Below are 288,358 nucleotides of genomic sequence, written 5' to 3' on the forward strand. Positions count from 1 at the left end.
GTGTTTAATCAACAATTTAGTTGATTGGCAGACACATTTAAAGCGTGATAACCATCGTTTCACCTGAAAATTGAATGCCAAATCCAGACTTTCAAACAGTCATTTCTTATTAGTACAGCTTGCACTTAGCATCTGTTTTCACCTTTTGTACATAGAACATCGCCTGTTTCTTGGAAGATATTTCCACTATTCGAACAAGTGACTTTAGAAAAGTCATGACTACTGGTAATAAGATTGGAACACTCATATAGAAAAGAACATTCAGAGCAGACCAAATAAATTGTGCTGCTGTTTATTCTTTACATTTTGCTCCTTCCATATTCCCCTCAGCTCAACCTTTCAGCATATATTTCTCTTCCTTTTTATCCCATGACTCACTGAGTTTCCCTTTGAAAGCACCTCAGATATTTGCCTCATTTCCTGGATTGTAATAATATTAATCTTTATTAGTGGCACAAGTCAGCTTACGTGAAAATGAAATGAAATGAAATGAAAATCGCTTACTGACACAAGTAGATATCAAATGAATTACTGTGAAAAGCCCCCAGTCTCCACATTCCGGCGCCTGTTCGGGAAGGCTGGTATGGGACTTGAACCGTGCTGCTGGCCTGCCTTGGTCTGCTTTAAAAGCCAGCTCTTTAGCCCTGTGCTAAACCAGCCCCTAACACTGCAGTGAAGTTACTGTGAAAATCCCTTAGTTGCCACACTCAGGCGCCAGTTCAGGTATACTGAAGGAGGATTCAGAATGTCTAGCTTAGCTAAAAAGCAGGTCTTTTGCAACTTGTAGGTGGAAACCGGAACACCGGGAGGAAGCCCACGCAGACACGGGGAGAACGTGCAGACTCAGCAATGATCCAAGCTGGGAATCAAACCCGGGTCCCTGGTGTTGAAGCTGCAGTGCTAACCACTGTGTTACTGTGCCGCCATAGTGAGTTCCATCTTCCAACAACTCTCTGAGTAAAGATTTTTCGCCTTCTTTCCCTATTGATTTAGTGTTAACTATTTTGGATTTACGGTCTATGCTTTTGTATTCCCCCACACTTACTCCAACTCATTCATGTTTTTTATTGGGTTTATCGTCTTTCCAGCCTTTTCTGTTCTTAATTCAGATTCCTAGAGCCTGCAATATTTTATTTTTATTTTTAAGGTATTTCTGAAGTGATTAAAAGTTGTACAAGGCGGGTGGGGGAGGGGGGGGGGATCATAAAGCTTTAAAAACTGTGTTCCTGGTTCTTTTCTTATTTTGAGGAATAATTTAATGATGCATGGCCATAACATTATTGATTTTTTTTGTTGCAAAGTGGAGCGTTAAACTTGTGATGATGATTCATGGTGTGCAATCTTGAAAATACTGATGAGTCCAAAAAAGTGATAATCACTTCAGTGACGCTATTCTGGAAATGAATCAATGTTTCAGCTGTACAAAATTTCCCCAGGTGCTCAGTGTTCTTTAAATCAATTGGGCTGTTAACTATTTTCTGTCATCAATTTTGGATGATATGATCATTCTGCATTCTGTTCTGATACCAACTATTCCTAGGCTCCGCTGGGTTTCTCAGGCTTAACTTTTAAAAATGCATTCATAACAATATCAATGGCCCCAACATTTCCAGGACACAGAGGAGAGAGCAGGGGCCAGGATATGCAGTAGCCAATCAGCAAACCCAGAAATGTGGGTCACATGAAAGTCCCTGCCAAATTAATGACAAAATCACATTTGATTTATTTTCCCCTGTTTACTGGGACAGCTGTTAGGCAGGAAGGCTTAACTTAATGGAAGGCAGAAGTCAGGCTGAGCAATGGCAGTGGATCTTGGAGCAAAAGAAGGGAAGGAAAGTTCTGGCAGGGAGAGAGTTGAAGAGATTATGGATCAGAAGGAGAGTTCAAGAGGTCATGGATCAGAGGAAGAGTTGAAGAGGTCATGGATCAGGAGACTGGAAGAGGTTGTGGATCAGAGGGAGAGTTGAAGAGGTCATGGATCAGAAGGAGAGTTGAAAAGGTTAAGGATCAGAGAGAGAGAGTTGAAGAGGTCATGGCCCAGAGGGAGAGTTGAAGAGGTGATGGATCAAAAGGAGAGTCGAAGAGGTCATGGATCAGAGAGATTTGAAGAGGTTATGGATCAGAGGGAGAGTTGAAAAGGTCATGGCCCAGGGGGAGAGTTGAAGAGGGCATGGATCAGAAGGAGAGCTCAAGAAGTCCTGGATCAGAGGGAGGGTTCAAGAAGTCATGGATCGGAGGGAGAGTTGAAGAGATCATGGATCAGAAGGAGAGTTGAAGAGGTCATGGATCAGAGAGAGAGTTGAATAATTCATTGGTCAGGAGGAGAGTTGAAGAGGTCATGGATCAGAGACAGAGTTGAAGAGGTCATGGATTAGAGAGAATGTTGAATAATTCATGGGTCAGAAGGAAAGTTAAAGAGGTAATGGATAAGTGACAGAGTTGAAGAGGTCTCGGATCAGAAGGAGAGTTGAAGAGGTCATGGATCAGAAAGAGAGTTGAAGAATTCATTGATCAGAAGAAGAGTTGAATAGGTTATGGATCAGAGAGAGATTTGAAGAGGTCATGGATCAGATGGAGAGTTGAAGAGGTCATGGATCAGAAGGAGATTTGGGAAGGTCCTGGATCAGAGGGAAAGTTGAAGTGTTCATGGATGAGAGAGGGATCATGGATTGGAGGGTTCAGTTTAGACAAGGGATAGTGTGGAGAAGTCTGATGTGTCAAGTTATTTGAGAGGTAGAAGAGAAGCAGGCTTGCTCTTCCTGACGAAGAAACAGTCCTGGAAAGGCAATTATAATCTTATAATCTTCATTATTGTCACAAGTGGGCTCACATTAACGCTGCAATGAAGTTACTGTGAAAATCTCTGAGTCGCCACACTCGGGCGCCTGTTCGGGTACACAGAGGGAGAAATCAGAATGTCTAATTCACCTAACAAGCACATCCTTCGGGGCTTGTGGGAGGAAACCGGAGCACCCGAAGGAAACTCACACAGACACAGGGAGAACATGCAGACTCCGCACAGATGGTGGCCCAATCCGGGAATCGAACCTGGGATCCTGGAGCTGTGAGGCAACAGTGCTGACTACTGTGCCACTGTGCTGAATTAGTGACTCGATCCAACCTTCCTCACCACCCTTCAGCTTTCAGGTTTCTGAGCATAGGCTGCCAAGTGCCGAGGCGGACTAAAAGAGGAATTTAAAAAAATCAACCCTCCAATTCTCACATCTCACCTGCCTCAACACCAACACTCTCCCATGCACCATCTATTCCAACCTATGTCATCTCATGGTCCCCACTCACCCCTCATGGGCCCTCATACTCCCATGCCAACCCATGCCTCCCCACCCATTGTCTCTCAAACCTTCTATAGCTCTATTCAGCCACGGAACCCTCCCATCCACTGTGCCACCCACATCCCCATGGCCATTTATAGTCCCATGCCAACTTTTCCATGACAATCCATTCTCCCAGCCAGCGCGATTTGACCTGACCTCCTCCATGTCAACTCCCAGTATCCTTTGAACTCATAAGGCCAAAATATTGAAGGTCTAATCATGTTTGTGCTTGTTTCAAGCTGGAATCTGCACCAGCTATTTCCCCACTTCAATTGAAACAGTGCCAGCATGAATTGGGGCAGTAAGCAATGGTCCCTCGAAGATGTGTGGTGTGCCGCAAACTAAAAGTCTTCATGAAGGCATGGTACCAATCAAGCCCTTTAGGTTAGGCTAAGCCACATACAAAACCTTAAAGGTCTCGGACACTTAAACAAATCATCAATGTTATTTTGTAAAAGCAGCAAATTTTTCAATTGCCTTATAAAACCTCTTCCTTAACCAGCCATCATGATCAAATATTAATTACTTGACCAGTCATTCATTTGCCATTTATGGTACTTCACGATGTGTCAAGCGACTGCAGCACTTAACCACATGAATGTACTTTCGAATTAAACCATGGGCTGGAAAGCACTTCAGGGCACTTCACCCTGTCAAACATTCTGAGGGATGTCATCGTGCTCATACCCACATGTTTTTTTGTTTTTTTTTTAATTTTAGAGTACCCAATTATTTTTTCCAATTAAGGGGCAATTTAATGTGGCCAATCCAACTAACCTGCACATCTTTGGGTTGTGGGGGCGAAACCCACGCAGACACAGGGAGAATGTGCAAACTCCACACGGACAGTGACCCAGGGCCGGGATTCGAACCCAGGTCCTCAGCGCTACATGTAAGTTTTTGGGGCCTTTTCCTCATTAATGAGAGTTTTGCCTCACCCTGAATTCAAAACACTCAGATGAATGTCCATGTCTGTGTTCTAAAAATCAAAAGTTCTTTTGGTCAGATGAATAATTTTATATATATGTTACAACTCTCTTCATTGAGGCCCTGCTCTGGGAAGAATCCTCATTTTCATTTCTGGCAGGTACAATCTCAGCCATGACTGTGCAGGGAATGTTTCCTTCACCCAAACAGCAATGTCAAACTTTGTATGGGTTAAGGCACCTGAATATGTATTCTGTGGGGAATTGATCTTTATTCAGTTCCACAATCTATTTGATGATCTCAAAATAGTACCGATCAATGTGAACACTTTTTGGAATCTATCTCGCTTAATGTACCAATCTTAAGCTTACTAATCATTCTTCCAGATCCCATCAACTCTGGCTTTCATTGATTACCTGCCTGCATTCAGACATCACCAAAGTTTATATTACCGGAGGTCCAATTTTCCTTATCATTTGTAAATAATGTTAACAGCAGGTAACTGAATACGAATGTTTGTTATTGTTATTTAGTGAATGTAAATTCCTGAAGTCAAATGATAGTGTTATGGGCCAGGGTTTAGAGAACCCCAAAAGTGTATCATGGAGTTCACCTGACCCACAACTTTAATAGATTGTGGTATGGGGAGGACATAGTCCGCTCTACAGGTGAGGTACAGCAGAAATGGAAAAGTTTTTTTAAAGCAAAACAATTCTATGAACTCAAGTTAACCTTTTTAAAACATACAGTGAACATCTTAGCAACCATTAATTCAAATACAACCCCCAAAAAATACAACACTAAGTAATCCTTAAGCTGTCCTTTTAACATCCGTAAGACTTAAAAAAAGAACTTTTAACAGAAGCACATCAGGTTAAAGTCACTACTGAGAGCAGTTATTAGTTTTAAATCACCAAAGGATCAATTTACAGTTTTTAGATTACAGAGAGAGAGGCTAGTACACCTTCTGGCTGTGACTGCAGCTCTGAAAACGAAACTAAAACACACCCTGCAGCAAACAGCCTAAAACAAAAGTAAAAAGCTGACAGACAGCCCAACTCCACCCACTCACTGACATCACTGCAGTAAAAAACACCCATTTCTTAAAGGTAATCTCACTACAGATATTTATATGCATACCCATTTATAAACATTCATTTCTTAAAGATACTCTCACATGACACCCCCCCCAAAAAAACCCCCACCAACTTCAAGATAGTTTCATTTTTCGCCTTTTCACCATACTTTGAGAAATGAAAAATGAAATGAAAATCGCTTATTGTCACAAGTAGGCTTCAAATGAAGTTACTGTGAAAAGCCCCAAGTCACCACATTCCGGCGCCTGTTCGGGAAGGCTGGTACGGGAAATGCACACAGTAAATATACTTTTTGTTGAAAAAAACAACACACGCAAATATGTATAATAATATAGTCCTTTTTTTTTCCTTTTTCCTCCAACTGGAATCCTTCTCAATTGACAGTCTCTTTGAACAAGAAGATCTCTATACGATCCATCCATTTCTCTATGCCTCGGCATTTCACTTTAAAGTCAGATACTTTAGCTCAATCTGATCACAGAGTCCCTTGTAATTCTCCAACACAGGAGCATTGGTTATCACAACTTTCAGGCAGTCAAATGCCTGTTGAAAGTCTGCTGTCCACTGAAATGTTTGCTGTTTCTTCAGCAAGTCCATTAGTGGACCAGCCACTCTACAAAAATATTTCACAAATATTCGACCAAATCCACTCATGCCGAGCAATCGCATTATTTCTGTTCATCTTGAGGGTACCGGAAACTCCTCAATAACTGTTGGTTTGACATCCTGTGTTACCATTCGACCCTGTCCGATTGTACGGCCAAGGAAAGTGACTTGGGCTTTTCCAAATTCACTTTTGGCTAGGTTTATCACCAAACCCGCCTCCTGAAGTTGATCGAATAACTCCATCAGATGTTTTAAATGTTCTTTCCATGTCTGGCTAAAAATTACCAGATTGTCGAAAAACCGCACAATTGGGTAATCTTGAAATAACTTTGTTAGTTAACTGGTGAAATATGGCTGGGTTGTTTTTCATGCCAAATGGCATAATTTTGAATTGGTATATACCATCTGGAGTCACAAAAGCTGAAATCTCCTTTGCCCTTTCGGGTAAAGGTATCTGCCAGTGACCTTTCAGTAAATCCAGTTTGGTAATAGAAGCTGATTGTCTCACTTTCCAAATGCAATCCTCCAAATGTGAGATAGGATAAGTGTTCGTTCTTGTAACTGCATTAACCTTTCTATAGTCCACACATAACCGTTGGGTACCATCTGGTTAAGGTACCATCACTATGGGTGAGCTCCATTGGCTGAAACCCACTTCAATTATGCTATTTTTAAGCACACTCTCAATCTCTTTGTTGACCTGTGCCAATTTTAAAGGGTTAAGTCTATATGGATGTTGTTTGATTGGAGCAGCACTTCCCACATCTACATCATGTATAGCCATTTTAGTACTTCCCAATTTATCTCTACAAACTTGAAAATGTGATATCAATAACTCTTTCAGATCAGTTTGTTTTTCCTCTGGAAGGTAACTCAACAATTTATCCCAATTTTTAAGAACCTACTTGATTTCCAATTTAATTTGAGGTATTTCAAATTCATAGTCATCTGGATTTGGTTCGGCACTTTGAGTTAGAATCATTAAAACATCCTCCTTTCTCCCTCCTTCCCTTTCAAAGTACCTTTTAAGCATATTCACATGACACAATCGGTGAGTCTTCCTTCTATCTGGTCTTTTTACCACATAATTTACCTCACTTAATTACCTTTCAATCTGATAAGGTCCACAAAATCTAGCTTTTAAAGGCTCACCTCCCACTGGTAACAATACTAAAACTTTATCTCCACTGGCAAAACTACGAACTTTGGTTTTTTGTCCGCGACCCGTTTCATCACATTTTGTGCAACTTTTAAATGTTGTCTAGCCAATTCACCTGCTCTATTTAATCGTTCCCTAAAATTTGACATGTAATCCAATAATGTAAGTTCCGATTTCTCACTCACCAATCTTTCCTTAATCGATATAAGTGGTCCTCTCACCTCATGACCAAATATTAGTTCAAAAAAACTGAATTTGGTTGACTCAGGCTACTAGACTAGAAGGGCTTGAGGTTCATAAGGAGGAGGTGTTAGCGATTCTGGAAAGTGTGAAAGTAGATAAGTCCCCTGGGCCGGATGCAATTTATCCTAGGATTCTCTGGGAAGCTAGGGAGGAGATTGCTGAGCCTTTGGCTTTGATCTTTAAATATTCTTTGTCTTCAGGAATAGTGCCAGAAGACTGGAGGATAGCAAATGTTGTCCCCTTGTTCAAGAAGGGGAGTAGAGATAACCCCGGTAACTATAGACCAGTGAGCCTTACTTCTGTTGTGGGAAAAGTCTTGGAAAGGTTTATAAGAGATAGGATGTATAATCAACTGGAAAGGAATAATTTGATTAGAGATAGTCAACATGGTTTTGTGAAGGGTAGGTTGTGCCTCACAAACCTCATTGAGTTCTTCGAGAAGGTGACCAAACAGGTGGATGAGGGTAAAGCAGTTGATGTGGTATATATGGATTTCAGTAAAGCGTTTGATAAGGTTCCAAACGGTTGGCTATTGCAGAAAATACAGAGGCATGGGATTCAGGGTGATTTTGCAGTTTGAATCAGAAATTGGCTAGCTGATAGAAGTCAAAGGGTGGTGGTTGATGGGAAATGTTCTGACTGGTGTCCAGTTACTAGTGGTGTACCACAAGGATCTGTTTTGGGGCCGCTGCTGTTTGTCATTTTCACAAATGACCTGCAGGAGGGCGTAGAAGGATGGGTGAGTAAATTTGCAGATGACACTAATGTTGGTGGAGTTGTGGACAGTGCAGAAGGATGTTACAAGTTACAGATGGACATGGATAAGCTGCAGAGCTGGGCTGACAGATGGTAAATGGAGTTTAATGCAGAAAGTGTGAGGTGATTCATTTTGGAAGACAGAGTACTGGGCTAATGGTAAGTTTCTTGGTAGTGTGGACGAGCAGAGAGATCTCGGTGTCCATGTCCATAGATCCCTGAAAGTTGTCACCCAGGTTGAGAGGGTTGTTAAGAAGGCGTACGGTGTGTTAGCTTTTATTGGTAGAGGAATTGAGTTTCGGCGCCATGAGGTCATGTTGCAGTTGTACATAACTCTGGTGCGGCCGCATTTGGAGTATTGCGTGCAGTTCTGGTCGCCACATTATAGGAAGGATGTGGAAGCATTGGAAAGGGTACAGAGGAGATTTACAAGGATGTTGCCTGGAATGGAGGGAAGATCATATGAAGAAAGGCTGAAGGACTTGAGGCTGTTTTTGTTAGAGAGAAGAAGGTTAAGAGGTGACTTAATTGAGGCATACAAGATGATCAGAGGATTAGATAGGGTGGACATTGAGAGCCTTTATCCTCGGATGGTGATATCATAGATATGATATATATATATGATATATGATGTCCAGCACGAGGTGACATAACTTTAAATTGAGGGGAGATAGATATAGGACAGATGTCAGAGGTAGGTTCTTTACTCAGAGAGTAGTAAGGGCGTGGAATGCCCTGCCTGCAACAGTAGTGGACTCGCCAACACTAAACGCATTCAAATGGTCATTGGATAGGCATATGGACGATAAGGGAATAGTGGAGATGGACTTTAGAGCGGTTTCACAGGACGGAGCAACATCGAGGGCCGAAGGGCCTGTACTGTGCTGTAATATTCTATGTTCTCTGTTCTATGTTCATTAGGTGCATCCCTAATTGCAAACAGTATGAATGGAATTCCTTTATCCGAATCCTCTGGATAATTTAGACAATAAGCCCTCAACATTGTCTTTAATGTCTGATGCCACCTTTCTAACGCTCCCTGCGATTATGGATGGTATGCAGTTGATTTAAATTGTTTTAATCCGAAGCTATCCATAACTTCTTTGAATTACCTTGAGGTAAAATTTGATCCTTGATCCGATTGTATTTTTGTGGGTAGTCCATATCTAGTAAAGTATTTAAGTAATTCCTCCACAATCTTTTTAACTGTAATATTACGTACTTGAATGACCTCTGGAAACCTAGTAGACATATCCATTATAGTCAAAATATATTGATTCCCACTTTTTGTTTAAGAAAGTGGTCCTACGCAATAATAACTAGGACCCTTGTAAAAGGTTCCTCAAATGCTGGAATGGGTATTAACGGTGCTGGTTTTATCACTGCTTGAGGTTTCCCTATCACTTGACATGTGTGACATGATTGACAAAATTTAACTACATCTTTATGTAGTCTAGGCCCATAAAAATGTTTTTGGATTTTAGCTTGAGTTTTTCTTACTCCCAAATGATTTCCCACTGGTACCTCATGTGCAACTCGCAACACCTCCTTTCTATACCCTACTGGCAATACTACTTCATGAACTTCTGCCCACTTTTCATCCACCTGCATATGTAAAGTTCTCCATTTTCTCATCAAGAAATTACTTTTATGGTAATAACACTCTGGTATACACTCAGATTCCTCTTCCGTGTATGCTTTCTGATACATCCGTTTTATTTCTACATCTTTCTGTTGTAAGTCTGCCAATTTTCCTGAACTAAAAATATCCGCCTCATCCTCCACCTGTTCTTGTTCTTTTTCAACCACCTGATCAAAATCGTTTCTGATAATTGCACTTCAACTTCATCTTCACTCTTTGATTTCTCCTCTTGTCTTAACCTGTGACTTTGCGACCTTGTTACTACACAATCCGCAAAAAATCCCAGGATATTCGTCCTTCAATACTTCAGTTGTCTGATTTTCCACTGGTTTATCAACCACAGTAGGCATCACTCCCACCTGCAATCCAGTTATATCATTACCCAAGATAAAGTGTATTCCTGGACAAGATAGTTTCTCTATTACTCCTACTATCACTTCACCACTCTTCACTGGACTTTCCAACCTTACTTTATATAGCCTCCTTATTTGTTGAGTATAAGATGATCAGTCCAGCACTACATCTATAGAGTGGAGTCTCCTCATTTATGTGCAGCATTGTTTGTGTTTCTCCACAAGTGCTGAAGGAATTTGTACAGAAGCCCCAGATGTGGAGTTTGGCCCTGGCCTGTCCTGAACCTGTTTAACAAGGACCACTCTTACCATGATAGTTCAAAGGCTGTCATTCAAGGAATTTGTCAGTGACTTCCTGTGTATTCCTTTCCTTCATCCAAAGTATGTTTGGACGGGGTCCTGGGGGGGGCAATCGGACCCCGGGGAGTGCCCCCATGGTGGCAGGCCCGTGATCGGGGCCCAATCGGCCGGCGGCCAGTGCCGTGGGGGCACTCTTTTTCTTCCGCCGCCGCCTTGGCCTCCATGGCAGAGGCGGAAGAGAACCTCCCTACCGTGCATGTGCCGGTGGTGTCATTAGTGGCCACTAACGCACCGGCGCATGCGCGAACCAGCGAATGCCTTTCGGCCAGCCCCGACGCTGGGTGGCGGGCGTCAAAGGCCGTTGGCGCCGGTTTTTCCGCCAGTCGGCATGGCGCCAACCACTCCGGCGCGGGCCTAGCCCCCAAAGATGCGGAGAATTCCGCACCTTTGGGGAGGCCCGACGCCGGAGTGGTTGGCGCCACTCCGCTACACCGGGACCCCCCCACCCCGCCGATTAGGGAAGAATCCCGGCCCTTGCTCAGGACTGCTTCTGCATATGGGGCGCTAAATGTAAGTACATGGGTTGAACGATTCCTCATGAATGATAAATGAGGTGCAGCATGGATGATTTCAATCAGCTAGCAGAATTTCATCCGTTGGTCGATATGTACCAGAGTGATGTTGCCATGACTGGAAGCCAGGAAATGGAGTTGAGCGAGGAATTCCAGTTATGGTGTACACTTTTGTATTCTATTGAGTATCAACAAGATGTCTGTGTGATAATCTTTGCCAAACTGGTGCACAATACACTGGTGTGGAGTGGAATAGGGCAAGTGCTGAGGTCTACCATGTTGTGGCAGCAGCACCTCATGTAGATCCAGCAAGTTTGGTTGGTGGGATGTTTCTGGTTTTAACCTTTGCCGCTGTTTTCTTCAAGTGTTCCTGGGTAGGACAGAATCATTTCTAGCTTCACTGTTGGGTTGGGATAATGTATTAGTCTCTGGCCATCCATGTAAATATGCAATTCAGTTCATGGCATTGACATTGTGGAGGAGGAATATACTGGATATGGTTTTAGAGGGATTTAACATGTGACGCTTTGTGCTGCACCCATCCGTCAACATTGTAACATTTTGGTTAAGGGTCTGTTCCAAAGAGCAAAAGGATGGTGCTTGGTTTTATGAAGTCACGGCAAGTCCACACTGAGTTGTACCAAAGAAATGTTGGTTTATTTGTAATGCACAGCTTCCGGTACTTCCCAACCGGGTCTAACGATCAGTGCCAACCTGGCCAAGCTTATAGACAATATAGATTGAGTTTCCCCACCCCCATAACGAGGGAGCTTGTACTCCTCATGGGACACAGGGAAGGCAATCATTCTCACTGCCTAAGTCCCATGTGGCGGGTTATGACATCCCTCCTCCACTTCACCCCTAAGTCCAAAGGAACCCGCGATGGCAGTGGACGAGGAGGAGGAGGATGCGTCATGTATTGGAGGGGTTTGGTCTGGTGGTGTATATCGCGAAGGAGAATGCCGTTTCCTACAGGAACGCCACGGCAGATGGTCGGCTGGAGACAGTGGCACTGTGGAATCCACTGTGTCATGTCGGAATCCGAAGAGACAATGTCCTGCATGTCGGCGTCGCGACATCCCTGTGGTTGTCCAGTACCTGGTCTGGACGATCCAGGACAGGTCGCACATAAGGAACATTACGACGGAGTGGTCTTCGTGACCAAAGGTGAACCAGGTGCCATTTCATCAGTTGCCGGGAACTTGAACCTGGCAGCAGACAGGTCCCATCTGATGGATGACAGTGCCCGAGAGCCAGTGAGAACCATCAGTGAAGTTGCGGACGAATACCACATCATTAGGTGTGAATTGCTGGGATGGTGAACATTGAACAAGCAACACCCTTGCAGCTCCTATGGCGCATCTTTACAACAATATCGGGATACAGCAAGCCAAGGTGTTACAAAGACATCAGCTGGGGCAACCCTAGTCACCGTATGAGACCCAATAGGAGAATAGGAAGCGAGGCAGCCTTGTATCCATTGAACCCCAAGTCTGCTTTCGGAACCCCCGTTTAAACGTCTGCATGGCTCTCTCTGCCAAACCGTTTGATGGCGGGTGGTACAGAGCAGTTTGCACATGTCAGAGCCCTTTGGCCTTCAGGATCACCGAGAACTCCTCACTTGTCAAAGAAGCGCATGGAAACACTTGGAATGGATATCTATTAAAAGATCAAACATCGAGCACAGGAATGGACCATCAAAGTTAGCATGCACTCAAGCCCAAGGGCAATCCGGCCACTCCCAGGGGTGAATGGGTGTGGCCAAAGGAGCTTTAGCTGCTCCTGACTGACAGAACATTGCTGAACCATCTTCTCGATGTCGGTATCCAGACCTGACCACCAGACATAGCTCCACGCCAACATCTTCATTTTGGACACCCCTCAGTGCCGAGTGTGAAGGTTTTTCAAGACAAGTTCTTGGCCCTTCACAGGGATAACAATTCCCGTGCCCCACAGTGGAACACCATCTTCCACACTCAATTCAGGCAACTTCAAGGTCAAGGCCCGTAACTCACTCGCTTCTATGCTGGCCACCGTAGACCACTAGAAGCCGCAACTTGAAAGAATGGGTTTCATCTGTGTCCAGTTGCAGACACGCAATGCGGGACTGGAAGGAGTCAATGAAATTCAATGTAGAAACCACTTTATCTGACTGGCGAGGGTCAACAGTTCAGCGAGTCAGCATGCACAATTCGGGTGCCTGCCGATGTTCGAATGTGTGCTCATAAGCAGCCAGCAATAGGGCCCAGCATTGGACTCATGCAGAGGCAATGGGCAGGGTCGCATTGTCCTCACTGAAATGACCTAAAAAGGGCTTATGGTCAGTAATGACGAAGAAATGGTGGCTGTAGACTTATTGAAGAAACTTTTTCACCCCGAGACCACTGCCAGACCCTCCTCAATCCGAGCATATTAGCATTTGGCTGCATTAGTGTAGAGAGGCAAAGGCAATTGGTCGCTCCCGACCATCCACCATCCAATGGGTCAGGACAGCCCCAATTCCATGAGGTGACGTGTCACATGTGATAATCAAAGGTTTCGTTGGATCATAGTGGGTTAGGTACAATCGTCTTTTGACATGCAGAAAAGCCACTTCCTGCGCAGCACTCCTCACCCAGACCTCTAGTGTTCATTAAGGAGCAGATGCACAGGAGCCAGTATGGCCGCAAGGTTCAGGACAAATTTCCCATAGTAATGAATCAATCCCCAAAACAATGGATGTTCCACTGTATCCTTTGGAGTGGGGACCATCTGGATGGCCCACACTTTCTCAACAACTGTGTGTAAGCCGTCCTAGTCCACCCAATACCCTAAATAGGCCACCTCCTTCGCGTGGAACACACACATCGCATGGCACAGGCAGGTGCTATTAGAACATAGAACATAGAACAGTACAGCACAGAACAGGCCCTTCGGCCCTCAATGTTGAGCCATGATCACCCTACTCAAACCCACGTATCCACCCTGTGAAGCATTTATGCTAACCACCATGCTACCCTGCTGCCCATTCTGCTATATTCTGAGAAGCACTGCAACACTGCCTCAAGGTTCTCCAAATATTCCTGGTCGGTAGACCCGTAACCAGTATGCCATTCAAATATACTTTGATGCGCAGTAAGCTGTGCAGGATATTCACCTTGACTCACATGCCGGATACCCCAAAAGGCAACCGGGTGTACCCATTCAACATAAAGCACTACCGGGAGTACTTGTCACGTTCAAGCTGTAGATACGCATTACTCATATCTAGCTTCATGAATGAACATCCACCAGCCAACTTAGCATATAGATCCTCGGTGCGGGGGATAAGGTAGAGATCCAGCCTGGAAACAATCATAATATCATAGAATTTACAGAGCAGAAGGAGACCATTCGGCCCATCGAGTCTGCACAGGCTCTTGGAAAGAGCACCCTACCCACGCCCATACCCCCACCCTATCCCCATAACCCAGTAACCCCACCCAACACTAAGGGCAATTTTGGACACTAAGGGCAATTTAGCATGGCCAATCCACCTAACCTGCACATCTTTGGACTGTGGGAGGAAACCGGAGCACCCGGAGGAAACCCACGCACACACAGGGAGAACGTGTAGACTCCGCACCGACAGTGACCCAAGCCGGGAATCGAACCTGGGACCCTGGAGCTGTGAAGCAATTGTGCTAACCACAATGCTACCGTGCTGCCAATATTGACTGTAGGTTTATAATCTCCGCACAAATGGACCATTCTGTCCGGTTTCATGACAGGGATCACAGGTGCCGCATAATCTGTGAAGCGTAAGGCCGAATAATGCCAAAGCTCCCTAACCTGTCGGGTTTGGTCTCCACCTTCTCCACCAAGGCACAGGGAATCTGGCACCCCAGAGGTTGTGCGGTCTGAAACCGGATCAACCTGGAAATTGGCCACGGCCCCAAACCGGGATGGATGACTTCAGGGTTCTTGCTGAGTTCCTCACACAGGTCACTGGACCCCACTTGGAGATTGTGCTGCCAGTCCAAGTGCAAATGGTGTAATCAATCATAGCCCAACTGGATAGTGCTGTTTCCTTGAACACTGATGCGAGGGAGGCGAGCCGACTGGCACCCATAAACCACCGGAGTCAATGCCGTCCAACAATACTCAGCTGCTCCCCTGTATACGTGGCCAACTGAGCCACTGTAACCGCCAGGGTTTTGGTGTACATGCGCTTTATGCACTCAAAGGTACTTGTGCCACTATAGAAACTGTCGCCCCAGTATCCAACTTCATGTTTAATAAATGGCCGTACACCTGCACTGGAGTGTGAATGCGAGCCACAGGGGCACCACCACAGAATACAATGGCATCACGGCCTCTTTGTCTGCCTCATCCAGATTAAAAGCCTGGTCCCGAGGCAGATACCTACCCCTGCCCCTGCTGGGGTGCCAGGACTGCTGAGGCCCTCACTGCCTGGACCAGCATGTCATGCATGGACCTGAATCACCCTCAGCAGAGTTTGGGGATGATTCACGCCATGACGGCCGGGCCCCCGCGACCATAGTGTGGTGATATAACCACTGTAGTTATGTGTACTTGCAGTAGGGGGATGTATGCCTGTACATGTAATACAGGTTCCTCCGGTAAGCCCCTGCCGGCTAGCTCCGCCCACAGGGAGCTTGTGTATAAATATGCGTGTGAGTCACTCAGACCTTAGTCTACAGTTGCAGATGGAGGAATAGCATCGCACAGCAATAAAGTCTCTATTGTACTAGTCTCTCGTCTTTGAGTATAATTGTTAGCGCTACACATAGGCTGGAATCTCTTCGGCGGTCAGGCTGGGTGAGGGGAGCTACCTAGGAGAGACCATGCCCTGTAATTCCTGTACCCCACGCTCTGCTCTCTCACAGGATAAGCAGTGTTGCAATGCTTGCAGATTCAGGGAGGGCTTGGCCAAGAGCTTTCTTTGGCTCTCCAAGTTGTTGATGCCGCAGAACAGACGATCGTGCAGCATCGCAGATAAAGCAATTCCATACTCACAGAATTCGGCAATTGTTCTTAGCCAGAGCACAAACTCGGTGACCGACTCACCTAATGATCTTTCCAACATGTTGAATTGATACCGCTGAATGATAACTGATGGCATTGGGTTGAAATGCAGACCCACAAGCGTCATGAGCTGGTTGAAGGAATGGGCGTCGAGTGCCACCAGGCACGTAAGACACCGGATTACCCTGAATTATCCACCACAAGAGGACGTCAAGATCATCGTCGAGCGATCATTCACTGTGATGTAATTCGGACAAAAGAAATAGGGTATCTATTCCATGTATTGATTCCAGTCCTTGACTCTGGCATCAAATGCATCCAACTGCCCAAAGAGAAATATGGCAAAAGAAACAGGTTCTAAACTGGATCCACTGAGTCAGGGAGGTGGTTCGACCGACAGTGCTTGCACGCATGGGTTTGGATCCCATTCTCGTCACCAGTGTTATGAATTCACTGAGGGTCCACACCGATTTGTATTGCAGAAACATAGGTTTATTTATAAGGCTGTAATGCATAGCTCCCGGTAGTTCCCAATTGGCTCTAACGGGTCGGTAACGAACTGGTCGACCTTACACACAACATAGATTGAATTTCCCTGGTGCCTTGATGAGGGAGCTTGTACTCATCAAGGAACACCGGGAAGACAATCATTCCCATCCAGTACGTTCCAAGGGTTATGGCACTTGGGTGGCACAACAGATGTCACTAGCATAGATGTACTTGCATGGATATGGTTGTTGACAGGCGATTTTAAAAGATGTTGAACAGGGATAGGAGCTAGCGCTGAGCCAAGTGGTAGTTTGGTGACCTGTATTCTCCATACATTTCTCCCTAGCCCAAAATGAACTCTGAATTGTCTGTTGCAAAGGAGGGTTTCAACAACTGTCCCAACCCAGTTAGACACACTCCGGGCAGCTTTAGGAGCGGGCCAGTATGCCATCCTTTGACATTGGCAACTGTGAGTTCCAGTGGCACTATACCTGTCTTCATGTTCTTTTTGGAAGTGAGGGATTGTGAGTGAGGGAGGGGATTGTGAGTGAGGGAGGGGATTATGAGTGAGGGAGGGATTGTGAGTGAGGGAGGGGATTGTGAGTGAGGGGATTGTGAGTGAGGGAGGGGATTGTGAGTGAGGGAAGGGATTGTGAGTGAGGGAGGGGATTGTGGGTGAGGGAGGGGACTGTGAGTGAGGGAGGGGATTGTGAGTGAGTGAGGGGATTGTAAGTGAGGGAGGGGATTGTGAGGGAGGGATTGTGAGTGAGGGAAGGGATTGTGAGTGAGGGAGGGGATTGTGAGTGAGGGATTGTGAGTGAGGGAGGGGATTTTGAGTGAGGGATTGTGAGTGAGGGAGAGGATTGTGAGTGAGGGAGGGGATTGTGAGTGAGGGAGTGATTGTGAGTGAGGGATTGTGAGTGAGGGAGGGGATTGTGAGGGAGGGAGGGGATTGTGAGTGAGGGAGGGGATTGTGAGTGAGGGAGGGGTTTGTGAGTGAGGGAGGGGATTGTGAGGGAGGGAGGGGATTGTGAGTGAGGGAGGGGATTGTGAGTGAGGGAGGGGATTGCGAGTGAGGGAGGGATTGTGAGTGAGGGAGGGGATTGTGAGTGAGGGGATTGTGAGTGAGGGAGGGGATTGTGAGTGAGGGAAGGGATTGTGAGTGAGGGAGGGGATTGTGAGTGAGGGAGGGGACTGTGAGTGAGGGAGGGGATTGTGAGTGAGGGAGGGGATTGTGAGTGAGGGAGGGGATTGTGAGTGAGGGATTGTGAGTGAGGGAAGGGATTGTGAGTGAGGGAGGGGATTGTGAGTGAGGGATTGTGAGTGAGGGAGGGGATTGTGAGTGAGGGAGGGGATTGTGAGTGAGGGATTGTGAGTGAGGGAGAGGATTGTGAGTGAGGGAGGGGATTGTGAGTGAGGGAGGGATTGTGAGTGAGGGATTGTGAGTGAGGGAGGGGATTGTGAGGGAGGGAGGGGATTGTGAGTGAGGGAGGGGATTGTGAGTGAGGGAGGGGATTGTGAGTGAGTGAGGGGATTGTGAGTGAGGGAGGGGATTGTGAGTGAGGGAGGGATTGTGAGTGAGGGAGGGGATTGTGAGTGAGGGATTGTGAGTGAGGGATTGTGAGTGACGGAGGGGATTGTGAGTGAGGGAGGGGATTGTGAGTGAGGGAGGGGATTGTGAGTGAGGGGATTGTGAGTGAGGGGATTGTGAGTGAGGGAGGGGATTGTGAGTGAGGGAAGGGATTGTGAGTGAGGGAGGGGATTGTGAGTGAGGGAGGGGACTGTGAGTGAGGGAAGGGATTGTGAGTGAGGGAGGGGATTGTGAGTGAGGGAGGGGACTGTGAGTGAGGGAGGGGATTGTGAGTGAGGGAGAGGATTGTGAGTGAGGGAGGGGATTGTGAGTGAGGGAGGGATTGTGAGTGAGGGATTGTGAGTGAGGGAGCGGATTGTGAGGGAGAGAGGGGATTGTGAGTGAGGGAGGGGATTGTGAGTGAGGGAGGGGATTGTGAGTGAGGGAGGGGATTGTGAGGGAGGGAGGGGATTGTGAGTGAGGGAGGGGATTGTGAGTGAGGGAGGGGATTGCGAGTGAGAGAGGGATTGTGAGTGAGGGAGGGGATTGTGAGTGAGGGGATTGTGAGTGAGGGAGGGGATTGTGAGTGAGGGAAGGGATTGTGAGTGAGGGAGGGGATTGTGAGTGAGGGAGGGGACTGTGAGTGAGGGAGGGGATTGTGAGTGAGGGAGGAGATTGTGAGTGAGGGAGGGGGTTGTGAGTGAGGGATTGTGAGTGAGGGAAGGGATTGTGAGTGAGGGAGGGGATTGTGAGTGAGGGATTGTGAGTGAGGGAGGGGATTGTGAGTGAGGGAGGGGTTTGTGAGTGAGGGATTGTGAGTGAGGGAGAGGATTGTGAGTGAGGGAGGGGATTGTGAGTGAGGGATTGTGAGTGAGGGAGGGGATTGTGAAGGAGGGAGGGGATTGTGAGTGAGGGAGGGGATTGTGAGTGAGGGAGGGGATTGTGAGTGAGTGAGGGGATTGTGAGTGAGGGAGGAGATTGTGAGTGAGGGAGGGATTGTGAGTGAGGGAGGGGATTGTAAGTGAGGGATTGAGTGAGGGATTGTGAGTGAGGGGATTGTGAGTGAGGGAGGGGATTGTGAGTGAGGGAAGGGATTGTGAGTGAGGGAGGGGATTGTGAGTGAGGGAGGGGACTGTGAGTGAGGGAAGGGATTGTGAGTGAGGGAGGGGATTGTGAGTGAGGGGATTGTGAGTGAGGGGATTGTGAGTGAGGGAGGGGATTGTGAGTGAGGGAAGGGATTGTGAGTGAGGGAGGGGATTGTGAGTGAGGGAGGGGACTGTGAGTGAGGGAAGGGATTGTGAGTGAGGGAGGGGATTGTGAGTGAGGGAGGGGACTGTGAGTGAGGGAGGGGATTGTGAGTGAGGGAGGGGATTGTGAGTGAGGGAGGGGATTGTGAGTGAGCGATTGTGAGTGAGGGAAGGGATTGTGAGTGAGGGAGGGGATTGTGAGTGAGGGATTGTGAGTGAGGGAGGGGATTGTGAGTGAGGGATTGTGAGTGAGGGAGAGGATTGTGAGTGAGGGAGGGAATTGTGAGTGAGGGAGGGATTGTGAGTGAGGGATTGTGAGTGAGGGAGGGGATTGTGAGTGAGGGAGGGGATTGTGAGTGAGTGAGGGGATTGTGAGTGAGGGAGGGGATTGTGAGTGAGGGAGGGGATTGTGAGTGAGGGAGGGGATTGTGAGTGAGGGAGGGATTGTGAGTGAGGGAGGGGATTGTGAGTGAGGGGATTGTGAGTGAGGGAGGGGATTGTGAGTGAGGGAAGGGATTGTGAGTGAGGGAGGCGATTGTGAGTGAGGGAGGGGACTGTGAGTGAGGGAGGGGATTGTGAGTGAGGGAGGGGATTGTGAGTGAGGGAGGGGATTGTGAGTGAGGAATTGTGAGTGAGGGAAGGGATTGTGAGTGAGTGAGGGGATTGTGAGTGAGGGAGGGGATTGTGAGTGAGGGAAGGGATTGTGAGTGAGGGAGGGGATTGTGGGTGAGGGAGGGGACTGTGAGTGAGGGAGGGGATTGTGAGTGAGTGAGGGGATTGTGAGTGAGGGAGGGGATTGTGAGGGAGGGATTGTGAGTGAGGGAAGGGATTGTGAGTGAGGGAGGGGATTGTGAGTGAGGGATTGTGAGTGAGGGAGGGGATTGTGAGTGAGGGAGGGGATTTTGAGTGAGTGATTGTGAGTGAGACAGAGGATTGTGAGTGAGGGAGGGGATTGTGAGTGAGGGAGTGATTGTGAGTGAGGGATTGTGAGTGAGGGAGGGGATTGTGAGGGAGGGAGGGGATTGTGAGTGAGGGAGGGGATTGTGAGTGAGGGAGGTGTTTGTGAGTGAGGGAGGGGATTGTGAGGGAGGGAGGGGATTGTGAGTGAGGGAGGGGATTGTGAGTGAGGGAGGGGATTGCGAGTGAGGGAGGGATTGTGAGTGAGGGAGGGGATTGTGAGTGAGGGGATTGTGAGTGAGGGAGGGGATTGTGAGTGAGGGAAGGGATTGTGAGTGAGGGAGGGGATTGTGAGTGAGGGAGGGGACTGTGAGTGAGGGAGGGGATTGTGAGTGAGGGAGGGGATTGTGAGTGAGGGAGGGGATTGTGAGTGAGGGATTGTGAGTGAGGGAGAGGATTGTGAGTGAGGGAGGGGATTGTGAGTGAGGGATTGTGAGTGAGGGAGGGGATTGTGAGTGAGGGAGGGGATTGTGAGTGAGGGATTGTGAGTGAGGGAGAGGATTGTGAGTGAGGGAGGGGATTGTGAGTGAGGGAGGGATTGTGAGTGAGGGATTGTGAGTGAGGGAGGGGATTGTGAGGGAGGGAGGGGATTGTGAGTGAGGGAGGGGATTGTGAGTGAGGGAGGGGATTGTGAGTGAGTGAGGGGATTGTGAGTGAGGGAGGGGATTGTGAGTGAGGGAGGGATTGTGAGTGAGGGAGGGGATTGTGAGTGAGGGATTGTGAGTGAGGGATTGTGAGTGACGGAGGGGATTGTGAGTGAGGGAGGGGATTGTGAGTGAGGGAGGGGATTGTGAGTGAGGGGATTGTGAGTGAGGGGATTGTGAGTGAGGGAGGGGATTGTGAGTGAGGGAAGGGATTGTGAGTGAGGGAGGGGATTGTGAGTGAGGGAGGGGACTGTGAGTGAAGGAAAGGGATTGTGAGTGAGGGAGGGGATTGTGAGTGAGGGAGGGGACTGTGAGTGTGGGAGGGGATTGTGAGTGAGGGAGAGGATTGTGAGTGAGGGAGGGGATTGTGAGTGATGGAGGGATTGTGAGTGAGGGATTGTGAGTGAGGGAGGGGATTGTGAGTGAGGGAGGGGATTGTGAGTGAGGGAGGGGATTGTGAGGGAGGGAGGGGATTGTGAGTGAGGGAGGGGATTGTGAGTGAGGGAGGGGATTGCGAGTGAGGGAGGGATTGTGAGTGAGGGAGGGGATTGTGAGTGAGGGGATTGTGAGTGAGGGAGGGGATTGTGAGTGAGGGAAGGGATTGTGAGTGAGGGAGGGGATTGTGTGTGAGGGAGGGGACTGTGAGTGAGGGAGGGGATTGTGAGTGAGGAAGGGGATTGTGAGTGAGGGAGGGGATTGTGAGTGAGGGATTGTGAGTAAGGGAATGGATTGTGAGTGAGGGAGGGGATTGTGAGTGAGGGATTGTGAGTGAGGGAGGGGATTGTGAGTGAGGGATTGTGAGTGAGGGAGAGGATTGTGAGTGAGGGAGGGGATTGTGAGTGAGGGAGGGATTGTGAGTGAGGGATTGTGAGTGAGGGAGGGGATTGTGAAGGAGGGAGGGGATTGTGAGTGAGGGAGGGGATTGTGAGTGAGGGATTGTGAGTGAGGGAGAGGATTGTGAGTGAGGGAGGGGATTGTGAGTGAGGGAGGGATTGTGAGTGAGGGATTGTGAGTGAGGGAGGGGATTGTGAAGGAGGGAGGGGATTGTGAGTGAGGGAGGGGATTGTGAGTGAGGGAGGGGATTGTGAGTGAGTGAGGGGATTGTGCGTGAGGGAGGAGATTGTGAGTGAGGGAGGGATTGTGAGTGAGGGAGGGGATTGTGAGTGAGGGATTGTGAGTGAGGGATTGTGAGTGAGGGGATTATGAGTGAGGGAGGGGATTGTGAGTGAGGGAAGGGATTGTGAGTGAGGGAGGGGATTGTGAGTGAGGAAGGGGACTGTGAGTGAGGGAAGGGATTGTGAGTGAGGGAGGGGATTGTGAGTGAGGGGATTGTGAGTGAGGGATTGTGAGTGAGGGAGGGGATTGTGAGTGAGGGAAGGGATTGTGAGTGAGGGAGGGGATTGTGAGTGAGGGAGGGGACTGTGAGTGAGGGAAGGGATTGTGAGTGAGGGAGGGGATTGTGAGTGAGGGAGGGGACTGTGAGTGAGGAGGGGATTGTGAGTGAGGGAGGGGATTGTGAGTGAGGGAGGGGATTGTGAGTGAGCGATTGTGAGTGAGGGAAGGGATTGTGAGTGAGGGAGGTGATTGTGAGTGAGGGATTGTGAGTGAGGGAGGGGATTGTGAGTGAGGGATTGTGAGTGAGGGAGAGGATTGTGAGTGAGGGAGGGGATTGTGAGTGAGGGAGGGATTGTGAGTGAGGGATTGTGAGTGAGGGAGGGGATTGTGAGTGAGGGAGGGGATTGTGAGTGAGTGAGGGGATTGTGCGTGAGGGAGGAGATTGTGAGTGAGGGAGGGATTGTGAGTGAGGGAGGGGATGTGAGTGAGGGATTGTGAGTGAGGGATTGTGAGTGAGGGGATTATGAGTGAGGGAGGGGATTGTGAGTGAGGGAAGGGATTGTGAGTGAGGGAGGGGATTGTGAGTGAGGAAGGGGACTGTGAGTGAGGGAAGGGATTGTGAGTGAGGGAGGGGATTGTGAGTGAGGGGATTGTGAGTGAGGGGATTGTGAGTGAGGGAGGGGATTGTGAGTGAGGGAAGGGATTGTGAGTGAGGGAGGGGATTGTGAGTGAGGGAGGGGACTGTGAGTGAGGGAAGGGATTGTGAGTGAGGGAGGGGATTGTGAGTGAGGGAGGGGGACTGTGAGTGAGGGAGGGGATTGTGAGTGAGGGAGGGGATTGTGAGTGAGGGAGGGGATTGTGAGTGAGCGATTGTGAGTGAGGGAAGGGATTGTGAGTGAGGGAGGTGATTGTGAGTGAGGGATTGTGAGTGAGGGAGGGGATTGTGAGTGAGGGATTGTGAGTGAGGGAGAGGATTGTGAGTGAGGGAGGGGATTGTGAGTGAGGGAGGGATTGTGAGTGAGGGATTGTGAGTGAGGGAGGGGATTGTTAGTGAGGGAGGGGATTGTGAGTGAGTGAGGGGATCGTGAATGAGGGAGGGGATTGTGAGTGAGGGAGGGGATTGTGAGTGAGGGAGGGGATTGTGAGTGAGGGAGGGATTGTGAGTGAGGGAGGGGATTGTGAGTGAGGGGATTGTGAGTGAGGGAGGGGATTGTGAGTGAGGGAAGGGATTGTGAGTGAGGGAGGGGATTGTGAGTGAGGGAGGGGACTGTGAGTGAGGGAGGGGATTGTGAGTGAGGGAGGGGATTGTGAGTAAGGGAGGGGATTGTGAGTGAGGAATTGTGAGTGAGGGAAGGGATTGTGAGTGAGGGAGGGGATTGTGAGTGAGGGATTGTGAGTGAGGGAGGGGATTGTGAGTGAGGGAGGGGATAGTGAGTGAGGGATTGTGAGTGAGGGAGAGGATTGTGAGTGAGGGAGGGGATTGTGAGTGAGGGAGGGATTGTGAGTGAGGGATTGTGAGTGAGGGAGGCGATTGTGAGGGAGGGAGGGGATTGTGAGTGAGGGAGGGGATTGTGAGTGAGGGAGGGGATTGTGAGTGAGTGAGGGGATTGTGAGTGAGGGAGGGGATTGTGAGTGAGGGAGGGATTGTGAGGGAGGGAGGGGATTTTGAGTGAGGGAGGGGATTTTGAGTGAGGAAGGGGATTGTGAGTGAGGGAGGGGATTGTGAGGGAGGGAGGGGATTGTGAGTAAGGGAGGGGTTTGTGAGTGAGGGAGGGGATTGTGAGTGAGGGAGGGGATTGTGAGTGAGGGAGGGGATTGTGAGTGAGGGGATTGTGAGTGAGGGAGGGGATTGTGAGTGAGGGAAGGGATTGTGAGTGAGGGAGGGATTGTGAGTGAGAGAGGGGACTGTGAGTGAGGGAGGGGATTGTGAGTGAGGGAGGGGATTGTGAGTGAGGGAGGGGTTTGTGAGTGTGGGATTGTGAGTGAGGGAAGGGATTGTGAGTGAGGGAGGGGATTGTGAGTGAGGGATTGTGAGTGAGGGAGGGGATTGTGGGTGAGGGAGGAGATTGTGAGTGAGGGATTGTGAGTGAGGGAGAGGATTGTCAGTGAGGGAGGGGATTGTGAGTGAGGGAGGGATTGTGAGTGAGGGATTGTGAGTGAGGGAGGGGATTGTGAGGGAGGGAGGGGATTGTGAGTGAGGGAGGGGATTGTGAGTGAGGGAGGGGATTGTGAGTGAGTGAGGGGATTGTGAGTGAGGGAGGGGATTGTGAGTGAGGGAGGGATTGTGAGTGAGGGAGGGGATTGTGAGTGAGGGAGGGGATTGTGAGTGAGGGGATTGTGAGTGAGGGAGGGGATTGTGAGTGAGGGAAGGGATTGTGAGTGAGGGAGGGGATTGTGAGTGAGGGAGGGGACTGTGAGTGATGGAGGGGATTGTGAGTGAGGGTGGGGATTGTGAGTGAGGGAGGGGATTGTGAGTGAGGGATTGTGAGTGAGGGAAGGGATTGTGAGTGAGGGAGGGGATTGTGAGTGAGGGATTGTGAGTGAGGGAGGGGATTGTGGGTGAGGGAGGAGATTGTGAGTGAGGGATTGTGAGTGAGGGAGAGGATTGTGAGTGAGGGAGGGGATTGTGAGTGAGGGAGGGATTGTGAGTGAGGGATTGTGAGTGAGGGAGGGGATTGTGAGGGAGGGAGGGGATTGTGAGTGAGGGAGGGGATTGTGAGTGAGGGAGGGGATTGTGAGTGAGTGAGGGGATTGTGAGTGAGGGAGGGGATTGTGAGTGAGGGAGGGATTGTGAGTGAGGGATTGTGAGTGAGGGAGGGGATTGTGAGGGAGGGAGGGGATTGTGAGTGAGGGAGGGGATTGTGAGTGAGGGAGGGGATTGTGAGTGAGTGAGGGGATTGTGAGTGAGGGAGGGGATTGTGAGTGAGGGAGGGATTGTGAGTGAGGGAGGGGATTGTGAGTGAGGGAGGGGATTGTGAGTGAGGGGATTGTGAGTGAGGGAGGGGATTGTGAGTGAGGGAAGGGATTGTGAGTGAGGGAGGGGATTGTGAGTGAGGGAGGGGACTGTGAGTGATGGAGGGGATTGTGAGTGAGGGTGGGGATTGTGAGTGAGGGAGGGGATTGTGAGTGAGGGATTGTGAGTGAGGGAAGGGATTGTGAGTGAGGGAGGGGATTGTGAATGAGGGATTGTGAGTGAGGGAGGGGATTGTGGGTGAGGGAGGAGATTGTGAGTGAGTGATTGTGAGTGAGGGAGAGGATTGTGAGTGAGGGAGGGGATTGTGAGTGAGGGAGGGATTGTGAGTGAGGGATTGTGAGTGAGGGAGGGGATTGTGAGGGAGGGAGGGGATTGTGAGTGAGGGAGGGGATTGTGAGTGAGGGAGGGGATTGTGAGTGAGGGAGGGGATTGTGAGTGAGGGAGGGGATTGTGAGTGAGGGAGGGATTGTGAGTGAGGGAGGGGATTGTGTGAGGGATTGTGAGTGAGGGATTGTGAGTGACGGAGGGGATTGTGAGTGAGGGAGGGGATTGTGGGTGAGGGAGGGGATTGTGAGTGAGGGAGGGTATTGTGAGTGAGGGGATTGTGAGTGAGGGGATTGTGAGTGAGGGGATTGTGAGTGAGGGAGGGGATTGTGAGTGAGGGAAGGGATTGTGAGTGAGGGAGGGGATTGTGAGTGAGGGAGGGGACTGTGAGTGAGGGAGGGGATTGTGAGTGAGGGAGGGGATTGTGAGTGAGGGAGGGGATTGTGAGTGAGGGATTGTGAGTGAGGGAAGGGATTGTGAGTGAGGGAGGGGATTGTGAGTGAGTGATTGTGAGTGAGGGAGGGGATTGTGAGTGAGGGATTGTGAGTGAGGGAGAGGATTGTGAGTGAGGGAGGGGATTGTGAGTGAGGGAGGGATTGTGAGTGAGGGATTGTGAGTGAGGGAGGGGATTGTGAGTGAGGGAGGGGATGGTGAGTGAGGGAGGGGATTGTGAGTGAGGGAGGGGATTGTGAGTGAGGGAGGGGATTGTGAGTGAGGGAGGGGATTGTGAGTGAGGGAGGGATTGTGAGTGAGGGAGGGGATTGTGAGTGAGGGGATTGTGAGTGAGGGAGGGGATTGTGAGTGAGGGAAGGGATTGTGAGTGAGGGAGGGGATTGTGAGTGAGGGAGGGGACTGTGAGTGAGGGAGGGGATTGTGAGTGAGGGAGGGGATTGTGAGTGAGGGAGGGGATTGTGAGTGAGGGATTGTGAGTGAGGGAAGGGATTGTGAGTGAGGGAGGGGATTGTGAGTGAGGGATTGTGAGTGAGGGAGGGGATTGTGAGTGAGGGAGGGGATTGTGGGTGAGGGAGGAGATTGTGAGTGAGTGATTGTGAGTGAGGGAGAGGATTGTGAGTGAGGGAGGGGATTGTGAGTGAGGGAGGGATTGTGAGTGAGGGATTGTGAGTGAGGGAGGGGATTGTGAGGGAGGGAGGGGATTGTGAGTGAGGGAGGGGATTGTGAGTGAGGGAGGGGATTGTGAGTGAGTGAGGGGATTGTGAGTGAGGGAGGGGATTGTGAGTGAGGGAGGGATTGTGAGTGAGGGAGGGGATTGTGTGAGGGATTGTGAGTGAGGGATTGTGAGTGACGGAGGGGATTGTGAGTGAGGGAGGGGATTGTGGGTGAGGGAGGGGATTGTGAGTGAGGGAGGGTATTGTGAGTGAGGGGATTGTGAGTGAGGGGATTGTGAGTGAGGGGATTGTGAGTGAGGGAGGGGATTGTGAGTGAGGGAAGGGATTGTGAGTGAGGGAGGGGATTGTGAGTGAGGGAGGGGACTGTGAGTGAGGGAGGGGATTGTGAGTGAGGGAGGGGATTGTGAGTGAGGGAGGGGATTGTGAGTGAGGGATTGTGAGTGAGGGAAGGGATTGTGAGTGAGGGAGGGGATTGTGAGTGAGGGATTGTGAGTGAGGGAGGGGATTGTGAGTGAGGGATTGTGAGTGAGGGAGAGGATTGTGAGTGAGGGAGGGGATTGTGAGTGAGGGAGGGATTGTGAGTGAGGGATTGTGAGTGAGGGAGGGGATTGTGAGTGAGGGAGGGGATGGTGAGTGAGGGAGGGGATTGTGAGTGAGGGAGGGGATTGTGAGTGAGGGAGGGGATTGTGAGTGAGGGAGGGGATTGTGAGTGAGGGAGGGATTGTGAGTGAGGGAGGGGATTGTGAGTGAGGGGATTGTGAGTGAGGGAGGGGATTGTGAGTGAGGGAAGGGATTGTGAGTGAGGGAGGGGATTGTGAGTGAGGGAGGGGACTGTGAGTGAGGGAGGGGATTGTGAGTGAGGGAGGGGATTGTGAGTGAGGGAGGGGATTGTGAGTGAGGGATTGTGAGTGAGGGAAGGGATTGTGAGTGAGGGAGGGGATTGTGAGTGAGGGATTGTGAGTGAGGGAGGGGATTGTGAGTGAGGGAGGGGATTTTGAGTGAGGGATTGTGAGTGAGGGAGAGGATTGTGAGTGAGGGAGGGGATTGTGAGTGAGGGAGGGATTGTGAGTGAGGGATTGTGAGTGAGGGAGGGGATTGTGAGGGAGGGAGGGGATTGTGAGTGAGGGAGGGGATTGTGAGTGAGTGAGGGGATTGTGAGTGAGGGAGGGGATTGTGAGTGAGGGAGGGATTGTGAGGGAGGGAGGGGATTTTGAGTGAGGGAGGGGATTTTGAGTGAGGGAGGGGATTGTGAGTGAGGGAGGGGATTGTGAGGGAGGGAGGGGATTGTGAGTAAGGGAGGGGTTTGTGAGTGAGGGAGGGGATTGTGAGAGAGGGAGGGGATTGTGAGTGAGGGAGGGGATTGTGAGTGAGGGGATTGTGAGTGAGGGAGGGGATTGTGAGTGAGGGAAGGGATTGTGAGTGAGGGAGGGGATTGTGAGTGAGAGAGGGGACTGTGAGTGAGGGAGGGGATTGTGAGTGAGGGAGGGGATTGTGAGTGAGGGAGGGGTTTGTGAGTGTGGGATTGTGAGTGAGGGAAGGGATTGTGAGTGAGGGAGGGGATTGTGAGTGAGGGATTGTGAGTGAGGGAGGGGATTGTGGGTGAGGGAGGAGATTGTGAGTGAGGGATTGTGAGTGAGGGAGAGGATTGTGAGTGAGGGAGGGGATTGTGAGTGAGGGAGGGATTGTGAGTGAGGGATTGTGAGTGAGGGAGGGGATTGTGAGGGAGGGAGGGGATTGTGAGTGAGGGAGGGGATTGTGAGTGAGGGAGGGGATTGTGAGTGAGTGAGGGGATTGTGAGTGAGGGAGGGGATTGTGAGTGAGGGAGGGATTGTGAGTGAGAGAGGGGATTGTGAGTGAGGGAGGGGATTGTGAGTGAGGGGATTGTGAGTGAGGGAGGGGATTGTGAGTGAGGGAAGGGATTGTGAGTGAGGGAGGGGATTGTGAGTGAGGGAGGGGACTGTGAGTGATGGAGGGGATTGTGAGTGAGGGTGGGGATTGTGAGTGAGGGAGGGGATTGTGAGTGAGGGATTGTGAGTGAGGGAAGGGATTGTGAGTGAGGGAGGGGATTGTGAGTGAGGGATTGTGAGTGAGGGAGGGGATTGTGGGTGAGGGAGGAGATTGTGAGTGAGGGATTGTGAGTGAGGGAGAGGATTGTGAGTGAGGGAGGGGATTGTGAGTGAGGGAGGGATTGTGAGTGAGGGATTGTGAGTGAGGGAGGGGATTGTGAGGGAGGGAGGGGATTGTGAGTGAGGGAGGGGATTGTGAGTGAGGGAGGGGATTGTGAGTGAGTGAGGGGATTGTGAGTGAGGGAGGGGATTGTGAGTGAGGGAGGGATTGTGAGTGAGGGAGGGGATTGTGAGTGAGGGATTGTGAGTGAGGGATTGTGAGTGACGGAGGGGATTGTGAGTGAGGGAGGGGATTGTGGGTGAGGGAGGGGATTGTGAGTGAGGGAGGGTATTGTGAGTGAGGGGATTGTGAGTGAGGGGATTGTGAGTGAGGGGATTGTGAGTGAGGGAGGGGATTGTGAGTGAGGGTTGGGATTGTGAGTGAGGGAGGGGATTGTGAGTGAGGGAGGGGACTGTGAGTGAGGGAGGGGATTGTGAGTGAGGGAGGGGATTGTGAGTGAGGGAGGGGATTGTGAGTGAGGATTGTGAGTGAGGGAAGGGATTGTGAGTGAGGGAGGGGATTGTGAGTGAGTGATTGTGAGTGAGGGAGGGGATTGTGAGTGAGGGATTGTGAGTGAGGGAGAGGATGTGAGTGAGGGAGGGGATTGTGAGTGAGGGAGGGATTGTGAGTGAGGGATTGTGAGTGAGGGAGGGGATTGTGAGTGAGGGAGGGGATGGTGAGTGAGGGAGGGGATTGTGAGTGAGGGAGGGAATTGTGAGTGAGGGAGGGGATTGTGAGTGAGGGAGGGGATTGTGAGTGAGGGAGGGATTGTGAGTGAGGGAGGGGATTGTGAGTGAGGGGATTGTGAGTGAGGGAGGGGATTGTGAGTGAGGGAAGGGATTGTGAGTGAGGGAGGGGATTGTGAGTGAGGGAGGGGACTGTGAGTGAGGGAGGGGATTGTGAGTGAGGGAGGGGATTGTGAGTGAGGGAGGGGATTGTGAGTGAGGGATTGTGAGTGAGGGAAGGGATTGTGAGTGAGGGAGGGGATTGTGAGTGAGGGATTGTGAGTGAGGGAGGGGATTGTGAGTGAGGGAGGGGATTTTGAGTGAGGGATTGTGAGTGAGGGAGAGGATTGTGAGTGAGGGAGGGGATTGTGAGTGAGGGAGGGATTGTGAGTGAGGGATTGTGAGTGAGGGAGGGGATTGTGAGGGAGGGAGGGGATTGTGAGTGAGGGAGGGGATTGTGAGTGAGGGAGGGGATTGTGAGTGAGTGAGGGGATTGTGAGTGAGGGAGGGGATTGTGAGTGAGGGAGGGATTGTGAGTGAGGGAGGGATTGTGAGTGAGGGATTGTGAGTGAGGGAGGGGATTGTGAGGGAGGGAGGGGATTGTGAGTGAGGGAGGGGATTGTGAGTGACGGAGGGGATTGTGAGTGAGGGAGGGGATTGTGAGTGAGGGAGGGATTGTGAGTGAGGGAGGGGATTGTGAGTGAGGGATTGTGAGTGAGGGATTGTGAGTGAGGGATTGTGAGTGAGGGATTGTGAGTGACGGAGGGGATTGTGAGTGAGGGAGGGGATTGTGAGTGAGGGAGGGGATTGTGAGTGAGGGAGGGGATTGTGAGTGAGGGGATTGTGAGTGAGGGGATTGTGAGTGAGGGGATTGTGAGTGAGGGGAGGGATTGTGAGTGAGGGAGGGGATTGTGAGTGAGGGAGGGGATTGTGAGTGAGGGAGGGGATTGTGAGTGAGGGAGGGGATTGTGAGTGAGGGAGGGGATTGTGAGGGAGGGAGGGGATTGTGAGTGAGGGAGGGGATTGTGAGTGAGGGAGGGGATTGTGAGTGAGGGAGGGATTGTGAGTGAGGGAGGGGATTGTGAGTGAGGGGATTGTGAGTGAGGGAGGGGATTGTGAGTGAGGGAAGGGATTGTGAGTGAGGGAGGGGATTGTGAGTGAGGGAGGGGACTGTGAGTGAGGGAGGGGATTGTGAGTGAGGGAGGGGATTGTGAGTGAGGGAGGGGATTGTGAGTGAGGGAGGGGACTGTGAGTGAGGGAGGGGATTGTGAGTGAGGGAGGGGATTGTGAGTGAGGGAGGGGATTGTGAGTGAAGGATTGTGAGTGAGGGAAGGGATTGTGAGTGAGGGAGGGGATTGTGAGTGAGGGATTGTGAGTGAGGGAGGGGATTGTGAGTGAGGGAGGGGATTGTGAGTGAGGGATGTGAGTGAGGGAGAGGATTGTGAGTGAGGGAGGGGATTGTGAGTGAGGGAGGGATTGTGAGTGAGGGATTGTGAGTGAGGGAGGGGATTGTGAGGGAGGGAGGGGATTGTGAGTGAGGGAGGGGATTGTAAGTGAGGGAGGGGATTATGAGTGAGTGAGGGGATAGTGAGTGAGGGAGGGGATCGTGAGTGAGGGAGGGATTGTGAGTGAGGGAGGGGATTGTGAGTGAGGGATTGTGAGTGAGGGATTGTGAGTGAGGGATTGTGAGTGAGGGAGGGGATTGTGAGTGAGGGAGGGGATGTGAGTGAGGGAGGGGATTGTGAGTGAGGGGATTGTGAGTGAGGGGATTGTGAGTGAGGGGAGGGATTGTGAGTGAGGGAGGGGATTGTGAGTGAGGGAGGGGATTGTGAGTGAGGGAGGGGATTGTGAGTGAGGGAGGGGATTGTGAGGGAGGGAGGGGATTGTGAGTGAGGGAGGGGGTTGTGAGTGAGGGAGGGGATTGTGAGTGAGGGAGGGATTGTGAGTGAGGGAGGGGATTGTGAGTGAGGGGATTGTGAGTGAGGGAGGGGATTGTGAGTGAGGGAAGGGATTGTGAGTGAGGGAGGGGATTGTGAGTGAGGGAGGGGACTGTGAGTGAGGGAGGGGATTGTGAGTGAGGGAGGGGATTGTGAGTGAGGGAGGGGATTGTGAGTGAGGGAGGGGACTGTGAGTGAGGGAGGGGATTGTGAGTGAGGGAGGGGATTGTGAGTGAGGGAGGGGATTGTGAGTGAAGGATTGTGAGTGAGGGAAGGGATTGTGAGTGAGGGAGGGATTGTGAGTGAGGGAGGGGATTGTGAGTGAGGGATTGTGAGTGAGGGATTGTGAGTGACGGAGGGGATTGTGAGTGAGGGAGGGGATGTGGGTGAGGGAGGGGATTGTGAGTGAGGGAGGGTATTGTTAGTGAGGGGATTGTGAGTGAGGGGATTGTGAGTGAGGGGATTGTGAGTGAGGGAGGGGATTGTGAGTGAGGGAAGGGATTGTGAGTGAGGGAGGGGATTGTGAGTGAGGGAGGGGACTGTGAGTGAGGGAGGGGATTGTGAGTGAGGGAGGGGATTGTGAGTGAGGGAGGGGATTGTGAGTGAGGGATTGTGAGTGAGGGAAGGGATTGTGAGTGAGGGAGGGGATTGTGAGTGAGGGATTGTGAGTGAGGGAGGGGATTGTGAGTGAGGGATTGTGAGTGAGGGAGAGGATTGTGAGTGAGGGAGGGGATTGTGAGTGAGGGAGGGATTGTGAGTGAGGGATTGTGAGTGAGGGAGGGGATTGTGAGTGAGGGAGGGGATGGTGAGTGAGGGAGGGGATTGTGAGTGAGGGAGGGGATTGTGAGTGAGGGAGGGGATTGTGAGTGAGGGAGGGGATTGTGAGTGAGGGAGGGATTGTGAGTGAGGGAGGGGATTGTGAGTGAGGGGATTGTGAGTGAGGGAGGGGATTGTGAGTGAGGGAAGGGATTGTGAGTGAGGGAGGGGATTGTGAGTGAGGGAGGGGACTGTGAGTGAGGGCGGGTGATTGTGAGTGAGGGAGGGGATTGTGAGTGAGGGAGGGGATTGTGAGTGAGGGATTGTGAGTGAGGGAAGGGATTGTGAGTGAGGGAGGGGATTGTGAGTGAGGGATTGTGAGTGAGGGAGGGGATTGTGAGTGAGGGAGGGGATTTTGAGTGAGGGATTGTGAGTGAGGGAGAGGATTGTGAGTGAGGGAGGGGATTGTGAGTGAGGGAGGGATTGTGAGTGAGGGATTGTGAGTGAGGGAGGGGATTGTGAGGGAGGGAGGGGATTGTGAGTGAGGGAGGGGATTGTGAGTGAGGGAGGGGATTGTGAGTGAGTGAGGGGATTGTGAGTGAGGGAGGGGATTGTGAGTTGGGAGGGATTGTGAGTGAGGGAGGGATTGTGAGTGAGGGATTGTGAGTGAGGGAGGGGATTGTGAGGGAGGGAGGGGATTGTGAGTGAGGGAGGGGATTGTGAGTGAGGGAGGGGATTGTGAGTGAGGGAGGGGATTGTGAGTGAGGGAGGGATTGTGAGTGAGGGAGGGGATTGTGAGTGAGGGATTGTGAGTGAGGGATTGTGAGTGAGGGATTGTGAGTGAGGGATTGTGAGTGACGGAGGGGATTGTGAGTGAGGGAGGGGATTGTGAGTGAGGGAGGGGATTGTGAGTGAGGGAGGGGATTGTGAGTGAGGGGATTGTGAGTGAGGGGATTGTGAGTGAGGGGATTGTGAGTGAGGGGAGGGATTGTGAGTGAGGGAGGGGATTGTGAGTGAGGGAGGGGATTGTGAATGAGGGAGGGGATTGTGAGTGAGGGAGGGGATTGTGAGTGAGGGAGGGGATTGTGAGGGAGGGAGGGGATTGTGAGTGAGGGAGGGGATTGTGAGTGAGGGAGGGGATTGTGAGTGAGGGAGGGATTGTGAGTGAGGGAGGGGATTGTGAGTGAGGGGATTGTGAGTGAGGGAGGGGATAGTGAGTGAGGGAAGGGATTGTGAGTGAGGGAGGGGATTGTGAGTGAGGGAGGGGACTGTGAGTGAGGGAGGGGATTGTGAGTGAGGGAGGGGATTGTGAGTGAGGGAGGGGATTGTGAGTGAGGGAGGGGACTGTGAGTGAGGGAGGGGATTGTGAGTGAGGGAGGGGATTGTGAGTGAGGGAGGGGATTGTGAGTGAAGGATTGTGAGTGAGGGAAGGGATTGTGAGTGAGGGAGGGGATTGTGAGTGAGGGATTGTGAGTGAGGGAGGGGATTGTGAGTGAGGGAGGGGATTGTGAGTGAGGGATTGTGAGTGAGGGAGAGGATTGTGAGTGAGGGAGGGGATTGTGAGTGAGGGAGGGATTGTGAGTGAGGGATTGTGAGTGAGGGAGGGGATTGTGAGGGAGGGAGGGGATTGTGAGTGAGGGAGGGGATTGTGAGTGAGGGAGGGGATTATGAGTGAGTGAGGGGATAGTGAGTGAGGGAGGGGATCGTGAGTGAGGGAGGGATTGTGAGTGAGGGAGGGGATTGTGAGTGAGGGATTGTGAGTGAGGGATTGTGAGTGAGGGATTGTGAGTGAGGGAGGGGATTGTGAGTGAGGGAGGGGATTGTGAGTGAGGGAGGGGATTGTGAGTGAGGGGATTGTGAGTGAGGGGATTGTGAGTGAGGGGAGGGATTGTGAGTGAGGGAGGGGATTGTGAGTGAGGGAGGGGATTGTGAGTGAGGGAGGGGATTGTGAGTGAGGGAGGGGATTGTGAGGGAGGGAGGGGATTGTGAGTGAGGGAGGGGGTTGTGAGTGAGGGAGGGGATTGTGAGTGAGGGAGGGATTGTGAGTGAGGGAGGGGATTGTGAGTGAGGGGATTGTGAGTGAGGGAGGGGATTGTGAGTGAGGGAAGGGATTGTGAGTGAGGGAGGGGATTGTGAGTGAGGGAGGGGACTGTGAGTGAGGGAGGGGATTGTGAGTGAGGGAGGGGATTGTGAGTGAGGGAGGGGATTGTGAGTGAGGGAGGGGACTGTGAGTGAGGGAGGGGATTGTGAGTGAGGGAGGGGATTGTGAGTGAGGGAGGGGATTGTGAGTGAAGGATTGTGAGTGAGGGAAGGGATTGTGAGTGAGGGAGGGGATTGTGAGTGAGGGATTGTGAGTGAGGGAGGGGATTGTGAGTGAGGGAGGGGATTGTGAGTGAGGGATTGTGAGTGAGGGAGAGGATTGTGAGTGAGGGAGGGGATTGTGAGTGAGGGAGGGATTGTGAGTGAAGGATTGTGAGTGAGGGAGGGGATTGTGAGGGAGGGAGGGGATTGTGAGTGAGGGAGGGGATTGTGAGTGAGGGAGGGGATTGTGAGTGAGTGAGGGGATAGTGAGTGAGGGAGGGGATCGTGAGTGAGGGAGGGATTGTGAGTGAGGGAGGGGATTGTGAGTGAGGGATTGTGAGTGAGGGATTGTGAGTGAGGGATTGTGAGTGAGGGAGGGGATTGTGAGTGAGGGAGGGGATTGTGAGTGAGGGAGGGGATTGTGAGTGAGGGAAGGGATTGTGAGTGAGGGAGGGGATTGTGAGTGAGGGTGGGATTGTGAGTGAGGGAGGGGATTGTGAGTGAGGGAGGGGATTGTGAGGGAGGGAGGGGATTGTGAGTGAGGGAGGGGATTGTGAGTGAGGGAGGGGATTGTGAGTGAGGGAGGGATTGTGAGTGAGGGAGGGGATTGTGAGTGAGGGGATTGTGAGTGAGGGAGGGGATTGTGAGTGAGGGAAGGGATTGTGAGTGAGGGAGGGGATTGTGAGTGAGGGAGGGGACTGTGAGTGAGGGAGGGGATTGTGAGTGAGGTAGGGGATTGTGAGTGAGGGAGGGGATTGTGAGTGAGGGAGGGGATTGTGAGTGAGGGAGGGGGCTGTGAGTGAGGGAGGGGATTGTGAGTGAGGGAGGGGATTGTGAGTGAGGGAGTGGATTGTGAGTGAGGGATTGTGAGTGAGGGAAGAGATTGTGAGTGAGGGAGGGGATTGTGAGTGAGGGATTGTGAGTGAGGGAGGGGATTGTGAGTGAGGGAGGGGATTGTGAGTGAGGGATTGTGAGTGAGGGAGAGGATTGTGAGTGACGGAGGGGATTGTGAGTGAGGGAGGGATTGTGAGTGAGGTATTGTGAGTGAGGGAGGGGATTGTGAGGGAGGGAGCGGATTGTGAGTGAGGGAGGGGATTGTGAGTGAGGGAGGGGATTGTGAGTGAATGAGGGGATTGTGAGTGAGGGAGGGGATTGTGAGTGAGGGAGGGATTGTGAGTGAGGGAGGGGATTGTGAGTGAGGGATTTTGAGTGAGGGAGGGGATTGTGAGGGAGGGAGGGGATTGTGAGTGAGGGAGGGGATTGTGAGTGAGGGAGGGGATTGTGAGTGAGGGGATTGTGAGTGAGGGGATTGTGAGTGAGGGGAGGGATTGTGAGTGAGGGATTGTGAGTGAGGGAGGGGATTATGAGGGTGGGAGGGGATTGTGAGTGAGGGAGGGATTGTGAGTGAGGGAGGGGATTGTGAGTGAGGGAGGGGATTGTGTGTGATGGAGGGGATTGTGTGTGAGGGAGGGGATTGTGAGTGAGGGATTGTGAGTGAGGGAGGGATTGTGAGTGAGGGAGGGGATTGTGAGTGAGGGATTGTGAGTGAGGGAGGGATTGTGAGTGAGGGAGGGGATTGTGAGTGAGGAAGGGGATTGTGAGTGAGGGAGGGGATTGTGAGTGAGGGAGGGGATTGTGAGTGAGGGGATTGTGTGTGAGGGAGGGGATTGTGTGTGAGGGAGGGGATTGTGAGTGAGGGATTGTGTGTGAGGGAGGGGATTGTGTGTGAGGGAGGGGATTGTGAGTGAGGGATTGTGAGTGAGGGAGGGATTGTGAGTGAGGGAGGGGATTGTGAGTGAGGGGATTGTTTGTGAGGGAGTGGATAGTGAGGGAGGGAGGGGATTGTGAGTGAGGGAGGGGATTGTGAGTGAGGGAGGGGATTGTGTGAGAGAGGGGATTGTGAGTGAGGGAGGGGATTGTGAGTGAGGGAGGGGATTGTGAGTGAGGGAGGGATTGTGAATGAGGGGATTGTGAGTGAGGGAGGGGATTGTGAGTGAGGGAGGGATTGTGAGTGAGGGAGGGGATTGTGAGTGAGGGAGGGGATTGTGAGTGAGGGAGGGGATTGTGAGTGAGGGAGGGGATTGTGAATGAGGGAGGGGATTGTGAGTGTAGGTGAGTGATGTGATGATGGTTGTTTGTGATTTAGAGGGTGAGTGACGGTTAGATTTTGATGAGTGTATGTATGAGGGATGAGTGTGTTTGTGTGTGTGTTTGTCTGTGTGGCTAGTGTTAGGGGTGAGTGTGTGTGTGTTTGTGTGGTGAGTGTGAGGGGTGAGTGTGCATGTGTGTGTGTGTGTGTGTGAGGTCTCTGTGTGTGAGTGGTGAATGTGCATGCATATGTGAGGGGATGAGTGTGAGCGCACATCTAAATATGTGAGAGATAAGTGTGTGAAGATGGGTGTGTGTGTGTGAGAGTGTGTTTGTGAGGGTGAGTATGTGTGTGAGGGGTGAGTGTGTGTGTCTGTGTGTATCTATATGTATGTGTGCCTGTGTGTGTGGTGAGTGTGAAGGCTGAATGTGTCTGTGTGTGAGAGGTCTGTATGTGTGTGAGTGGTACGTATATGTGTGTGTGAGGGTGAATGTGTTTGTGTGTGTGAAGGTGAGGTTGAGTATTTGTGTGTGTGCGTGTGTGAGGTGTTAATATGTGTAGAGAGTTCATGGAAAGGCAAATGGAATGTTCATGTTGTAGCCATCTAAGGTGGACACTGGACTACAAAATGGAGAACTGCTAAGGCTGCAGGGAAAAACAGTCTTAGTGAGGACAAGCAGCTTGCAGAAGATTGTTTTGCATTCTGCACGTACAGAAACCAGTTTCTGGCCAGGTGCAGAGTTTCAGCCAAAGGTGCAATTGGGAACAGATCTGCATAGTAATGAGGTGATCCAGATCCAGACCCCGGACAATAGAAACATTTAAGTATCAATGGATACTTTTCCATAGACGCCCAGACAGAATGGCGCCAAAGCAACCAACACAAAGAGCCGTAGGGACCGCCCCACCCATCGAGGAACGACCCTCAGATTGGGGAGTTTGAAAGATATCGATTGGGAAAGACCCAATCGATACCTGGCAGGTGAAAGAACCCGCCCCAAGGGGCACGGACTTCTAGGACCTATAAGAGTAGGTCCCGCACATGGTTTGGTCTGTTTTGCTCCGGCCCAGATCTGCTGTTGCTCCCAGATCTGTTTGCTCCAACTGTTGCTTCCAGACTCCGGCCCAGACTTGTTACATCGCATCCTAACTCCAGTTTCAGCACCGGCCGTTGAGCATCAGCCATCGAACTGTAAGTGCCAACACAACGATCGCTACGTGATCCAGACCTTGCTAGATCTTGACAACTTTGCCAATCAGAAAGTTACAGACCAAGAACGGGACGAAGGCCTTGCTCCCTGACCGTGCCTGTTCCTGTCTAGATAAGTATTTAGTTGTTTAGTATTAGAAGTAAGTTAGTCTCTTTAGCATATGCATGTGTATTTATTATATTTGTTATAATAAACACCAATCGTTTGGACTTACTAATCGGTGTACGGTTTTAGTACTTTGAACCTGACCTTGATATACTTGTGACGGTGTCTCAATACGGCACCTGGCGACTCCGAGCATAATTACACATACAGAGCCATAGTAGTGTTAAGCACACGGCCTTTAAATGGAGGCGTGTTAATCACACTCCAGTAAAACGAGCAACAATGTTTATTGCAGAAGGCCTGGAGTATAAGAGTAGAGAAGTGTTGTTGCAATTGTATCGGGTGTTGGTGAGACCATGGGCGGGATTCTCTGTAGCCCGACACTGAAATCGGGATCGGCGATCGGGCGGAGAATGGCTTCTAACGCCAGAATCAGGGCAGGCACCGGTTTGATGCCGGTTAGCGATGCTCTGCCCCCTCCAAAGTGGTGTAATTGAGAATATGTGCCATGCGCATCTGCAACACCATTGGCGCATCATCAACCAGACCACTCACGATGCTTCACCTTCGAGGGACCCATTTCCCAATGGTGCGGGCCACGTGTGGTGCCAGCGGTCGGGAACCTGGCATGCCGGCTACGGACAGTGTCCAGCATCGCCACACTCAGCCGGGAACCATGCCGCTAGCTGGGGGTCTTCCGCTAGGACTGTGGGGAGTGGGCGGGTGGCCAGGGGGTGGGCTGTGGGGTTGGGTTGGGCAGGTATGCAGTCCAGCACGGTTGGTGCTATGTTTTCCGGCATGACAGGGGCAGCTCGTCAACCCTGTGCATGCACGGCCCGGGACCCGGCAATTCTCCGGCCATTCTCTGCACGATCCATGGGTGTTCCACGCGGCCCCAGCGCTAGCCCCTGACCTGTACCAGAATCAGTGAGCGATTCACGCCGACCTTCCTATCATGCAGCACCACAGATTCGCCATTGGCGTCAGCACGTAGCCTCAGAAATGGAAAATCCAGACTCAAATCTGGCGTATTGGGCGGGATTCTCCCCCTGTGGCTTTGTCCGTCAACTATCTCCTCCCCCTTCCCGCCCCACCTGAGCCACCCACACCTCTCACCACCCTCTCCCTCCCCGATGATCGTCCCACCACCCACCCACCCATTACCTGCCCCCTCTCCCCCCATCAATCACCCTGTTCCAATCTCCCAGGATCTGTGATACATCACTCCAGGGTGGTGGGTCTGTGTCAGCACTGTCTGCCGGTCAATACGAAATGCAGGGAGGTGATGACAAACCACTGTGAGTTGAGCTCTGGTGCTCCATAATCTGTGCCATAGTCTGACTGCTGACAGCACTTGCACACCCATCACCTCAAGTGGTGTGCCTTGATGGGGGGGGTGGGGGTGTGTCCAGGTCAGATAGCTGGGAGCCCAGGAGGCTGGGGCCAGAGGGATGGGGTGCGGTGGGGGGTTGCAAAGCGCTTTCAGAGGAGTCACAGGGGCTTCACATGTCTCAGGTGTACCGTTCTTCAACGGTGTACAAAATGCTCCCGATGGTGCAGCACCCCCCCCCCCCCCCCTCCAGCCCCCCACCCCCAGCCCAGTACCCGCTCAGTGATCTTCTATCTGCTTAGCCATCCATGCCCTGCTGCTATGTCTAGATGTGTCCACAGGATGCACATCAGGGGTGGGGGCAGACTGTTGCTTACTGTGTCTGATGGTCTTTGATGCCCCTGTCAGGCGTCCTCTGGAAGGTCTGAGGTCAGAGGGCCCCAGCCAAATTAGCAGTGGCACATGCCCTGGTCCTAAGACTATTGCAAAATATGGCCAAGTTCCAGTAGACATTGCACCCTGATGGGAAATATGGCCAAGTGACAAAGATACTAAAGAAATCACAGAGGCATTCTGGAGACGTTCTGGAAATGCAGTTTCTAAAACAGGATGAAGGACAGCAGGAGACTTGTTATATTTTAAATAATGACTTATCTAAAATATATATATTACTCTTGAATCCACCAGGATGATAAAATGATCAATAGTCTTCTTGTTGAAAGATGAACTATTTAATGAATAATAAAATAATAAACTGTGAGTCCTTTTACTCAATACTAAACTAACTGTAAAGAAATAAGGTACAATACAGATAACTATATAACTATACACTATTATAACAAACTAGTTCTAACTTCTTTCACCCTAGCTATTCTATGTCTTGCTTGTTCACTGTTCTGAATCACACTCTCTAACTAACTAAAAAGAGCAGGAATCCGGTTCTTATAGTATCTGACTTTGAGACATCTAGTGTTGAAATGACTGTATTACATTTACATACATTGAGCATGTATATTGATATCTGAATATCACTACAAGGCCCTTGGCCTCTAAAGGAGATTGTTAGCAGCTACGTGATAATGCAAAAGATAACAGCTATGTGACAAAGAAAAGTGGAGGATGATTGAATCCAGACGATTGCAGACGGTTGCAGATTTTGAGCAAAGGGACCACATAACCTTTGTAGTCACAGAAACTGTTAATCTGAAAACTGTTTTATGGCATGATGGTACAAATGGATCCTATTTGCTGAATCTGTGAAGCACACGCTCAGCAGCCAAAGGGTGAAAAATAACATAATAGAACCTCCAAAAAGCTTGAAGAAATCAAATAAAGAAGCACAGATTTGAAGCTTCATCAACGAAATCCCAGGGACCAACCATCGCAGAAGATTACCCCGAGTCAAGGATTCCAGTAAAACATCCTTCGAGAAAGCTTGGCCAGCTGTTCTGCTTAGGGTGATGATTGAGTTTGATTCGTGAGTTGAGTAACAGTGATCACTTATTGAGCTGAAGTCTATGTGACACTTGTGGAGTTAAGGTCTGTGGGCTGGATTCTCCGTCCCGCACCGCCAGATTTCTGGTTCAGCACGCTGGCAAGATGCTCCCTTTCGCTGGCTGGTGAATGGGGTTTCCCATTGTGGAACAAGCCCCTGCTGTCGGGAAACCCCCGGACTGCCGGCAAAATGGAGTATCCAGCCCTATGTGTCAGTATTAGTCAGGGTGATGGTTTTATTAAGGGTTGAGTATTAGTCTGCGTGACAATAATTAACTGCATAAGAGTCATTTGATTCGAATGAAGTAAACCTGATTCAATAATGCTTGTGTAAATAGTTTGTGTGATGTGTCAGTTGTGACCCTCATCCAGAAAGGACAACACCATCTTTGATGATATCTCTCAGCATTCTTTCTGGGATTTCTGGACACCTGGCTTTCAAAGCCTGTTTTTATCACAACCAAAGCAAAATGACTGCTCCATTAATTTCAAATAAGGCAATGTTCCACGAGGTAAAGGAGTCAATTATGTTGAGATTCTTTGAAGCTCCTCCCTGTCACCCATTCTCTCAGAAGCCAAAAGGTTTTTACACCCTTTAGAAGGTTCAATCGATATCGTGGAGGAGTCATTGCATTTTAGTGATTCTTCGTCATGTAAGAGTCCTTCCTGGTGATTCCCTACTTCCCCTTTCTTTATTTTTGCTGCCGCCATTTTGATCTATTGATCCTCGGGTGGCACAGTAGCACAATGGCTATAATTGCTGCTTCACAGAGCTAGGGACCCATGTTCAGTTCCAACCTTGGGGTGACTGCTTGTGTGTAGTTTGTACGTTCTCCCCATGTCTGCGTGGGTTTCCTCCGGGTGCTCCGGTTTCCTCCCACAGTCCAAAGTTGAGGAGGTTAGAAGAATTGGCCATGCTAAATTGCCCCTAACTGTCCAAAAAAAAAAGTTAGATGGAGTTACGGGAATAGGGTTGGGTGTGAGCCTGGGTGAGATGCTCCTTCGGGGGGTTGGGGCAAACTCGATGGACCAAGTGGCCTCCATCTGCACTATAGGGACCCTATGATCCTCGGGTTTAATGTTTCATCCAAAAGACAGTGGATCTGATGATGTAACATTCCCTCAATACTGGAGTGACAGCCAAGACAATTGTGCTCAAGTCCTGGAGTGGGACTTGAACTCACAACCTTGTAATTCAAAGGCAAAAGTGCGAGCGACTGAACCACAGTTGAGAATTAATTGTACAAATCAGGTACCGTAGCATTTTCTCGGTGAAGTTCATTATCACAGTAAAGATGGTGAAATGGCAACCAGCATTGTTAAGAATGCTTGTGCTAATTCATTGTAAATTAATTCCAAATTGGGTTTCTGCTTTGACATAAATTACGTTTTTTTCTTTGCATATATGAATACTGTAGTCTCTTTACTGAATCATCGCCAGATTTGTGTGAAGTCATGTTCATGTGAAGCGGTATGCTTGAGGTCCTCTCTTTTCATTAAATGAGTTACATTTGAATTGTATTAGCTTCATATGTTTAGTTCAGGAAGATGACAGGTTGGAAGCTGATAATTATAAAAGTAAATCTGGACGAGAGCAGAGTGAGTTATCCGTCTCCTTAACACTTACAAGCAGCACGTAAGAACTATAGACTGAATAGTCTCACATGTTTATGGTTAAACTCCAGATGGAAACTAATGTAGCTCATTTTTATGCTTTTCTTCCAACTTCCTTCCTTGATTTTCAAAGCATTTTGTTTCATTTCAGGACAGAATTTTGACTGAGTACCTAGTCAATGACTTCCAGAAATTGCAGAAAGGTTTGCGTGCTACCTACCTCGACCTAAACAGTAAGAAGTCTTACAACACCAGGTTAAAGTCCAACAGGTTTATTTCAAACACTAGGGGCGCGATTCTCCGCAAAGGCGGTGAGTCGTGAAGGCTGCCACGAAAACAGCCGTGTTTCACGGCAGCCTCCGCGACCCCCTCCCGGGACCCGATTCTGCTCCCCGGTCGGGGCTAGCATCGCGGCCCCGTGAACTCCGGCATCACGGGCTTAACGAATTTCGCTAAGCCCGCGCGCCAAAGTTAGCGACGGCTGACGCATATGATGATGTCATCCGCGCGTGCGCATATGCGTCAGACTTGCGCATGCGCGGTCCATGATGCCCCTCAGCCGCCCCGCGGACTTATCCTGCGGGGCGGCGGAGGGAGAAAGAGTGCGCGGGAATCGGACCTGCTGCCCGCAATCGGTGCCCACCGATCGCGGGCCCATGCCAATCGGTGGCATGGTTGTGCAGAACGGCACTTTGCCGGCGTTTTCACAAACTTGTATAGCAGGTGTATTAAAATTCGTGAATACGGCCGCAAAGGCCTTGGAAATCGGCCCATCGGCCAGGGGAGAATCGCTGCTCGCCGTAAAAAAACGGCGAGCAGCGATTCGTGTCGGGGGCCGGGCGTGGGGGGGGGGAGAATAACGGGAGGGCGTCGGACCAGCGTCGCCGTAACAATTTGCACCGCCCGCTATTCTCCGCCCCGTCGTGAGTGCGGAGAATCGCGCCCTACCTTTCGGAGCACTGCTAGCTTTCGGCATCTCCACATCGATCTAAACAGGCTGTCTATGGATAGTGCCCCCCATGCCTACAAAACAAGTACATGAATTTCCATCCCATTATCCCATTAATACCAACACACTGAAGCACAAATTCCCAATCAGTTATCCTCTGGCCTTGGTGAGAAACTTACTTTATAATTCAACAATTTTCATGACATTATTAGAAACATTTTCTGGTCTTGTTGCAATCATATTCGGAGCTTGTATTTAACTGATGTGCACCCTTCTGTAGTGTGATGTAGGTGGATTCAGGCCAGTGCCAAAGATCGCACCGGTTGTGACTAATATTCTTCCATGATCTGATCCACCTCCTGCTCAGTGAAACCAGACTTTCCTTTTTTAAGACAATTAGGCCACTTTCCAGTCACCTTTGTTTTTGGCATTACATTGAGTTTTTAGGGGTCATACGTCTCATATGGATTTAATTTAACTATTTAACTGGGATTATTACATATTTCTGAGAACAGGATATTATTATCTTTTCTGACTTAATATTTGGTGGATATTCAAATGGTAAGTAATTGCCTCAATAGCAATTGCACGCACAGTAACCCTGTCTGAATTGTTCTAGACCTGAAAGTCCACGAATAGTGGGCGGGATTATCTGATCCTGAGGCTAAGTGTTGACGCCGTCGGAGACGCCGTCGCGTTTCCTGACGGCATCAACATGGCCTCAGGATCAGCAATTCTGGCCCCTACCGGGGCCAGCATGGCACTGGAGCGACCCACACTGCTCCAGCTGATGATCCCAGCGTCACCTGGGTGCCGCGGGGTCTGCACATGCGCAGTGGTTCCGGCGTCAACGCGCTCATGCGCAGTGGCTCCCTTCTCTGCACTGGCCCTGACGCAACATGATGTAGGGCTAAAGAGTCTGGCGGGGAAGAAAGGAGGCCCCCAGCCTGAAAGGCCGGCCCGCTGATTGGTGGGCCCTGATCACGGGCCAGGCCACAGCGGAGGCCCACGCTGGGGTCAGACCCACCCCCCACCCCCCAGGCTGCCCCCGGGCCCTTCCACGCTGAGGTCCCGCCAGGTAAGACCACACATGGACGGTGATGGCGGGACTCCGTTTTTTTGTTACCGGGCTGAGAATCAGCAGGAGGGGCCACGTAGAACGGCCCCCAATGGGTGCCGCGCCGACCACGCTGGCGCCAATGGCACCTATTCTCCGCTTTGCGGAGAATCATGTCCCGGCGTCGGGGCGGCGTGAATCGCACCGGTCATGGCGATTCTTTGGCCCGGCCCCGTGATGAGAGAATTCTGCCCAGGGTACTTTATCTTGCCAAAGCAAAATTTCATGTTAAGACACAAAGTAATTGCTTTGCTATACACCCAAAATAGAATTTTTGCATATTCTTACCTTTTGAGTTCTTCAAGAGAATTTGCAGAGATATCGATATGGGATTCTCCATTTCTGAGTCTAAGTGCTGACGCCAACAGAGAATCCGTGGACTTACACATGAGAAACATCGGTGCCACACATGCACAGTGTCTGCTACCGGTGAGGGTTTAGCAACAGCACCGGGTGGAACACCATCGAAATCCAGGGAAAACGGTGCGAGAATCGTCGGGTCCATAATGGGGACACACAGGGCTGACAAGCTGCAGCCGCACTTAAACAATACACCCCCCATACACACACTGATCACGGCCGAAAAGATAGGGTAGTTTGTGCTGGAGCACCCATACAGCTGATGGGTCGGCTGGGGCCAGAGGGCACAAGGGCGTCACATATACGGCCCATGGCACTAGGTTTAAAGCAGGCTGTCCACGGCTTGCACAGCTGCATGGCTGCCTTGCTGGCTGCGGTAATGGTGTTGCTTCTCTGTCCACACTGACCCCACAGCCCACCTCCTGGCCACACTCCTCTACTCCCCCCAGCTGACCCCACAGCCCACCTCCTGGCCACACTCCTCTACTCCCCCCAGCTGACTCCACAGCCCACCTCCTGACCACACTCCTCTACTCCCCCCAGCTGACCCCACAGCCCACCTCCTGACCACACTCCTCTACTCCCCCCAGCTGACCCCACAGCCCACCTCCTGACCACACTCCTCTACTCCCCCAGCTGACCCCACAGCCCACCTCCTGGCCACACTCCTCTACTCCCCCCAGCTGACCCCACAGCCCACCACCTGGCCACACTCCTCTACTCCCCCCAGCTGACCCCACAGCCCACCTCCTGACCACACTCCTCTACTCCCCCCAGCTGACCCCACAGCCCACCTCCTGGCCACACTCCTCTACTCCCCCCAGCTGACCCCACAGCCCACCTCCTGACCACACTCCTCTACTCCCCCCCAGCTGACCCCACAGCCCACCTCCTGGCCACACTCCTCTACTCCCCCCAGCTGACCCCACAGCCCACCTCCTGGCCACACTCCTCTACTCCCCCCAGCTGACCCCACACCCCACCTCCTGGCCACACTCCTCTACTCCCCCCAGCTGACTCCACAGCCCACCTCCTGACCACACTCCTCTACTCCCCCCAGCTGACCCCACAGCCCACCTCCTGACCACACTCCTCTACTCCCCCAGCTGACCCCCAGCCCCCCTCCTGACCACACTCCTCTGCTCCCCCAGCTGACCCCACAGCCCACCTCCTGGCCACACTCCTCTACTCCCCCCAGCTGACCCCACAGCCCACCTCCTGGCCACACTCCTCTACTCCCCCCAGCTGACCCCACAGCCCACCTCCTGACCACACTCCTCTACTCCCCCCAGCTGACCCCACAGCCCACCTCCTGACCACACTCCTCTACTCCCCCAGCTGACCCCACAGCCCACCTCCTGGCCACACTCCTCTACTCCCCCCAGCTGACCCCACAGCCCACCTCCTGGCCACACTCCTCTACTCCCCCCCAGCTGACCCCACAGCCCACCTCCTGGCCACACTCCTCTACTCCCCCCAGCTGACCCCACAGCCCACCTCCTGGCCACACTCCTCTACTCCCCCCAGCTGACCCCACACCCCACCTCCTGGCCACACTCCTCTACTCCCCCCAGCTGACCCCACAGCCCACCTCCTGGCCACACTCCTCTACTCCCCCCAGCTGACCCTGTGAATTGCGCGTTTATACAATCACAGCTTAGAGGTGGTCCCTTTAAATTCCTAGATACACCTATGATTTTGCAAGGATCCAGAACATGTACATATATGGAATTATTCTTCGAGGTCGGGAGGTTATTTTTGACATAATCATTAGCACAAGTCACTATCAATATTAATACAAAGGTTTTTGTATCCCATGGCCATATGGCTCAACTCACTCCAAAGACAGTCCCCCTTACATTTCAATGTTTAATTGTTCCAACTGGTCAAACGAGCTTAATTATGTTTATCTCTGCAATAAAGTAACGGTTCCCATTCATTCCATTCTTTGCCTTTTTGACCTCTCTGCTTTTACAGATACGGGTCAGAACATTAATTAGTACCAATGCCACACTCCCTATATTCCATCCCATAACCTTCTGACATCTTTGCTTTTACAGATACGGTCAGACACACTCCCTTTATTTCATCCCTTGACCTGTTGACATCTCTTTCACAGAGCTTTTCAGAACTGTTATATTAACCCTATCAGCGAAGTTCCAAATGAAATCCACTTCTACATTCCCCCCTTTGATCATTCCTTGATCACATAACACTCAGGATACTTTAGATGGAAATGAGAGCGAGGCGGAGGTACTCCTCCTCTACTAGGCTCCGGCAGGATGCCACTTCCTCATATAGGTCAGGGGTAGGTGGAACCAGTGTTTCTTTTTCGTCTAGGGCAGATCTCTGAAGCATCTGTGGTAATGCAGTGGCACCCAAACGGTTGCATAGGCATTTCACACCAGTAGCTATGATACAGAGCAACAAACAGATGGTAACGAAGATAATGAGCCCATGGAATAGGTAAGTGGCCCAAGAATTGGACCACATCCAGCTCCACCAGTCAGCCTGACGGCGAGTCGCAAGCGCTGTACTCCATCTCTGATATGGGTTACCAGACGCGTGATATTCTCTGAACTGTCTGGAATATAACCCATGCAGCCGTCTGTTCGATCGAGAAAGGAACAGATATCAAGGGAATGCCTCCATGGGCATGGGTCGGGACCTGTGTACATACCCAGCAAGAGGAGACACCCACTTTCTTAGCATAGACATAGGACATAAACAGAAAAGAATTTGCCGTTACATGGTGCGTTGCCCGCTTCCTTCTGGAAGGCGAGTAGGGGTGAGTAGTCCTTGATGGTAAAATTTGTACCCTGTCCTTATCAATGCACCGGTGGTTCCACCGGCATGTGCGGCGATCGTAGATCAGAACCATGTACGTAGTCCGGAATCGGGGCTTCTGGTCGTCGGGATGAACGGTGGTTGGGCAGGTTTTGATAGCCGTGGTGATCCATCGGAGATCTGTCGTTGTTCCACATCGTGGGGTTCCTTCTCGACACAGGGGTGGACGTCGGCTTCCATACGGGCATCTCCTTCTTCCGGATGCAGCGAGAGAGAGCAGGGTGGCGAGTACTGTGACGGTGAAGAGGGACTTCATCCTGGTACTCGTGTTCCTAGGACTTAAAGGAAAAGTTTAGAACATCATGGATACTTAATTAACTTACAATGGTGCATATGTACCCATGCGTTCCGGCCCTCCACTTTTACTGCAGTGGGGGGTAGTGAGTAGAACCTGTAGGGGACCCTCCCATCGAGGTTCCAAACCCTTACGTGTCCAATTTCGAATTAGGACATAATCCCCAGGGTTGATGGAGACGTCATGAGTAATGGAGGGGACTTCTTCCTGGGTGGCACGAACTCGGGAGTGTAATCCTTTCAAATTCTAGTTAGTGTTAATATATAATTAGCCATCTCGGTAGTCATGTAATGGAATTGAACATTCCGTGGAACACTGCTGTCCAAGGCGTTCGAAAGGGTCTGCCATATAGTATTTCCGCTGGGCTTAGGCGAGTTTTTCCTGCGGGAGTGGCACGTAGCTGGAAGAGTGCTAAAGGCAGGAGTTTGAGCCAAGTGGCCCCAGTGTCTGCTTGTAGTTTAGCGAGTTTAGTCTTTAGAGTCTGATTAGCCCTTTCCACCACTCCAGCGGCTTGTGGTCTGTAGGCACAATGAAACTGTTGCTTTATTCCTAGCAGAGCACAGAATTCCTTATTGATTTGACCTATGAAGTGGGGACCATTGTCAGAGCTCAGCCGGGCTGGAATTCCAAATCGCGGAACAATTTCTCGCATTAACACCTTAACTACTGTCGAGGCCTTGTTATCCGTAGTCGGGTAGGCCTCGATCCATTTGCTAAAAGTGTCCACAATGACTAACACATATTTATAGCATTGACATCTTTCCAACTCAATGTAATCCATTTGCAGGGTCTCAAATGGACCCTCAGGTAAGGGGGTTGTGCCAGGATCACAGGGGACGGCCTTACCGGGGTTGTGCTGTTGACAGATTAGGCACCGACTGCTAATTTGTTGGGCCATTTCTTGCAGTCGTGGGTGCCACCAGCTTTTTAACAATATGTCCCCTGTGGCACGAGCTCCACAGTGAGTTGCAAAGTGTACACATTCGGTCACCCAGGCTGCTAATGCATCGGTCATACATGTTTGTCCTACCGGGGTGACCCACAGCTTATTTCGATATCATATATACATCCTAAGTTTTTCCACATATTTACAGCAGTGCAGGAGCGTCCTCTGCATTTGGATTATGTCAGCAATGGTTGGCATAGGTTTTTCAGAGGGAGACTTTTCCGGGGGGGTTTTAGTCTGCCTCATCATTCTAGGCACCATTAGTTTGCCAGATTTAGAAATTTCTTTTGCCTTCTCGTCCGCTCTCCTGTTGCCCGTTTCCATCAGTCCTGTGCCTTTTGTATGCGCTGCGCATTTTATCACCGCTATCTTGTCTGGGAGCATAAGGGCCTGCAATAACTGGGTTACTAACTGCTGGTGTGAGATGGGTGTACCAGCGGAGGTTAGAAATCCTCTGTTTTTCCATAATTGCCCGAAATCATGTACTACCCCGAAGGCGTATCGGGAATCTGTATAAATATTAACCTTCCTCCCCTGTGCCAATATGCATGCTCGTATTAACGCAAACAATTCTGCCTGTTGGGCAGAAAAGGGAACTTCAAATGCTGCTGCTTCTACTACGTCACCGTCTTGATCGATGATTGCATAGCCAGATTGTCTATCCCCCCTTTCGCCGACGGAAGAACTTCCATCGGTGAAAAAGGAACAATCTGCACTCGGGATGGGTATATCGGAGAGGTCGTCTCGAACCGAGGAGACTTCCTGCAACAGTTGCAGACAGTCATGAGTTGGGTCGAGCATGTCTGTGGGAGGATGCGTCAAAAAGTTAGCAGGGTTGATAGTGGTGCAGTGGGCAAACTGGACCTTTGGGTTATTAAGGAGAGCAATCTCATATCTATTCTGACGAGCCATCGTGAGATGCTGAGTCTGTAGCTGTCCCAAAAGGGCCGTAACAGAATGGGAACTATAGACAGTGATATCTTGTTGGAGGGTAATATTAGCAGCCGATTGCAGGCTGTGTGGTTCTGCTAGTGACTGTTTGTGATCAGCGGGCACTAGGACCCTGCGGAGCCATGCAGTGTCAATTTCAACGCAGCCAGTTTCGAAACTGCCCAGCACAAATCCTTTATCTGTTTATTCTGAGACCAATGTAGTTCTGAAATACTGAGTTACTCATAATACTGATCACATTCCAGGGGCGGGTGGCGGAGGTGGCTGTGGGGGCTGTGGAGGCTTCTGACGTCCCCCGCAATTGAACAGATGTTCCTCATCCCCATCGTCCCCCTCCTCCCAACCTTGCTTCGCATTGCTGACCGGCGCCGGGGGAGGAAGGAGTAGCATTCTACGTTCTATATTCTTTACATTCCCTTTTTAAGACCTCTACTGTTTTAACAATTCCCCCTTCAGTGAGGCCAATACCCAATTTTGAGGCATTTTCCTGCCAGCTAGCCAGTATAGATGCATCTTTCATTAACTGACCAGTATTCCCTCCACAAGGCAATTAATTTTCTTTGCGGTGGGTTCTTGATAATACAGAAAAATGTGTTCATTTGAAACATGAAAGTCTGGCAATATCTGGTTTAAGAGCCCACAAAGGTTACTAGCAGCTGCAAAGAGCAGGGTTATAAAATGCAGATTCTTGCTCACAATCAGGCCTCAGCAGACACACAGGCTTCATTGTGGTAAGCTAAAACAGTGGCTCACCACCTTCATGGAATGTAACCTATCTCAGAAAGCATCTGAAAAGCATGGCTGCGAGTTTCAATTGCATTAAGTGACGAATGTTTAAAACAGGCAAGTCTTTCAAGTCACACCAAGTTAAATTTTAGCATACAGCTAAGAGCAAAGTTTCACACCTTAACTGAAATAAACTTCTAGTAAACAGCTGGAAAGAATGGAAGATGCTCAGTCGAACTTTAGTATCACTTTAAGGGGTAAAATTCTACGAACATCAAGTTAATTAAAGAAAATTGGAGATGGACCTGGCTACGAGAAACATCATTTAAGTCAAAATCAAGGCAAAGTTATGAACTGGGGACAATTGGAAAATTAAACGATTTGAAATCACAGAAATAAAAGTTAATATTGAAACAAAAGCATTTTTTAAATCAAATCTGTGAGGAGACGATATGCCGAAATGAATAATTAGTTGTAGTAAGATGTTTACATCAAAGATACTTTTAAACTATCAAAGTGAAACAAGCCCATATACAGTACAGTCGTTAAACTTAATAACTCTTCGAAAGAGAATATAAACCCAGGGAGAATAAGCAGCAGCACTCTGCAACAGCAACAGGAGAGAGAGAGAGAGAGAGAGAGACGCAGCCTGCTGGAGAAAGACAAGGAAAGCAGCCGAGTTTAAACAGCTAATACAACTCAAGAAGACCAGATTTTAAGTGGTTATTAGCTTACTTCACTTCCTTAATAACACAGGACCCAGGACACCAATGCTATTAAGGGGTAAGTAGGTAAAATTCTTCAGTGAAGGTATGGGTTACACCGGGGGATAGGCTCCGAGAACCCCGCCCGTAACTTCCAGAGAACGCTGCCTGAATCACGGCGGCAGTCCCGTCCGGAGAGCCCACAGCCCGCCAACCGTTCCCTAGCAGTCCTGAGAACCCCGCCCGTTAACTCCAGCGAACGCTGCCTGAATCACGGCGGCTCCTCAGGCTGCCTCTAGCAGTCCTGGCAACCCCGCCCGTAACTCCAGCGAACGCTGCCTGGAATCACGGCGGCAGTCCCAGGCTGCCCACAGCCCGTTAACCGTCCCTAGCACTCCTGAGAACCCCGCCCGTAACTCCAGCGAACGCTGCCGGAATCACGGCGGCTCCTCAGGCTGCCCCCAGCAGTCCTGGCAACCCCGCCCGTAACTCCAGCGAACGCTGCCTGGAATCACGGCGGCAGTCCCAGGCTGCCCCTAGAGACGATAACCACAGGGTTCACTCACTTACCCATCTTTAAACGGGTTCGCTGGACTGACCTGGATCTCGCAGAGGCTTCTCGACAAAACTCAACGGCAAGCTGAGGCAACGATCAAACTGGTAGTAGGCGAATACCAAGGTGGAAAACAAATTTTTACTCACGTTGGGGGCCAAATTCGTCCTCTACTTTGAACGAGCTCAGTCGATTACGCCGGTTAGTTGCGCAGACCCCTCTGGAGATCCCCGTAAGGGCCACAAATGTGAATTGCGCTTTCACGTATCTGATCGTCAGTACAGAAGTAAAACACTCTAACACGTCAGTAACGAATATTCGTTTATTTACGGCCGGGACAAATCTTAAGCAGTCGGGTAACTTACCCTTCGAGAAGTGCCAAGTACCCCAAATATGACGGTATCTTTATACAATCACATAGCTAGAGGTGGTCCCTTTAAATTTCTAAGATACACCTATGATTTGCAAGGATCCGAACATGTAATATATGGAATTATTCTTCTAGGCTTCGGGAGGTTATTTTTGACCATAATCATTAGCACAAGTTCACTATCAATATTAATACAAAGGTTTTTGTATCCCATGGCCATATGGCTCAACTCACTCCAAAGACTAGTCCCCCTTACATTTCAATGTTTAATTGTTCCAACTGGTTCAAACGAGCTTAATTATGTTTATCTCTGCAATAAAGTACCGGTTCCCATTCATTCCATTCTTTGCCTTTTTGACCTCTCTGCCTTTTTACAGATACGGAGTCAGAACATTAATTAGTACCAATGCCACACTCCTATATTCCATCCCATAACCTTCTGACATCTTTGCTTTTACAGATACGGTCAGACACACTCCCTTTATTTCATCCCTTGACCTGTTGACATCTCTTTCACAGAGCTTTTCAGAACTGTTATATTAACCCTATCAGCGAAGTTCCAAATGAAATCCACTTCTACAACCCCACAGCCCACCTCCTGGCCACACTCCTCTACTCCCCCCAACACTGGCAGAAGCCCCCCGATCAGCTGCACGGCTGTTGGTGAAGTATGGCGGTGCTGGACACTGTCCGTAAGCCTTCTCTCTCTCTCTCTCAGCAGCCACCACGCCAGGTTCATGATTTGTAAGAGCAGACGTGGACCGTGCCGTTGGGAACTTGGCCCATCGGAGGAGGGGAATCATGGGCGGGCCCACTAATGATGTACGAACTATGTTTCAACTACGTGCGGCATGTGTCGCATTGAATCTGTTTTCGAGGAGGTGGAGCATCGCGATACGGTGTCAAACCAGCTCCTGCCGTGACTTTGGCGTCGGAAGCTATTCTTCGCCCGATCGCATGCCCCGATTTCAGCATCAGCTAACAAAGAATCCCACCCATGGTCCATTAGATGTCTGCCAATTCTGTCCCTTTCTAAGTTAAGAATGGCAAGGAATTGTTTGATGGATGGAAGTTTGCTTGATGTGCATATTGGCGAAACGCAACACAATTGCTTGAATATGGACTTGAGGTAAAGATCACCATTCACCAGTGTAGGTGGAAGAAAACAACGAGGTGGATTTTAATTCCAAATGGGTTTTGATGGATTGAAATACACTTACTGGTCCATGTTTTAACTCCAGGCCTCACTTAGATATCCAACCAGGCGGGAAGTTGGTGAAGTGTGGTTACCAGCAGGGAAAATTCAGGTGGCCTTTGACCATCTGCTGGTTTGGAGGAAGGAACGAAAGGAGATGTGTCCAAAGCAGAGAGGATACAATTGTTCCTATGAGTGTGGGATGAAGTACCATGGAGAAATTGTTCCAGTTACCTGAAAGGTCACTTTGTCTTTCCTACCAGTTGCTGGCTGGCTCCAGTTGGACCTGGAACCTGCAGTAGCTCCCCCATAGACCCCTGTTGAAACACACTCAGGGTCCCATTGATATCAGAAGATTCTGATTAGCATTTATACATGAAGATTCCACCCAAGTTCACAAGCATCACTGTCATCAAAACCAGCAGCAGTCAAATCAAAGATCAGCAGGAACAGAGTGAGAACTGGAATCACTCCATTTCAACTGCCAAGTAGGGATAAATCATTCCAAAAAGATTTTTCAGTGCAACCTGATGTTAGAAATTAGTCAGAAATTAGTCATAAGCAACTTTAAAAACAACAGTATTCTAAGGAAGGTCCACTTCATTTACAGGGTTGTCAAAGTTGATCTGGAGCTAATTGATAAGCACCAAATAAATAACCATAATAATCGTATTGATCTTTTTATTATTATTACAAGTAGGCTTACATTAATACTGCAATGAAGTTACTGTGAAAAGCCCCTAGTCGCCACGCTCCGGCGCCTGTTTGGGTACAAAGAGGGAGAATTCAGAATGTCCAAATTACCTAACAGCACATCTTTTGGGACTTGTGGGAGGAAACCGGAACACACGGAGGAAACCCACACAGACACGGGGAGAATGTGCAGACTCCACACAGACAGTGACCCAAGCCGGGAATCGAACCTGGGACCTTGTGCTGTGAAGCAACAGCGCTAACCACTGTGCTACCATGCAGAATCATAGAATAATACAGTGCAGAAGATGCCCTTTGACCCATCGAGTCTGCACCGACACATGAAAAACACCTGCCTACCTAATCACATTTGTCAGCACTTGGCCCATAACTTTGAATGTTATGATGTGCCGAGTACTGATCCAGGTACTTTTTAAAGCATGGGTGGCAACCTGCTTTTACCACCCTTCCAGGGAGTGTATTCCAGACTGTCACCACCCTCTGGGTAAAAATGTTTCTCCTCAAATCCTCCCTAAACCTCATGCCCCTCATCTTGAACTTGCATTCCTTCAAAACTGACCCTTCAACTAAGGGGATCAGCTGCTTCCTCTTCACTCTGTCCATGCCCTCATAATCTTGTACACCTCAATCAGGTCTCCCCCTCAGTCTTCTCTGCTCCAGCAAAAACAACCCAAGCCCAGCCTCCCTTCATAGATTTAATGTTCCATCCCAGGCAACATCCTCGTGAAGTGCCTCTGCGCCCTCTCCAGTGCAATAGGGGCAACACTCCGTTCCTGTTCCACCCCGAGGACTCCGCAGGCTGCCCACAGAGCCAGGCACGGAGCGATTCCGGCCCCCACCGAAAAACCGGCACCGGAGAATCCGACAGCTGGCGGCGGGGGGGGGGGGGGTTCACACTGCTCCCCTGGCGATTCTCGGAGATTTCCAACCCAGATCTTTCCTGTAATGTGGCGACCAGAATTGCACACAGTACTGCAGTTTGACCTTACTAAAGGTCTATACAACTTCAACATGACCTTCCTGCTTTTGTAATCTATGCCTTGATTGATAAAGGCAAGTGTCCCATATGCCTTTTTCACCAGCCTATTAACCTGCTGTTCTGCCTTTAGGGATCGATGGACAAACACGCCAGGGTCCCTTTGTTCCTCGGAACTTCCCAGTGTCATGCCATTCATTGAATTCCATAGTATCGGCAGAGCACAAACATTCTTAAAGTGCTACTCCATGATATCCTGTTGATGGTTTGTTCTTCAGAGGAACACCAGACTAGTTCTCTTAAACACCTGAGGGACGCACTGCCCTGGTTTTTGAACAGCTGGGGTTTCTCTTCCTCAAGATTTAATTATTAGCTGCTTGCCAATATTGTTATTACTTCATTCCGGATTACCACTTGAACTGGGTTGACCACTCGTGTTGCTTAACTATCGGGGATAGCAAGGAGTAAACTTATCCAATCTGTATTGGAGAACTTCCCCTTCTACGATGATTATATACCTGACAATCTCAATCTGCTGCTGCTATGGCTTTCCGAAATCTTGACTGTTGGAGCAGCGTCTGTTTCGTTAATATTCTGAAAAGCCTGGTTGCTTTCACTCTGATGCAGCTACACATATTAGATGTAAGACCTGCACCATTTAATAGATTGCCATAAGACTGCAAACCTTTGGCCTCATTAGTCTAGCTACATGCAACTTTTGAATGGTCAATTGAATATCTGATTTAATTGAAGTATTGAATAATGCATTAATCTTCACTTTTGATTTTCCTTTGTGTGATCCCAATCTGTTGCACTTCCATGGCAAGGCTAAAGAAACACCACTTTGACACTGAAATGCGGACAACAATCGGACACTGTAAAGCAAACTGTCACTTTAAACAATTACTAACTTAATTTTTGACACAGATTTTGCTCTTCTCACTTCGTCAGATTTCCTATTTGATGTAATCCCACAGTTTGATACTCTGCAGTAATTACACACTTTAATGAGCAAATACAATTCAGTGGTTTGTCCAGAGAAATGAATGAAAACATATATCCAACAGGACAGAAAGAAATATACAGGTTTAATCTCTGAAATAATACAGCTTAAATTCTGTAAAATATTTAAAGGTCAAGGGACAGGGTTACATTTTTTGGAGTAATTGGAATTGTGAATATCACTCGCTAACAAGACCCTGGTTTTGCTCTTTTCAATATTTGATCTTAAGGATGTTGCACACTTTTTTTTGTAGTTTTCCAAACTAACACTGCAGCAATAGTTGACATTCTTTTGCTCATAACATTCCATCATTAAGAGCTAGGCAGGATTTATTAATATTTATACAGCCCACAGAGTAACTTCAGAATCAATTATTTCTTAACTGTTTCACAGCAACGTCACATAGACCCGGTAATATGCAGCCATATAACTGATGATGGACTTATTCACATGTAACAAGTACCTCACATTATCACGTATTTTAATAAAGGAAAACAAGGGCTGGATTCTTCCTCCCCACCCTCCGCACGAATGCCATGGGCGAGAGGCGGACAATGAACTCCATTGACCTCGGGCGGGATTCTCCGGTCGCAAGGCAGACGCAGCCGGAGAATCCTGACCCAAATCTTTTAGATTCAGATGTTGCAAGTTAATATGCTTGGGGGCTTCTATTTATATCCCAAAGCAGCTTCGCGCGCTTTTGGGCGGGCCTTGAACTTGGCCCCAATTAATTGGACCATATCCTAATCATCGGTATTGATTTTCTCCAATAAAGGGGTGGCTGTCTGATTGCTGGGCAGGCCCTAGGTGACCGTTGGCCTGCTTTGTTTTAGTCTCCTCTGGCGCCGGGGTGTCTGTTTGCTTAAATGTTTCTCTTTTGTCCCCGGAGATAGCACATTAGTATGCTAATGGCTTTGCAGTATCGGTCTTGTCTGGGAGCTGCAAACTTCAATCCACAGACAAACCTTGCACCTGCTTGCTTTCTTAGCATTGTCCAATTTTCCCTTCATTCTTTGCAAGTGTCCATTTTGTAATCGGGACGTGGCCACCCCAGGTGGCTACAACCGCAGCACATCGGACTGCCCCCCTTCCGTCCCAGGTGCATCTGGTGGGTAACGGGCAGGACAGGCTGGCAGCTCGCCATCGCAGTCGCCCGAGCCGCATCCTGGCCCATCTAGGCTGGGCCGCCCCAGGAAACGGCCGCCAAAGGGATCCCAAGTCACAGGGCAGGAATCACAGGAGTCCACCTCCATTTCTGCTGTACCGTCTGGGGAACCAATTAGACGTAGTCAAAGGGCCCGTAAGTCCAAACAATTAGACACTGAGTAAGTTGTCATGGGTGCAGGGCACAGACGAGTTATAGGGGCTAGGGCACGTGAATGGACTGTTTGTCCTTAAAATCACTTGCACACATACTAATCTGCCTTTGTGCTCTGTCGAAGCGTACAGGGGTGTGGTGTGAGGTGAGCGCCTGTGTGTGTGTGAGGGGTGGTATTACGTCGGCCCCAGGTGAGTGTGCCCCCCCCCCCCCCCCCCCCCTCCCCGGGGCAGAGGACGGGACCGTGCGCTGCAGTGTCACGGCCGCATTCAGGGATGTTCCGGGTGGAGGGTGGTACCGTGGCCATGGGTCAGACATTGTCCAACGATGTAGAGTCAGGATCTTATCGCAGAGCGGGTTGTCATCATCCTCCATGGCCTGCAATAGACACACTTCCACCGGCGACCGTGTGAGCCTGGCCCGTTATGCCGCAGGTGGATCTGCAATGGAGCGGTGGTGTGTATGCGGGTGGGGTGGGTGTGGTTGGTGGGTGGGTGGGGGGTGGGGTGAGAGTGGGTGTGGTTGGTGGGTGGGTGGGGGGGTGGTGGGTGAGGGAGGATGTGATTGATGGGTGGATGGGTGGGGGTGAGGGTGGCCGGCTGTTGCCGTGTTGTGTGGTCTGTGCCCATACTTGGCGATTCCCACCCCACTCCTAGTCAGTGAACCGGGCGGCTATCAGCCTGTCCCATGCTCGTTTGCCCAGCGGGTAATGGTGGGGAGCCTCCCGCCCATGTACAGCCCGTCTGTCCTGACCATTGCGCCAATCCTCCTCATGGGGGAGGACTGCGCCTCATCCTGCTGCTCCTCCATTCCCCCCTCCTCTGCCTGAGGCACATCGCCCCTCTGCTGGGCTATGTTGTGCAGGACGCAGCACACCACAACGATGCGGCCGACCCTATCTGGCGGGTACTGGAGGGCCCCTCCAGAATGATCCAGACACCTGAAACGCATTTTTAGCAGGCCAAAGTGCCTCTCTATCACACCCCTGGCCGCTGCATGGGCATCGTTGTAGCTGTTCTCCGCGTCACTCTGTGGCCTCCGTACAGGCATCGTCAGCCGCGACCGCAACGGGTAACGCCTGTCGCCCAGCAACCAGCCCCTCAGCCGGGGTTGGCGTCACTCGAACATGCCGGGAATGTAAGACTGTGCCAATACATATCAGTCATGTACACTGCCCGGGTACCAGGCGCAGACGTGCAGGATAATCATGCGGTGGTCACAGACCACCTGAATGTTCATGGAATAGGTCCCCCTCCTATTGGTGAACACGGCCCTGTTATCTGCAGGTGGCCGCACCGTGACGTGTGTGGTGAATGTAATATATGAATGTATATATACTAATTCACACTGTTATTGTAAGCGCAGTAGCGTCATCCTACCACTAGGGGGAGTAGCGCTGGGAGCACTTAGGAACTTGTGCTGGGCTCCAACCTTGGTTCCGCCCACGACTCCTCCCCCTAGTGCAGCTGTATAAATATCCGTGTCCAGAGTCAGCCTGGGTCACTACGAGTACCAGCCTCCCCGGACAGGCGCCGGAATGTGGCGACTAGGGACTTTTCACAGTAACTTCATTGAAGCCTACTCGTGACAATAAGCGATTTTCATTTCATTTTATTTCATCGACAGGTAACAGGCTGGCTCTGAAGTAAGTCGATTAAAGCCTAAATTCACATCGGAAACACGTGTCTAGTGGATTGATGGTTCCATCAATTTAATCGACTTAAGAACAGTAAGATCGATTATGGAATCGGCCCTCAAGCCTGGATGCCTGGAACCCAACCCGCAGGATGCAGAGGCTAAAGAAATCTTCTCCCACTGGATCCGGTGCCTCAAGGCCTACCTGGCCGAAGCAAGCACAGCCGAATCAGAAGCTGAGTCTACTGCACGCAAGGGTGAGCCATAGAATCTCAATGCAACTAAACTCGGCCAGTTCATATACTGCGGCGCTAGCAGTTCTCGAAAAAATGTATGTAAGGCCAATTAATGAAGTTTACGCTCGCCATGTGTTTACGACTCGCCGTCAGCGGCCTACGGAATCACTCGCCGAATTCCTAAGAGAACTTAACAATTTGTCCAATGACTGTAATTACCACGCAGTTACCGCGGCTGAACACAGAGAATTGGCGGTACGCAATGTTTTTGTAGCGGGCCTCAGGTCTAACTATGTGCGCCAACGACTGCTGGCAAAGGGGGCCCAGGACTTAGGAACGACTGTGGAAGCTGCAACCACGATGGAGGTCTCCTTCTGCAGCCTTAACTCGTTCCCCGCAGACCCCGCGACCCCATCATGGGCCCCCGACCAGCGACTCCTCCAGGCCTGTGCTACGCGGCCGCCCAGCCACCATGCTGCCCCAGCCAGCCACTATGCTGCTCCAGCCAGCCACTACGCTGCTCCAGCCTGCCATTTCTGCGGCCAGAACCAGCACCCGCGGCAGCACTGCCCGGCCCGCAATGCGACCTGCAGCAGCTGCGGGCGGAAAGGCCACTACGCAAGAGTGTGCCTCGCAAAAAAGGCCCCAGCTTCCAACTCCCCAGCGACTCGCAGTAACCGCTCCCCGCACGCTCAGCCCGGCGGGGCCCGAAACGCTGCGGCCTATGCCCTGACTCCACCCGCTCCAGCCACGAGCGTTTCATGGGAGCCGCCATTTTGGAAAACCTCCACCACGTGGCCGGCCACGTGCGACTCATGGGGGCCGCCATCTTGGACGCCATCTTCCTCGCCGCCCGCCACGTGCGATCCACGGGCCCGATCGGCATCTCCGCGCTCGGGCAACTCAGCAGAGGAATTCGAACAAGACTACGAACTCAGAGGGCAGTCATCACGGGGCCACTCCAGCACAGCTAATCGAGCCGCCAACTACCCGCAACTCAGCGCGGTCACCCTAGACCAATCCCGACCAAAGAATCTACGAAACTCGATGGCAGAGGTCCATATCAACGGGTACAAAAACGCCATGCCTCTTCGACTCCGGGAGCACAGAGAGCTTCATACACCCAGACCTGGTAAGACGCTGTTCGCTCCCCGTTTTCCCCGCACAGCAAACTATCGCGCTCGCTTCAGGCTCCCACTCGGTCCAGATCCAGCGGCGCACCGCCGCGACACTCACAATCCGAGGTGCTAGCTACTCAAAGTTTAAACTCTACATTTTGCCCGAACTCTGCGCGCCACTCTTATTAGGCCTAAGCTTCCAGTGTAACCTCAAGAGCCTCACCCTCAGCTTCAGAGGGCCCCTGCCCCCACTCACGATCTGCAGCCTTGCTATGCTGAGAATCCCTCCCCCTCCTCTCTTTGCCAATCTCACTAAGGACTGTAAACCCGTAGCCACTCGTAGCAGGCGGTATAGCCTGCAGGATAGGGTATTTGTCAGAGCAGAGGTTCGAAGGCTACTCAGTGAGGGGATTATAGAGGCCAGCAATAGTCCCTGGAGAGCTCAGGTGGTGGTCGTTAAGACCGGGGAAACATTCCGTATGGTGGTCGACTACAGTCAGACCATAAATAGATTTACGCTCCTCGATGCGTATCCCCTCCCCAGGATTGCAGACATGGTAAACCAGATCGCCCAGTACCGGCTCTTCTCCACTGTGGATCTGACGTCTGCATACCACCAGCTCCCAATCCGCCCGGAGGACCGCCACTACACGGCATCCGAGGACGCTGGCCGCCTCTTCCATTTCCTCCGGGTCCCTTTCGGCATCACTAATGGGGTCTTGGTGTTCCAATGAGCAATGGACCGAATGGTGGACCAGTACGGGCTGCGGGCCACGTTTCCGTACTTGGACAATGTCACCATCTGTGGCTATGACCAGCAATCAATGACGCCAACCTCCACCGTTTTCTCCAGACGGCACAGAAACTGAATCTCACGTACCACAAGGAGAAATGCGCTTTCCGCACAACCAGACTAGCCATCCTCGGCTATGTCGTGGAAAACGGAATCCTGGGCCCCGACCTGGACCGTATGCTTAGAACTCCCACCCCCTCATTGTCCCAAGGACCTCAAACGGTGCTTGGGATTTTTTTCCTACTACGCCCAGTGGGTCCCTCAATATGCGGACAAAGCCCGCCCACTCTTCAGAACCACACGATTTCCCCTGTCAGCCGAGGCACGCCAGACCTTCGACGGCATCAAGGAGGACATCGCCAAAGCGGCCATGTGGGCGGTGGATGAATCCACCCCATTTCAGGTAGAGAGCGACGCCTCAGAGGTAGCTCTTGCAGCCACGTTAAATCAGACAGGTACACCCGTTGCATTTTTCTCCCGTACCCTCTCCGCTACAAAATGCCGACACTCCTCAGTCGAGAAAGAAGGACAAGCCATTGTGGAGGCTATCCATCACTGGAGGCACTACCTCGCAGGTAGGAGGTTCACCCTCATCACCGACCAATGATCGGTTGCCTTCATGTTCGACAACTCGCAAAGGGGCAAAATAAAACACGATAAAATTCTGAGCAGGAGGATCGAACTCTCCACCTACAATTACGATATCAAATATCGACCCGGGAAGCTCAACGAGCCTCCGGATGCCCTATCCCACGGGACATGCGCCAGCGCGCAGATCGACCGATTAAAAAGTATCCACAATGACCTCTGCCTCCTGGGGGTCAACCGGCTCGCCCACTACATCAGGGCCCGAAACCTGCCTTTCTCCAACGAGGAGGTAAAAGTGGTCACCAGGGACTGCCCGATCTGTGCGGAGTGTAAACCGCACTTCTATAGACCAGACAGGGCCCACCTGGTCAAGGCTTCTAGGCCCTTTGAACGCCTCGCGATTGATTTCAAAGGGCCACTCCCCTCAACTAACAAAAACATTTACTTCTTAAACGTCATAGACGAGTTCTCCCGCTTTCCATTTGCTATCCCGTGCCCCGACATGACCTTCCACACAGTCATTAGGGCCCTGCATAGCATCTTCACCCTGTTTGGTTTCCCCAGCTACGTACACAGCGACCAGGGTTCGTCCTTCATGAGCGACGAGCTGCGTCAGTACCTGCTCGAAAAGGGCATTGCCTCGAGCAGGACTACCAGCTACAACCCCAGGGGGAACGGGCAGGTGGAGAGGGAGAACGCGACGGTCTGGAAGACTATCCTACTGACCCTCCGGTCCAGAAAGCTCCAAGTCTCCCAGTGGCAGGAAGTCCTCCCAGACGCGCTCCTCGCTATTAGGTCCCTCTTGTGTACGGCGACCAACCAGACACCTCACGAGAGGCTCTTCATTTTTTCCAGGGGCACTACCACGGGGGTCTCACTCCCGGCATGGCTGAGGACGGCGGGCCCCGTACTCCTGAGGAAACACATCAGGGGGCACAAAACCGACCCCCTTGTTGAAAAGGTGCGCCTGCTCCACTCCAACCCCCAGTACGCATTCGTCGAGTTCCCTGACGGCCGTCAGGACACTGTATCCCTCCGGGATCTGGCACCCGCCGGATCCAGCGCCCCCTCTACCCCCACAGAAGGATCTCTCACCCTACACCCCATGCTGCCGCCCCCTCGTGCTCCCGAGCCCGCAAGCTCGCTCCACCAGTTCCACGCACCCATGCCGGCCAGCCCCCAGCGCCCCCAGTCCACGGTCGAACCAGAAGAGTATGAAGCTCGGATACAACCCTCCCTGGAGTCCGCCATCGTACCCCAGCACACAACACCCATCCAGCCACCGCAAGAGGCTGCAACCCCGGTGCTCCGCAGATCACAGCGGACAATCCGACTGCCGGACAGACTGACGTTATAGACTAGACCACCACCCCCGCCAGACTTGATTTTTTTGCAGGGGGTGAATGTGGAGAATGTAATATATGAATGTATATATACTAATTCACCCTGTTATTATAAGCGCAGTAGTGCTATCCTACCACTAGGGGGAGTAGCGCTGGGAGCACTTAGGAACTTGTACTGGGCTCCAACCTTGGTTCCGCCCACGACTCCTCCCCCTAGTGCAGCTGTATAAATATCCGTGTCCAGATTCAGCCTGGGTTACTACGAGTTAATCGACAGGTAACAGGCTGGCTCTGAAGTAAGTCGATTAAAGCCTAGATTCACATCGGAAACACGTATCTGGTGGATTGATGGTTCCATCAACGTGCATCCCATCGATCGTGCCCTGGACCATGGTAAAGCCGGCCACGGCAGCGAAGCCCGCTGCCCGGACATCCTGGCTGGCCCGGTCCATAGGGAACTGGATGCAGTGGTCCGCAATGGCAGATAGGGTGTCTGTCACTGCCCGGATACACCGGTGCACCGATGCCTGCGAGATGCCGGACAGGTCCACACTCGGCGCCTGGAATGACCATGTGGCATAAATGATATGGGCCACCGTAACCTTAACGGATACGGGGAGAGGGTGTCCTCCCCCAGTGCCATGCGGTACCAGGTGTGCCAATGTGTGGCAGATGTGGCAGATGTGTGCCATGGTTTCCTGGCTCATCTGAAGTCTCCTCCTGCATGCCCGGTCCATGAGGTCCTTGTTCGACGAGCCGGGCCGGTACACACGGGGCTTCCTCGGACGTCTCCATCGCCATGGCGCAACCACCTTCTCCTCCTCCTCTTTGCCCTGTCGGGTGGGTGGCTCTCCAGCCTGGAGCACGCCCCACTGCAGCAGCCTGCGCCGCCTCACTGGCACGCTCCTCCTCCTCCTCCTCCCCCAGGGCAACATGTAGACGTGCGGCTGCCGCCACGGCGGCCAACATCGCTGGCTGATCAGCAAACGTAACGGCCTGCCGGGAATGGGGGGGTGGGGGGGAACGACGACATGTCTTCATTGCACGTACCCCCCGCCCGCCACAGCCAGGGCCCATGGGCTGCATGGGCACGACTGTTGCAGGCTGGCACCTGGCCAGGCGGACGACCACTCTCGTCCTCTCCCCTTACTCCTGCACTCGCCCCCCCACCCCGGCACTCGCCCTCTCCCCCACTCCCCGGCCCTCGCCCCCACCTCCCCGGCACACGTCCCTCTCCGGCACTCGCCCCCTCCAAAGCACTCGTCCTCTCCCTCCTCCCCGGCATTCCCCCAACCCCCCCCCCAGCAATCGCCCTCCCCATCTCCCCGGCACTCGCCCCCTCTCCCCGGCACTCGTCCCCTCCATAGCACTCACCCTCTCCCACCTCCCCGGCACTCGCTCCCCCTCCCCGGCACATGCCCCCTTACTGGCACTCGCCCCCTCCAAAGCACTCGCCCTCTCCCCCCTCCTCGGCATTCCCCCCCCCAGCAATCGCCCTCTCCCATCTCCCCGGCACTCGTCCCCCCTCCCCGGCACTTGCCCCCTCCATAGCACTCGCCCTCTCCCCCCTCCCCGGCACTCGCCCCCCCCTCCACGGCACATGCCCCCTCACTGGCACTCGCCCCCTCCATAGCACTCGCCCTTTCCCCCCTCCCCGACACTCTCGCCCTCACCCTGGCACTCACCTCCTCACCCCCTCCACCCCCTCCACCCCCTCACCCCTTCCACGCCCCACCCCTCCTCCACTCCCCCCACCCCCCCCTCCACCCCCACCTCCCACACACAGACTGCGGCCACGCCGTTACTTCTCCTGCGGCCACCCCACGCCGTGACCTACCTCCGCGCTGTCCGGCGTCAACCAGTGCTGATGGTTTAATTTACGCGGCGTGACCCGTGGTGAAGTCGGCGGGACTTCGGCCCACCGGGTTGGCAGAATACACGCAGTCCTGGGGTCCATAGCGTCGCACTGGTCCCCGCCATTCTCCAAGGCGGTACGATTCACCCCTCGCCGACTTTTGAGGGGTCGGAGAATTCGGTGGTCGGCGGGGGCGGGATTCACGCCGAACCCGGCGATTCCCCGATCCGGCGGGGGGCTCGGAGTATCCCGCCCCATCTTGCAAATGTTGAAGTGTGTTAATATTTCCAAAATAAAAATTTCCCAATCTTGCCCTGGCATTGATCGGGCGTGAAATTTATTCGGCTGCAAGAAGTAAATGAGGGGTGGGATTCTCCGGTCTTCCACGCCAAAATCGCTTTTGGCAATCGGCCGCAGAATCAAAGTTGCCACCGAAATTGAGGGCGGTGCTGCTTTTACGGTGCCCCGTCCCCTCCAAAACGGCATTCTCTAGGAGTACGCTGCATTCCATATAGACGGTCTCAGGACTTTACCTGAGGCCTTCCCCCCCGATGCTCCATCCCCGACGGGCTACGTTCCTGACGGCGTGGTTCTTTCATGCTATTTTTTGTCGACCACTTGGCATGGCTGATGCGGACTGAGTCCAATGCCACCACAGTCGAGGGAGAGCCGATCTGTGGGCTGGGGGGGGGGGGTTCAGAGACTAAGGGCGGGATTCTCCGCTTGCTGTGCCCAAATTGTATTTGGTGGTTGGGCAGAGAATCCTTTTTTGACGTCAAAATCAGGGATGCAGCCTGTTTTCGGATGTTCGGCACACTCCAAAACGGCGACATTGGTCGCACGCCGTTGGGACGGCCTCAGGACGTAACCTGAAGGCCCTCTCCCGATGCTCGGCCCTCGATGGGCCGACTTCCCGACGGCGTGGGACACGTGTGCTCTGAGTATTTCTCAACCTCGCATGGCGGCTGCGTACTCTGTCCAGCGCCGCCACAGTCGGGGCGGGTGGGGGGGGAAACCGTTCCACTGGCCTGGGGGGGATTGGTGGGGGGTGGTCCGGGGGTGTCAAGCGGGGTTCCAGGGGGGCACTATCTGCCTGACCGAGTCCGTGCACGGCTGGCGCCATGTTGTAAGGCATGACCGCTGCAGGTCGTCGCCGTGCATATGCGCAGTCATGGACCCGGCAGTTCTCCGGCCGTTTCTGTCGGGAACGCTGGTGTTTTACGTGATGCGGCTGCTCGTCCACCACTGGACGGAGCACTGGTCAGGGTGCGCCGTCAACGTTTTCAACGTAAATCTAGACAAATAAGAACATAATAAGAACATAAGAACTAGGAGCAGGAGTAGGCCATCTGGCCCCTCGAGCCTGCTCCGCCATTCAATGAGATCATGACTGATCTTTTGTGGACTCAGTTCCACTTTCCGGCCCAAACACCATAACCCTTAATCCTTTTATTCTTCAAAAAACTACCTATATTTATCTTAAAAACATTTAATGAAGGAGCCTCAACTGCTTCACTGGGCAAGGAATTCCATAGATTCACAACCCTTTGGGTGAAGAAGTTCCTCCAAAGCTCAGTCCTAAATCTACTTCCCCTTATTTTGAGGCTATGCCCCCTGGTTCTGCTTTCACCCGGCAGTGGAAACAACCTGCCCGCATCTATCCTATCTATTCCCTTCATAATTTTATATGTTTCTATAAGATCCCCCCACATCCTTCTAAATTCCAACGAGTACAGTCCCAGTCTACTTAACCTCTCCTCATAATTCGACCCCCTCAATTCTGGGATTAACCTAGTTAATCTCCTCTGCACACCCTCCAGCACCAGTACATGCTTTCTCAGGTAAGGAGACCAAAACTGAACACAATACTCCAGGTGTGGCCTCACTAACACCTTATCCAATTGCAGCATAACCTCCCTAGTCTTAAACTCCATCCCTCTATCAATGAATGACAAAACTCCATTTTCCTTCATAATCATCAGTTGCACATGTAAACCAACTTTTTGCGACTCATGCACTAGCACACCCTCGTCTCTCTGCACAGAAGCATGTTTTAATATTTTATCATTTAAATAATAATCCCTTTTGCTGTTATTCCTACCAAAATGGATAACCTCACATTTGTCAACATTGTATTCCATCTGCTAGACCCTAGCCCATTCACTTAACCTATCCAAATGCCCTGCAGACTTCCAGTATACTTTGCGCTTTTTGCTTTTCCACTCATCATAGTGTCATCTGCAAACTTGGACACATTGCCCTTGGTCCCCAGCTCCAAATCATCTATGTAAATTGTGAACAATTGTGGGCCCAACACTGATCCCTGAGGGACACCACTAGATACTGATTGCCAACCAGAGAAACACCCATTAATCCCCACTCTTTGTTTTCCATTAATTAACCAATCCTCTATCCATGCTACTACTTTACCCTTAATGGCATGCATCTTTATCTTATGCAGCAACCTTTTGTGTGGCACCTTGTCAAAAGCCTTCTGGAACTCCAGATATACCACATCCATTGGCTTCCCGTTATCTACTGCACTGGCAATGTCGTCAGCAAATTCCACTAAATTAGTTAGGCACGGGGTGCCCTTTATGAACTCATGCTGCGTTTGCCCAATGGGACAATTTCCATCCAGATGCCTCGCTATTTCTTCCTTGATGATAGATTCTAGCAATTTCCTGACTACTGATGTTAAGCTCACTGGCCTATAATTTCCCGCTTTCTGCCTACCTCCTTTTTTAAACAGTGGTGTCACGTTTGCTAATTTCCAATCCGCTGGGACCACCCCAGAGTCTAGTGAATTTTGGTAAATTATCACAAGTGCATTTGCAATTTCCCTAGCCACCTCTTTTAGCACTCTGGGATGCATTCCATCAGGGCCAGGAGACTTGTCTACCTTTAGCCCCATTAGCTTGCCCATCACTCCCTCCTTAGTGATAACAATCCTCTCAAGGTCCTCACCTGTCATAGCCTAATTTCTATCAGTCACTGGCATGTTATTTGTGTCTTCCACTGTGAAGACCGTCCCAAAAAAACCAGTTTAGTTCCTCAGCCATTTCCTCATCTCCGGCACCACATGGAACACGATCAATTCCAATGAAAAATGGGGTTGGATTCGCTGGGGTCGGGATTGGCACTCGAGAGGCTGACTAGCTGCAGCCACATATGAGCACTCCACTCCCCACACACACTCAACCCAGCAAACAAGATGGGCCTGGTTGTGCTGGAGCACGCCCACCCCGTTGATGGGTCGGCTGGGGCCAGAGGGTACGTAGGGGGGGTGGCCTGGAGACACCCTATGACTCATGGCACCAAGCTCACAGTGGGCAGTCAGTGGCGTGAGCAGACACATGGCTGCCTTGCAGGCTGCGGCAATGGTGTTCCATACCCGTCCACCCCGACCCCATGATCCACCTCCTGTTACTCCCCCTGGCCCTGGCAGAAGCCACCCGGCCAGCAGTACAACTATCAGCACACTATGGCGATATTGGACAATTTTCATACTCCCTCTCGCCCCCCCCTCAGTGGCCACAGTGCCAGTTTCCTGATTTTTGACACCACAAGTGAAACTCGCTGTGGTTTATTTCTTTCAGTGGAGGCGGAACATTGCAGAAACCCTGGAGAATAACGTGTCAAGTTCGCTAATGATATGATAACAGCATTTACTGTACAGGTGGAGTAGAATGCACTGACGCCGCTGTCGAGGCACCAGAGAAGGCATTCTGGCGGGCGTCTGCCGCCAGCCATGATTTTGCCCTCACGACTGATTCTCCATCCAATTGCCTTTCCCAATTTCGGCATTGGCTGACGGAGAATCAGCCCCGGTCCATCAAGGGACTCCCTGACTACCTTCCACATCTCCACTAGCCCCCCACCCATCCCCAATTGTCCCACAAGATAACATCCCCCTCCAAGCTACACCCCTTCAACTGCACACCCCACCCCCTGCACACTCCCTGACAACATCCCCGCAACCGACTCCCCCTTCACTCACCACCCAATCCCCACCCCAACACCATCCAGCATTCCCACCCACTGAGCACCGACCAGTCCCCCCCCCCAAAGAAAGAGTCTGTGGCTTTCTTCCATCCAACTGTGCAGCCTCCACTGAAGTCGTCAGGAGCGTGCTGCCCTATACAGTTCGCAGTTCTTGCTTGGCCTTTGTCATAAGATTGGGCGAGAGAGGATTGCCTGGATTTTGAGATAGAAAACTAGGAGCAGAGTGACAATCTGGCTCTAACTGCCACTCTGCAGAAGGTCAGGCCCAATGTTATTTGTATTTAGTGTTTCTTTGCGTTATGTTCAGTCCAAATTAATTCACTCATTGTAACAATTAATGGGAAAACCCAAGGATGTGAAAAGTGCTATTAAATGCAATTCCTTCCTTAACTTGTGTTTCCTCTGTGGCACTTGGAAATAGGAATGGAAATCTCTATTTGGCAAGCAGAAAAACAAGTTTGGAACGTAGATCTGGGGAATCGTTTTATCCAACTTACAACTCAGCCGCTTTGAAGATATATAAATACCTTTGGCTGATGTTTATGATATTTAAACATTTCTTGCAAAGCACTTTTCAAAGAGCAATTATGGAAAACTGTGCTCCTGATTGCATTCCATTCTGTCACTATGCTGGATGAATGGCACAATGTCAAATGGACATCTAAGAAATCACCTCAGTAAAAGTTTTGTTTGCAGTGATATTTTTCTGAGGTTAACGTATCATCTTGGAGTCCAAGCTAATAATAACTCACAATTTGAAACTTCCTGCGCAATTAGTAAAAGAAGCAATAATAATTAAAAATGATTGAGGAGAAAGCCAGCAAACTTTTTTATTCTTGATTACTTTCCAGTATTATGTCAGAGCGAAGAAACGATCTTGGCTAGAATTCTCCGGTCGTTGGGATTCTTTTTTGCTGCCAGCAGCGCATCGCGCCCTCAGGTTTCCCAGCGGCGTGGGGTGGCTTCAATGGGAAACCCCATTGACAAGCAGATTTCAAGTCTGACTCCCACAGGCATCGAATGGCACACCCTGAGAAACACGCAGCTGGGGAACCGGAGACACCAGCCTCTTACCTCTATGGCACCATTGCATATCTTCAGCCCTTAATGTCACCATTAACACCCCCTTTAGTCTTGTGTCCATGACATCTTTGTCAATCTCTCTTTAGCTCTAAATATCCGTGATCTTCTATTCTGCCCTGCCTCCTCTACCCCGCCTCCCCCCACCCAACTGTATAATTTATTATATTTCATCCTTCTATAGTTCTGCAGAAGAATCAAAGGGACTCAAAATGTTAACTCTGTTTCTCTCTCCACAGATGTTGATTCACGCCGGTCAAACATGCTCCGCCCCCTCAGAAGTGGTGGAATTGTGTTGCGCGCCGCACGCCGTTGCAACGGCATTGGAGCGCCATCAACAGGCCCTCCTGCGATGCTCCGACCTCCATGGACCAAGTTCCCGACTGCACAGGTGACATTGGTCTGAGTGGTCGGGAACCTGGCGTGGCGGCTGCGGATTGTGTCCAGCGCCGCCACACTTGGCCAGCATCCATGCTGCTGGCCAGAGGGCTACCATGAGGGCTGGGGAGACTGGTAGGGGGTCGTCTGTGGAGTCCCGGTTGGCGGGTCGGGTCCTAGCACGGCCGGCACCATGTTGTATGACATGTCCGCTGCAGGCCATCACCGTGCACATGCACGGCCAGGGACCCTCCCGTTTTTGGCGCAGGAGCCAGGAGTTTCACCCGACGCCACTGCTAGCCCCTCACTGGTCCCGGAATCGGTGAGGATTCGCCGTCGATTTTGGCATTGTAAAACGCCTGCAAATTCTCCATTTCAGCTGGCACTTAGCCACTGAAACAGAGAATCCAGCCCATGATTTCCATTTGTGACACACAAAGCAAATTCTCACATTCCCCCAGAATGAACCTTAACTTCAAACTGTTCATTTTATTATTTTTTGTTTGAATAAGACCATTTGGCCCATCGTTCTGGCAAATAGAACCTCCGATAGAATACCCTACCTAGGTGCACTCCACTGCAAAACCATAACTCGACCTAATCGTTGGATACTAAGGGTCAATTTTAGATTGGCTAATCCACCTAACTTGCACATGTTTGGACGGTGGGAGGATACTAGAGCACTTGGAAGAAACCCAAGCAGACAGGGGGAGAATGTGCAAACTTCACACAGTCACCCAAGGACCTATTACAAAGTAGGAATATTTACTTCTAAATTTAGAGATATAGCACAAGGAATTTCTCCATGCACATTTGGGGACCTTTCAAACGGCCCACATCAATAGGTAAACCTTTGCAGCACTTGCAATAAATTCTCAAACTGGCAACACACTTCACATTACCAAACACTTGCCAAAGCAAACCAGACAATTATGAAAACATTAGAGAATGTGTGAACCCAAATGGATTGTCCCACATTACATTTCATCACTCGACTTACGACCTTTCCAGAGAACAATGGTATTTACTCTAAGATTGTAGTCCTGGAATGAGAGGTTCCCCCAAAGAAATGTCAGGGGAGAGGGGTTGCAAACTCACGGTGATTTTAAAATAGTAAATTAAGTAGTTTATTAAGAAGCAGCAGTTTAAATATGAATCATCCGATAAATAGAAAAACCATGCAACCGATGATGGGTGAGAACGCTTTCCCGATCCTCGAGGAAAAAGAGAAGGATATAGCAAACTGAGTGTCGATCTCTGGAGCTGGTGCTTCAGCTCCATCTACCCTCGAGCTGAAATATCAGGAAGCTAATTCCCTACTTTCCTCCATCTGAAGAAGGCTGAGCACTCCCCTCCTCACTACTTGTTTATATACCTCATTTCGAGCGGCTGATGCTTACCTTATGTCAATAACTCATGTTATCTCACCTAATCCATTACTGAGGGACAGGTCCCCCAAGATAAGATCTCCCCCTGTTCATCATTCTGCCTTGAGGTTATCTTTGAGCTTATTTCTTATGTTGGGATTCATTTACTTCTGCCAGATACATAGATAAGAAAGTACATCTTATCAACTCAGGAATGTTTACATAGAAGCCTTTATCAGGGGCCTGTGACATGAGAGCACTGACACTGCCATTCCCCTTGGCTATTAGCTCAGTCCCTCACTGTCCTTTTTCAAACAGAGAGTGGAAAAGAGAAACAACTTTCTACCTGGAATTCACCATATTAGCTGTGCTGATTTGATATGATTCTTAACCGCAGCACCTCGGATTCCTCCCTACCTCCCACTCCTGCCCCAACTGCATCTGGTGGGCAACAGGCAGAACAGAGCAGCACAACATCACCTGGGACACCCAACCCATCCAGGCCTGGTTGCCCCAGAAGACGCCCACCAACGGGGACCCAGGTCGCAGGACAGGAATCACAGCAGGCCGCCTCCACTCCTGCTGTACGATCTGGCGAAGCACCTAGACATTAGGGCGCCCAAGCCTACAGAATTAGAGACTAGTTAAGCTGGCATGGGTGCAGGGCACAGTCTAGTTATAGGGACTAAGGCACAAATCTGTAAACAGCTGTTCACATTAAACACCTGTTCAAACTGTTACAACCTGTCTCGGTGCTCTGTCAGATGGGTGTGAGGTGGCGGTGGGGGGTGGGGGGGGGAATGGGCGGACATTGTCCAGGCCTGGACTCCCCACCCATCCTTCACCCTGATGTTCACACGATACGTAGTTGGAAGTTAACAGTGGTTTTAATGATCTTACAACGGAGCCTGCCTGTGCCGAGATGAACTGGCAGGCAGGCTCAGACTGTCAGGCTTTATACTTCCGGTTAGTGGGAGGAGCCATGGGCGGAGCCATGGGTGGAGCCATGGGCAGAGCCAAGGGTGGAGCCCAGTACAAACTCCTCATCTCCCCCTAGGGACAGAGCCGCGCAACTGCTCGTATACCGAGCTTACACAGACACAGTACATCATATATAACAATGTGAATTACACGGACTGTGATTCACCACATTCACCCCCTGTAAAAATTGAGTCCAGCGCTGTGTACGTAGCTGGGGAAACCAAACAGGGTGAAGATGCTATGCAGGGCCCTAATGACTGTGTGGGAGGTCGGGGCACGGGATAGCAAAGGGAAAACGAGAGAACTCGTCGATGACGTTCAGGAAGTACACATTCCTATTGGTCGGGGGGAGTGGCCCTTTGAAATCGATAGCGAAGAGTTCAAAGGGTCTAGAAGCTTTGACCAGGTGGGCCCTGTCTGGTCTATAGAAGTGCGGTTTGCACTCCGCACAGATCGGGCAGTCCCGGGTGATGGCTTTCACCTCCTCTGTGGAGAAAGGTAGACTTTGGGCTTTGACGTAGTGGGCGAGCCGGGTGACCCCCGGGTGGCAGAGGTCATCGTGAATAGCTTTCATGCGGTCGTCTTGCATGCTGGCGCACGTGCCGTGGGACAGGGCATCTGGGGGCTCGTTGAGCTTCCCCGGCCGGTACATAATACCGTACTTGTAGGTGGAGAGTTCGATCCTCCACCGTAGGATCTTATCATTTTTGATCTTGCCCCTTTGAGAGTTGTCGAACATAAAGGCAACCGATCTTTGGTCGGTGATGAGGGCGAACCTCCTACCTGCGAGGTAGTGCCTCCAGTGACGTATCACTTCCACGATGGCTTGTGCTTCCTTTTCGACCGAGGAAGGTTGAAGTTCCGAAGCGGAGAGGGTCCGGGAGAAAAAGGCGACTGGTCTCTCAGCCTGATTTAGTGTGTCTGCAAGAGCGACCTCTGAGGCATCGCTCTCTACCTGGAAAGGGAGGGAGATAGTTTGCCGTGCAGGGAAAATAGAGAGCGAACAGCGTCTTACCAGATCTGGGTGTACGAAGCTCTCGGTGCTCCCGGAGTCAAAGAGGCACGGCGTCCTGTACCCGTTGATTTTAACGGTCATCATTGAGTTGCGGAGGTGCTTTAGACGCGACTGGTCCAACGTGACCGCGCTGAGTTGTGGGTTGTCGGCGGCTCGATCAGCTGTGCTGGAGTGGCCCTGTGATGACTGCCCTCTGAGTTCGTATTCGTCGAGGTGAGTTTGAGAGTTTGAAGAGGATGGATCCCAAGATGGCCACTCCCATGAGTCGCACATGGCCGGCTGCATGGAGGAGGATTGCCAAAATGGCCGCCCCCATGAGTCGCACATGTCGGGTGGGGGTGGAGTCAGCATACAGGCTGCAGCATTTCGGGGCCTGCGGGCCTGTGAGTTTTGGAAGCGAGTGCTTTGGGCTGCGGGAGAATTTGGAGAGGGGGATTTCTTCGCCAGGCAGACCCGGGCATAGTGTCCTTTGCGACCGCAGTTGCTGCAGGTCACGTTGCGGGCCGGGCAGTACTGCCGTGGGTGCTGGGCTGCCCGCAAAAGTGGCACAATGGGGCTGCGTGATGGCTAGGTGGCCGCGTGGCGCAGGCCTGGGGCAGTCGCTGGTCGGGGGCCCAGGATGGGGTCACTTGGTCCGCGGGGAACAAGGTGAGGCTGCGGAATGAGACCTCCATAGTCGTAGCTAGTTCTACCATGTCCTCTAAGGTCTGGGCCCCTTTTTCTAACAACCGCTGGCGCACATAATTCGATCCAAGGCCTGCCATGTACACATCCCTAATGGCAAGTTCCATGTGCTGTTCGGCTGATACCGCCTGATAATTACAGTCCCGAGCTAAAATCTTTAACTCCGGCAGGAATTCTTCTAACGACTCCGTGGGGCACTGGCGGCGGGTCGTAAAAATATGGCGCGCGTAGACCTCGTTGATGGGCCTCACGTACATTCGATCTAGCATGGCTAGGGCCCCCGTATATGAGTTGGTACTATTTAGTTGAGAAGATATACGGTGGCTCACCCTTGCGTGCAGTAGATCGAGTTTCTGCTCCCCTGTAGTTTCAGCAGTACTTGATTCAGCCAGGTAGGCCTTAAAACATCTGAGCCAGTGCTGGAAGATTTCTCTTGCCTCTGCAGCCTGCGGGTCGAGTTCTAGTCGGTCAGGGTTGAGGGCTGATTCCATAGTTGTTTCTTGAGTTGTTTCTTCGATTTCTTCTGATCGATTTCTTCTTGTTTTCTAAGATCATTAAATTGATGTGACCATCAATTCACACGACACGTAGCTGGAAGTGAACAGTGGTTTTAATGATCTTACAACGTAGCCTACCTGTGCCGAGACGAACTGGCAGGCAGGCTCAGACTGCCAGGCTTTATACTTCTGGTTAGTGGGAGGAGCCATGGGCAGAGCCATGGGCGGAGCCAAGGGTGGAGCCCAGTACAAACTCCTCATCTCCCCCTAGGGGCAGAGCCGCGCAACTGCTCGTATACCGAGCTTACATAGACACAGTACATCATATATAATAACAGTGTGAATTACACGGACTGTGATTCACCACACAACACTCCACCGATGTCCTCACCACCGTTAACGCAGGGAATTGATGGACCCATGTGATGGAATGGCCAGCTCACATGCAGGGATCATCCAGGTGGACAGTAGAAAGTGCTACAGCGGACAGCTGTCAGACATTGTCAGATAATGCAGAGCACCGGATCTCATCGCAGAGCATGTTGTCATCATCCTCCATCCAATGGACCAGACCCACTGTCACTGCCAACCCAAGGCCCACATCCCATAGTGCGGCAGGTGTGTATCACAGACGAGGTTGCAGGTGTGGGGGTGGTCGGGTGGGGAGTAAGGGGTAGTGAGGGTGGGATGCGGTGTCCATGCCCCTAGCCAGCCCCCCTCCACCGCCCCCTGTACCCTAGTTGCTGAACCTGGAGGCGATCAGAGTGTCCCATGCACGTTATGCAGAACCCCATGCCTGCCTGGACCCCATGTCTAGCTCATAATCCCACTTCCCCGCATCCTCCTCGTCGGATAAAGACTGGTGTTACACCCATTCCTCCAGCACGTCTCTCCTCTGCTGCGCGATGTTGTAAGAGATGCAGCAGGCCACCACGATAAGAGCAACCCTTTCAACATCATACTGGAGGCCCCTCCATGCAGACCACGCACCTGAATCACACCTTCAGTAGGTCGAAGCACTGCTCGATCAAGCTCCTGGTCATTGCATGGGCGTCAAACCAGCCTCCTATCCATTGACTTTAGCTATAATTCCCCCTGCCTCAGAAAGGCAGCCAGCATAATTAAAGACCCCTTGCACCCCAGGCATACTTTCTTCCTTCTCCTTCTGTCAGGAAAAAGATAGCAAAGTTTGAGGTAACGTACCAACCGACTCAAGAACAGCTTCTTCCCTACTGCCATCAGACTTTTGAATGGACCTACCTCGTATTAAGTTGATCTTTTCTCTACACCTTGCTATAACTGTAACATTATATTCTGCAGTCTCTCCTTCCTTCCCTATGTACGGTATGCATTGTTTGTACAGCATGCAAGAAACAATACTTTTCACTGCACTCATGTGACAATAATAAATCAAATCAAATTAAATCAGTGTAGCAGGTCTCCACGTCGGTCTGTGGCCCCCGGATAGGCGTCATCAGTCACGACTGCAGTGGGTAACCGCTGTCACACAGGAGGAAACCCCCAGCCGGGGAGGCAACTCGAACATGTCGGGAACCATCGAGCGTGCCAGGATGAAGGCGTCTTGCATCCTGCCCGGGTATCAGACGCAGTGGTGAATGATGCACAACTGATGGTCACACACCAGCTGCATGTTCATTGAGTGGAACCCCTTTTGGGTTGTGTAGATTGACCTGTCATCTGCAGGTGGCGGTGGGATGACATGCATCCCATCGATCACCGCCTGGATCTGGGGCATCCTGGTGATGGCGGCGAACTCCGCCACCCGGGCAGCCTGGTGGGTTCGATTCACATTGAAATTGATGAATTGAGCCGCCTGGGCATTTCCAGCCTCTGGAGAAGCACCTGTACACTGAGCTCTTTGAGATCCCAAACAGGTCTCCACTCGGCACCTGGAAGGAGCCTGTCATGTAAAGGTTCAGGGTGACCGTCACCAACGGCCACTGGGAGCGAGTGTCCTTCCCCGTAACCCTACAGTGCCATCATCTTGCACTGTCTCTCTGCTCATCCGCAGTCTTTGAATGCACGCCCGGTCCGGCAGGTCTTCCTAATGACAGGAGGTGCTGGCTCATGCAACACCTCCTTGGCACCGCCTCCTCCTTGGCTTGTTGAGCAGCCGGCTCTCCATCCTGGGCAGCTGCTACCTGTCCCTCCGGGGCAGGCTCCACTGCTGCAGCTTCCTCCTCCTTGAGCAGATCCAGCTCGTACAGCCACAGCCATCCCCCAGGGCTGCGGCGACTGGGAGGAAGGCCACCATTGCTGGATGAATCCCAATATCCATTGTCTGCAGGGGGTGAAAGGCCACCAGGTTAGCATGGTGTGTACCCAACCAGGTCCAACGGCCTACACGGTGGCCTAGTTGGCAATGCGGATTACGTCCCCGCATGACCCCCATCGCCGCATCCCAGGCTCCATCGGTGGGCGCCACTGTGGGGACCTCTGGCCCTGGCGCCCATCCCTGAAGCCAGGTGTATCTTTGACTGGCAAGAGCTATGCACCGCAGCCCTCATGGGGCTACTGTGGGCTTTGCCCTGGATGGGCCACTGGCGTGTGGTCGCTTGGTTGGGGGGGGGGGGGGGGGGGGGGGGGGGGTAAGGGTTGGTGGGGACACCCATACTGCTGGTGTCACTCTGCAGAACCAGGGGCCAAGGTAGGTGGTCATTGGGGTGAGCAGCAAGGTGGCTGACCTGCAGGCCACGGTAATGGCGGTCCATGTCTGAACACCCCACAGTCTCATGAGGGATCATCCCGTCAACTCACCCACCCAGTCCTGTGTCCTACCTGCTCTCTCTCCCACATCAGCCATGACGTCGGTTTCACAATTTTTAGAAGTGCAAGTGAACCGCGCCGTTGGGTACTTGGCCCATTGGAGGACGAGAATCATGAGGGCTCGGGAGAATAACGGGACGGGCTTGCTAATGATATGCAAACGGTGTTTACTGTACGTGTGTTCCGGTATGCATTGACGGTGCTGCCGAGGTGACAGAGAATTGCAATTTGGCATCAAATCGGGACCCGCCATGGTTTTGGCGTTTCCTGATTTTGGGGTCAGCCAACAAAGAATCCCGCCCAATAACTAGCTTTAAATGCAGTTAGGAACTTATGATTTTGGTCTTCTGCTGATGTATCCAGCTCAATCAGCACTGACTGCATGCAAAAATCATTGAAATAAGCAAACAGCACAAAGTTGGCATGCTGCCTGCATTTCAATCAACTGCCATGGATAAATTGTGCTTCATGATCTCCACACCCGTTTTCAGAGTCTATCCAATTTAGTTCCATGGAGGATTTCATGCTTAACTGGTCTAGTTCTAATTTTAAGAAAAGCAGACCACTCACAGAATTTCAGACCCATACAGCAAATGAAATTAAGCAACCTTTACAGCCCCGTTTGGACCTCTTCCATAATTGTGACTATCTGGTACGTCAGTAAAATATTAAGAAATTCGCTCAATATGTCATGATTCTCAGTTTCATAACTAAAGAAACACAAATTCTGTTTTTACGGTGTCATTCCTCTCAACTATGCAGGGTAGAATGTCCACTCGAATTCCTGTGACTGTCCTCTAGAAACCTCATAAAAATGATATCAATGATCTTTTATCGCATTTCCACCCCCCCACCCCCCAGTCTCCCATCAAAGTTATAGCAGACCATCGGAAAAACTCTGGGCGGGATTCTCCCCTACCCGGCGTGACGGAGGGTCCTGGCGTAGGGGAGTGGCGCCAACCACTCAGGGGTCGGGCCTCCCCAAAGGTGGGTTCTCCCCACCTTTGGGAGCCAGCCCCGCGCCGGAGCGGTTGGCACCAGAAGATTGGCGCAAAAAAACGGCGCCCCCGGCAGCGGGGCTGGCCGAAAGGCTTTCGCCGGTCGGCGCATGCGCCGGCAGTGACGTCAGCAGCAGCTGGCCGCTGACGTCACTGCCGGCGCATGCGCGATGTGGGGTTCTCTTCTGCTTCCACCATGGCGGAAGCCGTGGCGGCCGCGGAGGAGAAAGAGTGCACCCAGGGCACTGGCCCGGAGTCTGAGCGGGGAGACCCGATCGCTGGCCAGGCCACCGTGGGGGCACCCCCCCCCCCCGGGGTTCGATCGCCCCCCGCCCCCCCCCAGGACCCCGGGGCCCGCTAGCGCCGCTGATCCCGCCGTTCCAGAGGTGGTTCAAACCTCGGCGGCGGGAGAGGCCTCCCAACGGCGGGACTTCGGCCCATCCGGGCCGGAGAATCACCGCAGGGGCCTCTCCGATCGGAGTGGCGAGATTCCCACCACCGCCACTTCCCGGGTGGCGGAGAATCTCTGCCATGGCGGGGGCGGGATTTACGGCAGCCCCAGGCGAGGGGTCAGAGAATTTTGCCCTCTATTAGAAGCTCTGCATCCATCTTTCTGTTTTTTTAAGGTACCCTTGAAATAATTTAGAAAAATATAATCTAAATGTTCCAATAATCTGTACGCAAAAAACAACTTAAATATTCTTCAAGGAAAAGCTAAAAGTATTTAACATTGCCATGCTAAGTGTTAGCTGGGGCTGGTTTAGCACGTGGCTAAATCGTTGGCTTCGAAAGCAGATCAAGGCAGGCCAGCAGCACAGGTTCAATTCCCCTACCAGCCTCCCTGAACAGGCACCGGAATGTGGCAACTAGGGGCTTTTCACAGTAACTTCATTTGAAACCTACTTGTGACAAGAAGCAATTTTCATTTCATCGTCTCAAGTTTGTAATTCTTCACTATAACATTGTAATTTCAAGAGTAATCTCATCTCATTTTGTTCATAAAATGTGCCGCTGCATAATGCTAAGTTAAAATTCCCAGGTGGAGTGTACTAGACAGAACACTTAGATGCACAATGTTTGCTATTCTATTAGAGAATATAGTATGGACACACTGATCACAGGACAATGCTTGGTAGGCAAGCACTTTAAACAATGTATCCCAGTTGCAAATTTTCATCTTAAAGTAAAGCTATGTTGAATCAGGCTTTTACAAATGTTGGAACAATCCCTTTCCTTGTGGTGAAATCTGCTGACTTGTTCCAGAAAATTAAAAGCTGAAACAATCATGGAAGAGAATGCACAGCTGAAATGTAGCAAATGTAGAAACAGGGTTTACTTTCCTAAAAGCCATCACTGCAGATACTTGACTTCCCCATTTTTATTTTTTCCTCATCCAAGGATGACAAGGCACTGGTCCTCTGCATTTGATCCAAAGGTGATTGTGTATTCTGCTGGTGGAAGAGGAATAGAGGGGCAGGAGGAGGCAAGGTGAGCATTGGCAGTGTCCCAAGAACAGACCTTTAAGTGAGGAGGCACGGGCTCAGTTAGGCCCAGATCCAGCAGGGAGGCCGAGGCAGAGGGCATGCTGAAGATCTCACTCCCCCACGGCTAAAGTGTACAACCACTGCTCCAACTACCTCCAGATGTCCAAGGACCAGTGCCGCAAGAGGCTCAGCTTCTCCAGGGACACAGCAATATGTCAAATGATAAGTCCAGAAATCGCGACTAACTGCATTATGGATGGACAGTGGCTTTAAACATCATGGGGTCCTCAACCGGTGTATACCTCTTTCAGGGCTCAGTGGGGGACCTGAATGTCATTTCTCAATCAGCTGCACACAGTTGTGTCAAGCTGGTGACTAATGCTATGTTCAGAAATGACGGCACGTTCATCCATTTCCAGACAGACGAGGCATACCAAGCGGAGAGAGCATGAGGTTTCTCTGCAATGGCAGGGTTCCTCCACATCCAGGGTGTAATAGACTGCACTCACATAGCCATCAAGACACCAGCAGGTGAGACTGAAGCTTCTGTAAAGAGAAAGGGGTTCCACTAAATGAATGTATAGATCGTCTATAGCCACAGGACACAGACTCTCCAAGTTTGTGCCCATTACCCTCGGAGCACAGATGATGATTACATCTTGTGGCATTCTCAGGTACCAAGGCTGTTCATGGCTCTTGCATGGTTGGATGGATGGCTCATGGGTGACAAGGATTATCCCTCGAGATGGGATGGCATGGTAGCACAGTGGTTAGCACTGTTGCTTCACAGCGCCAAGGACCTAGGTTCAATTCCTGGCTTGGATCACTGTTTGTGTGGAATCTGCCGGTTCTCCCTGTATCTGTGTGGGTTTCCTCCGGGTACTCCAGTTTCCTCCCACAGGTCCCGAAAGACGTGCTTGTTAGGTAATTTGGACATTCTGAATTCTCCCTCCATGTACCCGAATGTGGCAACTAGGGGATTTTCTCAGTAACTTCATTGCAGTGTTAATGTAAGCCTACTTGTGACACTACTATTATTGACACTATTATTGATGACCCCACTCCGGCACCTAAGAACTTAGGCTGAGGAAAGATCCAATATCTAAAATGGAACAGAGAGGCCAAAGTGAACATAGGCCTTTTAGAGAATGAGACTGGGGAAATAATAATGGGGAAATTGCAGGGGAGTTAAACAAATATGTTGTGTCAGTCTTCACGGTGAAAGACATTAATAACATTCTGACTTCCGGTGGCGGGGATGTGCTGAGTAGATGCAGGAAAGGTGCCACTCCACCTGGAAATTTGAAATTTGGCCTTTTTAGCCCCGAATTAGGCCACTATACCTTCAAAAAAAACTCCAACCTTCTCCAAGGATACAAAGATACAAAGAGAGGCATAGATAGAGTGAGTGTGGAGAGAATGTTTCCACTTGTAGGAGAAACTAGAACCCAGAGGACAAAATCTCAGACTAAAGGGACAATCCTTTAAAACAGAGGAGGAATTTCTTCAGCCAGAAGGACGTGATTCTGTGGAACACTTTGCCGCAGAAGGCTGTGGAGACAGGAGTCACTGAGAGTATTTAAGATAAAGATAGATAGGTCCTTGATTAATAAGGGGATCAGGGATCATGGGAGAAGGCAGGAGAATAGAGATGAGAAAAGTATCAGGCATGATTGAATGCAGAGCAGAATTGACGGGCTGAATGGCCTAATTCTGCTCCAATGTCTCATGGTCTAAATGCCTGCAAATAATTCAAAGAGCCGAAGATATGGCAGAGTCAGCAAGAAACTGGAAAAAAAGACCGAGACGATGAACATGCGGAGTGAGACTGAGTCAAGCAGACCGGGTCACCTAATGCACATGCTGGACTACCCGCCGATATGCCAGTGGATGGCGAGCCTAACACAGGAGCTCCTAAAGCACAGGAATGCCATCAAACTGGAGATGATGGCAACGGTTAAGGTGGCTGTCGAGGATGCCCTGGCCCCCTTTAAGGAGGCACTGGAAAAGACGGTGGTGCAGTTGGTCCAGGAAGCAACGGTTAGGGAGCTGGAGAAAGCAGCAACCAATCAACGAGAATTGCCTCATAGAATCCCTACATGTCTGCACCGACACTCTGAAAGAGCACTCCACCCGAGCCCACTTCCCTGCCCTATCGCAATAATCCCTGAACCTAACCTATGGGCACTCCTTCGGCCAATCCACCTAACTTGGACATCTTTGGACTATGGGAGGAAACTGGAGCACCCAGAAAAAACCCATGCAGACACAGGGAGAATGCGCAAGCTCCACACAGCCAATCCCCCAAGGCTGGAATTGAACATGGGTCCCTGGCACTGTGAGGCAGCAGTGCTAATCACTGTGCCACCATGCCACCTCATTGGAGGCGGATATAGCAAGGTTGGGAACGACCCAAGGAATGCTTCAAAGGAAGGTTGAGGATCAGGAGAACCAGTTGCGCTGTCAGAACTTCTGCATTGTAGGCCTACCGGAGGGTATTGAGGGCAAGAACCCCATGGAGTATGTGAACCAGATGCTGGTTAAGCTGATCGGAGGATGAAACGTCTCCAAACCCCCAGAGATAGATAGTGTCCACAGGTTGTCTTGTTATGCTCTAGGCGTAGCATAAGCGGCTTCCTTGTGGTGCACTTGACAAAGGAAGGTTCAGACGTGGCGATAACTTCAACACGTTTATTAAACTATTTACACTTCTATTACTCGAATTTGCCACTACTGTTAATCCTTCTATAGCTACTCAGACTGACAAACCAGTCTGCTACAATCCACGTGGCGGGAGTGATATTGAATCAACCCTTTGTCTCCATTCACTGACTGTCTCCACTGGAAAGAGGCAGATTGTGTGTGTGGTGTCCTTTATATATGGGTTGGTGTAATGCCCTCCTGTGGCCGTGTCACCTCTGTGTGTATCGTGAATGCCCATTGGTCCTGTCCTATCTTACTGACCTATTGGTCTGTGTGTCATGTCTCTGGTGCTCCCTCTAGTGCCTAGCTAGTCTACATGTATTTACATTAACCCCTTGTGTATTTACAGTGATGCACATCACCACACAGATCACTCTGGAAGAGGCCAAAGGCGGGAGAGCAGCTATGGGCCATCATTGCAAAGTTCCATCGGTCTTCCCCGTTTGTCCCCCTAAGATTCTAAATTGGGCAGGGCACACACGGTCCTGTCAGTGGGAAGGGCACACATTCCATGTGTACCAAGACATTGGAGCAGATCTGGCCAAGCGCCAGGCTGAATTCGATGCAGCAAAGGCAGAATTGTACAAAAACAAGGTGCAATTCAGGATGCTGTACCTGGCTAAGCTCTGGTTAATTTTCCAGGGAAAGGAATATTACTTCACTGCATCGACTAAAGCAGACAAATTTGTGCACAGACATTGGCTGGAAAGGCAGCAGCAGCAGTGAACATGAACTCATAAAAAAAGGACAATAGCAAGGGATAGACCTGCCTCATTTTCAGTCTGTCATGAGTTGCAGAAAGGAGTGGGTGAGAGTGGCAATATGCAGAAATGGGAGAGATGGGGGGGGGGGGGGGGGCGGTTGGTGGTGTGTGTGAAGGAAATAAGTTGGTAGGGGAAGGTAAAGATCACTCCCAGTGGGCGGGGGTAGGGGCTCCACCACACTAGTGAGCAAGCTAGTGCAAGGAAATATGGGCGAAGGGGCCGGGGGGCGCCGTAGCACAATTCCCGAGAGGGAGAGAGTTCCTTCAAAAGGGCGGAGAAAACTCTAGATGGGGGGGAAGAAGGGGGGGGAAATGACAGGGAGAGGGATGATAGGGGGGCAGGGAGACCCACAGGGGTGTGGGAAGGAGGACAAGAGGGGAAGACAGGCCCAGAGAAGGAAGAGAGGCAGAAGGTTGGGGGAGGGGGTTGAATGCTGTCTATGATAGTTCGCACATGGCGACAGCAGAAACAAGAGCACCATGTATGGCCATCTTGGATGGCCCCCAAACAAAGGGAAGCCCTGGAGTATACGGGCACATATATAATATAAGTATGATTGATCCTACAGGAGGGGGGTGGGGGAACGAAACCCCCAATCACGATAGTCACCTGGAACATCAGGGGGCTTAACGGCCCAGTGAAAACATCCAGAGTCTTTGCCCACCTGAAAAATCTAAGATCCAATGTAATCTTCCTCCAAGAGATGCACCTGGAGAAGGACCAATTGTGGGTAAGAAAGAGCTGTGTAGGACAAATTTACCAATCATGTTATGGGATGAGTGCTAGGGGGGTGGTCATACTGCTAAATAAGAGGAAGACTCCGCGGCAACAAAGTTGGTTACGGACCCAGGGGGATGGGCTAGTATGACACTGTTAGCGTTGTCCTGGAAAGATCACCAGTGTTCTTCGTAAACATGTATACTCCCAACTGGGACGGCGCGGAATTCATAAATAAAACCATAAGACCATAAGATAAAGGAGCAGAATTAGGCCTCTTGGCCCATCGGGTCTGTTCTTCCATTCAATCATGGCGGATGTTTTTCTCCTCCCCATTCTCCTGCCTTCTCCCCATAACCCCTGATCCCCTTATTAACCAAGAGCCTATTTATCTTTGTCTTAAAGTCACTCAGTGATTTGGTCTCCACAGTCTTCTGTGGAAAAAGCTGCCACATATTCACCACCCTCTGGCAGAAGAAATGTCTCCTCATCTCTGTTTTAAAGGATCATCCCTTTAGTTTAAGATTGTATCCTAGGGCGGCACGGTGGCACAGTGGTTAGCATTGCTGCCTACGGCGCTGAGGACCCAGGTTCGAATCTCGGCCCTGGGTCACTGTCCGTGAGGAGTTTGCACATTCTCCCCGTGTTTGCATGGGTTTCGCCCCCACAACCCAAAGATGTGCAGGGTAGGTGGATTGGCTACGCTAAATTGCCTCTTAATTGAAAAAATAATTGGGTACGCTAAATTTTTTTAAAAAAGTGTTAAAAAAAAAAAATTGTATCCTCTGGTTCGGAACAAAACCTAAGTACAGGGGTCTGAGCACTCAAAGAACAGTGACAAGAACTATATCAAATGAATCGTTCTTCACTTCTTCCGTCTCACTGAAGTTCCACACCGTGGAATTTTAAGCCAAGCTTCGGCGGCCAAACAAAAGGCTAATTTTGAACTTGCTGCTCTATTTCGTGAACAAATAATTCCTTATGTGAAGTTATATTTTCAGGTAAAAAGACTGATGATGATGCTGAATCCAAGGATGATTACTATGAATATCTGCTGGAAGTTATCGCCGATGATGCAGAAAGTGATGACATGAAAGGTGAGACAGATGACAAACACTATGAGCTGCTTACACATCTCTTTTCCAACAGCACAGAGGAGGCTCCAGTGGCATTGCTCCGGTGGTCTGCAAACAATGACGAGGTGGGTCATGGGGGACGCCCAGACCTGCACTGGACTCTGTGGAGAGCGGAAGTTTGGAGATGGCGCATGTAGAAATTGAAGCTACTAATACAACCGGAGATCAGCTGATGATTTAACCTGAGGCGCAAGAAGTTGTCCCAATCTTGGAAAAACTGGCCTCAGAGGTATGTGGCAACCCGTTACAAATCCTTCAAACTACACCGGTAACTTACTCCCAAGCAGTCAACGACACTGATGATGAATGGGAGAACATAGATGAAGATGCTGATTACAGCGAGGTGGAGATTGCAATAATAGGCAACTCTGACACTGACACTGACTCTAAGGATGACCTTTGTTTCCTGGTTGACAGACAGGAAACAAAGAGTAGGAATCTTTGTTTCCTGGGGCAGCAGGGTAGCATGGTGGTTAGCATAAATGCTTCACAGCTCCAGGGTCCCAGGTTCGATTCCCGGCTGGGTCACTGTCTGTGTGGAGTCTGCACGTCCTCCCCCTGTGTGCGTGGGTTTCCTCCGGGTGCTCCGGTTTCCTCCCACAGTCCAAAGATGTGCGGGTTAGGTGGATTGGCCATGCTAAATTGCCCGTAGTGTCCTAATGAAAGTAAGGTTAAGGGGAGTGTTGTTGGGTTATGGGTATAGGGTGGATACGTGGGTTTGAGTAGGGTGATCATGGCTCGGCACAACATTGAGGGCCGAAGGGCCTGTTCTGTGCTGTACTGTTCTATGTTCTATGAATGGACCGTTAATTTTCAAATTGGTAAGCAGTGAGTAGTGGGGTACCACAGGGATCGGCGCTCCAGATATTTGTAATGTATATTAATGATTTAGCTGAGGGAACAAAATGTAATATTGTAATTTAGATGACACCACGTTGGATGGGAGGGTGAACTGTAAGGAGGATGCATAGATCCTTCAGTGTGATGGATCAGGCAAATGAATGGTAGATGCAGGATAATAAGGAGAAATGTGAGGTTATCCACTTTTGCAGCAAAAATAAGAAGGCATATTATTATCTGAATGGCTTTAATTGCGGAGAGGAGAATGTGCAACGAGTTCTGGGTGTCCTCGTAAAGCCACTGAAGGTAGGCATGCAGATACAGCAGGCGGTAAAGAAGGCAAATGGTATATTGGCCTTCATTGCGAGAGGATTCGGGTACAGGAATAGGGATGTCTTGCTGCAATTACACGGGGCCTTGGTGAGGCCACACCTGGAATATTATGTCTAGTTTTGGTCTTATTTGAGAAAGAATGTTCTTACTCTAGAGGGAGTGCAGCGAAGGTTTAACGGACTGATTCCTGGGATGGCAGGACTGATGTATAAGGAGAGATTGAATCAGTTAGGATTGTATTTGCTGGTATTCAGAAGAATGAAGGGGAATCTCATAAACCTGTAAAATTCTAACAGGATTGGACAGGGTAGATGCAGGAAGGATGTTCCCGATGGTGGGTGTGTCCAGAACTATGGGTCACAGTCTGAGGAGAAGGGGTAGACCATTTGGGACAGATATGAGGAGAAATATCTTCACCCAGAGACTAGTCAGCTTGTCAAATTCGTTACCACAGGAAGTAGTTGAGACCAAAACATTGCACGCTTTCAAGAAGCAGTTAGATATAGCACTTAGGGCGAAGGAGATCAAAGAATATGGGGGAAAAGCGAGCTTAAGCTATTGAGTTAGATGATCAACCATGATCATAATGCATGGCGGTGCAGGATCCAAGGGCCCCTCCTGTCCTGTTTCCACGTTTCCAGCTTGAAATGAGCAGCAGACTGCAATGGGAGCTACCGAAGAGAGGCGGCGTTTCAAAATGAAGGAACTCTCCAACATTTTTAATTTTAATTTAAAACTATCTTTTACATCCAGGCTAAATGTACGTGCTGCATCACCCAAATAGGTAGAGAGGTCTTTCAGACCTGTCTGATGTGTTGACCCCCTCGGCCTGCTGCTGGGGGTTTTCCACAAAGCAGTTAAACTGTCATCACAGCCTGTAAGAAGTCTTACAACACCAGGTTAAAGTCCAACAGGTTTGTTTCAAACACGAGCTTTCGGAGCACGGCTCCTTCTTCAGGTGAATGGAAAGGCTTGTTCCAGAAATGTTTATATAGACACAGTCAGAGATGCCCCGGAATGCGAGCACCTGCAGGCAATCAAATCATCAAAGATGCAGAGAGAGAGGTAACTCCAGGTTAAAGAGGTGTGAATTGTCCCAAGCCAGTTCAGTCGGTAGGCCTCTGCAAGTCCAGGCTTGTTGGTGGGGGCCGAATGTAATGCAACATGAATCCCAGATCCCGGTTGAGTCCGCATTCATGCGTGCGGAACTTAGCTATAAGTTTTTGCTCAGCAATTTTGCGTTGTCGCGTCTCCTGAAGGCCTCCTTGTAGAATGCTGACCCGGAGATCAGAGGCTGAATGTCCTTGACTGCTGAAGTGTTCCCCAACTGGAAGGGAACAGTCCTGCCTGTTGATAGTCGCACAATGCCCGTTTATTCGTTGTCGCAGTGTCTGCATGGTCTCGCCAATGTACCACGCTTCGGGACATCCTTTCCTGCAGCGTATGAGGTAGACTACATTGGTCGAGTCGCACGAGTATGCGCCGCGTACCTGGTGGGTGGTGTTTCCACGTGTAATGGTGGTGTCCATGTCGATGATCTGGCATGTCTTGCAGAGATTACCCTGGCAGGGTTTTGTGGTGTTGTGGTTGCTGTTCTGAAGGCTGGGTAATTTGCTGCAAACAATGGTTTGTTTGAGGTTGCGCGGTTGTTTGAAGGCCAGTAGTGGGGGTGTGGGGATGACCTTGGCAAGATGTCCATCCTCGCTGATGATGTGTTGGAGGCTGCGAAGAAGATGTCGTAGTTTCTCCGCCCCAGGAAAGTACTGGACGACGAAGGGTACTCTGTCAGTGGTGTCCCGTGTTTGTCTTCTGAGGAGGTCGGTGCGGTTTTTTGCTGTGGCGCGGTGGAACTGTCGATCAATGAGTCGAGCGCCATATCCCGTTCGTACGAGGGCATCTTTCAGCATCTGTAGGTGTCTGTTGCGCTCCTCCTTGTCTGAGCAGATCCTGTGTATGGAGACGAGTGTGTCCAAGAATGGAACTGAATTTGGAGAATAGTCCATGGTGAGTTTGATGGTGGGATGGAACTTATTGATGTCATCGTGTAGTCGTTTCAGTGATGTCTCGCCGTGGGTCCACAGCCTGTGGCAGGAACCTGGAGGCCAAGTGGAAAATCCCAGTCAGTCTCCTTTCATTAGCCGTCATTGGCCGTTATCAACTTGGATCAGCTTCCTGCACCCTCTCATCCCCTTTAAGAAGGCCCATCTCCGAACCTGGCCCTAGGGGGGGCTGCCAAATCAAGTCCATTAACTCTGTTTCTCTTTCCACAGATGCTGCCTGATCTGCTGAGTATTTCCAGCATTTTCTATTTTTATTTCAGATTCCCAGCATTTTGATTATGTTCTGTTTTCATTTGAAAACTTCTTATTCTGTTTGTACATAAAGAGCAATGGTACAAGTTTTAGAAATCAGACAATTCCTTCAAGCTTGAACATATGGTTGACTCTCTTGCATCGGGATAAGAAAACTGCTTTAGACTAGTACGTAGTGGCGCTGACCAGCGTCCCTTTTTTTAAAAAAAGGTGTTAGGATCATTACTGTGTTCAGGAACCTCTCTGGCAGGATTGCAAACCTTCATATTAATAACCATCTTTTTCTGTAAAACATATCTCACTGAATATTACCACAACAATTCCACAAGCAGTTTAGATGTACTACTTTCACTGCATCCAGAATGTAAACCTGTTTCAGTTATTTGCTCAGCGCATGCAGAAGCAAATGTGACGAGATATCTTTTATGGAACAAAGCACCTTCATTAAAGCATTTTTATTCAATTAAATTTGTGTCAGTAGAGGACTATGGCTTTTGATATCTTAGTTTCAAATGCCTTAAGCTCTCACATTAAAAATAAATGTTTACATCCGTAGTAAAAGGTGCTACACTTGCAGTTCCTTTTTCACATTACTTTAGCAGCTATCCTCAGGTTGGGATTATGTCTCCCTAATCTCTTTCCAGGACCTTTGGATTTCTCAGCCACTGTCCCCGGGCTGAGTGATCACACTATTTAAATCTGAAAAGGTCATGCTGCTTTTCCTTCAATCATGAAGTCCACTTGGATCAAGGTCACAAAACCTGGGTTTGTGAAGGCTGCAGCAAGCCATTTTGTGAGCACTCTGTGTTCCTCCCAGCCTCGCTGTATTTGCAGCCTAATTAAACAGCTTGTTAACTGCTAGAGAATGTGAAAATGTCATTGTGCGGGTGGCTGCTAATTGGCTGCTTTCTGTCCTGCGCATTTAGCAAATTCATGAGACATGATCTAACTGGAGTACGCCTATGGATACACCTGTCAGTTTAATAGGCCTGTGTGACTCATAGACAGAAATAAGTGAACTTTAACACTAATTTTTAAATGAGGTAAAACAAAATTAAGATTCTGCAATGTCTTCGCTACCCTACATGGTCCAGATTTATCCATAGACATCAGCTGGTTGATTTTCAATTCCCAAAATTGGTATTAACAGAAAAGTAAAGGCCTCAAAATGGGGTCTGCTGATTTAGAACTTGAGCAACTCTGCCGATTGGCTCACCAGCACTAATAGGGGACCTATCACTAGGCATCCAAAGTGTACCTACTTTGCTGATTAGAGGGGGTGGGGGGGTGTAGGCTTAAGCGGGGAATCCAGTGGGGGGGGGGGGGTAGGCTTAAGCGGTGAATCCAGTGAGGGGGGGGGGGGGCGGCGGCGACCGGGGAATTGGACATCGTGGGGAAGTCATGTGGGGTAGGTCGATCTTGGGTTTTACAATAGTTATGAAAAAGTTCCAAGTGGTTTTAATTCCTCTAAATTTTTCTGAGTAACCATTGGTGTACCTGTCAGAAAAATCTGAAGTTTGTGATTTGCTAAAATGTTCCCAAGGTTCTCAATGCAAGGCAATTGCCCAGAAAAAGTTTGTGCTTCTGGGAAATCGCCATGGTAACCCATACCTGTGAAGTTCTGAGAGGAATTCCCTTGCACACCTTTGTGGTAGCCCCCCATTTCATACTGGAGGACTCAAAATATATGACCCAAATGGTGGACATATTCAACAGGCATGTGAGAAACAGATTTAATGGGTGGAATTTTATCTTGACAGACTTAGATGCAGTGAGCTGCAGAGGAAAGCAAGGGAAGGTTGGGGAGTGCTGTCAGTAGAAGGTTAAACTCAATTGTTCCAACAGAACATTTTGCTGTGGCTTCTTAACTCAGTCATAGCTTTAACATCCCTCTTCTAGGCTTCTCAACCAATCGCAGAATATGGCCTTGATGATGAGTCACACTCTGTGACTGAAAGCTGTCTGTTTAAAAGAACCCTGCCAGAGGTCAGAATGGCTGCAGGAAACCTTTCTCGCGAAGGCTACGAGAGACAATGACATGGTAGGAAGATGTACAAGGGCTGTTCCTTAGTTTTCTGCATCTTCCCTGTAAATTATGCTGGAGGCAATGACGGCTGTGTCCCTTTATTCTACTGCCATTAAGTTATCCCTAATAAGTAGTCCTGCTCCACCTCTTTTCCTTCTCTATCTTTTCTAAATATGTGAGATCCTGCAATGTTTATTTCCCAGTTCTGAATTTGATGTAGCCCTGTCTCGGTAATCCCTGACAAGTCTTGTTATCCCACTACTTTTCGGTTTTGAAAACATAATCTCACTAAGTATATTACCTGGCTTGCTATAGTAATGTAACTCTACCATGAAGAAAGCTGATTGTAGGTTACCTTTTCCAGCTAGTTCAAAAACATCTCTCACTGAGAACACATTGTGGCGACGAGGAGCTTTTCACAGTAACTTCATTTGAAGCCTTCTTGTGACAATAAGCGATTTTCATTTCATTTCATTTCATACATGCAACATTGTGTTAGAAATATCATGAACCAAAGAACATTTTGCTTTAATCCTGGGAATGATGCCAAGAGGACACTGAGAACCCAGGAACACAGAAAGATTCAAATCTGCAGAAAATGCTGCTGAAAAAAGGACAGAAGAAAAGCATACACAGGCTGAAAGTGAAATACCGGTTGCAGAGAGAAGCAGCAGTTAAGAAAGGCACACAGGAAAGTTCCAATCTGCAGACAGCTACTGTAAAAGTACTCAGGAAAATTGGACACAAAAGGACAAAAAGATAGAGGTTGCAAGTAAATTACTGTGTGAGTTAAATGGATTAGGTCAATTTTTCACACTCATCTCCAGTTGAATTGAAGAGGTATGCATGGAAAAACTGCTAGTTTTTCCACTTACAGTGCAAAAGTATGAGATTGTAATAGACTGAATGAACAAGTCTGAACGGATAAGAATAACAACATTCCTGACACTGTTAGGGAGGGACTGCTACAAATCTAACTGAAAATCAGAGGAAACAGAAGCAGAGAGTTTGAATGCCTTGAACACATATTTTGAACCTCAAGTGTATATTCCATATGAACAATATATATTCAATTGTAGAGTTCATGATAAAAACTAGAGCCTTGAATGGTACATAACTGCTGGAATGTACCGGCAGAATCATGTGAATTTGGATGGGTAAATTATGATCTAAAGATTTATTAGTCTTAAGCATTTGAGACCCCTTAGTGACAACATGTATATAAAGATAAGGAACTGATACTAAAGAAAGCAGTAGAGACATGTATCAAAATCCAGAAGCTGTGAAGCATCAGCTAGATCACAAGTATGGCAGAGCAGACCAGGAGATATTTTACGCTGAGAGTCAGTCCAAAAGTAATCACAGACAAAGGGCAGAATGTAAATACTGCAGAGGACAGCATACAAAGGAGACGCAGTATTGTAACTGTACAGAAGCAAAAACATTTTGCACACAGGTGTTCACAGAAAGAAGCAAAGCGAGTCGATACAGGTGGCCACTGGAGAGATATCAGCAGATGAGTCTGATTAAGAATTATGCATGATACAACAGGTTGGTTCGGTCAAGTCTATAGATGACAAATCGTTTGTGACTGTTAGTCATTGTATCAGGTGAACAAGAAATGGCAAATATGCATTGGTGCCTCATGCAACATCATGACCTTCACAGCTCTGTGTGAATGGCTCAACGTGGAGATCAGAAACAAAACACCTGAAAATAAGGTTGAGGCGAGATGCTGGCATGATACTCAAGCCAAGAGGACAAATTAATCTGAAATCCCAATGCAATGACAAAAGGGAAGATTTAGAACTCCTGATCCTAGATGGGACACAACAGCTACTCATCTCAGTTGAAGCAAGTCTAAAGCTTCGACTGGTAACGCTGGATGTGACAACAGCAATTCATAATGTGTCACAGCACACAAAACTATTAATGGCAGAACAGATCCTAGAGGAGTACAAAGATGTGTTTGCAGGGTTGGGATGTCTACCAGGAGAATATCATCTAGAAGTGGATGAGAGTGTAAAACCAATTCCGCCTCTGCCGAGAAAGGTTCCAATTGCCCTCAAGTCAAGCCTAAAGGACCAGATAGAAGAGCTGGAAAAGAGAGGAGTAATCAAAAAAGTGACAACTGCTACAGACTGGAACAGCAGCATGTTAGCAGTGAAACAACCTGGAAACGTATGAGTATGCTTACGACCTAAATAAAGCACTGAATCGATTTCACTACCCCTTGACAACCATCGGAGAAAATTTGCCACAACTTGCCAAGGCAAAGCTATTCACTCCCCGAGTTGTGAAGGATGGTTATCCGCAAGTGAAGCTGAATGTAACCAGTAACTTTCTGATGACATTCTTGAAAGCGTTTTGGAGATGCACATGATTGAACATTTCACCGGCTCCAGAAAGGTATCAACTCAGACAATGTGAGATAGTCAGTAACTTTCTTGCAGATGATCTGCTAACTAGTCTATGGATGTGGAGACACAATGGAACAAGCCATAGCAGACCTTTATCAGAATTTAGTATGACTGCTGGAGAGAGATCACCAGATTAACCTAAAGCTGGGCAAGAACAAATTTCAACTGAAGATGCCTGAAGTCAAGTGCGTGGGCCTTGTCTTGATGGAAAATGGTTTTCACCCAGATCCTGACAAGATGAGAGAGCTGTAGCAGCAATACAACAACCACAAATATGAAAGGCAGTGCAACAATTTGTTGGATTTAATAATAATCTCAATCTCTATTGTCACAAGTAGGCTTACATTAACACTGCAGTGAAGTTATTGTGAAAAGTCCCGAGTCACCACATTCCGGCGCGTGTTCGGGTACACAGAGGGAGAATTCAAAATATCCAAATTACCAAACAGCATGGGCGAGATTCTCCGCACTCCCGACGGTGCGGAGAATAGCGTGGCTCGTAAAATTTTACGGCCACGCTGTTCCGACGCCCTCCCGCTATTCTCCCCCCCCACGCCCAACTCCCGACACGAATCGCTGCCGCCGTTTTTTTACGGCCGGCAGCGATTCACAGCTGATAGATGGGCCGAGTTCCCAGCCCTTTATGGCTGTTTTTACGAACGGCAAACACACCTGGTCTGGCCGTTCGTAAAAACGGCCGTAAACACTCGCATTTTATAACCATGGCACCGATTGGCACGGCAGTACCACGGCCGTGCCAAGGGTGCCATGGGCCCTCGATCGGTGGGCACCGATCGCGGGCAGCGGGCCCGATGCCCGCGCACTATTTGTCCTTCCGCCGCCCCGCAGTATCCATTCACGGGGCGGCTGAGGGGCATCCCGGCCCGCGCATGCGCGGGTTTCGCGCAAATACGCGATGACGTCATCCGCGCATGCGCGGGTTGGAGTCTTCCAATCCGCGCATGCGCGGCTGACGTCATATGACGCGTCAGCCGGCGCTAACTCGGGCAAGCGGGCTTAACGAAATTCGTTAAGCCCGTGATGCCGGAGCTTACGGCGTCGGGCTGCTAGCCCCGACCGGGGACCAGAATCGGTTCCCGGTCGGGAAGGGGGGGGGCTGGCGTCAAACCTGCCCGGATTTGACGCCAGCCTTACGATTTCTCCCCACATGGGAGAATCTCGCCCCATGTCTTTCAGGACTTGCAGAAGGAAACCGGAGCACCTGGAGGAAGCCCGTGCAGACATTGCACAGACAGTGACCCAAGCGGGAATTGAACCCGGGACCCTGGTGCTATGAAGCATCTGTGCTAACCACTGTGCTACCATGCCACCCTTTAGATACAAATAGATTTGTGAACTATTTAGCAAAATGTTTGCCTTATTTGTCAGCAGAGTATGAACCATTACACAACTCACTGCTAAGGAGGTGTTTTGGTATTGGTGAACAGAGCAAGAAGCAGGGCTCACTATAATCAAATAACTAATGATGACAAGGCCAATGCGGAGGTGCTGTGATGTTGAGGAGAAGGTAACCGTGCAATGTGATGCCAGCGAGATGAATCTGGGAGCAACTCTGATGCAGCAAGGACAACTAATTGCGTGTGCATCCAGGACATGAATGCAAACGGAACGAGGCTACACTCAGACTGAGAACAAATGCCTGGTTATTGTTGCCTGTGAACATGTTCATCAGTCACTGTTTTAGAGGGACAAAGTTGAAATCCAAGCACTATGGGGGGGGATTCTTCGAGCGCCGCGACGGGCCGGAGAATCGTTGCAACCGCGCCGTGACGACCCGACGCAAGCGCACGATTCTCCGAGGTGCGGAGAATCGGTGCCATTTGCGCCAGCGCGTTTGGCGCGGCACCAGCCAAGGGCTGGTGGAATCGGCAGGGCCGCCGATTCTCCATCCCGGATGGGCTGAGAGGCCGCGCCGATACGACAGAGTCCCACCAGCGGCATTCACCCCTGGTCGCTGCCGGCAGGAACACTGCAGAAACGGTCGGGGGGGTGGCCTGTGGGGGGGGCCTCCGATCAGGGCCTACCGATCGGCGGCCTGGCCTCTTCCACCCCCCCCCCCGGCCCCTCTTCCTGGCGCTGCCGACCCCTGAACACCGACCCCATGTTGGGTTGGGACGGCGCGCAGAAGAAGTGCCTCGTGCGTGAGCAGGCTGGCGTGGCACAACTGCGCATGCGTGGGTTGGCGCGGCGCTCATGTGGAGCCGCGTAATGAGGCCGGAGTGGTGTGAACCGCTCCAGCGCTGTGCTGGCCCTCGTACCCGGGCCCTGTTCGTGCCGTCGTGAAATGAGACGGCATTCGCGACAGCGCAAACACTTGGCCTCCATATCGGAGAATTGCCCCCATTAAGAGAGAGAGCAATGTAGAGAGGATTAAGGACACACCTGTGGCCACAAGAGCATCTTGGATACACCAGTAAATTGGCAGCCCAAGATGGCATCTTGTACAAAGGAAATAGAGTCATCATTCTTCAGGAGATGAGAGGGGAGATGCTAAATCTAACTATGCAAGCCTCATAGAATTGTATTGATTCTGAGAAAGGCAAATTATGTACTTTACTGGCCAAACATGAGCAATGAAACTAAAGACTACATTGGCCATATGTTATGTATAACGAGCACCAAGCTAAACAAGAGAGCCGTTGATGATGCATGATATTCTAGACAGACCATGGATGAAGTTGGGAGTAGACCTCTTCACTTCAGGAACTGATTATCTTGTCACTGCGGGCTATTATTTTGACTATTGGTAGTTGGACGAGCTGACTTCAATGATAACAAGGGAAATAGTAGAATGTGTAAGAGCCCATTTCAGTCAGTGTGACATTCCAGATATTGTGATGAGTGAAAATAGCCCTCAGTTCAGAAGTGAAGAATTCAGCTGATTCATAAAGGATTGGGAACTTCCTCACTATACATTGGGCATGTTTCTCGGTGGCACACCAGTTGCGGGCTACCTTCCTACTGTTTGTCAATGGGATTTCCCATTGAAACCACCCCATGCTGCTGAGAAATCCAGGGGCAGGGGTGTGCTACTGGTGAGAATAGTGAATCCCAACAACCGGAGAATTCCGGCCATTGTCTCCACATTTCTTCCAGTTGAATGGAAAAGCTGAGGCAGCTGTGAAAATCACCCAAGGACCTGTAAAGCAATCTAGCACAGACGTATACAAGGCAATCCTTGAATGAAGAAACACAGAGACTGAAGGCTTGATAAGAAGTACTGTCCAGAGACTGATGTCACATTGTACACAAACTACTCCTCCAATAGCAAAAGGCAACTGAAACCAGAGGTAGAAACAAGAGTGAAATGGCAGCCAAATTTCAGTTTGACTAGACTGCCATACTATTGCCAAAGCTGTGTATTGGAGAGCCAGACAGGGTGCAAACCTTCAATGTTCTCAAAAGAAGGCAGCCCACATGGCACATATATAGATAAAATGTCACTTTGATCTTATGCAGTGGAAATGAACAACCAAAAATTTTGCACAACTACAGGCATATCCAAGCAACTAGTGCAGCTGTTTTTTCACAGCACCATGTTGTTCCTTTACATCAATCAGGCGCCAGAGAGAAGGGATCTTAGCAGTTGTACTGAGTACAGAACTACTACCGATCCTATAGGTCCATGGGACCCCAACCACTGCATGGAAACAACTGTCACCAAGGTAACAGTTCTCTGAACAAAGAGTATCATCCAAACGATGTCAACATGTTCCACTAAGAAGGATGAACGTTTTGAAGACTATTTGTGCATTGCATGTGCAGTAACTGACTAGTAGAACAAGCAATTGTTAATGCAGGAGAACAATGGGTATAGTGGGTAAATTTGATAACTCACAGTCACATAGGATCATGCATTCAAATATGTTTTTGATTCACTAGGAAAAGGGGGATGTTTGAAACTTTTGTTTGGGTTTTGAAAATGCAATCTTACTAAATGTACTAACTAGCTTACCATAGGCATGTGACTCTGCCTTGAGATAAGCTGACTGTTGGCTTCCATTTCTAGTAAGTTCAAAAACCCTCTCACTGAGAACGCACTGAATAAGCTGTCCTTATTCACGAAACATAATGCATGATTGCCTCCGCCCCTTCTTTTTGTTACTGACATCTTGTGCATTGCTGTACACATATTTAAATTTATTGTTATGATTTGTTCTCACTTTATGTTAACTATCTTTTTATAACTCCACTATAATTCTATTTATTCCCGTGCCATCAACATCTTTTACTTTTATTATAACTTTTATTATATACTTTTATTTCCTAGACTCTCCCACCCTGTTACATTTCCATTTGGACTGCTTGCATTTCCTCTCAATACCTCCCCCTATCTTGCTGATGTAAGGCCTTTCCCACCTCCCTATTTACCCGTTCTGCAAGGACATGGGTCCCATCCCAGTTCATGTGTAGCTCATCCCATTAGAACAGCTTCTTCCTGTTTCAGAACTGGGTGTCAATGTCACCTGTAAAAGACCTTCTCTTTCCCAGCCACATATTAATAACTCTGATTTGAAAGCTGCTATGCCAATTTGCACATGCCAATAACCCAGAGATGATCATCTTCAAGGTTTGATTTTTAATGCTCTTTCAGCAGGTCATCTTCCATCTTCCTATCAATGCTGTTTGATCCAACATGGACCATGACAACATTCAGGCTTCAGATAAGTGTTATCACATAAGTGTCAGGCGATGGCCATCTCCAACAAGAGAGTATCTAAGCATTTCCCTTTGATGTTCAGTGGTATTACCACCCCACTATCATTATCCTGCAGCAACCATTGGCCAGAACCTGAATTAAACCAGGCATATAAATATTGTGGCTACAAAAACAGGTCAGAGGTTGGGAATTCTGTAGCATGTTACTCATCTCCTCACTTCCTGAGGTCTGTAAGCCATCCACAATGAAAAAGTCAAGAGTGTGATGAAATACTTTCCACTTGTTTGGGTGAGTGCAGCTCCAACAACACTCAAGAAATGAACACCATCCTGGACAAAGCAGCTTGCTTGACTGGCAACCATCGGCCACTTAAACATTCACTCAATCCACCACCACACATGGTCACAGCAGAGAGGAAAACATGCACTGCAACAATATGCTAATTCTCCTTTGACAGCACCTTCCAAATTCATCACCTCTACCACCTACACGGCCAAAGCCAGTAGATACATGGGAACACTACCATCACCACCAATTTCTCTCCAAGTTACATGCCATCCTGCCCTGAAACTATATCACTGTTCCTTCACTATCGCTGGGTCAAAATCCTAGAACTCCCTTCCTTCCTAACAGCATTTTGGGTGTACCTACACCACATGGACTGCAGAAGTTCAAGAACCTCATTTTGCTGACAAGTGAAACATTTATTACTCGCCACTGAATGTAGTTAGTGATGAACAACAAATGCTTGTCTTGTCAGCAATGCTCACATCCCACAAAAGAATAAAAAGAAAATCAAGGTTCAAATTTAAACTGCTGCTTTAATTTAGAGTAGAAAAAACATAAAAGTTCGCTAACCAACCATCGACCAGCTTACCTAATTCAAGCTCAAGTTTCTATAGGTATGTAAAGAGAAAAAGATGGATAAAAACCAATGTGGGCCCCTTACAGTCAGAAATTGAGGAATTGATAACGGGGAGCAAAGAAATGGCTGAGGAACAAAGTTCATACTTTGTTTCTGTCTTCACAAAGGAAGACGTGAATAACATGCAAGAAGCTGTGAGAAACACAAGTTTCAGGGAGGGGCTGAAGGAAATTAGTATTCATAGAGAAATGTTTTTTGGGAAATTAATGGTACTGAAGGAGGATAAATCTCCAGAGCCTGATAATCTTCATCTCAGGTAGGGTGGGTGACACAGTGGTTAGCACTGCTGCCTCACAGCGCCAAGGACACGGTTCAATCCCAGCCCTGGGTCATGTTCCGTGTGGAGTTTGCACATTTATATGTCTACATAAAGGTGCGCGGGATTGGTGGATTGGCCATGCTAAATTTGCCCTTAATTTGGAAAAAAACATAATTGGGTACTCTAAATTTATTTTAAAAAATCTTCACCCCAGAGTACTTAAAGAAGTGGCTCTAGAAATAGTAGATCCATTATTTTCCAAAATTCTTTAGGCTCTGGAATGGTTCCTACAGATTGGATGGTAGCTAATACAAACCTATTATTCAAAAAGGAAGGTAGAGATAAAACCAGGAACTATAGGTTCACTGGTCTATGTTGGTAGTAGGGAAGTTACTAGAGTCCATAATAATAATCTTTATTAGTGTCACAAGTAGGCTTACATTAACACTGCAATGAAGTGTTAATCCCCTCGTGGCCACACTTTGCTGCCCGTTCGGCTACACTGAGGGAGAATTCAATGTCCAATTCACCTAACAAGCATGTCTTTTGGGACTCGTGGGAGGAAACCGGAGCCCCAAAAGGAAACCCATGCAGACATGGGGAGAATGTGCAGACTCCGCACAGACAGTGACCCAAGCCAAGAATCGAACCCGGGTCTCTGGCACTATGAAGCATCAGTGCTAATCACTGTGCTACCCTGCCACCCTTTAACAATTTCCCATATTATCAAGTATTATTAGCACAGCATTTGGAAAGACGGCAAAGTCAGCATAGATTTGTGAAAGGGAAATCATGCTTGATAATCTACTAGAATTCTTTGAAGATGTAACTCGTGGGGTTGACCAGAGAAAAGATGTGAATGTGGTATATTTAGACTTTCAAGAGGCTTTCGACAAGGTCTCACATAGCAGATTACTATGTAAAATTAAAGCACATGGGATTATGGTAGAGTATTGAGATGGATAGAAAGCTGGTTAGCAGATAGGAAGCAAAAAGTTGGAATAAATGTGTCTTTTTCCAATTGACAGGCAGTGACTAGTGGGGTATCACAAGGATCTGAGCTAGGACCCTAACTGTTCACATTATATATTAATGATTTCAAAGAGGACACTAAATGTATTGTCTCCAGATTTTCAGATGATACAAAGTTGGGTGGGAAGGTGAGCTGTGAGGAGAATACTTTTCACTGTACCTCGGTACACGTGACAATAAACAAATCCAATCCAATCCAGAGGTGCTTCAGTGGGATTTGGACAGGCTGAATGAGTAAGCAGATGCGTGGCAAATGCAGTACAATGTGGATAAATGTGAGGTTATCTGCTTTGGTCGCAAAAATAGGGAGACAGATTATTATCTGAGTGTAAATTGAGAGAGCTGGGTACTCAACAAGACCTTGGTGTCCTCATACATCAGTCACTGAAAGTAAGTGCACAGGTACAACAGGCAGTAAAGAAGGCAAATTGTATGTTGGCCTTAATAGTGAGAAGATTTGAATATAGGAATAGAGATGTTTTACTGCAATTGTATAGGGCATTAGTGAGGCCACACCTGATGTATCGTGTACAGTTTTGGTGTTGTTATCTGCGGAAGGATGTTCTTGCTGTGGAGGGAGTGCAGCGAAGATTTACCTGACTGATTCATGGGTTGGCGGGACTGTCATTCTTATTCAAACTTATAATATTCTAACAGGATTAGACTGGGTAGATTCAGAAAGAATGATCCTGATGGTGGGGGAGTCCAGAACTGGGGTCATAGTTTAAGTATAAGGGATAAACCTTTTAGGACTGAGATGAGGAGAAATTTCTTCACGCAGAGAGTGATGAATCTCTGGAATGCACTACCACAGAAAGTCGTTGAGGCCAAAACCATGTGTAATTTCAAGAAGGAATTAAATATAACTCTTGTGGCTGAAGGGATATGGGGGGGAAGGCGGGATCAGGATATTGAACTTGATGATCAGCCATGATCATAAGTGAATGGCGGAGCAGGCTTGAAGGACCAAATTGCAAATGGCCTCCTCCTGCTTCTATTTTCCATGTATGTTTCTATGTATGATTCTGGGTTTCAGCTTTCAGGTCTTACTGTTTTCCTTCCCTCTCCCTCTCTCTGGATCACTCCTTTCTTTGTGAAAGATCAGAAGAGCATCTCTTCCCTCACTTCACCAAATTCATCACACACCAAAATGCCTAAGTTAAGTCGGTATTTCATTGAGCTGGACTTTGTGCTACTTCTGATTCACTGCTCGGCTGGAGGCTCGTTGTTTCACACCCAACCTCCAAGTCATTATGCTTACTAAGATGCTTTGAACATGTTTCAAAAGGGAGAAATTAACTCTCATTTACTGTAGGATCGATTCACTAAGAGCAAATTAAATCCTTTAAAATCCAGTTTGGCCGAACATGTAAATGAGTAATCTGGTTTATGATGTTCAGTGCCAGTGCAATGCCAGGTATATACATTCCGACAACAGGCAGATGGTATCCGACAGCAAGTTCTCTCAGTTGTTCGTCATAGACAGAAGACCAACCCTATTCAATCAACCCATGCTTACAAATCTCAGAACATGATTGTTAATGTTAGATATGATTCTGCAATAGGGCATCACTTACTGAACAATTGTTATTGTGCTAAGAGTTAGGGCAGAAACCAGTTTTAGATGATCAGTTGGCTCATAATGCTACTCACTTATGCTTGCTGGAAGTTACGTACATTCATATTCAGGAACCTGTCCTCAGCAGGCAAAAGGAATATGTCCAGATAGTGCACATTTTCTGAAAGCGTGGGGGGGAGGGGTGGACATCACTCCCTGGCGCACTTGCCATGCCAACCAGTCAGTGCTGCCTTGCCAAGAAATCCCTTTTTCTCATGCAGCATAAATTGTTGTTCCCTGTGAAATTTGGTGTTCTTGTGTCTGGCCTGATAAATACAAGATGAAAAACTTCAACAGCATTTCTCTTTTTTATTAGCAATATTCAAGTTATGTCACTTGCTTGAATTCACTGCAGGGAATCTTTTAGAAAACGTTGCTTGTGTATTTGAACACTTCTCCAAAAAGAACAGTTTAAATCATTTTTTGTCAGTTCCTTTCATTATCTTTAAAACTTCAAATAGCCCCCTGATGCATTACTTAATCCTTGCTCGGAATTCACACTCTTGATTCTCGAAACCTTCAAATCATCCTGGTTATTTGCATTTATACTGTCCCAAGGAAAATAAGATCCAATGATAATTACTCTGTTTCTGTTCTCAATTCTATAGTTTGTTTAATATCAAAAAACATTGCAAGTATATTATATATTTTATAATTTGACAATTAGTGTTATTTCGTTTTATAATGTTAAATTAACATTTTCACAACACTGAACTTCTCTTTCTTCATAAGGTTTGTTATTTGCAGTAACTGTATTATGGTAGCAAGCTCAATTTTCTCACCGTAATAAAATCGAATTCAGTAAGAAATACAATTAGGCCTTTTAAAATTGAGAAACATAATTAATGTTTGGGTTCAACATGATCCTTTTCTCCACAGATGCTACCAGACCTGCTAAATTTCTCCAGAGTTTGCTGTTTTCATTTCAGATTTCCAGCATCCATGGTATTTTGCTCTTATTTAAGATTGAGTTTGTTTGTCTGTGCAAAAGATGATTTTGAAAAATCAAATAGATATATATCTCATGTTAGCTATACTAGATATGCACATTGTATTGTGTTTGTGCTTTTAATGCCTTCATTAAAGTTTTTGCTTGACTGCTTCAGCCCAAAGTTCAATTTGCTTCGAGTTTAGAAGGTAATAGTGAACCTTCTTCTTTGACTGTTCATTTGGTGAAAGTAATCCCATTAAGGATTCGGGAGTTCCTGAATTTTTGCCCAATGATGAAGCAGGAGGGAAATATTTGTCCAAGTCAGGATGGTGTATGACCTGTGGGGAAACGTCGAGGTCATGGTGTCCCCATGCATTTGTTGTCCTTATTTTTCTGTGGGAGAAATTGCAGACCTGGGAAGTACTGCTGAAGATATCTTGGCAGTTTGTTGCTGTGCATCCTGTAGATAGTAGATATTGCATTTAGCTGCGCCACTGATAGAGGGAGTGGATGTTTAGCATGATGGATGGGTTGCTGATCAAGTGAACAGCTCTGATGTTGAGACTTTTTTAACAGTGTTATAGCTACAGGCGTCTTGGTAAGTAGGTAGTTTTCCATCACACTCCTGATTTGTGTCGATCATGGAATGGCTTTTGGTTCTTGTAATATAAATCATGTTCCAGAGTGATCCAACCACTAACATTCAACCCTTAATCTATGATCTTATTTACCCCAAATTCGATGAGCCCTGAATACAATCAATCTTCATGTTTCTTCTTACCCATTTTATCACATTTAATCCTTTTATGTGCTCATAAAATTGTCATTCAAATAAAGCACACATTCCCCTCCACAGCTGTGACAACAATCCCTTTTGAGCTAAATCTATTAGTGGAATTTGAAGCTCGACAAGCATTTATAATGGCTTTTTAATGCACAATTGAATAAAAATCCCTACAGAGCTCAATACAAGAGAGCCTTTGAAGATGCCTGACCAGGGGCGAAATTCACCGAAGTCCATCGTGACGCCCTTGACCGGCGGGCAAAAACATCGCTGATGACTCAGGTGTCGGGGCCCACTTATCAGCCCAAAATCTCCCGTCCCGAAAGGGCCAGCAGCGGAGTGACGCTGTACGCGTCAGTTTCACCCGCTGCGGAAGTGGCGCGTCGGTTGACGTCGGGCGACATCATCAACGCCGCCCGGCGTTGGGGGGGGGGTAGGTGGGGGGGGGGGGGGGGGGTTGGGGGGGTAGGTGGGGGGGTGGGGGGGTAGGTAGGGGCGGGGATAGGTAGGGGAGTAGGTAGGGGGGTAGGTGGGGGGCGTAGGTGGGGGGGTAGGTGGGGGGGTAGGTGGGGGGTAGGTGGGGGGGTAGGTAGGGGGGTAGGTGGGGGGTAGGTAGGGGGGAGGTAGGGGGTAGGCGGGGGGTAGGTGGGGGGGTAGGTAGGGGGGAGGGGGTAGGTAGGGGGGTGGGGGGGTAGGGGGGTGTGTAGGGGGTAGGGGGTGGGGGGTGGGGGGTAGGGGGTGTGGGGGGTGAGGTGGGGGGTGGGGGGGGTTGTGGGGGTGGGGGGTAGGGGGTGTGGGGTGGGGGGTTGGGGGGGGTGTGGGGGGTGGAGGGTAGGGGGTGGGGGGTAGGGGGGGTGTGGGGGGTAGGGGTGGCAGAGTCCGCAACCAACACGGCTGGAATAGATGTGAATGCCTTGTTTTTTTTTTAAATGGCGAGTTTATTGTGCTGCGTGCCTATCTGAGAGAGAGAGAGAAAAACATTGCTGCACTCTTGGTGATCCTCATTATTTATTACTCCAAATGTTTGAACTTAATTATGCCATCGTGCCTTGCCTAGAACCTTGAGTTCCCACCGCCCCCCAATCCTCCACCCCTACCCCCCCACCCCAACCACCCCTACCCCCCACCCCAACCAGCCCTACCCCCCACCCCAACCACCCCTACCCCTACCCCGACCACCCACCCCTACCCCGACCCCGACCACCAACCCCTACCCCTACCCCGACCACCCACCCCTACCGCGACCCCCCGGCACGTGATGTAAGTGATTTCACTCTCTCTCTTCACAAACCCTCCCCCCCAACCCACCGGCACTCGAGGTAAGTGATTTATCTCTCTCTTCCCAACACCCCCCACCTCCAACAACCCCCACCTACCCCCTACCCCTACCCCCTACCCCTACACCCCCCTACCCACCACCCCCCACCCCCTACCCCCTACCCCCTACCCCTACCCCCCCACCCCCCTACCCCTACCCCTACCCCCCTACCCCCCCCCCACCCCCCTACCCCTACCACCCCCTACCCCTACCCCCCACCCCTATCCCCCCCCACCCCCTACCCCTACCCCTACCCCCCGGCACGCGATGTAAGTGATTTCACTCTCTCTTCACAACCCTCCCCCCCCCCCCGGGCACTCGATGTAGGTAACTGAACGGCGTCAACCATCATCAATGGCTGACGCTGTTATAAACCAACTTTGATTTTCGCCGACGTGACCCGCGGCCACGTCGGCGGGACTTCGGCCCATCCGGGCCGGAGAATAATTAAGCCTAAAAAAACAATGGCATCCCGCCGGCGCCAGCCGTTCTCCGAGGCGGGCGGCGGGATTTGAAGAACGACGTTTTATGGCGGGTGGGAGAATTTTGAACATGGCGGGAATATCGGCGCCCCCGGGCGATTCTCCGACCCTGCGTGGGGTTGGAGAATTTCGCCCCTGATGTCCAGACATGTGCTCCTTTTCCCCCAAAGACTCATCAAATGCATTTTCAATCAAAAGTCTATTATCCAGTCAATTTATTTTTCAAAAGCTCTCCAAATGTCTGAGCTTGAAACTACTGTTTAAAAAAAAAAGTTCACAAACAGACAAACCTGGCATGTTTCAAACAGACTTAATGATAATAATAATTGCTTATTGTCACAAGTAGATTTCAGTGAACCTACTGTGAAAAGCCCCTAGTCGCCACATTCCGCCTCCTGTTCGGGTACGGGAATTGAACCCGCGCTGCTGCCTTGTTCTGCATTACAAGCCAGATGTTTAGCCCACTGTGCTAAACCAGCTCCAGCACCCACCCCCACCCACCCACCTCAAAGAAAATAACCAGTGTCATGGAAAATTGCATTTTCAGCTGACATTTAAACAGTGGTCTCAACATCACTTAGTGATAACACTAATCAACATCACAACATCATTGTGACCCATCATATTTCCTACCCTGGGGAAAATTATGTCTATCATGATTGGCCTGATAACTACAAATTTGCAGGCTCCTTTATAATAAATGTAAGTTATTACGGTTGTGCTGTTGCATGGTCCCGTTAAGAGTTGAGTCACGCGATAGTCCAGCTACTTCTCGGGTTTAGAGCCTAGCAAACCTCTGATTATTGTGTTCAACCCACCTGCTTCAGCATTTCCATTCCTTTATTCTGCAAGTACCATACACAACACCCATCATCTCCAGTTTGAATGGGTTTGTTCAGCATTGGGAGAAAAAATCCCAGACAAATGAATTTGTTTAATGTATCTTCCATTTCCTTATTTCTCATTATAATTCCCCTGCCTCTGCCTCTCATGGGTCCATATTGCCAAGAAGCTTGAATAAAGTAAAGATTTAAGAATTGGATAAAATAGCAATTAAAGAAACTTGGATAAAATAAAGTTTAAAGAACTAGATAAAAAGGAATTGATAAGAGTGCATCTGCCTGCAGGGTTTTTGACATGTGAACGATGTTAGCAGTGGGTTAAACAGACACTTACTTAAGTGATGTGGAGAACAATAGGGTATAGAATTGTAGGTGTTAAAACTACAGAAGAGATGCATTTAAAGTGGAGTCACAAGAATGCATGTCACACTTACATGCTTAAAGCTTGATTTCTATGGCGAGTTGCTTAGTTACAATAAGATCAAAAGGAAAATATGGTATATTGTTATCAGGGCTAGTTCTGTACTGGAGAAGCAACTGATGAGCACTTATGATCATAGCCATGCCTTTCTGCAAACAGAAGCTCTTCCATAAGCAGGATCCCATGCTAAAAGTATAAAGACACAGATGCTATGCTGTAGGGGTTAAGTTACAAGGAGAGATTACACAAATTAGGCCTATTTTTGCTAGAATTTAGAAGGTTAAGAGGTGATCTGATCAAAGTATTCAAGATATTAACAGGGAAAGACAGGTAGTTTAAAGATAACTATTTCCACTGGTTGGAGATTCTAAAACCAGGGAGCATAGTCTAAACATTAGGGCTAGACCATTCAGGAGAGATGTTAGGAAGAACTTCTTCACTCAAAGGGTGGTAGAGGTTTGGAACTCTTCTACAAACAGTAATTGAAGCTAAAACAGTTGTTAACTTTAAATTTGACATAGATAGATTTCTGTTTAGCAAAGATATTAATGGATATGAGCCAAAGGCAGGTATATGGACTTTGGCCACAGATCAGCCATGATCTCATTGAATGGTGGAACAGACTCGAGGGGCTGAATGGTCTATTCCTGTTCCTATGTTCCGAAGCTGCTGTTTGGAAACTTCAGAATTACAATGAATCAGAAGTAAGGCTTTCCAGAATTAAAGATAGAACTTGGGTGGTAACTTTGTTTGATTTACCTTATAGAATTAAACTATATGGGAAATTGTTTTGGGACAAGGGCTATTTCTCAGAGTTTGGGAATGTAGGTACATGTTGGAGGGCGTTAATATAAGGATACTATGGGCGCGATTCTCCGCAAATGCGGAGAGTCGTGAAGGCTGCCGTGAAACTGGCCATGTTTCACGGCAGCCTCCGCGCCCCCTCCCGGGACCCGATTCTGCTCCCCGGTCGGGGCTAGCAGCGGGGCCCCGTGAACCTCGGCATCGCAGGCTTAGTGAACTTCGCTAAGCCCGCGCGCCAAGGTTAACGGCGGCTGACGCAAACATTGACGTCAGCCGCGCATGCGCAGATTGGACGGCTCCAATCCGCACATGCGCGGATGACGTCATCACGCATATGCGTGAAACCCGCGCATGCGCGGGCCGTCATGCCCCTCAGCCGCCCCGCGGACTGATCCTGCGGGGCGGCGGAGGAACAAAGAGTGCGCGGGTATGGACCCGCTGCCCGCGATCAGTGCCCACCGATCGCGGGCCCATGCCACCCTTGGCACGACCGTGGTGCGGCTGTGCCAATCGGTGGCATGGTTCTCCAGAACGGCACTTTGCGGCCATTTTCACGAACTGTGAGAGCATGTGTGTTGGAGTTCGTGAAAACGGCTGTAAAGGCCTGGGAAATCGGCCCATTGGCTAGGGGAGAATCGATGCTCGCCGTAAAAAATGGCGAGCAGCAATTCGTGTCGTGGGCCGGCCGTGGAGGGGGGCGGGGGGGGGGGGGGGGCGGAGGGGGAGAATAGCGGGAGGTCAGGAAAAATGTCGGGAAGGCCCTCCCGCTATTCTCCGACCCGTCGTGGGTGGCGGAGAATCGCGCCCTATGTGTGTTGCCATTGTTGTAGTTAGATGTACCTTTGTTTGTATTGTGGCCTTCCTTGTTGCATTTTTTTACAAGTTAATAAACATTCTTTGATTTGAATTGTTAAAACAGGACTGGACCCTTCCTCAAAGTTTGCACTCCGCATATTATACCAAATTGGAAAATAAACTGTTAAGAACTGGCGTTCCAATTTACCCTTTTGGGTTTTGGAATATTCTTGCATTTAACATCAGCATTGTTTGTAACAATAAGTATTTTGATTATTCTCTTTCAATTTACATATATAAAAAGATTACAATCAGGCAAATTGCTGGAGGGAGATTGTGGTGGTATCAGAAGAGTCTGACATAATCCTGCCACCATACCATATTGCTCTTGGCAGGAAGCTTGCCAGCTTAGCTGCCCAATCTACTGAATCATTTACCTGATTAATTAAGAGCCACTTCATGGCTCCACATGCATTTTGCCTCAGTTGGAAGAGCTTGCCACCATATGGGGAGAATGCAGGTAAACCGTGGAGGCTGACTCTAGGAGATCCTCCGTTAAGGGCACGTTATTCCCGATGGAGGAGCTCCCAACAACACTGTCCTGCACCATGGCAAATCCCTGTCAATTGACAGTCCTGAAAGCTAGGTTCTGTGAACACTGTCACCTCTCGCTGAGGTAACATCTGGTCATACAACCTCAGCAATGGCTACCACTAGTATTGGTGCTACTGAGACTGTTGACCTGTTGGCCAGCAATTGACAGGCAGCTCTTGGGGCATGCGCCATCTTTAATTGGGTGCAAATATGTAGCCTGCTGTCCCACATGCTGCAGATGGGATTTCCTCCCACTTTCATACCCAATAGTGAAATGAAAAAAAATGAAATGAAAATCGCTTATTGTCACGAGTAGGCTTCAATGAAGTTACTGTGAAAAGCTCCTAGTTGCCACATTCCAGCGCCTGTTCGGGGAGGCTGGTACGGGAATTGAACCGTGCTGCTGGCCTGCCTTGGTCTGCTTTAAAAGCCAGCGATTTAGCCCAGTGTGCTAAACCAGCCCCTAGGAGTATCGTGGAACAAGATCTCCTTCCCAATGGACCAGGTTAGCAGTGACCATCAAGATGATTGTCATGGGGGATAGGGGGATAGTCCTCCTCACTGTCCCAATGTCCAACACTCCAAACCCAGCTTGGATCTATCTCTCTCTCTCTCTCTCTCTTCCCTGCAAAACTGTGGATGTGCTGTCTTCTCCTGAGGTAGACAATGCAGAGAGCTTTGAGAGTTTGATATGAATTGTGGTGAGGATCCAAAGACAATATTTGGGGAGCATCATTGTGAACGGTGCTGTGGTCATGAGAGGGAAATAGGATTGGGGTGAGGGGAAGTGTTGGCTGCCCGGATAGGGATATGAGCGTTCTACAAAGAGAGGAATGAGCAAAGCTGCAAAGTGTGTTGTTCTTTTAGGTGCTGCACAGAAGAATGCCAAGATCAGAACACAGGGCGTGGCACCTGAAAGTAGTGTGCCACTCACCATTCCCACATTCCTGAAGTCCTGGATCCTCTTGATGCACTGACTCGAGGTTGGAGGGGCCATACCTATTTTGCTGGCAGCCAAGACCTTTCCATCCACACCTGCTTGGTTGGGGAACTTGGCTTTTCCTCCTGTCCGAGAGGAAGATCACCTCAACCCATTCCCTCTAACCCTGCGGTAGGGCCGCCAGATAAGAATGAAAAACTTGGGGAGCAGCAGGAATGATCCTGTGGTTGCTATAACCTCAGGAATCCATGTCTGGATTAGCATTTCTGATTCATTATGGAATTCCTTTAATTAGTTTGAAATCCTTCCTTTGGCAGATTGAACATGCCATCCCGCCCATGCTCTCTGTTTGGTCAACAAACCCAGTTAGTGGGATGTTCCTACAGTGGCTCAGTCAAAGAACCAAGTCAAAATATGTTGCAGGTTCCAACAGGTTTAGAATTTTAGGACAGGGACTACAGCACATTCACAGGATGAAAAAAAAACAAAGAACAAATAAAAATACAGCACAGAAACAGGCCCTTCGGCCCTCCTAGCCTGCACTGACCATGCTGCCCCTCTAACCTAGAACCTTCTACACTTCCAGGGTCTGTATTGCTCTATTCCCATCCCATTTAGGTATTTGACAGGACATCCCTTAAACATTGGTATCCATGCCTGGTTCCACCACCTCCTCCAACAGCGGGTTCCAGGCACTCACTACCCTCTATAAAAAAACTTCCCTCACATATCTCCACTAAACTTTACTCCTCGCACCTTAAACCTATGTCCTCTAATAATTGACGTTGCCACCCTGAGGAAAAACTTCTGACTATGCACTCTGTCTATGCCCCTCATACTTTTGTAGACTTCTATCAGGTTGCCCCTCAACCTCAGTCGTTCCAGTGAGAACAAACAAGTTTATCCAACCTTACCTCCTAGCTAATGCCCTCCATACCAGGCAACAGCTGCTGAAAATTTCACCCAGCATCCATTATCAGTGACTTATAAAGATAATTCAAGGTATTTCAAATGTTACATTATGCTGAGAGATTTCAATTTCTCAGTTTAATTTTGTTTTTTTCCCTACTTCTTAATATTTCCACATTCCTCTCTTGACCTGAGCTGTCCACCTCGGTTTTGTTGCCTCAAGCCTACGTATCCTTTCTTTTTCCTCACTCTCTTTATATTTGCCATGAGCAAGCGTAACAGAACCTTTAGAGACCATGAGAGACCCTTGGGCAGTCGACCTCTGGAGAGGGAGATACCCTTACATTCCCGCTGACATCCGAGTACCTTGGCACTGCCAGCCTGTCACCTTGGCAGTGCCACCCAGGCACCCTGGCAGTGCCATTCTGGAACTGCCAGGTGCCCAGTTGGCACTGACTGTGTGCCTGGCTGGCAGTGCCAAGGTGCCAGGTAAGATAAAGGATCTGGATCGGCGCAGGCTGGGAGGGCCGAAGGGCCTGTTCCTGTGCTGTAATTTTCTTTGTTCTTTGTTCTTTGTGCCCAGGTACTAGGTTGCCCATGCCAGGGATCGGGCATGGGAGTGCCTCGACCGCAGGAGATGGGGTAAGGGAGGCTCATGGGCACTGTAAGAGGTATATTGGATGCAGTGGGGGGCGGGGAGGGGAGGGTCCGGAATCTCTGTTGAGGATGCTGAGGGGGATAGAAAGATTGGGGCAGCATTTAGAAATGACGCCTTGATCCACAAACACTCTTCCGCTGCAAGCGTGAGAAACACCCTACTACCCTGCCCAAAACAGGACTCTCTGTCCCGTTAAATTGCGCTCTATAAATTCCCTTTTCTCATATAACATTTCTAAAGTTCAGGAAACATAAAGCTGAACAGAAAATGCTGCTGGCATTACACAGGAAATGAGGACCTCCTCATATTTCCAGCATGTTCTTCCTTTACTTCAGATTTCCAGTATCTGTTATTTTAAGATTTTGTGTTGCTGATTTCATGAAAGTTGCGTTTCATTAGCAGGAACAACAGAAAACCAGAAATGGGATAGTCCAGTAACAATATTCCCCATTGAAGTGCCTGATCTCGTAGCGTGACATCAGTTGTGGGATTGGCAGAACACCCACAGAAGCAGATTCATTGGTGCAAATGTATCTGGGATTCTGCTAGTCTTCTGCCAAAGATATAATGAGAAATTGGGAGAAGAAATAAAATGTTTATTTGTTATTACGTGTTTTGATGTTTTTCTGCAGAGAAAATTTCCACTGAGATGTGGATTGGAAACCAGTGGACACAGATTTAAAGTATTGCAATGCCTTGATTGAAAGAATAGTGAAAGGAGTTTCAACAGAATTGACATACTTAGAAGGGAAAATTGGCATGGAAGGATAGAACAGTAAAGACAGGAAAATAAGAATACTAGTCTGAACTGGTTTTTTTTCCGATTGGGTATGTGCTATATGGTTTATAATTCATCCCTCATGAGATGCACAAAACATTTCAGTTTTGGGTCAGGATACAATATGAAAAGCCTGTTGAACTGGCCAGGCCATACAGTTTCTAGTGGATTTTATCATTGAGAAATTGCTGATGAAAAGCAGACTGTGGAAAGAAAAAGCTTGGCAATACGTAAGAGAGCATGTGAAGCTGGGGTCAGTTACTGTGTAGAAGGCTATCTGAAAAGGTTTCACAACATGGAAAATGCATTAAGCTGTGTGAAGAACAATATTTGCAAAGGATCAATCGTTGAAATGAAGATAAGTACTCGTGGCAATAAGTCAACTGAACAAAAGGTTTTAATATTTGAATGACTGTAAGATATTGGTACATACATATTGTCGTATAGGTATTTGTTGCAGCAATGTTTTAAAAGCCTGAGTTAGGGTGTGTATGTATCTGCTGGAGTAATATTTTTTAATTCTTGGTTTAAAAGACAAGCAGACTTTGTGGCTTTAAAAGGTGCAATTACGATGTAAAAGTGAGTTCATTATTCTTTCACACCATGTTTATATTTATGAAGAGAGGATGAATGGGATATTGTTATGATTTCTGGGTGTTCTCTGGGTATAGATAATTAGAGGCATTGTGTTTAAATCTAAGTACATAGGTCATGGGTTCGAGTGGAAAACAGATGGTGTAAGCAATGGGAGAAGCCAGGTCTGTAGCAGGCATAGTTTATTTGGATTTTGTTTATTGTCACGTGCACCGAGGTACAGTGAAAGTATTTTTCTGTGAGCAGCTCAACAGATAATTAAGTACATAGATCATTAAGTACATCTTTCGTTTCTGGAAGCTGTGAGCCTGAACAACAGATTTTGCAGTAGGATGTCAGTCTAAGCAGTAATCTGACACAAACAACAATCTGAAGGCTGTTTCATGGCAGGATCACTCTCTCTCTTCAAGCAGTATTTCCAAAAAATCTCCATTCATATGTACAGGTGGTAGCCTCGTGTTTGCTAACTGTATTTAAACTGTTTTTTTGACCTGTGAAGGGTTTTGATTGGAGGTGGAGAAGGTATAGTTGGGAGTTAAAATGTTTCATTTTATTGTTAAGCATAGTTTCATTAGTAATTATGAACTATATTTCTGTGATGTTAAGGTAGTTTAATACTCTGTTAATAATAAAGTTTGCTTGAATATACCATATTCCTATTTGTGTATGGAATCACTCCTGGAGTGAATTATACTTTCCTCATAGTTTTACAAATTTTAAAAAAGTGATTAGGGTTCCTGCCCAGTATCCTAGTGTCGTATCTGTAAAATCTCAAATACCTCGACCAGTGTATTAATCAAACGTTTTACCCAGGTGCCCTTCTTTGCAAGATGATCAAAGAACAAAACAGTTTCATGATTTAACGCAATATTATTCACAATTCGCTTACTCAACAAAGTATAGTAAGAAGTCTTACAACACTAGGTTAAGGTCCAACAGGTTTGTTTCAAACATGAGCTTTCAGAGCACTGCTCCTTCCTCAGGTGAATGCCTCAGGTGAATCAACAAAGTATAACTCAGACTCACAGCTGAACTTTAGGTTTCACCCACACTTCATGAAGGAGGGTGGCCAGGCTACAGTCACTCAATGTTGATGTCTTCTCTGGGTTTCGAAACCCAGGGTCCCATCTTCTTGCGATGGTTGTACCTTGGGGACTCCCAGGTTATTGCTGAGGATCTGTTCTGATGTTCCTTTCTTAATACTGGTCTGCTGGTATTAATTCATAGGTATACGCTCACAACTGGCAATTGTCCCATCCAGACCTCAACTTGTTAATAGGATAAACAGAATACTCTTGTTTATCCAGGGTAATTCAATCAAGACCCATTGACCTATGAAACAGCCTCTTCTAGCCAGCTATCAGCTCATTATGGAGTCTGATGGCTTCTTTTTGTCTATACTTTGGCTTGCTGTAAAGTTGATCACCTATTTCTGGAAGTTAGTTACATATTCACAGCATGGTCTTGTTCTTTCGTGTAAACGTGAGTCCATTTAGAAATTCTGAGTTTATGCGTTGACTTGAATACTCTTTCAGAAGGCCAGTATTGATTCCAGCCAGGGCCTCGAGGCAGTTTCTGTTCTTTTCTTTTATAAATTTAGAGTGCCCAATCCATTTTTTCCAATTAAGGGGAAAATTAGCCTGTTCAATCCACCTTGCACATCTTTGGGTTGTGGGGGTGAAACCCATGCAAACACCGGGAGAATGTGCAAACTCCACATGGACAGTGACCCAGAGCCGGGATCGAACCTGGGACCTCGGCGCCGTGAGACTACAGTGCTACCACTGCGCCGCCCATCAGTTTCTGTTCTTCGGCTATGGGCGGGATTCTCTCACCCTGGGGCCGGGCCAGAGAATCGCCGGGAAGGACTTGAATCGCGCCACGCCGCCCTAACGGCGGTCCGCCGATTCTCCGGAGTGCGGACATTCGGCATCACTGGCACCGGCACGGTCGGTGCTGCACCGGTTGGGGACCCCTCTACGGGGCCCCCCAATCCAGCGATTCTCAGCCAGGGATGGGCCGAGGAGCCACACAGGAAAAGCCGAGTCCCACGGTGCCGTTCACACCTGCTCTTACCCGGCGGGACCTCGGCATGGATGCATCCGGGCCAGCTTGGTGGCGGGGCAAGGGTGCTCCAACCCCGGGAGAGCCTCCGCTGAGGCCTGGCCTACGATCGGGGCCTACCGATCGGCAGGCTGTCCTCTTGGGCTGGGGGCTTCTTTTGTTCCGCGATGGCCTTTAGCCCTATGCCACGTTGCATCGGGGCCAGCGCGGAGAAGGGTGCCACCGCGCATGCGCGGCAATCGTGCCGGTCCTTCTGAGCATGTGTGGACCCTGCGACGCCCATCTAACGCCGGGATCGGCAGTTGGAGCGGCATGGGTTGCTCCAGTGCCCTGCTGGCCCCCTGTAGGGCTCAGAATTGCTGCTCCAGAGGTCATGTTGACGCCGGTGAGAAACGCGACAGTGTTTACCACGGTATCGTGTTGATGCCGTGGTAAACACAGCCTCACGATCAGGGAATCCCACCCTGTAATCCTGTTCCCGTATCATAATAATATGGAGATTAACATTTTGGCTGTGCTGAAACTGACAAGTCGAAAAGCAGGGAACATTGCAAATTGGAAGTTAACTTTTGTGATGCCCATTTATAATAATAATCTTTGTTACTGTTACGTTAACACTGCAGTGAAGTTACTGTGAAAAAGCTCTAGACGCCACATTCCGGCTCCTGGTTCGGGTAGTTCGGGTGCACAGAGGGAGAATTCAGAATGTCCAATTCACCTCACAACACGTCATTCAGGACTTGTGGGAGGAAATCGGAGCACCAGGAAGAAACCCACGCAGACACAGGAAGAATGTGCAGACTCCGCACAGACAGTGACCCAAGCAGGGAATCAAACCTGGGCCCTTGGCATTGTGAAGCAACAGTGCTAACCACTGTGCTACCATGCTATGTGACTATGCAAACCAACAAAATGAGTGTGTATCTCTGTCAACATTAAAATTCATGTTCAATGGGAAGTATGTCCCTCTGTTTTTACAGTAAATGGTGATTCATTACTTTCTTATATTACACTTCCTGCAACCAGACTTATAGCAGATCATATATCTTAAAATTTAACACATTTATTTTTCTCATCTTCACGGAAGGCGCTGCAATAGCATCTAATCTGATTAAATAGTTTCATTTTTATGAGAAGCACACAAATATGTTTTTTAACATCAGCAATGCATTACAAATAGCAAGTTGACAATACTAAATAACACCGTTTATTGATTGATGCTATTCTTTCTGACTTTCTTATGTTAAAATTGTTGATTCTCTTTGATTTGTAATATTTGAAAAAAATAACACTGTCATTTTCAAATAATACCAATTTCCCAAGGATTACCGCTTGAACCACAACTACCTTGAAATGAAAATGAAAATCGCTTTATTGTCACGAGTAGGCTTCAATGAAGTTACTGTGAAAAGCCCCTAGTCGCCACATTCCGGCGCCTGTCCGGGGAGGCTGGTACGGGAATCGAACCGTGCTGCTGGCCTGCTTGGTCTGCTTGAAAAGCCAGCGATTTAGCCCAGTAAGCTAAATCAGCCCCAAAATTTACGCCATTTTGAAGGATATGGATTTGGTTCATTTGACAGAATGTATATGAAACTGGGTGTTTTCTGTCCCAGGGAAAGAGAATGGAGCAGAAGAATATGCACAAGTAAAATGTGAGTGTAAATCTGGCACAGCAAAATTTTGAGAGTTAAATTTCCAGGTGAAAATCATTTATGCCAATGTTACTCACATTTGCCTTTTGTGAAAAAGATCAGGCTTGGGTGGGAGGGGCCAATTCCTTCACTCCAACGCTGCCCAGATTCTACAAAGTTGATATTGGTGTCATTTATGAGGAAGTAAAAGAGGCAGAATCACAGTTGTGAACTGACCTTTTAGATAAAGGTGTTCCACATAGATGTGTTAACCGTCTGGTATTATAGAATTATAAAATGGTTGCAGCACAAAAAGAGGCCATTCGGCCCATTGTATCCATGCTGGTTCTCTGTAAGAGCAACTTGGCTCGTCCCACTCCTCAGTTCTTGCACACCTGAAAAGTTTCTTCTCTTGAGGTTCTTGTGCAATTCCATTCTGAAAGTCAAGATTAAATCTGCTTCATTTCCTTCCAATCCTTGCCTCATTTTAGAACTTCATTTGCAACCTCACTCCCTCAATGAACTGGAAAAGATGGTCAGTGCCTCAGCCGTGTTGCTGTGCTGAAGTGCAAAATGTAAGTGGTGACAATGGGGCTACATATATGTAAGGTTTTATTGGAATGCTTCTGAAAGTAGCAAGGGTCAGAAGAAATATCTATTTATAAGAATATCCCAAGCCTGTCCTGCCCTGTATTTTGTTGTGCTTTGCCTGCGGTCCACTTGGTCTCTCATCATGCATTGCCTGGTCAGGACCCTCCTTATCATTGCAGAAGACACAACACTAAATAATATCCTAATTTTTCAACAACCCCACCCCCTCCCTGCAGTCCTAGTTTGTAGCAGGCCACCATGATGCATTAGGCCTTGCTGGGGCATATCAAAGAGCTCCATTGGATTGATCGGGGCATATCAAAGAGCTCCATTGGATTGATCGGGGCATATCAAAGAGCTCCATTGGATTGATCAGGGCACAAGATTCCCAGATTCAGATGTACAATGGCCTGCTCAATGATTGATGGTGTTGATCCATGGTTAGTGTTATATATACCACCTGCATCTGCACATGGGTTCCTCACAGGTGTAGTAGCCATATCTTCAGTGAATTGTCCATGTCACCCAGTGCCCATCCCTGAAGGTAAGCAGAAGACCGGAAAAGCTGTGGTAACCGGCACTGCTGAATTATGGGAGCGTCATGACCTCGCGCGATAAACTGTGAACACAGCTGTGTGATTGATCGGCCTGCAATAGTCACAGACTAGTTGCACGGTGACATTCTGGGAGCTTATCCTGTTGCTGAAAGCAGCTGGCTGTCCTGTAGGAACATTGATGGCCATATGCATACTGTCGCTGACACCCTGAAATCATGGGAACCCAGTGATGGCACCGAAGCCAATGACCCTCCCTAGCTGACTGTTTGGATCAATTTGGTTGTCCATATAGTCACTTGCCCCCTTGAAAAGGGAATTTATCAGCCACTTGAAGTGCTGATGCATTGCAGACTATGTGATCCCACATGTAACTCCAGCAGATCCTTGGAAAGATGTCAAAGCATATAAGTTAAGAGCCCCAGTGATCTGCAGAATCACAGGTGTTGATGTCCACCCACACACATCCTTGCAGCGGCATATAGATTAGTGATGGCCATCTGGACCGCCAAGGTCTTTGCTGGTACTGTTGCTCAGATATCTGTAGATAATTGAGCCACAGTCAGCATATCCTCTCCTGAGGTTAGTCTCCTCTGTGCACATTGCTATAAATCATGTGCCCCTTTCACCCTGCCTTGGCTGAACCAGCATGATGTTGGCCCTCATGGTTGCCCTAAATTTGGTGATGTTCAGGCATGTGAAATGTGGCCATCTGGCAGACAGACATCTGGCCACCTGTGCAGGCGGCCTTGCTGATACTGTTGTTAGATATTATTACAATCCCAGACCAGACCCCGACAGTGGCTAGGACACTGGGCAGAAACCCAATATTTTATTTCAAGTTTGTCAGAATGTTAGGATACCTCACTCCAGGAGTTATTTCACGCAAAATAGGAATACGGTGTATTAAAAAAAACTTTATTATTAACAGATATTTTCAATATCACGAAAGGAAATAGTTTCCTTAATTCCCAATAAACAATGCTGATCAAGACAGTGACACAAAAACCCTCAACTGCTATTTTATTCCCACTCAAACAACAGGACCATCTCAGATCCCAAGCAAGTTTCAATACAGTAAGAAGTCTTACAACACCAGGTTAAAGTCCAACAGGTTTGTTTCAAACACGAGCTTTCGGAGCGCAGCGGAGCGGAGTGCTCCGAAAGCTCGTGTTTGAAGCAAACCTGTTGGACTTTAACCTGGTGTTGTAAGACTTCTTACTGTGCTCACCCCAGTCCAATGCCGGCATCTCCACATCAGTTTTAATACAGTTAGCACTCGGGAATACTTGCTGGACAGAGGTATCTGAATATTCCACTTTGAGAAAGCGAGACCTTTTGACTACTTTTAGGAAAAGACCTGACTCCGTCAGAACAATGCAGGATCTCTAGCTGAAGTCTTCAGAAACTGTCTTCATAGTTTCTCTTCCAGCTCCCAACTGATGCCTTCTTTTCTGCAAAATGGTTGGTAGGGGCAGCACGGTAGCACCGTGGGTAGCACTGTTGCTTCACAGAGCCAGGGCCCCAGGTTTGATTCCCGGCTTGGATCACTGTCTGTGTGGAGTCTGCACGTTCTCCCCATGTCTGCGTGGGTTTCCTCTGGGTGCTCCTGTTTCCTCCCACAAGTCCTGAAAGACGTGCTGTTAGGTGAATTGGGCATTCTGAATTCTCCCTCTGTGTACCCAAATAGGCGCCAGAATGTGACGACATGGGGATTTTAACAGTAACTTCATTGCAGTGTTAATGTAAGCCTACTTGTGACAATAAAGATTTTATTATTACTCTAGCTCCCCCCATTAGTTACATCATTTTACAAATCTGAAACACAATGGGCGGCAAATGCGGAGAGTCGTAAAGGCTGCCGTGAAACTGGCCGTGTTTCACGGCAGCCTCCGCGCCCCCTCCCGGGACCCGATTCTCCCCCCCCGGGCGGGGCTAGCAGCGCGGCCCCGTGAAGCACGGCATCGCGGGCTTAGCGACCGTCGCTAAGCCCGCGCGCCAAGCGTCACGGCGGCTGACGCGCACGATGACGTCAGCTGCGCATGCGCGGGTTGGACGGCTCCAACTCGCGCATGTGCGGATGACGTCATCACGCATATGCGTCAAACCCGTGCATGCGCGGGCCATCATGCCCCTCAGCCGCCCCGCGGACTGATCCTGCGGGGCGGCGGAGGAACAAAGAGTGCGTGGGTATCGGACCCGCTGCCCGCGATCGGTGCCCACCGATCGCGGGCCCATGCCACCCTTGGCACGGCCATGGTGCGGCCATGCCAATCGGTGCCATGGTTGTCCGGGACGGCACTTTGCGGCCGTTTTCATGAATGGTGAGAGCAGGTGTGTTTGCGTTCGTGAAAACGGCCGTAAAGACCTGGAAACTCGGCCCATCGGCCAGGGGAGAATCGCTGTTCGCCGTAAAAAACGGCGAGCAGCGATTCGTGTCGTGGGGCGGCCATGGGGGGGGGGGGGGGGGGGAGAATAGCGGGAGGTCGGGAAAAATGTCGGGAAGGCCCTCCCGCTATTCTCCGACCCGTCGTGGGCAGCGGAGAATCGCGCCCTAGATACTGAATTCTCCGCCATCAGGATTCTCCGTTTTGCCGGCAGCCCAGGGGTTTCCCAACAGCGTGGGGCTGCCCCACAATGGGAAACCCCATTGACCAGCCCACGAAATGTAGAATCCCGACGGCGTGCCACACCAGAAATCTGATGCGGTGGGACAGAGAAACCTGCCCTAAGTGTTGATGACGGGGCTGAAGCAGTGGACATCCATGACAACAAAATTGGCACCTGTCACGGGCCAATTCATCAACCTTTAATCGGCTAGCAAGGCACCACATGGAACATGAATGATTACAATGAAAAATGGTGTCCGATTCGCCAGGGTCGGGATTGACACTGAAGAGGCTGACAAGCTACAGACGCATATTAGCACTCCACTCTCCACATGTGCTTATCCAGCCAACAAGATGGCAGTATAGAAAGCAGCATTCCGGTTCGCAGACGTCGAGCTGGAGACACTACTGGACGCCATAGAGGAGAGGTGGGCCACCCTCTTACTCTGGGGTGGGAAGAGTATGCCACTCACCGCCATATACCGGCTCTGGGCGCAGGTGGCAGAGGTTGTGAGCACCGTCCGTGGACATCACCACCACGCCTGGACCACAGTGCCACAGAAAGCTGAAAGACCTCCTGAGGGCAGCCAGGGTGGGAAGGCAGCACTGTGACCCAGCACCAACACCCGTCCCACACACACACACCTAATCCCCCCCACCCGAACAAACCCCACCGCCAGGAGGGTGACCGGGCCCCACCCTTCGGCAGTGTGAATGCTCCCCACCCTGCAACAATGCCAGTACCCATATCATCCTCCATGGCCGGGTGTCCTGGCCAAGGAGGCAACCAGCTGCCCAACCCCTGTGCCACATGCGTCCGACTGCCTAATACTTTGCCCTTTCTATCTGCCCCACCCAGGAGAAGGCAACACAAAACTGCAGGGAGAGAGAGAAAACCGGAGAGGACCAGTAGACTTGCAGCCCCTCACCGCAGTGGAGGGCACTGGACCTAGTTGTTGGGCCCGGAGAGGGCAGTCGCTGAGGCGGATGTCGTCATCAGTCGACCATTGAACCCTCGCTGAGCTGCCATTCCGCAAGGCACGTGTGGCACCACCCCATCATCGCCTCCACACCAACTCCACAGCACCCCTTCACCACCCCCCTCACCACCCCCCACCACCACCCACCATCCCAACGTGAGATCCAGTCTTGCGTCATGTCTTGACTCTTGCAGGATCACCTGGCAATGAGGCATACTTCTGGTGATCCCGCCGGCTAGCGAGATGGAGAATCCCTGGGGCGGGACGGAGAATCCCGCCCTGTAACTCTTTGCTTCTTCTTTTGAGATTGCAGCTGATTCCGTATGTTGTCATTTACTTGCTGTTGGTATGGCATAGCAAAGTTGTTCTTAGCTTTCGACTCATTAGCAGTTCTGATGGCGACAAACCACTACTTAAAGGTACTCCTCAATAGGTGAACAATGCTAGATATAGATCATCTTGACTGTCCATGGAAATTTTCAGTAGTCGTTTAACTATCTGCACACTTTTTCTGCCTTTCCATTAGACTGAGGATACAGTGGACTTGATGTTACATGTCTGAAGTCATAATGCTGTGCAAATGCCTTCCATTCTTTACAATTAAAACACCGACCATCGTCACTCATGACGACCTGAGGAATGCCATGATGTGCAAATATTGCTTTTGTGTGCATAATAACAGAATTGGCTGACAAGCTTGACAACTGTGCCACTTCAGGATAGTTTGAATAGTAGTTCACTATTAACAAATATTCTTTACCTGCAAGGTAAAATAAGTCTATTCCCACCTTTTGCCAAGGAACTGATAGAATTTTGCCAATCTACATTGGTTCCTTTGCTTGGCGATATTGGTATCGTTGACAAGTGGTACTCTTTTCCACCATTGTCTATATATCTTTATTTATTCCTGGCCAATATACCATATCTCGTGATTTTGCATATTACAACCCCAAGGTGCCCTCATGAATGTTTTGCAGTATCTCTTTGCGCAGAGACTGTGGAATAACTATTCTCTGTTGTCTTAGTAACAAACCTTTTGCTACACTTAGTTCTGATCGTATATGATGATTCTTGGTGCATTAACCTTTCGGGTCATCCATTGTTGAGATTATGTATTACCATTTGCAGAACATCACCTTTTGCCGTTTATGCAACAATCAACAACTGGTAGTGTTTCTGTGATCATATCCACGTGCACTTGCACACCATCTCCCATGGAAGTATCATCCAGAGCTGCTCTAACTCTCTAAGTTAATATCATCAATAGTATTGATGAACTTTCTGGATTAACTTTCTTGTTTATAAAACATTGTTTGGCAAAATAAATTTTGCTTTTGCACTTTGTGCACACTTTTCCATATGCTGGACATTGCCTTGGTAGCTGCCTATATCCACATTTTTTACACATAATGGCTGCTTCTGGCAGCGTTTAAAATGGCTGCCGCTGCTGAGACATGTTTTACTTTTGAGTGCGTCACAACATCAATGGCGTCAGCATCACTCCTGATTATTGCCCCAAAACTCCGTGCATTCAATATATTTAAAATGTGGAGATGCCGGCATTGGACTGGGGTGAGCACAGTAAGAAGTCTTACAACACCAGGTTAAAGTCCAACAGGTTTGTTTCAAATAACTCTCTTTCGGAGCACTGCTCCTTCTCAGGTGAATGAAGAGGTAGGTTCCAAAAACATATATATATCGACAAGTCAAAGATGCAAGACAATGCTTAGAATGCAAGCATTAGCAGGTAATTAAGTCTGTACAGATCCAGAGATAGGGGTAACCCCAGGTTAAAGAGGTGTGAATTGGCTCTAGCCAGGACAGTTGGTAGGATTTCGCAAGCCCAGGCCAGATGGTAGGGGGTGAATGTAATGCGACATGAATCCCGGGTCCCGGTTGAGGCCGCACTCATGTGTGCGGAACTTGGCTATATGTTTCTGCTCAGCGATTCTGCGTTGTCGCGCGTCCTGAAGGCCGCCTTGGAGAACGCTTATCCGGAGATCAGGTGCTGAATGCCCTTGACTGCTGAATGCGACAGGCATTAAGGTGGACAAGTCCCCAGGTCCAGATGGGATCTATGCCAGGTTGCTGAGGGCAGCGAGGGACGAATTAGCTGGGGCCTTAACAGATATCTTTGCAGCACCCTTGAGCATGGGTGAGGTCCCGGAGGACTGGAGACTGGAGAATCTGCTGGGCGTTCGGCCCTCCATCCTGACTGGCTGCCCTTTGTTCCTCTGGGGCACGCGCCCGCTGCAGGGTGTACATCAAGCAGCTCCTGCTTGTACAGCCCCAGTGCATCCCCAGGGCTGCGGCGGCTAGGATGAAGGCCACCATTCCTGGTTGGATTCCGATAGCGATTTCTGCAGGGGGTGAAAGGCAGACATGTTAGCATGGTGGGTACCCTCGTACCCAACCAGGTCCAGTGGGCTGTACAGCATCACCTGCCCCCACATGTCCCCCTCTTCCCTCCCTCCCCTCCATCCCCATGCCCACCCTTGGCTGTTCCCCCTGGCACTCCGCCCTCTGCATCGCACCATGGCTCCATTGGCACCCTGGCCCTGGCGCCTCTCCCTGATGCCAAAGGTATCAGTAGCTTGCGCTACCTGTGCCAGTGGTACTCTCCACAGCCCCTGGCAGTGGTGTCCTGTAGGGGCTTCTGTGGGCATTACCCTTGGGTGGGCCACGTGCATCCCCACTGGTGGCCGGTCCAGTTGGGGGGAGGTGGTTGGTGGGGAAGGGGGGGGGGGGCTGGAGTGTGGGGGTGGTGGGGTGGGAGCATCCATACAGCAGGTGTCATTTTGCGCAACCACAGACCATGGTGGGCCTTCAGAGGGGTGTGCAACAAGATAGCTACCTTGCAATGGCAATGGCAGTCCATGGCTGGTTGTCCAGTCCCAGGATGGGGGTCAACCCGACCCCACAGCCCATCCCCTTTCACCCCCTGCTGCTCCTCCCCCCTACTCTGGCAACCTCCCCCCCCCCATCCCAGCAAACCCTTCCAATGGTAGGACTGGCAGCCCACGGTCACGTCTCTGCTTGCCTTACCTCCTCTCTCTCCCTCAGCAGCCACGACCCCGTTTCCAGATTTTTAAAACCACAACTGAAACCCGCCATTGGTAATTCCTCCTGGTGGAGGCAGAGCATTGGGGAGGCCCCAGAGAATACCGGGACATACCTGTGAATAATATGCCAACGACATTTACTGTATTTTCGGAGTAGAATGCATTGATGCCGCTGTTGAGGCACCAGAGCATGGTATTCTGTTGGGTGCTTGGCGCCGGGTACAATTTTCGCGATTCTCCGCCCAATCGCATTTTGCGATTCCAGTGTCAGTGGACAGAAATTCTCGCCCAATGTTTCTGATGAACTATTTCACAGGGAACCATCTTAATCCAAACAAAAATCCATTAGCCCAAGCCTGTACGGTGCCTTAATTGCACATCCAGCTCTCAAACAGCCTAGCAGTCTTACAAACCAGAGTTTTGAAAAACATTTCATCATAATCCTAGTAATTCACACTGTGTTGTATTATATGTATTGTGTCTTTGTGAGCTCTGTATACGCGCAGTTACGCGGCTCTGCCCATAGGGGGAGATGAGGAGTTTGTACTGGGCTCCACCCTTGGCTCCGCCCATGGCTCCACCCATGGCTCCTCCCACTAACCGGAAGTATAAAGATCAGCAGTTGTGAGCCTGCTGCCAGTTCATCTTGTCGCAGCCAGGCTCTGTTGTAAGACTATTAAAACCACTGTTCACTTCCAATCTCGTGTCTTGTGAATTGATGGTCACATCAATTTAATAGTCTTAGGAAACTTGAAGAAAACGACTATGGAATCAGACCTCAAACCTGACCGACTAGAACTCGACCCGCAGGCTGCAGAGGCGAAATAAATCTTTCTACACTGGCTCAGATGTTTCAAGGCCTACCTGGCTGAATCAAGCACATCAGATACTACAGAGGAGCAGAAACTCAGCCTACTGCACACAAGGGTGAGCCGCCGTATCTGTACTCAACTTAACAGTATTACCTCGTATACGGAGGCCCTAGCCATGCTCGATCGAATGTACGTGAGGCCCATCAACGACGTCTACGCGCGCCACATTTTTACGACCCGCCGCCAGCGCCCCACGGAGTCGTTGGATGAATTCCTGCGTGATTTAAAAGCTTTAGCTCGGGACTGTAATTACCAAGCTGTATCAGCCGAACAGCATATGGAGCTCGCTGTCCGTGATGGGTACGTGGCAGGGCTCAGGTCGAACTATGTGCGCCAGCGGTTACTCGAAAAAGGGGCTCAGAACTTAGAGGACACGGTAGAATTGGCTACCACCATGGAGGTCTCGTTCTGCAGCCTCACCTCGTTCCCCGCAGACCAAACGACCCCATCCTGGGCCCCTGACCAGCGACTGCCCCAGGCCTGCGCCGCGCGGCCACCCATCCACTACGCACCCCAGTGTACCATTTTTGTGGACAGCCCCAGCACCCGCAGCTACACTGCCCGACCCGCAACGCGACCTGCAGCAGCTGCGGTCGCAAAGGACACTATGCCCGGGTCTGCCTGGCGAACAAATCCCCCTCTCCAAACTCTCCTGCAGCCCAGAGCACTCGCTTCCAAAACTCACAGGCCCGCAGGCCCCGAAATGCTGCAACCTGTATGCCGACTCCGCCCCCACCCGACATGTGCGACTCATGGGGGCCGCCATCTTGGTAATCCCCCTCCATGCGGCTGGCCATGTGCGACTCATGGGGGTGGCCATCTTGGTAATCCCCCTCCATGCGGCTGGCCATGTGCGACTCATGGGGGCGGCCATCTTGGCAATCCTCCTCCATGCATTCGGCCATGTGTGACTCATGGGGGCGGCCATCTTGGGCTCCATCCTCTTCAGCCTCTAATACTCACCTCGAAGACGACGACCTCAGCGGACAGTCATCACGGGGCCACTCCAGCACAGCTGATCGAGGCGCCGACTACCCGCAACTCAACGCAGTCACGTTGGACCAGTCGCGTCCGAAGTGCGGACTGTCATCACGGGGCCACTCCAGCACAGCTGATCGAGCCGCCGACTACCCGCAACTCAACGCAGTCACGTTGGACCAGTCGCGCCCGATTCACCTCCAGAGTTCGATGATGTCCATTAAAATCAATGGGTACAGTACACCGTGTCTCTTCGACTCCGGGAGCACCGAGAGCTTCATACTTCCTAATCTGGTAAGACGCTGTTCGCTCCCTATCTTCCCTGCATGGCAAACTATCTCCCTCGCCTTGGGCTTACACTCAGTTTTGGCGGACCCTTACCTCCATTCCTTGCTAACCTCGCTCGGCGTCCCCTCCCGCTCTCTCGGGCCCGCTCCCTTGCACTCGTGCCCTCGCACTCACTCGCTCGGACCCGCGCTCTCGGACCCGCTCTCTTGGACCCGCGCTCTCGCGCTCGCGCTCTCGCACTCGCTCGCTCGGACACTCTCGCACTCGCTCACTCGGACACACGCTCTCGGACCCGCTCACTCGGACCCGCTCTCACGGAGCCGCTCCCTCGGACCCGCTCTCTCGGTCCCTCTCCCGCACTCGCTCTGCTGCACTCGCGCTCTCTCTCTCGCCCTTGGTGCCGCTCCCTCTTGCCCTCGGTGTCGTCCTCTCTTGCCCTCGGTGTCACCCTTGGTGTCGCCCTCTCTCACCCTCGGTGGCGCCCTCCCTCGCCCTCGGTGTCGCCCTCTCTCACCCTCGGTCCTCGCCCTCTCTTGCCCTAATCTGTTTTGTCCTTGTGGGCTCTGTATCCGGGCACACAAAACTGACCCGCTCGTGGAAAGAGTGCGACTATTCCATTCGAACCCCCAATACGCTTTCATCGAATACCCTGACGGCCGTCAGGACACTGTTTCCCTCCGGGACCTGGCACCTGCAGGATCCAACTACCTCCACTACCGCCGAGGTACCCCTCACACTACACCCCACCCAACCCTCCGTGCCCTGCGCCCCCGCACCTACAGGTTTGCTGCCCGTGCTCCGCGCCCCCGGGCCTATGGGCTCCCGGCGCTACCCATCGCCAGTCGAACCAGTCGGGTACGTAGCTCGGACCGTATCACCCCCGGAGTCCGCCATCGTACCCTCACCGTCCGCCACCAGCCAGCCACGAGAATAGGCTGCAACTCCGGTGCTTTGCCGATACCAGAGGAAGACTCGGCCGCCGGACCGGCTCAATTTGTAGACCCATCACCCCCGCTGGAATTGATTCTTTTTACAGGGGGTGAATGCGGTGAATTCTAATCCTAGTAATTCACACTGTGTTGTATTATATGTATTGTGTCTTTGTGAGCTCTGTACACTGTGTTGTATTATATGTATTGTGTCTTTGTGAGCTTTGTATACGTGCAGTTGCGCGGCTCTGCCCATGTGGGAGATGAGGAGTTTGTACTGGACTCCACCCTTGGCTCCGGCCATGACTCCGCCCATGGATCCTCCCACTAACCGGAAGTATAAATATCAGCAGTTGTGAGCCTGCTGCCAGTTCATCTCGTCGCAGGCAGGCTCTGTTGTAAGACTATTAAAACCACTGTTCACTTCCAATCTCGTGTCTTGTGAATTGAAGGTCACAGCAAGGGCATTGCTGAGACCGGGGGCTGGATTCTCCATTTGGGAGACTAAGTCCCCACGCTGGCGTGAAAATGGTGGTGTTTTATGCCAGAAAACTGGCGCAAAATGGCCACCGATTCCCTGCTCCGGGGGAGGGCTAGCAGCCAGGCAGCGTAGAGCTCCCAGCTCTAGCTGCCGATACGGCCCGGAGCATTGGTGGGTCCGTGGTCGTGCATGTGCATGGCAGCAGCCTGCAGCGGCCGCGCCATGTTTCATTGCAGACACAGCCCGCGGACCCGTCCGGCAAAAATAGTCCCCCCCCTTCGGCCGGCTCACGCGCCCCGGACACAGTTCCCCCAGCCCCGAATAATGCCCCCCCTGCCTACGGATCTAGCCTCCTCCGACTGTGGTGGGGCTGGACTGTGTCGGCAGTCGCCATGCCTAGTTCCCAACAGATGAGGCCACACATGTCCCAGGCCGTTGGGAACATGGCCAGTCGGGGACGGAGCATCGCGGGGCGGGCCTCAAGCAATAGCTTTTCATGGAGGGGTGCATCATGAAGGCGACACAGCCATGATTTCATCATCATCGGGGATTCTCCGCCCCATAGCCGAACGCGAATTCGGCGTCAGAGATCGGAGAATCCAGCCCCACATCTCGAATACTGTGTACAGCATTGGTCTCCTTATTTAAGGTAGGCTGTAAATGCATTGGAAACAGTTCAGAAGAGGTTTACTAGATTGATACCTTGAATGAATTGTTGTCTTATGTTGAAAGATTGGACAGAATGGGTTTGTTTCCCCTGGAGTTCAGAAGACTGAGAGGTCACTTGACTTAACTATATAAGATCCTGAATGATCTCGACAAGGTGGATGTGGAAAGGATGTTTCCTCCTGTGGGTGAATCCAGAGCTATGGGGCACTGTTTTAAAATTAGAACTGCCATTTTGGGACAGACATCAGGAGAATGTTTTTCTCGAAGCGTTGTGCAATTCTGGAACTCTCTGCCTCAGAAGGCAGTGGAGACAGGGTCATTGAATATTTTTTATGCGGAGGGTGATAGATTCTTTCTTGGCGAGGGAACCAAAGGTTATCAGGGTAGATTGGAATGAGGAATTCAAGACACAAGCAGATCAGGCATGGTTTATTGAAAGGCAGAGCAGGCTCGAGTTGCTGAACGGCTTGTTTCATATGTTCAGACTTCTGCAATGAACACGCTTGTGTCTTGCCTACTACATTGGATGCTTGAGTTCTCATTTTGTTGCGACAAAAACAGAGGTGGCACTATTGAATTTCAAATTCAAAATCTCTAAATGCATTGTTACAGCATTGTGCAACTATAGACTGAAAAAACAGGTTAGCTGTGCAAAATTAAACATTGGCAGAGACATACAATGGAAAGTAGTGAATCTGTAACCCATTATTCATCCAGCACAAATGTTCTTTCCATTGATGGGATGGGTAATGGGCAGCTGATCTGATAACTTTTGTTTTATGCCCCTGCTAAAAATTGTATTTCACCACCTCATACCCAATCAGATCTCTAACATCTGAAGAGTCAGGAGGTAAGATCCTCACAGCAGTATTCCCAGCCCCAGACCTGCTCTTGTTGCCACAGTATTTATATGGCCAGTCCAACTCAGTTTCTGGTCAATGGTAACCCCCAGGATGTTGATAATGAGGATTTCAGTAATGGTAATGCCATTAAGTACCAAGGGACAATGGTTAGATTCTTTCTTGTTTGAAATGGTCACTGCTGGCACTTATGTGACGCAAATGTTACTTGTCAGCCTAAGCTTGTATATAGTCCAGGTCTTGTTGCATTTGGACATGGATTGCTTCATTATCTGAGGGGTCGTGAATTGTGCTGAGCATTGTGCAGTCATCAGCAAACATGCCCACTTCTGACATTATCATGGAAGGAAGGGCATTAATGAAGCAGCTGAAGATGACTGGACCTAGGGCACCCCCCTGAGGAACTCCTGCAGTGATGTTCCGGAGCTGAGATGATTTTTGTAAAAATAAACTTAGAGTGCTCAATTCATTTTTTCCAATTAAGGGGAAATTTAGCATGGCCAATCCACCCAGCCTGCACATCTTTGGGTTGTGGGGCCGAAACCCATGCAAACACGGGGAGAATGTGCAAACTCCACATGGACTGTGACCCAGAGCCGGGATCGAACCTGCGACGGAGCTGAGATGATTGACCTCCAACAACCACAACCAGTTTCTTTTGTGCTAGGTATGACTCCAACCAATGGAGATTTTTCCTCCTGAATTCCATTGACTCCAGTTTTGTTTGGGCTCCATGATGCCATACTTGGTCAAATGAAGTCTTGCTGTCAAGGGCAGTATCTCTCACCTCACCTCGAGAGTTCATCTCTTTTGTCCATGTTTGAACTAAGGCTGCAATGAGGTCAAGAGCTGAGTGACCCTAGTGAAATGCAAATTGAGCATCAGTGAGCAGGTTATTGCCAAGTAATTGCCGTCTCTTAGTACTGTCGATGGTCCCTTCCATCATTTATTTGATTATTGAGAGTAGATTGGATAGCAATTGGCTGGGTTGGATCTGCCCATGGAAGATGTCATGGAAGTTCTGGAGCTCAAATCTTCAGCATTATTGCCTGAATATCATCAGGATTCGTAGCCTTTGTAGTATCCAGCAGCTCCAGCCATTCTTGACATCATGTGTAGTGAATCGAATTGGCTGGAGACTGACATCTGTGATGCTGGGGACGTCTGGAGGAGGCCAAAGTGGATCATCCACTCAGCACTTCTGGATGAAGGTTATTGCGAATGCTTCAGCCTGGTCTTTTGCACTGATATGCTGGGCTCCTCCATCATTGAGGATGGGGATATATGTGGAACATCCTCCTCCAGTGAGTTATTTAATTGTCCACCACCATTCACGACTAGATGGAGAAGGACTGAAGAGCTTAGATCTCACCCGTTGGTATCATTTAGCTCTGTCTAACACTTCTTGTTTCCGCTGTTTGGCACACATGTAGTCCCATGTTGCAGCTCCACCAGGTTAACAGTTCATTGTTAGATAATTGAAAGACATGGTAGATGCACCTAAGATATCAGCAATGGATATGAGGTTTTTATTTTGCACTAGCTACACTGAGGCAAGCTTTGAAGTCAATTAATTATTTAGTACACAAGCAATTCAGTGAAATTACAAATGTAACAATAAATAGTTGAATAGATGCGTCGCAATGTCAAGCTCTTCTGGGTTCTAGTAAAAATGAAAAAAATCAAACACTTCTGTGCATACTTACTTTAATTCGTATGCAGAATTTGAATTTAAAATGTTAGGGTTAATGAATCATTTGTTTCACACTGCAAAGGCACTTACTGATGGCTTTGATAACTTTTATTCTAAATGTATTGGCTTAGAAATTGGGCCCATCAGAGACAAAAGACCCCAATTTTGCTGTGTTGTCTCCCATACTTCAATGACATCAGAAATATGACCAACCCCCACCTCGGAGGTATCAGATGATTGTTCAACATCCACGATGGTCATCGAGAACAAGCATTTAAAAAAAAAATTTAGAGTACCCAATTCTTTTTTTTCCAATTAAGGGGCAATTTAGCGTGGCCAATCCACCTACCCTGCACATTTTTGGGTTGTAGGAGTGAAACCCACGCAAACAGAGGGAGAATGTGCAAACTCCACATGGACAGTGACCCAGAGCCGGGATCAAACCTGGGACCTCGGCGCCGTGAGGCCGCAGTGCTGACCCACTGTGCCACTGTGCCGCCCTTACCGAGAACAAGCATTAGGCCCTTGCATATATTCATAAGTAGCCTAATGCCTATTTCAAGATTGACCCTGATAAGTGGTTCTGAGTGGAACAATCAATGAACATACTCTGCTTAGCTTTTATTGGAAGTTTGACCAACAATATGCATTGAAACAGTTATATATTCCTTTCTGTGCAAAATGACAAGTAAAGCAGCCCAACAATGGGTAACAAAATAAATGAAGGATATTATTAAATTCATAACCTCCAGGGCTATGGGCCAAATGCTGGAAAATGAGATTAGTAGAGTTAGATCTTTGTTAGCTGGTGTGGGTGTGATGAGCCAAATAGCATCTTCCTGTGCTGTAAACATCTATGGATCTGTAATCCAAAGAGGAATCATATAAAGTTTCTGCACTGTAGGAAGCCCAAGGATTGGGAAAAGTTCAGAACTCAGCAAAGGAGGACCAATTGATTAATTTAAAGGGAAAAAATAGAGTATGAGAGTAAACTTGCAAGTGGCATAAAAGCCGACATTAAAAGCTTCTATAAGCATATAAAGAAAAAGATTAATGAAGACAAATGTAGATTTGTTATAGTCCAAAAATGAAAAAATTTATAATAGAGAACAAGGAAATGGCAGCACAATTAAACAACAACTTTTGTTCTGTCTTCATGGAGGAAGACATGATAGCTTCCCAGATATACTAGGGAACCAAAGGTCTAGTGAAAAGGAAGAATTGAAGGGAATTAGAATTACAAAAAAATTAGTCCTGGAGAAATTAATGGAACTCAAAGCTGATAAACACCTAGGAACTGATAAAATACATCCCAAAGTACTAAAGGTGACCATGGAAATAGTGGATGCACTGGTTGTCATCTTCCAAAATTCTGTACATTCTGGAACAGTCCCAGCAGTTTGGAGGGTGGAAGTAACCCCGCTATTGAAGAAAGGAGGAATAGAGAAAACAGTGAATTACAGACCAGTTAACCGAACATTGATTGATTGATATTTATTGTCACATGTACCGAAGTACAGGGAGAAGTATTTTTCTGCGGCCAAGGGAACGTACACAGTACGTACATAGTAGACAAAAGAATAATCGACAGAATACATTAAATGGTGCATCAACAAATAGTGATTGGTTACAGTCAGGAACAAAGGACAAACTAAGCAATACATGAGCAAGAGCAGCATAGGGCGTTGTGAAAAGTGTTCTTACAGGGAACAGATCAGTATGAGGGGGAGTTGTTGAGGAGTCTTGTAGCTGTGGGGAAGAAGCTGTTCCTATGTCTGGGTGTGGGCCTTCAGACTTCTGTATCTTCTCGCTGATGGAAGAGTCTGGAACAGTCTGGAAGAGGGAAAAGCCTGGGTGTGAGGGGTCTCTGGCAATGCTGCCTGCCTTCCTGAGGCAGCGGGAGATGTAAACAGAATCAATGTGCGGGTGGCAAGCTGTGTGATGCATTGGGTTGAGTTCATCACACTCTGCAGTGTCTTGGCGATTTTGGGCCGAGTAGTTGCCATACCAAGGTGTGATGCAGCTGCATAGGATGCTCTCTATGGCACATCTGTAGAAGTTTGTGAGAGTCGATGCAGACATGTCAAATTTCTTTAGCTTCCGTAGGAAGTAGAGACGTTGTTGGACGTTCTTTCTTTTCTTTTATATAAATTTAGTGTACCCAATTCATTTTTTTCCAATTAATGGGCAATTTGGCATGTTCAATCCACCAACCTTGCACATCTTTGGGTTGTGGGGGTGAAACCCACGCAAACACAGGGAGAATGTGCAAACTCCACACGGATAGTGATCCAGAGCCGGGATCGAACCTGGGACCTAGGCGCCATGAGGCAACAGGGCTAACCCACTGCGTCACCATGCTGCCCCAGTTGTTGGGCTTTCTTGACTGTTGCATCAACGTGAATGGATCAGAACAGACTGTTGGTGATGGTGACCCCCAGGAACTTAAAGCTATCGACCATCTTCACTTCGGAGCCATGGGGGGTTGTCGTGCTATGCTTCCTGAAGTCGATGATCAGTTCCTTGGTCTTTCCAACATTTAGAGAAAGGTTGTTTTCGGTACACCATGCAACCAAGTGATCTATCTCACTTCTGTAGTCTGATTCATCGTTGTTTGAGATATGACCCGCCACAGTCGTATCATCTGTAAACTTATAGATTGAATTGGAGTTATACCTTGCCACACAGCCACGTGAATAGGGAGTACAGTAGTGGACTGAGCACACATCCTTGAGGAGCCCCGGTGTTGAGGACTATTGTGGAGGAGGAGCTGTTGCCAATCCTGACAGATTGCGGTCTGTTGGTGAGGAAGTCGAGGATCCAGCTGCACAGGGAGAGGTCAAGTCCAAGATTGCAGAGGGTAGTAGGGAACGTGCTGGAGTCTATTATAAAGGATGTGATAAAGTCCCACATAAGAGGTTGGAGTACAAAATAAAAACACTGGTATCGAGAGTAATATATTGGCATGGATTGAGGATTAGTTAGCACACAGGAAACAGAGGAGGAATAAATGGGTCTTTTTCAAAGTGGCAGACGGTGACAAATGGCGTCCCGCAATGATCATGCTTAGGCCCCAGCTGGTCACAATATACATCAATGATTTGGATGAGGAAACCAAATGTAATATTTCCAGGTTTGTTGATGACACTAAACTTGGTGGAAATGTGAGTGGTGAGGAGGATGTAATGAAGTGTCAGATGATTTAGACAAGTTAAGTAATTGCCAAATACATGGTAGATGCTGCATATCATGGATAAATGTGAAGTACTGTGTTGAGATAGAGCATCGGCCATGGTCACATTAAAAGTCAGTGCAGGCTTCAAGGGCCAAATGTCCTGCACCTATTTTCTATGTTTCTGACCATTAAGGGACCATTGTAGGCTGCTGCCATAAAATTGTGCCCAAGTGGAACTGGGAACAGGACTGTACTTCGCAGCACGACAGCACAATTGTGGGCTGCTGCTGGCCCAGGCTAGCCCCTATTCTCCTCCTCTTAGCTCCCCTCAATCCAACAAGAGGCCAGGCCACCACCAGCTCCAGCCAAAGGACTTATCGAGGGTTGCTGCAGCAAGGCGGCTGATCCATTGGGAAATGACAAAACGACTAACAGCAACTGGACAGGCATCTGCAACTTCTGCACTTGTGAAGGTGAGGCCCAAATTTTGGTGAGACCTTCTAGGGCAGCACGGTCGCACACTGGTTATAACTGTTGCTTCACAGTGCCATGGACCCGGGTTGGCTTGCGTCACTGTCTGTGCGGAGTCTTCACGTTCTCCCCATGTCTGCGTGAGCTTCCTCCGGGTGCTCCGGTTTCCTCCCAAATGACGTGCTTGTTAGGTGAATTGGACATTCTGAATTCTCCCTCAGTCTACCGGAACAGGCGCCGGAGTGTGGCAATTAGGGGTTTTTCACAGTAACTTCATTGCAGTGTTAATGTAAGCCTACTTGTGACAATAAAGATTATTATTATTATGGACTCCAACTTCGAACACACGACAGGAACATGCTGCTCATTCTATACTCAAAATAAGCAACAACAAAAAACAATTGTTAGCATTTACTAGGCCATTGGTTCTGAAATTCAACCATGGGATGCTCGCATGAGAATCTATTTCACGTTTGTTCGCAGTTCATTTCTGCTAAAATTTAGTAGATGCATTAGAGAGAAAATTTGAAGGAACTGGTTAAGTCTTCACACATTGGTATTCCCAAGAAGATTTTGAGGACAATACTCTTCTTCGCTATTCTCTACCTACTTGTTCACTTCATATCAACTAAAAGATGTCCTGCAGTTTCTAATAGGGGTATTTTTGACTTGGGTGAGGGTTCTGAAATAAAGTAATGACTGTTTGGTGACTGCAATAATTAAAGACCCAAAGTTAGGTCTTACTGTGTATGTGCACAGGGTACTGAATCTTTGGTTGAAAAATGTTCAGGTCAACCAAGTTTCTTACTATTTGCTATGAGCTGGCACTTCAATGCCAGGTAAATATTTTCTGAGGGGAATAGATGTTTTGATTTCAATGATGCATCAGACTGGAAGTTCAGCACAGTCATTTCACCAGCTGAAGAAATTTATACATGTGATCTTCTATTTGAACAGGAACCATTCATATTTTATCACCATTGAAACAAATATAGAGACAGCCCGGCTGCATACTTGATGTGAAGGTCGGATTTTCACACTTCATTAGGAGTTTCTGATCTCTGCACAAGAATATTTAGGATATTAGAAACCATTCAGAGGTGACATCAAGGGCCAATTAGAAACATAGAACAGTACAGCACAGAACAGGCCCATCGGCCCTCGATGTTGTGCCGAGCAATGATCACCCTACTCAAACCCACATATCCACCCTATACCTTTAACCCAACAACCCCCCCCCCCCTCTAACCTTTAGGACACTACGGGCAATTTGGCCACTCCACCTAGCCCACACATCTTTGGACTGTGGGAGGAAACCGGAGCACCCGGAGGAAACCCACGCACTCACGGGGAGGACGTGCAGACTCCGCACAGACAGTGACCCAGCCGGGAATCGAACCTGGGACCCTGGAGCTGTGAAGCATTTATGCTAACCACCATGCTACCGTGCTGCCCTAAATTCTTCACATAAATGATCTTGGAAGCTACTTGGAACGCTTTTCCTCAAGCAGGTGCTGCAGCTCACTCTACTGAAAATTTCAAAATTGAGTTGCAGGGTATGAAAGGGCACAGGAGCAGGGTGATTTGATGGAATTAAGATGTCGAAAAGTTAAAGGGCACGATTCAGCCAAATCTTTTCTATGTCTGGTTGCGGGCATGTTTGGCGGTGTGTATCGTGGCAGCTGTAGTACCGAGATTGAATGGTACTCAATCACACTTTGTCAGTTTTTTGGGCCTCAGGTAGTTTCTTCCTGTGTGAAGCCACACTCAGAGAGATTTTCTGCACTGGAGAACTGAGCTCGCCAGCAGGACTGGCTCCTCGCAGATCAAGGTGCCATATTGAATGGTGCCCTGATCTCTATACCCTCCTCTCTCAGGTCCACCCGCTTTCAGGACCACCCCTTAACCCTCCAACCTTATTTGCCCCCTCAAACTCCCCCTCGCCTCCCTCTCATGGGCAAGGCCCTGACCATGGCAGTGCTGACCCTGCACCCAGGCAACTTGGAGCTGCCATCCTGGCACCCTGGCAGTGCCACCCACGCACACTGAGAGTGCCTAGTGGCACTGCCAGGGTACCTGGGTACCAGGGGGAGTGCCAGGGTACTACCATGCCATATTCCCGACTACCTGGTGAGGCTCTAATGGCCCAAGATACCCCCCAAGGTGACATCATGCCTGGTCCACGTTTGTGGAAAGTAGTGCTAAACGGCGCCCAGTTGAGGTCTGGCAGGTGTGGCTGTTGACTCCTGGTAGTGGGCGCATATGGCATTTGGCTATAGGCTAATTTAAATATAATTACCTGGATCATGCCCAGCAGTGGCCGGGTGGAGCGAGTTGGGTTACACTCGATCGGCCCGGAGCCCGGCGTGAGGCCCAATTTGGGGCTCTCGTGGGATTCACCATTGGGCCCAGCTCTGTGCCGGGCGATTTGTGGTGGCTGAGTCATTCCCATAATCTAAATGGTGAAAAAGGCTCCAGCCGGTGAATGGCTTGTTCTTGCTCCTATGTTGCTATAAAAAATGTTCTCTTCCATTCTTAATATAACATCTGATGCACATCATATTTAATACTCATCCCTTGACTGAGCTTACCGATGGGAAAACAAGACTATTTATTATTCGCACATTCAATATTATGACAAGTTTTGATAAAGTAAATAGGAAATATATATATCTGTTGGTTGGTGATTCAATAAATAGAGCGCATAAATTAAGATCATCATCAAAATTATTAAGGGAGAGCTTAGTTTTTTTGTACAGATGGTTGTACAACATAGAATGCCCTGGCAGAAGCAGTGATGGTCGCAGAATCATTACTGGCCTTTAAAAGATTACAGGTGAAATGTTTGAGAAAAGGAAACATAAAAGAGTTTGGGGAAAGGGCAGGGACTAAGTGATGAGTTCTTTCAGGAAATGACAACAGATGTGATAAGTAGCAAGTGGTCAGCTTCTGTGCTCTAAAATTCAATGGGCTGGAATTTTTTTCCCCCTGTACTTAGCATGTTTTTGCTGGGTGGAGAACCTAGAATATGTCAGGTGGCCAATTCATGACCTTTCCACCAACCCCCCAACATGGGCCGCATAATCTGTCGTGGATGGGGGAATCGGGAATGTGCTCACCATTTGGCCCATTCGGCCTATTGAGGGACTTAAGTGGATAATTATTGTCCTCTGAAAGCCCTAAATCAGCCTCCACTGCCATGATACACAGTAAGAAGTCATCAGGTTAAAGTCCAGGATAGTTGGTAGGATTTCGCCAACCCAGGCCAGATGGTTGGGGGGGGTGGATGGGGGGGGGGGGGGGGGTGAATGCAATGCAACATGAATCCAAGATCCCGGTTGAGACAGTATTCATGTGTGCAGAATTGGCTATAAGTTTCTGCTCGGCGATTCGGCGTTGTCGCTCGTCCTGAAGGCCGCCTTGGAGAACACTTACCCGAAGATCAGAGGCTGAATGCCCTTGACTGCTGAAGTGTTCTCCGCTTGAGACACTCCACTCCAGTGTCGGGCCGCCTCAAAGGTGCGGAATCCTCCGCACCTTCAGGGGCTAGGACGGCGCCAGAGTAGTTTGTGCCTCACCGGCCGGCATGGAAGGCCTTTGACGCCGCGCCAGCCGGGGCCGAAAGGACTCCGCCGGCCTGCGCGGTTCCGCGCATGTGCGGGAGCATCAGCGTCTGCTGACGTCATCCCCGCGCATGCGCAGGGGGGTTCACCTTCGCACCGGCCATTGCGGAGGCTTACACGGCCGGGGTGTAGGAATAGAGTGCCCCCACGACACAGGCCCACCTGCGGATCAGTGGGCCCCGACTGCGGGCCAGGGCACCGTGGGGGCACCCCGCTGGGGCCAGATCGCACCGCGCATTCCCGAGGACCCTGGAGGCTGGCGACAGAGCTGGGTCCCGCCGGTAAGGACCTACCTTGATTTACGCCGGCGAGACCCAGTAAAAACAGGCGGGAACTCGGCCCATCGCGGGCCGGAGAATCGCCGGGAGGAGGCCGCAGATTCACACCATCCCCCGGCGATTCTCCGACCCTAGAAATCTGAGTTCATTTATTTGCAGAAAGGGGATTTAATTTCTTTGTTAAAGAGAGGGTAGAAATTGTTTTTATTTTTCATGCATAATCTATCACACCGTTTGAACTGGTAAAATTGAGTAGGATATTAATGTCAGATTGAGTAATTTCAATTTTCCTCTATGATTACTTTAAGATAGTGCATGGCTGAACTATGGTTCTTCAAGTGAACACGCGGGGTGCTTGGATTCACCTCACGGTGTGTTCCCTGAATTCAAGTGAAACTTCAGTGAGAAACCCCAGGAGAATACAAGGTAGCTGCTCACTGGCAAAGGGGTAAAACCAGATGGGCAAGGTACTGCGGGTGATTCACTTACAGCCATTATTAGCAAATAGTTACTGAGTGATACTAAGGGACAACAAATAACCGATTCCCTTCCGCTTTTTCATCCACAATGGGTAACACAGTGGAGCAAAGGAGAAATAATCGGCTAGATCTTACCAGTCCTTTAGGATGATCTGGGAGCAGGAGGCTGGTAAAATGGTGAAGGAAGACAGGGAGTGCCTGTTGGCTTCCCACTGCCATGGGAGTGTACCAGAGGCAGGGAGGGTAGGGTACGACCAGGCATTCAGAAGCCAATTGAGCCACTTCAGGGGCCAATTATGAAGGTCTCTGACTGCCATTGCTGGTATTTTGCCAACAGTGAGTGGGTCCAACACCATGTGGGGGAACTACCTGCTGATCCCTGGCTGCCTCCATGTAAGCTTCATGGGGGAAATACCCCCTCATTGAACTGTAATCATCAGCAGCAATGCTCCCTAACCCCCCCCCCCCCCCCCCCCCCCCCCGTGGCAACCAACCCTCGCCCTCACCAACTGCCCCTCTTTGGTTGAGGGTTTGCCTGGCTTGCCGTGCTGTCCCCAGACCCCACTCATTGGGTTGTGAGGGTGACGTGCTTCCATGTCGTCCTCATCTTTATTGCGCAGTCCCCTGCTCTCTGCGATGTTGCTGAGTAAGCTGACCCTCAAATTGGCCAGCAGATTCTGGGAGCAGGTATCTGTCCTTTAAAGGGGCAGTAGCCCTGACAGCAACTAATTAGTAGACAGGTGCCCAAGAAATGTGGGCAGGACCCTGCAAAAGGTCAAGGACAACCTGTTGGCAGGACCCCAGTTGTGATCATAAAATTCAGCCCTATAATTTATATTCATGTGATTTTTCACAAGAAGTAATGGAACTTGAAACTATATCCAAAAACAGTATTTGAGGGTCAATGTTCATGGTGTGCCAGGAGGTCCTCAAGGACCGTCCTCAGAAATGAATGGGGACAGACAGCCAAGAAGGTCAAGTCCCAGAATCTGACCCAAGAATCTGGCCGCAGTGTCACAATAAATTTAATGACCTCATATGAGTTGTCAACATCAGTGAATGTCATCTCCTGGCAACTACAAAATCTGTCTCACACACTGCTCAATATCTATCAATCCCATCATTCACCCAGCACCAGTCTCTGGTACTTAGGACTCAGGCCTAACATCCAGATACTCCACCTCACCCTGACATAACTGCTAATGCTGCTAGCCTTAAACTCCTCTCTCATTGATCCACTGAATTCCAGCTATGTAGCTATGGCAGAGCAATCACCAAAACAATACTGCACAAGGTGGGACTATTAGAAGGTAGCAATGTGGAGCAGGAGTGGACAAGGATGCCTGCATCTCCTGAGCTTCTGCAGAGGATATCACTATCAACATTGTAGAGTCAGCTGCAACAGGGTGCGGAGCATCCTTCGTCACTGAAGATATGGAGGATGATGGCATCTTTCCACATTATTCTGAATCTCCACTTCCAGTATGCCCACATCCTGCTATTTAGTATAATGTACAAGCTGTTAATGTTGTGACCGTGGACCTCTTGATTCACATCACAAACCCCTTCCTCAGGCGAGACTTAATCCCTTGATTGCATGGATGCATTTTAAGATCTCTTTCCTCATCTCCTTAGGGATGATAACTTTCCTTTGTACAAGATGCGATTTTGCACAATCACTTCATCCCCATATGGTCAATACTCCCTTATAGCAACATGTATGTCCTTGATGTTCCAGGCCATCCTTCTATCTCTACCTCCTACAGCATTTGGAGAGTTGCATCTCCTTGTATAGTTTGCTTGATCTGAGCAAGACGCTTGTCTGTCAGATTCAATGGCTGGAATTCTCCAGCTGTTCCCTCGAGGCCAGATTCTCTGGTCTCATCGCCAGCGTACCTCTGCCAGTGGGTTTCCTGTCAGCCTAAGGTGTCTCCGATGGTAATTCTCATTGACAGTGGTGGGAGCAGAGACTTCCACTGCCAACAAACGACACACCACCTCCCGCTGCCGAAAAACACGCGGCTGGGCGGTGTGAGAATCCCACCCAATGTCTCTGCAGTGTTGGTGACCTCTCGAGCATGTCATGCTGCTACTTCTTGATGAATCTGGAAGATTTCACACTCTGTACTAGTCATCAACTTTCTTTGACGGAACATGTCTCTCAATGGATTGTTGGTGATGCTCATCTGCTTCCCTTGCTGGTATTTCACTTCCAAATGATATCTCTGTAAACAAAATAACATCCATTGCAGGAGTTTGGAACAGCTAGAAGCAATTTGAGAACTATGTTTTGAATTGGTTTGGAGCCAAACTCCACTGTCACTTTGTCTCTCCCAAAACGTTATTGATTAAAATGCTCCCAAAAACAATAGCCAGGAACACATTCTCAATCCGAGCATAGCATTATTTAGTTTGCGTTAACACATTGGATACGTTCTTGTTGTATGAGAGTTGTTCCAAGTCTTGTTTTACTCCTATCACACTCGAGGCTGACCTCACTATTAATATAGTTCATCAGCAGGGGCATTTTCATTGCTAGTTGTTTACTGCGAGGGAAAACTTCTTGTTGCTCAATGCCGCAATACCACTGGATATCCTTTGAGTGGATGTTGTTATAGGCCAGGGTTTAAAAACGCCAAAGCATGTTATAGAGTTCACCTGACCTATAAACTTTTGTTGAATTTGCCTAGGATGAGCACAGGAGCCTTCACTTGAGATGTGATTTAAAAGACTCCCTGGACACTTTAATCAAAATAAGCTTTATTCTAAGAACTTAATTAACATTTATATAAACACACAAGAATTGTTATCAATTACAAACATAAATATACCCCCAGCTACAGTAATCCATGTATAACACTTAATGAATTCCCCCTTAACTGATCCAATTCAAAAACAAAATCCCATAAACCAAAAACCCCTTTGCAAGGGCGGGGCCCAGCACTCTGCATTCTCCCTTGAATCAGACTGGCTTTTCCTGAGATTCTGACACGGTCTCACCAGCAGGTTTAAACCCTTCCAGAGAGAAACCTATATCTTTTAAGTTACTAAAGCAGGCAGCTATAATCAATGTTTTTTTTTACTGAAACAGATATTTAAAGTGAAAACAGAAAGACAGGAACAAAACACTTCTTTCTCCCCGAGTCCACAGCAGTCAAAAAAGGTGAAAGTAAAACAGCTCACAGAGCCACAGCCCAGCTCCACCCACACAATGACATCACTGAAGCCATGTGATAAGGCAAAAACATGACATCTCCCCCCCCAAGAAAAAAAACCCATCAACTTCAAAGATGGTTTCATTTTTCACATTTTCACTTGCTCATTCCTAACACTTGACAATAAACATATATTTAAAAACATTAAAACAAACAAACATTTCCAATAATAGTCCACTTTAGTTCTTTGTCTTCCACCATTGAATCTGCTTCTCTTCATCACATTTGTGACAAAGCATCAGCTATCACATTTCGCGTTCTGCCACCTTCAACAAGTCCATCAGTGGGCTGGTACGGGAATTGAACCGTGCTGCTGCCCTGCTTTAAAAGCCAGCTATTTAGCCCAGTGTGCTAAACCAGCCCCTTCCACCCTATCCCCGTAACCCAATAATCCCTCCTAATCTTTTTTGGACACTAAGGGCAATTTAGCATGGACAATCTACCTTACCTGCATGTCTTTGGACTGTGGGAGTAAACCGGAGCACCCGGAGGAAACCCACGCAGACACAGGAAGAACGTGCAGACTCTGCACAGACAGTGACCCAGAGGGGAATCGAACCTGGGATCCTGGCGCTATGAAGCCACAGTGCTATCCACTTGTGCTACCGTGCTGCCGTAATGGTGCATCCCTAATTGCTGCCCATTAAATGCATTCTGAATTGAAAACAGTACGAAAGGAATTCCTTTATCCCAATTCTCTGGATAATCTTGACAATAAGCCCTCAACATTGTCTTCAACGTCTCAAGCCACTGTTCTAACACTCCCTGCGATTCGCGATGGTACGCAATCGATTTAAATTATTTTACTCCTAAGCTATCCATAACCTCCTTGACTAACTTCAAGGTAAAATTTGATCCTTGATCCGATTGTATTTCTGTGGGTAGTCCATATCCACTAAAAATTATAAGTAACTCCTCCACAATCTTTTTAGCTGTAATATTGTGTACTAGAATGGCCTCTGGAAACCTAGTAAACAGATCCATCATAGTAAAAAGTTATTGGGCGGAATTCTCCGACCCCCTGCAGGGTCGGAGAATCACCCGGGGCCGGAGTAAATCCCGCCACCGGAATTCTCGACCACTCGGGAATCGGCTGGAGCGGGAATCGCGCCGCGCCAATCGGCAGGACCACCACGCGATTCTCTGGCCCGTGATAGGCCAAAGTCCCACCACTGACAGGCCTCTCCCGCCGGCGGGAATTGGAGCACCTCTGGTGCCAGCGGGATTGGCGGTGCGAGCGGGCCCCCAGGGCCCTGGGGGGGGGGAGGGCATGGGGCGATTGGATCCCGTGAGTTGCCCCCACAGTGGCCTGTCCCGCGATCGGGGCACACCAATCGGGGTGCGGGCCAGTGCCATGGGGGCACTCTTTTTCTTCCGCCGCCGCTACGGCCTCCACCATGGCAGAGGCAGAAGAGAACCCCCCTACCGCGCATGCGCCGGTGGTGACGTCAGCGGCAGCCCCGATGCTGGGCGCAGGGCATCAAAAGCCGTTGGCGCCGGTTTTGCCGCCAGTCGGCGTGGCGCCAACTACTCTGGCGTGGGCCTAGCCCCCAAAAGTGCGGAGAATTCCGCACCTTTGGCGAGGCCCGATGCCAGAGTGGTTGGTGCCACTCCGCTACGCCGGGACCCCCTGCCCCGCCCGGTAGGGGAGAATCCCGGCCATTGATTCAACTTTTAGTTTTCGGAAGCGGTCCCACACAATCAATTAGGACACTTGTAAAAATTCCTCAAATGCTGGAATGAGTATTAAGGGTGCAGGTTTTATCACTCCTTGACGTTTCCCTGTCACTTGACGTGTGCCATGATCGACAAAATTTAACTACATCTTTATGTAGTTCAGGCAAAAAAAAATGTTTTTGTATTTTAGCTTGAGTTTTCCTTCCTCCCAAATGACCTCCTACTGGTACCTCATGTGCAACTCGCAACATCTCCTTTCTATACCCTACCGGCAATACTACTTGATGAACTTCTGCCCACTTTTCATCCGCCTGCATATGTAAAGGTCTCCATTTTCTCATTAAGACATTTTTAAGGTAATAACATTCTGGTTTACACTCAGATTCCTCTTCCATGTATGCTTTCTGATACATCCGTTTTATTTCTATATCTTTCTGTTGTAACTCTGCCAACTTTCCTGAACTAAAAATATCCACCTCATCTTCCCCCTGTTCTTGTTCTTTTCCAACCATCTGATCAAAAATAATTTCTGATAATTGAATTTCAACTTTATCTTCACTCTTTGATTTCTCCTCTTGTCTAAACCTGTGACTTTGCGACATTGTTACGAAACAATCAGGAAAAATCCAGGATATTCATCCTTCAACAATTTAGTTGTTTGTTTTTCCACTGGCTTATCAACCACAGTAGGCATCACTCCCACCTGCAATCCAGCTACATCATTACCTAAGCCAGTGTCCACACCCGGGTGACAAATTGGGCAAAACCTTTGCTAGGCAGTTCACAAATTGAGCAAATTATTGAGCCGCCTTCACATCTGTTGGTTGCTCCATTTCTGGTACAGCTCACCCCTGATCACGATCAGGATGAAGACCTTTCGCTGCACATGATCTATGTTCCTAATCTCAATCATCTTCAGTTGCTGTTATTTTCTTGTTCAGTTTCAGGTTCATCTGGTGAGCTCTCTGTCGCAGTCTCACTGAATTCTGATCATAATCTACGATGACTTCTTCCATCCATATCCACCCATAGGCTAGCAGATCATCCATAATCAATGGATTCATCCAACTTCACTTGCCAATGTTCATCCTTTACACTTAGAATTGTAAAGAACTTTGCCTTGGCAATTTGTGGCAAAACTGCATCAGTGGTTGACATGGGTTAGCGAGATCTCTACACCTTCTCCACTTTCCAGTTTTTTTCACTGTTACCATGCTGTTAATCCAGCCTGTAGGAATTGTCACTTTCTTAATTGCTCCTATCTTTTCTAGTTTCTTAGTCTCGACTATCAAGCTGGACTCGGGGGCAGTGGGCACCCTCCCCAGAAGATGGTCTCATCCACTTCATATGGTATTCACCAGGAAGATATCCAAAAGCTGTGAAAACATCTTTGTAATTTGGCAGTATCTGTTTCTCAATCAATGGTTTGATGTCTTACGAAATACTGCAAATCTATTCTGGTACAGCCCACTGGTACACTTCACACAGGTCTGCGGAGCTCATGGTGCTGAAAGTAGCACCAATGTTTATCTGACACTTCATATTAACCTGATGCTCTCCTTGAGATTTGATGGTGCCAGTCTGTCCTGGGGTGTGGAATGATTCATCAGGATCAGCATCCAATATCTCTCCAGAAAGCATCTTTATAAGCTCGCTTTTCTTCTTTCCAGCAAAACACTTGTGTGCAACGTGATTCAGCTTTTTAAAGTTAGATCACTACTTTCCCCTTCCTTTTCTTTTGTTTAGTGTCCTCGCAGTATTTACATCCAACGCTCTTCTTGATCTTTCTACTGGCCCTTCAGTAAATAGCTCTTCCTTACCTCAATTTTCCTGTGCTTGGAAGGCGTGAACTGCATCCCTGCTTGGTGTAACGCTTCATCTGATATCCCATCAGTACTCTTCAACTAATGGTTAATCACGTCAGAGCTTCTACATATAGAACATAGAACAGTACAGCACAGAACAGGCCCTTCGGCCCTCGATGTTGTGCCGAGCCATGATCACCCTACTCAAACCCACGTATCCACCCTATACCCGTAACCCAACAACCCCCCCCCCCCCCCTTAACCTTACTTTTATTAGGACACTACGGGCAATTTAGCATGGCCAATCCACCTAACCCGCACATCTTTGGACTGTGGGAGGAAACCGGAGCACCCGGAGGAAACCCACGCACACAGGGGGAGGACGTGCAGACTCCACACAGACAGTGACCCAGCCGGGAATCGAACCTGGGACCCTGGAGCTGTGAAGCATTTATGCTAACCACCATGCTACCCTGCTGCCCCAATATGTCAATACTTTTCTTGAAAGTAGGTTTTTCTTCTCTCAGCAGATGTGCTCTCATGGCTGGGTCTCTTGTTCCTAAGACAATCCTATCTCTGATCAGATCATCCTTCAGTTATTCAAACTTACAAGATTCAGCGAGGCGCCACAGTGCAGTCACATTTGACCAAAAACGCACCTCTTCCTGAGCTCTGTGTTCAGCACATAGGGCGCGATTCAGTGGACCAAAACTAAAGTCCGGTTTTGGGCACATTTGGTGGGGAGTTTTGTGACGGATATGTTGGTGAGATCATGGCCTGTATTCAACGGCACTTAGTGCCAAAAGTAAGCTCCCACGAGATTCTCGACATTACTGGCTCTCTCGCCATCTGATTCGCCTGACTCACGCCTCAGCTGCTCACCGATAACATGGTGGAGTTGCTTTTAAACACTCCCTCACCACTCACCCCCAGTCAACACACAAGCATGGCAGCATGCAGGCGTGCTTCTCACTTTAGGGGTGACGACCTCACAAATCTTAGTGAAGCTGTTGATGACACAGGGCACCCTTTTCCCCTGAGGGGGTCAGAGGACCAGCAGCAGGCTGAGCAATGTGGCTGTCTGTGCAAGCAGCATGACAAGAATAAGCTCTGTCCAATGTCGGAAGAAGACCGATGACTGCCACTGAACTGCAAGGGTAAGTTACCTCTCTCCTGGCATCAGTTTCGCCTGTCACGCCTCAAATTCCCAAACAGCCTCTCTGACAATTCACTGGCGAACACCATATCCCATTTTTAAGCTTGTTCCTCAGAGCCCCTTGACATCCCCCAGCACAACCTTTTCATGTCTAGGTGCGGTGCCCATACATGGCACCTGCCATAGACCCCCCTCCCCCAGCCCATCAAGCATGCAGCTCACATTGCCCTCTCTTTGTATCTGCAGGAGAGGATAGCCCATAATAAATGGAAAAGGGTCAAGATGGGAGGAATCCCAGAAATCTGAGTCCTCAGCCCCTCTGAGGAACAGGGCCTGGAAATGGAGGATTGCCCGAGGAGAGAGCAGTCACTGACAGAGAGATTGGCCTCTGCCAGAGAAGTGAGGATCCACTGCCCCTCATCCAGATGACCTGTCTCAAGTCAGTTGTTCATTTCAGACAAAAATAACCTTCCCCCTCACTGACCACATGTCCATTGTCTCGCAGGATCACCATCCACTGAGGCTGGGCCATCTGGAGTCATACACCCCCTGCCACCCAGGAGAATCCTTGGAGGAGAACTCCGAGGAAACTATCGGCAAGGAGTCACAACTAACACCCGCACCTTACACCAGCAAAGAGACGCACTCCTCAATGGGCAACATTAGTGGACAGGCTTCTGGGGCACCATTTGATCAGCACAACACAGTTATTGATCAGATGGAGGCAGGGACATCCAAGGGAGTCAGCAGTCGGAGCTCTGCTGGATCCCGGGACTCAACTGAGACCCAGTCAGATGTTGAGCCTCTGGACAAGGTTCTCCCAGAGCAGATGTCAGGCCACAGCCATGAGATGTAGGGGTTTTAGCATATTTTCAGTGACTGCAAGGCCAATTGGAGGAGTCTCAAAGGCTTCAGGTGTAGGAGATGGTGCAGGCGATGTGTGGTGCTGAGGTCAAAACTACTAGAGTGGCGACCGCAGTGGAACGCTTTGAGCATGACGTCCGGGTGTTGAGTGTGGTCTCCAAGGCATGGTTGAGTCTGTGATGACCATGGCTGAGGGCGTTGACATCTTTTCCAAGTTTCTGATGGACATGTCATAGACGCACGTGGACATTGCTGAGGCACTGCAGAGCATGGCCCAGTGACTGAGGACCATCGCTGAGCACTTAAACACCATGGTGCAGACAATGGGGAGCCTCCTAGATTGATAATGCCAGATGCCTCAGAGGCCTCTGGAGCGCACTCCAGCTGCCCCTCCACCCCAAGGAGTCCCCCAGGATACCATCAGGGAGGAGGAAGTGCTGGAGGCCAACCCAGGGCCTGCCACCAAGGAGACTACGGTGGTCTCTAGCTCTTCTGAATCGCCCTCTTCTGACACCGGTGCATCTCAAGGGGAGTGGGCAGAACAGGGTGGCACAGCAACGCCAGTAGCACTGGTAAGACGGCATGAGTTCTCCGGCTCCATACCCTCCAGAGGGTGTCTATCAAGGACATCAAAGGCCTCATGGTGGGGAAAGCAGCAGGCTGCCTCCACCTCTGATGTGCATCCTGGGGTCACACCTGGACACAGCACTGGACCACTAAAGTGCAAGAAGAGAGAGGATTACTGATTAGTCACTGCTGAGGTCACTATCTGTAGCTCGGGGGAAGGGAAATCTGTCACAGTAAAATGCTCACTATTAAAACATGTCACATCTCATACATGTGAATCCTCTGTCATGTTAATTTTCACTGCGGGCCTGCCCGCACCCCAACCCCCTGTCCCCAATGCAGACCCCGGTCAGAGGATGGGTGTGAGTGCGCCGTCAGCAGAAAGACAGGAGTCAGACTTCAACAGAGAAGCACAAGAGCTTTCCTCAAAGCAAGTTATCATCACACTCCTGCCTTGCATTGTGACCAACACAGGCTCATCACCTTGGAGTAATCTTACACAGATGCTTAGAGGGGGGAACTGGGTTGTTGGGGAGGGCCAGTGTTAAGGGATAAGGGTGCGGCAAAGGGAAGGGAAGTGGGGAGGGCTGGGGGGAGGGCGGGGGAGAGAGAGATTTGCAGGGGGGAAGGGGAGGTAGATTGGCGAGGCAAAGGGATATTTGGGAGATTTTGGGGGAAAGAAAGAAGGAAACGGGGAAGGAGGGTGTTGTGCTGATGGACACAGCCTCATCCTAGGAGAATCTGGACAATGACGGCCTCCCTGATCCTTCCCGTATGTCGCACCCTCGCCACAGCCTGTCCTCCATGCTGCGGCTTCTCATTGGCCCACCCTCCAGCGTCTCCTGGTCCACCTCCTCTTCCTCAGATGAGGCCACGTGTCTCTCCTCCTCCTCCTCCAGCATGTTGCCCCGCTACTATGCCAGATTGTGGAGAGCACAGCAGACCACCACAAAGCAGGAGACCGTCTGGGGGATGTACTATAGTGTACCACCAGAGTAGGCAAGGGATCAGAACCACATTTTCAACAGCCCGATGCACTGCTCAAGGACAGCATGGGTGGTAATGTGGGCCTCATTGTATTGGGTCTCTGCCTCGGCATCAGGCCTCCACAATGGCTTCATCAACCATCATTGTGCAAGGTTCATGTTTTTGAAAAGGAGTACGAAACAACGCCCGCGTGCCTTCCAGGTGGGGAGTCAAGTAATTTCCAGCATGCCATGAATGAGATTGACATTCATGCAAATTAGGGTTAATGATAGTCTCACCATTTTTGGCGAGATTTGGAACTCACCACCGGGAGCTGATTGAGTAAATCGCAAAATGGTTTGCGCCTGACATAAATCTCAGTTTTGCCCTCTCTCGCAATTTACCTGACGTGCCCCGATTAACACACCGGGAGCAACGAGGTCGCTGAATCATGCCCGGACTGTTCAGAAGTATCTTGAGTGGAGGGCTGAAAGTGAGTATTCAAGGTCTCCAAAATGTCACAAACTGGCATTTCTGGACCTCGGTAAGCTTGTCACACTCTTTCCTCAGGACTGATAACGGAGTTCATTCTTATTTGTTCGGGTTTCTTGATTAATTCTGTGTAAAAGTCATTGTTCTGCCACTGAGACGAGGAAAAATTACAATTCACTCTGTAATCTGCCTCCGTTGACGCCAGCACTGGAATATTCAAAGTCACGCTGACTCACTCAGCAATCAATGTCCTGAACAAAGTTACAGACTGAAGTTTTAATTATTCACTGCGGGCTCTCTTGCTGCGATCAAAATCCATTCAATTGCAGCCGCACATTCCTGACACGATGTTCCAAGTGGCAAAGAAAATGGCTTCTACCTTAATCCTTTACTCACAAAGGAATGACATAACAGTTTCACGGGTATGGCAAGCCACAGAACAGACCAGGCAAGACTGCAAATAGGGCCTACATCCAAAAATTGTTTTGTGTTTCGACATTTTAAATTTATTATCCATTCAATATAATTTCAGTACATGTAAGAATCTGGTTGTGTTTCTCATTCTGTCATGGCTCCCATACGTCCCTCCCATTCTTTGCTCCCGGTCTCTTGAACAATACAGCCAGAATGCTAAAATACCTGAATATGTTGTTGAGTACCTCGATAGTATTCAGAATGATGGTATTGCCCAGAGGTCACATTTTCAGTCCCACGGTATCATAATAATTACAAATGGATAGCAATGCCTCTATCATCTTCTTCTTACATGGAAGTCCAAGTGCAGAGACTGGCATGCTTCTTTTAGCATTCTGCACCACTCGCATTACATAAATCAGCTGGTCATGTCACTGGACTAATAACCCATCTGGTTCACTAATGTTCAATAGGAAAGTTTAATGGCCGAGGAAGCCGGTGGTAGGACGGAAAAGATTGCATTTACTTTTGACCCTCGGCTGCCCAGGGCAATAACTATCTACAATCACAGTTCCCGTTGGGACAACCAACATGCCGGTCCCTGCTCGGGCCGGCTTTTATGCTTGGTTTAATGAGGCCCAGCTGGGTGGGCCTCTGCCCCTTACCTGGGACACTCGGACTCCACAAACCCCACGGGAAGACGGATAAAGGTTTCCCTGTGGACCTCGTGAGGGTTATGACATTCTTCCTCTGCCCCCCACCAAGTCCGAAAGAGCCCCCTTTGCCATCATCTGAGGAGGCCTTCTGCGCCCTAAGCTTAAGGCTGCGCTTCTGTCTGCAGCAGGTTGGGTTGGGTGGTGTGTACCAGTTGGTTGGCTGTTTTTTTCGGTCTGACTTCGGGAAGACTATTGCCGAAACCTTGGCCCAGGACATGACATTGTCTGTCTGCGCTGACGCCTCTGTGTCCATATCTGAACCAAAATCATCTTCCTCTTGCTAGTCTGGTCAATGGGCCACATTCGGATGGGTTCCCTGGCTGGGGGGTGGTTCCCAGCAAGGCAGAAGCACCAACGACTCTGGTTGGGACTCATGTAGTGAGGGCTCCCACTTCTTAAGGTGTTCCACATGCTCGCGTTGTATTTTTTTTTACTAATTTAAAGTACCCAATTCTATTTTTTATAATTCAGGGGCAATTTAGCGTGGTCAAGTCACCTACCCTGTGCATCTTTCGGTTGTGGAGGTGAGCCCCACGCAGACACAGGGAGAATGTGCAAACTCCACACGGACAGTGACCCAAGGGCCAGGATCAATCCTTGGTCCTCACCGCAGTGAGGCAGCAGTGCTAACCACTGCGCCACTGTGCCACCCCACCTGCGTTGCATTTTCCCTTGGACCTTGACTTTATAGGAGACTGGCCCGGTTCGCTCAGTTATGATTCCAGGTTACAGAGTGCCCCGTCTCCAATTTTGCACGCACTAAATGTGTCTCCTTCCATGGAACTTCCACCCTGGCGCCCAATGATCATGGTACTGTTTCTGCTCTTCTTGCTGCACTTCCACTTTGTCACCCAGGTTTGGGAAAGTCAGGCTTAACCGGGACCTGAGCCTACAGCCCATCAGCAGTTCTGCTGGTGCCGCCCCTGTTGTTATTGTGACAATGTGGATATTGTATGGTAAATGAAGGGTTAACAATTTCATGTAAATACTTTAATCTCCAGATGGTGATCAAGAGCAGTCCCTTGGATCATGTGACACCCTTGATTCTGGGAGTAAGTGATTTGGCGAGATAGAGAGTAGTCGTGTGTTCAGGAGATGAGAATTATAGTTTAGTTTATTTAGCAACCTTTGTATCTTAATAAAAAGTTCAAATCTAGTTGTAAGTAATTTTAATAAATTAGCTTTGTTAATTAATATAGCTTGGTGTTCTTTGTTGGACACTACACATCAAAGCCATCCTTATCCAGAAAGCAAAGAACATCACATTCACGTGCATCATTGTCCTGTAATTAAAAAGGAATCATGCCTGTCGCGTGTCAATGGAGCCCACGGCCTGCTTCGTAATGCCCCTTATAAATGTCTGGACTGCCCTTTCAGCCAGGCCATTTGCTGAGGGATGGAGCGCGACGGTTCTGATGTGATGGATTCCATTTACTTTAGTGAATGTGGCAAAATCTTCACTTGTGAACGGCATTCCGTTGTCCGTCACCAGGACTTCAGGGATCCCGTGAGTGCTGAATGAGCACCTCAGCTTCTCAACGGTGGTCCCTGATGTAGTTGAGCTCATTTTATAAACATTGAGCCATTTCGAATGTGCATTCACAATGATGAGAAACATGGACCCCATAAAAGACCCGGTGAAATCAGCATGCAGTCCCACTCAGGCCGTTCATGAAATAAAGTATTTAGATGAAATGCCCTGGCCATTCCCAGGGGAGAAGGGAGGCCGCTGTTGGGAGTCTTTGGTGCTCCTGACATGCCGGGCAACTATATATGACTCGGTCTATGTCCCCATCTATGCCAGGCCACCAGACGTATCTTCGAGCCAGCTTCTTCATCTTCAGTGCGCCCGTGGGACCACTGTGTTGATCCTTCAAGAATGACTCCTAATCTGTGGATGACCATGCGACCATAGTATGTTACCATCCTCCATGCTTAGCTCTTGGACTTTCTGGGCATACGGCTGTAGGGCTGCTGTGGAAGGGGCGGTGGGGGGCGGTCCCCTTGTCCTCTTTAAAGAGGCCCAGGTCACAATGAAAATGTGCCACCTGTAGACATGCTGATGGAACCTGCTAAATCACTGGCTTTTAAAGCAGACCAAGCAGGCCAGCAGCACGGTTCAATTCCCATACCAGCCTCCCCGGACAGGCACCGGAATGTGGCGATTAGGGGCTTTTCACAGTAACTTCATTAAAACCTACTCGTGACAATAAGCGATTTACATTACATTTACATTTTACATTATCGCCAAGCCTTCCTTCTCTATTTGGGCATAGCGGCGTTCCACGTCTTCCAGAGTTCTCGATGCAAAGGCAATAGGATGTTCCATACCATTGTCTCATCTGTGGGCCAGCACCACCTGATGCCATGGGGGAGGAATCATAAATCAGGACTGGCGGTCGAGCTGTGTCATAATGAGTGAGGAGCTGCGAGGACAATACACACTTCTATACGCCAGTGAATGCTTCTTTCTGTGAGGCACCCCTTTGGGTTCTTCTGCAGCGGTATGTGGAAGGGCGCTAGCAGGCTGGCCAAGTTTGAAATAGGCTTTCCATAATATTTCACCAGGCCGAAGAATGGTCGGAGTTCAGTGGCATCCTCTGAGTTGGGATCCTTTTTATGGCCTGAACTTTTTCCTTGACAGTGTGCAGGCCATCTCTGTGAGTACGCTACCCCAAGTGTGTTACTGCCTTTGCTCTGAATATGTATTTGCTCCTCTTCAGCCAGGCACCAACTTGGGAAAACCATCTGAGCACGTCCTTCAGGCTTTCCATGTGCTACCTGTCAGTGGTACCAGTGATGAGCACATCATCTACTTTTGGCACCTCTTGAAGAATGCCTTCCATTACTCTTTGGAAGAATGCCGGAGTTGACGAGAAACAAGTGTACTCAAATAACCCTCTGATGGTGTTTAAAGTTGTACTTTTCCTGGATGTGGACCCAGTTCCACCTACAAATAGGCACGGCTCAAATCGAGCTTTGGAAAGGAAACCCTCTGGCCAGTTTGCGTATAAATCTTCCACCCTGGTTACAGTGAGTTTGTAATCTCTGCAGAGTCAGACAGACTTGTCCAGCTTCATAACCAGTACTACTGGTGCAGCCCACTCCGCAAACCGTACTGGGCGTATTATTTCCAGATCCTTTAGGTGCTGCAGCTCTACATTAACTTTGGCAAGTTAACCATAAGGAATAGACGTTGCGCCCTTCTTTCTGCACAGACCCTCCTGGAACACTCCAGGAAATTTGCCCAGGACTTCATTTGGTTTCCGGTGCCCATCCAGAAAATTTGTTGCCAATCAAAACAGAGGACTCGTAACCAGTCACGTCCCAGCAGATTGAGTCCCAGTCTCTACACCACGACTAAAGGCATACTGAACATTTGCTGTTCATGTGTCACAGGGGTCACAGTAGTGACAGGTTTCCAACCTGGCCTTGGTGTCTCGTAGTGTTAGTGGTAAGGTCCCTGTACAAAGTCGGTGAAAGTTGTGTTGGCCAAGAATGGAGACAGCAGCTATTATGTCCATCACCAGAGGATACCTGTTCACTTGCAATATGACCTGGATCGGTGCCATCTTTGGGGTCGTAATGCAGTTTAGTTACATAATATTGTATTCTTCTGGTGATCCACTTGCAAGGCCCTGGTTGGTGGTGACCTTAGCGGCAGTCCTGACCACCATACATTCTCCGTCCACACATCTGGCCTTTCCCTTCATCCTCAGGGGAGGTATCCCGCTGGTATGCAGTGGCTCCTGAGTACTGGTTCTGACTGCAGAATTGTGCATTGGGTTGCCTCTTGGGAGGTGATCTGGCTATTCTGGCTAGCCTTGTGATATTGCGGGAGTCCAATATGGAGGGTGGGTCAAACTATGGACCACACAGTCCATGGATCCCTGAACCCCTGTACCCCTTTTTCTGCATTTTTGCGGGATAGTGACAACTCAATGGCCCATTTCAAGTCATTATTATGAGGAAGGAAGTGTTAGGTGTATTAAAAAGCATTAAGGTAGACAAATCCCCAGGGCCAGGTGGCATCTATCCCAGATTACTGAGGGAGACAAGAGATTAAATCATTGGGCCTCAAACAGAAATCTTTGTTTCCTCGTTGGCCACAGGTAAGGTCCCAAACGGTTGGAGGATAGCCAATGTTGTCCCATTATTTAAGAAATATAGCAAGGATAACTCGGATAATTATAGGCCAGTGAACTTGATGTCAGTGATAGTAAACTTGTTGGAAAAGATGCTCAGAGATAGGATCCATCCACATTTGGAAGTGAATGGTCTTATTAGTGACAGACAGCGTGTATGAGGGATGCCAGGTCTAATTTAATTGAGTTTTTTGAGGAGGTGACAAATATGATTGATGAGGGAAGGCCTGTGGATGTTGTCTACATGGACTTTAGGTCCCTCATGGCAGGCTGGTGCAAAAGATTAAATTACACAGGGTCAGGGGTGAACTAGCAAGATGGATTCGGAACTGGCTTGGCCATAGAAGACAGAGAGTAGCAGTGGAAGGATGTTTTTCTGAATGGAGGTCTGTAACGAGTGGTGTTCAGCAGGGATCAGTACTGGGACCTCTGCTGTTTGTAAGATATATAAATGACTTGGAAGAAAACGTAGCTCGTCTGATTAGCAAGTTTACGGATGATACTAAGATTGCAGGAGTTGAGGATAGTGATGAAGATTGTCAGTGAATACAGCAAGATAGAGAAAGGCTGCACAATTGGGCAGAGAAATGGCAGGTGGAATTTAACCTGGGCAAATGAAAGGAGATATATTTTGGTAGATCCAATAATTCAGGTGGGAGCTATATAATAAATGGCAGAACCATCAGGAGCAGAGACACGCAGAGAGATCTATGTGTGCAGGTCCACAGATCCTTAAAAGTGGCAGCACAGGTAGAAATGGTGGTTAAAAAAAAGCTTATGGCATGCTTGCCTTCATTGGATGGGGCATCGAGTATAAATGTTCGCACATTATGTTAGTTATATAGAATGTTGGTGAGGCTACATTTGGAATGCTGTGTTTAATTCTGGTCACCACACAACCAGAAGGACGTGGAGGCTTTGTAGAAAGTACAGAAAAGGTTTACCAGGATGCTGCCTGGTACGGAGGGTATTAATTATGAGGAGAGATTGAATAAACTGGGATTGTTCTCCCTAGAAAGACGGAGGCTGAGGGGTGACCTGATTGAAGTTTATAAAATTATGAGGGGTATAGATAGCGTGAACAGTTGGAGGCTTTTTCCCAGGGCGGAAATGACACTACAAGGGGGCATAAGTTCAAGGTGAGGGGGGTTAGGTTCAGTGGAGATGTGCAGGGGAAATTTTTACACAGAGGGTGGTGGCGGCCTGGAATGCACCGCAAAGTGAGGTGGTTGAGGCAGATATGTTAACGACCTTTAAGATTTATCGAGATATACACATGAACAGACGGAGTATAAAAGGATACAGGCGGTTGATGAATGCAGGCTTGGAGGACCGAAGGGCCTGTTCCTGTGCACTGTTCTTTGTTCTTTGATCTTAATGTGGGTTCTGTCTTGTTATGCTCTTGGCGTAGCATAAGCGGCTTCCTTGATGTTCACTCTGACAAAGGAAGGTTCAGATGTGGAGATAACTTCAACACGTTTATTGAACTATTAACAATTCTCCTACTCGGATTCGCCACTAGTGTTAATCCTTCTATCGCTACTCAGGCTGACTAACCAGTCTGCTACAATCCACGTGGTGGGTGTGATATTGAATCAACCCTGTGCCTGTACTCACTGAGTGTCTCCACTGGAAAGAGGAAGATCATGTGTGCTATGTCATTTATATATGGGTTGGTGTAATGCCCCCTGTGGTAGTGTCACCTCTGTGTGTATCGTGAATGCCCATTGATCGTGTCCTATCTTACTGACCTATTGGTTGAGTGTCTGTGTGTCATGTCTCTGGTGCTCCCTCTAGTGTATAGCTAGTCTACGTGTATTTACATTAACCCCTTGTGCATCTACAGTGATGCATATCACCACAGGTTCCACCAACAGCTTCCTGAAAAAAAAAATGAAAATCGCTTTATTGTCACGAGTAGGCTTCAATGAAGTTACTGTGAAAAGCCCCTAGTCGCCACATTACGGCGCCTGTCCGGGGAGGCTGGTACGGGAATCGAACCGTGCTGCTGGCCTGCTTGGTCTGCTTTATAAACCAGCGATTTAGCCTTGTGAGCTAAACCAGCCCCTCAGTGAGTCCTTTGTGTGGTTGCGTTATTTCTTCCACAGCGAACAAGCAGGCCTATCCCTTAACATTTCTGAGAGAGAAGGCCTGAACTCACAGTGTTCCGCCAGCTGCCTAAGGTGGGTCAAAAGGTCAGTTACCGAGTCACTGGAGACTGCATAGCTTGTTGAACCTATAACATTCCATTATAATTGATGGCTGTGGACCATAGTGCTCAGCCACTAGTGCAACCAACTATTTGGAGTCCACTGCAGCTGGGTAGGTAAGGTTCTTTATAATCACGAAGATTGAGGCCTGCAGGCTGTTCGGAGAATCATTTTTTGACCATCTTCTTCCAAGATACCATTGGCCTGAAAGAAGTACCTCATACATTTTGCATATTTGCCCCCATATTCCAGGCCCATGTCAAAGGCCTCTGGCTTACCAAACAGTTATACTCTATAACCTCACGTTCCTGCAAGGTAGCCATCTGCGGTGGCTGGATGTCTTGAACACAAAGTCCGGGGTCTCCTTTTTCCTCATTGCCAGTTTAATGTGCAAGGAAGCCAGCGATAGGAAGAAAAAGATTTATTTTACATTTTACCATAAGATTCCCATGGCAGTAACCATCTTCAATCATAATCCCCATTGGGACAACCAACATGCTGGTCCCTGCTCGGACCGAATTTTATGCTCTGATGTAACGAGTGCCAGCTGGTTTGGCCTCCATCCCCTATCTGAGAAGTTCGTACTCCACGAGTCCCATGGGGAGATCAATGATGACACTAAGGTCAGGCATCCTACAATAAAATAATTTGAACTCAGTCCCCATATATGCCATGCTCCTGAGAAGAAATACCACCTCTGAATGAGTCAACACTCTTTGAGTATTCATGACCAGAAAATACAGTGAACGATTAATGCTTTCTGTCCTGTGAGTACATGACTGGAAGCATGTGCCAGTGAGATGTGTATAAGAGGAGAGACAATGGACGGGATTCTCTGGCCACTCCCGCCCGGCAACCGGAGAATCCCGCACAAGGTCAATAGACTTTTCCATTGTCACATCTCGCCCGTGGCGATCTTACGGCTGGCGGGGGGGGAAGAATCCAGCCCAAAGAGATTTTATCACCAGACACTTAAGGAACAAGATCGCAGAAGAAATCCTCAAGCTCTGGGCTTGACAAAGTCCGATTCCCACTTATGCCTGGCCAGTGTGAGCAGGCAACGATGCCTCTAAAAGTCCATTGGATAAGTATTCACAGTTAAAATCTATGCTTATAGTGGCAGACTTAGAGGGAAATAGAAGCATTTACGTGTGTGATACAGTATGAGAGAATCAGTGTTATAGCAATCATAGGTATTTAAGTTTGTTTACATTTCTCCTAATAAAGACGTGATTTGATTTAAAGATAAAGTTGCTGTGTCTGTCAGTTGACTGGGGCAAGGGTCCCGGTCAACAATGTTAACAGGATGGTGAGGTGGTCTAGTATCATTATGAAAGAAGATTTGGAACTAAAAATAATGGACAGACACCTTTAACAATTATGGCAGGAGAGGTGGCAGATGGAGTTTAATGTAGAAAAGTGTGAGGTGGTTCACTTTGGAAGGAGTAACAGGAATGCAGAGTACTGGGCTAATGGCAAGATTCTTGGTAGTGTGGATGAACAGAGAGATCTCGGCATCCAGGTACATAAATCCCTGAAAGTTGCCACCCAGGTTAATAGGGCTGTTAAGAAGGCATATGGTGTGCTAGCCTTTATAAGCAGGGGGATTGAGTTTCGGAGCCACAAGGTCATGCTGCAGCTGTACATAACTCTGGTGCTGCCGCACCTGGAGTACTGCGTGCAGTTCTGGTCACCACATTATAGGAAGGATGTGGAAGCTTTGGAAAGGGTTCAGAGGAGATTTACTAGGATGTTGCCTGGTATGGAGGGAAGGTCTTACGAGGAAAGGCTCAGGGAATTGACATAGAAAAAATAGAAGCAGGAGGAGGCCATTTGGCCCTTCACGCCTGCCATGCCATTCATTATGACCGTGGCTAATCGTCCAAGTCAATAGCGTAATCCCACTTTCTCCCTTTGATCTCCTTCGTCCTAAGTGCTATATCTAACTGCTTCTTGAAACTGTAGTGTTTTGGACTCAACTAATGAATTCCACAGACTCACCACTCCCTGGGTGAAGAAATTTCTCCTCATCTCAGTCCTAAATGGTCTATCTCGTATCGTCAGACTGTGACCCCTGGTTCTGGACACACCCAGCATCGGGAACATCCTTCCTGCATCTACTCTGTCTAGTCCTGTTAGAATTTTATAGGTTTCTGTGAGTTCCCCCCTCATTCTTCTGAACTCTAGCTGTAGGCAAACTGTAGGCAGCTAGTGGGCATGGGTGAACCTAGGCACCAGTAGAGATAAGTCACCATTGAAATGGTGAACTTGTATTAAAAATCACTTTGTTCACCCACACAGGTCCTCCACGCTGACATATCATGGCGCCATGCTCCATGGACCCCCATGCAAACTTGGCATTTCACCCTAGTGCAGTGAGAATGCAGTGCGCTATATCTCTTCCACATCCCACAGTAATGATGCAGTGAAGCCTCGCCACTGCTGGAAAATGCTCCCCAGTCCCCATGACACCCCCATCCATAAAAGATTCTCCCACCATCACCTCCCACCACTCCCTCGCCAACATCAATACTCAGGCCCAGCATGTCTGCCAATATTCTCTAGTTTTGCAGATGCAGATGCCAAGGGCAGAGTGTGTGAGAGTGTGTCCGCCTTGTCAGTAGGTGGAGAAAAATGCTGAGACCCCGACCACAGAGGAGGCAGTAGCAGCTGAGATGTGTCATTCAGCCTCCCTGGCTCCCAAGACCACCCCGTTCAGTGACAGGTCACGTTCTGCTCTCTGTCAGGTAGGAGCCAGACATTTCACAAAGGATAAGGTAAGCATCGTTCTGACCTTATTGCAAGTTATCATCATTCTCCCGCAGCATCTGGTCAGTCGCTTTAGCCCATGAACGTAACCACCATAACGATGAGCTCTCGCTGACACCATAGGAGTGATCAGGCTTCATGGTAGGAGAAGTCTTACACCCTAGTGCTGGTCAGTACCGAGCCAAGAAGCTATGAAGGCATAGGTATCCCTGTGCCCCATGCGGGCCCTGACTATCACCTGAGGTTCTTGCTCCTCCTCCTCCATCTTCTCCTTGTCCACCTACTCGTCCCACTGCAGGGTCGGGTTGTGCAAAGTGCAGCAAACCACTATGATGTGTGACACCCTCTGGGGGCTTGTATAGGAGGGCTCGCCTTGACCAGTTCAGGCACCGGCACCATGGGCTGGATTTCCGCTCCCCGACGGCAAAATAGTAATCGGCAACGGGGCCGGAGAATCTGTTTTGGCACCGAAATCGGGACCGGCGCCAGCTTTCAAACTCTCCAGCCTGCAAAAATCGGCGTACTCATGGAATGCACCGCGCCGAGTATCCACCACCTCAGGCCATTGACTGAGGCCCCCCCCGCGATGCTCCGTCTCCAACTGGCCAAATTCCCAATGGTGTGGGACTCTCAAGGTCCCACCCATCTGGGATCCTTGACGGCTGTGGTCTCAGTCCGGGGCCGCCACAGTTGGGGGAGGGCCGATCGGGTAGCGGGGGGGGGGGGGGTTTCATTCGGGGCTGGGGGCAATGTGTGCAGGTGATCGGGGGTGCTCAAGCGGCCGATGCGGGGCACTACTTTGCCGTTCCAGGTCCACGGGCTGAGTCTGCCATGGAGCACGGCATGGCTGCTGCAGGCTGCCGCTGCGCGTATGCATGGCCTCTGAACCAGAAGTGTGGGGAGGCCTTATCGGCAGCTAGAGCTGCGAGCTGTATGATGGCTGCCTGCTAGCCCCAGGAATCTGTGGCCTTTTGATGCCAGTTTTCCGAGTGGGGACTTAGTCCCAAAAACGGAGAAACCATTTTGAGCTGTCACCTGCATTACTAATGCACACGTTGACGCCTGAGTCTCTGTGAAGCAAATCTTTAACGGGTATTTGTGGCCTCTGCATTGACATCATCATCCATCTCCGAAGTAGGTACCCTTTGTCCATGAGGACCCATTCCTCCAACTGCTGCTCTCCCTCAAAAACGGTTGGGATCTGCAAGGGTCGCAAGATGTACCTATCATGGATACGCCCCAGGAAAAGGGAACACACCTACATGATGTGCATCACGTGGTCACAGACAATTTGGACATTGAGGTAGTGGGAACCCTTGTGGTTCTCAAACGGTACCCATGCTGCCATGGGGAGCGCAGAGTTAATGAATGTCTGCACCTGGGACCTACCTGCTATGGGGGACAAACCTATGGTCCTGGAGTTATGGCTCATCTAGTCCCGATTCAAGATTTGGGCCCTCACAAATACTTCCCTTATGCACTTGTGCGCTGCTGACTCGGATATGCCACACAGGTCAGTTGTGCTGCTCTGAAATGAAACGCTGGAATAGAAGTTCAGAGCGGCATTGACTTTAAGGGCCAGAGGCAATGGGTGACCTCGCAGTCCATGTGTTGCCAACTCTTTCATCACCTGGTACAGGTGATCCACCATCCCCCAGGACAAAGACAGTTGTCACTGGCATTGAACTTCTTGACATATGGAGGTAGAAAATTCTACGACAGACTACCTGTGGTCGGAAATATTTGTGGCCCTGCTCCTACTCCTCCGCTGCAGGGCACTGGTCCTGGTCCTGTGCAGCGGTAGGTCGATGTCTCTGCTGCTGCTCGATCGCTATCAAAAGAAATGTCAGCTTGACTGTCTCCACGATTCTCCAGAATTTAAAACTGTAAGAAAGAAAATATCAAGATGACTGAAGAGGAGTCCTGACAATGTCCTGACCCATAGGCTTCGCAGGATCTGTAAGTTTCAATAAGATTCCCACCTCATCCTTCTAAACCCCAGCGAGTACAGACCCAGAGTTCTGAACCGTTCCTCATACAACAAGCTCTTCATTCCAGGGATCATTCTTGTGAACCTGCTCTGGACCCTTTCCAAGGCCAGCACATCCCTCCATAGATACAGGACCCAAGACTGCTCACAATACTCCAAATAGAGTCTGACCAGAGCCTTATACAGCCTCAGAAGTACATCCCTGCTCTTGTATTCTAGACCTCGTGATATGAAAGCTAATATTACATTTGCCTTCTTAACTGCCAACTGAACCTGCATATTAACCTTAAGAGAATCATGAACAAGAACTGATGTTAGTGTTGTTTTATTGTTTTTGTATTTTTGTTGTGTACTGTTATTTTGGGCCTAGCAGCTGGATGCTCACTAGTTGCGGTCCTCCTGCTCTGTGCACTTGAGGTTGAGGGGTCCTTCCCAGTGCTAGTGAGGATGTTATAATATACGCACAAGTATATGATGGTGCACAAACAGACATTGATTGACACACAGGATGACCAATGAACACACAGAACACAGCAGCCAATCACCAGACAGGACACGGCCACTATAAAGCCAGAGGGCACTAGTTTTCCCGCTCTCTTGGGATGCAGCCTCTGAGACAGTCAGAGCCTGTGAGCAACAACTAGAACATACACCATGTGGTAGTAAGATAGTCTGGTCAGGTTAGCCTCAGGTCTCCAGTCAACTCAGCATAGTGTCAACCCACAGTTAAAGTATGTTTAATAGTTACGAGTTCAATAAAATAGAGTTGCACTTCTTCAAGTGTTGGAAGCCTGTCTCTCTCACTGCTGCAGTAAATGCAGTCCTCGCAGACCCAGCTTACCCAACACATCATGGTACCAGTGAGTCATGTGAGAGTTTGACGGACCTACCTTGAGATAGTCTGCCTTTGACCAGCAATCAGCCATCCGGTAACATGGACAGCGTCCGCCCTCCCCCGCCTCTCCGCATCGCCGGCAACCTCGGTGCAAACTGGAAGATTTTTAAGCAGAAGTTCCAGCTGTATCTTGAAGCCACCGACCTCGAAGCCGCATCGGATTCAGAAAGATTGCTCTCTTCCTCTCTACAGCCGGGGACCACGCTATCCACATTTTTAACTCCCTCACCTTTGCTGAAGGTGAGGACAAGACAAAGTTCAAAACAGTCCTGCTGAAGTTTGACAGCCACTGTGACATCGAAATCAACGAGAACATTGAACGCTATGTGTTCCAGCAGAGGCTTCAGGGTAAGGATGAACCTTTTCAGTCCTTCTTAACCCATCTCCGTATCCTCGCGTAATCCTGCAACTACCACTTCCGACTCCATGATCCGCGACCAGATTGCTTTCGGGGTCCAATCCAATCCCCTTCTCCAGCAGCTCCTTAAAGTAAAGCAGCTCACCTTAACCATCACCATCGAGACCTGCGTCCTTCATGAGCACGCTAATAGCCGGTACTCCCATATCAAGGCGGCAGAGACGGCGCGGCAAGGCCCCCACGATGCGGAGCGGGTGCAGGCCATAAAACAGCTCCAGGATCTGAGTCTGGATGAGGGCGGCCATTTTGCACGCTTTTCCCAAGCTCCTGCGCATGCGCGCAACGACCGAGGGCACGGCGAGGCCGAGGACCGAACTGCGCAGGTGCCCAAATCGTACGACCACACCGCGCATGCACGGTGGCGCACGGAGCGTCCTGATGTCGGCGCCATGACGTGCAACAACTGTGGCTCTGCCACGTAAAGCGGCAATGTCCCGCAAAATCTCGATGCTGTCTCCAGTGTGGCAAGCTTGGCCACTACGCAGTCCTGTACAGATCTGCTCAACTGCCCAACAGACAGCGATCCCAGCCACAGCGCAGGAACGTCCGGTCAGTACAGCAACCCGTCGCAGACTCTGACTCCGACATGGTTCCAGATCCCGACACCGAGGATCTCACATCCCCATTCCGGGTGGGCACCATCACCAAGCATACGATGCTTTCCGCAAAAAAGGCTAAACCACTCCCAGTGTTGAGCATTGATCCGGACGACGAGTGGTGTGCCACCCTTACGGTCAACAAATCTCACATACGCTTCAGGCTGGACACCGGCGCTTCAGCTAACCTCATTTCACAGTCTGACCTGGATAACATCCACGTCAAGCCGAACATTCTTCCATCGGCCTGCCAGCTTCTCGACTACAATGGCAATGCCATTGCTGCCAGTGGCTCATGCCAGCTTGTGGTTTCTCATCATTCTTCAAGAGCCACCCTGCGTTTTGAAATTGTAGGGTCCAATAAAGCTTCCTTGCTCGGTGCTCAGCCCTGCAAAATCCTGAATCTTGTGCAGCGGGTTCACTCCATGTCACCCGCTGAGGCATCAGCCTCGCCAGATGCCAACTTCCAAACCCAATTAGATGACATCACAGCACAATACCACAGCGTCTTCGAGGGTATGGGCACACTCCCCGACACATACAAGATACTTCTGAAACTGAATGCCACACCTGTGGTTCATGCACCGCGTCGGGTGCCGGCACCCCTTCAGGACCGCCTCAAGCAGCAGCTGCAAGACCTCCAGGACCAGGGCGTCATTTCTAAGGTCATAGAACCCACGGACTGGATTAGCTCCATGGTTTGTGTCAAAAAAATGTCAGGGGAACTTTGCATTTGTATCGACCCCAAAAATCTGAACCGTAACATCATGAGAGAACATTATCCTATCCCTAAGCGAGAAGAGCTCACCAGCGAAATGGCTCACGCCAAGTTCTTCACGAAGCTGGATGCCTCCAAGGGGTTTTGGCAAATACAGCTGGATGCATCCAGTCGAAAGCTCTGCACACTTAACAGCCCGTTTGGTTGTTACTGTTACAACCGGATGCCCTTTGGCATCATCTCTGCCTCGGAGGTGTTCTGCTGAATAATGGGGCAAATGATGGAGGGCATCGAGGGGGTGCGAGTGTACATCGATGACATCATTGTCTGGTCCACAACTCCTCAGGAACACATCGATCGCCTCAAGCGAGTGTTCCATAGGATCCATGAGCATGGCCTCCGAGTCAACAGAGCCAAATGCTCGTTCGGTCAAGCAGAAATAAAGTTCCTTGGCGACCATATTTCGCAATTCGGTGTGTAGCCAGATGCAGATAAGGTGTCGGCGATCAACGCCATGAAGACACCGGAAGGCAAGAAGGCGGTCCTCCGCTTCCTAGGGATGGTCAACTTCCTTGGGAAGTTTATCCCCTACCTTGCATCTCACACCACAGCTCTCCGCAATCTTGTTAAAAAACCCACCGACTTCCAGTGGCTCCCCGCTCATGAGCAAGAGTGGCGTGAGCTCAGGGCGAAACTCACCAAGGCCCCGGTACTGGCGTTTTTCGACTCTGCCAAGGAGACGAAGATCTCCACTGATGCGAGCCAGGCTGGCATTGGAGCAGTACTCCTCCAGCGCGATGAATCCTCCTCCTGGGCCCCAGTCGCATATGCATCTCGAGCCATGACACCTACTGAGCAGCAATATGCTCAAATCGAGAAAGAGTGCCTGGGCCTCCTCGCGCGGATTGACAAATTCCATGATTATGTGTATGGACTCCCCAAGTTCACGATCGAAACGGACCACAGGCCACTGGTTCACATCATACAGAAGGACCTCAACGAGATGACGCCATGCCTACAACGTATCCTCCTCAAACTCCGACGCTATGATTTCGACCTGGTCTACACCCCGGGCAAGGAGCTCATTGTGGCCGATGCACTCTCGCTCCATCACCACGCCATGCGAGCAGTCTGCCAGATCGACGCCCATGTTGAGTTCTGCGCATCCACCTTTCCGGCCACGGATGAAAGGGTCGTGCAGATTCGTCAAGAAACGGTCAGGGATCCTTTACTCCAACGGGTCATGCGCCATCTCACAGATGGTTGGCAAAAGGGCCAGTGTCCACAGTTCTATAATATAAAAGACGATCTGGCAGTAGACGATGGCATACTGATGAAACTGGACAGATACCACAGAGTATGTAAGAGCTCGTCCTTGGCCAACTCCACGAGGGTCACCTGGGGGTCGAAAAGTGTCGCCGTCAAGCCCGAGAGGCAGTATATTGGCCTGGCATCAATCAGGAAATCGCCAACACTGCCCTCAATTGCCCAACGTGCCAACGGTTCCAGCCGGCTCAGCCGAAAGAGACTTTGCAGCTGCATGAACTGGTGTCATCCCCAAGGACAAAGGGTGACATTGATCTCTTTCACGCAAAAGGACGGGACTACGTGCTCCTCGTGGATTATTTTTCTAACTACCCCGAGGTGGTCAGACTGAATGACCTCACATCAGCAACAGTCATTAGGGCGTGCAAAGAGACCTTCGCCCGTCATGGCATTCCACTTACGGTCATGACTGATAATGGCCCGTGCTTCTTCAGTCAGGAGTGGATGGATTTTGCCCAACAGTACAATTTCACGCACGTCACTTCAAGCCCCCACTACCCCCAGTCAAATGGGAAAACTGAAAAGGGGGTTCACATTGTTAAACAACTGTTGTGTAAAGCGGCTGATTTGGGTTCAGATTTTAACCTGGTGCTGCTAACCTACAGGGCGACTCCTTTGTCCGCTGGCCTGTCCCAGCACAGCTGCTAAGGAACCGCACACTATGGACGATGGTGCCAGCTATCCACATCCCGGACCGTGACAATTTTCCGGTCCTGCAGAGGATGCAACAGTCTCGGGCCCAATGCAAGTCGGTGTATGACGCCCACGCCACAGATCTCCCTGCTCTGGTCCCTGCTGACCGAGTTTGTGTTCAGCTACCTGACAGTAGCTGGTCTGCCACAGCTGTGGTGGTCAAGCAAGTGGCCCCCAGATCATTTCTCATTTGCATACATGATGGCTCTTTTCTTCGGCGTAATAGGCGGGCACTGCGGCTGCTTCCACGCTCACCACCTGAACGTGATGTCCCGCCTCGCATGCTGATTCCTCAGGACACACCCTCCCAAGAGGTCACCGATCTGCCCCTTCTTTTGCCACCCTCTACATTGGGTGCAGCTCCGCCTATTCTACCGCAGGCAGCCCCTGACCCTCCCTTGAGGCAGTCAACAGAATTCGACGCCCACCACAGAGACTGAATTTATGGACTGAATGTGTCATTGCCTTGTGCTTCGTTTACACGTCTGTACATATTGTTTCTTCCTAATTTGTTGTATGCACTCTATCTGCACGAGACACCTTCCCATGTAAATACGTTCACGGGTTTTGTATATAGTCAGGCTCGTACACACACTCACTATTTATTGACATATACACATTTTTAAAAAGGGGGTCATAATATACACACAAGTATATGATGGTGCATAGACAGACATTGATTGACACACAGGATGACCAATGAACACACAGAACACAGCAGCCAATCACTAGACAGGACACGGCCACTATAAAGCCAGAGGGCACTAATTTTCCCGCTCTCTTGGGATGCAGCCTCTGAGACAGTCAGAGCCTGTGAGCAAGAACTAGAACATCCACCATGTGGTAGTAAGATAGTCTGGTCAGGTTAGCCTCAGGTCTCCAGTCAAGTCAGCATAGTGTCAACCCATAGTTAAAGTATGTTTAATAGTTAAGAGTTCAATAAAATAGAGTTGCATTTCTTCAAGTGTTGGAAGCCTGTTTCTCTCACTGCTACAGTAAACGCAGTCCTCGCAGACCCAGCTTACCCAACACATCAGGGGAGGGGTGTCCTCTCTACTCTCTCTCCTCAACCGTGCGCTGCCTGTCCTTTTCCAGTGGACTGAGCTGCTTGCGGACGCCTCTTCACCGACGTAGGGCTATTGCTGCAGCCGGGGAAGATTGGGGGAGGGGAGCATGTGTGGTCTTGAGTTCTGGCAGCTTTGCCTTGTACTGAGTTGCTTGTTGGGTTTCTTGTGGTTTCTCTGTATTTGTCTTTCTTTTTTGTAAAGGGAGTTCTCTCTCTCTCTTTCTCTCCCACCATGCCCTGTATCAGTGTGTCCTTTTCCGGTGTTCTGGGCTGCTCATTTGGGTGCCTGTCCACCGAAATGGCGCCACCATGGGGTGGGGAGGTGTTCTCTCTCCCAAACCGTGCCCTGCACTGGTATGTCCTTTATTGGTGGTCTGTACTGCTCGTTGGGTTCCTTTCAGTCGGTATGGAGCTACCATTGGGTACAGGGGGTGATTGCGTGCGCGTGCTGGCTTGAGAGCTGGTGGTCTTTGTGTCTTGTAATGCTTTGAGCATTATTACTGATTTCCGTGACTTTTTTTTGCATGCCGCTGATTCTTTTGTATTCTTGAATTGTCAATAAATTTAAAATATCCTCAAGGGCTGCAGGTTAAACAAGCCTTCCAACTTGAACAGCCAGCCACTCATACACTAATCCCTGATAGCCTGGCCTCGATAACTAGTGGTCCTGCACTTCCAGATATCTCATGCCCTATGGCTTCAAAGTGCAGCTTTGGTTTGGGGGTTCATTATCATAGTATCAGAGAAGTTACAGTGCAGAAGGAGGCCATTCAGCCCATCGAGTCTGCACCGGCTCCTGGAAAGAGCACCCCATCCAAGCCCACACCTCCACCCTACCCCCATAACCCAGTAACCCCACCCAACACTAAGAGCAATTTTGGACACCAAGGGCAATTCGGCACGGCCAATCCACCTAACTTGCACATCCCCGGACCGTGGGAGGAAACCGGAGCATCCGGAGGAAACCCACGCACACATGGGGGGAACGTGCAGACTTGTGATCAGGATACATACATCTAAGTACATAAATGATTTCACTCGTCCTCCTCCTGTGTGAGGAAGCTGGAAACAGCTTCTTGTCATAAAACAATTCTGCCCTTGCAGCCTGGCAACTCACAGATCCCCAACCAGGAAGATCACAGTTGCCCCCTGTGCTGACCCTATGGATTCACTCCCTCCCACCCACTGTCCAGTTGCCAAGCTAGTAGGGTAATCCCTCAGCAGTGATATTGCCACAAGCCCAGCAAGGAGGACACTGGAACCGATGTCTGCAAACCAGCAGCTAGACCCCTTTAAACCTAGAGGCTCATAGCCATTAAAGGCTGCTAAGGTCTGTGAGCGAACCCACCGAGTGAGATGCCAAGTCTCAACACACCCCACCCCCCCTTCCCCGTCCGCCCCCAACCCCGAGTTGATTAATCTAGATTACCCGCGTCGTTTCTGGTACCCCCTTGCAATTGGCACCCTGGAGCCTGATGACCTGGCATTGACCTCCGATATCCCTTTCGGATGGGAGATTGTCAAGTTATCAGTTTTATCAATGTCACCCCAAAGCCCAATTATATTCAGGGTGTCCAAGTAAAGCGGAAAACATGGGCCAGGATTCTCCCCTACCTAGCGGGGCGGGGGGTCCTGGCGTGTCGGAGTGGCGTCAACCACTCCGGCATCGGGCCACCCCAAATGTGCGGAATTCTACACACCTTTAGGGGCCAAGCCCTCACATTGAGGGGCTAGGCCCGCGCCGGAGTGGTTCCCACTCCGCCGGCTGGCATGAACGGCCTCTGGCGCCACGCCAGCCAGGGCCGAAAGGACTTCGCTGGCCAGCGTAAGTCCGCGTATGCGCCCAAGCGTCAGCGGCTGCTGACGTCATACCGGCACATGCGCAGGGGATGGGGTCTCCTCTGCCTCTGCCATGGTGAAGACCATGGCGAAGGTGGAAGAAAAAGAGTGCCCCCACGGCACAGGCCCGCCCGCCCATCAGTGGGCCCCGATCGCGGGCCAGGCCACCATGGGGGCACCCCCCGGGGTCAGATCGCCCCGAGCGCCCCCCCCCCCCCCCCAGGACTCCGGGGCCCGCCCGCGCCTGCCAATCCCGCCGGTCAGGTAGGTGGTTTAATCCACGTCGGCGGGAGAGGCCTGTCAGCGGCGGGACTTCGGGCCATCGTGGGACGGAGAATCGCCGCGGGGGGCCCACCGACCGGCGCGGTGCGATTCCCGCCCCCGCCAAATCCCGGGGGGGCGGAGAATTCAGGACACGGTGAGGGCGGGATTGACGCCGGCCCCGGGCGATTCTCCGACTCCCCCGGGGGGGGGGTCAGAGAATCCCGCCCCTGATCTCGCCGGCGAAAACCACAACGCACTTTCACCCGTTTCACTATTCTCCCTGATTGCTAACATGGGCTGAAAATTGTCCCCCTGTCTGTGTTTTTACGGAGGATTTAAGTTGCCTCAATAATTGTCTTGCTGATTCCCATTTGAAGTCTCATTGAATTGCTGATCACAATAGGATGGTGTAAGTAAAGTCACCATAGTCCTGGATTACCAGAGACTGTTTTCCCCTTTGAGGGGGAGAGCTGACTGGTGGTGATTTAACCTGAGGATCACCACACCTCAGACCAGGGGAAGGAATGCGGGGCCTTCATCAATAACCTCAGCCGGTGCAGGAACTGAACCTGCGAGTTGGCCTCGCTCTGCATTATCAACCAGCTGTCCAGCAACTGAGCTAAACCGGCCCCTGATGGTGTATACCATACCTCAATGACAAGTTTCTTTGATCGAGAGCTTGTTGCAGTCAATGGTGCTGTGATAAGCTTCATATCCAGTTTATCTATTTGTGTGGCCTTGTTAATCACAAACACCTGAAAAATTGGACGTAAGGGTTCAGTACGAAGCTTTGCAGCGACCTTTTATGAGTCATTCTGCACACACACACATATAGAAAAGACAGCCGTCATTAATAATAATCTGGCCCCAGTTTGAGAATCAACAAGGGATCTGGATATAAAAAGAGAATCCAAATCCTTCATATTGCCAAAAAAGCTATCAGTAATCTCAAGGCTTCAATGCCTGGGCAGTGATGCTTTTACTGTGCCTTGCAATCCCATTTTTTAAAATCTCCAAACTGCTATTGTTCAATCTAAATTTTTGTGCTGACAGCTAGTACACTCATCATTTTCGTTCTTCATGCATTGATGTTACTTTGCAGTTTAACTGGTGAAGCAACTGTGAAATTGATCTCACTTTAGTTGGCTAACGATAGGTAAATCTATATTTTCTCAAGATGTGATACGAATTGGCCGTAATTTGACATGCAAGATAACTGGATTATGTGCAAGGAGGGTTTATTAGAAGTAACAGTCTTTATTTCAACTATCTGAACATGGTCCACAACAAAGGGCTTGTATTGATTCTCAATGGCAGTAAAAGTGAAAAGCTTCTCAAAGCTATAAAATGCTCATTAGATTTACAAGCCGGTTGCCTTGGCAATAAAACCAACAGTAAAGAAAATGTGGTAATCTGAACAAGCTGAGTTCTATATTCAATATACACATCAAGGTTGGAATTCTCCCAAAAAATAATTAAGTGTCATTTCGGGCGGGAAAATTGGTGCGCATTGCACCGGCTGTTCCGGTGCGATTTCCATCGCGATCTTCCCACACTTAGTCATCTTTTTGGAGACACGGGTAATTTGCACCAAAAATGTGATGTATGGTTCCTAAGATGCCAGCAAGGTTGGATCCTCAACGATCGGGGCACCATTTTAAAGTGTGGCCCAATCTCAGAATAACCCTTCAATTGCTCCCTATCTTAGTGGAAAATGTGCCCCTTCTTGCCAGCAAAACCACATTCCACATCTCGCTGGAAAAGACCCCCTCCCAAACCCCCCCCCCCCCCCCCTTCCCACAGTTGCTCTCATCAGTCCCCAAGTGAGAAATGGCCTGCTATGGGGGGGTCCCTCCTGGCACCGCCCCCTGGTACCCTGACAGTGCTAACCCGACCAAGTTGGCACCGGGGGCAGTGCCAGGGTGCCAGAAGGCAGTGCCAGGGCATTGTCCAGCCATGTCCCTGACTACTCAGGGCTAATGAAGGCCTCTGAGCCCCCCAATGTCGTCATCACATCTATCCAGAGAATTTAAAATTGGCTGCGAGAAAGTCCTCATTGAGGAACCCTTGCACTTTAATGTCTGCGTGGTGCCAGCTATGGTGGAATGGTACCGCGAGTACAGGCATGCTGTTCAGCATCAGAGGTTGAAAGGATCAAGCCTAAAATAAACTGCTGCCATCAGAGCACCTGTTCTTTTCAGGAAGCACTTCAGAGTTAATGGACTGTGAAATGCCATAAAAACAATCAAAGCTAATAATATCTCCTTTGAGGAAGCTTTCCGCTGTCAATCAAGAGACTTACAAAAGTCAATTGGGTTTGTAATTCAATGTAAACAACCAAGTATAAAGGGATAAAAGAAGGCATACTACAACAGTGAAACAGCAGAGGCTCGTAATAGTCACTGGGGTGTGAAATTCAATATAAATAGCCAAGTACAAAGGGATAAAAGCAGGTATACTGCACCATTGAAACCACAGAGTCCACTGAAACTTCAAATGGAGCAAAATGCTTTTCCAGGAAACAAGCTACAGAATGTCTCTGTGCTGTGAGAGGACAGACAGGCTGCAGCTGTGTGTGCGCTGTCATGGGGTGTTAAACATGAAAGAAAGCAGGCTTTAAGGCTTCACAGACCCACAGAAAGCCCCATCCCAAAGGGACCTGGCCCTCCCCAGCCCAGCCTCAGCTCCCAGCTCCCTTGAAGGACTCCCCTGCCTTTATCCCCACTCTCTGCCTTCTGCCAGTCAGCCAATCCTCAATCCATGCCAGGATTGTATCCTTCACACCATGGACTCTTAATTTATTTAACAGTCTCCTATGCGGCATCTTGTCAAAGGCCTTCTGGAAATCTAAATAACTCACATTCACTCGTTCTCTTTTGTCCAACTTCCTTGTTACTTCCTCAAAGAACTCTAACAGATTTGTTAGACATGACCGCCCCTTGACTAATCCGTGCTGGCTCAGTCCTATTTTATCATGCACTTCAAAGCACTCTACGATCTCATCTTAATAATGGACTCTAAGATCTTACCAATTACCCCCTCCAATGACATCTGGACAGTGGCTGCTGTGCCCTTGTGTGCTCTCGCGTTAAGTGGAAATTGCCTCCTTACTCCCCCTTAAGAGTCCATGATGTCAGGTCCCCGCTTTAAAGAACAAAGAACATTACAGCACTGGAACAGGCCCTTCAGACCCTAAGCCTGCGCCAATCCAGATTCCTTATTAAGACCTGCTACTTATTGCCCAAATGATCTGTATCCCTCCGTTTCCCGCCTGTTCATGTGTCTATCAAGATACAGCTTAAACATTGCTATTGTGCCTGTCTCCACCACTTCCACTGGCAACGGGTTCCAGGCACCCACCACTCTGCATGAAAAACTTCCCCTGCACATCTCCCCTAAACTTTCTCCCTCATCTTGAACCTGTGCCCCCTTGTAATTGAGTCTTCCACCCTGGGAAAAAGCTTCTGACTATTCACCCTGTCTACACCTCTTCGTAATTTTGTAGACCTTAATCAGGTCTCCCCTCAGCCTCCGTCTTTCAAATGAAAACAATCCTAGTTTATTCAACCTATCCTCATAGATAACACCATCCAGGCCAGGCAACATCCTGGTAAACCTTTGCACTCTCTCCAAAGCACCCACGTCCTTCTGGTAGGTGACAACAAGAACTGCACGCAGTATTCCAAATGTGGCCTAACTAAAGTTTTATACAACTGTAACATGACCTCTTGTACTCAATGCCCTGACTGATGAAGGCAAGCATGCCGAATGTCTTCTTGACCACCTTTTCCACCTTCACTGCCACTTTCGTGGAATTATGGACCTGAATGCCCAGGTTCCTCAGCATGTCAATGCTCCGAAGAGTTCTGCCATTTACTCTACAATTGACACCTTCATTTGATCTTCCAAAATGCATCACCCACACCAACTGGAGCGGGCCAGGTACATTGGGAAACTGTTTTGTGCCAGCCGCAAATCCAGTTTCGGGGCTCTACCACAATTCGCCCGACATAGCGAGATTTGCACCAGGCGCAAGCAGCTGGAGAAGCAGCTGAATCACAATTATCAACTTTCTCCATAAATTACTAAAATTGTAGTATGAAAAAAGATCAAAGGATGTTATTTAGCAGAAGATTGCAACCACAACAAGAAAATCAAATAAAAACATTCGGCTTCAAGAGACTGAACTTTAAGTGAATATGTCCAGAGTATCTCCAAAGTAAAACATCACTCGTTAGTTGATGCATAGAGATCGTTACACTGAGCACTTATTTTAGTGTGCCTGCAGTTGATATATCCCTCAGCACATCGATACATCCCTCCAAGATGTGCAGTTTTAGATGGATTGACCACACTTAATTGCCCCTCAGTTAGGTGGGGTTATGGGGACGGGGAGGAAGTGGGCCTAGTTAGGGTGCCCTTTCAGAGGGTCAGTGCAGACTCAAAGGGCTGAATGGCCTCCTCTGCACAGTAGAGATTCTATGATTCTAAGTGCTAAGAATCTACAGCATCCTTTCAAAGAGACTACAGTGTGTTAAACCAAATATTTACCATTAGTGTGGCATGAAAATTGCAATGCAGAGTGACTAAAACTGACGTCTCTTTGCGTACACCACATTGATCCAAGATAGTGCCTTGGCAACATGGGCCGGGATTCTCCCCTATCCGGCGGGGCGTTGGAGTGGTGTGAACCACTCTGGCGTTGGGCCACTCCAAATGTGCGAAAGTCTCCGCACCTTTAGGGGCCAAGCTCTCACATTGAAGGGCTGGCCCACACCGGAGTGGTTCCCGCTCCGCTGGCTAGCGTGAACGGCCTTTGGCGCCACGCCAGCCAGGTCCGAAAGGACTTTGCCGGCCAGCGTAAGTCCGCGCATGCGCCGGACCGTCAGCGGCTGCTGACGTCATACCGGCGTATGCGCAGGGGAGGGAGTCTCTTCCGCCTCCGCCATGGTGAAGACCATGGCGAAGGCGGAAGAAAAAGAGTGCCCCCACGGCACAGGCCCGCCGGCCGATCGGTGGGCCCCGATCGTGGGCCAGGCCACCGTAGGGCACCCCCCGGGGTCAGATCGCCCTGCGCCCCCCGAGGACCCCGGCGCCCGCCCGTGCCACCAATCCCACTGGTCAGGTAGGTGTTTTGATTCCCGCCGGCGGGAGAGGCTTGTCAGCAGCGGGACTTTGGCCCATCGCGGGCCAGAGAATCACTGTGGGGGGCCCGCCGACCGGCGCGGCGCGATTCCCACCCCCGCCGAATCTCGGGTGGCGGAGAATTCGGGACACGGCGGGGCGGGATTGACGCCGGCCCTGGACAATTCTCCGACCTGGCGGGGGGTCGGAGAATCCCGCCCATGGTAACTATTGCCACCCTTCAATCCATCGTGTGTGGCTAAATCGCTGGCTTTTAAAGCAGATCAATACAGGCCAGCAGCATGGTTCAATTCCCGTACCAGCTTCCCCGAACAGGCGCCAGAATGTGCCGACTAGGGGTTTTTCTCAGTAACTTCATTTGAAGCCTACTTGTGACAATAAGCAATTTTCATTTCATTTCATATACTAAAGTACAGTTATCACTAATTGTATTCGCCGAACCTATATATTTGAGGATATGCAATTCAGGGCAATTTAAGATTAATCTCGGGGCTTAAGCATCTTGGGTGGCATTCTCCGTCCTGCCGCACCTGTTTTCTGGTGCCGCACACCCCCACTGGCAGCGGGATTCTCCGTCTCTGCAACAGGTCAATGGAGTTTCCCTTTGTGGACATCCCGATGCCGTCGGGAAATCCACAGGGGTGAGTGCACCGCAGGTGAAGCGGAGGATCCTGCCAATGGAGAATCCAGGTCTTTGTATCTCTTAACAATATGCAGCATAGTGACATTCATTTTTCAATTCACCCATTTTAAAAAAGCTACCACATTATTGTGCAAGAGAAAAAGCTGAAGTACGAGCCAGAATTTTACGTGTTATTTTTGGATGTGCTTTTGACCTAGAAGAATGTGAAATTACGCAAGAAGATGGGCTTGCATAAGAATTGGGAGGCACAGTGACACGGTGGTTAGCACTGCTGCATCACAGAACTAGGGACCCGGGTTCGATTCCAGCCTTTGGTCACTGTCTGTGCGGAATCGGCATGTTCTCCCCGTGTCTGCGTGGGTTTCCTCTAGCTGCTCCTGTTTCCTCCCACAGTCCAAAGTTGTGCAGGTTAGATGGATTGGCCATGCTAAATTTCCCCTCAGCATCCAAAAATTTGCAGTTTAGGTAGAGTTACAGGGATAGGGTGGGGGCATAGTCCTGGGTAGGGTGCTCTTTCAGTGGGTTGGTGCAGACTCGATAGGCTGAATGGCCTCCTTCTGCACTGTAGGGATTCTATGATTCTATGAAGACATTGGGCACTCATGCGATATTTCGTTTGGCGGACATGCATAGGAGTCAGAAGCACACCACCAACAATTAATCAGCAATTTAAGGCAATTAGAAGGGCAATCGATTGGAACCTTACATTGCTTCTGTGATTTTTAGATTGGCACACAGGCAACATGGGCAGACGATCATCTGTTTTATTCATTTCTCTCCTCCAAAGGATAGGATAAAAGGGGGCTGAAGCATTGACTGTGTGAGTTATTAGGAGTTCAGGTGAGCATTTTCTGTTGCTTTAATCTCAACATTTCAGACCTTTTCCTCTGCATTCCTGAAGAATTTGCTTTGCTAGCCTTGTTCAGCCAACTGTTTGTGAACTGTGTTGGAGCACTACTACTTATTGCAGCCTTAAGTGTACGGGTCAGTGCCATCTTCATTCCACCAGATGGGGATTCTATACTCCGCTGGAAACATCTCCCCTGAGCAGGAAGAGAGGGGCAGAATGGAGAGGAGGTCCACAGGCAGTATCACAGGAAGAGACTTATAGGAGGGGAGATGGAGGTACAGGGGGTGCAGGGTTGGCCGGGAGAGCAAGGTGGATGGCATCGCAGAAGACATCATTATCTTTCTGTTCGGGTGTACAGACAACGGTCCAGCTATCTCAGAATGTCTCTAGTCCACTGGCTTCACTTCTCAAGGGACATTGTGACAAAGCTGTGTCACACGATTGGGCCAGAGATTGCCTCCAACTGTGTTGGTGGGCACCCAATGCCAGTGGTTCTGAAGAACACGTTCACCCTCAAATTTTATGCATCTGGATCATCCAGGGGTCAGTGGGGGATCTGTGCAAAATGCTCTAATCAGCTGTCCATAGCCGCATCAAGCTCACAACTAACACTGTTCACATTCATTCATTAGCAAATGGACCACACCAGCCAGGTTGAGTGAGCCAGAGGCTTCACAGCTATTGCAGGTTTTCCCTGTATCCAGGGTACCATAGACTGCACTCAGGTGGCCATCAAGGCACCATCAGGTCAGCTGGAGTAGGAAGGGTTACCACTCAATTCATGAACTGGTGGCTGGTTTAGCACACTGGGCTAAATCGCTGGCTTTGAAAGCAGACTAAGGCAGGCCAGCAGTATGGTTCGATTCCCGTAACAGCCTCCCCGAACAGGCGCCGGAATGTGGCGACTAGGGGCTTTTCACAGTAACTTAATTGAAGCCTACTCGTGACAATAAGCGATTTTCAGATAGTCTGTGACCACAGACTATCACAGAACACAGGGGCGGAATTCTCCGACCCCCCGCAGGGTCAGGGAATCACCCGGGGCCTTCGTAAATCCCGCCCCCGCCATGGCCGGAATTCTCCACCACCCGGGAATCGACGGGGACGGGAATCACGCCGCGTCGGTCGGCGGGCCCCCCGCGGCGATTCTCTGGCCCGCTATGGGCCGAAGTCCCGCCGCTGTCAGGCCTCTCCCGCCGATGTGGTTTAAACCACCTCTGGTGCAGGTGGGAGCAGGCGGCGCGAGTGGGCCCCAGGGTCCTGGGGAGGGGCGGGGCGATCTGACCCCGGGGGGTGCCACCACGGTGGCCTGGCCCGCGATCAGGGCCCACCGATCAGCGGGTGGGCCTGTGCTGTGGGGGCACTCTTTTTCTTCCACCGTCGCCACGGCCTCCACCATGGCGGAGGCGGAAGAGACCCCCTCCACCGCGCATGCGCCGGGGTGACGTCAGCGGCCGCTGATGCTCCGACGCTTGCACTGACTCGCGCCAACCGGCGAAGGCCTTTCGGCCAGCCCCGATGCCGGTCGGCGGAGCGGGAGCCACTCCGGCACGGGCCTAGCCCCTTAAGGTGCGGAGAATTCCGCACCTTTGGGGAGGCCCGACGCCGGAGTGGTTCTCGCCACTCCGGTACGCCGGGACCCTCCACACCGCCGGGTAGGGGGGAATCCCGGCCCAGATTCTTCAAATCCGTGCCAGGTGCCCAGGCAGACCAGAAGTTACAGTCCCACGATCTGATTGTGTGGATGGTGTTTCCACTTGAAGTAGCTCTACCATACACAGCATTGGCACATCCATACATATAGATACCAACTGATCTGCTTCACATCTCCACATTAGCTCATCTCCCATTTTTACAGTATAAGAGGTTGGACCAGTTTGAGCTAATACCATTGTAGGGACCCACTTTTCACCAGTTGTAAAGCTGTGTGCCAACACTTGCTCTCCTTATTTAAATAAATGTCTTCTCAGATTACCTTCTCTTCACATAATCTACGACTGCTGATTGTATTCTACCATCTCAGATATCTCCTGTGGTAAGAGTAGATCAAAAGTACATGTCAGCTTCCTCTTCATCAGTAGTAAAGCTGTGGAACTCTGTGTGGTTGCGATCCATCGCCAAGAAACTGTTTAAGCAGCAGTGTAATGAACTTTGGTCCTTAGAAGCCTTCAGTGCATGCTTCAAACACTGAACAAACCTTTTGGCTAAACCACTCATGGATAGGTGGTCAGATGCTGATTGTATGTGTTGTATACCCCTCATCTTTAAATAGTCTTTGAACTCAAGAGGCCGTTGTCACTCACAATGAGTTCTGGTTTCCCAAACCTGGTGAAAATCTCAACAAGTTTTTCAATGGTTTGTTCTGCAGTTGTTGACTTCATTGGGACCACCTGCAGTTGTTGACTTCATTAGAAATGGGCATCTATAGGGCAGCACGGTGGCGCAGTGGATAGCACTGTTGCCTCATGGCGCCAGGGTCCCAGGTTCGATCCCGGCCCTGGGTCTCTGTCCGTGTGGAGTTTCCATATTCTCCCTGTGTTTGCGTGGAGTTTTGCCCCACAACCCAAAGATGTGCAGGGTAGGGGCAGCACGGTGGCTCAGTGGGTTAGCCCTGTAGCCTCACGGCGGCGAGGTCCCAGGTTCGATCCCGGCTCTGGGTCACTGTCCGTGTGGAGTTTGCACATTCTCCCCGTGTTTGCGTGGGTTTCGCCCCCACAACCCAAAGATGTGCAGGCTAGGTGGATTGGCCATGCTAAATTGCCCCTTAATTGGAAAAAATGAATTGGGTACTCTAAATTTATTTTTAAAAAAGCAGAAAAAAAAAATGTGCAGGATAGGTGGGTTGGCCGCACTAAATTGCCCCTTAATTGGAAAAAATGAATTGGGTACTGTAAATATACTTTTTAAAAAATGGAATGGGCATCTATGACTATCATGAGCATTTGCCTGTCAAATGGAGCAGCAAAAGTCAATGCGTAGACATTGCCCAGGCATTTTAGGTCACACCCTGAATGAATTGGGGACAGCAGTCGTGCGTTCCTTACTGGCACAGTCCATTTTTTTCTTCCATTTGGGCATCGGTTCTTGGACGCCAAAAGTAGCTCCCTGCAAGTTCCTTCATTCAAACTATATTTGGGCATCCTTCATGTAATTGTTCCAATACTCTTTTTCACAAGTTTGGAGGAATTATTACCCTCGCCCCCCACAACAGCCCTTTACTGTGAACTCAAGTTTTCTGGAAATATACAGATTTAATTCAGGATGCGTGCCTGCTATCCTTCCCTTTAAAAGCATTTCCAGTACCTTCCCTATCACGGGATCATTTCTGGTATGTTATTGGACTTGAGCTGCAGTCACTGAAGCGTGTTCTATCTGCTTACAATGGAAGATATTTTCACAACTGGGTGGTGTCTGACCTGCAGGGGAAGGCAAACACGACAATGCATCATCATTGGCATGTCTCTCTGACATACAGTATTTGATCTCTTTGGGCAGCACGGTGGCACGCAGCACCAGGGAGCCGGGTTCAATTTCAGCCTCAGGTGACTGTGCGGAGTTTGTGCGTTCTCCCCGTGTCTGAGCGATTTTCATCTGGGTGCTCCAGTTTCCTCCCACAGTCTAAAGTTAGGTGGGATTGGCCATGCCAAATTGCCCCTTAGTGTCCATAGGTGTGTAGAAATGTGCAGATAATATTAAAACTATTGGTTAAGCCTACTTTCTATCAATGAAGGTACACCTTAATGCAGCCCAAAAATAGTTGTTAAGGGCTCAACAAAGTGTAGTGGCGATCACAGATGTATTGGTGAAATTTACTCACAACAAAAATAATGCTCAGTGCTTTCTTCTCCAACTGAGTGTCGTTTGATTAGCACTTGTTAAGGAGTTGGAATGGTCTTCCTTCCTCTGAAGGTAGTATATGTGACACCATCAGTCCAACTCGGTATGGCGATGCATAACTGAGCCCTTCCAGCCCAACACAAGCTCCTCCGATCCCAACTCCCACGAGGGACTCCCCTCAGCGTCCTGGAGCAATTGGAGGGAGAGTACTCATCCACTTGCCATGCCCCATTTATCAGGATTTGCACCAAATAACGCCAGCGGAACCCCGGCTGGGGGGAGGGGAGGGGGGGGGGGTAGGGGGGGTTGCTGAAGCATCCCAGGAGGCAGGTGAATCAGGCATCCTCCCATAGATGATATTCAAATTAGGGATAATGACCATGTTCCCATGGGGTCTGGGCAGGAACATTGTCAGGGCTGTCAGGAACCTTGTCTGGGTCGGCGGGGTGGGCCAGGAGACTCGCTACGGGTTTCACAACCTTTTGCTCGATGGCCAATTGACTGGGATATCGGGATTTTCACTGCTGGCTGGCAGCCCTGGAGAATCTCCCTGCTGGGCTGAAAGTGTTCTTTTTGTGCTGTAAAGCTTTGTGACTCTATTAAAGATCTATGCTGATATTGCTGGGTGAATGCTTTCTGAAAATATAAAGAACGCTACTATGTACTGCGAGGCAGAAGCCCCTTTACCTTCAGACTATGCACATTAATGCCCTTCAGTAATGCCTATCGAAATGCAGGAGAAAGAAGCAGTTATTGGTACCATCAACACATTCCTTGTAACATGCTGCCACCTGCCAATACCTACTATCCTATGGTGTAGGTGTCTGCCAAGATTCCTATTGACAGGATGCCTGATTATGTGACAAATTCACAGAGGAGAGGAAAAGCAGTAATGAAGGTTGAAAGCCTTGTGAGGCAGACAGGTGCCTCTCAGAGCTTTTTAAATGAGCTCGATGGAGATGAGCTCACAATCTCCAAAATGAAATCTTCCAAGTTCATTAGGTGCTTAAGACCTATGTGCCACCAGCAGTTGTCAGCCTTCTCCATTAGTTGTTGTTTCCCTTTCCTGCAGTTGTTAGCGAGATTGGGGTACAGACTGTTCCACTGTGGTTGTTTAAACTAGATGAAGGGCCCCCTGATGATAAAAATGCAACCCATGTCAAGAAAGTTGGTTGAGGTAAAGGTAGGTGGGGCTGCCATGAAAACAAAGCCTTCATGGGCAGAAGTAAATTCAAACAGACTCTGCTCTTGGTAAACTTCTTCAATTGTCTTATGTCCTAACCCCAGAAACTGTTCTAGCATGATGTGCTATTTTTTTCTATGCACCTGCATACCTGTCCTCTGAGCGGGGATACCAAAATCGAAGGTAACAATCATACTTTGCTTGGTCTTTCTGAAAATTATCCGAGGACTCTGTTTGAAAAGGGGGGGAGTTCTCCCTCCTTCTTTTTCTGTGCAGTCTTTACAAATATTTGCAGAATTGTAGACAAAACCGAATGTATTAAGAGCGCAGTAGGATTTACAGTGCAGTCACAACACTGGTAAAATGCAATTATCAGCTGCATTGCCCTTCTGATTTCATTACCAAGCCTCTGAATTGCCAGTACCTGAAGCTGAAAAATAAGAAAGAAAACAAACAGGTTTTAGAATTCTGGATGAATATGTGGGTGAGTGGGAACTGATCAAATTATAATGAGAGCAGAGTGGAACTAATGCTCACCTGTGGAAAATCTATCATTTCACCTTCCTATAAAGGACATCCACAACGATCCCCTCTGAGGAAATTGTAGAGCTGGAGCTGGGATTTCCGGCCCTTCCCCCCCCCGGCAGGATCTTCCTGTCCCGCTGACGGTAACCCTCTGCAACGGGTTCCCCGATGGCGTGATGAGAAAGCCACGCAAAACACTGGATATACCGCTGGGACTGGAAGATCCTGCCAGCGGCCAATGGCGACTCGCCTCCGCACCCGGAAAATACTTTTTAAAAAATTTAGAGTACTCAATTAATTTTTTCCAATTAAGAGGCAATTTAGCGTGGCCAGTCCTCCTGCCCAGCACATCTTTAGATTGTGGGGGCGAAACCCACAGGGAGACTGTGCAAACTCCACACGGACAGTGACCCAGAGCCGGTATCGAACCTGGGACTCAGCGCTGTGAGGCAGCAGTGCTATCCACTGCACCACTGTGCTGCTCTGCCTCCGGTAAATATGATGCTGGGGGTAGGGGTGGTGTGGGGCGGAGGGTGGGGGGGGAGAGGGGCGAAGTTTGGAAAATACGACACTTAGAATTTCTGGGCACTCTTCCAGCTTGGCTTATTTTTCAAGTCTCAGATGCTATCTTGTCCAGCAGAGAAGTAGGCCTGAAATGTTGGAAGATTAAGGAGTACATACAGTAATTAAACTGAAACCCATCCTGTGCAGCACTATCAGACCACATATCATTGTAGTGTTTTATGACTCAGAGGTATGGAGAGATGATACACCAGCTTCTTGTTTGCACGAGCTTTAGTTAGTATGCTTTAATATGTCTGCCCACTCCGCCTTCTAAGTGACCACATCTAGGCTTAACTAAGCCTACACAGTGAGCAGGCATCAGACACACATAATCAAACACTGAGAAATGTAACACTACAATCAGGTAACTAGCAAGCATTAGGAAGACCTGCTATGAGGAGCCCTTTTAAGAGATCTGTGCGCAGAAGGTTTCAATTGTACGTTATAGCTTGTTCATGGAGAACGGGAATGCATAGCAAACATTTTTTTGAATAATTTTGTCATGTGGATATTGCTGGCTAGGCCAACATTTATTGCCCTAATCCCTAATTGCCCTTGAGAAGGTGATGATGAGCCACCTACTTGAACCACTGCAAGCCAGAAAGTGTAGGTGCACCCACAGTGCTGTTAGGAAGGGAGTTTCAGGATTTTGAAAGTTCCAAGTCAGGATGAGGTGAGGCTTGGCGGTGGTGTTCCCAAGCATCCTACCCCTGCCCTTCTTGCCGGTAGACGTTGTGGGGTTGGAAGGATTTTGATTTGAGCACTGTAAAGTAGTAGGGAGGCTTTGCATAAATCAACAACCTGCACACTGCCTGATTGGAGATTTTTGTGGCATACAAGCTTGGGCTTTTCTTGATGTTTACCATCTTCCTCCACATTGGTTACTACTTCTGTCAGACACTGTACTAAATACTGACTATCATTGCCACGTGTGCTATACTTTGGAAGATTCGCCTGGGGTACCAAAGATAACAACAATCCTCCCCACTTTCTGGGGTTAGTACAACTCTAACAACATTCAAGAAATGTGACACAAGCTGGGACAAAGCAATCTTCTTAATCGGCACCATCTACCACCTTAAAGCTCTTTCCCTCCACCACTGGTACACTGTGCTTATTGTGTGTACGATCTACAAGATGTACTGCAGTAACTCCTTCAACAGTAGCTTCGACACCCAGAACATCTACCATCTAGGGATCAAGGACAACAGGTACATGGAAACACCGCCCACCTACCTGTGATTTCACCGAATCACAGAACAATACAGTGCAGAAGAGGCCCCTCGGCCCATCGAAGCTGCACTGATCCATGAAAAACACCTGACCTGCCCACCTAATCCCATTTGCCAATGTGATGACGTGGCAAGTGCTCATCCAGGTACGTTTTAAAGGATGTGAGGCAACTCTCCCCTACCACAATCTCAAGCAGTGCATTCCAGACTGTCAACACCCTCTGGGTAAAAAAGTTTTTCCTCAAATCCCCCTCTAAACCATGTCATAATATACACCAGTATATCATGGTGCAGACACACACTGATGGACATACACTAGGACCAATCAACATGCACAAACACCGCAGCCAATCACCAGTTAAAACACACGCACTATAAAGGCAGAGGGCATCACTTTTCCCGCTCATTCTGGATGCTGCCTCTCAGAAGCACAAGAGCTCATCAAGTACAGTACAAACTCACACCACGTGCTGAGTGATTCATAGAACATAGAACGTAGAACATTACAGCACAGTACAGGCCCTTCGGCCCTTGATGTTGCGCCGTCCTGTGAAACCTCTCTAAAGTCCCTCTACACTATTCCCTTATCGTCCGTATGCCTATCCAATGACCATTTGAATGCGTTTAGTGTTGACGAGTCCACTACTGTTGCAGGCAGGGCATTCCACGCCCTTACTACTCTCTGAGTAAATAACCTACCTCTGACATCTGTCCTATATCTATCTCCCCTCAATTTAAAGCTATGTCCCCTCATGCTGGACATCACCATCTGAGGAAAAAGGCTCTCAATGTCCACCCTATCTAATCCTCTGATCACCTTGTATGCTTCAATTAAGTCAGTTCGTAACCTTGTCTCTAACGAAAACAGCCTCAAGTCCTTCAGCCTTTCCTCATATGATCTTCCCTCCATACCAGGTAACATCCTGGTAAATCTCCTCTGTACCCTTTCCAATGCTTCCACATCCTTCCTATAATGTGGCGACCAGAACTGCACGCAATACTCCAAATGCGACCGCACCAGAGTTTTGTACAACTGCAACATGACCTCATGGCTCCGAAACTCAATTCCTTTACCAATAAAAGCTAACACACCGTACGCCTTCTTAACAACCCTCTCAACCTGGGTGGCAACTTTCAGGGATCTATGGACATGGACACCGAGATCTCTCTGCTCGTCCACACTACCAAGAATCTTACCATTAGCCTAGTACTCTGTCTCCCTGTTATTCCTTCCAAAATGAATCACCTCACACTTTTCTGCATTAAACTCCATTGGTTCGGACAGGCACAGGTCTCTAGTTGAACTAGCATTGTGTAAACCCACAGTTATAGTATGTCTAGTATTTTATAAGAGTTAATAAAATAGTGTTGAACCTTCTTTAGTGTTGGTGGCATATGTCTGCTACACGAGTCCACAGCGCCCAACACTTCAAACCTTCTGCCCCTCATCTTTAGATTGTGCTCCCTCGTAACTAACCCTTTAACTCAGGGGAACCGCTGCTCCCTCTTCACCCTGTCCACGCCCCACATAATCTTGTACACCTAGATCAGGTTATCCTTCAGTGCTCCAGTGAAAACAACCCAAGCCTATCCAACTCCTATTCATAATTTAAATGTTCCTTCCTATAATGGGGCGACCAGAATTGCACGCTCTGACCTCACCAAAGTTCTATACAATTCCATCATGAACCCCCTGCTTCTGAAATTTATGCCTCGATTGATAAAGCCAAGTATCTCATTTTCCTTTTCCACTATCCTATTAACCTGCCCTCTGCCTTCAGAGCTCTATGGGCAAACACGCCAAGGTCCTTTTATTCCTCAGAACTTCGGCAGCACGGTAGCACAAGTGGATAGCACTGTGGCTTCACAGCGCCAGGGTTCCAGGTTCGATTCCCCACTGGGTCACTGTCTGTGTGGAGTCTGCACGTTCTCCCTGTGCCGGCATGGGTTTCCTCCGGGTGCTCCTGTTTCCTCCCAAAGTCCAAAGACGTACATGCAGGTTAGATGGATTGGCCATGCTAAATTGCCCTTAGTGTCCAAAAAGGTTAGGAGGGGTTATTGGGTTATGGGGATAGGGTGGAAGTGAGGGCTTAAGTGGGTCGGTGTTGACTCGATGGGCCGAATGGCCTCCTTCTGCACTGTATGTTCTATGTTCCCAGTGCCAGGCCATACATTGAATACTTCATTGTCATATTACTCCTTCCAAAGTGTATCACCTCACACTTTTCAGGGTTAAACTCCATCTGCCACTTTTTTTTACATATTTGACCATCCTATCTATAACCCAGATAGCCCCTTTTGAGCTGGGCAATCCATAATGAAATCATCTCAGTGTGATATCAGGAACCACAACTCCAATTCCCCATTCACCAACAATGCCACATCTTAGCATTAGACACTGCATCATGGTTGCCGTCGGAATTGGTCATTATTCCAATATTTTAGAGATTGTGCTCCAAGAATTGATCAAAGCCCTATGTCAAGTTAGTACTGGACTCTTCTTTTCTCCTTGACATTAATATTATTCAAGTTAATGTTATAATTGGATGGAAAGATCCCAGAATGGAACCCTGGCTCAACATTTTTAATAAAATGTGGAGGAACAGAGTCACAAGACCGCTAATTAGTTTTAACAGCAAGCAAAATATTATTAAACATAAAAAAATTGGATTAAAATCTCTACAGTGCAAAAGGAGGCCATTCAGCCCAGTGAATCTGCATCGACCATCTAAAAGAGCACCCTACCTCGGCTCACTCCCCTGCCCCATCCCAGTAACACCATCTAACCCTGGACACTAAGGGGAAATTTAGCATTACGAATCCACCTAGCCTGCACATCTTTGGACTGTGTGAGGTAACCACAGCACCCAGATGAAACCCACGCAGGCATGGGAAGAATGAAAACATTTCACACAACCAGTTACCCAAGGATTGACCCGGGATCCATGATGCTGTGAAGCAGCAGTGTTAACTACCGTGCCACCGTGCACTCTTCATAATTCAATACTCCTTTACTCCCCCTTTAACTTTGCTAAATTAAACACAGGTTTCAAGATTAACCTGGATTATAAGGTACATCTTAAACTACAATGGTTCCATTAACACACAAAGTCCCTTTTAAGCACACAAAAAGACTGTGGTCAAATACACACTCTGCTTTGAGCTCAGGCTAGAGTCTATGAAATTCTCCTCAGGGTCCTCCAAGATGGTTGTCACATGAGAGTTTCCAAACTCCACTCCCAAAATCACACTTTAAAATCTTCTTTCATAATGGTAATGCTTTCACTTAGTGTTTTGAATTCTATAATCCAGATCACACTTTCCAAATTACACTTTTAAATAAAGCTTCTGCTTTACTTTTGCAGCAAATCCAGTCCAAGATTTTACACCAGCCATTTTAGGATTTCTTTGTTTTAACTGCTGTACAAACTGTTCACAATTGCTTCAACACTTGATTCCCAGATTGTATGAAAATGCCATCAGACATTTGGTTTACCTTTGAAGGCTCCTATCCCGCTTTAAATCTGGTTGCTGATATTGTCTCTTTAACTCAGAGTACTTTTTTTGCTCTTCCTTGAGTTCTAATGAGCAATAAGTTGGTCTCTGTTCACTTACTTCAGTCGCCTTAAACATTATTTCTGTTCCAATTCCCTGGTTATCTGGTATGTCTCATGTTCTTTAGGAAGTCTCGTTAGCAACTCCCTTCTCCTGTCCTGTTTCTGCAGGCAGAGTTGAGAGCTGTTCACTTCCCAGTGTCCTGTCTCCAATTGCCAACAAATTCAGCTAAAATTAAAACTTACAAGCTTTTTTTTATCCTCACAAGGACACTCAATTGCTAAGCAATCCCTGTTAGTTCTATCAAATCTGCTCATCGTAACCCACTCTAAGCACAATACAAACACCGTTTATACTTAACCAACCTCCACACATAGAAACACCTTTGTACATCATTAATCTAACTGTAGGTTGTACCCTTCCAGGCACAAAAACATTAAATTAAACCCACTTAAAACTATGCATTATTTCTAATGTTTACCAATAAAACTATAAATCCCTTAAAACTACCTTTGTTTTCCGAACAACATTGACTGCAAGTTTTATCATAAACATAAGAACTAGGAGCATGAGTAGGCCACCTGGCCCCTCGACCCTGCTCCACCTTTCATTAACATCATAGCTGATCTTTTTGTGGACTCAACTCCACTTACCCACCCGCTCACCGTAACCTTTTATTCCTTTACTGTTCAAAAATCTATCTACCTTTGTCTTAGAATAATTTAAAGGAAACTCCTTTCAGGCAAGGAGTTTCATCCTGGCTATCCTTATTGCCCAAAAGAAGACAGCAACAACCGGCCCCATAGTTGAGCGAAACTTCGTTGGAAGCTCTCCTCCAGTCCATCCAGGATAGGCGAGTGGTGTTGTTTTCCCAGTCTGACAGCAGGAGGACCTCTCATCTGATCACAGCAGCCTGGACTGAGGTTTTAGTGGAGGTGAGCACCTGTGAGCTCACCAATGACACTTCCTGCACTGTTGGAAGAGGGAAAATGATCTGGTACACCCCTCCAGGATAAGTGGCACCATCTACTCCAATTGCAAACTGGTGCTCATAATGGCATCAGGCAGGGTGGCACAGTGGGGCAGTGGGTTAGCCCTGCTGCCTCATGGCGCTGAGGTCCCAGGTTCGATCCCGACTCTGGGTCACTGTCCGTGTGGAGTTTGCACATTCTCCCCGTGTCTGCGTGGGTTTCACCCCCACAACCCAAAGATGTGCAGGGCAGGTGCATTGGCCACATTATATTGCCCCTTAATTGGAAAAAATCAGTTGGGTGTTCTAAATTTATAAAACAAAAGAAATAAATAAATAAATAATGGCATCAGGCCGTACAAGTGTGTGAATGCACAGGGATGTCAGATCAGGCATTGCAGCCAATGGCCAATGGGAATAGATAAGTCGTACATGAGATCCCCACACCTGTTTTTGGGGTTATTGAATTTAACCCACAGCATCTCTCCAAACATTGCCCAAAAGAGCCACAAGGCTGGGCACCTTTACCAATGTTTTCTCTGAAGTAACTTACAGAACTATGAGGCAATCTTAGCTTCAGATCAGCCTATTGTGTTTCCTATGTGCTCTCAGGCAACGTTAATTATTTTGTTGTCTCTGCTGCTGTATACGACCAGAAGCTGAATCCAACCTAAAAATAGTTGCGGTTTTGAAATCTGGAAGGACTCTGGTTTATTCAGCTGAATGTCTTACCACATCCACCGTATACATTAATTGAAGAGTGGATTTTGCTGGCAGACCATCAGAAAATCTGAAGAGATGACTTACATTTACCACTTATCCAGAGTTTTCATGCTCTCTGAGTAAAGTTACATTGGAATAGAGAGAGAATGTTCACATATTCACCCTGGTCTGTAATGGACAAGGTAATAATATAGAAATATATTTTATTTCGATTGATTAGGGTGGTAAAAAAGGCATATGGCACACTTGCCTTTATCAATCGAGGCACAGATTACAAAAGCAGCGAGGTCATGTTGGAGTTGTATAGAACTTTGGTGAGGTCACAGCTGGAGTACTGTGTGCAATTGTGGTTGCCACATTATAGGAAGGACTGAACTGGAGGCAATTCACCAGGATGTTGCCAGGTGATAGATTATTGATTTACTGATGTATACGTTGTTCTTGGTGCTTGGTATTCATGGTGCCAATTCAATGTGTAGCTAAAGAGCCAAATTATTTAAAATGTCTTGACGGTGAGAACATAGTCATTGTTTTAGATAACGAATAAGCTATCAAACTTTAGTGCCATGTCTGCAGAAATTCAAAACATTGTTTCGTGAAAGTTGCATAAAAGCCCATTGTAATGCATAAAATGTATCAAATGCAAGGTTAATGCAAGCACCTTGGGCAGGATTCGCCGGTATCCGGCGGGTGGGCCGTACTGTCACCGTGGAGTGGCGTGAACCATTCCAGCGTCGGGCTGCCCGGAAGTGCAGAATCCTCCGCACCTTCGGGGGCTAGGCTGGCGCCGGCGGCGTTGGCGCCGCGGCAACTGGCGCCGAAGGGCCTCTGCTGGCTGGCACGAGTTGGCGCATGCGCGGGAGCGCCAGCGTGTTCTGGCGTGATCTGAGCGCATGCGCAGGGGGGTTTCTTCTCCATGCCGGCCATGGCAGAGCTTTACAGCGGCCAGCATGGAAGGAAGGAGTGTCCCCACGGCACAGGCCTGCCCGCAGATTGGTGGGCCCCCGATCCTGGGGCCTGATCACCCCCTCCCCCCGGGCCTGATCCCCCCCCCCCCCCCCCCCCCCCCCCAAGACTCCGCAGGCTGCCCGCAGAGCCAGGACCCGCCGGTGTAATTTACGCCGGCAGGACAGGCGAAAATGGGCAGCTGCTCGGTCCATCGTGGATCTTAGATCACCGGGGTGGCCGCTGCCAACGGCCCCGACCGGCGCGACGCGGTTCCCGTCCCTGCCAAAAAAACGGCGCTGCAGAATTCGGCAGCAAGCATCGGGGCGGCGGGGCAGTGGGGCAGGATTCATACCGCCCCCCAGCGATGCTCCGGCCTGGCAGGGGGTCAGAGAATCCTGCCCCTTATCTTTGTAGGAATGGCATCCATGGTAGGCATTTAATTATTTTGATGGACATTAGTGAATTTTAAGTAATGAGCAATGTTTGGATAACAAATTATGTTCTAAGTGACAGACAGTTATTTGAATAAATCAGAAAGCCTCAGCTGAGGATTAGAACCAATGAGAGGAAATAAGGGGTTGGATCATAAATATGGATTCCTTTAAAAGTAAGACCTTGTGGATGAGGTTTTGTTCATGAATTCCTGCCTTCCTGATTTCTTGAATCATCTAACTGGTTGTGTTTAAAGTGATTTCTCAATGCTTTTATGTTTAATGCTTTTCGCTATGTTCTGACCAGTTTATGCATTATATGATCTAAGGTTCGATTCAGTTCTTATGCTATCACCTGGACTGAGTACCTTATTTTTGAGAGAAAAATAAGTGTTCCTACACCTGGGATGGAACATTTAAGTTATGAAGGGATGTTGGATAGGCTTGGGTTGTTTTCGCTGGAGCAGAGAAGATTGAGGGCTGACCTGATCGAGGTGTACAAGATTATGAGGGGCACGGATACGGTGGATAACGAGCAGCTGTTTCCCTTAGTGGAAGGGTCAGTCATGAGGGAACACACGTTCAAGGTCAGGGGCATGAGGTTTAGGGAAGATTTAAGCAAAAGCTTTTTTACCCAGATAGTTGTGACGGTCTGTAATGCACTGCCTGGGAGAGTGGTAGAGGCGGATTGGCTCCCATACTTTAAAAAGTACCTGAATGAGCACTTGGCACGTCATAACATTCAAGGTGATGGACCAAATGTTGGCAAATGGGATTAGGTAGGCAGGTCAGGTGTTTTCCATGCGTCGGTGCAGACTTGATGGGCCGAAGGGCCTCTTCTGCGCTGTATTATTCTGTGCTTCTGTGAGAACAATTCGAGGAGATAATGAGTTGGGTTCTCTGCCTTGCAACATGGGAAATGTGAATCGGGTCGGGCTGAGATTCGCAGATGATTGAAAAATAGAGGTTTGCGCTTGTCGCCAATTCCAGCACTATGCTCCCGGCCCTCCTTTGCGGCGATTTCAAGGTTTGTGTCCCACGTTGTTGGCCCATGCAGAACAGTCATTTGCATGCATTTAAATTTACTGAGCCGGGTTGGACACAGTATGCTCCGCCATTCCGCGGATCCCTAACTATCACCTATGTGCTGCACCATTGGCAACTTTGTAATTTTACATGGCCTCCCGCTCCTTCTCGGTGTTCCCCCAAAAAGCACATCAGAAGTCGAGGCGGCCCGCTGCGTTTCTCGCCCTCAGACCTGAGGTGCTTTGGCGAGCGGTCCTCTGGGGTGCCTGGGCCTGGGTGTGTCCGGCTGACTTCCAGGTGTCACAGGTGATGAAGTGCCACCCTGTTCTGCCCACTGCCCATCAGATGGGCCAGTGTTAGGTGGAGAGGATATGTAAGCGCTGAGGTGTTCCAGCACCTGGGAGGTACTGGCATGGGCACATCACTTCCTATTCCCTCAGGGTGCTCGATGGCCCCCAGGCTACTCCATGGAATGGAGATGAGGCTGGAGTGAGATTTGGAGGTGTTGCCAGTCTTGAAGGCCCACTCTCGGCTGTGCAATGGTCTCGATGCCCTCAACAATGGAGCACTGAGACTGGGACACATCCTTCGGTGAGTGAGACATGTCCCTCTGTGACTGGCCAATCTCAGTGAGTGCCTGCAGGTTCAGCTGGAGGATTCCAACCATGTTCAGACGCAGCTGATGGTACCGACAATGATCTTGATGTCTTTTGTGAATGGGCCAAGCTCTGGAATGCCACAACAATGTCCATGTGAGCCCGGGACATATTTGCCTGTGACAGGGCTCACCTGTCCTGAGCCTCAGCAATCGATGCACAGGTTGCCCCAAGCCTTAGACGTCTTTGCCCAGGGCTCTGACTTCTTGTTCCAATGCTTTCACTATGGATACAAACCATTCAGTGTTAGCCTGGGTACCAAGCATTGTCGGCACCATCCCGTGCACCTGACATGGTTACAATCCTCCAGCTATACCTTCAGACGCTGGAAAGTTGCTGACACCCCCTCCTGTAAATATTGTCTCTGTCTCTGTATCTATACCAGTGATGGGATCATATTTCCCAGAAGCACAACACATGTCCGGACTACAGCTGTTTCCTGGGATCGGATAGCCCACTGACTATCAGAGGAACTCGCTGCCGGAGGAGGTGGTGGAAGCAGGGACGATAGTGACGTTTAAGGAGCATCTTGACAAATACATGAATAGGATGGGAATAGAGGGATACGGACCCCGGAAGTGTAGAAGATTTTAGTTTAGACAGGCAGCATGTTCGGCGCAAGCTTGGAGGTCCGAATGGCCTGTTCCTGTGCTGTACTTGTCTTTTTTCTTTGTTCTTTGTTCTTTGACCGACTGTTCCCTCGGTGTCCCTGCCTCCACCTGATTTGCTGAGGTGTGTGTGAAATGCGCACCAGAAGGTGACCAAGGAGCACCTTCACTAAAATGCCCCACCGAGGTGATGGTCTCTGCAATGGTGGAGGGTGCAGATGACAGAAGTGATAAAAAGTCTGTGTCTTACCCAAAGTGTTGCTCTTGGATGTACTGGGGTCCTGGCTGGGGGTGAGATACCTCAGATGGGCAAGCCTGGTTTGATGGTGATTCTGCAAGAAAAAAGACAAAGGACATGGTGAGATCTTGGAAAGGAGTGGGCTGTGGGAGAGTGATGACTCACTTGCTATGGGGACATCATTTTAGATTTGCAGGTCATTTGGTTGCCACATGCTGGCCTCTGCTTTGGAGACGGACCCCTCATCGACCTTGCTCGCTAGCTCTTTCACCCTCTGCTTTGCGAGGGTTTGGACTTTGAGGTCCGGGATGCCCCTGTCGGTTATCTGCCGCTCCCGGCAATTATGGGTTACCTAATTCTCGGGGACACATAAAGGACATGGTGAGATGCATGGAGGCAAGTTCTACGGGTGGGTCTTTAGTTGGTGGCATGTGTGTGCAAGGCACCTGGTCAAAGAAGACAATGCAGGTGTTGGTGTTTGGTGGAGGATGGGATGTGAAGGAGATGGAGGCAGGTGGATTTTGGTTGGCCTCTTGGGAAGTGGGGAGGGTGGGGGAGGTGATGTGAGGAGTGAGGGTCAAGAGTGATGCCAGGGGCACGGAGGTGGTGACTCACCCAAGCTGCCTAAAATAGGTTGTTCATTTTCTTTCAGCACCGGATCGTAGTCCTCCAGGTGAGGCCGGCAGCACTGATCGCCTCTTCCACCTCTGCCCAAGCCTGTTTACAATGACGGGCTTCAGTCTCCTGCACACCCTGGGGAAGTAGGTGGGGCTGCCACTCCTCCACCACGTCCAGTATTCTCACAAGTTCAGTCTCAGTGAACCTCGGAGTAGGTCTTTGTGCCACCTTCTTGGCTGGAATGAGAGTGTGTGGGGAGTGGAGTGCTGATAAGCAGCTCCAACTTGTCAAGCTCTCCAGTGTCAATTCCAGCCCCAGAGAATCAGACACCAGCAGTAATGGGAATTGCTCTAGATTCACGTAGACAGTGTGCTCATGCATTTGTACGTCCTGACTCACTCCCCGAATAGTGCAACACTCAACGGAGATTACCGGCCAATGTGTGATTCATGAAAAAACTAAAGGAAGGTCTATGTATCAAATTATCTAACTCACATTGGTGTGGTATTGATCAATCTAAGTACCTGACAATGGTAGTCCAGTAATGTGTGTGATCGTCAAAGTTTGAAAACTGCTATTCAAATGCAAGTGTTTATTTTTATGATAAAGTAAGTCTGATAATAATGCTGTTTGTAGTTATTTAGCCTGTTGTGGTTCAGCTATGCTGGAACTACCTCTTTCGGAGAGGATAATAGCAGTTTGGAACTTTCATCCACAAATGGCTTCTGATGATAGATCAATTGGCAATTTTTAATCTGGATTTGATAGATTTTGTTAACCAAAGCTATTAAAAAAAATGCAATAAAGGCAAGTGCATGGAGTTAGGCCACAACTAATCATGATCGAATTGAATGGTGGAACAAACCTATTCCTGTTCCTATGTCCCTATAGATCTAATCCATTGTGACCTAATAATGGGACATCTAGTAATCCACTTCATGATAGCCTAGCAATGCTGCAATTGTAAAACTGATCACAATAAATCTAGTAATCATAATAATGATCACGTTTACTTCGTAAGATGGTAGCAGTATAGATATATTGTTACTGATGGTTTAAGTGGAGGGAATTTTTTTATGCTAGTCATTTGAAATTCAATTTATTTGTAAACCATACTTTGCTTATCCCAACCAGCCACCACCAACAACACCACCCAAAATCAAATCTGTTGTCTGTACCTCTTTGAATGCTTCTCATTTCGACTTTCCTTTTCACTTTTACTCACGCCACACAGAAGCAGCTTGCCTAATTGGCCAGTGCACACTGAAAAGTAGAACTGAATAATTGGTATCATGTTCATAAAGAATGGCACGAACATGTACTTGATTACAAAGCATTGCCCTCTCGAAAGGCAAGAACCTCTTTCACAGCGTGTTGCAGCCCTGGTGACAGTCTCATTCTGTAAGCTGTTAAAGCTACTCTTCAGAATTCAGGTCACAAAGCTACCAGATCTATCTGCTAGATCAGAATGCGACAGCCCATTTGTTGCTGCCACAGTTTATATGCCAGAATCTTTTCAAATGCTTTTTGATTATTTAAGTGTTTTGCACATTTGTTTTTTAATAAGCTAGTAGAATAAAATATAAATTCCTCTTCAATCTTTATATACATACTATATATTTCATGAAATGAGTGAGGGAGAACCTTAAAACACAAGACATTGCACATCACAGCATTACGTACTCTATAAATTATTATCCATCTGTTTCCATAAACCATATGATCATCTTTCCTACTATAATATGTATGGTTTTATGAGAAACTGTCTATCCACTTCCAGTAATCCCATATAGCCTATTCATGAAATTAATAATATATAAGCATCATCTAATGACGGCAACCGATCATCAATTTCTTAATGCAGCAGAATAGTTTTTAGTGATATCCTGAACATAATCTGCAAAGTGATCTATATTGTCCAGTTTCTGCTTTAGTTTCCTCATTAGGCAGAATTGTGGCATAAACTAGATCAGGAAAATGTCTTGGTGACCTCTATCAATGCCAGTATAGGATTAGCTGATGGGGCTGCTGGATAGAAGGTAGAAAGAATATGTTAGATTCTTTGTCGCATCAGGACCCTTAAACCAGGAGCCCAATTAAGAACTGGTGAAAAGTGTTCACTGGCGGTTTTGCATGAGAGACATGCGGGAGTTGAATCAGCCGAAACCGAATAGCCTACCCGCAGAGTGTCCAATGAATTGATTAGAAAACAGATATTGCATTTTCTGCGATAAAAATTAAGCTATGGGTTATATAGAACCTGTTTACATTTGGAAAAAGTTGAGTACTGATGAAATCCAATTTGATTAAAACCCATGGCAAGTGCTAAACTAACTAACCACCGTTTTGTTTCCTGGTGGCAAACCATTTTCATTCTCAATGATGGCTTTGCTGTACAAAAGCCTAATTACAAATTGTATTTTTAAACAGCAACAATAATTATCATTCTCCATGCTGCTGGCACTACCCTGATTCACTGTAAGCAAAAAATACACTTTTTATAGCTTTTCTTTGATGTATTTACAAGGGATGGCAATGTCTAGAGAATGACAAAGCGTTAAAGGTATCATAAAAGCTAATGGATTGCTGGATTTTAATCATCAGAGGCACATGAAACATAAAAGTAAGGCAGTATTACTGTAATTGTACTGAACATTCATAACCTGGAACTTTGTCTATGGTTTTAGGTTCCTCATCTTAGGAAGATTGCACAGGTCTTGGCGAAAGTCCAGCAATGGTTCATCAGGATGGTGCTTGTAATGAAGGGACTGAGTCATGATGAGCTACTGGGTGAAATCTCGTTAAGTTCCTAGTAACTGTGAGGGTGAAGGGTGATCTGACTGAGATAGTTAAAATAATTCAGGTAGTTGACAGAATAGGCAGACAAAAATTCATTCTTTTGGCAGAGGAATCCAGAACAAGAGCACATAATGGGAATGAATTTAGAACTTCCTCGATTTCCGGGCTTTGTCTGAGATACCATGCCAAATTTTGGAGACATGCTCATTAAAATGATACGGCTGTAGCAGCAAACCCGGAGCTCCAAGTTCTGTGGAATGCTATTTATCTCACAGCGAGATTCAGCCTCAAAATATAGGATAATCTAACTTTTTAGAATTCTTTCCCAAGATGGTGGACCAAATCTGGGATGGTACTTGATTCGTTTGGAATAGCTTATAGTTGCATTCCTCAACGGTCAGACATACCTTAGGCCCAGAGAGGATTTAACATCTGAGCAGATGGAAATTTAGCCAGATCAATGGGAGGGATTGGACAGGATTGCGAGGAGACCCTGGAGCATCCCTATATCAGCTCTCAATGTTTGCACCAACATGAGGGAGATTAGCATGAATAGCACCAATTCCATCTCTTTTTAAATACATTTGCCAATTGTTATGCAGTATCCCAGCAATCCTGAAGGATCTTCCCTAAATTAGCAAAGTTGAATATATTTCACTTTGTTCCCTCATCTAAGTCATTAAAGTAGATAGTAATATAAAACACCCAGGTACTCATTTTGCAGCACCTCACTGGTGACAGCTTGCCATCTCAATGTGATCTGTTTATTTCTAATCTGTGTTTTATCTTTCTTAACCAACCCTCTGCGGTGATTGTAACAGTGACAAGGTGATCACACTCGACATACAGGAGGTCAGGATCACAGCGAGACTGACAGTTCTCAGCTTATCTGTACAGAAGCACAGAGTAGGGCCACCCAAGAGTCCAGAGAGACCACACCAATAGAAACCATCCAGATTTTGACTCCAGAAGAGGAGCACCACGAGTCCAGTGAGACCACATCAACAGAAAACCATGAAGATTTTTGACTCCAGAAGAGGACGCGCCAGAGTCCAGAGAGACCACGTCAATGAAATCATGAAGATTTTGACTCCGGAAGAGGAGCACCAAGAGTCCAGTGAGACACATCAACCGAAATCATGAAGACTTTTGATCGGAAGAGGAGCCCAAGACTCCAGAGAGACGCGTCAAATTAAATTGTGAAGAATTTGACCTCCAGAAGAGGCGCACCAAGACAGCCAAGATGACAAATCAAATCCACCACAACTGACTGATGTCACTAGCATCAATGCAACATCAGATCATTCTCACCATTCTCGAGACGAAAAGTTCAAGACTCAAATTATCCACAGGGGACACTCATTGAGCATAACAGACAAACAAAAGCCAAAGAAGCACAGCAGAAACGAGAACAACAACAGCAAGAACAAAAGCAACATGAAGTGCGGACAAGAACAACAAAATCGCAAGAAGCACTGCAGAAACAAGAACAAACAACAGCACCAACAAAAACTACAAGCCCAACGGACAAAAAGTACAAGAAGACCAACAAAACCACCAAGAAGCATAACAAAGATAGCGACAACAACAAAGACAGAAACGACAAAACAGCAACAAGAACCGGCAACGAAAACAACAAAGACAGGAAGACAGAAACAACAGCAATGTGAAACAACGACTTGTACAAAATGGTTAAACTATGCACATGAAGGACAATGCAACAGCACAGCAAACAATGACAAGACTACAAACATGCATGGGATGACAACGAATAGCACAAACTCACACTGCTCCAGCAACAAGCAAGCAACACTAGATCTGAGTAGATGCAATACAACTGAGCAAGCACTAGAGGGAGCACGGAAGAGCTATATATACACAGGGACAGGAAGTGACACCACTTCACGGAAGGCAGAACTGGTAGCAGGACACAGACACACAAGCAGGCAGCATTTGAGGTAGCCGTAAGTTAAGCTCTGAAGACAGAACAAATTCACAATAAAGCATCTTCTCCAACTTTGAGACTACAAGCTTTATTAAGACACAAGGAACAACACACCCTTAATCCATGATAATATAGTACCCGAATTACATGAGCCCTAATCTTTCATTGCAAGATTTGGTGCAGCAACTTATTGATTGAAGAAGTATTTAGATCTGCACTTTCGATGCCAAGGCATACAAGGCCTGGACCAAGTACTGGGAAATAAGATTAGAATAGTTAGGTGGTTGTATTTGATCGGCGCAGCCTCAATGGGCCAAATGGCCTTTTCGGTGCTGTGTGACTCTATGACAATGGTGTAGTGGTACTGTAATAACCCTCACAAGGCCCACAGGGATACCTCATCGATCTCCCCATGGGACTCATGGGGTGGAATTCTCTGATAATGGGGCTATGTCCCCATGCCCGCGTGAAAACGGGCACGAATCACTGGACTTTCCTGGAGAAAGTCCAAAGTGATTTTCTGTTTTTCAGGTGGCTAGCAGGGCAGCGGAGAGCTCCTCACAGTTCTGGCTGCCGACACGGGGCCCTGAACTTCTGGCCGCGGGTCCACACAACATGGTGCACCCACACTGCGGGCCGGCCCCGACAATATAGGCCCCACCTGAGATCATGCGTGCCCGCTGATCGGTGACCCGCGATCGTGAGCCTGGCCGTCCTGGAGGCCCCCCCGGTGACGGATTCCCCGCTCCTCACCAGGGCGGCCGCGGACTGAGTCCACAGGCGCCACTCCGAGCTCCCGGTGGGTGGAACCATGAGTGAACAACGCCAGTGGGAACTCGGCCAGTTGTCGGTGGGGAATCGCCGTGAGGGCCTCTTTCAATGGCCCCCGACCGGCGCTGCGTCGACTGCCCACGCACAATTGGTGGCGATTCTCCGGTCCCTGGAGAATCACGGGAGTGGCAACAGACCTGCGTGATTGCGGCCCTGGAATACAAACATTCCCGCTAGTGGGCAGAGGCCTGCCCAGCAGGGGCTCATTACTAGACTATTTAAAAGCTGGCCCAGACAGGGACTGACATCCCAGTAGTCGCGATGGGGACTTATTGTATGTGTACGCTGGCATAGTGGCCGTTTTCTTTTACCTAAATAAACAGCTGTATATTTAACTACTCGGACCTCCTGGGTCTCCATAAGAACTGTCACTGAACAAGTAACCTTTTGGCACTGGGGACATGGATTCACATCTCACCATGGCTGGTGGAGTTTGAATTAAATTAATAAATCTGGAATATAAAAGCTACTCTCAGGCCATCTGATTCACAAATGCCCTTTAGATGAGGAAATCTGCCATCTGTGTTTGGTCTGGTCTACATGTGACTCCAGACCCACAGCAATATGGTTGACTCTTAACTGCACCCTAAAATGGCCTAGTGAGCCACTCAGTTCAAGGGCAATAAGAAATGAAAAATGAAACAAAATGAAATGAAATAAAATGAAAATTGCTTATTGTCACGAGTAGGCTTCAATGAAGTTACTGTGAAAAGCCCCTAGTCGCCACATTCCGGCGCCTGTTCGGGGAGGCTGGTACTGCTGGTCTTCTCAGTGATGCCCGCAGCCCATGAAATAATAAAGGACCAAACTGAATGCCTTCTATAAATCCATATGCAACAAATACTGGTTCAAACCTATTTCCCCTACTAGTTGCACCCTCAGAAAACTCTATCAGATTTGTTAATCGGTAGAGCTGCCGGTGGCCTGGCCCCTTAGTTGGTAGAGCGGGAGGTGATAAGGTTGTCCTGTGTGTGGTGGCCCTGGATCACACTTTGGGCAGCCTAACCTGCCAGCCAGGGCTCCATGCCCACTCCTTTCTGGACATCCTCCTCGTCAGGTATAGCCTAGCATTCTTCTTCCTCCTCCAGCATATTGCACTTCTGCTGGCCGATGTTATGCAAGACGCAGCAGGCCAACATGATGCTTGAGACCCTCCTGGGGCTATAGTGGAGAGACCCACCAGAGCGATCCAGGCATCGGAAGCCCAGCTTCAGTAAGCCAATGCACTGCCGACATCTGGTTGCTTTATGGGAGTCTTTATAACGGGTCTCTGCATCAGTGAGGACCCTCCAGACGGGCATCATAAGTCATGCTTCAGCGGGTAACCTATTTTGCCCACGATCCAACCCCTGACCTGAGGGAGTGCCTCAAAGCTGCCGGGAATCTTGGAGTGCACCAACATGTAAGCACAGTGCCTGGATATTGGAGGCAGGCCTGTATGATGTGCTGCTGTTGGTCACACACCAACTGCACATTCAGGGACTGGAACCCCTTCCTATTGATAATGGGTACCCCTGATGAGCTGGTGTTCAAATGGGGACGTGATCACACCTGGAACTGGGGCATGACAGCCATGGGGGTGAATCCTGATGCCTGGCAATCTGGGTATGCCTTCTCCAGATTAAAGTTTATATAGTTCACTACCTGGGTGCACAAGGCATACGTCATAGTGCTGATGCACTTGTGAATCTGTGAGCTCCTACACAGACCCTGAGGCATAATGGTTCAGGGTGACCATCACCTTGACAACCATTGGGAGCGGGTATCCTCCCCCATATACCCACGGTGCCAGGTGCACCATCATGGTAGATACGTGCCCTGATGCAGCGCAAGCATTGCACCTCCTCCTCAACATTGAATGGCTGGCAGTTGTGCCTCACCAGCTGGCTGCTGCTTTTCTGGGGATGGCTTCTCTTGTGCAGGGTCCTCCCCAAGCAGGCCCTGGTCTTTCAGACTTTGTGCATCCGCAACGGCAGCTGCGGACGGGTAGACATTGTTGACGGTACTCCGAAATTCATTCTCTGCAGCGGCGGAAAAAAGAACTCATGTTAGCAAGGTGAGTATTCATTTGCCCATCCAATGCTTCCAGATTACACAGTCACCCTGAGTTGTACATTAGCACCACCCCCAACATGTTCTCCCCAACCTCACCCTTTGCCGGTCCCCCTGATATATTGCCGTCTGCACTGAACCCCTGTCACCATCAGAGGGAGACACTGGGCCTGTGATGTGGGGAGCCTCTATCCTTATCACCCGTCCCTGTCCACAGGGGTACCAGTGGGTGCCGCAGCCCATGTCAGCGATAAGCTCTGTGGCCCCTGTCCTGTTTCCTACAGGGGGGTCCGCTGCCGGTGTCCTCACTGGATGGGCCATGTCAGTTAGGTGGCACCTGGTTGTGCAATGGGGAAGGTGACCCCGTGCCACCCTGTCCCTTCCATGCTCAGAGGCTTTTCTGTGGGCAGGTATACCGATCGGGGCGAGCGAGGGACCTATGTGTCTTCTGGGAGTGTAGCGGCAACATGATGCAAGTTTTGGGTGTGACACACAGGTTGTGACAATCTGTCTGGGGGCAGGACAGAAGAGAGCAGGGGTGTGGTGGGATGGCAGGGCTGGAGGCAGCTGGTGGTCCTGATGTGTGGGCTAGCTGATAGTATCACTGGTGAGACCTCTGCTCTGAGAGGGGCAGTGTGCGAGGGAGGGTGTCAAAGGCCCAGTGCATGTGTCCTTTGTTTGGGGTGAGCTTTGCTAATTCCCCTGCTTTCCCTGAAGTGGGGCAGTGCTTCTCATGAGTGCACCAAGGAGTCCCAGCACCTGGTGGGTCACGGATTGAGCTTGGCCACGCCCATCCCATTGATGGGTTAGCTGGGGTCTGAGGGTTTCCAGCTGGGTGGCCAGGGTGAGCTCCTGAATGACCAAAAACTCTGAACATTTACAGGACACAGAGTGAACAGACAGGGGCCTGTAAATAGCACCAACAGGGTGCGTTTAATTCACATACTGCAGCAATGGATGCCTGAGCCAGGCCACCCCCATTCCAAGGAGGATGCCCCTGAGTCTACAGACATGTCACCAAGTCATTTCCTTATGTTTTTTTCTTTATAAATTTAGCATACCCAGTTCATTTTTTCCAATTAAGGGGCAATTTGGCATGGCCAATCCACCTACCGTGCACATTTTTAGGTTGTGGGGGCAAAACCCACGCAAACATGGGGAGAATGTGCAAACTCCACATGGACAGTGACCCAGAGCCGGGATCGAACCTGGGACCTCGGCGCCGTGAGGCAGCATTGCTACTCACTGCGCCACCGTAATGCCCAACCCCAAGTCACTTTCCTGCTACTCCCCCCAGTCCAGGCAGCCACCCCACGGCAAGCACGACCATTTTAGAAAGTTTTAAAAAGTCTCTTTCCATTCTCTCCCCCTCAACAGCCATGGCACCCAGGTCCCGTTTGTAAATACTTGCACCAATTTGCGTCCGCATGACATCTGCCTGAGAGAGGCAGAGCACAGCGGATAAGGTGGATCTTACTTTGTCCAACCCGTCAGAGACCCCCCCCACCAGAGACCCCCAAAGCAGAGACCCCGACCAGAGACCCCCAACCAGAGACCCCCACCAGAATCCCCAAAACAAAGCCTCCCCTAACAGAGACCCCTCCCCAACCCCCAAAACAGAGACCCCTCCACTCCCCCATTACAGAGACTCCCTGCCCATAACAGAGACCCCTGCCTGGAAGCTGAAGGGTAGTCCAGACTGAAACAGTGCAGTAAATATTGCTTTCAAACTCAGAAGTTCTTTACAGCTGATGCCTCAGGCGCAGGGGTATCCGCTGCAATTGTGGCTAATGACGCCTAATCGGTGACCATGGGCCATGCAGCGACCGGGAGCGTGATTGAAAAGTGCTTCGGCCTCCTGAAGATGCGGTTCAGATGCCTGAACAACTCTGGAGGGGCCCTCCAGTATGACGCTGAGTGGGTCGCCCCCATGTGGTGGCCTTTTGCGTCCCCCACAACATCTCGCAGCAGAGGGGTGACATGCTGGAGGAGGAGGGTGAACTCCCGTTCTGGTCCAATGAAGAGAATGCGGGGGAGAGTAAGGATGGTCAGGTCATAGCACCCAAGCAGGCACGGGAGGCCATCCGAGGTGCAAGCCAGAGCCATTGAGCACGGGACGCTCTGATCGTCTCCAGGTTCACAAAGTAGGGAGGGAACTGGCCAGGGGCACGGACACTGCATCCCTCTCCAACACTTCTCCTCCTGTGGCCACCACCCCGCTCTCCCCCCCCCCCCCCACCCCACCCCATCTGCAATGCCTTCCATGATACATACCTACCACAAAACAGGGTGGAGGCCTTGGGTTGCTGGTAACACAGGATCTGATCCATCAGATGGAGGATGATTACAACCCGCTCAGCGATGAGCTCTGCTCCTCCACATCGTTTGACAATGTTTGACTCCTACCCATGGTAGCACTATCCACCATCCACCCGGGTTATTTCTGCATGTGAGTTGGCCATTCCATCACACAGTCCCATCAGATCCCTAGATGATGGTGGTGGGGATGGTCAGAGGGGAGGGTGGGGAGTCCAGGCCACCCACAACGTCCTTATTCCCCCCCTACCCTGCACCCGTTCTCTGGCCAGCCAAGACCAGTTTTAACAGGTGTTTAAGGTGCACAAATATTTACAGAAAATTGCCCCAGCTATGACATTATCATAAATGTAAGAACTGCAAGGGTTAATGAAATGTCTAAATCAACCACTAGAGGGAGCTAGATGTACAGGTATATAAGACATTGATGCCTTGTGGGGAGAGAAGTGAAGGAGAATGCTAGAGTACAGACTGAAGGAAAGGTAGTGTGAGTGAGAGCAGATCATAGTTAATGTAATAGCGTAGAGATTAGTAGTAGATGAGTGTAGCTGATATGTTAATGATCAACTGTGTATTATATAGGAGTAAGTGTCGAATGCAATTAAGTAATGTTAATAAATTTATAGCTTTGTTCAAGTTAAAAGCTATTTGTGGTCTTTATGAACACTACACCAACCATCATTAATTTAGCAACACAAAGAACACCACACTAGCCTCTCTAACTAAACTGTGCCCTGCACCCGTGCCAACTTAACTGGTGTTTAATTTTCTAACCTTATGGGCCCCAATACTATGCCTAGGTGGATCCCTACACAGTACATCTAGAGTGGAGGTGGCCTGCTGTGACTCCCATCCTGCCATCTGGGTCCCCATTGGTGACCATCTTCTGGCTGGTGCGTGGGTGTCACAGGTGGCGTGGTACCACCTTGTTCTGCCTGCTGCCCACCAGTTGCGACAGGGACAGGAGGGGTGGTGGGGGGGGGGGGGGGGGGGGGGGGGGAGGGGGGGAGAGTCCGAGGTGCTGCAGTGTTCCAGCTCCTCCCCTGCGGGAGTCACTGGCACAGACCCTATCACCTCCCTCAGGGTGCCCAGCGGCCCTCGGGCTATTCCATGGGACGGGGGTGTTAGCGGATCTATCCCCTGAGGCTCCCCACCACTTGCCGCTGCCAGTCCTGGAGGTCTCGACCAGGGTCTGCATGCTTGCAGTCATGGATTCCAGGGAGTGGACTATCACCATCTGGAACTGTGCCACATTGCCCACTGACTCTGCCACCACCTTTTGGTTCTGTGTCACATCAGCCACTGACTGCGCCATCTCCCTCTGGGATTAGGATACTTCCCTCTGTGTCTGCGGGACGTTGGCCAGTGCTTGGGCAATGCCGCCGACGTTCTCCGCCATGGCCCGTTCTGACTGAGCCATGTTCAGAAGCACCGCTGCAATTTCCAGGTGGCTCTTGCGTATGGTTGCCTATAAGGCCACAACCCTGTCCTGGGTCTCGGCCAGTGCCTGCACAGAATGCCCCATGCCTTGGACATGCTGATGCATAGCCAAAACCCTCATCCCCAGTGCCTCCAACGTGGACACCACCAGTGCAGTGTTGGCCTGGGTGCCACGCATTGCCGGCATCACATCCTGCTCTGCATGCTATTGGACTCTTCAAACAGCTCCTGCAGGTACTGGATGCTCGCCGGCATTCCATGCAGTCCCTGGCTTTGCGGCTGCGTCTTCACAATTGATGGGACTATCCGTTCCAGAAGCTTGAAACTCGTCTGTATGGGAGCTTGGTCCTGGGTTCGGCCTATCCTCAGACCGTCCACCCCCTCTTGTGTTCCTACCTGCACCCGCCGCTGCACTGGATCAGCTGTGTGGTGCGCATCAGATAGTATCCCAGGAGCCTCTTCATTAAAGTGCCCAGCCGAGGTGAATGTCTCTGGGATGGTGGAGGGTGTTGGAGACATCTGTGACGGGAAATCTGTCTCATCCCCGGACTCATGTATCACAAGTAAACATAACCCAGCAGGATCTCATTTCCTCACCCAATCTCCACCCCGGTGACCTCCCTTTCCTCTGGGCTGCCAACCATGTCCAAGCCCCACTGCTGAGCCATGGTGATGGTTCCCAGGTGGGTTCCTTCCCCCATGTTTTTTCTGTTCCCGGCGGTTCTGAGCAGCCTTCTGGCAGTGGTGGAGGGGAACAGAACACAACAGTATTGGCAGCAGGTAGCCCAGGGGGTGGGTAGCTGGTGGCCTCCATAGCCAGGGCACCCGGCCATGGCGACCGGTATGGGTGGCGGCATGTGGTACAGGTTGGGAGTTCGTCTGCCCTCCGAGTGGGTGGAGGGGGTTACGGTTGTGTGGGATGGGGGTTAGTGCCAGGGGCACACAGTGTTGCTTATTCACCCTGGCCGCCCTGAGGAGGTTGTGCAGTATTTTACGGCACTTCTGGGGCTGGATTCTCCCCTACCCAGCGTGACGGAGGGTCCCGGCGTAGGGGAGTGGCGCCAACCACTCAGGGGTCGGGCCTCCCCAAAGGTGGGGAATTCTCCCCACCTTTGGGGGCCAGCCCCGTGCCGGAGCGGTTGGCACCAGAGGACTGGCACAAAAAACCGGCGCCCCCGGCAGCGGGGCTGGCCGAAAGACTTTCGCCGGTCAGCGCATGCGCCGGCAGTGACATCAGCGGCCAGCTGCCGCTGACGTCTCCACCGGCACATGCGCGATGTGGGTGTCTCTTCCGCTTCCGCCATGGCGGAGGCCGTGGCGGCCGCGGAAGGAGAAAGAGTGCACCCAGGGCACTGGCCCGGAGTCTGAGCGGGGGGCCCCGATCGCGGGCCAGGCCACCGTGGGGGCACCCCCCCGTGGTTCGATCGCCCACCGCAGGGGCCTCGCCAATCAGAGTGGCGACATTCTCGCCACCGCCACTTCCCGGGTGGTGGAGAATCTCTGCCACGGCGGGGGCGGGATTTTCGGCGGCCCCAGGCGATTCTCCGACCCTGCTGGGAGTCGGAGAATTTCGCCCCTGGCCGGTGCGGATAGTGGAGCTAACTGCCTCTGCCACCTGGGCCCAGGTACGGCATTTGGTAGCGACTTGCAGCCTCCTTTCCGGGCTGAGGTACAGAGTGGCCCCCCTCTCCTCTATCGTGTCCAGCAGCGTCTCCAGCTCTGTGCCCATAAATTGTAGAGCCATGCGATTTGCTGCCATCTTGTTGGCTGGGATGGTGTGTGTGGGGAGTGAAGTTTGTATATGCGGCTGCAGCTTGTCAATCGCAAATCCGGCGAATCCCACACCATTTCTCATTGGAATCAATTGTGGTCCATGTGGCGCCGGTGCTATCCCCTTAACAGTCGCTGAATCGTTGGAGCGGGGTAGAGATGGGGGGGGGCTGGTGTTACCCAATCTCCCGGGGTACTACTGGGCGGCCAATGTGTCGATGGTGCGCAAGTGGGTGATGGAGGGGGAGGGGGCAGCATGGAAACGGATGGAGGGGGCGTCCTGTGGAGATACAAGCCTGGGGGCCCTGGTAACGGCGCCGTGGCCGCTCCCTCCTACGAGGTATACCACGAGTCCGGTGGTGGCGGCTACCCTCAAGATTTGGGGGCAGTGGAGGTGACATAGGGGAGAAGTGGGGGGCTCGATGGAGGCTCCGTTAAGGGGGAACCATAGGTTCGTCCCGGGGAACATTGATGGGGGATTTCAGGGTTGGCACAGAGCGGGCATCAGACAGCTTATTGTTTATTGTTTATTGATGGGAGGTTTGTGAGCCTGGGGGAGTTGGAGGAGAAATTTGGGCTCCCCCCGGGAAACATGTTTAGATATCTGCAGGTAAAGGCATTTGCTAGAGGGCAGGTGGAGGGATTCCCCTCGCTTCCCGCGAGGGGGGTGAGTGACAGGGTGCTTTCGGGGGTCTGGGTCGGAGAGGGGAAGATATCTGATATCTACAAGGTTATGCAGGAGGTGGAGGAGGCATCAGTAGAGGAGCTGAAAACTAAGTGGGAGGGGGAACTGGGGGAACAGATCGAAGACGGGACATGGGCTGATGCCCTGGAGAGGGTTAATTCTTCCTCCTCGTGTGCGCGGCTTAGCCTCATCCAATTCAAGGTGCTGCACCGGGCCCACATGACTGGGACGAGGATGAGTAGGTTCTTTGGGGGTGAAGACAGGTGTGTCAGGTGTTCGGGGAGTCCAGCGAACCATGCCCATACGTTCTGGGCATGCCCGGCACTGGAGGAGTTCTGGAAGGGGGTGGCGAGGACGGTGTCAAGGGTGGTGGGATCCAGGGTCAAGCCAGGATGGGGACTCGCGATTTTTGGGGTTGGGGTGGAGCCGGGAGTGCAGGAGGCGAAAGAGGCCGGTGTGCTGGCCTTTGCATCCCTAGTAGCCCGGCGAAGGATCTTGCTACAATGGAAGGATGCGAGGCCCCCAAGCGTGGAGACCTGGATCAATGACATGGCGGGTTTTATTAAGCTAGAGAAGGTCAAATTCGCCCTGAGAGGATCGGTACAAGGGTTCTTTAGGCGGTGGCAACCTTTCCTCGACTTTCTGGCTCAACGATAGGGTACTGGGACAGTAGCAGCAGCAACCCGGGGGGGTGGGGGGGGGGGGGGGGGGGAAGGGGGAGGAAAAAGGGGGGGGGGAAACGATGACTATGTTTGTTTATTTAATTTAAATTTATTTTTAAGTTCTATAGTTGGGGTTGGGGGGTGGGGGGGATATGATACATGCGTTGATATGGTCTGGGGGGGTGTTACAGTTGTTATGGGTTATTTTGTTGCATTTCATTGTTTGTTGTTATATTTTATATTTTCTGTAAAAAATTCCAGTAAAAATTATTTTTTAAAAAAAACAGTCGTTGAATCGGTCCAGGTGCTGTGTCAGTTTTGCTGCCATGGAAGTCCACAAACCTGCGCCAGCATCAATACTTAGTCTCAGGAATGAAGAATCCCACCCATATTCTCCCAAACGGGGTTCCTGCACAGGAACAGGCTCTTCGGCCTCGCAGATAGTTGCATAGGAAAGAGAATGAAAGATTATGGGAAAAGGGTGGACGAATGGAATTAGAACAACTGCTCATGTGGAAGATAAACTCCAGCACAGCTTAATTGATCCAAAGGTCCTGTTTCCATGTTGTCATTTCAACATTTTCCGTGTAATATTCAGTTTTGAGAATACGGAAAGATGTCTTCTGCTAATGTGTAGTGAAGCTATAAACACATGCTTTGTAAATGTCCTCACAATTGCACAACATTTAGAACATAGAAGGAAATATTCTCCAATCTCTCAGTTCCCAGGCTGTCAAGCTTGTGAACTCTTCAGATGTGACAAACTATTTAGTGCTAATTGGAAGGAAGAGGATACAGTTTGGTCAATCAGTAAGGTTCAAACTGCTTAAAACCTTTATAGTTGCTGGAAAAATGCTTTAATAGCGCATATTTAATTGGGTGCAATATTAGATCCCAAAGGCAAATTACAGTGGTCCAACACTCTACATCATCCATAACCATCATTTTTTCTCACATGAATCAAATTAGCAGTTTTAAAAATCCAGATATGCTATTCACTGCCTGCTGTTCCTATTGAAAATACAGGCCTGTTTCGGTGTTCTCGCTGATTAAAAGGAAATCTTTAAGATGTTCAAAATGTAAATCACAAGCACAATCAGCTTCAGTCGAGGCTGTCCTTGAGCTCGGGGTAAGAGACTCCATTCAGGCAACACAGAAGCATCTTTTATCTACACCTCTGTACACATGAGCCTGGGGGATGGATGGTATGCTGTGTGTTCTCGTCTATTTTTAAGATAGCAATTTAAGTACATTACATAACCAGGTGAATCTGATAGAAATAATATTACCTGTGAAATTCTTCCTAAATTACTTGAATATAGCCTCTGAAACAGTTCTGGAAGAGCTCAAAGCAAATCACATTAAACTCTTGAAAATGTTTAATGAGTTACTACAGTGAGCTGCTAATGTGGGCAGCTCTGTAAAATGACTATAAAAATGATTTAAAAAGGCACAAATTAATGCAATAATTTTGTGCTTTTTTAATTCTTGAAAATAGCTTCTGAGTTGTAGTTGCTGTATTTGGCTTTGAATGTTATACCATTGACAGATTTATCCTGGCAGTATTTATGATAAAACAAAGCGCCACTCTTTTCTATAAGTTGCTCTTGCAGAGAGCCAGCATGGATATGATGAGCCAAATAGACTCCATTGGTGCTGTAACCATTCCATGATAATACTGGTATATATTTATCCATGTTCTGATGCATTAGCAATAGTTGTACTAAAACATCTGCCAGGAAAATTTCTCCTTCCCCAGTTCAATTTAGTTTCCAAGTCAAATCATCTTGCGACATTCAGTGCTGTGATCAATACATTATTGACTTACAGTTAGAATGTTTTATTAGTGTTAAAAAGTTTCAATCCCTGCGCACCAATGGTGTTGATTTCTTTTTTTGTTCCTTTCTTTCTTTTCAAAGGAATTATGACAATCAGCGATGGAAAACTTCAGAAGCAGCTGAACATGCAAAAAATAAATGATCGAACAATGGCATAATGTATTATTGTTATTGAGTAAACAACGATTCTTCTAATAGTTCAAAGGGAAGGAAGAACATGTTGCAATATAATTGGCCTGATGGGACTAAATCATGACCAACAATCTGATGCAAAAGCTGATCCCTGCTGCTTTAGCTGTGAGTGGGAGGTGAGTGACTGATGATGTTGTGGGGCAGTGGGGAATTATTGTTCAGTTTTAAAGCTTTGATTTCAGTTATTACAACCAGGAAATTTCAGTCAATGCAGAAATGTAATGTTTTGTTACATAACTGAATGCCAAACCGCATTATGGAATTAGGAATATACATTATGGTTTGATTTGGAGGAGAAGCAATCATAAATGCACCCGACTCATTGCTTGCACTTTCTCCCATGCGAGCACGGACACAGTTGGGTATTTATGAGTATGGATAAAACTGCAGGGGAAAACTGTAGGGAAAAGAGAGAGTAAGAAGAAGCCTTTGCTGTGGTTAGCATCTCTGTTACCATAGCAGCAACAACCTTGATCCTTGTATGTTATACTTTTGGTTTGACTTCCACAGATGGTGGTCGAGTAAGCTTTGTGCAGAGCACAACAACAATTTCAAGGCAACTCTTCGATGGGACTTTTGGAAAATTCAGGGGTGTTGAGTACAGAAAGTGTAGGTGTACAGCCAGTGTACAGGAGCATAGAACTGGGACATCAGCAATTCCTGTGGTGACGTCCTATGAAATCACAGTTCAATGCTTTTCTGCTTTTCCGAGTTGGCATCATAACGTTCGAAATTTGACACAAAATTTTTTACAATACAGCTTTCTTTGTGTGATTATATGCAGTAGGAGAAAGAGATGCTTTCTGGATGAAGATTTCTGAAATTATCATGGAGTTTTATTTGTTGCAACATTTTGGGCTGGATTCTCTGTTTGGGAGACTAAGTCCCCACACCGGCGTGAAAATGATGGTGTTTTATGCCAGGAAAACGGGCACAAAACGGCCACCGATTCCCAGCTCCGGGGTGGGGCTAGCAGCCCAGAAGCGTTGAGCTCCAAGCTCTAATGCCGATATGGCCCGGAGCATTGCCAAGTCCGTGGCCACGCATGCGCACTGCATTGGCCTGCTGTGGCCGCGCCGTGCTTCATTGCGGGCGCAGCCCGCGGACCTGGAGCGCAAAAATAATCCCCTCCCTTCTGCGGCTTGCCCGCCCCGAACCGACACCACAGTGTCCACAGCCCCGAATAAAGCCCCCCCTGCCCGCGTATCGGCCCTCCCCCGACTGTGGCGGCGCTGGACTGAGTCTGTCGCCACCACGCTGAGTTCCTGACGGGTGAGACCACCCCGTGTCCCACGCGTCCGGGAACTCGGCAGGTCGGGGACGGAGCATCGTGGGGAGGGCCTCAGGCAAAGACCTGAGACCGTGGATACGGCGTGCGGCGTACTCCTAGAGTACGCTGCTTTTCTGGTGGCAGAGCATCGCGAAAGCTGCGCCGCCCCCGATTTTGTTGTCATTGGGAATTCTCTGCCCCGTCGCCAAACGCGATTTCGGCGTCGGGATGGGAGAATCCAGCCCTTTGTGTTCATTGTACTGGCCTGTTTCATTAAAAATGTAGCAACATTTATTCCATATTACTGAGTCTTTTAGATCAATATCTATTCTCAGAAAAAAATGTGAGTATCAATTGTACTCCTTAAGTTAATTTTCTTCTCAAAGTTCCAAAATAAACTATGTAATTGAAGCAATATGAAGGGTGCATGGCATCTCAATCCAACCTCACCGAAGAGTTGCAATTCCACTAATGAATGATATTTACCCATTTGCAGAGAACTGAAAATCCACCATTCAGTGTTACAGTGGGTGGGATTCTCTGGCCCACCAGCCACGTGTTTCTCGACAGCGTGCCAGTCGCTGGTGGCGGGATTCTGTCTTCCTGCCAATTGTCAGTGGGATTTCCCATTGTAACCATCCCATGGCGCCGTTAAACCTGTTGGCGGGGCTGTACTACCAGCAGGAAAAATGAATCGCAACGATCGTAGGATTCCAGCCACTGTGTAACTAATAAATCTTTGGTGTAGACAATCTATGTAAATCTTTTAGGTCCAATTTCACCTGCACCAATAATTTTTGTGGAAAATCTTTGCATTTTAAAAAGCTGACATTTGGGCACTGGCCATGGAATTATCATGGTACTTTTTTCACTTGATGCCTATGTTTTAGACCTTATCAAAGCTTCCCTGAAGAATTGTTTTTGTATGTGCAATCCCACAAATGGAGACCAGATGGAACTGCACTCATGGAGGTCTCCCAGAGAATCAGAGGCACCCGGGTGCATGCCCTTTGGGCAGAGTGGTACCCTGATACAGCTGCCATCATCTGGGCACCCTGACACTGCCAGCCTGGCATCCTGGCCATGCCATCTGAGTGCCAGCCTGGCACGGCCAAGGTGTCAAGTGGCATTGCGAGATGTCAGGACCATTGCCAGGATACCAGGTTGTCACTCCAAGTTGTCATTTTTCACATGCAGCGATCGGGCTGGGGGTATCGTGCATGGGTATTGGGGTGGGGAGCAAGCGGTCCTGGGGACCGCTCATAATGAGTTGAAGCTAGGGGGTAGTTGGGGATCGCGTTGGGGGTTCAAGGGATCGGAACGCCACTTACACGTCTGATCTCTCGCTACATTGAGGGGTTCCAGTGAGCGGCAGTACCGAAAACGGGGCTTTGTGCGGGGGTTCCCCACTGTGGCCCCACATCTAGCCCAAGTGATGTTTGAAAGTGTTGTACTTCTCGGCTCTGTGAGCGCCGTGAAACTTGCAGCTAAATGTGGTAGATATAAGACTTTGTTTACATTTTGTTGAATCGCGCCCTATGTTTAGTTCCACTTAAAAACTATTTATAATACTGGCTTTATTATAATAATCTTTATTGTCACAAGTAGGCTTACATTAACACTGCAATGAAATTACTGTGAAAAGCCCCTAGTCGCCACATTCCGGCGCCTGTTCGACACTGAGGGAGAATTCAGAATGTCCAATTCACCAAACAGCACGTTTTTAGGGACTTGTGCGAAGAAACCGAGCACCCGGAGGAAACCCACGCAGAGACGGGGGGAATGTGCAGAATCCGTACAGACAGTGATCCAAGCCAGGAATCAAAGCTGAGACTCTGGTGCTGTGAAGCAACAGTGCTGACCACCGTGCTCCTTCTTTTAATCAGGACATGGGGAATATACATTGAGTAAAATAGGAAACGAGGCTTTATTTATGCAAGCGATATGTACACTATTTGATAGATTCCGACTGGGCTTCTATTCTGATTGGTGTCTTACCGACCGATCTTTTACACATGGGATAATTGAGATACCCTGGCCCTAGCAGGGTGCTGGTACTCCGCAAGGAGCATGGGGAAGACAAGCATTCCCACTCTGTAGTGGGGCCTCTTCTACATTTGGTGACAGCTTCCTACCATCACTCTGGAAAAGGATCTTCCCCGAGAGCCTCACAGCCTCAGGCAACACGTCCAGAATGGTGTCACTGAAGTGGGGGTGCAGCCTTTGCCAATTTCAATCCATTGCAAAAAGTTTATTGTTTTCCATGTTACTTTAAATATCGTAAATGAAATTGTGTCACGCCTGCTGAAGCTATTTGGACGGAAAACCCTGAAGAAAGATGATAATGGGGTGGCTTGGTTAAAAAGCCACTGACAGATGCAGAGCATTTACTGCTGAGTTTCCTGTGCTGTTGGGCATGCCTTCCCCCTCCCTTGCTCTCACCCACTACCACTTCCCCATTTTGCGAATGAAAATCTAGTCCATTATGTGAAAAATGCTTTGTGGCCTACTGGAGTTGTGAAAAATTCTTGGGGTGGCATTCTGCATTCCCCGGTGCTGATTTTGTGGCATGCACCACATGCCATTGAGACGGTTTAAGCACGGCAGTTAAAGGCTCTCCCCAATACTCCGCCCCCGATGGGCCGAGTTCCCGACCACGCAGACGTGTGGTCTCAGCGGACGGGAACCCGGCGTGGCGGCTGCAGACTGTGTCCAGCGTTGCCAGTCAGACGGGAGCCGTGCTTCCGGCAGGAGGGTCTTCTTCGAGGGCTGGGAACCTGTGGGGGGTGGTCAGGAGAGCACTATCTGGCAGGTCGGCTCCGCGCATGGCTGGTGACATGTTTTACGGTGCAACCGCTGCAGGTCGTCACCTTGAGCATGCGCGGCCATGGATCCGGCCATTTATTTTGTGGAGGGCGGGAGTTTTACACGGCGCGGCAACTAGCCCCTCACCGGTCGCAAGATCAGTGAGGGGTCGGCGCTGGTTTATTCCACGTAAAACGCCACAGGTCCTCTGTACTTAGCCTCAGAAACAGAGAATGAAGCCTTTGATCTTTCTCCTTTCTTCCTTCAAGGTTTTATGGCCTTGTGAGCATGTCCAGCTATCCCTGCTTTTTACTTGTCTATGCTTCGCAAGTGTATTGGAACCTGAGCCCGCTTAGTCTGAAATTCACACAATTTGACTAAATGACTTTTTTTAAATAAACAATCCAAAAAGGCAAGGAAATACGTATCAAGTTAAGCAATGTTCAACAAAGATACCTAAACGTTCCAAGCAATGTGCGGAATAAGTTGAAAAAGTGGAAGGAAGGTTACAATTTTCTCTGTTATTCAGTCTTTTCTCAGTTTAGAATTTTTGTAGTGTCTGGTTCTATGAATCTGCTTCTTGGGACAACCTTAATTAAATTTCATACAACATTCTGAGCACTGAGTGAGGATCAAACAACTGTAAAGGAGTTCCATTGTTACGCCTACTAGATGTGTGGAAGGCAATTATTTCAATAAATGGTACTGTTCTCAATCTCCTTTATATATCTCTCCACAAAGAAGCTGAAAGAAAAGCAGCTGGACTTATTGAGAAGATCCGTTATACAATCCTAATGAATGTGACATCACACGTGGGATAAATAGACCCAGAGACACTCTAGTGAACTATGTGATATTTATGAAACAAAACCAAAAACTAAACTAATCAGTAGGTCTCATTTTGCTTAATTTAGATTCAAATGAATTTTGACATTTTTCTAGCTGTTTTTTTCTTATGGTAAATTAATAATTGACACCCAAAAGAAATAACTGAAATATATATTGGTCATGATTTAATGGGAATGAAATAGAATGGGCACGTTTAGTCAGGTGTTTCCTGGCGCTGGCTGAAGCAAGAATGACCCCGCTTTAAATGAGTCTCTACTCCACCTCTGGGCCTTGGCGAGATTTAACGGCCTCACGGCAGCACAGTAGCATTGTGGATAGCACAATCGCTTCACAGCTCCAGGGTCCCAGGTTCGATACCGGCTTGGGTCACTGTCTGTGCGGAGTCTGCACATCCTCTCCGTGTGTGCGTGGCTTTCCTCCGGATGCTCAGGTTTCCTCCCACAGTCCAAAGATGTGCAGGTTAGGTGGATTGGCCATGATAAGTTGCCCTTAGTGTCCAAAATTGCCCTTAGTGTTGGGTGGGGTTACTGGGTTATGGGGATAGGGTGGAGGTCTTAACCTTGGGTAGGGTGCTCTTTCCAGGAGCCGGTGCAGACTCGATGGGCCGAATGGCCTCCTTCTGCACTGTAAATTCTATGAAATGTCATACCAGTGCAGGAAGAGATCTGGGCCCCATTTTTAAATGGTGCCCCGATCCCTGAACCCCTCACCACAGCCTCCGGACACTCCCAACACCCCAACTTACCAACGATGGGACTCTCGAGGCCCCCGCACACATTGCATAAGGGCAGGACACCCCCGTGACTGATCTCTGGCACAGGCAAGTTGCCACCTGTGTGCCAGGCTGACAGCGACAAGGTGCCCTGGTGGCATTAGAGGTGCCAGGATCACCACCCTGCCCAGAGCCTGCCACCCAGAGACTCCCGATCACCTGAAAGACCCCATCAAGTGCCACTAGGCATGGTCCACGTTGGTGGAAACAAGTGCTAAATGGCACTCACTCGGGGTGTCCGAGGCACGGGTGTTGGAACCCACGCCTTGGGTAACTCCAACATGAACATATGGGCGGGATCCAGATCGTGACACCTCACAAAATCTCATTAGATCTCGTGAAGCATAACAAGGCCATTAAATCTCACGTGAGGCCTCTCATGAGATTTGACAGCCTTGTTGTGTCTCGGGTCAGGTGCGACAAGGCCGGTAGATCACGGCCAGTATTATTCCATTAATACATTTTTGAACCGAACAAATTCATTTTACAGGCAACAATTTTTTAAAAAGAGTTTTGTTTCTACATTTGTCAGGTGGAATCTGGTGATGACAGGAAGGGGCTGTGGGCTGTGGGCGAGGGTAGGTCAGCAGTAATGACTGACCATTGAGTCTGCACTGACCCTTTTTAAGCCCTCACTTCCACCCTATCCCCGTAACCCAATAACCTCTCCTAACCTTTTTGGACACTAAGGGCAATTTAGCATGGCCAATCCACCTAACCTGCACATCTTTGGACTGTGGAGGAAACTGGAGCACCCGGAGGAAACCCACGCAGACAAGGAGAGAACGTGCAGACTCCGCACAGTGACCCTGCAGGGAATCGAACCTGGGACCCTGGCGCTGTGAAGCCACAGTGCTAACCGCTGTGCCACAGTACTGCCCCAAATGATGAGCACCACGGACTGCTGCCTTAATGCCGCAGCAGTGAGATGAGTCCATAAGTACGCAATAATTGGTAGTGGGCTGGGAAGGCCATCCGTGGGCTTTCCAGTCAGACCTGATTGAGGTGGAGGCAGGAAGGTGACAGGGTCCCCACCTGGTATCCTGCCATTTTATTAATTGCCCCCCCCCCGCCACAAACCCAGCGAGGGGATGAAATACGATTCTCCATCTTGCTTTTGGTAATTCAAAAATCGAGCTAAAAAGATGCACTCTCTCAATCATGATGTCATGTTTGACCCTGAGTTGAACTTTCAATCCAGCAGGGCTAATTTCAATAGCCATTGAATTAAGAGATGGAAATATAATGGGTGCCTGTTCAATATCATTCACACCAAGTTCTTATTGTCAATCCTTTCCGATATGTACAGCCACAAATTTCTGGTATTGTCTCGTTGTGTGGTTGGGGTCTAGATGGGGATTTGGGAATCATCTATTCTCCCAAAGTATGCTGTTTGAATCTATAGTTTCTCAAAACTACTGGCCCATTACGTCCCGGCTCCCCTGTGTTGAGTTTGGGCAGATACCCCAAAGCTACACAGGAGGGACTTCCGGTGATGTATGTAGGGGAGGAAGACAAACCAGGAGGCTGTCTGCTCGAAAATTGCTTTTTAAGCAATGACCGCTCATAAAAATAAAAAAACGGACAATTCAATGGACAAACACTTGATGCCCAAGAGGATGCCCAGAAGCAAAAAAGGAAAGGGCCGCACTTACTCCTTGTATTCCGAGGCCTAGCAGGACATGGCAGGCAGAAAAATGGCGATGGCATTCTCCCCTTCTTCCCAGCTGACCATGCTTCCAACAGCTGATGACATCAGCCGTATTGTGGTGGCTAAGTTAATAAAGCACCACCAGAGCTTAGCAGAGGAGGTAAAAGTGTTGGTAGACGAAGCCTGAACCCATAAATTCAAGAAATTGGAAAACATGAGCAAAATTCTGCAAGTACACGGGGACACTGTATAAAATATGGAAGTAACCCTATCCGACCTCAGAGACTGGGTTTCCTCATTGGAAAATAGTCTGTCATCGGTGGTGGAGACAAATAAAAATCGAAGGGCCAAATTGCATGACTTAGAAAATCAGTCGTGGAGGCAAAATATCCATATGGTGGGGATGGAGGACAACGCCCCTATGGAATATTTCACCAGCATGTTATCCAAATAGTGAGTGAAGGCGTGTTTGCGTCGCCCCGGAGCTCGACTGTGCTCATTGTGACCGAGACATTGATTGCGATCCCTCATGTGCGTCTATTGTCAGGAGCTATAACATTAAGAAGAATATGGAACATACAGTACAGAAGGAGGCCATTCGGCCCATCAAGCCTGAACTGACCCACTTAAGCCCTCACTTCAACCCTATCCCCGTAACCCAATAACCCCTCCTAAACTTTTATGGTCACAAAGGGCAATTTATCATGACCAATCCACCTAACTTGCATGTCTTTGGACTGTGGGAGGAAACCGGAGCACCTGGAGGAAACCCACGCAGACATGGGGAGAACATGCAGACTCCGCACAGTAGAACAGGTAGAACAAGAAGAAGGAACAGGTTGGGGATAAAATGGGAAGGCCGCTCCATTTAGTTATACCAAGACCTCAGTGTGGACCTGGAAAAGAAGAGGACAGCCTTCAATGGGGTGAAATCGGTTCGATACAGAAAGGGTCTCCAGTTCGGTTTGATAGACCCAGCCCACCTCTGTGTGTCTGTTGAGGAGAATGATCACCTTTTTGACTCTCCTGAAGAGGCAAACTCATTTGTTCAGAAATTCAATTTGAACTCTGCTTAATTCTCCTTTCTACCAGAGTTACCGTGTGTTTTGAGGTTCAGGAGATTTTACATTGTTGGTTTGTAAAAACTTAGGGTATGAAGATATTGTTGAGTTTTGTCTGTATTATATGTTTTTTTCTCTTTGTGTTATCATTGCATCGTGAATTTTATAAGTTTTTCTTTAAGTATATGGTTGAGTGGAGATCCCCCCAGCTAAAGGTGAGGTTAGCTGACAGGAGGTACAAGAGTAACTGCAGCTCCTCGTCACACTTTGTGAATAGGAGCTTAGAAAATAGTTTTGGTAGAATCATGTAGAGATTCAGAAATAAGAAATTGAGTAATATTACTAATGGGTATGGTTGGGTTAGGGAGGGAGAGCATTAAAGTTAGTTGCTTGACGTTGTCTGCTACTCTGTTTGTCTGGTCATTGGACTGGGCTTGGCTGCCATCTGGATGAACTTCCTCACCTTGGCTTACCAGGATTCCTTACTTGTAATTCTTCAGAGGTTATGGCTAACCCCGGTGTGGGGGCTGATGGGGGAATCTCCACTTTGCCTCCTACCTGGGATGTTCGGGGTCTAAATGGCCCAGTTAAGTAGACAAGGGCTTTTGCTCATCTTAAGGGTCTAATCTCGGGTGTCATATTTTTACAGGAAACTCATCTGCATGTGGAGGACTAGATAAGGCTTCTCAAAAATTGGGTGAGACAAGTATTTCATTCAGGCTTTAATGGTAGGCACAACAACACTGCTACATAAAAAAGTATAATTTTCCCACTCTCGGACTATGGATGACCCCGATAGCTGTTGTCTTGTTGGGCGGCATTCTCCCCTACCCGGCGCGACGGAGGGTCCCGGAGTAGGGGAGTGGCGCCAACAACTCAGGGGTCGTGCCTCCCCAAAGGTGGGGAATTCTCCCCACCTTTGGGGGCCAGCCCCACGCCGGAGCGGTTGCCACCAGAAGACCGGCACAAAAAACCGGCGCCCCCGGCAGCGGGGCTGGCCGAAAGGCTTTCGCCGGTCCGCGCATGCGCCGGCAGTGACATCAGTGGCAGCTGGCCGCTGACATCACTGCCAGCGCATGCGCGATGTGGGGTTCTCTTCCGCTTCCGCCATGGAAGACGCCGTGGCGGCCGCGGAGGAAAATACAGCAGCCAGGGCACTGGCCCGGACTCTGAGGGGGGGCCTCGATCGCGGGCCAGGCCACCTTGGGGGCACCCCCAGGGGTTCGATCGCCCCCCGCCCCACCAGGACCCCGGGAGCCTGCTCGCGCCGCTGAGCCCGCCATTCCAGAGGTGGTTTAAACCTCGGTGGCGGGAGAGGCCTCCCAGCGGCGGGACTTCGGCCCATCCGGGCCGGAGAATCGCCGCAGGGGCCTCTCCGATCGGAGTGGCGAGATTCCTGCCCCCGCCACTTCCCAGGTGGCGGAGAATCTCTGCCACGGCAGGGGCGGGATTTTAGGCACCCCCAGGCGATTCTCCGACCCTGCTGGGGGTCGGAGAATTTTGTCCGTTGTCTGTGGTTCACTGAAAAACATTCCAGTTATTTTAATAAATATTTGTGATGACCCGAATTTTGTAAACTCACTGGTGAACATCACTCTGATTTAGATTCACATTGGATGATTCGAGGAGGGCCTGAACTGTGTCTTGGACCCTGAACTGGACCGTTCTGTTATGGGCCAGCGTTTAGAGAACCACAAAGTGTATCATGGAGTTCACCTGACCCACAACTGTTAATAGATTGTGGTATGGGGAGCACACGGCCCACTCTACAGGTGTGGTACAGTAGAAATGGAAAAGTATTTTTTTAAAGCAAAACAATGTTTATTCTATGAACTCAAGTTAATGTTTTTAAAACATACAGTGAACATCTTGGCAACCATTAATTCAAATACAACCCCTAAATAATACAACACTAAGTAATCCTTAAGCTGTCCTTTTGACAAACATAAGAATTAAAAAAGAACTTTTAACAGAAGCGCATCAGGTTACAGTCACTACTGGATTGGGTTGGATTGGATTTGTTTATTGTTACGTGTACCGAGGTACAGTGAAAAGTATTTTTCTGTGAGCAGCTCAACAGATCATTAAGTACATGGGAAGAAAAGGGAATTAAAAAAAATACATAATAGGGCAACACAAGGTATACAATGTAACTACATAAGCACCTGCAACGGATGAAGCATACAGGGTGTAGTGAGATAGGTCCATAAGAGGGTCATTTAGGAGTCTGGTAACTGCGGGGAAGAAGCTGTTTTTGAGTCTGTTCCTGCATGTTCTCAGACTTCTGAATCTCCTGCCCAATGGGAGAAGTTGGAAGAGTGGGTAAGCCAGGTGGGAGGGGTCTTTGATTATGCTTCCCATTTTCCCCAGGCAGCAGGAGGTGTAAATGGAGTCAATGGATGGGAGGCAGGTTTGTGTGATGGACTGGGCGGTATTCACGACTCTCTGAAGTTTCTTGCAGTCCTGGGCCGAGCAGTTGCCATAGCAGGCTGTGATGCAGCCTTTAAACAGCAGCACATCACATTAAAGTCACTACTGAGAGCAGTTATTAGCTTTAAATCACCAAAGGATCGATTTACATTCTTTAGATTACAGAGAGAGAGACTATTACCCCTTCTGACTGTGACTGCAGCTATCCAGGTCTGAAAAACGAAACTAAAACACACCCTGCAGCAAAGAGCCTAAAACAAAAATAAAAAGCCCAGCTCTAACCACACTCTGAAAATGAAAATGAAAATGATTAAGGGCAGCACGGTAGCATTGTGGATAGCATAATTGCTTCACAGCTCCAGGGTCCCAGGTTCGGTTCCGCCTTGGGTCACTGTCTGTGCGGAGTCTGCACATCCTCCCCGTGTGTGCGTGGGTTTCCTCCGGGTGCTCCGGTTTCCTCCCACAGTCCAAAGATGTGCAGGTTAGATGGATTGGCCATGATAAATTTCCCTTAGTGTCCAAAATTGCCCTTAGTGTTGGGTGGGGTTACTGGGTTATGGGGATAGGGTGGAGGTGTTGACCTTGGGTAGGGTGCTCTTTCCAAGAGCTGGTGCAGACTCGATGGGCCGAGTGGCCTCCTTCTGCACTGTAAATTCTATGATCTATGATATCACTGATAAACACCCATTTCTTAATGGTACATTTCTTAAACACCTATTTCATAAAGGTGCTCTCACATGACAGTTCCATGCCAAATTCTCTGACCCCATCTGGGCTGTCCAGGGCACTGACATCATTTAGGGAATGAAGGGGTAGACCCGTGGAATTTTCAACATCCAGACAGTAAAGAAGTTTCCTTTTTTTCACATGTTCACCGTGCATATTCCCGAAGAAATTGATTTTCTTTATTGTTGATAAATCTCTCCTCCCTTCAGTGTTGGCAGCCGAGTACTCGACATTTGTCATCTCTGACCATGCTCCTCATTTTGTTGATTTTCGTTTTGACGTTGGCCCTTTCAAACGCCCACCTTGGAGGCGAGACACTGCTTTGATATCTGATGACAGATTTTGTGAGCATTTGTCTGCTGCCATAGCGGACTTTATTATGCTCAATAAATCAGAGTCAGTATCTTCTTCGACACTCTGGGGAACATTAAAGGCCGTCATAAGGGTGAAATTACCTCATATACAGTTCACATCATAAAAATGGCAAGAGTGGAACTACAAAGGCAGGTGGACTCCATTTTGGAGGATGACCGCCAATACTCACTTGCCCCAACATAGGCTCTACAGATGCATAGAAAACATTTACAGCTCCAATTCGATTTGATATCTATGGATAAAGCTGTACATCAGTTACGACATTCTAGGGGCACCTTCCATGAACATGGGAAGAAGGCGTGTCATCTGCTTGTGCATCAACTCAAGAAGCAGTCTGCCTCTCGAGAGATCCCACTGGTTCAGAACAAGGAAGGATTGGATTGGATTGGATTTGTTTATTGTCACGTGTACTGAGGTACAGTGAAAAGTATTTTTCTGCGAGCAGCTCAACAGATCACTAAGTACATGGGAAGAAAAGGGAATAAAAGAAAATACATAATAGGGCAACACAAGGTATACAATGTAACTACATAAGCACCGGCATTGGATGAAGCATACAAGGGTGTAGTGTTAATGAGGTCAGTCCATAAGAGAGTCATTTAGGAGTCTGGTAACAGCGGGGAAGAAGCTGTTTTTGAGTCTGTTCGTGCATGTTCTCAGACTCCTGTATCGCCTGCCCGATGGAAGAAGTTGGAAGAGTGAGTAAGCCGGGTGGGAGGGGTCTTTGATTATGCTGCCCGCTTTCCCCAGGCAGCGGGAGGTGTAAATGGAGTCAATGGATGGGAGGCAGGTTAAGATAACTTGGTTCAACTCCTCTCCAAGATCATGCGGCTTTCAGTTCATATTACCGTAAGATATATATAATAATCTTTATTGTCACAAGTAGGCTTATATTTACACTGCTATGAAGTTACTGTGAAAAGTCCCTAGTTGCCATATTCCGGCGCCTGTTCGGGTACACAGAGGGAGAATTCAGAATGTCAAAATTACCGAACAGCACATCTTTCTGGACTTGTGAGAGTAAACCCGAGCTACCGGAGGAAACCCACGTAGACACAGGGAGAACGTGCAGAATCTGCACAGACAGTGACCCAATCCAGGAATCGAACCTGAGCCCCTGGCGCTGTGAAGCAACAATGCTAACCACTGTGCTACCATGTTGCCCGGTTGTGTCAGAGCCTCCAAACACTTCTGGTATAAAGAGTTTTTGAGATGGTCTACACAGCCCAGCCATTGCGGCAGAGGAAATAGTGAAATGTATTGGGCGGCTCCAATCTGGTGAAGCCCCTGATCCCGATGCATTTCCAACCACATTTTATAAAAGGTTCTCAGAAAGTTCACACCTCTAATATTGGACATGTTTAATGATTAACTGTCTCCAGGGTCACTACCCCTGACTCTCACTCAGGCCTCAATTTTTCTAATTTTCGATAAAAATGGCAAGAGTGGAACTACAAAGGCAGGTGGACTCCATTTCCGGCCTGGAACTGGGTATTACTTCACAAACTGAACAATTCAAACCTCATCGATAATGTTGAAGCGGACTTACAGATATGGGGTAATTTTCCTTTATCTCTTGCAGGCAGGATCCAAAGTATTAAGATGAATGTGCTTCCAAGGTTTCTATTTTTATTTCAACGTATCCCCATTTTGTTGCCCAAATCATTTTTTATTATGGTTAACAAATTGATTTTGGCTTTTATCTGGGCGAGAAAGTGTCCCAGAGTCCGCAGCACTCTGCTTCAGAGAGACAGAGGATCAGAAAATTTGGCCCTCCTGAATCTTCTGTTTCATTATTGGGTTGCCAACATACAGATAATCCAGGCTCCGTGACCCTGGCTCGAATTGGGGCAGAGTGGAGACTCGAACGTGCTCACCACCCCCTCTCTTCGCGCCATAATTACTGCACGGCTGCCCTTTTCCTCCGTAGGTTTTTCCTCGATTACTGTGGTGATTTTTACCTTCAGGATTTGGAAACAGATTTGGCAGGGTTTTAACTTACTCTGTCTGTCTTCGTTGACCCCAACAATCACCTCTTTTTGTCTTCAGGCTCGGATCCATCGTTTAGCTCTTGGGGGGCAAAGGGCCTTGTTTTTAGAAGGATGTTTTGCCAGCATTGAGAAGCTCATGGGCAAATTTTGTTTGCCCAGCTCCAACCCTGTTCATTTTTTTGAAATTCAAGATTTCTCACGGAAGGTTTTTCTTCTTTACCCCTGACCCCACCCTCTCTTTGTTGGAGAAGGTTAAAATAGTTAAGTCCCTTGGGCCGGATGGGATTTATCCTAGGATTCTCTGGGAAGCTAGGGAGGAGATTGCTGAGCCTTTGGCTTTGATCTTTAAGTCATCTTTGTCTTCAGGAATAGTGCCAGAAGGATGGAGGATAGCAAATGTTGTCCCCTTATTCAAGAAGGGGAGTAGAGATAACCCCGGTAACTATAGACCAGTGAGCCTTACTTCTGTTGTGGGCAAAGTATTGGAAAGGTTTATAAGAGATAGGATGTATATAATCATCTGGAAAGGAATAATTTGATTAGAGATAGTCAACATGGTTTTGTGAAGGGTAGGTCGTGCCTCACAAACCTTATTGAGTTCTTTGAGAAGGTGACCAAACAGGTGGATGAGGATAAAGCAGTTGATGTGGTGTAAATGGATTTCAGTAAAGCGTTTGATAAGGTTCCCCACGGTAGGCTATTGCAGAAAATACAGAGGCATGGGATTCTGGGTGATTTAGCAGTTTGGATCTGAAATTGGCTAGCTGGAAGAAGACAAAGGGTGGTGGTTGATGGGAAATGTTCAGACTGGTATCCAGTTACTAGTGGTGTACCACAAGGATCTGTTTTGGGGCCACTGATTTTTGTCATTTTTATAAATGACCTGGAGGAGGGCGCAGAAGGATGGGTGAGTAAATTTGCAGATGACAGTAAAGTTGGTGGAATTGTGGACAGTGCAGAAGGATGTTACAAGTTACAGAGGGACATAGAAAAGCTGCAGAACTGGGCTGACAGGTGGCAAATGGAGTTTAATGCAGAAAAATGTGAGGTGATTTTGGAAGGAATAAAAGGAAGACAGAGTACTGGGCTAATGGTAAGATTCTTGGTAGTGTGGATGAGCAGAGAGATCTCGGTGTCCATGTACATAGATCCCTGAAAGGTGCCACCCAGGTTGATAGGGTTGTTAAGAAGGCGTATGGTGTGTTAGCTTTTATTGGTAGAGGAATTGAGTTTCGGAGCCATGAGGTCATGTTGCAGTTGTACATAACTCTGGTGCGGCCGCATTTGGAGTATTGCGTGCAGTTCTGGTCGCCACATTATAGAGGGGATGTGGAAGCATTGGAAAGGGTGCAGAGGAGATTTACCAGGATGTTGCCTGGTATGGAGGGAAGATCTTATGAGGAAAGGCCGAGGGACTTGAGGCTGTTTTCGTGAGAGAGAAGAAGGTTAAGAGGTGACTTAATTGAGGCATACAAGATGATCAGAGGATTAGATAGGGTGGACAGTGAGAGCCTTTTTCCTCGGATGGTGATGTCTAGCACGAGGGGACATAGCTTTAAATTGAGGGGAGATAGATATAGGACACATGTCAGAGGTAGGTTCTTTACTCAGAGAGTAGTAAGGGCGTGGAATGCCCTGCCTGCAACAGTAGTGGACTCGCCAACACTAAACGCATTCAAATGGTCATTGGATAGGCATATGGACAATAAGAGAATAGTGTAGATGGGCTTTAGAGGGGTTTCACAGGTCGGCGCAACATCGAGGGCCGAAGGGCCTGTACTGCGCCGTAATGTTCTATGTTCTATGTTCTATGTTCTAAGCTCCTGTCTTTGGTACAACAGGACAGAGGATTTATTTTAAACTTGTATAGCATCATTCTCTCTTCGGATCCTACCCCTTTGGATGTAATAAAGGAGAAAGGGTAAAGGGGCTATGGCCTATACTTATTGATGAGGCTTGGAGGCAAGCCCTCTTTAGGGTGAATTCCACCTCGTCTTACACCAGATTGAGTTTGATTTGGTTCAAAGTATTGCATCGAACACATTGGACTAAGGCGATGATTGATGAGTGGGTTCTTTTGGGACGTGGAGAACAAGTGTGATCGCTGCTCACTTACACCAGCTAACCACACTCACGTGTAGTGATCTTGTTATAGACCTGCAAACTATTGGGCTTCCTTTTCTGATATAATATCCAAGTGACCCAAGAACCTTGCCCACTGTCAGCAATATTTGGGGGCCTCAAACTCACCGGCATTCCATTCGAGGGTGGGGACGACTGTTCCCACCTTTGCCTCTTTGATAGCCAGGAGGTGAATATTCCTCATTTGGAGATCTCCCAAACCACCTAAAGCATTTGCATGGTTGGAGGACATGGTGACATTCCTACATCTGAAGAATATTAAATATATCATTAGGGGCTTCGTGCGGAGGATCGACCAGAGTTGGCAGCCATTCATCTCATTAAGAACTGGACATGATCGAGGGGTAAGGGGGTTATGTTAAAAGAGGGATAGTTTGTTTGTTATGATTAAAAATGCCATTGTATATGTATTCCACTTTCCTGATATTTTACCTATATATTCTGTATACATGCTTATTAATATTGTTATTATTGTTCGTTCTTGGAAACTCAATAAATATATTTTTAAAAAGGGATACGCCGGGAAATCCCTCTTGGAAGTTCGCAGGTTTACCCTGCAATTGTCCAGAAGCTCTAACTTCCCCTGGACTATTGTGCTGTGCTGGGAACCCTCTGACAAAGTGATTAAAATCACAAATTTCCGATATTTCAATAAATGATACACAAATAGAGTAAAAGGATCGAGATGAAATCTTCATTTTTCTTCAATAAATCTTTAATGATTTACAGCCGTCTCTCAACTTTTCCATTCGTTTGAGCATAGGAGGTGAATTGTTTATACCAACAAAGTGTTGTCTGTATAGTATCAGACACATCGACCGGTTTATTAGTGACGTTTTACCCAGGTGCCCTTATTTGCGAAAAGAACAATAGACAAACACAGGTTCTCGATTCAGCACAAATTTATTCACAAGCACAATAAAACAGTTATTCTCCCAAATTATCCCCAATATGGGGCGAAATTCTCCAACCCCACGCAGTGTCGGAGAATCGGCCAGCGGCGCCGATATTGCCCTCCCGCCATGTTAAAAATTCTCCCACCAGCCATAAAACGGCGTTCTTCATTGTTTTTTTAAGCTTTTTTATTCACCGGCCCGGATGGGCCGAAGTCCCGCCGACGTGGCCACGGGTCACGTCGGCGAAAATCAAAGTAGGTTTATAACGGCGTCAACCATTGATGATGGTTGACGCCGTTCAGTCACCTACATCGAGTGCGCGGGGGGGGGGGTAGGGGGGTGGGGGGGTAGGGGGGGGTAGGGGGTAGGGGAGGGTAGGGGTGGTAGGGGATAGGGGTGGGGGGGTAGGGGTGGGGGTAGAGGTAGGGGGTGGGGGTAGGGGTAGGGGGGTAGGGGTAGGGGTGGGGGGTGGGTGGGGGTGGGGTGGGGGTAGGGGTAGAGGTAGGGGTAGGGGTAGAGATGGGGGTAGGGGTAGGGGGGTAGGGGTAGGGGCAGCGGCGTGCAGAGGGGGGAGGCGACGGTGCATTGGGGGGGAATGCCAAACCCTCCCTCTTTTCCCCGCCCCCACACCTGGGGTAAACACAGAACCTAAACTGCACTGTAAATCTGTGCCAGTGCACAGGGGGATCAAATAGCTCTGGAACAAAGGGCAGGATGAAGAGAATGTGAGAGAGAGAGAGGAGAAAGGGGGAGGGAGGAGAAAGGGGGAGGGAGGAGAAAGGGGCCCAGGGGGTGGGGAGGCAGAATTAATCCAAATTCCTGCTTATTTCCTCAGACTCTTCAAAAGGTTGTTTCTCCCCAGAATTAGAAAAGGTGCCTTTATAATTCACAGCGCAGAACCCTTTCTGCGCTGTGAATTATAAAGGCAGAACCCAGAAACTTTGCCAAAAGTTTTTCCCTCTCTCTCCGCGCGTTTTTCCTGTTGTTGTGAAACTGACCTGAAATCGCAGAGGCTGAAGCAGAAATAGACAAATCCAGACACATCTCCCATCCCGGGATCCCAGCATTTCCCTCTGCATTCTAACCAGGCAATATTCCTGGGTTTAGGCAGATTACAATATACTCACCAAAGCCCTGCTCTCAGCCAGCGGTCGGACGGGACTCCCTCTCTCTGTCTCTCTCTCTCTGTCTGTCCCCACAATCTCCCTCTCTCTCTCTCTCTCTCTCTCTCAAACAAAGACAAGGCAGCTGGGAGGAAGGGGAGCCTTGAGGAAGATCTGCTGATGCCCCCATCCAATGGATGCCCGGGGCCAACGCACCATCGCCCCCCCCCCCTCTGCACGCCGCTGCCCCTACCCCTACCCCCTACCCCTACCCCCCTACCTCTACCCCTACCCCTACCCCGACCCCCCTACCACCCCTACCCCTACCCCCCTACCCCTACCCCCACCCCCCCACCTCTACCCCCACCCCCTACCCCCCCCCACCCCCCTACCCCTACCCCTCCACCCCCCACCCCTACCCCCCTCCCCCCACCTCAATCCCCCCACCCAGCTGTCATCCTGAAAAAGACCCCTTTATCCCCACTCTCTGCCTTTTGCCTGTCAGCCAATCCTCTATCCATGCCAGGAACTTACCCTTAACACCATGGGCCCTTAACTTATTTAAGTCTCTTATGCAGCACCTTGTCAAAGGCCTTCTGGAAATCTAAATGAATCACATCCACTGGTTCTCCTTTGTCTAACTTCCTTGTTACTTCCTCCAAAGATCTCTAACATATTTGCGAGACATGACCTCCCCTTGATGAAGCTGTGCTGACTATTTCATCATGCAATTTTATGAATGAGGATATATGGCAGGATTCTCCATTTGGGAGACTATGCTCTCCCACTGGAGAGGAATTGCCCCTGATTTGCGCTCACACTGGAGCGGGAATCCAGAGGCAATTCACTGCCTTGGCCATGCAAATTTATGAATGACGAGGATAGTGAGGGATTCCCTCATGAATCCGGCTTTCAGGCTGCCATTTTGAGTGGGCAGCCCAATAGCAAGGTCCGCCAGCTGACTCCCTCCCCCCATCACTCCACCACAGGAGTTGCTCTGTTTCCCCACCCACCAGAGATTCCCGTAAGAGATACCTCCACCAGAGACTTCTACCAGCGATCCCCATTACAGACACCACTGCTTGGAAGCTAGGGAGCCGTCCAGATTCAAACAGTGAAAAAAATCACTGCTTTAAAACTCGCCTGTGTAATATAGCTGCTGGCTCAGGCAGAGAAAGCAGTTCCTGTAAATTACTAGAAAGTAAAAAACACATCAGCTGGGATTAAACCTCCTCAGATCATTGATCTGCAAGGCTTTCATTCATATCAATGGGAATTTGTATTTACTAGTCAGCGATTGACAGCTTCCATACAGCTAGCTGTCCAGACTGTTTAATTTCTTTTCCCTTCGTGCTTGAATGGATCTCAAGTACCTTGCTGTGAAACTAGCCACATTGTTCCTAAATAGCTAGCTAGGATTGACAGCTCTAGGACAACATCAAAAGCAGTCAAATGCTTTCTGCAGAGAAAAAGTGAAGTGAGAGACTGTAACTGCAGAGCTGTCAATCCTAGCTTGATGTTTACAAATATTATACAGTTAGTTTCACAGCTGACTACTTGAGGGACTCTCGTTTGGGGCGGCTTCTAGGCATGGGTCTCTCTTGCTGGGGATCTCTGGTGGAAGGTCAGGTCATCCTCGTAGTGGATGGTCAGGTCATCCTCGGAGCTTTTGGATTTGCACACCCAGCCTGATCATAAATCAGTGGCAATTTATCTCCAGCAGCAGAACATATTCTCCCAAACACAGAATCCTGCCCTTCATCTTGTTGCTGTGCTTGTTTTTCCCCCCACCTTTTTGCAGGAGCTGGTAAGCGTTTAATAAGCTGGTAAGTGTTGACATTCAATGTAATTATCATTGCTGAATCCCCCACAATCAACATCCTGAGAGTTGCCATTGATCAGAAACTGAACTGGACTAGCTACATTAATACTGTGGCTATCAGGGCAGGTCAAAGGCTTGGAATCAGCACTCACCTGACTTCCTATGTTCCATTTTAAATCCCTGCAGAAACTCTTGCTATCTGTTTTTACATTTCTAGCTAGATTCCTCTCGGACTCTAATTTCTTTCTTCTGATTAACCTTTTAGTCATTCTCTGCTGTTCTTTACATTCTGACCAATCATCTGACCTGCCACTCACCTTAATGCGGTTATATGAATTTTCCATATGTGTTATACTTTCACGAACTGTCTTAGTTTTTTTTTTGGATTAATTTAGAGTACCCAATTATATGTTTCCAATTAAGGGGCAATTTAGCATGGCCAATCCCCCTACCCTGCACATCTTTGGGTTGTGGGGGCGAAACCCGCGCAGACACGGGGAGAATGTGCAAACTCCACTTGGACAGTGACCCAGGGCCGGGATTCGAACCTGGGACCTCGGCGCCGTGAGGCAGCAATGCTAACCACTGCACCACCGTGCTGCCCTCTAACTATCTTAGTTAACCACAGGTAGTGGGTCAGTGGGTCCTCCCTTTAGAATTTTTTCTTTATCATAGGAATTTCCTAATTCTGAGTATCCTAAAATATGCCCCTAATTGTCTGCACCCCCTTCTCTATCCCTTAGCCCAAGTATACCAATTCCCTTCAGCTGGCTCAATTTTCATGCCCACATAGTTGTCTTTATTTAAGTTTAAAATACTAGCCTTAGACCCACTCTTCTCCCTTTCAAACTAGATGTAAAATTCAATCATATTGTGGTCACTGCTATCGAGGGGTGCCCTCACTCAGAGGTCATTAATTAATCTTGTCACATTACATAATACCAAGTTTAATATAACCTGCTCCCTGGTTGGTTCCAGAATGTGTTGATCCAAGAAACTATTTTAAAAACATTCTCTGAATTCTTCATCCAGGCTATTACTGCCAATCTGAATTTTCCAGTTTATATGTAGATTAAAGTCATCCATGATTATTGCCATCCCTTTACCACAAGCACCCAATGTTTCTATTATATATTTTGCCCTGCATTGTGTTTACTGTTAGGGGCCTGCAGACTACTCTCACTCATGAAAGCACTTAATTCCTACAGGGCTGGATTCTGGGAAGGGCGGAAGGGGTTCAATGTTAACAATGGATAGAAGCGGGTCAGGCTCTTGGGGCAGGGCCCGGTGGAATGATGAAGGTGGATAAGAAGGGGGCGGGGGGTGAGAGACCCCCAGTTACAATAGTCACGTGGAATGTGAGGGGGTTGTGAGGTCCAGTCAAGAGGTAAAGGGTGCTTACTCATCTTAAAAGCTTGAAGGCCGATGTTAGAGACTCACTTCAGGGTGAAGCACCAGGTGAGACTTAAAAAGGGCTGGGTTTGCCAGGTGTTTCGTTCTGGATTTGACGAGGGGTAGCGGTAATGGTCAACAAAAGGGTACGATTTCAGATGGAGAAGGTGGTTGCAGATCAGTGGGGTAGATATGCAATTGTGAGGGGAGTGCTGGAGGGGAGTTTAGTGGCGCGGGTAAGTATATGGTCCCAATTGGGACAATGTGGGATTCTCGAAGGTGTGTGGGGCCATCTCCGACTTGGACTCACATAAACTGATAGTGGGGGGGACTGGAACTTGGTGCAGGAGCCAAGTTTGGACAGGTCACGGCCGCGCTCACTGATCCTGTCAGGGGTGGGGTGGGTGGGGGGCGGGGGTGGGGGGCGACGTTTTCTGGGCTAATGGTGGAAATGGGAGGGGTGGACCCTTGGAGGTTTCTGCACCCGAATGAGGGGGAGTAATCGTTTTTCTCTGCGGTCCATAATGTATACTCGCGGATCAACTTTTTTGTGGTGGGGAAGGCCCTGCTGGCTGGGGTTAAGGGGTCGGAGTACTCGGCAGTTGCAATATCAGATCATGCTCCGCATTGGGTGGATATGGTACTGGAGAAGGGGGTGGTACAGAGGCTGGGGTGGAAATTAGATGTGGGATTGTTGGGGGGCCGATATTCTGCGCCAAAATTGAGAAAGTAATTGAGGAATATGTAGGTTTTAAGTGCATGGGTGAGGTGTCAAAGGCAATTGTCTGGGAGGCTCTAAAGCCGGTGGTGAGGGATGAGGTGATCTCATTTAAGGCAATTTTGGACAAAGAGGGGAGATTGGAGCGCAGAGGTTTATAGATGCAATGTTGGAGGTAGAAAGGAGTTTTGCAGAAGATGGGGACCCAGCAAAGTTGGAAAAGAGGAAGGAACTACCGAGGGCGAGTGTCCACACAAATAAAGTCAGCTCGGGATACTTTTCTCTCCACCATGGGATTAGGCAGGGATTTCCTATGTCCCCTCTGCAATTTGCACTCGCGATTGAGCCGTTGGCTATCGCGTTAAGAAGTTCGGGGGTATGGAAAGTGGTAGTGCGGATGTGGGTTAGAGCATAGGGTGTCCTTATATGCTGATGACTTGCTGTTATCGGAACCGAGTGTGTCAATAGGGGGAATATTGGACCTGCTTCGGGTGTTTGGGTCTTTCTCGGGGTACAAATTAAATCGAGACAAGAGCACGTATTTTCTTGTCTCGGCCGGGGGTGGGAGCAGTGGTGGGGGGTTGCCATTCCTAGGAGCAGGGGCTCATTATCTTAAGGTGCAGGTTGCTCGGGATTGGGGAGGGGGGTGGGCTCCGTAGGTACATTTTTAGCTTGGGGAGGGTAAAAGCTGATCTGGCAAGGTGGGATGGTCTCCTTCTGTCACTGGCGGGTCGGGTACAGGCGATTAAAATGAATGTGTTGTTGCGATTTTTGTTTACTTTCCAATGCTTGCCGATCTTCCTGCCAAAGGATTTTTTTTAGAGAGATTGAAGGAAAGATTACCTCATTCATATGGGGAGGGAAGGTGGCCAGAGTTAGAAAGGTGCTGCTACAGAGGGGAAGGTAGGCAGGAGGTTTGAGTCTTCCGAACCTGATGTATTATTACTGGGCGGCGAATGTGGAGAAGGTACGGAGCTGGGTCAGAGGGGTGGATTCCCAGTGGGTCAGAATGGGGGAGAGTTTGTGTAGAGGGTCGGGATTGAAGGTGCTAGCAACAGCATCACCCCTGATGGCTCCAGGGAAACACTCAGGGAGTCCGGAATAGCATCGTTGAGAATCTGGAGGCGGTTTCGCCAGTTCTTCTGGTTGGGGGCAGGGTCAAGGGAAATGCCGAGTCAGGGGAACCACAGATTTGAGTCAGGGAAGTGGGATGAAAATATTCGGAAATGGAAGGAGAAGGGGATTAAACACTAAAGATTTGTTTCTTTGGGGTCGGTTTGCAGGATTGACAGAGCTCGGAGCGAAGTATGGGCTGGAACAGGGAAAATGTTTAGATACATGCAGGTTCGAGACTTTGCCAAGAAGGAGATACAGAGTTTCCTATGGAGGCAGCCTCCAAATTTCTGGAGGAGGTGCTGACGACAGGGGGACTGCAGAAGGGGGTAGTGTGGATGGTTTATGGGGCTATTCTGGAAGAGGAAAAGGCACCACTGGAAGGGATCAAAGCAAAGTGGGAGGAAGAGTTGGGAGAGGGTGTGGAGAAGGGAATCTGGTGTGAAATGCTCTGGAGAGTGAATGCCTCTACCTCATGCGCGAGATTGGGGCTAATAAAGCTGATGGTGGTATATAGAGCACACCGCACAAGGGCGAGGATGAGCCAGCTCTTTGAGGGCATAGAAGATGTGTGTGAACGTTGCGGGGGGAGAGTCCCGCAAATCACATTCATATGTTTTGGTCCTGTCCAAGCTGGAGGATTACTGGAAGGAGGTTTTTAGGGTAATCTCTAAGGTAGTGCACATGAAACCTGACCCGGGTCCTTGGGAGCACATTTGGGATGTTGGATCAGCTGGGGTTGCAAACGGGTGTGGAGGCAGATGTTGTAGAATTCGCCTTGTTGATCGCCAGAAGGCGGATCCTGTTGGGGTGGAGATGAACCTCTCCACCCTGTGCCCTGGAGTGGCAGGGGAACCTGCTGTAATTCTTAACTCTGGAGAAGGTTAAGTTTGAACTGAGGGGAAGGATAGAGGGGTTCTACAATTCATGCGCGTTATTCATTATGCACTTTCAAGAATTGGATGACATAGAACATTAGAGGGCGGGTTGGGGGGGTTGGAGGGGAGGGGGACTGAATGTGCTAATGGTGGCTATGGTGATTCCTTATTCCTTTTATTTGATGTTTATGTTGACATATGGGCTGTTGTTTGGGGGGTTGGTGGGAGGATGGGATTGTTGTTGTTGATCAGAGGATTGACAATGTATTTGTTACTGTTTATTGTTTGTTGGTGGGTGTAAATTTGAAGAAAATGTGAAAAAGGAGAAGAATAAATATATTTTAAAAATGAAAGCACTTAATTCAATTTGAAATGGTCCAGGAGCTGCCATCAAAGCTCGATGTTTATAAACATTGCAGTTCGTTTCACAGCTGACCACTTCAGAGTTACTCAACTGTGAAGGGAGATGAATGGAACAATGTTGACAGCTGGGGTGTGTGGGAGCTGCCATTCACAGCCTAGTAAAATCAATATCAAAGAATGAATGAATTGCTTGCAGATCAAAGATCTGATGGGGGTTGAAACTTAGCTGACTGTCTTTCTCTTTTCTGGAATTGACAGGTGAAGTTTCCTGGGCGGATGCTCCTACAATCGGTGGGGCAGGCCGTACCCGGTGCCAAAGAGTGGCGTGAACCACTCTGGCGTCGGGCCACCTGGAAGGTGCGGAATCTCTGCATTTCCGGGAGCTAGGCTGGCACTGGAGGTGTTGGTGCCGAGACAAACGGCGCCAAAGGGCCTCCGCCGGCAGCCTCGAGTTGGTGTATGTGCAGGAGCGGCAGCATGTTCTGGTGCATGCGCTGAACCGCTGGCGTGAATCCTGCGCATGCGCAGGGGGTTTCTTCCCCGTGCTGGCCATTGCAGAGCCTTACACAGGCCGGCGCGGAGGGAAAGAGTGACCCCCATGGCACAGACCCGCCCGCAGATTGATGGGGCCTGATCGCAGGCCAGACCCAGGGCCAGATACCCCCATGCCCCCCACGAGGACTCCACAAGCTGCCCTCAAAGCCAGGTCCCCCCGTGATGGACCATGTCTGATCCGCGCCGGCAGGACTGGCCGAAAATGGGTGGCCGCTCGGCCCATCGGGGCCCGGAGAATTGCTGGGGGTTCTGATGCCAACGGCTCCGACCGGCGCATCGCGATCCCCACCCCTGCCCAAAAACCAGCGGCGGAGAATTCGCCAGCTGGCGTCGGAGTGGGATTCTCCGCAAACCAGTGGGGCAGTCCACTCCAGCACCGGGGAGTGGTGTGAACCACTCCAGCATCGGGCCGCCCCGAAGCTGCGGAATCCACCGCACCCTCAGGGGCTAGGCCAGCGCTGGAGTGTTTGGCGCCGCACCAGCCGGCGGGGAAGGGCTTGGCGCCACGCCAAACAGCGCTGAAGGGCCACTGCCGGCCGGCGCGAGTTGGCGCATGCACGGGAGCGCCAGCATGTGCTGGCGTCATCCCAGCACATGCGCTTTTCCGCATCGGCCATGGCGGAGGTTGACAGAGGCTGGTGCGGAGGGAAAGAGTGTCCCCATTGCACAGGCCCGCCTGCAGATCGGTGGGCACCGATTGCAAGCCAGGCCACCGTGGGGCACCCCCCGGAGCCAGATCCACCCACGCTCACCCGAGGACTCTGGAGGTCGCCTGTGGAGCCAGGTTCCGCTGGTAAGGACCTGTTGTAATCCACGCCGGCAGAACCAGCCGAAAACGGGCGGCCACTCGGCTCATCGCAGGCCGGAGAATCGCCAGGGGTGGCCATTGCCAACGGCCCCCGACCGGCGTGGCGTGATTCCCGCCCCCGCCAAAACCGCGGTGCCGGAGAATTTGGCAGCCGATGGGGGGGATTCAATTCACCCCCCCCCCCCCCCCCCCCCCCCCCCCACCGGCGATTCTCCGACCCAGCAGGAGGTCGGAGAATCCTGTCCCCTCTGTCTGAGCTAACAGGTTTATTCCCCAGGTGAGTGTCAAAGCAGTGTTGTTTTCACTACAACGGTTTGAACATAGAACATACAGTGCAATAGGAGGCCATTCAGCCCATCGACTCTGCACCGACCCACTTAAGCCCTCACGTCCGCCCTATCCTTGCAACCCGATAATCCCTCCTAACCTTTCTTGGTCACTAAGAGCAATTTATCATGGCCAATCCACCTAACCTGCACGTCTTTGGACTGTGGGAGGAAACTGGAGCACCCGGAGGAAGCCCACGCAGACACGGGGAGAATGTGCAGACTCCGCACAGACAGGTTTGGTCTGCTCTCTAGATAGGGGGTTACTTCTGGTGGTCTCTTTATTTCGGGAGCCTCTGGGGGTCCCTTTATTTCAGGGATTCTCTTTATTTCGGGGGTCTCTTTATTTATTCGGGGGTTTCTGTGGGGGCTTCTTTATTTAGGGCATCTCTGTGGAGGGGTCTGTGCAGGGTCTTTTTATTGAAGGGTCCTCTGGTGGGGTTGGTGGGGTGAGTCAGGTTACACCTGTATTGGGGATGAGTGGAAGGGGTGACCCAACAAATCCGGTGGGGGCTGAATTGCATTGCAGGGGGAGGCTGTAATTTTTTCTTTGTTTAGAAAACATGATGAACTGAGTTTTAGAACTGCCAAATAGCTTTTAACAACAGAAATAATGATTAAACATGAAAAGTTTTACGATAATATAATACTCCTTTACTTCCACTTACCCTCACAAATGTGCACAGATTTTAAGGATAACCCAGGTCACAAAATATACCTTATGCTATCATGATCTCAGTAAATATACAGTCCTTGTAAGGTCCAACTGTGGTCAGACACACCTATTCTGAAACCAAGTGGCAGAATCCATTCAATCAAACTCCTGTCGATTTCTTTGCAAATCCTCCCCGGTGATTATCACATGAATGTTTTCAAGCTCCATTTACGAAAAGACCCACCTTAGAATCTTCTTCCAAGCAACACTTTCTCTCAACTGTTTTCAGCAAGTATCTACTTCCAGGATTTCCAATTCTCCTTTCCGTCATCCTCGATCTTGAATTTCCACATGCATTCACACTTTCACAAACGTTCTCAGGTACCTAGCTACCAATAGAACACCACTGCTTCACAGGCTGTACTAAGGTTACCAAACATAGGATTGCTCCAGATATCTGACCTCTCTCTAGCCAACTTCACAAGGTCTACACTTCAACTGTCTTTAACTTCAATGAACAGTGCCTTGGTCAAATTCTAGTTTTCTTCTGTTCCTTTTGTAGTGATCTGTACATACATCTGCACATACACCAGGGACTACAGGCAGATGTAACAGCCACAGCATCACTAGAGGGCAGCATCAGAGATGGGTCCAACCCAAGAGAGAATCCCCCTCTTTCAGAAGCACAGCGTTAGTGAGCAGCAGCAGACAGAGGCAGCTCAGCATAGGCAGTTTACCTTAGCTTCACTGGTCATACCTCTTGACTATATTATATCTAGTTAAGCTCTGGAAACAGAACAAAATAATTGAATAAAGTATTTGTGTTAACTGGAAATCTACAATCTTTATTCAGACTTAGAAAATAGCATATGTTACCAGGAGTGATTTCAGAAAGCTAGCTAGACACCAGCAAGAGAAGAAAAACTTAAACTGGATGTTCGACTGTGGAAGACTTCGCAGCAAATGGATCCTTGACGGCTAATTGATTCGATGGAACTTGTTGGAACTCCATGGCAGCTGGAAACAACTGGTAATTTAAGTTATAACTGGAAAATGTTTGAACAGGTGTTCCAAATATTTATCACAGCTAATGATTTAAGCACTGCCTCTGACGCAACGAAAATAGTCCTACTACTCTCAACAGGAGGGCATGAAGCCAGAGAAATCTATAATTGCTTTAATTACTTAGAAAGTGAGGACAACACAAAAGTAGACATAATACTCAAAAAATTTGCTGAACGCTGTAAAAGTCGGTCCAGTGAGATGCTGGAAAGATTTAACTCTTGTCAGAGAAACGGAGGGCCCATCACAGATTTTATTAAAATCTCAAGTTAATCCCATAAGGCTGTGATTATGCTGATTTCAGAGACATTGTGATAATGCATCAATTAATTTCTGGACTATCTGATAAAAATTTGAGGGAAGAACTTTCACAAAATAAGTATCTAACTCTAGAAAACGTTATACAAAAATGCCTTGCTTATGAACAAAAACAAAATCAGTACTTTGAGTCTCTACAAACACAGGATCATCATTTAGAAAACAAAATCAGTAAAAATGGCGCGAACACTCACTATGAGGTGGAGGCAGAGTTGAATCAGAGGAAGACGGAGGTTCTGAGCGGCAGCCATCTTGAGAAAGGAGCCGCACATGCTTAGATGCAAAAAGAGGGCACAGTACAGGAAACTCGGTGTGCGCATGGGCAATCGAGTCCTACACATAACATCATGAAGCTTGACGTCAGAGGATCAGGACCATGCCCACTTAAAAGGGAAATGCACGAAAATGAACAAAAATAAATTTAAAGCTGCAAAACCCAATTTTCTTGCCTCAAAAGACAGAACAATGCCCGGACTTACACCAGCAGTTGAAAATAACTTTCACAACACCCTGGAACAAGCAGTTAGCACCACCCTAGAAGATCATATGGTCCTTGTAGATTACGACTCAGACGAAGATTTCATCTTGGGAGATGGCTACCCCAGTACCAAACCCGAACCGCAACTAGAGGTGTTGTACCATGAAGATCCCGACGATGAGTTCTTCGGAATGGGGAATCTTCAGCCCAGCATATATGACATTCCGACTCGTGAGTGCAGGATTATGCTGCAGCCTGACGCAAAGAAACAGAGAGTGGTCCACTCACCACAAAGGGTCCCAGCCTCTACACAAGATGATTTGTTCATTGAACATGAAGAGCACAATCACAACCCCGAAATAAAAAGCGATGATTTGTCCAACGAACAATACACAATACTGCTCAGACATGGCTGAGTTATTTGGAGATCCTGATCACAGCATCAGCAACACGGTTGAAAAGCTCAATATTACTCTTCTCATGGTAGATGAATCCAATACCATGGTGCCATGGCAGATCGTTGGTACATTGGATGACAGCAATACCCAAGACGAAGACGACGCCACACAGAGAGCACAGAACGACTCAGTTGAGAGAGCACAGATTGACTCTACAGCGAGAACACTGCATGACTCCACAAAGAGAGCGATGAAGGACTCCACAGAGAGAGCAATGACAAACTCCACAGAGAGAGAGATGAAGGACTCCACAAAGAGAGCGGCACAAGCCTCCACAAAAAGAGTGATGCAAGCCTCCACAGATAGCTCGGTGACAGACTCAAAAATGGAAGCAAGCAAATACTCCATAGCGAACGCCATGCATGTACAAGACCATGAAGATCTATCAAGATTATTTGAGCCACCAGAAGACACTGAATGTCTACCCACTGTATGTGAGACAAGTGACGAAGAAATCACAATTCCCATACAGGATGTGCAGGATCACAGCGAGACTGACATATCGCAGCTCTTTTGCACAGAAGCACTCAATAATCAGAGGACGGCCACCCATGAGTCCAGAGAGATCACATCAATAGAAATCCTGAAGATTTTGACTCCAGAAGAGGAGAACCAAGAGTCCAGAGAGACCACGTCAATAGAAATCTTGAAGAATCTTGACTCCAGAAAAGCAGCACAAAGAGATCATAGGTGATTCAAACAAACCTGAAATGACTCCAAAAGAGGAGCATCTAGAAATCAATAATGATTCAAGTGAACCAGAAATGACTCTAGTAGAGGAGTACCAAGTAAGCAAAGAAGAGGAATCGAATCCACCACAAATGACTGATGTCACCAACAGCAATGCAACATCAGATTATTCTCACAATTCTCAAGAAGATACGCTCAATGTAGCAGATACCACAAAAGACACTGACACCAATAATTGTGATAATGACTCAAATCATCCACATGGCACACTCATTGAGCGCAACGAGAACACTAAAAACCACAAGAAGCACAGAAAACAAGAACAACAACAACAAAAACAACATGCAGCGCAACAAGAACGACAAAAGCAACAAGAAGCATCCCAGAAACAACAAGCACAACAAGAAAAAGAACAAGAATAAAAGCAAAAACAACAAAAACAGAATCAACAAGTGCAACAAAAAGAACAAAAAGAACGACAACAAAAAGAACACCAACGAAAACAACAAAGACAGAAATGACAAAAACAACAAGAACAACAACGAAAGCAACAAAGACAGAAACGACAGAAACAACAACAATGAAACAATGAACTGTACAACATGGTACAACTCTGAACGTGAAGGACATTGCCACAGCACACTGTGAAACAATGACAAGACTATAAACATGCCATGGCATGATAAAGAATCTCACAAATTCACATCTGCTCCAGAAAAAACAAGCAAAACTGCTTTTATGAATGATGACATACAGAATCAATAACACAAACACAGGACAAAGTCAAGGTCAGACAACGGTGCGACACAGAATTGCTACCCGAAATCAAATGGAACAGGGGAAAAAGGTGTCCACATCATTAAACGACTCATCAGCAAAGCAGCCGAGTCACGTTCCAACATCAACCTAGCTCTGTTATTGTACCGAGCAACTCCATTAAGCTCAGGACTGTCGCCAGCGCAAATGCTCTTCAGCAGAGACATCCGGACAACCCTACCGGCAAAGCAATTCCGAGACCCCAGCAATGCACCGGTTCTTGACGACATGCAGGCACTATGCTCCAAACAAAAACTATACTACAATCAACATGCGATCCCACTCAAGCCACTGACAATAGGTGACACCATCAGAATCAGGGACCCAGAAGGCGGATGGTCTGAGTCAGCTACGGTGATCAGGCAGGAGGCACCGCGGTCCTACAGTGTTAAATTGTCTGCGGGAGTAGTTTCATGCCGTACCCGCCACGATCTATTAGAGATTTGACCTACAACGCTAGTATTGACCAAGTCCATTTGTCCACACGATGTTCCTCACCACACAACGCCAGACAGCACTCTTGATGACATCAAACCATCATCCCTACTACCACCGTTAAGACGCTCCAGCAGAAGCCATAAGGCGCTCGACCGCTAGATTTGTAGCGACACTTCAACACACGCACAAAACGAACAAGGACATTTCTCACAATGGGCTCACAACACAGTTAATTGTTTCTGTATTACTTTTATCATTTCCACAGCGTGCAGATTTGCATATTCTCACCACTTGTTATGTACAGTTTTCTTGAGGCCAGTCTAGAAAACATGTACAATAAAAAGGGGGGAATGTTGGGATCTGTAAATCTGTACATACATCTGCACATACACCAGGGACTACAGACAGATGTAACAGCCACAGCATCACTAGAGGGCAGCATCAGAGACGGATATAAAGGGTCCAGCCCAAGGGAGGATCTGCCTCTTTCAGAAGCACAGAGCTCGTGAGCAGCAGCAGACAGAGACAGCTCGGCATGGGCAGCTTACCTTAGCTTCACTGGTCATACCTCTTGACTATTATATCTAGTTAAGCTCAGGAAACAGAACTAACCCACTGAATAAAGTATTTGTGTTAACTGGAAGTCTACAATCTTTATTCAGACTTAGAGAATAGCATACCTTTGACTTTAGTTTTCCTGGAATTTATCTTTTCATTCTCTGGTTTCTAGAACTAGCTTTAGCTTCTGGAGTTGTTTTCTTGCCGGTTACTCCATTACATTGCTTCTGCTTCTGGCAGTGCTGAGAGTGTAGTTTCCTTTCAAGCTGCTAAGCGCCTACTGCCTTGGGTGCCATTAAAACTAAACTCAAAAGACCTTTCCAACTTAAAAGGTGACCCCTGTTTGTGAAGTAATTGCTCAGTCCTTCTTTAAGCTCTTGTTTGCTTTCACGACAGCAATACAAACATAGATCACTTAAAACTACCTCTGATTCCTGACAACAGAGCCACCCCTCCACCTTTTCCTGGCTTCCTATATTTCTGAAATGTCATGTACCCTTTAATATTCAGGTCTCAATCTAGGACATCTGCAGCCATGTCTCTATAATGGCTATCAGACCATAATTATTTTTCCTATTTTGTTTTGAATGCTACGTGCATTCCGATACAGCTCCTTTAGTTTCCTCTTGTAATTATTTTTGTAACCTCTACTCTAATCTGCTGATTTGTTCTTAAATATGTACTCTATCCATTCCTGTCACTGCCTGTTTATCACTTCCCCTATTGGTACCTTTCTCTCTTGCCTTGTCTTTACTCTTTTGATTTATCACGTCTTCCAAAATGTGATCCCTGCTCCCAGTATTTAGTTTAACATCCTCCCTACTTCCCTTGCAGCCATTGTGCACCTTCACTTTAAGAGGTTCAACCTGCCTGTAAATGGCAACAACCAGCTGAGATACCAGGCACCCTGCTGATTGAGTGGAGCTGGTTGGACCCAACATTCATGTAAAATGACAGGTAGCATGGATTTAACATACTTCCTATAAAGCAATTAATGGGCACACGTGAATCATGTACTGTGATTTCCCCCAATTTGCATTTTCAGGGTATATCCAATTTTATCCCAATCATTAAAATTTTTTTCTTTTTGTTATAAATTTAGAGTACCCAATTATTTTTTTCCAATTAAGGGGCAATTTAGTGTGGCAATCCACCTACTTTGCACATCTTTGGGTTGTGGGAGCGAAACCCACGCAAAGACGGGGAGAATATTCAAACTCCACACGGACAATGACCCAGAGCCGGGATCGAACCTGGGACCTCGGCGCCGTGAGGCAGCAGTGCTAACTAATGTGCCATTGTGCTGCCCGCGACTGAAACCTATTAAAGGAGGATTGATCTTTGAAATCTCTATTTGTAAGCTGGATGTTAGAACCTGTATCCATATGATACTTAAAGCACGGGGTTCTCGTACTCCCAGAATATTCAGGGGAATACACGCTTCCCCGGTAAGAGCACTTAAGTGTTTCCGGTATAAAGCTGGGTAAAGCCGAGTGCCATGCGTCCAGGCTCTTGAAATAAACCAATATTATTTCACTCAACTTGGTGTGGGCTCCCCCTTCATGCAGATACAAAACTGGCAATGAACAGTAATGCTCTGAATGTGACTCATGCCATATGAATTAGGAACAGGAGTAGAACACTCGGCCCCTCTAGCCTGCTCTGCCATTCAATAAGATCATGGCTGATCTGATTGTGGCCTCAATTTCACTTTCTTTCCTGTCCCCTATAACCTTTGACTCCCATGCCAATCAAGAATATATCTAACTCAGCCTTAAAATACTCAATGATCCTGCCATCAGCACTCCAAGGAAGAGAGGTCTACCGACTCATGACCCTCAGAAAAGCTTTCTCCTCATCCCCATCGTAAATGGGAAACCCCTTTTTATTAAACTGTGTCCCTTGGTTATAATCTCTCCCACAAGAAATATTCTTACAGCAGCCGCCCAATCAAGTCCCCTCAGGATCTTGTATGTTTCAATAAGAAGGCCTCTCATTCTTCAAATCTCCAATGGATACACAGGCCCAGCCTATCCAACCTTTCCTCATAGGTTAGCCCCTCCTCCCAGCAATCAGTTGAGTGAACCTTTTCTGAACTGCTCCTAATGTAATTATGTCCTTTCTTAAATGAGTCAGAAACTATACCCTCAACAGTGTTCGGTCCATCTCCCACGCCACTACCCTCGCCCCCTCCACTCCCTCACAGAACAAGGATAGAGTCCCCCTCGCTCTCACATTTCATCCCACCAGCCTCCGTGTGCAAAGCATAATCCTCCGCCATTTTCGCCAACTCCAGCGTGATGCCACCACCAAACACATCTTCCCTTCACTCCCTGTCAGCATTCCGCAGAGACCGTTCCCTCCGAGACAATCTAGTCCACTCCTCCACCTACCCAGTACCTCTCCCATCACCCATGGCACCTTCCCATGCAATCGCAGAAGGTGTAACACCTGCCCCTTTACCTCTTCCATGCTTAACATTCCAGGCCCAAAACACTCATTCCAGGTTAAGCAGCGTTTCACTTGCACCTCTTTCAATCTGGTCTATTGCATTCGCTGCTCCCAATGTGGTCTCCTCTATATCGGAGAGACCAAACGCAGACTGGGTGATCGCTTTGCTGAGCATCTTCGGTCTGTGTGCATTCAGGACACTGACCTCCCGGTTGCTTCCCATTTTAACAAAAGACCCTGCTCCCATGCCCACATGTCTGTTCTTGGCCTGCTGCAATGTTCCAGTGAAGCGCAACGCAAACTGGAGGAACAACATCTCATCTTCCGGTTAGGCACGCTACAGCCTTCCGGCCTGAACATCGAATTCAACAACTTCAGATGATCAGCCCCACCTCGACCCATTTGTTTTCATTTCATTTTAACTGTCTTTTACCATTTCTTTCTTTCCTGCACTTTTCCTGCACCTTTCTCCTCTTTGCTTCCCCCTTCCCCTCCCCCCACACCTACAGTTCATCCTCTGATGTTAGTTTCCCTGCTGTTTGACCTTTCACATCTTTTGTTCTCTCTGGAGACTGCCATTAACACTCCTTCCCCTTGGTTTCTGTGGCCATTAGCACCAAGTTTCCCTGGGTTTCTGTGGCTATGACTAATCTTTCATTCTCACTCCACAGTATAAATATTTCCCACTCTCTCTGTCTGTTAGCTTTGACAAAGAGTCATCGGACTCGAAATGTTAGCTCTTTTCTCTCCCTACAGATGCTGCCAGACTTGCTGAGATTTTCCAGCATTTTCCCTTTCGTTTCAGATTCCAGCATCCGCAGTAATTTGCTTTTTTGACACAGTACTGCATATATTTTCTAGCGATATAAACTTAATAAAGGTATTGGACAGAATTCCACAAATGACGAACTTGAAGGCAAATGCTGGTTAAAAGTTCCTTAGTACCGCCATGTGTAATATTAATGTGCTCACAGCTTGTTCTAATACTTCTATGATTTGCAATATCTTGATGTCAAATAAGGTCAGACATTGTCCATTTGCCAAAAACTACAGAGACAGATCTCCAGGCAGGTCAGTAAATATTATCAATAGTCATCTATTTGTTTAAAATTAAGCACAGGCTGAAAAGATTTGTTGCAAATAACATGTCATTGCCTATTGAAGAATCCGCACCATATTTAAATTTGCCAGACATAGGGGCTCCATCCAAATTATTTGACACATTCACAATCAATGTTTAAAATCAAATATAATCTGAACAATAAGGGGCATGTTTGCCTCTGTCAACAGAGCTGCAGCGTATTTGAGAAGCACAAAAAGAATTGTCATTGGCTGAGGAGATCTAACAAGCCTTTTGTTCCGTGTGCTAATAAAGAGTTACTTCCTGTTTTTGTAGCATTTATATTGTCCCTACCATACATAAATGCATGTAAGGTTTTGTTTCATTTTTCTGCTTAATTATGTTTATCAAAGTGAAAAAATAAATAACAAGATAGGAAATAGTAAAAGCAGACATTTGTTCAGTAAGTTAGTATCAATAATGAAAGTAAACCGCTTCCATAGCAATTTTAAAAAAATATTTACAATTGCAAAGTCAGTTTGATTTATATGAATACGATAAAGCTGAACATGTATATTCAATATTTAACACTCAGGAGACAACTGTTACGCATAACACATCAAAGGTTCTGGGAGGATATTGGAGAAAACATTTTCTCAAATATATTTGAGTTTACTCTCCCAGTAGTGGCTCTCACATGTCAAGAAATCAGGGGCACACTGATTTTCCAATTTCCACTACTGACCACATATCATTTGGCACTGATTACCCCCACCCATCAACTCAGTAACAGGAAACATGAAAAATTCACATTAACCCCACAAGAGGTAAAAATATGTACTCCTGATCAATTGCCCCTTCGTTCTCGCTTCCTCCTCCAGTAATTATCTTTAAAACTATTATCACCAATATGTAATGTCAACATGGTGCATAAGATCAGCACTGTTAATATCCCAATGTGTGCTCTGTAAAACAAAATGTCAAATTATACCACTGTGAAAGATAATATACAATTCCCCCTAAAAATTAAAGAAATTTAGTTGTCAAGTTGTGACTTTTTTTCATGCAATGTTTTACAATAAATCATGCCGTGTTTCAGGCCTCGATAATCCATGGGATAAATTAGGCCACAGCGATATAAATGAATAATATGTATGTGGACGAATAGAATGCCAGAAATGAGGTGAGAGTGACTGCCCTTGACATCAAGGCAATACTTGATAGAGCATGGCATCAAAGAGCCCTAGCAAAATGGGAATCAGGGGAAAACTCTCCGCTGGTTGGAGTCATACCTAGAACAAAGGAAGATAGTTGAGGTGGTTGGAGGTCAATCATCTCAGCACCACGACATCACTCAGGAGTTCCTCCGGGTAGTGCCCTAGGCCCAACCATCTTCAGCTGTTTCATCAATAATCTCCCTTCCATCAAAAGAACAGAAATGGCGATGGCGATGCTTACAGATAACTGCACAATATTCAACACCATTCGCAACTCCTCAGATATCGAAGCAGTCCATGTCCAAATACAGCAAGACCTGAACAATATCCAGGCTTAGATTGGCAAGTGGCAAGTTACATTCGCACCACACAAGTGCCAGGCAATGACAAATTCCTGCAAGAGAGGATCTAACCATCTCCTCTTGACATTCAATGGTATTACTATCGCCGAATCCGCCACAATCAACGTCCTGGGGTTACCATTAATCAGAAACTGAACTGGACTAACCATATTAATACTGTGGCTATCAGAGCAGGTCAAAGGCTAGGAATTCTATGGTCAATAATTCACCTCTTGACCCTCCAATGCCCGCTCTCTATCGACAAGTCAGGAGTGTAATGGAATGCTCTCCATTTGCCTGGATGAGTGCAGCTCCAACAACACTCAAGACGTTTGACAGCATCCAGAATAAAGTAACCCGCTTCATTGCTCTTGTTCCCCATTCCGCAAACATTCAATCCCTCCACCATCGATGAGCAGTAGCAGATGTGTGTACCATATATAAGATGCACTGCAGTAACTCACCAAGGTTCCTTTGGCAGCACCTTACAAACACATGACCACTACCATCCAGAAGGACAAAAGCAGTAGATATCTGGGAATCTCACCACCTTCAAGTCACTTACCACCATGAAATACATTGCTGTTCCTTCACTGTCGCTGGGACAAAATCCTGGAACTTCCTCCCTTTACCTACATCTCAGGCACTGCAGTGGTTCAAGAAGGCAACTCACCATCACCTTCTGAAGGGCAACTAAGGATGGGCAATAACCAGCAACACCCACATCCTGCAATCTGTAAATTAATTTAAAAAAAGAAACCAGAAATTAAATAACCTAGTAATATGGTGCACACCACTGTGCAAATCCTTGGGTCGGGGGGAGGGGGGGGGGTTGTCTACTGCCCACTGCTAATGGCGGAGTTCCGATGCAGCGGAGAATCTCGTGTTGGCCAAAAAACCGGGATGTTCTAGTCCCCAACTAGCGGCAGCATTAAGGTTCACACTCCATGCCAGCAGAAGGATGCAAATAGCTAATTTGAACCCATTTGCATCCTATCAACGGACTGGACACCGAATTAGCCACACCTCTGTGATGCTCCGCCCCTTAGAGCCGGAATTCATGCAGGCATGGATTGGTGTAAGTATTTTCCTGTGTGGGCCTGATGTAATGGACCTGTGGTGCGACCATCAATTCACACGAGACAGAGAGTTGAAGTGAACAGTGGCTTTAATCAACTAGAACAGTGCCTGCCTGTTATTGCTCTGCAAATGAGAGCCGCCGACAGGGCAGCTGTTCTTTATACCTCCCCTCAAGGGGGTGGAGTCAGGGGCGGAGTCCACAAGGGCACCAACATGATACAATCAGTGTAGTACAGTACAACGGTCCATAGGTGAAGCCCACATGGGCAACAGCATGGTACAGTGTAGTACAGTGGTGAATGGTTACCATAATACATTCACCACAACCTGGCAGTGGGTCAAGGGCATAAGTATTTTAATGCAGGTACCCCCAAAGTCCAGCAGAGGGCTCCACTACCCACAATGCAAACCCTGCCAGTCCACCATCCAACCCTCCCATCAGATTCCAACATCAGATCACCCAGCAGAGACCTCAATTAGACCCCCTGCATCAGACCCTCCCACCAGAGACCGCCATCATACTGCCCCAGCAGACACCCACCAGACTCCACACCAGAGACCGCCCTATCAAAGACCCCTCAGAACAGAGACACCCCAGCATAGACCTCCCATATCAGACTCTGTCCCCAGATACCCTTCATAATAGAGACATCCCCATCAGAGAACCCTCAAGCAGAGACCCCCCCCCCATCAGAAATCCCCATCAGGGACCCCCATCAGAGGCCCCCATCAGAGATCACCCAATATCAGATTCCACGTCAGAGACCCACTGTATCAAATACCCCTTATCAAAGGCTCCCCATCAGACCCCCCATATCAGAGACACCCCCCCCCCCCATATCAGAGACCTCCATAAGGGGCCCCCATCAGAAATCTCCATCAGAGACCTCCCCATATCAGAGACTACCTCACCATTCCATCTTGACTGTTGCCTGGATGCTAAAGAACATTCCAGGCAGGAACAGTGAAAAATCACTGCTTTTTCACTCACCTGCTGGAGTTCTCTCCCATCAGAAGTAGCCGCTGCTCAGGAATCAGCAGTCTTTTTCTGCCTTATGGGAGGGAACAGTATCTCTCTCCATGTCCTTACAGCAGCATAGGAAGTCGTTGTCCGAAAGGGGAGCAGTCTTTGACTATTTTGATTCCATGTGGCTCTCCATCCCAACGCGAAACTCATTGAACTTGACTGTTGCAGTGTCCCTTTAAATAGTGGAGTGGAATTGAACTCATGTCATGAGCATCGCTCGCAGGTATGTTGGTGTTAGTTAAAGGCAAATCCCAATTTAATATGATAATAAAGAGACGACATTAAAAAAAAGCTTGCCAAGGCATTAATAATAATCTTTATTGTCACAAGTAGGCTCACATTAATACTGTAATGAAGTTACTGTGAAAAGCCCCTAGCCGCTACATTCCGGCGCCTGTTCGGGTACACAGAGGGAGAATTCAGAATGTCCAAATTACCTAACAGCACGTCTTTTGGGACTTGTGGGAGGAAACCTGAGCACCCGGAGGAAACTCACGCAGACACAGGGAGAATGTGCAGACTTCGCACAGACAGTGATCCAACCGGGAATCAAACTTGGGACCCTGGTGCTGTGAAGCAACAGTGCTACCCACTGAGCTACCATGCCGCCCATCTTATTTCCAGGTTTGCCACATGCAGTTGACCTCACCTCCTGTTCCCAGCAGGCCTTCAGATTAAAATCCAGGCACAGATTTGGGAATGTGCAGTAATAGGTGGTGTAAAATAGATTTAAAGCATATCCCTAAAACAGAACAAAAATTATGAATGACAGATGGAATCAGCAGCAACTCAAGAAGGTCAGGCAGACATATTTTTAAAAATGTATTTTTAAAAAATCAAATACTTAGCAATTTGTGAATGAATGAGATCCCACACAGTGGACAAGTAAGTCAACTCCATGACATTAACTGTCTTTATCAATGAGGATTGCTATGGCACAGTCTTTGGAGGAGTGAGGGTGCACCACATTACCACATTTAAATATATATGTGCAGGTGCCAGGAGTTGTTATCCAATTTTCTGTTATCCTTATTGTAATTATGAGCGCAGAATCTGGCTCATTGTTTTCCCAGGATATTAAACATTTAATAGATTTTCTCAGTACAGGAAGAAATGTGAAATTGGAGTTTAAAATATTAATAATTAATAATTATATTTCAAATGAGTCATAATAGTAATATGAATAGCTACAGATAATAAAGTAAAATATTTTTGCACATCTTTTTGGTTTCCTGTGAATTTTTTGAACAATGCCTCTTTCTAGAACGGGCAAATGCTAAATTCTTGGAGTTATTTGTTAATCCTAACTGTCTCTCTTAATTCCGCATTATGCACCCAGTCCTGATGTTAAGGGCAGAATTCTAACCTGACCCAGAAAATTGAAAAGAGTGGGTGCAACTCTCCTTTCACATCCTGTCTGATTTTACTTATCATTGAAGTCAAAATTATTGCAAGAATTTGAGCTGGAAAACAAAATGCGGCAACGAATAAAACTAACCCAAACAGCAGCAAAAAGTCATGTAGAGAATAACTTCCCCTCACCTCCCTCATACCTATCTTTGCCCTCTCCTCTTCCCCCTCACTCTTTCTCTTCCCCCACTCCCTCCGCCAGAGAGCACAGTGACAGGACTGACTGGAACCGGAACAGGAATTGATCGTTAGGCTTGCTCTGCTGCATTGTTCCAGCCAGCAAGGCCGAGCAATGGATGCTGGAAAAATCTATAAGTATTCAGGTAGGGGAAGTTATGGGGGGGAGCGTGCTGGGGAGGGTGGGGAGGGTTGCCATGGGGCCCAGGTCCACTTTTGTGGCAGGGGCTCAAGGGCCAAAGGTCAGCAGCAGACTGAGGCAGTGGTGAGGTCCAGGTCAGGGGGCTGAGTGAATAGTGTAAGCCCAGGATCAGGGGGTAGGGTTGGTGGTGAAGGTACTGGTGGTACTGATGCAGGCTTGAGATCAGGATCGGGGGGGTTGGGGGGCGCAGAGTTCTGGTGTAAACCAAAGATCAGGAAAGCAAAGGTAGACTGGTGCAGGCACAAGGCAGGATGGAAGAGAAGAAGAGGAGTGAGTCATCAGGGGTGGGGGTCTGTGTCACTATGGAGAAATTGGGTGGCAATTAATGAATTAACAAAATTAATTAAGACCTGACATGGTATCATATGCTCTCAAATGTGTATAGTGGAAAGGTTTTTGTGATAAAAAGAATAAAACTTAAATTCAAATGTAAGTTAATTGTGTTTTTCAATGCAGGTTGCTGAGGACAATGGTGGCCTTAACACTGGCAGGAAAACAAGGCACAAGTCCACCTTGACCATCCACAGCCCTGCAAGCTGCGGTTCAATTTTGCACTATTCAGGCAATTAGTCGCCTGCAGTTGTGGTTTCCACCCATTTGATGCAGGATCTTCCACATCCAAGAGCTGCTGGCCAATCAGAGGCCAGCAGGCCTCCAGTCATAGCACCACCACAGAGTGCATCCATTGAGGAGGCCTGGAAACCACGTGAGCCTGGGCCAATTAGGTATTTTATCAGATCTTCAATCTTCACTATTTATTTAAAAGGATTTACTTTTCTATTGGCATTAGTTGGAAAAGCATTGGTACAGTTTGTGGTTTCGGTCCACTGCAAGTCAGTGTCACTGAGAAACCAATCTCTCTATGCAGCTCATTGTTCCCATTGAAGAATTAGATAACAGCAAAGAGACTTTAAAAAAAAACCAAAGGATCAAGGTGAAGGGCGAAGAAGAGCAGATAAATGAAAAAAGCAAGGCAACAAAGAGACTGAAGGCAACAAGTAAAATAATTTGGTGCTGAATCATGGAGATCAAGAATAGAAAGCAGAGACTGTGGACAATGAGGAAAAGTGTACAAAAGGCAGCAGCTGAGATTTAAGATTTTAAGAAAGGCAACAATAGGAAAATCAGGGTAGCAATGACAAAGAAATATTGACTGGGTGAGTAGCAGGGATGTAGATCTGGATTTCCTGTCCTAAAATGCATTGGAAAGCTTTAGAAATGGCTGGATAGATCCAAATCTGGGGTTCCCAACTCTATTCCTGGCTCTGGTCATTTTCACCAGCATGGGATAAAGAGGCGCCGATTGAGAGACAGCACATTAATGCCCTGACATTGCCGTCACCATTGTGAAATAAGCATTTTAGACCTTACACAATTTTGATGGGTCGGGACTGGTTTGAACGGTGTTCCCATGAACCATGGGAATTGGCTTGGAAATGGGAAGCATATGAAAGATGAATACAAAAGGTGTTGACAGAGTGAAATGCTGTAGCTTTAGTTATATATGTTACTAAAACAATGAGTGATCATAGTGCTTTTGGTTGTCAGATTATTACTTCTGCCAACTGATAAGCTATTAATGGAAAGAACAGTATTCTGAAAGTGGAAAAGTGTTCAGATGCATTTCAATACATTATCTATAGGATGAAGCCGGATTCTGCATTGTACAATAGTGAACCAGATCTGTAAGTATGAAATGTCCCCATTGCTTTGATATTTTTTCCTTGAAATGCAGCTTATCCATTTATTTGGCAGTTCCAAAGTTTTGACAGATGGCAGAACTACTGTCTGTGTTCAGAGGTTTTAATGGAATCTGCACAGGAGGGTTTGTTGACATAGTTGACATAGTTGTTTGGTGGAATCTTATCATGAATACTTTGCTGACTTCCAATTCGCTAATAGATTATGTTTGTCGATAGGCCATCATGAGGAATGGAAGCTTTTGTATTTTGACAGATTAATCAGGCTTTCAAAGAGGATGATGTTTTTAAAATAGTTATTTAAGTATTATCTATTTATTTTGACAGACCAATTAACTCATCAAAAAATTCCAGGGTGAGTGAGTTGTATTTATAATGGATACTTGGTGACTGGATATGGGGGTGAGGGATTATGGGAAAGTTATTAGAAGTAATGAGATGAGGGTTAGGAGTCCTTGCAGGCATCTCCAGAACCAGGCCAATGTCTCAGTAAATGGAGGTGGGTATTTTAACCTGGCCATCTTGGCATCAGCCCACCTCTGTCTCTGCCTGAAAGAGGTGGCAGGCCTGATACTAGACTGTCCATGCCACCCCGGGATGAAAATACCTTTGGTGGGCACTGCAGGGTAGGAAGCAGGATAGCGACGTGATGCTCGGTGCTCACTGAAGGATGAAAATCCAGCCTCTGGTGTCAATGTTTTTCAAATCAATTTATGTTTGCAGTTCAATTTCTTACAATTACAGACAAAACGCGTTTGATATTTGTGGCTGCAATAGCTCAAGTTTGGTAATAGAGAGTGGGTGGATTATACAAACATTCTGGACAAATGCAGCCACTTCTAATGGCATTTAGAAACCATTGTTTCCTCCATCACTTGCTTCTTTCTATAAACCCTGTGCCATAATCTTCTGTAGTAGCCAACTAACAATATGTATCATTTGTTTTACTTTCTCTTGTGTGTTTAGATTTTTTTACATTGTTTGACTAGTTGCTGAAAGTATAAGCTGACACTGGCACGGTGAATGAAACAAGACATCTAAGACATGAATGAAGAGTGAACTTGGTAAGAAGCCATGAATATCTTTAACTAAAGCATGCTGCTGTGCAGAGAGACCTGGGTGTGCTAGTGCATGAATCGCAAAAAGTTGGTTTACAGGTGCAACAGGTGATTAAGAAGGCAAATGGAATTTTGTCCTTCATTGCTAGAGGGATGGAGTTTAAGACAAAGGAGGTTATGCTGCAATTGTATAAGGTGTTAGTGAGGCCACACCTGGAATATTGTGTTCAGTTTTGGTCTCCTTACTTGAGAAAGGACATACTGGCACTGGAGGGTGTGCAGAGGAGATTCACTAGGTTAATCCCAGAGCTGAAAGGGTTGGATTACGAGGAGAGGTTGAGTAGACTGGGACTGTACTCGTTGGAATTTAGAAGGATGAGGGGGGATCTTATAGAAACATATAAACTTATGAAGGGAATAGATAGGATAGATGCGGGCAGGTTGTTTCCACTGGCGGGTGAAAGCAGAACTGGGGGCATAGCCTCAAAATAAGGGGAAGTAGATTTAGGACTGAGTTTAGAAGGAACTTCTTCACCCAAAGGGTTGTGAATCTATGGAATTCCTTGCCCAGTAAAGCAGTAGAGGCTCCTTCATTTAATGTTTTTAAGATAAAGATAGATAGTTTTTTGAAGAATAAAGGGATTAAGGGTTATGGTGTTTGGGCCGGAAAGTGGAGCTGGGTCCACAAAAGATCAGCCATGATCTCATTGAATGGTGGAGCAGGCTCGAGGGGCCAGATGGCCTACTCCTGCTCCTAGTTCATATGTTCTTATGTTTTTATGTAATCCGATTGAAGAATTGAAAAGTTTATAGTGCAATGATTGGTGGAGAGGCTTAAATTAGAGTATGTGAATTCAATGGCAAATCAGGTAGAGAAATAGAAATAAAGAGAGGGAAATAAAAATCGATTTTAAGAGTGAAAGCAGAAAAAAAGAAAAATATTTTATACATGGCATTTCATGATTGTTTATTTTCAGTGCAAGAGAGGTTGACTGGGAGTAATTAACACTTACCAACTCATTAAAATTGGTCATTAAACTGGAATAGCCAAGAGTTAACTTTCTGTGGCAAGTTTAGTTCCTATCTACCAAGTAAATGTAACAATTTCATGCTGTTCACTGCATTTCAATGATGAACTAAACAGTGAGATACCGTTTTCTGAGAGGTAATGTCTGAGAGATTAAGCTTGGACAGTAGTTTTAGGATATTTTAATTTAACCACACATCTGTCCCTAAATTTTTGCAGACTCTTGGTTAACTCTGTCTCTGGAAACCGGTTCTAGTTGCTAAACGTTGACCAGCATGTCTTCTCCACAGTACATTGACCCTCGTTTGAATGGTATACAAGACCAGTCCTGTCTGTGCTAAGATGATGAAAGTATCCATGTCTCACTGGTGGATACTTCCTGACCTTTCTGAAAAACACGTTTAGCCCTGTTCTCACATCGCAAACCTGACTTTGTTGTTTCCTCTCAACAAGTTCTCTTGTCTTAGGTGGCTTCGGCAAATCAAACGCTCTGTGTAACTGAGGTTTTACCATGAGTAATGTCAGAGAAGTTTGGGTTGTCGAATGTGTTGTATTCATCAGGAATTCGCTTAGTCATTTTGACAATGACACTTGCTTGTGGGTTATCTTCAATGAATGCTTCATTTTCTGAACATACCTTTCAGCCTGCCCATTTGTGGCAGGATTATAAGGAGCGGATCGGAAGTGTTGGATTCCATTCTTCTTTAAATAATTTGTGAATCTTGCAAAATTAACTGTGGTCCATTGTCGCTAACAAGTTGTTCAGGTTAACCAAATCTTGCAAAAATCCCACCCAATCTTTCTATTGTTCTGTCCGAGAACGTGGTCTTCATAACAGCAACCTCATGCCATTTCGAGTACCATTCTACCGCAATGAAGAACATGCATCCTTTGAATCGTCTAGCATAATCTAAATGCACTCTTTGCCATGGTCCTTCTGGCCATTCCTGTGGATGTAATGGCACTAGTGGTGGCAGGTTTCAAACCTTTGCAGTTCATTCCATTTTGAACCTCCATTCACACTGCTGAGCATGGTACACCAAGGATAGATCATAGCTGGAGACAGGTGGGGCTGGCGTTCTGCAGGTGTAGGAGTTCTTCAACTTCACGCAAGCTCAGATTCCAGTCCCTTTAGTTCTTGCCCAAGGTTTGCGGTGTGTTTTTTCATGGCCAACTGCTTCCCCTTGTGATGAGTGTAGGAATTTCAGATATATCATATTACAGGTATTTGGTGCTGTAAGGGTTAAAACCTGTGTTAGTGTGTGCATGACTGCTGCAGTAGTGACTTTGAAGAATCTTGGTTTGAAAGGTTTCGGGAGCCCGACGTGCAATTACGGCATCATAAAAGCTTGGGCAAATGGAGTTTTGTTTGGATTAAGGGGGTTCCCTGTGGAGTTAATTAGATATATTGGGTCGTACTCTCCTTCCCATCAGTTGCCAATCGGATTCCCCATTGTGGGCATCCCCACCGCCATCAGGAAATTCACGGGTGCAGGTGCGCTGCCGGCGTAAAGGAGAATCCCAACGTGGAGAATCCAACCATTGTGTTCAGCTTGTTCAGGTGATGTAATTAATGGGAGGAGCTAAGGTGCCAGGTATTTTGTAGAAAAGCAGTGTAGTTAAGTTTTAGATTGGAATGTGAGCAGATGTCAAGCATCTGCTCTCACGGCAGTTCAGTTTAATATGTCGGCAGACAGATTAGCAGTTTCTTTCCAAGCAGTTCAGAATTATGTTGCTGGAAAGTGAGCTGAAATAAGCTGAGAAGCAGCTTCTGAAGCAATACAGCCAACGTTTCTGCTTTGTTCTGATAAGATTCAGGTCTATCCCTTACAACAGTCTCAAAGTAGAGTATACAAACATTTCTATACAGCAGGTATTCCTGAGTGTTAAATGTATTTGAAAATGGATCGAGAGCTGTGATAGTTTTGTTGTTTGAGTGGGAATAAAGATAGCAGTTAAGGGTTATTGCGTCACTGTATTCATTAGCAATGTTTCATGGGTAATTGTACAATAGTGCGATGTTAAAGATATTATAACACTTAGTCAGTAATAACATTTGTTTTCCTGCACCAAATTCTTATTTTGCATGAAATCCCTCCTGGAGTGAGGTATTCATTCCTTCCAGTCTTATATAATTAAAATAAAATATTGAGGTTTCTGTCCAGTAAGCTAGCCACTGTGGGGTCTGGTCCTGGATCAAATTATCCTCCAGGCTGCATACTAGGGCCTCCTTTACCTGAATCTCATGGTGCAGCTTCTGCGGTGCCTTCTCCAGATTGTGATGTGCCGGATTGTGGTAGATGTTCTGTAAGGGCATGAGATTCGTTTTGCAGGCCTGGTGTTCTCATCATTAATGCCTCATCATTGCCTCTGTTGTAACAGTATTGCTCCAAACCTTCAGCATCTTCTTATCATCTTCTTCACTGTGCACCTCTGGCATCATTACAGATCCACAGAAATATCAAAGCATCATGGAGTGACTAACATCTTTACTGACATCTGGATGAGAGTTCTAAAGTGGCAGAGAAGGTCACAGTTGTGGAAGGGTGCAGAGGAGCGAGGGAACAAGGGGGTTCAATAAGCATTGAACAGCATTCTCGAATAAATCCTATGACCTATTTACAGGAGTCTATCATTGCCAAACTTAAAAGATTGTTCATTGTTTTGAGAAGAGCAGTGATGTTTGACTTGATACGGGTGGCTCGTAAATAATAATAATAATCATCTTTATTATTGTCACAAGTAGGCTTCCATTTACACTGCAAGGAAGTTACTGTGAAAAGCCCCTGTAGTGATCTGCATATCTGTATGTACACAAGGGGTTAATGTATGGACATAACAGATAAAGTCACTAGAGGGCAGCAGTAGAGATGGGTAGAAAAGACAGACTCAAGCCAAGATCCGCCTCTTCATCAGGACAGGGACTAGTGACCAGAGTAGACAAAGACAGCAAGTATTTCTTATTTCATTTTGTTCATGTAACATCTAGTTTAAGCATTGGAGAGAGAACATACTCGCAGTTAATTTGTCAACATTACTCAATAAAGTATTTGCTTGAATTGGAAGACTACGAGTGTTAATCAACATCGAGTTAAAGATCATCCTGACAAGAGGCAAATGAGTAACATATATTGCACAAAGCAATATAACATTACTATCACAAGTAGTAATATAATAGCCCAAGTCACCACGTTCTGGCGCCAGTTCGAGTACACAGGAAGAATTCAGAATGTCCAATTCACCTAACAGCACGACTTTCGGGACTTGTGGGAGCAAACCGGAGTACCTGGAGGAAATGCACACAGGCATGGGAGAATGTGCAGACTTCGCACAGACAGTGACCCAAGCCAACAATCAAACCTGGGACCCTGGTGCTGTGAAGCAACAGTGCTAACCACTGTGATACCTTGCCACCCATTGGTTCATTTACACGCCAAATGCTGGGTGAAATTACTTCATCTCAAAGTCTCAATTCTGTCATGTGAGAGTACCTTTAAGAAATGGGTGTTTATAAATGGGTGTGTATATAAGTATCTGTAGTGACAGTACCTTTAAGAAATGGGTGTTTATTACTGCAGTGATGTCAGAGAGTGGGTGGAGCTGTGCTGTCTGTCAGCTTTTCACTTTCGTTTAAGGCTGTTTGCTGCAGCGTGTGTTTTAGTTTTGTTTTCAGAGTTGGATAGCTGCAGTCACAGCCAGAAGGTGTATTAGAGTCTCTCTCTGTAATCTAAAGAATCTAAATCGATCCTTTGCTGATTTAAAACTAATAACTGCTCTCAGTAGTGACTTTAACCTGACGTGCCTCTGCTCAAAGGTTTTTTTTTAAACCTTCTGGATGTTAAAAGGACAGGTTGCTGAGATGTTCACTGTATGTTTTAAAAAGGTTAACTTGAGTTCATAGAATAAACATTGTTTTGCTTTAAAAAATAATTTTCCATTTCTGCTGTACCACTCCTGGATAGTGGGCCGTGTGCTCCCCATACCACAATCTGTTAAAAGTTGTGGGTCAGGTGAACTCCATGACTTGGGGTTCTCGAAACCCTGGCCCATAACAAATTGGGGGCTCGTCCGGGATTGGCTTTGTGAACTTAAAGACGGTGAGGTGTGAGCATATTGTGGTTGATTTTCAGGTGTGGTATTTCAGGTAAGTAGTGAGTGTGTTGCGGACAATGTCTCTTTCGGCGGCTCTGAAGTTTTAGGGGGTGGGGATGGTCACATTCAGTACCTTAAGGACAGAGACTAAAAGCAGACTGTTAGATTTGGCAAAAACATTGCAGTTAACATTACCTGTCAAAATGTGAAAAGATGAGATAATTATGGTGGTGGATAAGCATTTAAAGTTGCCTGAGATAGAGTCTGACTCATTGGAAATGGCAAAAAATTCAGCTACAAATTAAACAAATGGAACATGAGAAAGAATTAAAGGGGCTTGAATACAAAAGAGATCAGAGGAAAAAGAAAGAGAAAGGGAGATACAGATCAGGGAGTATTCAGTTACAAATTAAACGATGGGAACATGAGAATGAATTAAAGCAGCTTGAATACGAAAGAGAGAGAGAGGAAAGAGAAAGAGAAAGAGAGAGAGAGGAAAAAGAGAGAGAAGAAAGGAAAACAGAAAGAATAGCCCTAGCAGAACAAAAAGGAAGAGAAAGGGAGATATAGATCAGGGAAAAAGATAAAGAGAGAGAGTTTGAACTTCAGAAAATGACCATGAAACATGACAGTCAGTTAAAATTGGCAGGCATAAAGGGAAACGTACAGTTGGATGATAGTGATGAGGATAGTGAGAAAGAATGTCAAAGTCGAAGGCTTGGTGGGGATCTATTTAAATATGTCCAAGCATTGACAAGATTTGACAAGAAGGAAGTAGAAGCTTTTTAAATTTCATTTGAGAAGGGAGCTAAACAAATGAAATGACCACAGGACATGTGGGTATTACTGATTCAAACAAACCTGGTAGGTAGGGCTAGTGAAGTGTTTGCATCACTACCGGAGGAGATGTATGAGGAGGTGAAAAAATCCGTCTTAGGTGCATATGAACTAGTGCCTGAAGCCTACATACAAAGGTTAAGAAATTTAAGGAAAGAATTTAGTCAAACATACATGGGGTTTGAAAGGCTCAAACAGAGTAATTTTGATAGGTGGATAAGGGCTTTGAAAATAGATCAAACGTATGAAGCTCTCAGAGAAATTATACTTTTGGAGGAGTTTAAAAGTTCAATTCCTGATGTAGTGAGAATTCATGTGGAAGAGATGAGGGTTATAACTGCGAGATTAGCAGCAGAAATAGCAGATGATTGTGAATTAGTTCACAAATCAAAGCTTGGTTTCCGCCATCAGTTCAGCCTGTGAAGGATAGAAACTGGGGACATGAGAAATACTCAAGTGATAAATGTAAAGGTGATCTGATGGGAGATAATAAGGAGAGTATACCTCAGATTAAAAAAGAAATCCAGGACGGTGGAAGAGACATGAAAACTTTCAAATGTTTTCACTGTAATAAACTGGGCCATGTAAAGTCACAGTGTTGGTGGTTGAAGAAAAGCACTGGGAAGGCTGATGTGGTAAAACAGGATGAGACAGCGGGGTTTGTTAAAGTGGGAAAGAAAAGCCCGTGAAGCGACGGAGGCACAAAAGATTGTACAGGCTGATCAAGAGGTGATTGATAAGAAGGTGCCAGATCTCTTTGAAGAAATTATTTGTGTGGGTAAAATTTACTCATGTGTATCAGGAAGAGCAAGTAAAGAAGTCACAATTTTAAGAGATACGGGAGCTAGTCGTTCCTAAATGTAAGCGATGAGGAGTTATGCAGTTTGGGAAGAATGTTGCCAGAAAAGGTGGTAATATGTGGAATTCAGGGTGAGAGTAGTATTCAATTATATAAGGTAAGGTTGGAAAGTCCAGTGAAGAGTGGTGAAGTGGTAGTAGGAGTAATAGAGAAACTATCTTGTCCAGGAATACAGTTTATCTTGGTAATGATATAATTGGATCGCAGGTGGGAGTGATTCCTACTGTGGTTGATAAGCCAATGGAAAATCAGACAACTGAAGTGTTGAAGGACGAATATCCTGGGATTTTTCCGGATTGTGTGGTAACAAGGTCGCAAAGTCACAGGTTAAGACAAGAGGAGAAATCAAAGAGTTAAGATGATGTTGAAGTGCAATTATCAGAAACGATTTTTGATCAGATGGTTGAAAATGAACAAGAACAGGCGGAGGATGTGGCGGATATTTTTAGTTCAGGAAAATTGGCGGAGTTACAACAAAAAGATGTGGCAATAAAACGGATGTACCAGAAAGCATACACCGATGAGGAATCTGCGTGTATACCAGAGTGTTATAACCGTAAAAGTGATGTCTTGATGAGAAAATGGAGACCTTTACATATGCAGGTGGATGAAAAGTGGGCAGAAGTTCATCAAGCAGTATTGCCGGTAGGGTATAGAAAGGAGGTGTTGCAAGTTGCACATGAGGTACCAGTGGAGGTCATTTGGGAATAAAGAAAACTCAAGCTAAAATCCAAAAACATTTTTATTGGCCTGGACTACATAAACATGAAGTTAAATTTTGTCAATCATGTCACACAATTCAAGTGATAGGGAAACCTCAAGCAGTGATAAAACCAGTGCCTTTAATACCCATTCCAGCATTTGAAGAACCTTTTACAAGGGTCCAAATTGATTGCGTAGGACCGCTTCCTGAAACAAAATGTGTGAATCAATATATTTTGACTATAATGGATGTGTCTACTAGGTTTCCAGAGGCCATTCTGGTACGTAATATTACAGCTAAAAAGATTGTGGAGGAGTTAATTAAATTCTTTACTACATTTGGACGACCCACAGAAATACAATCGGATCAAGGATCGAATTTTACCTCAAGGTTATTCAAAGAAGTTATGGATAGCTTAGGAATAAAACAATTTAAATCAACTGCGTACCATCCAGAATCACAGGGAGCATTAGAAAGGTGGCATTAGACATGAAGACACTGTTGAGGGCTTAGTGTCATGATTATCCAGAGGATTGGGATAATGGAATTCCATACATACTGGTTGCAATTAGGGATGCAGCTAATGAGTCAAACAAATTCAATCCTTTTGAACTAATTTTTGGTGATGAGGTAAGAGGACCACTTAAATTGATTAAGGGAAAATTGGTGAGTGAGAAATTGGAAATTACATTATTGGATTACATGTCAAATTTTAGGGAACGGTTACATAGAGCAGGTGAATTTTGCTGGACAACATTTAAAAGTTGCACAAAATGTGATGTAACGGGTAACGGACAAGAAATCCAAAGTTCGTAGTTTTGCCAGTGGAGATAAAGTTTTAGTGTTGTTACCAGTGGTAGGTGAACCTTTAAAAGAAAGGTTTTGTGAACCTTTTCAGATTGAAAAGAAATTAAGTGAGGTGAATTATGTGGTAAAAACGCCGGATAGAAGGAAAACCCACCGAGTGTGTCCTGTGAATATGCCTGAAAGGTACTTTGAAAGGGAAGGAGAGAAAAATGAGGAGGTTTTAATGATTCTAACTCAAAGTGATGAACAAAATCCAGGTGACTGTGAATTTGACATATCTCAAATTAAATTTGAAAATGAGGATGTTCTTAAAAAGTGGGATAAATTGTTGAGTTACCTTCCAGAGGAAAAACAAACTGACCAGAACCAGTTATTGATATCATGTGGGCAAGTTTGTGGAGATAAATTGGGAAATACTAAAATGGCAATACATGATGTAGATGTGGGAAATGCTGTTCCAATCAAACAACATCCATATAGACTTAACACTTTAAAATTGGCACAGGTTAACAAAGAGATTGAGAGTAAAAATGGTATAATTGAAGTGGGTTGCAGCCAATGGAGCTCACCCATAGTGATGGTACCTAAACCAGACGGTCCCCAACGGTTGTGTGTGGACTATAGAAAGGGTAATGCAGCTTAAAGAATGGACTTTTATCCTATCCCACGTTTGGAGGATTGCATTGAGAAAGTGGGACAATCAACTTTTTTTTCCAAACTGGATTTACGTAAAGGTTACTGGCAGGCACTTTTATCTGAAAGGGTGAAGGAGATTTCAGCTTTTATGACTCCAGATGGTATATGCCAATTCAAAGTTATGCCATTTGGCATGAAAAATGCCCCAGCCACATTTCAATAGTTAACTAACCAAGTTGTTTCAGGGTTACCCAATTGTGCGGTATATATTGACGATCTGATAATTTTCAGCCAGGCATGGAAAGAACATTTAAAACATCTGATGGAGTTATTCGATTGACTTCAGGAGGCAGGTTTGGTGATAAACCTAGCCAAAAGTGAATTTGGAAAAGCCCAAATCCAGATGACAGGTGACTGTGAATTTGACATATCTCAAATACAATTGGACAGTGTCGAATGGTCACACGGGATGTGAAACGAACAGTTATTGAGGAGTTTCCAATACCCTCAAGACGAAGGGAAGTAATGCGATTTCTTGGTATGGTGGATTTGTTCGAATATTGGTGAAAGTTATTTGTAGCGTGCTTGCTCCACTGAGGGACTTGTTCAAGAAGCATAACAAATTCCAGTGGACAGCGGAGTTTCAACAGGCATTTGACGGCCTGAAAGCTGTGATAACCAATGCTCATGTGTTGGAAAATTACAAGGACTCTGTGATCAGATTAAACTAAAGCATCTGACTTGAAAGAGAAATGCCGAGGCGTAGAGAAATGGACGGATCGTGCAAGGACCTTCTTGTTCAAAAAGACTGTCAATCGAGTAGGATTTCAGTTGGGGGAAGAAGAATGGAAAAAGTGGACTATATTATTATACCTGTTTGCGTGATTTGTTTTTTTTAAACAATAAAGTATATTTACTTTCTGCATTTCTTAAAGGATGGTGAAAAGGTGAAAAATGAAAGCATCATGAATTTGATGGTTTATTTCTTTTCTTGGGGGGAAATGTCATGTGAGAGTACTTTTAAGAAATGGGCGTTTATAAATGGGTTTGTATATATTCCTTTCAGGGGGAACATATTTCAATTGTTTTCATTCAAGGGGCCAAAGAGCAAGTTTTGGCAAAACGCTAAACATGAAATAGTACTCTCTCACACACTCATACTCTCCCCTCTCTCTCACACACAATCACACTCTCCCCTCTTTCACACACATGCACGCACTCTCTTTCGTCTTTCTCACACAAACACACTTGTGACCACAATCTACCGGCCATGAAGCATCCCCACATGGCCAGTAGATCCTGGATGAAGCCTCCCGTGGACTTCCTAACATCGATGATATCTTGTGGGATCTATCCAAGTCCCACGAGGTGTCGGGACCAGGAAGCCACCCAAAAATGGGTGGACAAAGTCCCACTCGGGTAAGTAAGTTAAACCTACCTAAGGTCTACTTACCCAGTATCTACCTGCCGCCTGGGATCAACCGACTTCCCGAGGGAGATCGCAGCTGAGTGTCATTCAGTACTGGTCCACACAAATGTGCACCAGACAGAACAGCACCCAGGGGAGCTCCCAGGCCATCGGAGGTGCTGGGTGGTCAAGGGTAGGACATGGTGGCCCCCTTGCCCTTCCCTTGGAACAAGGGCACCTTGGCACTGCCACCCTGGCATGCCTTCCTGGCACTGCCAAGATGCATGGAAGGTACTGCCAAGCTGGCAGGAGCACTGCCAGAGTGCCAGGCTGGTAGTCCAGGATGGCATTGCCAAGAGTCAGGGCCCGAAAAAGGCTATGCCCATGAATGGTGGGTGCAGGAGAAGTAAGAAGCTGCCTCTGGGAGGATGGGAGGTGACTGGTGTGGGTCCTGAAGAGGCGGAGCCCCAAGGATCCCATAACGGGTTGTACCCACATGCAGGTGTGTGGGGTAATACTCATGTGTGTGTGGGGTGGCATTGCCTACGGGTGGGGGATGTGGGGGACTCACAAGTTCATTTAGAGATCAAGCCACCCTTTCAAAATAGCGGCCCGATATCTGAGTTCAGCTCCCCAGCACTGAAAAAAATTTACCGACCAACCAGCTTTTCAGCGGCGGAGGCGGCCAGCCACCAGGATTAACTGGTCCCGCCGTTGTCAACAAGTTTTCTATTGATTTCACCCCTTGTCACCAGGAAACCCATGCACCGTCATGGGACCAGAATATCCTACTGATGTGAACAGCCAGTCAATCCTTCCCTAACTGTGGGCAAAACCGGTGAGAAACTCCACAGGTCCCAAAAAAGTGACTAAGTGTCTTAGATAGCAATGGGAAACCCACCGGCAGAGCTGGCGGGAAACCCACAGCAAATCCTGCCACAAATGACACTTCTAATCTTTTCTGTTAAATCATGCCCACAGTCTCCCTTCCCTCACACACACACCCTCCCATTTCTCAGACACATGCACTTACCCTCCACCTTCTCACACAAGCGCAATCACACACCCCTCTTTCTCACATACCAGTGGGTCCCACTCTTGCTCCAAGTCCCACTTTCCCTCACGGCCTGAGTCCCGATCTCCCTCTCACTCCAAGGTCCACTCTCCTTCTTGCTTCAAGCCCTGCTTTCCTTCTCGCTCCGGGTCCCGTCTCCCTTTCGCTCCAAGGCCCACTGTTTCTCTCAATCCGTGGCCCAATCTCCTTCTCACTCCATGGCCCACTTTCCTTCTTGCTCGGAGTCCCGCTCTCCCTCTCACTCCAAGTCCTGCTCTCCCTTTCTCTCCAAGGTTCACTCTCCTTGTTCCGAGGTCCACTCTTCCTCTCGCTCCAAGGCTCCACTCTCCCTAATAAGAAAGACATTAGAAACAATAACATCCAATGTAAAATTGAAAATTAACAATGGTTCATACATGCCTTTAATATCAGAATTTAAATCCCATGTAATGTGAATAGAATATTCTCATTTCCAAAGCATTTATCGTTAGAGAAATAGTTTTCTGAAATATTCACAAAAATGCCATTTACAAACAAATGAGGAACTCATTAAAATGTAAATGGAGAAAATGCGGAAAGATCACTTTTCTAGAATTTGTCTTTAAGAGTTACATTAAAGAAACTCAAAGTCTGCTTGCCTTGAAATGAAACATTGAAGGATTTATTAGACACCCCATCTATTTTTACTGTAATGTCATGAACTGCTTCTCAATCAATATATTAAGACTGTTATGCTGCATAATGTGGAGACTTGACAGAAATGAAATGTCACAGTACACGACATAAGACCAGCGCCACATTTTAATTAGAGTATGTCTGAGGGATAGATCTACGACTTCATTTTAAGCATACCGAACTTTCCATTTTGTACATACATACTGACTTAGCATCTCTCATTTTATGAGCTTGTGAGTATTTGTGATGTGTGGAGAGTTCTGCTTCAGCTTAGCTGAAAATATTACTGGAATAAATCAAAGACATTTTCGTCAACTTTCACCAAAAGGTCCTTTGAGAAAAGACCGGTAGCTTTAGAGTGCACTGTTACCAGGGAAACCAAACTTGTCTTTTGACCAGTGTCATGAAGCTGGCCTTTAAGAATTCACCATGTGTAGTCACCATGTCTCCACCTTCTCTCAGGACATGAGATGAAGTTTCCCAAGGGATACACACTCTCTTTTTTCACCTTCTTAATTTTTATTTATCTATAAATTAAGCTGAACAAATTTGTGAGATGCATCTAATGCCACATTGATCAAAATTATGATACAGACAACTGAGTGTCAATGTAAAGCCATGTTCAGTAGCGAACATTAAAGGTGGGATTCTTCATTGGCCGATGCTGAAATCGGGAAACGCGGTTGGGCGGAGAATCGGTTCTGAAGCCGAAATCATGATTTGATGCCAATTCACAATTCTCCATTGCCTCAACAGCGGCGTCAATACGTTCCAGAACGCACATACATTAAACACCATTTACATATCATTAGCGGCCCGATTCGGTATTCTCCAGGACCTCCGTGATTCCCTGCGTCCGATGGGCTGAATTCCCGACTGGGTGGTTCACTTGTGCTTTTAGAAATCGTGAAACCGGGCGTCATGGCTGGTGAGGGGGAGAGAGGAGGTAGGACATGGAGAGGTACGACAGTGGGCTGCCGGGCCAGACACTGGCCGGGTTGGCTGGGATGGTGGGGGCCTTGGGGCCGGAGAGACCACCACAAAACTGGGACAGTGCCTAGGCATGAACCACCATTATAGTGGCCTGCAAGGCAGCCATATTGCTGCACACCCCATTAACCACCTACCTTGGCCCCTGGTTCTGCAAAGTGACATCGGCGTATGGGTTCACCCAGCCCTACACCACTGCACCCAACTCTCCGCCATACCCCTCCCCCCCCCAACGACCGAACCGCCCGCCACCCACCGGCGGGGCATCAGGCAGCCCACTCAGTGCAACGCTCACAGTAACCTCTATGGGGACGTTGGGTGGGGACCACAGAGCATACCGCTGGCAAAGGCAGCACCCGCTGACGGTACTCCTGACAACAGGGCTGGGTGCCAGGCCAGAGACCCCATGGTGCCAGGCACCGACAGGGCCAGGGCCAGAAATGTAGGGATGGGGGGGGGGGGGTGGCGGAACACTCGGGAGCACAGCCCACAGTGCCAACCGAAGCCACCATGTAGCCCGGTGTGCCTGGTTGGGCATGGGGACTCACACCATGCTAACATGTTGGTCTTTTACCCACTGCAGACAATGGATAATACTATTCAACCAGCAATGGTGGCTTGAGGGATGCCCTGCGGCTGTACGAGCTGGAGCTGCTCGAGGAGAAGGAAGCTGCAGCAGCGGAGTGCACAGCAGAGGAGCGGGAAGCAGCGGAGCCTGCCCCAGAGGAACAGGAGGCAACCGCCCACGATGGAGAGCCAGCCGCCCAAAATGCCGAGGGGAAGGAGGTGCAAAGGAGGCGCCACGTGAGGCCTCCCATGTACCGGCAGTGCCTGTCATTCGAGGACATGCTAGACTAGGCATGCCATCGAAGACTCCAGCTGAGCAGAGAGACAGTGCAACATATCTGCCCGATCATGGCACACCTGGTACCGCGGGGGAATGGGGAAGGACACCCCCTTCCGGAGACCATCAAGGTGAGGGTCACCCTGAACTTTTACGCCACAGGGTTCTTCCAGGCCTGAGTGGGGGACCTGTCTGGGATCTCACAGAGCTCTACGCACAGGTGCATCTGCACCATCATGGAGGCCGAGTTGGCAGGATACATCAATTTCTTTTTTTAAAAAATATTTGTATTCTCCTTTTTCACATTTTCTTCGAAAGTTACACCCCACCAACAAACAGTAAATGGTAATGAATCCATTGTCAATCTCATTAACAACAATGATCCCATCCTCCCACCAACCCCCAAAGAATGGCCTGCATGACAATGTACGCTTAAAAAAAAGGAACCTCACAACAAAAAAGAAGAAAAAAGGAATCAGGAATCACCCATGGTCACCATTAACATATATAGTCCACCCCCCCCATATTCAAAGCCATTCAATCCTCGAAAGTGTACCGTGAATGACACCCATGAATTGTAGACCACCCCCCCCACACACACAGATTCCTCCACTTCCTCTTGTAAACTCCTCCCCCCAGCATCGGTTCCTTCCCCCAACTTTTCACCCCGGCTAGACTCAATTAAACCTGTTCTGCCAGGCTCCGATGGCCGCAGCCCCTGCCCCCACCTCACTCCCATTCACAGGACGGCTTAAACCAGCCAGCGGGGAGGCCCCCACCCGGGTCTCCTTCCCCCTTGTCCGGTCCCAGGGAAACAAAGAAATCCCCTTTAACACCCTACCCCATCATATACACCCAAGCCTCAAAGAACCATCATTGCAAATTAAAGTCCCAACTCTTCCCTTGTCCAAATATACAGCATCGACTCATTTAGTACATACACCAACACGCAGTGAAAAAAATAGTTACATGAGGCTACATTGGTACACGACCATTTCTCAATTCTGCCACAGTTCTTCTGCCTTCACAAACCCCTCTGCCGCTTCCGCCGTCCCAAAATTGAAGTCCTTGGATTTATAGGTCGCCCTCAGCTGGATACACTATGCCGCACTGCACCTTGCTGATGTACAGTGCCTTCTTCACCCGGCTGAAGTCCGCCCGCCTCCTCGCCAGCACCACCGTAAAGTCCTGGTATATGTGTATACCAGCTCCAACCCACTGCACCACCCGCTTCTGCTTTGCCCAGCACAGGATCTTCTCCTTCATGCTGTACCTATGGAAACAAACAGATACTACTCTTGGCGGCTCACTCGCCTTTGGTGTAGGCCTCCACGATCTATGAGCCTGATCCAGTTCATATCGAGAGGGATCGTCCCCCTCCCCCAATAGCTCCGCCAACATCGTGGCAAAATACTCCGTCGGCCTCAGGCCTTCCACCCCTTCGGGCAGACCCACGATCTTCAGATTCTGCCACCTGGATCTGTTTTTCAGGTCTTCCATTTTGGCTCGCAGACTTTTGTTGGTCTCTATCACCCTCCGCAGCTCCTTCTCCATCGAGGTGAGTTGATCACTGTGCTGCGATAATGCCCCTTCCACTTCCTTCAGTGTCTCACCTTGCTCCTGCACCTCAACCGCTGTACTCAATACTGCCGCCCTCACCGGGGCAATCGCCTCCTCCACCAGCACTTTCAATACCGCCCCCATCACCTTCTTCATCGCTTCCATGTGCTTTGTGAACTATTTTTCAAGTTCCACGGCCATCACCTTTGTAATTCCTTCTGCCCTGAGCAATGCGTCCTCCCCCAGTGCCCCAGCCTCCTCTTTCCTGACAGTTCCCGTGCTGACGTTTCCACTCACCGGCGGACTTTCATTAGCCCCCTTTTTCACGGCCGTTCTTTTAGAAAACTTGGACATTTCCCCTCACTGGGTCTTCCTACAACTTTTTTCAACATCCGTTGCTGCTGGGACCAGGTATTAAAACCCCAAAAATTCTATTTCCGAGTAGGAGCCCTCCCGCCCGCCGTCACTGATACAGCAGTTTCAACGTGGACAAACCCACCAGGATGCCCAGGTAGTGGGGTTCGCCGCTATCGTCGGGATAACCTGGGTCCAGAGGGTGATCGACGGGATAAATGTCTCCCCACGAGCGCCTGCTGATGACAGGCTGCTCCACACAAACCAAAAGGGATTCCACTCTATGAATGTGCAGCTGATATGTGACCATCAGATGCGCATCTTGCACGGTTACAGCCGACACCCAGTCGGTGTGCATGAAATGAAATGAAAATCGCTTATTGTCACGAATAGGCTTCAATGAAGTTACTGTGAAAAGCCCCTAGTCGCCACATTCCGGCGCCTGTCCGGGGAGGCTTGTACGGGAATCGAACCGTGCTGCTGGCCTGCTTGGTCTGCTTTAAAAGCCAGCGATTTAACTGAGTGAGCTAAACCAGAGCTAAACTGAGTGACGCATGCATCCTGGCAAACTTGACGATTCCTGACAGACCCATCTCCCCTGGCTGGGGGATTGACTCCTGGGTAACATGGGTTATCCACTGCGGTCGTGGCTGCTGACACCTATCCGGAGAACACAGACCGATGCGGCGACCCGCTACAACGATGTCCATGCAGCAACCAGGAGCGTGATTGAGCGGTGCTTCGGCCTCCTGGAAATGTGGTTCAGGTGCCTGGACCGCTCTGAGTGGATCATCCGCAGCATGGCGACCTGCTGTGTTGTCCACAACATCACGCAGCAGAGGGGCAGCCTGCTGGAGGAGATACGGGGGAGGGTGAGAGTTGACAGGACAAGGGGCCCAGGCAGGCATGGGAGGCCGCATGATGTGTGCGCCAGGGTCAATGTGCACAGGACGCTCTGATCACCTCCAGGCTCACCAACTGGGGGGAGGGGGGAACTGGCGAGGGGGGTCAAGCATGCATCCCAGCCCCACACACACCTACACTGTCCCCCTGACCACCCATCCGCCTGCAACCCCCTCTGTGATACATTACCTGCTGCAATACAGGGTGTGGACCCATATTTGGCAGTGACACTGGGTCTTGTCCATGGGATAGAGGATGGTGACAACTCACTCTGCGATGAGCTCTGGTGCTCCGCTTCACTTGAACTCTGACTCCTGCCCACGGTAACACTTTCCACCGGCCACATGGGTGATCCCTGCATGTGAGCTGGCTATTCTGGCACACGGTGCCATCAGATCCCGGGGGTGACAGTGGTGGGGATGGTTGGGGAGTGAGGGTGGGGAGCCCAGGGCATCCACAATGCCCACCCATTCCCACCCCTACCCCACCCCACCTGAACCCCCTCTCAGGCCATCCCAGACCAGTCCACCCCTTACACCCATCTGACAGAGCACCGAGGCAGCTTGTAACACTGTTAACAGGTATTCAATGTGCACAAACATTTACAGATTTGTGCCCTAGCCCCTATAAGTAAACTGTGCCCTGCATTCATGCAAACTTAACTGGTGCCTACCTTATGGCCTTATGTTACTTCAAGGTGGATTCCCAGATGGTACATCTGGAGTGGATGGGGCCTGCTGTCATTCTCGCCCTACAATCTGGGTCCCCGTTGGTGACTATATTCTTGGGTGACTGGGCCTGGATGGGCCCAGCTGCTGCTTGGGTATCGCAGATGGTTTGGGGCACCCTGTTCTTCCCGCTGCCCAGCAGATGCATCAGGGACCGGAGGAGGGTGTCCTATATGCTGTGGTGTCCTTGCACCTTCTCCTGCGGGAGTCACCGGCTTAAGCCCGATCATCTCCTCCTCCCTTGGAGGTGCCAGATGGCTGCCGGGCTACGCCATAGGATGGGGGTGCAAATGGAGCTATCCCCAGAGGATCCCCCGCTACCTGCCGCTGCCAGTCCTGGAGGCCCACACTGGACTCGATCAGGGTCCGCACACTCGTGGCCATGGAGCACAGGCCTGGGACTGCGCCTCACCATGCTGCGACTGTGCCACCACCTTCTGGGTTTCTGTCATATCAGCTGAGGGTGAGGGTGGAGGTGACAGTGAGAATTGTGTGGGTGTGAGGGTGGGGATGGATGTGACCTGAGGGTTTGGGTGATGTGCGGTGAGGGTGGTGTGGGGTTGACATTGGGGGTGGGGGTGAGGTTTGGTGTGAGGGTGAGGGTGCGGGTGAAAGTGGTGTGGGGATGACACACGGGGAACTGCAACTCAGCGGGATCTCACCTCCTGCCTGCAGCCGATCTCCACCCGCGCGACCTCCCTTTCCTCTGGGCCGTGGACCACGTCCAAGGTCCATCGATCAGCCAGGGTGAGGGACCATAGGTCTGCGGCCCTGCTCCAGTTTTCTTCCGCTCCCGGCAGTTATGGGCGGCCTTCTCCTTGGTTGGTTGGGGAGAGGGGACGGGGAATGGGCGGGGGGGACAACAGAAAATGACAGTATTAGACAGTCCGACTCATAGAACATAGAACATACAGTGCAGAATGAGGTCCCTCGGCGCATCGAGTCCGCACCGACCCACTTAATCCCTCACTTCCACCCCACCCCCACAACCCAACAACCCCCCCCACCCCCAATCTTTCTGGTCACTAAGGGCAATTTAGCATGGCCAATCCACCTTACCTGCACGTCTTTGGACTGTGGGAGGAAACTGGAGCACCCGGAGGAAACCCACGCACACACGGGGCGAACGTGCAGACTCCGCACAGCCAGTGACCCAGCGTGGAATCGAACCTGGGACCCTGGCTCTGTGAAGCTACAGTGCTATCCACTTGTGCTACCGTGCCGCCCAGGAGGAAGGTAGCTGGTGGCATTAGTGGCCAGGGCACCTGACCATAGCAGCCGGCATGGGTGCCAGTATGTGGTGCAGTGTGGGAGTTTGGCCGCCATCCAGGCAGGGGTGGTGGGTGTGTGGGATGGGTGTTAGTGCCAGGGGCACAGTGCTGCTTCTTCACCCTGGCTGCATTGAGGTGGTCATGCAGGTTTTTATGGCACTGATGGCCGGTCCGGATGGTGTTGCTGATGGCGTTCACCACCTCTGCTGCCTGCGCCCAGGCATGGCGAATGGGCAGCCACGTCCCGGGACGGGGTGCAGGGTGGCATGCCTCTCCTCCACCGCATTCAGGAGGATCTCTAGTTCAGTTTCCGTAAATCGTGGGGCTGTGCCTCTTGCTGTGTGTACATGCAGCTGCAGCTTGTCAGCTTCCTGAGTGTCAATCGCACATCCGGCGAATCCTGCACGAACAAGAACAAAGAACAAAGAAAAGTACAGCACAGGAACAGGCCCTTAGGCCCTCCAAGTCCGTGCCGACCATGCTGCCTGACTAAACTACAATCTTCTACACTTCCTGGGTCCGTATCTCTCTATTTCCATCCTATTCATGTATTTGTCAAGATGCCCCTTTAATGTCACTATCGTCCCTGCTTCCACCACCTCCTCTGGCAGCGAGTTCCAAGCACCCATTACCCTCTGTGTAAAAAACTTGCCTCGTACATCTCCTCTAAACCTTGTCCCTCGCACCTTAAACTTATACCCCCTAGTAATTGACCCCTCTACCCTGGGGAAAAGCCTCTGACGATCCACTCTGTCTATGCCCCTCATAATTTTGTAGATCTATCAGGTCGCCCCTCAACCTCCGTCATTCCAGTGAGAACAAGCCGAGTTTATTCAACCTCTCCTCATAGCTAATGCCCTCCATACCAGGCAACATCCTGGTAAATTGCTTCTGCACCCTCTCTAAAGCCTCCACACCCTTCTGGCAGTGTGGCGAGCAGAATTGAACACTAAACTCCAAGTGTGGCCGAACTAAGGTTCTACACAGCTGCTACATAACTTTCCAATTCTTATGCTCGATGCCCCGGCCAATGAAGGCAAGCATGCCGTATGCCTCTTGACTACGGTTTCTCATTAGAATCGATTGTGTTGCATGTGGTACCGGTGCTGGTCACTTAACTGTCACTGAATCCATCCAGGTGCAGCGCCACTTTTGCTGCCATGAAAGTCCATGAATTCTGCGTCAGCGTCAACACTTAGTTTCAGAACGGAGAATCCCTCCCCATGCGCTTATTCAGCACTTTTGCCAAATGGCACTGGTAAAGTTAAGAGCCCATTCCATGGAGATGCTGCATACAATGGCGCTGCAATGGAGTCTGTTAGAATAATCAGACCACTTCTCATTGTTGATATTTAACAGCTTTAATTTTGAAGCAAAATAAAATGTTTCTCAATTTTTTTAGTCACATTCCACTTCATTGTACCATATTATATTACCTCACAAGACACCACCAAAACCATCTAAAATCCTTATTCTCCTGCAAACATTAACTCCTTGTAAACTGATGTTCAGTAATTCAGCTGCAAGTTTATAAGGGGCTGGTTTAGCACAGTGGGCTAAATAGCTGGCTTGTAATGCAGGACAATGCCAGTAGCACTCGTTCAATTCCCGTACCGGCCTCCCCGAACAGGTGCCGGAATGTGGTGACTAAGGGCTTTTCATAGTAACTTCATTGAAGCCTACTTGTGACAAAAAGCGATTATTATAAGCTGATCTTTTTAGTCGGTTGTACAAAAAAAAATCAACAATACTAGATGTGTTTGGCCCTAGATTTAGAGAACATTCTCATTATGCGATGCTGTTTTGAGCTTAAATGAATTTAAAACCATCTGCATTTTGCACTCTTCACTTTGCAGTGATTTATTTTATTACTTACAAGCTGAGCTGTGCTTTTATCATCTTGCCATCACATCATGCAAAGGCTGCACCAACAAGTCACAAAATGATCTACTGTGTGCAGGCTAATTTTATAATCTCAAATGAGTTAAACCTTTGATCACTGCACAACTGAGGCCAAATTAAGACATTAAATTTCCAGTGACGAGATGACACAGAGAAAATGTAAACGTTTCATACGGAGCACTGAAATGTCTTAGTTTATTGATTTTAAATCCAGTTGATGTAAATACATTTTCATAACAAGGAGAAAAATAACACCCCCCACACAGAACAAAGATGGCAGTGTGGAGAGCAGCCCCAATGTTCACAGACGCCAGGCTGGAGAGCCTCCTGGACGTGATGGAGGAGAGGAGGATGACCCTGTACTCTGGCCTGGGTTGGAGGCTGCCAGCCGCTACCGTTCGCTGTGCCAGGGCGCAGATGGCAGAGACAGTCAGCACCTTGGGCAACGTCGTTCGGACCGGCCAACAGTGCTGCAAAAAACTGCCCGACCTCCTCAGGGCGGCCAGGTTGAGTAGGCAGCACTGTGCCCTTGGCACTAACCCCCACCCCACTCACCTGAAAATGAAATGAAATGAAAACTGCTTATTGTCACAAGTAGGTTTCAAATGAAGTTACTGTGAAAAGCCCCTAGTTGCCACATTCCAGCACCTGTTCGGGGAGGCTGGTACAGGAATCGAACCGTGCTGCTGGCCTGCCTTGGTCTGCTTTCAAAGCCAGCGATTTAACCATGTGCTAAACCAGCCCACCTGTAACCCGACAACCCCCCACCCGAACCAGAGCGCAGGTGAACCCCTACCCTGCACCACATTCCACCACCCATACAGGCCCCCATGGTTGGGTGACCTGAGGCGACCAGCTACCCACCCCCTGGGCTGCATGCATCTAGCCTACGATCCTCATCCCCACATCACCTTCATCTGCACCGCACACACCCCTATACCACCCTCACCCTACACCACCCCAACATCACCACCCCTCACCCCCACCCATACGCTCCCCACCCCCTAACCCCCGGCCCGCGGTCCAATCATATGCCTTATTTTGTGTCTTGCAGGACCTGCTGGTGATGGGGCGGATCCATCGGTGCGTCCGTCTCCAGCCAGTGCCGTAGCCGGAGCAACCCTTCATGAGTCGAGCAGTGATGAGAGCAGCTCAAACACTAGCCCTCCGCCCAAGACTCAGGAGACCCCGGAGTTTGAGTCGGAAGGTGACACTGATTTCCCGTCACAGTTGTCTCCAGTAGCCTCCACCATCCCAGAGACACCTCAGTTGGGCACTTTAGTGAAGAGGTTCAAGCGTTAGGAGGAGGTGATGGAGTCCGTGCTGGTAGCTTTCACAGGGGAAGTCTTGGAACACCACAGTGCCTTGGACTCCCCCCACTCTCCTATATCTGACACATCCGATGGGCAGCAGGCAGAACAGGGTGGCACCAAGCCGCGAGGGACACCAGGACAGCGCTAAAGGGGACCCAGGTCACAGGGTCAGAATCATAGCAGGCTGCCTCCACTCCCGATATACCGTCTGGGGATCCACCCAGATGTAGCGGTAGGCCCGTAAGACCAGAAAGGTGGACACCAGTTAAGTTGGCATGGGTGCAGGACACAGTTTAGTGTCAGTGGCTAGGGCACAAATTGCAGCTCGCATGCAATGATCACCCAGGCGGAGGGTGGAATATGCTGCCGAGGGCAGAAGTCAGACATTGTCAAACAATGCAGGCGTCATAGCTCATTGCAGAGTGAGTCGTCATCACCCGCTCTTACTGCCAATACAGGGCCCACAACCCATCGTTAGGCAGGTCGGAATCACGGAATCATAAAGTGGGTTGCAGCGGGTTGGGGGCGGTGGTGCTGGTAGGGTGGTCATGGGAGGGTGTGGTCGGCCAGGTTGGGGGGAGGCAGGGGCTGTAGGGGTCGGATGGAGATGTCCGTGCCATCGGCCAGGCCCACTAGTCGGTGAATCTGGAGGCGGTTAGAATGTTCTGTGCATGCTGGCCCTGGCACACACGTTGTGCGGCGTCCTGTGCCTGTCCAGGCCCCATGCCCTGCCCATCCTGTCCCTTCTCTGCATCCTCTTTATCAGATTAGGCCTGGCGTTCATGCCCCTACTCCGGCACATCGCGCCACTCCTGTGCAATGTTATGGAGGACACAGCAGGCCATCATTATGTGGGATACTCTCCTGGCGCTATACTGGAGTGCCTCTCCAGAGCAGTACAGGCACCTTCATCACATCTTCAGGAGGCTGAAGCACTGCTTGATCATGTTCCTGGTCACTGCATGGCCATCGTTGGTCTGTGACCTCCGGCTAGGCGTCATTCAGCCACGACCACAGTGGATAACCTCTGTCACCAAGGAGCCAACCCCTTACCTGGGGGTGCACCTCGAAGGTATCAGGAATCATCAAGTGTGCCAGGATGAAGATGCCGTGCATTCTGCCCAGGTCTTGGGCATATACGTGCAGCTCATGGTCACACTAACTGCAGGATCATCGAGTGGAACCCCTATCAGTTTGTAAAGACCGGCCTGTCATGAGCTGGTGCTCATAGAGAAACATGTGTCCCGTCGATCACCCCCCCCCAGGCCCAGGGAATCCTGGCAATGTCGGCGAATCTCGCTGCCAAGGCAGCCTGGTGGGCTCGGTGAATATTATACATTATATTTGATATATTATGCTGACCGGGCGTATAGAACCTCCGTGAAAGTGCGGATGCACCTGTGCACCAAGACCTGAGAGGTTCTGGACAGGCCCCCACTCGGCACGTCGAAGGACCCTGTGGCGCAGAAGTTCAGAGCAACCGTCACCTTGATGGCCACCGAGAGCGGGTATCCTCTTTCATACACTCGCACTGCCAGGTACACCATGATTCGGCATATATGCCGCGCGGTCCACCTGTTCAGACGGAGTGTTCGATGGCATGCCCAGTCCGGAATGACAATTTCTGCTGGTACATTCTTTGGAATTGGATTTGCGTTTATTGTCACATGTACCGAGGTACAGTGAGAAGTATTTTTCTGTGTACAGCCCAGACACATCATTCCATACATGAAAAAACATAGGATGTACGATAGATGCACGATGTAAATACATAGACATAGACAATGGGTGAAGTATACGGAGTGTAGTGCTACACAGTAGCGGAGATGCGTGGAGAGCTCAGTTCAGTCCATTAGAGGGTCATTCATGAGTCTGGTAACAGCGGGGAAGAAACTGTTTTTTAACCTGGTAGTGCGTGTTCTCAGACTTTTGTATCTCCTGCCCGATGGAAGAGGTTGGAAGAGAGAATAACGTGGATGGGAGGGGTCTTTGATTATGCTGCCCGCTTTCCTAAGGCAGCGTGAGATGCATACAAAGTTAATAGATAGGAGGCAGGTTTGTGTGATGGACTGGGCTATTTCTCAACTCTGTAGTTTCTTCCAGTCTTGGGCCGAGCAGTTGCCATACCAGGCTGTGATGCAGTCAGACACAAGGCTTTCTATGGTGCATCTGCAAAAATTGGTAAGAGCCAATGTGGACATGCCGAATTTCCTGAGTTTCCTGAGAAAGTATAGGTGCTGTTGTGCTCGCTTGGTCATAGCATCAAAGTGGGTGGACCAGCGCCTGAACAACGTTCAGATAAGTAGCAAATAATATTCACACCACACCAGGCAATGTCTGGATTCCAGCAATTTGCAGTCAGATTTTCTGTCTGAGTTTCAGTTCCACCTCAGAAGCTGTTGGCCATTGCGTGTGGTGAAAAACAGCAGGCCTCATGGATGTGGAAGAACCCGAGCTTTGTTATTACTATTCCCGGCATAGATCATAGAATTTACAGTGCAGAAAGAGGCCATTCGGCCCACCAGGTCTGCACCAGCTCTTGGAAAGAGCACTCTACTTCAGCCCATGCCTCCACCCTACCCCTGCAATCCAGGAACCCCATCTAACCTTTGGACACTAAGGGTAATTTATCATGGCCAATCCACCTAACCTGCACATCTTTGGACTGTGGGAGGAAACCGGAGCACCCGGAGGAAACCCATGCAGACACGGGGAGAACATGCAGTCTTCACACTGACAGTCACCCAAGCTGGGAATTAAACCTGGGACCCTAGAGCTCTGAAGCAACTGTGCTAACCACGGTGCTACCGTTGGACTGTTACCTGAAGGCTCAGCAACACAGCCATGAGAGGCCAGAGTTTATTCCTCATGAGCACCTCCACATCAGGAACAAACCCCCTTGGATGATGGGACGCACTCTCTCTTCCATAATCCCAGTGCTAATCCTCTGCCCACTGGCTGGGAAGATGCAGAGCAACACTGAAAATCTGGGGCAGAGTAGACTGGCCTTGAGGTTATGGACCATTCCATCAAGTCGAAGAGTTATGTAAATGTTTGCATTATTTTTTTAAAAATAGACAGAATCTAACCATTTCCCCTGTACATTCAATGGCATTACCATCACTGATTTCCCCTTATCAAGATTATTATCTGAGGTTACTGTTGAGCAGAACCTTAAATGGACCAAACAGGTGAATAGTGTGGCATTAAAAGCAGTTCAGAAGCTAGGAATTCTGAGGCAAGTGATGCACCTCATAACTTCCCAAAATTGTCAACTATCTCCAGGGCACAAGGCAAGAATATGATGAAATGCTCTCCAATTGCCTGATATGTTCAGCAACGCTCAAAAACCTTGATGCCCACTTTACTGACACTCCATCCACCACGTTAATATTCATTCCACCCACCACTGATACCATCTACAAGATACACTACAGCAACTCACCAAGGCTTCTTCAACAGCACCATCCAAACCCGCAAACTCTACCACTTGGAAGGACGAGAGCAGCAGATGCAGGGAACAATATCACCTATAAGGTCCTCGCCAAGTCACACGCTATCCTGACTTGGAACTATATTGCTGTTCCTTCACTGTTATTTGCTCAAAAACCCAGAACCTGCTTCAAAACAGGACTGTGGCTGGTACCTACAGTTGCAGCACTTCAAGAAGGCAGTTCACCACCACCTTCCCAAGGGAAGTTAGGAATAGACAACAAATGCTGGTCTTGCCAGTGACATCCACATCTTGGGACAAACGAAAAACAAAACTAGTCTGAAGGTTCTCCTGCTTATCTGGCATAACTTCAGTGTAAGAGCTGCAAAACCTTGGAAAATGCATTAACATTTCTGCCAGCTCACCAGCAGAGATTATATTAGATAATTAGCTGAATTCCTACAGGAGTTCAGCTACTTGGTGATTAATGTTCAGAAAATTTTTGATAAAGTGTCTCACAATAAAGTTGTTCCAAAAGTTCAAGCCGATGGTATATATTGAAATATGAGTGCAAGATTTTATTAAACATATATATATAGCAGCATCAATAGGAGGATGATTGACAGACAACAAACAAAAGGTCAGTTTTATGTGCGTGATTTTCAGGTTAGAGAAGGACTTGAAATGGAGTAACCCAAGGGTCAGATCTGGGAGTGGGATTGATAAAATACCAATCTGAACTGAAAAGGGCATGAGGTTGTATAGGATATACAGCACAGTGTCAGGCCATTCAGCCGAACCAGTCCACGCTGGTATTTATACTCTACTCGAGCCTCTTTCCATCTTTCCTCCTCTAAGTCCAGCATTGTGACCATGTATTTCCTTCTCCCTCACATGGTTGACTAGTTTCCCCTTAAATCCATCTATACTATTCACTTCAACCACTTTCTGTGGCAGCGAGTTGCACATACTCACCACTCTGGTGTAGAGATTATCTTCTGAATTCTCGATTGGAATTTTTGGGTGTCTAACCTCTTTCCATGGTTCTGCTCCTCCCCACAAGAGGAAACATTGGTTTGGATTCTCCCTTTCGGAGACTAAGTCCCCACGCCTACCGGAAAATGGTCGGGAATCACTCCGGACTTTTGCCTCAAAGGTCCAGGGTGATTCTCCGTTTTCCAGGGGGCTAGCAGAGTCCCAGCGTGCGTCCTGCAGCTCTGGCTGCCGGCAGAGCACTGCTGACGATACCGAGCAACCGCGCATGTGCACGGCGGCACACCTCGGCCCGGACGCCGCCGACATGGCAGAGCCACACTGCAGGCCCGTGTGTGGTAAGGTAGGTCACCCACAGATCGTGATGGCCTGCCGGTCAGTGGCCCCCAATCACAGGCCTGGCCACCGTTGAGGCCCCCCCCCCCCCCCCCCCCGGAGTCAGATCGCCCCGACATCCACCAGGACCGCGGCCACGGGTCCGAGCTCCTGCCGGTGGTACCAGATGTAAACCATGCCGGCGGGAGTTCGGCCGGTCAACAGTGGAGAATCGCTGCGCCTGTTCCAACGGCCCCCAACTGGCGGCGCATCGACCGTGTACGCGCGACTGGCGGGTCTGCGGAGAATCGCGGAAGCGCCGCCCCGCCGGATTTTGGCATGAATGGCTATTCTCTGCCCCTGCACCGGCGCGATCCCGGCGCAGAGGGTCGGTGAATCCCACCCATTATCTCTGTATCCACTCTACCAAAACCTTTCAGAATTTTAAAAACCTCAATTAGGTCACCCTTCAGCCTTATTTTTTTTCCAGAGAAAAGAGACCCAGCCAGTCATTTTTTTCTTGTCATATAAACTCCTGCATTTCTGGTATCATCCTTGTAAATTGAAGATACATTGACAGGTTAGTGTAATGGGCAGGTTAGTGTAATCAACCTTAATTTGATTTGATGTATTATTGTCACATGTTTCAGTATACAGTGAAAAGTGTTGTTTCTTGCATGCTATACAGACAACGCATACCGTATATAGGGAAGGAAGGAGAGACTGCATAATATAATGTTACAGTAATAGCTAGGGTTTAGAGAAAAGATCAACTTAATACGAAGCAGGTCCATTCAAAAGTCTGATGGCAGCAGAGAAGAATCTGCTCTTGAGTCAGTTGATACGTAAACTCAAACTTTTCTATCTTTTTCTTGATGCTGGCTGCCTTTCTGAGGCAGCGGGAATTGTAGACAGAGTCAATGGATGGGAGGCTGGTTTGCGTGATGGATTGGGCTACATTCATGACCTTTTATAATTTCCTGCGGTCTTGGGCAGAGCAGGATCCATACCAAGTTGTGATACAACCATAAAGAATGCTTTCAATGGTGCATCTGTAAAAGGTGGTGAGAGTCGTAGCTGACATGCCAAATTTCCTTAGTCTTCTGAGAAAGTAGAGTCGTCGGTGGGCTTTCTTAACTATAGTGTCGGCATGAAGCTCTCAACATTTTCTACTTTGTTCCCATTGATGTAGACAGGGCATGTTCGCCACTACGCTTCCTGAGTTTTGTTGACATTGAGGGAGGGATTATTGCCGTCGCACCAGTTCACCAGATTCTCTCTCATTCCTATACTCTGTCTCGTCATTGTTTGAAATCAGACTCACTTCGGTGGTGTCATCAGCAAATTTGAAAATCAATTAGGAGAGGAATTTGGCCACGCAGTCATAGATGGATAAGGAGTATAGTAGGGGGCTGAGGACACAGCCTTGTGGGGCACCGGTGTTGAGGATGATCGGGGAGGAGGTGTTGTTGCCTATCCTTACTGATTGTGGCGCGTGGGTTAGGAAGTTCAGAATACAGTTACAGAGGGAGGAGCCGAGGCACAGGCCATGGAGTTTGGAGATGGATTTCATAGGAATAATGGTGTTGAAGGCTCAGCTGTAGTCAATAAATAGGTGTCTGACATAGGTGTCTTTGTTATCTAGGTGTTCCCGGGTTGAGTGCAGGGCCAGGGAGATGGCATCTGCTGTGGACCTGGTGCAGTGGTAGGTGAACTAGTGGATCAAGTGCCGGGAGAAGTATGAGGTAATTTATTTTTGGAAGAAACAAAGAATCTTGGGCACGATTCTCCGCAACCACGATGGGTGGAAGAATGACGGGAGGTCCGCTCCCGCACCTCCCGCTATTCTCCCACCCCCACCCCCAAAATGGCGTGTCCGGTTTTGCGACACGCCGCTCGGAGAAACGGGTTTTTCACGGCGGCAGCCGTTTCTCCGGCCCGGATGGGCCGAGCGGCCTGCCGTTCCCGACCTGTTCACGATGGCGGCAACCACACCTGGTCGCTGCCGTCGTGAACAATGCACGCCAGGTAAGTGTGGGGCCTACGGGGGGGCGGATCGGGGATCGAGCACCACGACCGTGCTCAGGAGGGGACTAGCCCGTGATCGGTGCCCACCAATCGTCGGGCCGGCGTCTCAAGGGAACGCACTCTTTCCCCTCTGCCGCCCCGCAGGATCAAGCCACCACTTCTTGCGGGGCGGCTGAGAGGAAAGACGGCAACCACACATGCACGGGTTTTAGCTGTCCAACCCGCGCATGCGTGGCTGACGTCATTAGGCGCCGCTGCGGCGTCATTCTTGGCGCGCCGGGCCTTGAAGCCAGGGACAAGGCCTGGCCGCCGAGGTTCCCGGTACGGCCCGCCTATCCCCCCGGGGAGGGGAGAATAGGGGGCCGGGAGAGGCTTCCAACGCCGTCATGATCCTCTCCAGATGCTGAATAGCACAGATAAAAGTGTAGCTGGTACAGTTCCAAATCAAACTAATAGTTTAAGTAAGTTACAACCCTGTCTTTGTCAAGCCCTGGTCTCCTAATTGAACCTGAAGTTCAACTTAAAAACTGCAATGGTTAGGAGTGAGAAAATAGTAGACATTGACAGATTTCTAGATACCAATGACATTCAGGGATCCGGCAATTGACCATGAAGGTGGCATTGAGGTAGAGGGTCAGCCATGATCGAGTTAAATGCGGAGCAGGCTTGAGGGGCAGAATAGCCTACCCCTGGCCCTATGTTCCAATGCTGAGTCATAGTGTGTGAGCAAGCCAAAGATCAAGTAACTTTACTTTATCCTTATTATACTCCAAATTAATATATAATTTATATTCCAATCTCTTGTTAAGAATAAGTTTAAAATACCTACTTTTCTTTCTGGTCTTCCTTTACCCCAATATCCATTTTGAAGGAGGTAGGGACATTAGAAAAGGTTAAGCTCATATCAGATTAAACTAGCTCTTAACATTATTCTTTTTCAGCATTGCAAGGCCAGAAATGTAAAGATTGACATGGTAGCATCATCAAAAAGATCTGGTCAGTTGGACAAATTCGAACTGCCAAAGAGCCATCTCTGCAGTTTGTTGTCTGACCCTTTCATGTCAAGTATAAAAGTATATTTAAAGGTATGGAAGGGATTGTAGAACTCTTACTTCTTCTGTAGTTTTCTTGTGACTAATCAATTGTGATCTTAATGAATTTTATTCCATTTCATTCGTAGGGAGCTCAATTGCGTCCAATGATTGTCAGGATTTTTAATATATCTTGTGTCTTCATTTTGTAAATTGTAACTAGTTGTGGTGTGGGCCAATGTGTGGAACTCACTGGCTGCAAGAAACATGGGCCAGAATTCCATCTCCTTCACTGGCAGCTGTTTCAGTGGGGGTGAGGGAGGGTGTGAAATTGAAGGAACAGGATTCCATCCGGGTTCCTGCTCTCCCCAACGTGCAGCAATTTTATGGTTTTTGGAAGGCTCCCGTTACCCCAATTGAAGTCATTGAGTGGCCAATTAATTGTCACTTAAATGGCCATTTTTGACCCAGCTGCAGATTTTAGGATGCAGAAGGATTTAGCTGGCATTGGGGAAGCCAGTAAAAGAGTGGGCCTCGGTCTCGGAGGAAAGGGTTGTGGTGGGGTGGGGGTGGGGATGAGGGTTGGCCTCCATCAGAAGCTACCCATGTGACTTTGGGTGCTTCCTCCTTAAAGATCAAGTGACCACTGGACTTCTCTCCCCCTCTGACCTTTCCCCCGACACCCCAATTGCCCTCTTCATGCCCCCTTGAGGCCTTCTTACCCTCCCTATCCTGGGACCCCCTTGAACGTACCTTGTCCTCTGGTGCTGAGACGTAGGCACAGGATTGTTGATGTTGTTCCTTACAAGTCCACTGCAGCCCTTGTTGCTGCAGGGACTGGAGAGCTGCTGACCAATCAGATTGGCTGTAGTGGAGGCATGGTGGCACAGTGATTAGCACTGCTGCCTCACAGCGCTAGGGACCCGGGTTCAATTCCGACCTCGGGTGACTGCATGTAGTTTGCACTTTCTCCCAGTGTCTGCATGGGTTTCCTCCGGATGCTCCCGTTTCCTCCCAGTCCAAAGATGTGCAGGTAGGTGGATTGGTCATACTAAATTGCCGTTTAGTTCCAAAGATTGGGTGGGGATACAGGGCTAGAACTGGGATTGGCTTAGGTAGGGCTCTCTTTCGAATGGTTGGCGCAGACTCAGGGGCGCCCCGCCGGGTAGGGGAGAATCCCGGCCGTGGTCTCACCTCCTGTCAGCTGAAGAGTAAGCAGGCGACACATCCCTGCTGACTCAGTGTCTCGTAACCATTGCATTGGGGGGTGTCCGGCCTCATGGAATCATTGAATCCCTACAGAAGGAGGCCATTCTGCCTCACCATGCTTATCAAGATGCGGATTTCACATCTATTGCTGGTATGCACCTGAAGGTGATTCCCGGGTGGCGGAGAATTCCGGCCACGGTGGGGGCGGGATTTACGCCGGCCCCGGGCGATTCTCCAACACCCCGGGCGGTCGGAGAATTCTGCCCATTGTCTCACAGAAAATGCCCTCTCTGCACACAAGTAAATATCGTCCTTTCTACCTTATCAAGATGCGGATTTCACATCTATTGCTGGTATGCACCTGAAGGTGCCCCTCCCCCCACCACAAGTCCCGCTGAGAGCAGGAAATGGCCACATACTTGCATAGCGATGATGGGTTTGATAGGGCCCTAAAACCCATCTAGATGACCCGGCTTGAGGTATTACCTTATGTGTCAAGGGATCAGGGTCAGGAAGTGGAATAAAGTCTCATTCCACAAAGACACTGGGGCAGCATGGTGGCTCAGTGGTTAGCACTGCTGCCTCACAGTGCCAGCGACCTGGGTTCAATTCCGGCCTTGGGTGACTGTGGAGTTTGCATGTTCTCCCCATGTCTGCGTGGGTTTCCTCCTGCTGCTCCAGTTTCCTCCCACAGTACAAAATGTGCAGGTTAGGTGAATTGACCATGTTAAATTGCCCCTCAGTGTCCAAAAAGGTGTGCAGGTTAGCTTGGGTTACGGGAATAGAGCAGGGCTGTAGGCCTAGGTAGAGAGCCCTTTCAAAGGGTTGGTGCAGACCAGATGGGCTACACTGTAGGGATTCTATGGATTCAATGGAAATTGTTGCTACAGCCAGGAAAATGTATCATGGGATGTCATGTAGAAGAATGGATTCAGCACCTGGGAATGAGTTCCCGTCTGCGGGTCTTACTTAGCAACTGCCGGTGTCAGTATATATCTCTTGCTTAGTGGGATAATATCTCTATTATTGTCACAAGTAGGCTTACATTAACACTGCAATGAAGATACTGTGAAAAGCCCCTAGTCACCACATTCTGGCGCCTGTTCGGGTACACGGAGGGAGAATTCAGAATGTCCAAATTACCTAACAGCACATCTTTCGGGACTTGTGGGAGGAAACTGGAGCACCTGGAGGAAACCCACACAGACACGGGGAGAACATGCAGACTCCACACAGTGACCCAAACCGGGAATTGAACCTGGGACCCTGGTGCCGTGAAGCAACAATGCTAACCATTGTGCTACCGTGCCGCCCAAGGTTTTCGACATAAAGATTTTCTACATAAAATGGAAATTGTGTCCAAAGTTAGTTTTATGTCATTGATGCCTCATGCGGAGTCCAGACCTTGGAGCAAAGTGAGACCCCTTGTTTAAAAGTCTTACATTATTCCTGGCTGAGTTGGATTGAAACTAAGGAGAATGTTTTTGTACATGCCAAAATGCTTAAAAGAAACATGCTGTCAGTGACATTTTAAAAATCTAAAAACAGTCAGGAAAGCAGTGCCACTAAATGCTTGGGAGACATAACATTGGTTCAACTCAACAACAAGAGGCGAAACAGCAGGGAATGGAAGTCTCCAGATGAGCTCCAAGACACCACAAGCTCCTTATGGGCTGAGTAGATGAAAACTAGAGGCACCATAGAATAATAGCTTTAAGGATGTCATTTTAGCAATCAATTCAGGACTATAAATAGGCACAAGAATACAAAAGATATCCAGCAATGCTACAGTTATGGAATGTCTTGATAAAACCATTAAATTGCTTCACCCTGGAGTGTTTGCAGCTATTCCATAATTGAGAACAATAATGTAAAAGGAACAATATGTTGAAAATGAACTGGACAGAAACAATGTAAGTGGGAGGCCCAAAGGTCACGCATTTGCAAATCAGACAAGAAGCGCGGATGGTTGATTTTAACTCCCAGGAGTCATTTAATATTTCACATTTATCTTCAACCTGAAGCCAGTGAGAATAACATTAAGAGTGGGAATTGAACATGGAGTCAGATGGAGGCGGACAGTTTGAGGAGGGGGAAGGAAGGGTGAGGTAATCGACACAAGGCGCGGTTGATTTTACTGACGCAGTATGCAGTGAAGGTGAGGCGTATGCCACTGACTGCGTTAAAATCTACATTCTTAGCTTTGTTATTGGCTGCAGCACAGCTTGCTCCCCTGGTTCAATCTATCTGTGAGGCCAAGAGGCGAGCTGCAATCAGAGAAGCCACATTCCTTTTAACTTCTCAAGCTGAAGAAGGCCCCTTGAATCTGCCTTCAGTCCAATGCCAGGTAATTGCTTTTAATGATAGCTGAAATAAAAAAATGGAAATTTTTAATTGCAGCCCCTTCCCACAGCCCCAATTCCCCAACCCCCCAAAATCCACCACCATCAGCTCCACTCCACCCCTGCTCCCATCACACTGGAACCCTAGACTCCAATGCAACCACATTCTGGCACCTCTCCACAGACTCTAGACTCTCAGCTCTAAGTAAATCAGTGCAATCACCCAGGTTTTTTGCAGCGAAAGGTCCCAATGGGACCTGCTCCTTGCATCCTTCTGGAATCTATTCAGATGCAACTCAATTTTCAGATTTTATTTTACGTGGGCTCCCTAGCTGTGGCAGTGCCCTCACACCCCCGAGTAATGTCTCAGCACTCACCATTGCAAAATCCAGGCTATTACTTCACATCCGTCTCCTACTCAAAGCTAGTGAGAATGGCACAGACAGGGGGAATTGGGCTAGGAGCCAGGTGAAACATGCTGTTAATGGCATTTTAAAAATCTGAAGACTGGCTGGAAAGCAGTGCCACCGAATGCTTAGGAAATATATCACTCAACAACAGGCTGGGCAGCAAGAAATCATAGAATTATCATAGAATTTGCAGTGCAGAAGGAGGCCACTTGGCCCATCGAGTCTGCACCGACTCTTGGAAAGAGCACCCTACCCGAGGTCAACACCTCCACCCTATAACCCAGTAACCCCACCCAACACTAAGGGCACTTTTGGACACTAATGGCAATTTATCAGGCTCTGGGCAGGGTGGTGACCCTGGCACCTCTAATGCCACCAGGGTACCTTGTCGCTGTCAGCCTGGCACACAGGTGGCAACTTGCCTGTCCCGGAGATCAGTCACGGGGGTGTCCTGCCCTTATGCAATGTGTGCGGGGGCCTCGAGAGTCCCATCGTTGGTAAGTTGGGGTGTTGAGAGTGTCCGGAGGCTGTGGTGAGGGGTTCAGGGATCGGGGCACCATTTAAAAATGGGGCCCAGATCTCTTCCTGCACTGGTATAACATTTCATAGAATTTACAGTGCAGAAGGAGGCCATTCGGCCCATCGAGTCTGCACCGGCTCCTGGAAAGAGCACCCTACCCAAGGTTAACACCTCCACCCTATCCCCATAACCCAGTAACCCCACCCAACACTAAGGGCAATTTTGGACACTAAGGGCAATTTATCATGGCCAATCCACCTAACCTGCACATCTTTGGACTGTGGGAGGAAACCGGAGCACCTGGAGGAAACCCACGCACACACGGGGAGGATGTGCAGACTCCGCACAGACAGTGACCCAAGCCAGGAATCGAACCTGGGACCCTGGAGCTGTGAAGCAATTGTGCTATTCACAATGCTACCGTGCTGCCCATGGAAGCCTCCAGATGAACTCAAAGGCACTTCGGCAGCACAACCTCCTTACAGAGCAAGAATAGATGAAGCTAGCAGCACAAACTCGAAGGATAACATTAAGGATGTCATTTTATTAATCAATTTAGTGCTATAATTAGATGCAATAATAGCACAGATATTCGGCAATCAATAATTATGGAAATCTGGGGAAAA

The sequence above is a fragment of the Scyliorhinus canicula genome, chromosome 10, assembly GCF_902713615.1.
Source record: "Scyliorhinus canicula chromosome 10, sScyCan1.1, whole genome shotgun sequence".
NCBI classification, from domain to species: domain Eukaryota; kingdom Metazoa; phylum Chordata; class Chondrichthyes; order Carcharhiniformes; family Scyliorhinidae; genus Scyliorhinus; species Scyliorhinus canicula.